The following is a 288,358-nucleotide window of genomic DNA, read 5'->3' on the forward strand; positions in this document are numbered from 1 at the left end:
GTTGAAGTTGTGAAGCTGCAAGGTCGAAGCTGTGAAGCTGCAAGGTCACAGCAAGGTTGAAGTTGTGAAGTTGCTTCTAGGTCGAAGTTGTGAAGCTGCTAGGTCGAAGTTGTTGAAGCTACATCAAGGTCAAAGTTGCAGAAATTGTTGTTGGGGTTGAAATTGTTGGAGAATTTGCTGGAAGGTCGAAGTTTGTTGCTAGAAGTCGTTCAAGAAGGAAAAAGTTGACTTGGTCTTGGAGGGTCTTGGTCAAGGGTCATAGGTCTTGGAATTCATCAATTAAAGTTCTATAAGAAGAGAAGAATTCTGATGGGTTTTCCTCTCAGTTGGAGAGGTTTTGGCCCTGGTTGATCACCTACATCTTGTGTCCTATTGTCTCACTGTTCTTTATGATTTGGTAGTTGTTTGATGATAGAGAACACTAATAATAATAAAGGAAAGAAGAAGTTAATCAAGTAAAATAAAAATACATCACAAGCAGTTATCAAAGTAAGAGAAATCACCTAATCTAGCTGCCCTAGATTTCTCAACATGGTATTAGAGCTAAGGTGAGTACATCAAATAAGGGCAACGCAAAGAAGGATACTCAAGGGCCGAAGTATGAAGAAATCATCTTGGAAACATCAAGAGCATCAATCATCAAGAAGAGTCTGATCAAGGAAGAGAAAGAAACCTAATACCCAGCGAAGGAAGAATAAAGAAGAGCAAAGCATTTTTTGCGCTGTTTTGGACTAATTCTCCTCCACACGTGCGAAGGTTAGGGCATCATTTGCAGAGTGAAAGCCGAAAATTGCAGTCACTCAAAGGAGCCAAAGTTCGGGTCAAAGAAGGACTATTTCGCAAGCCGAATTGTCAAGAGAAGGATTCAAGGTCAAGAGAAGTCAAAAGGTGGCAAATTTATCCATATTCCAGCCACACGTGTAACCTAGGGTTTCTGCAGAAAAGGCCGAAATTGCAGACCTACTACAGCAAGCCGAAATTCTAAAGAATGGTCGAAAATTTGAGGTTGTGAAACAAGTTTGTCTAGTAAAGAAAGAAAAGTAGGAAAAAGCGTTGTCATCATCAAGGAATCAATGTGATCTACTTGTGAGCCAAGGATCACTTTTGAAGGAAGACATCTTCTATTATCTACATCATCATCAAAATCAAGAAGGCATCAAGCTGAAGATTTCATCATCTAGGAGTATCTTCACTTGACAAGTAAGTATCTTTATATCTATATTTATCTATCAAGATGACTTCATTTTGCAAGGAAAGCAACAAATTGGTTGGGTCGTCAAAATTTTCTTGCATGGAAGAAGAGGATATATTTGATCCTCATAGAAAATGAAGTCGTTGAGCATGTTAAGGGTTTAATTGTCTAACCGCCAAAAGAAGAAGCTCAAGCTCTAGCAAAATACATGAAAGGGAAAATATACAGACAAGATGAAGATATCAAAGAAGAAGGAATAGCCTCATACTTTATGAGGGTGTCTGAAATAAGGGATCAACTACAAGAGTTGGGAGAAATAATGTCTGACAAGGAAATGACTACCATAGTGCTCAATGCACTACTAGAGGAATGGGGCAACTTCACATCAAGCATCTATGGGAAGAAGGAAGCTACTCCATTCAATGAATTATGGTCATTATGCAAAATTGAAGAAACTAGGCTGAAGGCAAAAATCGATGTAGGATCAAGCGAGCAAGTTCAAGCATTTGCTGCCATGGCTAGAAGAAAAGGGAAGCTTGGGAAGCTTGGTCCTCATAAAAAGAAGAAGAACATGTCGAAGGTTCAATGCTATGGTTGTCATGAATATGGGCACTACAAGAGAGATTGTCCAAAGCTCAAGAAGGACAAAAAAGGAAGGGAAGAAGCCCGTATCACTAAAGAAGTGGAAGAAGTTGAAAAGAAGAAATCCAAGAAGGAGGAAGTAAAAGACCTCTACTATGATTGAGATAGTCTTCCTCACCTAGCTCTTTTCAAGTTTCTGTTTCAAGTTTTCTATAACTATCATGGTAGGAATCATTAGAAGCACGATAGGATGCATCATGAGATGGCATCATAGAAGCATACGATTGAAAGCAAGAGCTCGTGACATCATCATAAAGAAGCATGAAAGATGGCTAAAATAGAAGTCTATGGTTGTCACCTATAGAAGGATGTAGCTTTTGGTAACCTCATTAGAAGCATAAGTAGTACTTATGGGAAAAAGGAAGTCATTTAGTATAGAGTTCATCATACATCATTCAAAAGGAGCATTTGCGGGATGAGGATTATCAAGATCCTCTGTTAGAATTGTAAGACCTAGAATTCATAAAATTGACAAATTTAATGATTTTAAAGCTCTGAGAACAGTTTAAGAAACCCTAAATTAGGAATTTAACAGGGTATGACCAATATTACTTTTAGAATATAGTGATATGTAATACATGTACAGAATTTAACAATTTTATACTGAGTACCAACCTGGAGTTCTATGGTTGAAGGTGTCTATGCTCTGTAGTGGCTCTCGCTCCCGGTTCCATTACAAAAACGACCAAAACCTCCCTGCCAAACTGAGCACAATTTCAGTACCCAAAGTACTTCAAATTCGAGGTACTCTGGCCCCTGTGCCCAAAACTTCAAGAACAATTGAGCTCAAAATGCCTTCTATCAGTAACACTATGAGAATTTCCTACTATCTCTCTGTCAATTTCCCCAAAATTCCTCCTCCTGTTATGGCCTTCTTCACTGCCTTATATGTTTAATTTCACCGCCTCTTAAACTCCTTGTTGTCTGCCTCCTTCCTCCACCGCTTCCATACTTCTCTTTGTTGTCATTCTCCTACTATCTTCTCGGCCCTTCCTTCTTTTAGATGGAGGCGGTCCTATTTATTTTAATTTAAATGAATCATTTTTAGGACTTGGTAGTATTTTATTAACTTTTAGTTTGTAATTTAATTAAATTGTTTTGGTTCATATATTTAAATAAATTACTTTATGTAAACTTTTAATTAATTTCTTTTATTTAAATTAATTAATTCTAAAATTAATAAAATTTTAATTTATATATTCCATTATCTTATCATATATATAGATATATATATTTTTTATTTTAAAAGATTAGTTGTATATATATAAAAGTTGTACACATATAAATGCCCCAATCGGTATATTTATTATATCCTAGTGAGTTCGGGAACTTATTTTGATAATCAAAATTTTTAATATTAGCCAATGGATATAGTAGTGCAATACATGTTGTTCATGCATATGTAGTTATCATATGGATGCCCCGTATGTATGCTAATGTTCACATTCTGTTTGTAATTGTAGGCAGGTCATTACAAGAATCTTCATTGGAAGGTTCACCTACTGGAAGAAACAAGAGTCTCACCAGGGATTCCAACTTGTATGGGATTCATGGGGTGATGGTATGATGTCAAAAAAAGTGATGCATGTCAAGGGATTGAAGTTCTTTCAATCAAGGAAGCTGTCGAAGGAAGTCTAGATGACCAAAAGAAAGTGATCAAGTATGTATGCTTGTACTTGATAAAATAGAGTCATGTCATATGGTTGCAGATATCATGAATGAGTGCTCTACCTCAAGAGCATGATCAAAAGAAAGGATCTCCTCCTGTGAAAGGATGCATGAAGGCATGGTTCACACATTGACTAGATGAAATCAACATAATATGTCCTCATATGAAATATGAGGTGGTTGACAAAGTTGAAAGGAACTATGATTGGAAGTTCCTAGGAGAAAATGTGTGAATAAAGAAAGGAAGAGATCATGAAAAATGCAACTATGGAGAAGGCAATCAACATCCAAGAACTAGAAGATTTGACTATGATATATCCATGAGAAAGAAATGAAGATCCTGATAAAGTCTGGAAAAGAAAGGGACCCTTGACTTTGTATATCTTTTTAAGAATGCGTCAATATATATGCAAGATGTTGATGCAAACAAGGAGATGTCATGATGAAAGACCATCACAAAGGTATTTTTGATTTAATGTTCATTTTCTATTTTTGAATAATATCTGGATGGGCTAATGTAGGGCTACCAAAGGAAGAGTTGTAGATGTCATCTACAACTGACACTCATGTGGTAGGATGAAAGATCCTGAAGGAAACATGATGCGAAGAAGGTAGCAAGGCATGAAGGAAAGGCCAGATATGGACTAATGGATCACTTTCCAATGAAAGAAAGGATGACATGATTGACATGATTCATGAATGAAAGTGATGGATGGTCGATGCCCTACGAAGAAGTCCCAAAAAGATGAAGACTCCTGAATAAAGAAAAAGAAGTTCATGACATCGAAAGGAGGAGCTCTTCAAGCAGTTGGTTGTCCCATGATCTCCACCTAAAGAGTTGCTGGAAGCAAGTCCCTAGTCAAGAGGGAGCTTGGTCAAGTCCTTGATTAAGAGGGAGCTTGGGTACATTCCTTTTATAGGAATGGGTACATTCCTTCACTGGAATGGGTATATCCTCCCTAATTGAGAGGGAGAGATAGACACATCATTCTTGTCTTCACCTGGGAAGATAGAATGGAGGATTGGGTAAGCATTTGGCATCTGATACTCTTTGAGGATGTGGTAGGGCATCCAAGATAAGAGTAGTCGTAGAGGACCGATATTCTTTGAGGACTAGGAATCCAAGATAAGAATAGTCCTGGTGGAACATACCCTAAGAGAACCCGGTGGAGAATGTTCCAAGAGGGACAATGATGAGGGTGTCTATAAATCATTGGCCTCACCAGCATTGTGCTCTAATCTTGTGGAGAGATAGAGTTGTTAGTCAAGGCCTTGCTATATGACAATGTTGGATGATATGATGCTATACAGATGGGTTACCAATCTCTCTTCTTATGAGAATTCTTCAGATTGAGAATGTCCAAGTACCTTGTATGGATTATGAATACCTCCCTAGTTAAGAGGGAGTGTTAAATTATGTAACTAGGTTCGGTCTTCATAATGACATATGTAATCATGATTTTATGTATTTAATGAAAAAAGAAAAATAAATTTATTATTGTTATTCTTGAGGCATGGGTTTCATGTTCAAGAGAAATTTATTTTTAGGTCAAGCACCCATTGAGTGCTTCTACGTTTGTCATAAAATCAATTGATTCATTGTCATGTATTGAAGACCCATTTGGGCATGTTACATATTGTAAAGAAAATTTATTTGAGTCAAAATAGAGTCAAAAGACCCTCTAAGACCTCATCATGGCACAAAGATCAAGTCAGCCTAAAGAGAGCAATTCGTACCCCTCACAAGCCTATAAATAAGAAGGAACTCGACCTCATTTGGACACTCACTCAAGGAAGTTCGATCTCCTCAAGATAGAAGCTGGAAAAGGACGAAGAAGGAGAAGAAGAACAAGTTCGAAGTTTTGGGCCTCTCTCTCTCGATTTTGTTGGGGTTTCTACAGTTACTAGGCAAGATAAAATTTTGAAGTTGCATCGAAGCCGTGAAGCTGCAAGGTCGAAGTTGTGAAGCTGCAAGGTCGAAGTTGTGAAGTTGCTCTAGGTCGAAGTTGTGAAGCTACTAGGTCAAAGTTGCTGAAGTTGCATCAAGATCGAAGTTGCAGAAATTGTTGCTGGGGTTGAAGTTGTTGGAGAAGTTGCTAGAAGTCGTTCAAGAAGGAAAAGGTTGACTTGGTCTTGGAGAGTCTTGGTCAAGGGTCATAGGTCTTGGAATTCATCAATTGAAGTTCTATAAGAAGAGAAGAATTTTGATGGGTTTTCCTCTCAGTTGAAGAGGTTTTGGCCCTAGTTAATTGCCTACAACTTGTGTCCGATTGTCTCACTGTTCTTTATGATTTGGTAGTTGTTTGATGATAGAGAACACTAATAATAATAAAGGCAAGAAGAAGTTAATCAAGTAAAATAAAAATACATCACAAGCAGTTATCAAAGTAAGAGAAATCACCTAATCTAGCTGCCCTAGATTTCTCAACAAGAGGTTGCCTCCTCGAAACAAGAAGGCTCTAAGTCTAACAACTCGATCATTAGTGCCATGTACCCGGTGTACCTCTGTGTTTGCTTGCAATGCCTGAATATAGAGTCGGGAGCCTCAACTCACTCTTGGGCCTCTTGAGTCAACCTCTCGACCCACTTGGCTCTCTTACTCCTTGTGTTGGGAGTCACTGACTGAGTGGCTACCTCCACTCGTCCTAGTCTCTCCTCCTTATCCTGCAACGACTCCTTGTCATCCTGTTGTACAGCCTGCTTCCCACCTGGTTGAGACTTAGTCTGTGGTACTAGTTGAGGCTCTTGCTTGGAAGTGAGAAGCTCCTCCTTAAGCACTCCAACTTGCTCTCGCTCCAAGGACTCCCTCAGAGCTCTGTCCTCCTCAAACTTCACGTCCCGCCTGATAATTGTCTTCTTGAGTGATGGTATGTACACCTTGTATGCCTGAGGTGTCTCACAGTAACCCACAAAAATTCCCTTTTCAATTGTGGGCTCTAGCTTCCTCCAGCTCTCTTTGGACACATGGCAGTAAATCCTCGTCCCAAAGATGCAAAAGTGAGACACATCAGGTTTGTTTCCTATGAAAGCCTCCTCTGGTGTTACTCGTCCAAGTAGCCTGTGTGGACTCTTATTTTGCAGAAATATTGCAATGTTGCACGCTTCTACCCAGACGAACATGGTCAGCCCCTGGTCATGCAACATGGCCTTGGCCGCTCCAACTATGTTGCGATTCTTCCTCTCAGCCACCCCATTCTACTGAGGGTTATGGGGTGTTGTAAGCTCTCTCCTAATGCCCTCCTTGGCACACACAACCCTAAAGGCATTGGAGACATATTCCCTAGTATTGTTACTCCTCAATGTTTTGATCTTCTTCCCAGTCTAGTTTTCTACCAAGGCCTTAAAATCCATGAACTTGGAGAAGACCTCCTTCTTCTTCATAAAGAAGAGCCATGTTTTCCGAGAATAGTCATCTGTGAAAGTGACAGTATATGTGTCTCATGAGGGATGGAGAAGAGAAGGGCCCACATATGTCTGAATGTACCAACTCCAAAATCCCCCTGGCTCTATTGTGTTGGCCTTGAAAAGAAGGCTTGGCATACTTGCCAAGTGTAAAGCCCTTACACACTTCATGTTGGTCAATATTACACAATGGTAGCCCTGTGGCTATCTGCTAAAGGATCTTCAGCACCCCATGATGCAAATGCCCCATGCGTCTATGCCAAAGCTCCCCCACGTCTCTGCCATGCTCACACCCTACCTTACTACTCAGGGTTGCATTTGTCTCACCCTACAGCTTGTAAAGATTCTTCACCCTCACACACTCTGCTTCATGGCTCCATATGCTAAGTGCTTGAGGTAGGCCTTTGTTCTGTTAAAAATGACATCATAACCCTTGTCCTCTAGAGTGGAAACAGAAACAAGGTTCTTTCTAAGGCCTTGAACATAGAGGACATCCTTGAGATGGAGAGAGTGACCAGACTCCTTGTTAAACCTGACAGTACCCACGCCCTTGGTCAAGTACCTGCCATCATCTTCTAGCTCAATATGCAACTACATGTCCTTCTCTTTCAACTAGTTGAAATATTCCTTGTTCCTAGTCATGTGAAAGGATGCTTCAGAATCAATGTACCATACATTGTTTCACATTGAGCTTGCCATGCAAGCTATCAATGAGAAATCCTTCTCGAACTAAGAATTAAATACATCTACCTCAACTAAGGCTGCCACATGATCCTCATTAAACCCCTTCCTTCGATTAGGGCACGTAGTGGCATAGTGTCTGAACTGGTGGGAAGAGAAGCATTTGATCTTGCTCAAATATTTCTTCTTCTTCTCGCCCTTTGTCTTTACTAAACCTGCAACTCTCGTCCCCCTCTGAATTTCTTCTTGGACGCAGTCTCCCCACAACCTTTCCCAGTTGGGAAGATTCTCTCTGCCACTGACTACATCTTGGAAATTCTCCCAAGACTTATGAAGTCCCAGTAGCGCAAGACTCACAAGGTCTTTGTCTGCTACAGTCTCACCCACTCCAGCTAGCTCATCTCGAACCTGGGTGAACTTGGAAAGGTATGCAATGATGGGCTCTCCTTTGCTCATCCGGATATTTCTTAAATTTTTTCAAGGCAAGCTTCCTGGCATCACTGGATCGCTAATATAAAGCCAAGATGGCTTTCCACATATCATTTATTGTCATCTTCCCATGGAGATGAGGGATAATGTGGTCTTTGACACCCTCAAGAATGATCCTCCTGGCCTTGGTGTCATTCTTGTTATGCTGGAACAACTTTTGGCATCTGTGGGCGCAATTCGTGGGTTCTTCGCAAAATCTAGCACCCCATAATCTTCCAACACTACTAAGATCCGCTCCCTTCATGAACAGAAGTTAGAGGCTCCCTTCCCTCTAAACAATTATATGTCCTTAGCCCTTGGAACAACATACTGCTTATCCAAAAACACTGCTCTTCAAACTCTAGCGCAAACCTACTGACTGAGTAGTGCCCTTCACTGACTGAACAATCCTAGTGCTTGGTTTGTTTTATACAGAGCGTGGCTCCAATACCATGTTAATTTTCTTGAAACTTTGCAACTACTTAGATGAATCTACTAAAAATCAAGGCAACTGAAAATTGAAACCAAGTTTAACTTTCACCAAGATACAAAGTTTCATAAAAATCAATAAGCAGCAGAAAAATAATTGCGATAAAAACACATGCACATGTAAAATTGACACCAACATTTTACCTAGGACACCCAAACGGGAAAACCTGCATTCATTTGTTGTGGCCTTTTATTGATTGTCCTTTGGGCAAATAAATCTATTACATATTCAATATGCTACTACTGCACCCAGCAAACAACCTCTAAGAAACTAATTCTCAACTCCAAAATTGCTCTCGACCTCTCCTTGATCACTATTATGAACCTTGAGAAGATGCTCTCGGCCCTGCTCCTTGATCTCAGCCTACACACACAACTGCTTCCCCCTGAAACTAATCTCGTATTGCTCCTTGAATTCCTAATCTTTGCTCCTCAACCAATGTGCTCTGCCTACAACAATGAACCATCCAACATTGTGCCTTCATCCTTCTCTACTTTTGTAGATCTTCGATCCATGCAAGGAGGCCAAGTTCGAATTTGTGTTCACACAAGTTCAACGAGTTCCTTTTGTCAGTTAGCGAGAGCAAGTGTTGTTACACTTTGACTAGCTCTCAGTTAACTAGCTCGAGTTGTTCCTCGATTTCGTCTAGTTGTGAACCAACTTAACTGACTTAACTCGTCCTCTCTTCACTTGTCTCTGAAGTCCTAACTCATCCTAATTGAACTTGTCTCTGCAGTCTCAACTCGTCCTAACTGGACTTGTCTCTGCCACCTCATCCTGTAGTCTAACTGAAGAAGACTCCAACGAACTGAAGCTCCAACACTACACATGCAATCTACTGATGACCATTCCAGTGAACTGGAAATCGACTCATCAAAACTAAAGCCTAACTTATGAATTCACACTCCTGCTAAAGAAATACAATTCGAGGTCTTTATTGGCTAAGGCACAAGCCAGAATGCCTTTCTTCGCTGTATTTTTATCAATCCACTCTCGGCTACTCTGCTCATCTATGGAACAAAATGCACTCGAATAGAATGGAACCCCTTTTCCTCCTAGTGGCACGATTATAACACAGCTCGATAGCCCACTAATGGTTAAGTTTGACTCCTTCAACTCTTAACTAGAGTTACAATATGAACTCTTCTAGAGCCTTTTTCATCATGAACACGTCGCTAGCCCCTTTTCCATGAATAATGGGGGCTAACATGGCATCCTCTCAAAATTATGGTGGTCAAAATTGGAAGGTCAACTTCAAAGTGGCATAACTTTTGCATACGAACTCTGATTGGGGTGATTCTTGTGCCATCTAAAAAGTATATGTGTGTAGAATAGTGCTAAAAGGTGCAGTGCTTAAAAGGCAAAATATTACCCCCAAAAAGCATATTTTTATGCCTCAAACTGCTTCCAGAAGATTTCAAACCCCAATTCATCAAATTGGGACCCATCGGTAAAAATGAGAACTGTGAGCTAATTCCTCCACCTTTTCCACTTTGAAAGCTACAAGATGGATAACAAATAATATAAAGATCTAATCCAGATCAACAAGAGCTAATAGATAAGGGGCTTATTGGGATATTGAGCTACTGAAAGGATTAGACCTTCATATTAGGCTTAACCCCTAATACACACAAAACCCACACTATCCATTAGTTAACGGATACAAGCAGACAAACTTATCAAATTACGACATATCAAGTGTCGTCCTTCCAGTTGTCGACGTACTAGCATGGTGTAGTCTACTGGCGTGAAGCCCCATTACTAACAAAACCCGCGCCATTTATCATTTGACAGGAAGTTAAGGAGTCATCAGTTGATGGCGATGCAAAGCTCAGAAATCCCCCCATATTGCTAAAGCCCAGTGGACCCTGACATGGCAAGTGTTGATGTGGCAGTGACATGGCGCTGACGTGGTGTCGATGAGGAGGTAATGTCTATCACGTGGCACTAACATGGCAATGTGGCATTGACATGGAGATGATGTGGTGCTAACGTGGAAACAATGTGATGTTGTTGTGGCACTAACATGGCTAGATCATGTGGTAAGGTGACATCAACAGAGTGTGCAACAGTGCTAAGTTGGCGACCAAATGGCAGCCAAGATGGTAGGTGATGTGGAGATTGGAATGTCAGCCTATCAGCATACTGAGATGTCGAGAGATCGGCTATCAGGAGGTTTGGGCCCCTGTATCAAGCCTACCTTTTGATGCGAACAGAAACTAGAAGTCTATAAGATGGCGGAATGGTCGAGCTCCATCACTTCATGTCCCATTATGGGATCGAGCTGAGGAGAAGGTGAGTTCGATGGTGTAGTAACTCGAGTGCCTGTTATGTGATGGAGATCATGCTCCATCAGTTGATGGTCTATCAGATCATGCAAAGTTGGAGTTAAGTCCAACACTGAGGGCTAGTAGTAACAAAAGTCAGTGAATCATCGGGTGACGAAAGTTGATGGAGAAGTCGAGATCTGCTAAATGATGACCCATTGTCGAATTAGGCGAAAAGCTCATATATGAGCTTAAACAGTGAAACTTCACCCTATGGGGTTGAAATTCGATATGCGTGTCAGTGAGCCAAGTTGGCCACGTGGACCAATGACGTAAGGGCACATGGCGATACAAATGCTAACGGCCTTGAAGGGAAGATCTTTAAATGAGAATAACCTTGTGCCCAAAGCTCAAAATAAGATGAAATTTATAACAATGGAAAGCTCTCGACAAGCAGAAGACGTTGGCAATATCAGAAATAAGGTCCAAGGTGGTTAAAGAAAGAAAAAAGTTCATAACCCCATCTTTGTAATTAACCTTGAAGGTCGGGTCTAGATAAACCCCACAGCTCTAATTAGGCATTAGGGAGTTGGGTATGTTACAGATTCCACCCAACAAATTCTCTTTACTAAAATCATTCTCACCAACATGCAAGTATCAAACCCACTCTAATACCATAATTAGTTCAACCATCTACTTAGATGATTACAACTTTCTCATACCATTGAACACATAAGGAAGCAAGCACACAAACAATAATGGAGGAAAAACAAACAAGGATATGTTGATCTATTAATATTGAAATTTAAAACATTATATCAAGCCTTGGTAGGATTCTTGTTGTTACCAAAACATGGATGTCAATGCCTTCACAAAATATGATTACCAATCTCAACCTCGGCTAGGCTTACAAACTCGAAATCCACGATGGGTTCCACAAAATCCCTTCTTACAATTTGTTTCTTCTACTTACAGTTTTTGTTGCACTTGAGAGAGCTCACAATCTATGTTTCTTCTTCTCCATGAATGAATTATGAGAAAATGCCCCCTCCTCTTGTGCTCTCTCTGTTTTCTTTCCTTTTCGTTAATTTTCCAATCTACGCACCAACCACGTTAAAGTTTTAAAGAATGTTTTTATGTGTGTATTTATTATTTTCATCACATGCCATTTCATGAATTCAAAAGCAAGTCCCTTTAATTTCCACACTCCATCCTCCAACAACATCTTATTCACCTCTTGTCACACCTTTGATAAAATTATGGACCCTCACCTCCATACTTCATGTTATTAATAGGGATGGGATCTAATAGCATGCACACTCTACCCAAACCGTCCCTTGTCAATCACTAGAGAGTGTGTAAATTATTGATCTTCAAGGGATCATATGTTCGACACATCTCTCTGACTTTGCCACTCCGACAATGTCCTTCAACATGAGCTAGGAAATTCAAAGGGCAAGTAGAATTCGCAACTATAAACAAGAATACTCCTACATTAGAGGCCCTTCATTGGTAGATGCAATAGCTTGTGTTGATCTTTGTAGCTCGGGCAGGTACTTCTGCACAAGCCAAAGTGTCTAGGCATGCAAAAGTCACCCAAGCTCTCCTTATACACTTGCTCTAATGTGCGCAACTTGCATTTGTAACTTAGCTTAAGTCTAACTTAGGAAAGCACCTAATTAATATGTTGGCTTATTGAGCTAAAGAAACATTAGAAAAAAGTAAAGTATTTACTTTAGTCATTAGGTTTTAATCTCAACCCTTGATCTCAATTGAGGTGAGATTTAATCTCGACTGTCAATCACTTTGGAGATTAGTGTTACGGATTTAGCTCAACGAAAAGTTGTAAAAGCAAGGCTAAGGAGAAGGAGAAGATATACCATACAATATCACAAGACGTTGAGAGAAGCATCTCAGTGGTGAGTGGTGAAGGACTTCCATTCTAGTATGTTCGGTCCAAGGTGTGAAAAAATCACTACTGAAATTCTATTTCAGCAACTGGAATTATTTCTTCTAACTGTAAATTAATTTAGCAATTTATTGTTACGACAACAATGAATTAATCACACTGCAATCTTCACAAATAAAAATATTGCGGAAGATAAACTGGAAACTGAGAAAATACTGGCACACACACAAAAAAAATATAACACCGTTATTTTTTGGACAAAAGTCCCCAAAAAAACACAACTTGGGAAAATCGGTGCAGCAGTTGAGGTTTTTTATTATTAAGCAGCAGTGAGTACAAGAAATGTCGCCAAACTGGGGAATCTATCACTGAGAAATACTGGCAAAAATTTACTGAGGGATTTTACCCTCTCTTCGAGCAATCTAAGCATTGTCTGACCTCTGAAAAGCTAGTCGTCCAAGTGGTTTGTGCAGGCTTTGCGTCACCCTATTGCTGCCTACCACATGCACTGCCTGAAACAACTGTCAATCTAGCCATCTTGTCTGCTGTTGACTGGGAAAATGCTTCTTCAACCCTCTGGAACTGAAAACATCTTCCTCTTCAACCAAAAGGAACTGCTCACTTGAGGCTATGCGCAGCCTCTTGGAGAAAAATTTCGGCCTCCTCTTTCTGACTCTCCGGAACTAGAAAACTTCCTCCGAACTCACTGTCTCTGCCCCTCTGTCACTACTTCCCTTCTCTGGCTCGACCTCTTTTAGCAAAATGTTGCTACTCTCTAGAAAATCGAACTGCCCAAGGAATTCGATCTCAAGCGTACTCCTCCATCTACCCATCGACTTCTTATAATCTCACTATGGGACTCCAACAGCCAAGATTAAAATTTAATCAATGGCTGAGATTATTTCCTAGTCGATCTATGTGAGTTTCTACAGAAATCTCACCTTCCTCAATTAATTGTTGTTAATTAATCATTTCCCCTAAGTTAGACATAGGAAAAAAAAAATATTGATTAATTAACTTACTTAAGGCATTTCTAAGTGGATTTTCCTGAAACCTTTTTTGGGTTATGGAGTCCTAGTGTTTCTTAGCCTCTCTAACAACTGACAAGACTAGAACACCATTTGATGCTACAAAAAATAACACAAGGAAGGGTGCAACAAGGAGATCCATATCAGCCAAGGAAGGCTTGATAAGTTGGATCAAATCCAGTTGTTGTACATGTAATTTCCTCAATAGGGCCATTATCCCGGGATGGAAGTCTAAGTAGGGCTCTAAAGAATTTTAATGATGAACTAATTTGATTGGGCAAAATATCTTGAGTCACTTTTTTTAGATTGGTTATGTTTTTGCTTCCACTATAAGAATCTAGTTGTGCTTGCATTTAGTGGATTTGTAATTTGCTAGGACAATGAATTGTCGGGTGCTAGGTTTGTAGGAAAATTAGCATGGTTTTAGAGTAGAAACTCTAAAAACAGATCTCTAAATCAAGAAAGAAGTCAAGTTTGTATAAGATTGTTAGGGCCAGGTTCAGCGATGATCGTATGAAGCAGAAAAATTTTATTTGTAGGTCAAATGTTGTACAAACGCCATACATCATACAATGACCAAGGTTGGGAAAAATTCATATGGGCGAAAGAAAGCAAAAGAATTTTGTAGTTGTAGGTTAAAGGAAAAAAGGGGCGATGATTAGTGGTGGCTGACAGTGCAGCCGTCAACCAGCGAACCAACCACCACCCGTCAAAGTCAACTGATAGGCACAAGAGAACAATGGCATTGAGAGGAGACAACAGCAAGTCAGATAGGTGCAGAGCTATGAAGGAGCCATCAACAAGTTACAACACAACACGACAAGATGGGGCCATAAAGCACATGGCGGGTCAGGGATGGCCTCAGTCCGAGAGAACCGAGGTATCGCACGAAAAATAAAAATAAATTCAAGTCGTTGCAAGTTCAAGCCTAACTGCCATAGGGAGAAAAGTGATGGCATGAGGGTCGACCGACAATTGACAAAGGATAAGTTTTTAGAAAGAATCTAACATCCGCCAACTTGGAAAAGATCGCGGGTTCGAGTGCAATCCACAAGTGGCGGAGGCATGAGGAACTACAACACACAAGGGCTTGACACAACTGCCAAGAAGCCATAGGCCATGAAAGTGAAGCTATGTTGATGCTAGCCAGGGAATAGTCGTTAAGCCCATGAGGACAGAAGATAGTCTTGGGTAGTCAATAAATCAGCATCTAGGTAGCAGTAGTTACAGATCCAGGCAATAGGCCAGAGGCGTGATCAGAGCCTAAGATAATTTGGTAGCAGCCAAGCACATAGGTGTGGGACTCAGGCTATGGAAGAGCCAATCACAAAGGGAGCGGTAGGGTCCAATGCAGGTGGTGCCATAGAGCAAAGGATCGTGCTGCAAGAAAATGTCACGCTAGGTATGGTTGAGTAGTTACGAGATGCAGTGGCCGCAAGAAGTTGTTGGGAAAGGGATATGCCATGGCAAGCACAAGCCGATATTAGTTGACAAAGCACAGTACAAAGGATAGTACCAATAGGGCTTGCCATCAAGATTGGCAGACATTAGCGCTCAGGGAGAGAAAGGGAGACCGTATCAGTTGAGGGTATGGCAATAGATTTTGTGGGCGTTTCAAAGGACCAAGACAAATCCAAAAGGGAGATCCTAGCAAAACTATAAACCAGCATTTTCTTGTGTGTGCCAGAAGGACTTAGCGCAAGGGCCGCTAGGACAAGGGCAATGAGGAGCAAAGGTTCGAGCAGCAAGAGTGAGGAATCAACCTCACAACCCAATAAGAAGGACCTAACTAAGCTCAAGTGTTTTTCCTATCATAAGATGAGACAATATGTTTCACAATGTCCAAAGAGGAAGAAAGGGGGGAGGGGCACACAGTCAATTGTAGTTGTGTCAGCAAAAGCTTAGGAGGAGTTTGCCAAGAAACTTAAAACCGAGTTCGCACTTGATTACTACCTTACCTCAGGCACATTACCAGCAGGTGTGTGACTACTAGAAGTGGAGCCACAAGACACATGACAGGAGCACGAGAACAGTTTGACAACCTGACTGAGTGGGACTTAAAATTGCATGTAGATTTTGGTGTTGATGCCAAACATGCAATAAAAGGGGTTGGTACAGTGGTATTTTAACTTGAGACAAGAGGCAGGATGAAAGAAAAAGACATGCTATGGGTGCCAAAACTTGGGTGGAGTTTGCTCTCAGTCTCTATGATGGCAAAGAAGGCATTCTGTGTAGCATTCCAAGATGGGAAGGTATTGATCAGACCCAACAGATCTAACTCTGATGAGGGACATGTCATTGCAATTAGAGAGAGCTAAAGGGCCAGCCTATTCTAGTGATGGCAAGAAGCAGAGTAGTGAAAGAGGGAAAGGAGCGTGAAGCTCCAAAGGTTGAGTAGCTCAGATGGAGTCAACCTTCAGGTTCATGAGGGGAGAAGCAGTCAACAAATTCCTTCAATTTTGTCAAGAAGGTCTCGTGGTACGAGATGATCTTACAGGATGTTCAGCAACAAGAGGCTTCTAGGAACCAGTCCAAGGGGAGCAAGACTTCTAGGTTGTTTCTAGATTAGATGGCAAGAAAGGATTCCAGTTCAGAGGGAGCAGCCATGGCAGTGGATGTAGTTCCACGATCAAAATCAATTCCAAGGGGCAAAAGTATCTCCCTCGCTAAGAGGGAGTATTGATGTTTATAGCTCAGGCAGGTACTTTTGCACAGGCCGAAGTGTCTAGGCATGAAAAATTCGCCTAAGATCTCCTTAGACACTTGCTCTAGTGTGGGCAAATGCACTTGCTCTAGTGTGGGCAAATTGCATTTGTAACTTAGCCTAAGTCTAACTTACGAAAAGCACATAATTATTATGTTAGCTTATTGAACTAAGGAAACATTAGAAAAAAGTAAAGCATTTACTTTAGTCATTAAGTTTTAATCTCAACCCTTGATCTCAAGTGAGGCGAGATCTAATCTCGATTGTCAATCACTTTGGAGATTAGGGTTAGGGATTTAGCTCAACGAAATGTTATAAAAGCAAGGCTAAGGAGAAGGAGAAGACACACCAAACAACCGCACAAGACATTGAGAGAGACATCTCAATGGTGAGTGGAGAACAACTTCCATATTAGTGTGTAGGATTAGTGGAAGGGGGCAGCAAGGAGATCCAAATCAGCCAAGGAGGGCTTGATCAGCTGGATTAGATCCAATTGTTGTACATGTAATTTCCTCAGTTGGACCATTTTTTTTTTTTTTTCTTGTTAAGACTAACCTACGTACCCACAGGGATTTGAACCGGTGACCTATCGCAAGGAGTGCCTTAACAGCGCACCCATTCACCGTCAATCCAAAGCCCCGTGGGCCTCAGTTGGACCATTTTACCAGGACAAGAGCCCAAGAAATATCTAGAGAATTTTAATGATGAACTGATTTGATTCAGCAGAATTTGTTGTCGTTTTTTTTTATTGGTTATGTTTTTTGCTTCCACTAATTAAGATAAGAATCTAGTTGTGCTTTCATTTAGTGGATCTGTAATCTGCTAAGTCAATGAATTGTCAGGACTCAGGTGCCAGGTTTGCAGGAAAATTAACAGCTTGCGCAAGTTTCCCAAACACTCGTTTGTTAGGCCCCCATTGTGTGTGCATTGTTTATCTTCAAGGGATCGGATGGTTGGTGAATCCCTCCCACTACACCATTCAAACAGTCTTCTCCAGTGTGGACTGGGAAATGAAAAGGACACATAGCATCTGCCACTATACATGGGTGTAGTCCTGCCTTAGAGCCCTCCATTGGCAGATTTATACTTTTGTCCTGTTGCATTCTACCATAATAGAATTTGTCTCAGTTATTTACCCCATCTCTGCGTTCATTTCAGCTGGTTAATTTTTGCCTCTGGTTTATTACATATGTATTACATGCAGATCTCAAAATTATATTTTCTATTTTACAATATGGTACCTGAGCCATATGTTTCAATTTGGGAAATCCAAGATAAAGATCTTGGAACTGTTAAGAATTTCTATTTGCAGAAGAGATGAGAACATTCCTGACATTTTCCAGAGTTTCCATACCACGTGGGCAGCATGAGGCAGAGGACAAAAAGAAACCAAAACCCTCCATGGTGAGTCGTGCTGATGTCAGCTCCATGAACAGCATGACATTGTTGGAAATGTTGCTATCAACTAAAGGATTGTTTGTCTCAGCTTTGCAAGTGTTTGGAAGACTTGTGGACGTGTTGGAATGTTGAGTTTCAAGGACTCGGGAAAGAGATCTTTTGAGCAGAGTTGATGTATATGCAATATGCTAATTCCAGATATGGAATTATCAAATATTGGGATTGTCTAGCTAAATGTTGAAAGTAGACGTGACCGGCAGGGAAAGTTGGCACACTGAGTTTTGTACTCAGGGAAGACTTAGAAATTATGTTTCAAATTTGAGGTATTGGGTGGGGGATGTTTAAAAAATAGCGATAGCAGTAAATCTGCTTTCATTGGGATGTTGTTACATATTTAAGAATGTTTGTAACAATTAGAGTTTTGTGATGTCAGCTAGTAAGATGGAAAGTTTCTTGTAAGGTATTTCGAAATTTACTTATAATATAAAGCATGGATAGTTAGAAATTTTCTTGTAATGTAATTCACAGAGAATATATAAAAGAAAGGTAGATGCACTGTAACAACTGGGAGACTATGTGACACTGAAGGCCCTTCATGCGCAGATTTATTCTTCGTAGCCGCCACTATTAGGACAATCAGGTCTGCTGTAATGGAATTCGCTTCGGTTGTCCTCCCCGTGTCTGTATTTATTGTCTGGTGTAATGCAAGTTCTTTACTTTGTTAATTTTTGCCTCTTGTTTGATACATATGTATTCCGTTGCAGATCTCTAATTTTATTTTCATTTTATAAAATATCAAATATGATAAAAACATAACGACATTGTAACCAAAATTTACCAAATTTATAAGATATGCAGATGTCGGCCCATGTGAATCAGAGATTATTCAAGCTTTGAACCAGGAAGCGTTATCGTTTTTGAGAGAGAGAACCATCCTTACACTTGAAATTGCGACACAATTAATATGTGTGCATAATTATTGTCATAAGTCGTTTGTAATTAATAGTTTCCGAGAGAAACGAAGAATCTTCTCACTTACAATGTCAGAAAGATTCCGCTCTGCAATTCTTTATGACACAGTAATTACTTTTAAAAAAATGATGAACCATGATGATCCAACAAATCTAAATAACCATATGTCTGTAATCAATTATAAGTCCATTCTCAGTTCATATTCATAAAGATCGTCACATTTTGGCGGGTACTGTTGAATTCTTATAGCAAAATAATCAGAGACTTTGCATGGTCTGATGATATTCTGACTGCGAGTGGCTTCAAAGTAAACCCTATAAACATTTAAATGCTTTTAAATCTGAAAATACCTTGAAATTCCCGCAGAACGATAACCGGCTGGGCAGTCATTCGACCATCAAGCTGTCAAAGGCCATCGAATTTGACAACACATCTGAAAATTGCGATATCTTCGGGGTCATAGGCAATTAATTTCAAACATTCGTAATCCGATATGATACACACATCTCTTCGCTTTCAATCCGCACAATAAAATACCTTTGGCATATAGGCGCTGTAATGGTCCAAGTTTGATTTGGCTTCTTTCAGTCAACCGCTCGGAAAATACCCATCATTTGTGAAAGATTCTCGTCTCTTTCACAGGACTGTGTAGAGTGATACAAGCATCAATTCTGAAGGGCTTATTTTCTTTGAGGGCACTTAAGATACAAGCATCAATTCTGAAGAGCTTATTTTCTTTGAGAGGCACTTCTTAAGTGCCAATGTGGGGAAGAGGAATAATTATGTGGAAATGGGTGGAAAGTGGTAGGATTATGTTGATGTATAATTGTGACTATTTATTTATTTTTATTTTTATTTTTATTTTTATTTTTTAGTTAGGTCTAGTTTAAGTCGGGTTATCCTAATGTTAGATAGAAGAACAATTTGTTTACCATTGGAATGTTATCACCAGGATTGTGTGAAGTTCAGTGGAGTTTGGACGCCCCTTGGGATAGTTTAATTCTCTCAATAGTGGCTCTTATCCTCAACCCCTCCCCATGAGATTTTAACCAAGTAGGCACTAAACCCCACACAAACCAATTGGTCTACACCTCATGGGTTTTGTTGTATTAAAGTATATAAGTTGCATTCTCTAAAATATAAAATAGGATAAAATATATTATAAATAAAATGGTTCAAAAAGATGTTTCCGGGGGATGAAACGAGTGGTTAGGGTTTGACACAGGTTCGTCGTGGCAAGCCTGCAACAGCAACAGAGGACAGGGGATATAGCAGATCCGGACGAGAGATCACCAACACAGATCGCAGAGGGAGACCGACTGGGGCAGGAGCGGACTGACGGAGGTATGATGAGCTTGGAAGGGGGGGGAGCGATCCCCTCCTATAAGAATGTGACGGCGGGAGAAGCAAGCAGAAATGGGACTACGGGAAGTCATGGAAAAAGGAGCAAAGACACACTGGTCATGGGAGCGCGTTGGCAAGCTGGTCTAGGAGGTAAATGCCTGCCCAGAGCAGCAAAAAAACCCAGGTTTGTCATTCCCAACAACAAACTGGAGGAATACAGGGGGTTTATGAAAGATCATGCGTTGATCTGCAAATTCATAGGGGCCTGGCCTACAGAGAAGGAACTGGTTAAATGGATACAGCACCGCTGGCAACCGAAAGGTCACATAGATCTGAAACTAGGAGCGAAAGGCTTCTTTTCAGTAGTATTCTCTAACCTAGAAGACAAAGAAAAGGTATTTGAGGAGGGTCCTTATTTCTTCAATAATGTTGGATTATTCATGCACCACTAGGAAGAATGTTATAACCTGGAACAAGAAAAAATGTTGGCAGCGCCAATCTGGGTCTGATTGTTTGGCCTCCCAATGGATTTCTGGGATCCGGAAATCCTGGAAGGAATAGGCAACTCGATTGGGACCTTCGTCAAGGTGGCCGACACAACAAGAAAAGGAAGGTACACTTCTTATGCCCAGATCTGTGTTTACATGAACATTACAGAACCTCTCCCTGACTGCATAGAAGTAGAATATCATGATGAAATCTGGCAACAACCTTTGGATTATGAGCACATACCTTTCAGGTGTAGGAGATGCCATGAATATGGGCACCTTTTCAGATCTTTCCCCCAGAACTTCCCAGAGTCCACTCAGGGAAGCAAAAAGGAAGAAGGAGTGGGCAAGGAAATGGAAGGGGGATTTCAGGAGGTCCACAGAAGGAAAAGGAATCAAAAACCAACGAGTACCGAGAAGACTCCTTAGAAAGAGAAGGAACAGGAAAATCAAAATAAATTCGTTGTACTACAGGAAGAGGAAATGGAAGAGATTAATGAGGAAAGCAGTGAGGAACCAATAGAGCCAATACAGAAAGACAAAGGGAAAAAGTAAGAACAGATCAAAACAAGGGAAGAAAACGTAGGAGAAATAAATAAAATGCAAATGGAGCAAAGTCAGATGGAGATAGACCCACAGAAAGAAAATTTTAGCGAAGAGGAACAAGTAATGAAGAGATTACTACAGGAATGGAGGCATTTGGATGAGAGGTTCATCCCAGAAGACCAAAAACAACTATACAAAGAAATGTTTCAACAATATAAAATGAAACTAGGAACGATCGTGATAAGCCAACCTGAGCATCTTGGATCATAGGGGGGACAGGGGCAGGAAGCAAGAGCATCAGGCAAAGGAGGGAAAAAAAGGGGCAGATGGCCCATGAGTGAATCCATCCAAATGGTGGGAGAAATGTTTGTTAATTCAGGAAGAGTGGTGCCATTATCAGAGGTATTCCACCAACCAACCAAGTTGTTGAAATGATAATCATGACCTGGAACATAAGGGGTCTGAACAGTAAAGGGAAACAGAGATATCTCAAGGAAAGATTGAGGAAAGATAAACCTAGTGTTATGATATTGCAAGAAACCAAGGTCAGTGAACTAAAACTGAAGGAGATCATGGGAAACTTCAAGCCCAGGTACGAGATAGTAGGACAAGATGCTCTGGGAAGTGCAAGTGGTCTCACCATACTGTGGAACCCAGAAGAAGTAAGATTCGAAGATTGGGTAAGTATGCCAAGAATACTCTCTGGAAAATTCAGAAATATTGGATCCAGAGAATGGATTCTCCTTTCAGGGGTCTATGGGCCCCATATCCAGGGAGAAAGAAGGAACTTCATTAGAAACTTAATAAATGTGAGCGGTCTACACCAAAATATGCCATGGATTATAGGAGGGGATTTCAACATGATTAAATCCTTGCATGAAAAAAGAGGAGGGGTGAGAAGGATGGATGGAGATATGGAATTGTTTGCGGATACCATAAATGACCAGAGGCTAGTAGATATCATAACTAATAATGGGATCCACACCTGGAATAATAGAAGAGGAGGGAGGCATCAAATAGCCTCAAGGTTAGATAGATTCCTATTATCGGAGCAGATTGTAAGCAGAGATATTTTTGTGGAAGCAACGATATTACCTGGGATGGGGTCGGACCACTAGCCGGTGAGATTAGAGATTGACCTCAAAGCCAGTCCAAAAAACAGACCATTCCAATTTGAGGCTTTCTGGCTTAGAGACCCTAAGTTTATAAACAAGGTAGAGGAATGGTGGAAGCAAAGTGAACAAAGGGGAAGGAATAGAATGCAAACGTTCTAGCTCAAGTTAAAGGAAATGAAACAAAAAATTAAGAAGTGGAACCAAAAGGAATTTGGAAACATAATACAGGACCAACAACAGTTAAATCAAAGGATGCAGGCAATTCAACAAGAAATCATACGGGAAGGGCGAAGTGAAGAATTAGCAGTAGAAGAAGGCAGACTGGTCAGTCAAATAGAGGAAAGAAGGAAATAGGAAGAAATCTTATGGCGGCAAAAGTCAAGAGTGAACTGGTTAAGGGAGGGAGAAAGGAACACCAAATTTTTCCACAAAGCGATGGTACAGCATAGACAGAGAAACATAATTTTTTCCCTGAAAAATGAAGAAGGAGTCTGACAAACCCAGCATGAGGATATGGAGGAAACCCTGGTTAGACATTTCAAAGATCTTTTAATGGAGCCGCAGGAGGAAAGGCAAGAGGCAGCTCGCAGAATATGCAGCCAAATCCCTAAGATGATCACCAGAGAGCAAAACCTGGCGTTAATGAGAGCAGTTACGATAGAGGAGGTTGAGGAAGTGGTGAAAGGATTGAAAAAAAATAAGGCCCCGGGACCGGATGGCTTTACGACGGAATTCTATCAAGCTGCATGGAAGTTCATAGGCAATGACATCCTAGAGGTGGTGGAAGAATCCAGAAGAAATCAAAAGGTATGTCCAAGTTTAAATGCCACCCTTCTCTCTCTCATCCCTAAAACCTCCAAGTCAGATGAGCCGCAGGGATTTAGACCTATTGCCCTTTGTAATGTTATTTATAAAATTATCTCCACCCTGATAGTTAAAAGATTGAAACCGATTCTCCCTAGTATTATATCCCTAGAACAAACAGGTTTTGTGGAGGGTAGACAGATCCTAGATGGCTTGATAGTATCCCAAGAAGTGGTGCACTCACTAAAATCAAAGAAGAAGGCTGGAATGATGATTAAATTGGACCTATCAAAAGCCTATGATAGATTAAACTGGGAGTACCTAAGGAAAGTCCTAGAAGCCTTTGGTTTCTGCAGCAGATGGATAGAATGGATTTTAGCGATGATATCTACCCCGGTCTTCTCAATCCTCTTAAATGGAACCCCATCATCCACCTTCAATGCCTCTAGAGGTCTTCGGCAAGGGGATCCCTTATCACCCTTCCTCTTCATCATTGCTGCTGATGGGCTAGGAAGGTATATCAAAAAGGAAGTACAGGAGGATAGAATCAAAGGGATAAGGGTCTGGGGGAATGATCTTCTGATAACCCACCAACAGTTCGTGGATGATATCATGCTATTCTGTAATGTCTCTCTTAGGGAAGTTAAAAGGATGAAAGACACCCTGGATCTATTCATGGAAGCCTCGGGCACCCAAATTAACAAAGAGAAATCTTGTGCTTACTTCTTCAACACAACCGGTAATGTAAGAACTTACCTTGCACGAATTTTGGGATTTAGGGAAGGAGAGTTACCCACAAAGTATCTAGGAATACCTCTGGCAATCAACTCTCTCAAAATGGTAAATTGGCAACAGACTATTCAGAAGATCCTAGGAAGGCTAGCCAACTGGTCGTTCAGATCTTTAAACCTTGCAGGGAGAGTAGTTTTGGTAAAAGCAGTCCTGCAATCAATCCCGATTTACCAACTATCGAGGATGGCAGCCCCGAAAGGAGCTTGCTCCAAAATGGTGGAAATATTTAAGAAATTCATATGGGGAGGGCCTCAACAACAGAAAAAATGGGCTCTGATTTCATGGCAGGGATTGACCAGGAAAAAGAAGGAAGGGGGCCTAGGACTGAGGGATCCATACATCACCAACCAAATTATGGGGGCCAAGCTATGGTGGAGATGGATGGCAGGAGGAGGGGACCTCTAGAAACGAATATGGACAAGGAAGTATAACATGCTAGGGAGAACAGAGGATATATTACGGCATGCAGAACCACCGAGAGGATCTACCATTTGGAACCTGGCAAGCCAGAATAGAGACATAATCACAAACCATGCCTTCTGGGAAATACGAAATGGCAAAACAGCAAAGTTCTGGGATGAGGCTTGGCAAAAACGAGAAAAATTAAATGGAAAGCAAGAATTCAGAAATATTCTGCAGTTTTCAAAAGATGTAGGCCTAAATCAAGTAGATGAATACTGGAAGGACGACAACAATGAGGAAAATTGGAGAGTCTGGAAAAACCCAGAAGAATGGGGTCAAAATATAGAAGAAGAACAGAGAGAGCTCTATATGAAAGAAATGGGAACAAGAAAGATACCAATCAGATCAGGACCTGATATATTGAGATGGGGACACTCTCCAAAAGGAACTTTCTCGGTCAAAGAGGCATATGATCTAAAAACTAAACAGGAACAGGAAGGACACCATCATCTATGGAAACAAATCTGGCTCAGCAAATGGTGGCCAAAAGTCGCTCACTTCCTATGGTTAACATGTAAAGGACGAATTTTGACATGGGACCAACTTCAAAAAAGAGGGATGCAGGGACCATCCTTATGTGGTCTATGTAAGAAGGACAATGAAAATATAGAACACTTAATGAATTCATGCCAGTTCGCACATAGACAATGGGAAGCTATCCATGAGGTCTTCGGAAGGACGGATAGGAATCAACAGAGCATAAGAGAGACTATTCAACAATGGGGACGAGGCCACTTTACCAGCCCGGTTCTAAATAGAGCATGGGGGCTAGCCGTAGGATTTAATCTCTGGATGATATGGAAGGAACGGAACCGGCGGATTTTCAAAAGTAAAGAATCCACGCCGGAGCAGGTATGGAAAGGAATAATAGAACATATCAGAGAAACCATCCTTGCAGAAGAATGGCACCAAGAAGACTGGGAGGTCCTGCCTCAAGAAGCAAGAATTCTAAAAAAGCTCAACCTAGCCAAAGAAATGGTGGGAGCGCATACATGGAAAGCAACACGGGCGAATAGGGTAGCGCCTATGAATTTCAGCAGACTAGCGGAAGGATTCATCAAACTGAACTTTGATGGAGCCTCCAAAGGGAACCCGGGTATGGCAGGATTAGGTGGCATCTTTAGAGACTGCCATGGCAGGGTCCAATTGTTGTACTCGGCATATGGCGGCATGATGAGCAACAATGAAGCAGAACTCATGGCAGTACGACAAGGTATGAGAATAGCTGTAAGGCTTGGGTACAAACAACTGGAAGTTGAAGGAGACTCATTAATGGTAATCAACATGATGAGGAAACTTTACAACGGAAAGGCATGGGACAAGCTAAGCCATAGCTGGAGAACAGCAAGCCTCATCCAAGAGCTAGGAGAAATAATGAAAAGGTTTGATTATCTGATAATCAAGCACGTAAAAAGAGAAGGGAATAAAGCGGCCGATTTCCTGGCCAACTGGGGATGTAATCAGCAAGGAGGACACTTGGAAAGAACTTGGCCTATACAACCAAGGGACACAAGAATGGACCTGCTAAGAGAAATATTAGCCCAAGATGACAATCATGAATAGACAGAATGATAATGTTCATAATAAACCCCCGATCGGGGTGACGGAGTGGGTAATCAAGAGTAAAGACGATGTCAGAAGCCAGGAGGCTACCACAGTCCGCATGATTATATCGCAGGACGTGGAGGAGTACTGCATGCCAAGAGTGATGTCAGAAGGGAGAAGTGGCGTGAGGAATGTCGGGAAGAGGAAAGGTGGTAAGGACGATGGCGTAAGGAGGATGGTACGGCAGGTAGGTAAGACAGGGTATGAAAGAGGGAGTAAGGAAAGGAGGAGGGATAGATTGCAAGGGAGAAGGAGACGGAGAGCAGAGGACAAGCCAGAAGCACATCCAGTAAGTAGGAAGAGTAACCTTGGGTATGTTTACTGTCTTTTCTCTGTAATTTGCAAAGGAAAATTCAGTATGTCGGGAGGGGCAAGGAACTTGGGCCAGGATGGGAAGGAGAGACCTCGTGGAGAGGGCATGCTGTGCAGACAGAGTAGAAGTAGCGAGAGAGAATGGCCCAGTAGCTTTGCTTCGAGGCTGGGAAGGTTGGAGGGCTTAGAAGATAATAAGGAGTGGAGCATCTTGCTCAGGGTTGAGGAAAGAGAGGCTAGAGAGGACCGTATCTGGGTGGCCGGGAGGTCGGAGAGCCCGGAAAAGCTCCTTAGGCAGAAATTTCGGGTAGATAGGGCGAGCTTGTGCAGTAGAGATGAGCGAGCTTGGGAGGGGAAGATGGGCATGAAGCTTAGAATGGAAGGGGTGACCTTCAGAGAAGGTAGTGCTGTGAGGAGAGGGAGTAGCATTAGCAAGCAGGGCAGGGAGGGAGCGGAGAATCCTAGCGTGAAGCTCCCCTCGTTCACCACACCGGGGCCGCATAGGGAGCGGGTCAGCCTGAGGGAACCCAAGGGGGGAGGATGTGAAAAAGGAGGGGAGATAGAAATTAGGGGTCCGAACGAGAGGCAGGGCGGGGGGAGTAGGGAGAAGGTAAAAACCATCCCTGTTTCACTTAATTGCTTGGGAGCAGCAGAGTGTAGACAAAGGGGAGATAGTTTCGGCAAACAGAAACTCCATGAGACTACTGGAATTTGGATGGGTAATGGCTTTATCCTGACTTTGGAATGTGACCATTGTGAACAGGTAGCAGATATTGGAGACATGGCGCGGACAGCCAGGGGAAGAGGTCGAAGAGGACAGGGAAATAATGGGCCTCGAACTCAGGATATGGGAACCTCAGAAAAAAGGATAGGAAGACGACCTCTGGATGAGACTGTAAGGGAAGCAGCCAAAGCTTATAAGAAAGGAACAGACGAAGGGATACGAAAAATTATAGAGGAGATGGAGGAAAGGATTATGGAAGAGGACTCGGAGGAAGAAATGGAGGAATGGAAGAATCACATTCCTGATCCGGGGAATACCAGAGGGAGACTCTCTCAATTTAAACAGACCTTACATTTGTACTGGCTCATGAAAAGACTGATAGGAAAAGCGATGGAACAAGTGTCCATGGGAATGGCCCTGATAATCAGAGACATGCCAGATTATAAAAAAGACCTGCAAACAATCCAGTTCCAGCTCTGCAAGCAGGACATAAGATTAGACCATATACAGAGACACATTCCATGTATTATTGAAATGACACCAGCGCCTGGAGATTCAGCTGAAGATCCAGTGAACGTAGAGTCAGAACCGGAAGACCCCAAAGAATAGCTTGAGCGCAGTGACCTCAGGTTTCTGTTTTTTAGCGGCTAGTTTTTCTTTTATATGCATGCTTATGGGACCTAAGATCAAAGACTGGTTTTTAAATAGTTTTGTATATATTGCCTGGGTAGAAAGACTGAGAACCTTCCGTTTTTGGATGGCTTATAATATGCATAGGTGGCCAACAAACTTGGTTTCCCAATGGGAAAGTTGAGGCCACCTATTGACAATATGTGGTTACAGTTTGCTTTTATATAAATAGAAAAGGAGGACCTACCTAAGCTTACAAAAAAAAAAAAATTGGTTCAAAAAATAAATAAATAAAAATATATATATATATATATATAATTTTAATTATTTCCATATGAAAAAAACTACAATTTATTAAACTTGAGACAAGTAACAAAATTACATTTTGTATATGCTAAAGCATTTGTTAATATAAGTCTCACGGCTTATGAGCACTACGAAGGGAAAACAATAAAATACACATAAAAAATTGAAGTTAAGTGTGATAATAATCACTTAACTTCTCCTTTTTGTCTTTCTTTTTTTGGACACTTTGCCATCCCCGAGGGTTAGGGTCAACTAGAACCATTGCTAATTCATTTGTTGATATCAGCGGTGGGTTTTCTTTGTCTGAGTTTGAGCTTTCAAAGATATGAGCTCTTTTTTAACCTCCCTACCCATTTTCTAAAAAAGCATCCTTTTTTTGTTGATTTGATGCCTAGATTTCTTGTATTTCAATGTCATTTTGCTCATGGACCTCGGACCCATTCTGATCCTATGCAACCACTTCTGCTTAGTTTGGGAAAACCTCCATAGATTCCTCATCTCCTCCATCTGAGAAGTGGGGATTGGAAGTATGCCAACCATTTGATTTGTGAACCTGGCCCTTTTTCTTCCTTAGGTTCTTTTTTGCCTATGGGCATGAATTCTACAAATGTCCAATTTGGAAGCATGTTCGACATCTGAATGTTGTATTCTCATAGTCTAATACCTTGGTCCACTCAACATTTTTGTGTTTCAATTTAATGTGATAAAGTAGACCTTTGCTTAGGTCTATCTTAACATAGATTCTAGCAAAGGAAAAAAACTTTCTCAGATCTTTCAAGGTCCATCTTTTTGTATTTTTGAGAGTATTCCCAATATCCTCTAGAGCTTTATGGTGCCAGAATGGAAGGGGGAAATTTGGTAGTCTCACCCATACCAGCATTGTTGAGACCTCCATGTTTGTGGCATCAAAATTTGGGAACCATGAGGTTATGAAGAGCTCAGCTCTACCCCCAAACCAGGGCCCATCCTTCTCTTTCTGAATATCAAATTGAACAATTAAAACGCCTTTGGAAGGTAAATAAATGTTGCAATTTGGGGTCCAGGAAGAGAAAACCTATTGATGAAGAGCATATGTTTTAGGCCAAAACCCATTGAATTTGCAAATAGCAACCTTGGTTTAAAGAGTGGAGAAAAGTGAGTTTACATATGTATTATTCACCTTCATGACTGGTGTTTGTTTCATTTGTTCTATGATATATGGTCCTGGGTTGAATTGAAGTTGGTTTGTGATTGGCTTCCCTTGCACTGCATCCTTGAAAAAAATAGATCTAAAGGGATTTTTGTGGCCTGGAGCTCCTCCATGTAATCTCAGGTTCAAAAAAATTGTGGAATTTTGGGAGATGCAATAGTCCTTCATCAATAAATGATCTTGGAGCACCTTCCCTTCAAAAATCAGGGATTGAGATGATGCAGCGATACCCAACTTGAGCTCAATATGTTGCTTGAGAGTCTCCATCTTGTCTAATTCCCCAGGCCAGAGAAGAGTGGACTTCCCATTGATGTTTTTGATAAATATCTTAAAGGATTCCCATTGTTGGCACCATCAGACCACATTCTTGTTTAGATTTGGGGGTAGGAGGGCGCTTTATAAGAGGATGAAGCACAGGGGATTGTTGGGGGTATCAACATCACAAACCCGAAATCCAATTGGTTCTAATGTGTAAAAGGGCCACAAGTGAATAGGAAACAAAACTTGACACTCAACCCAGTCAGTTGAGTCATCCACAGGCAACGAGTGAATGCCATACCCCTGAGGCAAAAAAAAAATGACACATGTTTTCATACATTGTGTCGTGGATGCCAACTCACATCGAGCTCTATCATGGGGAGTTTCCACGGGTTTAAAATATTTCTTGCCCTCAAAAACCATGGTCATGCCACCTCGAGGATTTGAGCTTTTTGCAGATAAACTAGCCCTGAAAAGGCATTGTCCCACGTCGCAAAAGAAAATATACTCATTTTCTCCGTTGCTCGGACCTCCACCATTGTGAGACACGAGCACAAATCCAATGGCGATGCTTGGCTAGAAAATACAAAGAGAAAAATCCCTACAAGCTCGTGCAAGGTAAATCATTTCCACTTAGATATATATATATATATATATATATATATATATATATATATATATATATATATATATATATATATATATATATATATATAATTATAATTACAAAATCCACTAGGGTATTCCAAAAATTATATTCAACGTGACAAGCAAGTGTGGAAATCCTCACTCTATTAAATTTATCTATTTTAATTTAAAAAATATAAAATTATTTAAATTCTAATTTTTAAGTATTAAAAAAAATAATTTTGATCTTTTAATGTTTCTTGATGTTTAATAAATTTAAGGTTAAGATTGATCTACAATGATTTATTTATTTTTTATAGGAAAGATCCAATGACTAAGCAAGAGTCGAGACATCCCGTATTGACCACAGATGGAGTGAAAACTCTCTCGGGCCGCCTACTCCTTCAGCCTAATCAATATAGGGTAAAGCATGCCTCTGGAGACTTGAACCTCGGTGGGTGGGTTGGCAAGCCACAATCCCAACTACTCAAGCTAAGAACCACTAGAAAGAACTTTTATTTTGTTGGCTTGACCCACACAGATTTAAATCTTGAATCTCATGGTTTACACATTTTTTTAACTAGGTTGAGCCTAGGTTGAGGCTTGCCTGCTTATTCGTTGGAAGAAGACCGATCCACCCACAATAGGATGCTTATTACCATGATTGTACGAGGCTAGGTCGAGCTTGGACGCCCCTTGGGAAGTTTAATTCAACTTTCCTCAAGATCTAGCCACTGTTGAATCTATTCCACTCCTTAGCACCTCCCCATGAGATTTGAACCTGTGACTTGGCAGAGACTAAACCCTGCGCAAACCAACTGGTCTACACCTCATGGGTGATATATAATGATTTTTATTAAATGCATTGATTTCATCGAGATGTGCTCTACATCCCCATATAGGGGAGATGTGTATGCATAATGTAAGTAAAATGTAAGTAAATAAGTATGTCAACATTTTTTAAATATCGTGAAAATATATATGGAAAACAAATTAAAAAAACACACACACACACACAAAACAAAACAAAATTAAATGTCAGCGCAATATGGGGGTGATGTTGTAGTGGTGTAAATGTTTGTAAACATTTAACATTTACATGTCGGCTCAATTAAAAAAAAGGGGTTAAAAGTAATATAGAGCCCAGTGTGGGAGAGATGTTGTAATGTCTCTAATGAGTGTAAACATTTCAATGTTAGCTCAATTAATAATAAAAAGTTGTCAAGTGGGTGTAACTTAGGGAGGAGTCGTTATTATCATCCCCACCCAAGTTCTAGTTCCACTGATATTGGCATGCTCGCTTCTTGCGAGCAATTTCTATATGAAAGATAACCCTCTCTCACCTATATACGAATGGGTTTTCTATGGATGTAGTTAGTATTGATATCCTTGCATAAATTTTGGTGGGTAGTAACCACTAGTAAGTCTACACATTTACATTTTTGCTCCTACAAAAGTGCCAAGGAAAACATAAATAATGGTGGGAAGTGACTAGTGATACATATATCTATTTACATCTTATTTCTATCCATTTTTTATGGAAGGACTTGCTTAAATTATGATGGGAAGTAACTTATGGTAAATATGTTATTTACATGAGTATGAACTATTTTCAAGGATTTTGTTTTTGGATGAAAAAAATACTACACAAATATTTAAAACCCATGCATGAATATTGGAAGCATATTCACCAACCTAGATCCATCTTAACTCTGGATCTACCAAGCACCAAGAGGGATTAAATCTCTTGAGATGCAAAACACTTTTGAAATGATGGATCTAAGTTGGTTATATATATACATGTGTGTGTGTGTAATCTAACTTGCGAAATAGTCTTTTCCATTAGAATCCTATAATACAATTTCAAGCAAGATTGTGATTTTTTTTGCTTAAAATGCATTTTTGAATGAATAAATAGATTCAACACCCTAAAAAACCTTTAGATCACTCGAATTCTACAAAGTAAACAACTTAAATTCGAGTTTCTAAAAATTTCTACCAGATTTTGGTTAAATTAACGAGAAAAAATGCTCTAAAAAAGGCCATTTTGTCTTTAAGTTAGACTACGCCTACATGTATCTATATGTGTTGAAGGGATTTCACAATGGAGGTTATTGGAATGTATCTATTTGAAGAAATAAATGGCTAACATTGTATATTTGGTAATTTGCAGGACTTTATTGCATTAAGAGAAATGAGGTGATTTCACAACATAAGGTAGAAAATATGTCATGTACCTTTGTTGTGCTAATCAAATAAAATGGAAAATAATTGGCATCCAATGCCTAATAACAGAAAACAAAACAAAAACAAAAAGAATATTAATGATATGAACCACCTTGGATATTCAAGTAATCAATCCACTAGAGCATACCTAAAAATTATTGGTAACATGGTGAGCCTCTGCTCAACTAGGTGATTATTTCTCTTGTATTTAATCACTAACCATAAAAATAAAAAATCCATATGGATTCTTTAACTAGTGAGAAATAAGAATGAAAGAATAGTGGCAAAGGCACACAATAATATACTTCAATATTTACCTTCGGGAAACCCAATGTGGGTGAAAACTCCAACAAATAAAGGACTATGCCTTTCTTCTTTAAAATACATAATATAATACAAAATGCATAGGTCACCAAGCCTAATATAGATCACACTGTAGTATATTATAGTCTCCTACAAATTGCCCCAGTGGTCTATATCAATTGGCAATGGACTGTAATATTAAGGAACTCCTTACGTTGTCATGTGTTCAAACCCTTGATTAGGCATGTGTTGCATGCAAGGGGCCATGTTGGTATGCCCAAAGATTATAATCGTAAGCATAAAAAATGACCTCATGTCACGCGAGTATGATCTGGCCTAGTTGTTGATTCCATCAATTCACAAAAAATAGTCCCCTGCATACTATTGTTTTTCCCTTATCTACTATCTCAACCTCTGTTGGGCACTAATCTACCATGGAACATGAAATCACTGCAATAGGAATTGAACCTTTTTCCCCATCTCAATGAAGGTTTTAACACAAGTTCTTAGTCCTTAAGTTTAGTTTGTGGGATCTCTTTATGCTTCTAGAAGCCTCTAGTGAATTCCATACATTATTAATTCCATAAGGGTGAATTGTGGTGTGTTCATGGGGTTTCCACATGGTGTTGCAAGGAATAATCAAAGATTACCATGTTGACAACACACCTTTTGCATATGAGCTTTGTTTGAGACAACTGACTCACCTATGGAATTATCTCAACCTATAGAATGCGTTGAGGACTATAACAAAATATGCTCTAGAGGTATAAGGTCTTACAGTAAAGGATTTTCAACTGTAGCTTGTTGATGCAGCTTTTAATATTTAACCCACAGTGCCCCCTATAGTCCCCAGTTTTGTTTTCCCCATTCTATAGCACAGTAAAGCAATAAATCAACTATGTATATCCCTTATGGATCAATGTTCTCTAAAATGGAATTATGGCCTCAAAAAGCTTTAGTTAAGAAGAGATTATGAAACAATTCCCCAACTTATTCGTTGGAGAATTATTTTGTTCTTAGTTCATATTTTCCCTTTTAATCTCACCTGCATGTTGGGAATCACGATTGTCGTTACACCAAAACCATAGGTATTAGTCAATGATCGTATCGCTAGAGATAGGAATCCATAAGAGGCAGTTAGTCCATGTGGCGAAACACACAGGGAGCATTGGTTTATCCAATGTCCAATAATATCTCCCCCAACTCGAGTTGGGTGTGTATCGAACTCGTGACCTACACTCTGATACCACTTGTTGGGAACCACAATTGTTGTTACACAAAACCCGCAAGTACTAATCAATGGTCGTATCGCCATAGATAAGGATGCACAAGAGGTGGTTAGTCCATGTTGCGAAACACACAAAGAGCGTTGGTTTATCCAATGTCCAACAATAATGTAGGTTTTAACCTTGTATAAAAATTACCAACAAACGAATTCTAAAAAAAAAAAGAGCAGAAAATATATGATGGTGAGAAACACAAAACGAATACACAGAGATTTTCCTCTAGATCCCAAAACTGGGACTACATGATTTTTCATTATGTTCCTTTCAATGTTACAATATATATATATATATATATATATACATGTTGAAGCATTCATAAACCCCAATCCATTAACCCTGGATTAGAACATAGTCATAGTTCTCTTGATCGGATCTACAAAATACCATGGGCAGAAAACCATCATGCCCAAAACCATGTGCAAAACCCATGAAAAAAACCATAGGTAGGTCCGCCCACCTAATATAGGGTCCAAAAAAAATTACAAGGGCGCTGCCTCGAACCCCATGCAAGGGGGCTACTGCCCCCCTGAACCCCCCCCCCCCCCCCCATGACTCCCTGTTGCGCCGACACAACAAACAGGGGGGGTTGTTGCCCCCCCTGTGACCCCCCAGAGCGTGCGACTAGTCGTGGAAAGAATATAACACACACCCAACATTCTCCCACTTGTTGTTTTATTTTCCACGCAAGGGGTCAAAGGAGAGCTTAGTCATTGGTCCAACGCCCATTGTTTCTCTACACCAAGAAAACTTCTCAATGCTCACATACTTTATCAATGCATCTGCAACATTCTTCAAAGTGTCCATATTTACCAACAACACCTTTTTGTCCTCAACCATATCCCTCACAAAGTGATATTGAACATCAATGTGCTCTGTCTTTGAATGATATGCAGGGCTCTTTGCCAAGAAAATTGCACTTTGGCTGTCACAGTCTATCCTTATAAATCGCTATACTAACCCCATACTTGAACACAATATCTGCAACCAAACTATTTCCTTGCTTGCATGAGTGGTTGCCATGTATTCTGCCTCTATAGTTGAAAGTGCCACTACAAACTATCTCTTGCTCATCCCAACTGACTGCACCTTCAAATAGGTTAAACACATACCCACTTGTACATCTTCTCTAATCCAGATCTCCAACTCAGTCTGCATCAACAAAGCCACGGATGTCCAAAACTCTGTCTAATCATGGTCTTCCTTGGTATCACAAACCATAATCACTAGTGCCACACAAATACCTAAAAACCCACTCCAATGCTCCTTCCTTGGTTTTGACACAAACCTGCTCAATACTCCCACTGCATGTGTAATGTCTTGTCTAGTATAGACTATTGCATACATAAGGCTATTAACTGCACTTGTTTATGGAACACAAGACATTTCCTCTTCCTCTTCTTGTGTCTTGGGACACTGTTCAACAAATAACTTTACACCTATAGGAATAGGAACCTTCACTGGTTTACTATCCTGCATATTGAACCTCTTCAGTATTGTCTCGACATACTTTCTCTGGTTTAACTAGATCTTCCTGTCTGCCCAATCTCATTTAATTTCCATGCCCAAAATATAGTTTACAGCACCAAGATCCTTCATGTCGAATTTGGAGGACAATTGAGTCTTCAAATCCTGGATAATTTCTTTGTCATTTCCAATTAGCAACATATCATCCACATACAAGACCAGATAAATAACACAGTCACTAATTAGTGTAAAATACACACATTGATCCACTTTGCTTTTGGTGAAGCCAAGTCCCCATATATATGTATCAAATTTCTGATACCACATCCTTGGTGACTGTTTTAACCCATATAAAGACTTTTTTAACCTGCATACCAGTTCTTTCTTACCCTTCACCGCAAATCCTTCAGGTTGCTTCATGTAGATCTCTTCTTCTAGATCCCCATGAACAAATGTTGTCTTCACATCCATATGTTTTACCCCAAAATCAAAAGCAACAACAACAGATAAAAGTAATCTAATAGAAGCTATCTTGGTAACAGGAGAAAAAATATTACCAAAATCAAATGTCAGCACCTGGGAATAACCTTTTTCTACCAATTGAGCTTTGAATTTCTCCACCTTGCCTTCTACATTCATCTTCTTCTTAAACAACCATTGCTTCCAGTGGGTTTCCTTCCAACTGGCAACTCCACCGGATCCCAAGCCTCATTTTTGTCCAAAGATGCCGTTTCATTAACCATGGCCTCTTTCCATAGTTTTCCATCCTCTGAATCTACTACCTCCCTCACAGTTCTGGGATCATCATTAGTAAAAGATAAAGCAAAATTTAAATAGAAAGCAGATGGACTATACCTTTCTGGCTGTCTTTTTTCTCAAATCGATCTTCTCGCAACTAGAGTTTGTGTCTCTTCCTCTTCTGATTCTTGTTCTGTTGTAAAGTCTGATTCTTCCTCCTTTAGCTCAAATTCTATCTTCTCAGGTTCCTTTGGTAGGACTTCATGTTCAATAACATCTTTCACCTCTCTAAACACCACCTCTTGGTTGTAAACGACCTTCCTTATTTATGGGTTCCAAAGCTTATAACTTTTTAAACCATCCTTATACGCAATAAAGATGCACCTTTTAGATCTACTATCCAACTTGGTTCTTTTCTCCTTTGGAACATGTACATATGCATCACAGCAAAATGCCCTCAGATGTGAAAGAGATGACTTCTTACCAATCCATACCTCATGTGGAGTCTTATCCTCCAATGCTGATGAAGGTGATCTATTAACCAGGTAACATGCAGTCTCCACCACCTTTGCCCAAAATTCTTGTCCTAACCCGACACCACTGAGCATGCTTCTTGCCTTTTCCATCGATGTCATGTTCATTCTTTACGCAACTCTATTTTGCTGAGGTGTGTATGGAGCAGTCTTTTTCCATGCTATACCACACTTTTTACATAACTCTTCAAATTCCTTCTTCCAGAACTCTCCACCATTTTCTGTCCTCGACACCTTTATCTTTTTCTCTATCTGGTTTTCCACCAGAGCCTTAAATTCTTTAAACCTGTCCAAGACTTCAAATTTCTTCCTAAGGCAATATATCCATGTATTCCTTGAGAATTCATCTATAAATGATACAGAGTACATAGACTTGTCCAATGATGGAACCGACACAGGTCCAAACACATCACTGCGAACAAGCTCTAATATCCCTTTCATCCTCTTAAGCACTAGAGGGTAAACTCACCGGATTATGCTTCCCATATACACAATGTTCAAAGAAATCGAAATCCAAAGAGAAATTAGACATACCTTCTACTATACCATTACGATGAAGTATTTGAAGGCCCTTCTCTCCAATATGTCCAAGCCTTTGATGCCATAACATGGTCTTTTCTCCATATACCACTAGATTTTCTGTTCCACTTTCAGGAACCACAGAACTATTGCACCCATCAATAACAGTACTACCTAGAAGCTTTTACGGAGTTCCAATCTGAACTCCTCGCATCAATACTAGTGCTCCTCGAACCATATTGCAGGTATCTTTCTCGAACACTATTTTTACACTTGCATCATCCATCTTCCTTACAGAAATTAGATTTTTGGCCAATGCAGGAATATGCAGAACACCCAGAAGTGTTCTAATCCTAACACCTTGCAACTTTAGCTCAACTTTTCTGCATCCAACGGTTCTAGCCTTCCTATCATCCCCTAAGAAGACATCACTACCATCATATTTCTCATACTCGTAGAACCACCCCTATGGGGAGTGAAGTGAAAGGATGCACCTGAGTCAATCAATCATGTCTCGTGATCTACATGAGTACTTGAAGAAGAAGCTAAGTACACATCCTCACCTTCATTTGAGGTAGTTTTCACCTCTACAGAAGGAGAATCATTAGATCTCTTTCGTTTCTCAAGAGATTTAGATCTGCAATCCCTTTTGTAGTGCCCTTCCTTTCCACATTTCCAACAAACCTTTATAGGTTTTCCTGGAGATTTAGATCTCCCACTCTAGGACTTATTTTTGTTTATGTTCTGGGGTCATCCTCGTACAGACAAGGCATCTCCATTCTGACTCTCCATATTTTTCCGTCTCATCTCCTCCAACAACAAGGATGAGACTATTTCATCAAACTTTAAGGTAGTTGTATTGCTACCTATAGCAACAACCAGACTATCTCACGAATCTGGTAGAGAACACAGTAAATTGATGCACTTATCTTCATCTGGAATTTTTATATCAACATATAACAACTGGCTTACCATAGGATTAAAGGCATTTATATGCTCTGTCATTGAGTCTCCATCCTTCATCCTAAGGTTATAAAACTTTTTTTGCAGGAACAATTTGTTCACTAGAGACTTAGATTGGTACAAAGTGTCTAACTTTACCCACAAATCCTTCGTTGTAGCTTCCCTTTATGCATTCAACAATACTGAATCTGAGATACACAACCGTATTTTGCTCCTTTCCTTCTGATCTAACTTCGCCCAGTCTTCTGCTAACATTATTACTGGTTTAGTACTTGGATCTACTGCGATACATTGATCTTTATCCACCAGCATATCCTCCATCTTGAGCTTCCACAGCTCAAAACTCTGACCACTAAATTTCTTAATCTCTATCTTTCCACTGCTCGCCATCTTCTTTCACTGCAAGAATCGATCCCGTAGATCTCCCACTAAATAGGGTCTACCACAGGCTTGAGCAAAACCCCTCAGCAACAAAAGTGTCCCCTTGAAGCTGAAACAACTCCAATACCAAATGTAGGTTTTAACCCTGTACATAAATTACCTGCAAACGAATTCTTAAAAAAAAAACATAAAATATACAATGGCGAGAAACACAAAACAAATAGACAGAGATTTTCCCCTGTATCCCAAAACCGGTACTAATAGATTGATTTTTCATTATGTTCCTTTCAATGTTACAACACCTATATATAAATGCTAAAGCATTCATAAACCCTAATCCATTAACCATGGATTGGAACATACTCGTAGTTCCATTGACTGAATCTACAAAATACCATGGGCATAAAACCATTGTGCCCAAAACCATGTGCAAAACCCATGCACAAAACCATAGGTAGGTCCGGCCACCTAATATAGGGTCCAAAAAAAAATTCTCAAGGCGCTACCCCAGACCGCGTGTAGGGGGGCTATCGCCCCCATGAAATCCCCCCACAAAGGGGGTTGCGCCCCCCCTGTGACTCCCTTGTTGCACCGGGTGCAACGAACAGGGGGGGGGGGGTTTCACCCCCCTTGTGACCCCCCTCGCATGTGTGACTAGTCGCGAAAAGAATATAGCACACACCCAACACTGCAAAAGCTCTTGCTGACCCATTCCAATCACCTTTATCTCCTTCTACATAACTACATCTTATGGTGATTATGTGTATGTGTCCAATGCCAAATCTTCTATTGAAGGTAAGACTTGGCCATCTTGATCCTCATTAAAAAAATAGTTTGTAGAGTTTTAGGATCTCTACATTTACTATTGAGTAAATGTGCATAAGGAAGAAAATTGATAAGCATCGTTGCTTACCTTCTCCAATACTTCAAATTTTCCATATCTAAGGGTATTGATTTTCTTCCTAGACCCTGTAGTCTTTACTTATTTAAATGCAACCATACTAGGTCCCTCACTTTGAAGGTATTTTCAAGCCTATGTTCATTCTTGGCCTTGTATTTCTCTTGAGATCTATTTAATCTCACATAAACATGCAAGTGTACCCCATCAATAAACTTGTATCCCTATAGCACATCATTCAAGGTTTTTGCCTCCTTTGCTTCAAGTTGTCATATATCTACATATGAAAGGTGGAAAATACCTAAAATAGACTTCGAAGGAGGGAAATATTATTGGAAGTGTTCAATTGATAAGCATTTTTGCCTAGCTTCTCCAATACATCAAAATGTCCATATCTTAGGGCCTTGATTTTCTTCCTAGACCCTACAATATTTCCTTATTTAGGTGCAACAATACTAGGTCTCCTACTTTGAAGGTCTTTTTAAGCCTATGTTGATAATTCTTGGCCTTGTATTTCTCTTGAAATGTATTTAGTCTCATATAAACATGCAAATGTACCTATCAATAAACTTATATGCCTATAATGCATCACTCAAGGTTGTTGCCTCCTTTGCTTAAATTTTTCCATATAAAATATCTATAGGTGAAGGTGGAAAATATCTAGAAATAGACTTCAAAGTGGGGAATTATTGGTGGAAGTGTGAATAGTCATGTTATAGGAGTATTATGTATAAAACAAATTATCATATTAAGTCCTTGGATGGTTTTTACTGTAATCTAGTAAAATTTGAACCAAAGTCCCATTCACCACCTCCATCTATTCATCTATATAGGGATGGAAGGTCATAAAATTATTTAATATAACACCTATCTTCTCCCACAATGAAGCCTAGAATGTACTAACAAATTCAATATCTCCATTAGAGATGATGCTCCTTGGTACCAAAAAGTGCATTTAGACCCTTTCACAACCTTTGATGTGCATATTATTGAACCTATTAACTAGCTAGGCGCTCTTCTAGTCCTAAACAAACCATCAACAAAATCATTGTCATTGTAGGAATTAGAAGGGGACTATATATTCATTGATTTAATTGTTATGATTTTCAATATAACACAGTGCACAACCTTTGTTAAACATAGCTACTTCTTCTTACATTTTGAGCCAATAAATATACCTAAGCAATATAGCCACACTCTTCCCAACACTAAAGTGTCTAACAATCTTGGAGTTATGAGCCTCCCTTGTCAATTGTACTCTTTCTCCATTTTGCACACACAACTTCCCCATTTTGTAAAGAAATCTATCTTGGAGATGGTAATTGACCTTATTGTTTATGTCTGTCAATTCTTTATGACCTTGCATCATTTGATTCACCCTCTTGAAGTCCTTGTCTTCAGTGTATCATTTGTGTATGCTTTATGGATGAACTACTCCATGTGCACAATGACTCCCAAAGCTGTGATTTTAGGTATTGGCGGTATTTACAACATATCATCCAACCTATTAACAATGCCCTTATATTGATCACCAAATGATTTTTTTTGCAAAAATCCCATCCATTTAAAATGTCTTACTTGTTGGAGCTTATTATGAGTTTGCAAGTATTGTAGATAGTAGTGATCAATATGGATAATGGTCTCCTTACCCAATAAATAGTGTTTCCACCTCTTTAATGTTTGCACCAAATCATAAAGTTTCGTCTTATAAATAGGGAAGCTTCATGCCACTCCATGGAATAACTTTGAACTATATCAAACCAACCTCCCTCTAGGAAATAATGTATTTCCACTTCAAATGGCTTATGTCAGTTACGAAATGATAAGATCAAGGCTTTATTAAACTTCTCCAATCCTTCAACTGGCTTATATTGACTCTTCTTACATTGTACTATTACCCACTAGTTGTTAGGACATGAAGTGGTGTTGCCACCACTGAAAATGATGATATGAACCTTTTTAGATATCATATAGCTCCATGGAAACTCCTAAATTTAGTCACATAATTAAGAGGGGAGAATTTAAAAATGACCTCTATATTTGTAGGAATAGTCTTCAACTCACCTCCACTAGTCATATGCCCTCGGTACACTAGGGCATACTTAGAAAAATCACACTTCCTTATATCTTCTAGCACCTATAGCTTCTTAAGTGTCTCCAACACTTGCTTCAAATGTCTAACATGCCCCTCCCAAGTTGAAATAAAGGCCAAGATGTCATCAAAGTATACTATAATCAATGAATATATGAAACAAATATTTTATGAGATGCATAAAATTAGTTGGCGTGTTACTTAAACCAAAAGGTGTTATTAAGCATTCATATATGCCTCGCCTCATTTTGAAAGTGGTATTCCAAGTCACTTATTCCTTGATTCAAACTTGATTATATATTAATTTCATATCAATGTTGGTGAAGCATCTCACATATTGCAACCAGTCCAATAAATCATTAATCCTAGGAAAGGGGTACCAATTCTTGAGAATGATCTTGCAGAGAGTTTTGTAGTCAATGCACATTGTCCAAGTCTCATCATTCTCTAGTACTAGATTAGAAGGGGAACCACATGGTGAGGTACTTAGTTGTATTATTCCCTGCTCCAACAATTCCTACAACTTCACCTTCACCTTAGCTAACCCTTATACATAATGCGTGCACATTCCTATGTCAAATAAAGGAGAATTTGGAAATAATTGTATCTCATGTTACACTTCCCTCTTGGGTGGCATATAGGTTGCCTCTTGTAATAATTTTATTATATCTATAAAAATATTCCAATTGACACTTATTTTCTTTTGTACATCCTTCTAAGGATGAGTCCGTCGCATTTGTGAATACCCCAATTTTGACCCTAGAATGTATTGGATCATATTATGTAGAAATTATAAATACAAGTTTACAATAATAGGAGTCAATCCATGTGAGATTACATAAATGACCATGCCTATAAACTATATAAATACGCCACAAATACGCTACTATGAATTCCTAAAGTGAAGCTCAAACCCAAGACCCATTTAGTGAATAGCTAGGAATGTATGATGTAAATAAACTTATATGGACCATGTGATAGGTTTACCATGGTGAATACAAGCTACATAAATGTTAATATTGGATATAATACATAATTTTCTATCATGGTTGCATACAACACATGAGGGATTATGACTCCATTAAATGTTGGGTTGTGTTATATTCTTTCCACGACTAGCCTATGTAGTTAATCGGGGGGTTAGAGGGGGGGCAGAGTCCCCCCTTCGTTGCACTGATTGCGCAGTGGGGGGGTCATAGGGTGTTTGATGGGGGCAGGTAGCCCCCCTCTACAGGGTCCAGGGCAACGCTTTGGGGAAAAATTTTTTTGGACCCTATATTAGGTTGGGTGGACCTACCTATGGTTTTTTGCATGGTTTTTGCATATGGTTTTGGACGTGATGGTTTTCGGTCCATGGTTTTGGACGTGATGGTTTTTGGTCCATGGTATTGGATGCTTCGACATGTATAAATATGTATTGTAACATTGAAAGGAACATAATGAAAAATCAATCTGGTAGTCCCGGTTTTTGGATCCAGGGGAAAATCTCTGTGTATATGTGTTTTATGTGTTATGCTCTCATATTGTTTATTTTCTGTTGTTAGAATTCGTATGCAGGTAATTTCTGTATAGGGTTAAAACCTAAATTTGGTATCAAAGTTGTTTTGGCTTCAAGGGGACGCCTTTGTTGCTGAGGGGTTTCGCTCGGGCCTGTGGTAGACCTTGTTCAGTGGGAGATCTGCGGGATCAATTCTGATGGTGAAAGAAGATGGCGAGCAGTGGAAAGATAAAGATCGAGAAATTTAATGGTCAGAGTTTGGAGTTATGGAAACTCAAGATGGAGGATCTGTTGGTGGATAAAGATCAGTGGATTGCGGTAGATCCATGTACTAAACCAACGGGAGTGTCCGACGAAGAATGGAAGAAGTTGGATTGGAAGGCAAAGAGCACAATACAATTGTGCGTCTCAGATTCGATATTGCTGAATGTATCAGGGGAAGCTACGGTGAAGGATTTGTGGGACAAGTTAGGGACTTTGTACCAATCTAAGTCTCTGGTGAATAAATTTTTCCTATAGAAAAATATGTATAACCTGAGGATGAAAGATGGAGACTCCGTGATAGAGCATCTGAAAGCATTTAAAACCGTGGTAAGTCAGTTATTATCTGTTGATATTAAAATTTCAGATGAAGATAAGTGCATCAGTTTGTTGTGTTCTCTACCAGATTCATGGGATAGTCTGGTTATTGCAATAGGTAGCAATGCAATTGCCTTACAGTTTGATGAAATAGTCTCATCCTTGTTGACGGAGGAGATGAGACGGAAAAATATGGAGAGCCAGAATGGTGATGCCTTGTCTATACGAGGATAGTCCCAGAACAGAAACAAAAATAATTCATCGAGTGGGAGATCTAAATCTCCAGGAAAAACTGTAAAGGTGGTTCGCTGGAAATGAGGAAAGGAAGGGCACTACAAAAGGGACTGTAAATCTAAAGCTCCTGATAAAGAAAATGGATCTGATGATGCTCCTTTTGCAGAGGCGAAAACCACCTCAGATGAAGGTGGGATGTGTACTTGGCTTCTTCAAGTACACATGTAGATCATGAGGCATGGTTGATTGACTCAGGTGCATCCTTTCACTTCACTCCCCATAGAGAGTAGTTCTGCAAGTATGAGAACTACGATGGTGGTGATGTCTTCTTAGGGGATGATAGGAAGGCTAGAATTGTTGGCCATGGAAAAATAAAGTTGAAGTTGCAAGGTGGAAGGGTTAGAACACTTCCGGGTGTTCTGCATATTCCTGTATTGGCCATAAATGTGATTTCTGTAAGCAAGCTGGATAATGCAGGTGTAAAAACAGTGTTCGAGAAGGATACCTGCAAGATGGTTCCGGGAGCACTGGTATTGATGCATGGAGTTCGGATTGGAATTCTGTACAAGTTGCAAGGTAGCACTGTTGTTGATGGGTGTGACAGTTCCATGGTTCCTGAAAGTGGAGTAGAAAATCTAGTGGTCTCTGGAGAGAAGACCATGTTGTGGCATCAAAGGCTTGGACATATTGGAGATAAAGGCCTTCGAATACTTCATGGTAAAGGTATGGTAGAAGGTATGAGTAATAGCTCTCTGGATTTTGATTTCTGTGAAAATTGTGTATATGGGAAGCAAAATCGGGTGAGTTTCCCCTTTGGTGGTAAGAGGGCGAAACATATATTAGAGCTTGTGCACAGTGATGTGTTTGGACCTGTGAAGGTTCCATCACTAGGTAAGTCTGTGTACTATGTATCATTTATAGATGACTTCTCAAGGAATACATGGATATATTTCCTTAAGAAGAAATATGAAGTCTTTGACAGGTTTAAAGAATTGAAGGCTCTGGTGGAAAACCAGAGAGAGAAGAAGATAAAGGTGTCGAGGACAGATAACGGTGGAGAGTTTTGCAGTAATGAATTTGAAGAATTTTGTGAGAAGTGTGGTATAGCACAACAGAAGACTACTCCATATACACCTGAGCAAAATGGAGTTGCAGAAAGAATGAACTAGACATCGATGGAAAGGGAAAGAAGCATGCTCAGTGGTGCCAGGTTAGGATAGGAATTCTGGGCAAAGGTGGTGGAGACAACATGTTACCTGGTCAACAGATCACCTTCATCAACTTTGGAGGATAAGACTCCACAAGAGGTATGGACTGGTAAGAAACCCTCTCTTTCACATTTGAGGGTATTTGGATGTGATGCATATGTACATGTTCCAAAGGAGAAAAGAACCAAGTTGGATAGTAAATCTGAAAAGTGCATCTTTGTTGGCTATAAGGATGGTTTAAAGTGTTATAAGCTTTGGAACTCAGTAACAAGGAAGGTTGTGTACAACCAAGATGTGGTGTTTTTTTTTTTTAAAGAAACGATTAGACTGATATATTCCTTCTTGGCTGAAATGCCTCAATTCAGATTACAAAATGGGGGGGAGGGGCTCAGATTTTGCCTCATCCAGTAACCATATGGCTGTCCTCTTCAAGATCTTTCTGATTTTACATTCTGTTCTTCTAGCAAAATTTTCTATCTGTCCTAATTTAAAAGTGCAAACAAATTGCTTCAGCAGAAAACAATAATACATTTTTATTGGGCTGCTAGGGGATGGGATCCCAGCCTTCTTCTCCGTCTCTTATATAATTTTCGAGAGGGAGACTAACTGCTATATTGGCTTCAGCGTCTGCTTCTTTGTTGTTTTCCCTCTTTATGTGAAGAAATTCTAGCTTATGGAAGGAGGATCTAAGAGTGTTGATTCTGCTCAGCAATCTAGATAGTCTTAAATCAGAGGGAGGTGAATTGTCCACCATGGCATTTATAATAATCTGAGAATCCCCAAAAACCACTGCCTCTCTGATTCCCAATTTCTTAAGCACCTTGAGACCCTGGAGAAGAGCTAGTGCTTCAGCTTGAATACTGGTGTTGACGCCCACTCCCCAAGCATAACTAGCTTCCGTTATACCTTCTGCACTTTTAATAACCCCACCAGCTCCAGATCTGCCAGGATTTCCTTTAGCTGCACCGTCAAAGAAGAGTGCTTTCATCGCCTTTTTGCTGCAGAATTCGGCAAACTCTGAGTCATTTAGTCGGATTTGCCAAGACTTTAAGGGTGGGGGGGGATTCTTTACAGTGTCTGAGAGGTGGAGATCCAGGGAGGCACCCCAGACTATATCTTGTTCCGTGAGGTCCTTTATGCTTATCTGATCTCCCAAACATTCTTTAAGATGGCTTTTAATTTTAACCCAGATTAGCTTAGGAACACTCTTCTTATTCATAAAAATCCTTTGGTTTCTTTCTAACCAGATATGCCAGCAGATTAGCTTGGGCAGGGCGTGCCATGCATCTCTGATTTGCGAATTCTGAACAGCGCCCCCTGGATAAATTCGTTTCCAATTAGAAAAAAGCTCTGAGCAGTGGTTGAATGGTCCAAAGTTCATGTTCCATGGCTCTAAGGCCTCCTTCCACAAGTCTGCAGCGAACTTGCAGGATAACATCATGTGAGACGCGTTTTCCTCATGATCCTCACACAGAGAACAGCGTGATGGCCCTGAGTACCCAATTTTCTTGAGTCTGTCTTCTGTCAGGATTCTGTGGTGACATAGCAGCCAACAGAAGGTATCCACTTTGGGCAGCGTTTCTGAAGACCAAACCCCCTGCCATGGCCTCGGATCAGGCAGAGCGCTGGGAATTTGTGTGAGCTGGGCATATCCCTTAGAAACTGTATAATTGCCAGGGATCGGTCCCCAGCCTCTGGTATCAGCTTTCCTTATGTTCAGCGGAGCTTTGCCTTTCAGATGAGCAAGGAGGACAGCGTAATCATGAACAAGATTCGCAGGCACCTCCAGATGCTTCCACCGCCACCAATCTCCATTGTCCCAGAGGGACAGATCCCAAAGAGTTTTGATATTTTCTGAGTTCATCCATTCTCTCAGCGTGGCTAATGAGTGATCTTCTGCCAACGGATCGCTTCCCATAATGCTATCTTCCCAGATGTGTATTCGTTGTCCGTTCCCTGGGATCCAATGTGCGTGCTGATTGATCAGAACTACGGAATTTTCACAATGTTTGTGGATCGGCATACCTGCTATTCCCTTTGAATTGCTTAGGCAGCGCATTCTCTGCCCTCCGTAGTATTTTTTCCACAAGGCCCGTTGTGCCCAACCCGGTTTTGGAGCGATAATCCTCCAAACCAATTTGGCACCCATCGCTGTGCTTTGGATGTTGAGATTTTTAAAGTTTAAACCGCCTTCTGATCTAGGCAGAGAGATCATATTCCAGCTTAGTAATGGGATTTTTCTCTCGTTGCCTTTGCCCCCTTTCCAATTTTTATTTTTTTTTATATACTCCTCCATCTTCCTCATTATACCCTTGGGCGCCATCATAACTGTTGCCTGAAAGATGGGCAGGCTATTCAATACAAACTTTATCAATACTGTCTTGCCTGCTAGATTGAGCCAATTATATCCCTAGGACTGAATTTTAAGCTTGAATTTTTCCAACAGCGGCATCCAATCTCTGCTGAGGATCCTTTTTTGAAGGACAGGGAGCCCCAGGTATTTGAATGAAGTCCAAGCAGCGGAGGCTGAAAAACCAAGACAATTAGAAATAGCTTGGATCAATCTGGCAGAGGTGTTCCAACAATAAACTTGGCATTTGCCTTTGTTGAGCTTGTTTCCTAATTCTGCACAGTACTCTTCCACTACCTCTTTAAATCGGTTTGCCAAAACCACTGAAGCAGCTCCCAGCAACAGAGAGTCATCAGCAAACAGTGCATGATTTATACTTTTTACTCCTCTTGCAATGTTTATTCCCATTATTTCTTGCTCTGACTGTTTTCTGTTCAAGAGGAAGCTTAATACTGATGCTTGGAGGACAAAGAGGAAGGGGGAGAGGGGACACCCTTGCCTCAGCCCTCTTGAGGCTTTGAAGAAGTCTGTGGCTCTCCTGTTTACCAGAGGGGCAATCCATGGCTCACTAATGCAAGCCTTGATCCAATTGATGAACTTATGCCTAAACCCGAATTTATGTAGAACCTCCAGCAAGAATCTGTGTCTAACCCTATCAAAGGCACTTTCAAGATCAAGTTTGATAACCATTCCTTTCTCCTTCCGGGCCAAACTTGAGTGGATTGCTTCTTGAACCAAAATATAGTTGTCTGCTATCTGTCTTCCCTGAATGAAGCCCCCCTAATTCTCTGGGATGATGTCCGAGAGAATTGTTTTCAACCTGTTCGCTATCACTTTTGTTATCAGCTTATAGCCAATATTGCAAAGTGAAATAGGGCGGAATCTGGAGAAGGAATTTGCACCTCTTTCCTTGGGGATAAGGGCCAAGAAAGCCGAATTAGTGCTTCCCCCTATCTTCTGACAGTTTTGAGACTTCCGTACCATCCTACACAAATCTTTTTCGATAATCTGCCAACAGTGCTGTAAGAATCTGGCTGTAAAGCCATCAGGGCCTGGAGCCTTGTCCGGCTCCATAGAGAAGAGGGCGGCTTTGATTTCATTGTTTGTGACTTCTGCTTCCAAGAACTGATTCTTTCTGTTAGATATCCGCTTGGGAACCTCATTTACAGTCAATGGAATTTGAGCTTGTTCCTCTTTTTCGCTATACAACTTTTTAAAGTGCTGAAAGGCCACATTTTTTATGCTTTGAGTGTCTCTATGAATAGTGTTCTCTTCCCTGATTTCGGTGATGCTGTTGGAGTTTTTTCGAGCTTGGGCTTGTTTATGGAAAAAGGATGTATTTCTGTCACCTGCCTTGAGCCATAGCCTGCGAGATTTGGTCCTCCAATATTCTTCCTCGGCCAGGCTTGCTTTAAGCAGCTTTTGTTGGAGATCTGCTTCTTTTTCAAGGATTTCTTTTGTGATCTCCTCATTTTCTGAATTAAGCTGGTGGGTTTCTAGCTGCTCTTGTAACTTCTTTCTTTCCACTGTAGGGTTTGGGAGAGATTTTGCCCAAACTTTAAGAGCTGCCTTCACTCTCCTGAGTTTTTCCTCCCACACAAAGAACGGAGAGCCATTCACTGGTTGCTTCCACATATCCTTTACTAATTGCAAGAAGGTTTGCTCCTTGATCCAGAGAGGATTGAATTTAAAAGGAGTGGGGCCTTTATCCCAATGAGCCGAGAGATCTAGCTTAATGGGCCTGTGATCAGAGACACTGCATGGAAGAATATGCATTCTAGTATCTAGACCAAGAAGTAAAAAAGAGCTTTGAACAAGAAATCGATCTAACCTTGCAGCGATGTGACCTGGACCAAGCCTTTTATTGGACCAGGTATACTTGCCCGACGAAGGTTTGATGTCGATCAAGTCCCAATCCTGGAGTAGGTCTTCAACCCACTCTCGCGCTGGATCCCTTACTATGCTCCCACCACGTTTTTCAGCCGTAGATAGTGTAAGGTTAAGATCTCCAGCGATGATAATATTTGCTAGATCTTCAGATTCTGCCAGCTCTCTGATAGATTCCCAGCAATTCTTTTTTTCTCCTGCATTGACCGGGATATACACATTAAAGAGACAAAGAGTCTCATCTGAATCAACGTGCTTTAGTTTTGAGAATAGCCAGTGGGTGTTGGCGATCTCTTTCACCCTTGTGAGCTTGCTTGGGTTCCAGAGGGTACCCAGACCTCCTGAGGCACCTCTGGCTGAGACTGCTTGCCCTTCACTTTTTTTCCAGAGATTTTTACCTATGTGGAGGAAAGCCTTGTCCTCCATTTTAGTCTCCTGGATGAGGAGTATGTCAGGATATTCAGATCTTATCAAACTTTTTACTGCTTCTTCCTTGATTTTGCTCCCCATACCCCTACAATTCCAGGAGACGATTCTCATTACTTATTTTTGGAGTGGAGAGCTCCTTTAGAGCTCTGGGGCGGATTTCTGTTCATCTTCGGAGTCTTAGCCAGGAGTTTCTCGAGAGTGGGTTGGCTTCCTTGCAATTTGTCTTTGTATGTCTCCTGCTCTCTTTTCTCACGGGTTGATTTTCTGCCCCTCAACGATCTTCTGGCCGAGGTTTGTGTTTCTCCTATCTCACCTTCTTCTTCTGAATCCTCTGAACCTTGTACTTCCTCAGCCTCTTCTGAGGGTGTATCTTCCATTCTGTCTGTTTTGCTACCTGTTTGCTTTGGTTCCTGGGGGGGCTCTTTTTGAGCCGATTCTTCCTTTTGTGTCTCTAACTCATGGACTTCCTCTGATGCTGAGCTGAGTTGTATAAATTTATTTCCTTGCTCTTCCCTATGTGGCTTTTGAGACCCCATTTGAATTGCTTTCCCATTGACATTTCCTGTTTTTGGGGCTTTGCTTTTTGTCCTTTTGACCTGCATCCACCCGTCCTCTTTGCCTTTCTCTGTTTCAGCGTTTTTTGGACATCCTCTGGCGAAGTGGCCATAGACCTGGCACTTCCTGCATTTGAACGGCAACTGTTCATAATCCAGCTTTTGGAGATGCGTCCAACTGCCAACTCTGATCTTTATTGCCTCTGGCAGGCCAACCTCAAGGTCAACTTCAACACAAATTCTCGCACAATCATATTGATCTTTGCTGTTAGCTCGGTCAATGAATTTACCCAGGGTATTCCCGATGTGCTTAAGGGATTCCCAGTTCCAACAATGCATTGGCAGGTTAGGCAATCTAACCCACACAGGCATGGCAGTGGGCACGTTGACTGCTGGATCAAAGTCTGGCGTCCACTTATTGAGATACAGTCCTTGAGGGCCCATGAAGTAGGGTCCATTTCGGAAGATCAGATCCTTATCTTCCTTTTCTGAAAATTCGAATAGGAAGAAACCCTTCCCTAGAAAGTAAGAAGTGACTTTGCCCGATATCAGAGGCGCCCAGTTCCTTGAGACCCAGCTTTCAGTGGATCTGGGGGAGGGCCAGAGGCCAGTGAACTGTCCCACCAAGGCACGTTCAGACAAAGAAAGGGCAACCTGGATCGGTTTCTCAGGCGGGAGCGAGATCTCCGGAATATCATCAAGTCGTTTCACAAATTTCGACGCCTCTGTAGTTTTCTTTTTTGGCAGCGAATTCAGCAGATTTGAGAAGGCCTCTGCTTCAGCGGGGGAGGGCGAAGAAGACTCCATGAGGGAGATCTCAGCTCGTCGAGCTCCCCCAGATCTCTCCGGGCATAGTCGCTCAGAACAGCCTGCAGAGTGGTCGATCTAGTCTGCCAGGAAGACGGTCTGGCTGCACCACTCGGAAGCCTTCAGGCGGCCGCAGGGCCGAAGTCTCAGCTCGATGCAGCGGCAGTCGGCTCAGCACAACGCTCTTTGATCCGTTGACGCTCAGATCAGCCTGCAGAGTGGTTGTCTGCCAGGAAGACGGTCTGGCTGCACCCCTCGGAAGCCCTCAGGGTCGAAGTCTCAGCTCGATGCAGCAGCAGTCGGCTCAGCACAACGCTCTCTTTTATATATATATATATATATATATATATATATATATATATATATATATTCCAAGATGTGGTGTTCAGAGAGGTGAAATATGTTATTAAACATGAAGTCCAACCAAAGGAACCTGAGAAGATAGAGTTTAAGCTTAAGGAGGAAGAGTCAGACTCTACAGCAGAAGAGGAATCAAAATATGAAGAGCCACAAACTCCAGGTATGAGAAGATCAGTTCGAGAAAGAAGGCAGCCAGAAAGGTATAGTCAATCTACTTTCTGTTCAAATTTTTCTTTATCTATTACTGATGTTGATCCCAGAACTGTGAAGGAAGCAATAGATTTAGAGGATGGCAAACTCTTGAAAGAGGCCATGGTTGATGAAATGGCATCTTTACACAAAAATGAGGCATGGGATTTGGTGGAGTTGTCGGCTGGAAGGAAATCCATTAGCAGCAAATGGGTGTTCAAGAAGAAGGCAAATGCAAAAGGAAGGTGGAGAAATACAAAGCTCAGTTGGGAGAAAAAGGTTATTCCCAGGTGCCGGGAATTTATTTTGGTGATATTTTTTCTCTTGTTTCCAAGGTAGCTTCTATTAGATTACTTTTATCTGTTGTTGCTGCTTTTGATTTTGAGGTAGAACATATGGATGTGAAGACATCATTTCTTCACGGGGATCTGGAAGAGGAGATCTACATGAAGCAACCTGAGGGCTTTGCGGTGAAGGGTAAGAAAGAACTGGTATGCAAGTTAGATAAGTTTCTGTATGGGTTAAAACAGTCATCAAGGATGTGGTATCAAAAATTTGATACATTTATACGGGGACTTGGCTTCACCAGAAGCAAAGCAGATCACTGTGTGTATTTTAAATTAATTGGTGACCGTGTTATTTATCTGGTCTTGTATGTGGATGATATGATGTTGGTTGGAAATGACAAAGAAATTATCCAGGATTTGAAGACCCAATTGTCCTCCAAATTCGACATGAAAGATCTTGGTGTTGTAAACTATATTTTGGGCATGGAAATTAAAAGAGATCGGGCAAAGAGGAAGCTCTGGTTAAACCAGAGGAAGTATGTCGAGACAATATTGCAGAGGTTTAGTATGCAGGATAGTAAACCGGTGAAGGTTCCTATTCCTGTAGGTGTAAAGTTATCTGCCGAACAATATCCCAAGACACAAGAAGAGGAAGAGGACATGTCCCGTGTTCCATATGCAAGTGCAATCGGTAGCCTGATGTATGCGATGGTTTGTACAGACCAGACATTGCACATGTAGTGGGAGTATTGAGCAGGTTTATGTCAAAACCAAGGAAGGAGCATTGGACAATAGTGAAGCGGGTTTTTAGATATTTGCATGGCACTAGTGATTATGGCTTATGATACCAAGGAAGACCAAGATTGGGCAGAGCGTTGGATATCTGTGGCTTTGTTGATGCATATTGGGTTGGAGATTTGGATCATAGAAGATCTACAAGTGGGTATGTGTTTAACCTATTTGGAGGTGCAGTCAGCTGGATGAGTAAGAAACAATTTGTAGTGGCATTATCAATTATAGAGGCAGAATACATGGCAGCCACTCATGCAAGCAAGGAAGCAGTTTGGTTGCAGAGATTGTGTTCAAGTATGGGGTTAGTACAGGGAGCTATAAGGATAGACTGTGACAGCCAAAGTGCAATTTTCTTGGCAAAGAACCCTGCTTACCATTCAAAGACAAAGCACATTGATGTTTAGTATCACTTTGTGAGGGATACGATAGAAGACAAAAAGGTGTTGCAGGTAAAGGTGGACACTTTGAAGAATACTGTAGATGCATTGACAAAATCTGTGAGCTCTGAGAAGTTCTCTTGGTGTAGAGAAACAATGGGCGTTGCAAAGCTGGATAAATGACTAATCTCTTCCGTGGCCCCCTGTGGAAAGAAAACAACAAGTGGGAGAATGTTGGGTTGTGTTATATTCTTTCCACGACTAGCCTACATAGTTAACCAGGGGGTTAGAGGGGGGGGGGGGTGGAGCCCCCCCTTCATTGCGCTGATTGCGTAGCTGTTGAAAATGCAACAAGATGATGGAGCTTAGTGAAAAGAAGTCGCCTTCACTAAGTGGGCCCGCAAGCTATTTTTGGCGCAAAGTCTATTTTTAGACATATGGATCATGGTCTATGAGTTGCAGGATGCTATTTGTGGATGATTGGTCATGTTGGTAAAAATAGATGGACTTCTATTTTTAGACATATGGGCGGAGTCTATTTTTAGACTGCTAGGCTAAAAATAGAACAGTCTAATATTATTAGCTCTTAATAATATTTGGACTATAAACATTATCTTATCCTCTTGGAGCACTTCAGTTCAAGCTACGGATGTGGCACATGCAACTGCAGAAGGAAATACGCTTTTCTTATGGGTCAGTTGAGCTATTGCATGATGGACTTCAGTTAGAACTCAAGTGATTGAGTCTGGTGGAGTTGATTGAGGAGTTGATGGAGTTGTGTTCAGTTTGACTTATTTGAACTAGTTGTATTTAGTCTAATTGTAGAATACACTAGTGATGAGTGATGTGAATTAATTATTAATTAATTCACTAATTATTAACTCATAAATCAACTAAAGAATACATCAGTTAACTCAGTGCATGGACAGTTCAGTGGAGACAGGTGTTAGAGGTGCAGACTACTATCAGTTGTGACTATAGCTGTGCGTGATATTTGCACAATCAATGATGGAGATTGCCAATGAGGATTGCGTGGTACAAGTCAAGGGAAAATGAGCTTGGATAAGATCTATTCTCACTTTGGATTGCGCAGTAGAGGCAGGCAGACAGTGGAGGAGATTTGAACTTGTGACTTGATTCATATCTGAGCTAGTTTGTGTGTAGCAGGTGGAGATAGTACTGAGTACTTGTGAGGAGTATTGTACTATGTATTGTTACATGTTCTCTATCATTATAATATACAGATAGTTGGGGATTTTCAGCTGTATGCTTTCCCCGTTTACATACTGTGTTGATATGTGTGATTGATGTTTCAATGTGCGCATGCGATTGTTTTTGATTCCGCAAATTGATGATCAACGTAAAGGAGGTTATGTATTATGCATGCATTCCGCAAATAGTGTATAATCGGGATAATCTCTGTGAATAAGTGTCATATTATTCAAAATTTCTACATGGTATCATAGGGAAGTTGATCATCAGATCTATTATTCAGAAAATGATTACATTTTATTTCTTCAGCCAGAGTCCGTAATTGGGCCAGGTAGCCTTTGGATTCATCCTTCTTTTGGAAGGTGAGATATCCGGTGAATGCCCATACAGTCAATCTCTGTACGACAAATACTTTGTTCTCACGAATTTTAGATCAGAAGCGGTTGAGTTTTGAGCTGGTGGAATTCGAATTTGCAGCAGTGTTTTCTTGGTGTCGAAGTTGAAATGTCTTTCAACGGATTGCGATTGGAGTATGCCCTCGAAGGCAGCTCGAATTATATTGCATGGAAAGACAGGATGGAGGCGGTGTTAGATGACAATGGGTTGAAGGAGTTGATAGAGGCTGAGGTCCCAAAGTCTACTGATGCTGCTCACGTTGAGGTTTGGCAAAATAAGACAACAAAGTGTTGAAGGAATCTATTGGAGGGCGTGAAGGATCACATTGTATCCAACCTGCATGGAAAGGCTTCTCCAAACTTGATGTGGAAAGCGTTGACAGATTTATTCCAAAGCAAGAGCGACCAAAGGAAGTCGGTGCTCAAGGATAAACTCAGAAACATTAAGTTTGAGAATGGAGATAGTATGCCCAAGTATCTCACGAAGTTCACCGAATGCCGGGATGAGCTGGGAAGTGTGAGGGTGACTGTCGATGATGAGGACTTGGTGAGCTTGGCTCTCCTTGGTCTTCCGTAGAGTTGGCATTCCTATCAGGACTCTGTCAATGGTCAGGAGAAATTGCTAGGATGGGAGAGACTTTGGTCAAATCTTGTGCAAGAGGAGATCAGGCGGAATACCAGGGACGAATCTTCATCAAAGGCATCTGATGAAGAAAATTGCACTTTGGCTGCCAAAGCAAAGAAGGGGAAGGAGAAGGGTTCTCTTTCCGAATCCAATTCTTCCAATGATGGGAAGAAGGTTGACAAATCGAAAGTGAGATGCTTTCGTTGTCATGAGGTGGGCCATTATGCTACAAATTGTCCACGGAGGAAATCCAAGAAGGGATCCGGGGAAGGATCTGAAGGTGAGGCACTTGCTTCACAGTTCGAGTTGGATTTCACACTCTTCGCATGCATGGTTTCATCCGTGATGGGAAGTGGTTGGTTTCTTGACAGTGGAGCTTCTTTCCACATGACCGGTGACAAGAGTTTGTTCAGTACTTTGGAGGAGAAAGATCTCCAGATATTCATAGTGATGGGTAATGATGAGAAGTATAGTGTCTCAGGTGTAGGCACGATTATTTTTCAGAGGGAGCATGGAGCTCGCATTACCTTGACCGATGTCAAGTATGTACCAGGACTGAAGAGAAACTTGATGTCGATCGCGATGCTGGAAGACAGAGGCTATGATGTAGTCTTCAGTAAGGGAAAGGTTTTCCTTAGACACATCATCACTAGACAGGTGAAGCAAATTGGTTCATGGGTCAAGAACTTGTATGCTCTTGAGGTTCAAGATGCATGTAAAGCCTTGAGCAGCGAGGCAACTAATGGAGACTTGGTGGTTGAGAGGGAGCGTATATTACCTCTCAACATGCAGAGCCAGAAGAAGTCTCAGACGATTGTGGAGGAGCCACGATTGGTGCAGCAGCTTCAGGAGGTTTTGGAGCATCCACAACAAGGGAAGTTGAGAGGAGATCGAGTAGAGACATCTACTCATGTAGAGACCTCCAGTAGGGGGAAACTTCGAGCCAGGTGGGCTGAGGGATCACATGCAGCCATACCTCCAGGTAGGAGGTGGGGTGATGTGGATTGATCGTCCCAAGGAGGAGGGGTAGGATCCTTGAGGTACCCAACCTCTTGGATGAGACCTTGCTACGGGAGCCCCAATGTGGAGTAGCAGGAACTGACTGATTGGGTAGAGACAGATGCGGATGGAGCGACAGAGAGAGCGACAGTGTAGGGAATCCTAGGACAACGTATAGCTAGCAGGCTGCAACAATGCGAGAGGCACAAGTGTTTTGCACAATGATAGGTGGCACAGAGAAGTGTGCAATGGTGCGAGATGCATGGAGATGTTGCAGTAGTGCAGAAATCAAATATGGAGCACTTGTCAGCAGCAGGTAGAGCTTCAGCATCAGAGTATGTTCCTAGCCCAATAGAGTGGTTAGTTGGGAGTGTTTTTGTTCCAAGTGTTGTTGGAGCAAGTGGACCGAGCAAATGTGTTGCATGCAGAACATTCCAGAGTTGTAGGATAGGGGTTGCAAATAATCCATATCTTGTTGAGAGGGAGTGTTGAAAATGCAACAAGATGATGGAGCTTAGTGAAAAGAAGTCGCCTTCACTAAGTGGGCCCGCAGGCTATTTTTGGCGCAAAGTCTATTTTTAGACATATGGATCATGGTCTATGAGTTGCAGGATGCTATTTGTGGATGATTGGTCATGTTGGTAAAAATAGATGGACTTCTATTTTTAGACATATGGGCGAAGTCTATTTTTAGACTGCCATGCTAAAAATAGAATAGTCGAATATTATTAGCTCTTAATAATATTTGGACTATAAACATTATATTATCCTCTTGGAGCACTTCAGTTCGAGCTATAGATGTGGCACATGCAACTACCAGAAGGAAATACGCTTTTCTCATGGGTCAGTTGAGCTATTGCATGATGGACTTCAGTTTGAACTCAAGTGATTGAGTTTGGTGGAGTTGATTGAGGAGTTGTGTTTAGTTTGACTTAGTTGAACTAGTTGTATTTAGTCTAACTACAGAATACACTAGTGATGAGTGATGTGAAGTAATTCATAATTAATTCACTAATTATTAACTCATAAATCAACTAAAGAATACATCAGTTAACTCAGTGCATGGACAGTTCAGTGGAGACAGGTGTTAGAGGTGGAGACTACTATCAGTTGTGACTATAGCTGTGCATGAGATTTTGTTATAGACATTTTTGGGCACTGCAACCCCAATCATAAATGTCCATAAACCAAGGGCTCTTAAGTCCCTAAACGTGTTGTTCCAACCCCTAAAAGAACAAGGTCAGCTGATTACATCATCTCCCAGAAGTTCTCCATGAAAAACTACTCAGAATTGGTCAAATTGGACCATCTCACCTGCTCCATGGTCAAAGTGCGTTGCATCCCACCTAAATGCACACGGGAAGTGCGATTCATATTGAAAAGCCCTTCTATGGGGTGCGATGGGCGAGAGTGGACAAATGGCAGGGTCAATCTGCAAGGTGGAGGATCATGGAATCTTCTAGAAACTTCTCCTGTGACACTTGCCTCTCTGCATTCACCCAGGGATGAGTAAGAGATCATCAATCTCCAAGTGGAATCAAGAACTTTCAGAGAGAGGACACTAATCAAATATCAAAATCTGACTCACCCCCCTTGCAAACATCTATATATGGATCCCTCATCCTAGAGATCCAGAGGCTGGAATTTTGTATCTTGTAAGGAAGTGTTGCTGGTTTCTTGGTATAACATCATAGTGTTGGGTGATCTAAGCTTTTCATGAGGTGAAGAAGGGCTTTCTTGTTGAGAGGATGACGCTGGGTCAAAACAATTGGTTGTAATCCTCTTTTCTATTCTTGATTATTAATAAAGCTATTCAAGTTTTCCTCCACATTCTTGTATGATTGATGATATATGCATTTGTGTGGTCAATATATATCTGATCCTATATTGTTTATGATAGTAGATCTCTGTTCTTGGATAGTATTATGCTGCTTTGATTCCACAGGTGCTCTTTGAAGCTCGGTAGATGAGGAAGCGAGTGGCAAAGATCTATCAAAAGGGAGAGGAATCAAGCAAGGAACCAAGCACAAGACAGAGGTTGGTCTCCCTTGTTCCCCTCTTATCTACTTCTCATAAAGGAAAACAGAAGTGGTTTTAGTTTGTTTGTTTCTAAGGTAGCTACCAGCCTTAGTGGGACTAGCAGCTCTGCATAGACACTAGATTTCCCGATAACAAAATGGTGACTCCGCTGGGGAGCGAATAGATTGTTTGTTTGTCTATATTTGTTTGCTTTATAAACTTACAGATAGAGCCTGAAGTCAAGCCAACTAGCCTTCGAACTGCATTTGCTATGCAAGTGCAAAGCAGATCAATGTTGCTTCAGTCTATCTCCGGGTTTTGTTTATGAACTGAACAATTGATTTACAAACTCTCTAATTTCCCTTGTGGTGGCTCTAGTAACCTCCTTAGATCTACCCCTGTGATTTATTTACTGATTATCACTTGCTCAGCCTAAATCCCTGGACTGTGCTGCAAACTGTGATCAAGAACTGGATCAAAAGTCTCGCACTGTACCATCGCACCCTCTCTTCAAGGATATTAGTATGCATCACACTTCCCATGTGCTATAGGTGGGATGCATACTGGAATCCCTGTGTAACAAGTGCGTTGATCAGAAAGGGTTAATTTTGCCTTCAGACTTTGGTTTTTTCACTCTTTTCAGCTCTATTCAGGAGTTTTGTTGTCTGTAGTCAATATACCTCTGTTGGAAACCCCCTTCCTTGCCATTATTCCGCCTCCATTGTTCAAAGAACTGTAAATGTTTTTATGTATTGTGAGCCATTTTCAGTTCTCTTTTACAAAGAAGTAGCGTAATTGAACTATCGTTTCTTGATTTGGAAGTGTCACAAGTGTCGTTTTCAGTCATAGAAGAGAATTCGATTGTTCTTGATAGTCGATTACACTATTACTATTGTATTTGATTTGAATTAGTAGTTTTTCAAGTGTCGAAAGCAAGTTTTCCATTCCGAATCACAAAGTGTCGTCATTGTCTTCATTTTGTCTTGAAAAGAAGCTTGTTAGTAATGTCGCTTTGAAAAATAATTCAGATTTGCGCTTAGCTTTCTTTTTATCATTCACACATTAAGAAGGCTGAAAAAAATACATGCATGTGCATTTGCATTTAGACTATTTGTTGGTTTGATTTAGGACAGTGCATATAGTGTGTGCTCTCTGCTCTATGTTGAAAGAATATCTCTTCTCTTTCTTTAGTAGCTAGGATTTTCATTGCAAAAAGAAGATTAAACGATTGTTTATCATCTTAGATTGCATTTTAGGAATTGTATATCTACATCACGCGGTGAACCTGAAAGGCAAATTTCTTAAGAAATATCAACTGTAAAATAAATTTAATGAATCTAAAAATGCTTTGGAACCTAACGCACAACATTTAGAAGTCTAGGCTAGAGACGTATTACAGTGTCGTAAAGCCTGGTAACTATTGTTTTCATTGCTGGTTGGGTGATTCCTCCACTTTGAGACGATAAATGCCAGTACAGACTTGTGCTCCCACGTACCGTCGAGTATATTTTGGGAGACCACAATAGGCTTTATCCTTTATCCATAGGAAGCCGTGTCTGCCGCCCTATCGATCGCAATGCACTAAACACAGCATTCGGGAAGATTGACTGCCGTACCGTAAAAAGTATTCTGTAGTTTTGCGATTGGTTTGGTAATCCCTCTATCTAGATTTCCAGAGTAGTCTCTTTCGTTCCTTTTCAGACTCCTTAAAGCAAAAGGTCCATCTGAGCACTTGTCACTTCAAGCTCATTAAAAATCGAAGGCGACTAGAGTCATCTTTTGTTTTTTCTCGACTCTTAAAAATTGAAAAAACAAGTTGTGTCAAAGCGTCTAAAATTTATTTTAAACAGAATAAACATCACCTTTCCTACGTTGGTCTTAGGTTGAGAAAAAATGGAGTCCACCAACCAAGGATTTCCCCTTGGAGGAAATCCTAGTCCTTTCTCCTCTTGGGGAGATGTTGGTGCACCCCATATGGCCACATTGTTGCTTCCATGATTGACAATCGGCTTGCCCGTATGGCTCTTCTCAACCTCTGTCGTTCAGAACACCGTGATTCCTGAACAATCAAGTCAGCAACTAAATGATACCAGAGTTACCCCAGACATTCTACTTCGTCCAATTCTCCCTCTCCTCCTTCCTCTTCGCTTGATGAAGCTGGTAAAGCCAAAAATCAAGTAGCTGAGAAGAAGAAGGAGAAGAAGAATAAAGAGAAGAAGAAGAAGGAGCCAAAGGTGAAAAGGGGCGACCAGGCATCATCTAGTGAAAATCCACACACTGCACCGTCTAGGTCTAAATCGCCATGTGTCATTTGCAAAGGGGACCACCATCATCGAGATTGTCCTTGCATCCCTCGGATCTTAAGGGACTGGTCTCCTTGTTTGCACAATCCAGTGTCATCAACCTCTGACGATCATGTTGAGAATACACCGTCAACTAGTGAAAGTGAAGCCCCTGGACAAAAAGGAAAATGTAAATTTCCTTGTAAATTGTGTGAAGGCGATCACGCTGTCCACAGTTGTCCCTTCTTAGACGAGGATAAACGAGTTTTGGACGACTGTCCGGTTTCACCGTTACGGCTTCCTCCTGGATATAAGAAACTCTTGCCGAGTCCGTCACTAGTTGAAAATCCGGCTGACACGCCATTGTGGTCAGCTGAAGCGTCTATCATTGAAGATGAACCCTCTGAATCCACACCAGACGAAAGTCAAAAGGTCGAGACGACAGTTGACCCGGTCTTGCCTTCAGAAGGTCCATCTTCAGATGATACAGTCACCAGAGAGAACAAGAACGACATCATTCAAATTCTCTTCGTAAGCACAGACTCCGATGAACATGGAGGCAGTCTACCCATTCCTTTACGTAGGAAGGAAGTTCGTCAGAGTCATATCCGGCCGTCTATTTGGTCCCACCTCCAAGCAACCTAGTTGTTTCCTTCGATTGGAATCTACTAGGCAGACCCCGTTTACCGGCTAATGTACCATTTCGAATCATTGCTCAAATATATAGAATGGTCATGGCCGGTACCATCATATATGAAGGGGCTTCTGTGAGTATCCTTTCCTCAACTGCTTGGAAAGCGCTTGGTTCGCCATTGCTTTTGCCTGAAATGAGAAATCTAACAGGCTTTGACAAAGGAACTAGTCGACCGTTAGGGATCCTTCCCAATGTGTCGATAACATTGAGAAGGAAAACCGTTCACATGAACGTAATGGTAGTCCAAGGACCCCTAGATTATAATCTACTTCTTGGACGCGACTATATTTATTGCATGGGAGCCATTGTCTCCTCACTCTTTAGAGTAATGTGTTTTCCGCATGAAGGAAGAGTGGTCAAGCTCGTAGACCAGCTTTCATTCCCCGGTTCACACATAGCAAATAGTCAAATACCATCCCTGAATGGTCTTTTCACGCAAGGAATGACTCATCAATCCCCAATTCGTCCACTTGATGAGCGCGAGTGATTCAGAGGACATGACTGAAACCCAAAGGGCATGCACCCTGGCCTGTTTCGACAGGAAAACCTTGGGTATAGGGTAGGTTTTCGCGAAGGATATATGACTAGTTTATGAGATTAGACTGGAATAAGATTCCTTCGTCAAAGTTATGTGAGTGGAGCCAGTTGCGCCACTCACCTTTGTTTATTTCGGTAGACATCGCCGAGGAAGTGTTTTGTCCGCAGTGCAGATAGAACAATCTTTGGTAACTTGGAAATTTTTCGCTATACCCAGGGGCATGCAAACCTTTTGGCGTGCAAGCGAAGAGCGACCATTTATTTTTTAAATTTGTAGGTCCTCTAACCCTTTAAACTCGTAGGATTGGTCGTTTCCTAACTTGCATAAAGAAAGGATGCGGGGCAAAGCTTTGAAAAAATGCCATTTTAAATGAGACATCCTTATTATACGACTGGATTGAGCAGTTTTAACGTGGAATTCAAGCTCGTTAAAAAATAAACATAAGCAATGAGTAAACGTTCCCCCAGAGTTTAAGCTCATTAAAAAATGAACCAATTTCCAGTAAATAACCATTGTGAATGCATTATCATCAGCCTTTGAAGCCTTGGTCGTGTTCTCATCATCACCTCCACTCTATTTTGGCTGATCATTCACCTCCATTTGATTGTTTACCCTTTTTGAGGAACAACTGCGAAGAGTGATCCTGTTAGCCATCCTTGTGACACTGCCATGATTGGAAAATTCCAAACCTTACCTGGAATTAGCTGCTACCCAAATTTATCACTCGTTCCTCAAAAAATGAGTCTCCTTTAAGCTCTTTTCAACTGACTCGTAAAATATGAAAAGATTGCCGAGTAATTGGCCTCTCCAGCTTGTTAAAGTGACCGGAAGTGATATCCCTCCTTTAGATTTTAATCTTTTTGGACTTGAGGGATTATTACACAAAAAGATCGAGCGCTTGTTTTGTTCGGCTCGTTAAAATTATCGAAAATTCATCCCTTTTGTATTGTTGTATACTTTTTCGGACTCAAGGAATTATATGACGAAAAAGGATTATTGGAGTTTTCTTTACGTCCCTTTTCAGACTCTCTAAAATTGAAAAGGACCGAGTTATCTTTGTCGTTAAACTCGTTAAAACCGAATAGCGACAAACTTGTCCATACAGACAAGAACGAGTTTCACTATCGCTAGGCTCGTTAAAACATACCGATGGGTTTGCCCGAAGGGAAAATTATAGAACAAGCATATGTTATCCTACTCAAGCTTGACAAAAATAAAGAGCTACTGGTCAGCAATGACTGGGGAAAAATTGGGAAGAAAACTTGAAGAAACTTTATTGGTAGCAAGTCACTCTTGAACATGACACTTTCACTCCGCATCCGAGTCGGGTTGGGTTGTTCTGTACACTGGTCATATCACCATTGGTCCGTCACACCATCCATATTTGGGGTTAACGCTACCAATCCATCATGTCAGTGTCGCCGATATGTTCAAGAGAAGTCGCTAAGAGAATTCACCTGTGTCTCATCCACTGCAATACATTTACGCTCCATTCTTTCATGACCGCCACCCTGAACCTTATATCATCAGATCGTTTTCACCTCCATTAAAATCATTTGCTCCATCCGTGTCATTGATGTGGGATTCACTAATGCCCTCCTATGACGGATCGCTTCTTGTCGACATCAGCTCATTATCCAGGAAGTCGATCTAGGAACAACCCTTTCAGTAATTTGAAGCTTGCATGCCTCAATGGCAAGTTTCTCACTTCCGGCGACAGGTTTACATCAATGGCCTTCGACCGAGAGATTTTGCGTGGTGTTCGATGCCAGGGCCCTTATTCACACCACGTGAATTGTACTGTAGTACCTTGAGGGTCATCATCATTATCGGTGATTCCTCTTGCGCCTGTTAACAGCTTACACCATCGGCTGGTAATCAGGCGATGTCTTTCCATGTTCGACTCCAAAACATCTATCACATGGATCGACTTGTACTTTGAGTGAAGATTGAATGAGATTGAAGACCCCGGATCTAGTTTCATCCATCCGGGCTGCGATATATATTCAGGAAAATAAAGACATCAAATGTACATCATTACTGCACAGATAATCATCCAACCTAAGGGATGATGGCTCTACCAGAATCATCAATATGCACACAGACGATTGTCTGTCTTATGTACATGAAAATGAATTTATAAAGCTGAGCATGGGAATGCCCTCCTAAGCTAGATCATGAAAATATTATGAAGATAATGTATTGCATTGTATCTTATTACAGGTTGCCTTCCAGCTCGAAAAAACTTCAGATCCTCATGATAAAGCATTTCACCCGACATAAAAAAGATTAACGACCTCATGCTTTAGGGGCCAACTGTTATAGACATTTTTGGGCACTGCAACCCCAATCATAAATGTCCATAAACCAAGGGCTCTTAAGTCCCTAAAAGTGTTGTTCCAACCCCTAAAATAACAAGGTCAGCTGATTACATCATCTCCCAGAAGTTCTCCATGAAAAACTACTCAGAACTGGTCAAAATTGGACCATCTCACCTGCTCCATGGTCAAAGTGCGTTGCATCCCACCTAAATGCACACGGGAAGTGAGATGCATACTGCAAAGCCCTTCTATGGGGTGCAATGGGTGAGAGTGGACAAATGGCAGGGTCAATCTGCAAGGTGGAGGATCATGGAATCTTCTAGAAACTTCTCCTGTGACACTTGCCTCTCTGCATTCACCCAGGGATGAGTAAGAGATCATCAATCTCCAAGTGGAATCAAGAACTATCAGAGAGAGGACACTAATCAAATCTCAAAAGCTGACTCACCCCCCTTGCAAACATCTATATATGGATCCCTCATCCCAGAGATCCAGAGGCTGGAATTTTGTATCTTGTAAGGAAGTGCTGCTGGTTTCTTGGTATAACATCATAGTGTTGGGTGATCTAAGCTTTTCATGAGATGAAGAAGGGCTTTCTTGCTGAGAGGATGACGCTGGGTCAGAACAATTGGTTGTAATCCTCTTTGCTATTCTTGATTATTAATAAAGCTATTCAAGTTTTCCTCCACATTCTTGTATGATTGATGATATATGAATTTGTGTGGTCAATATATATCTGATCCTATATTGTTTATGATATTATATCTCTGTTCTTGGATAGTATTATGCTGCTTTGATTCCACAGGTGCTCTTTGAAGCTGGGTAGACGAGGAAGCGAGTGGCAAAGATCTATCAGAAGGGAGAAGAATCAAGCAAGGAACCAAGCGCAAGACAGAGGTTGGTCTCCCTTGTTCCCCTCTTATCTACTTCTCATAAAGGAAAACGAAAGTGGTTTTAGTTTGTTTGTTTCTAAGGTAGTTACCAGTCTTAGTGGGATTAGCAGCTCTGCATAGACACTAGATTTCCCGATAACAGATTTGCACAATCAATGATGGAGATTGCCAATGAGGATTGCGTGGTACAAGTCAAGGGAAAACGAGCTTGGATCATATCTATTCTCACTTTGGATTGCGCAGTAGAGGCAGGCAGACAGCGGAGGAGATTTGAACCTGTGACTTGATTCAGATCTGAGCTAGTTTGTGTGTAGCAGGTGGAGATAATACTGAGTACTTGTGAGGAGTATTGTACTATGTATTGTTACATGTTCTCTATCATTATCATATACAGATAGTTGGGGGTTTTCAGCTATATGATTTCCCCGTTTACATACTGTGTTGATATGTGTGATTGATGTTTCAATGTGCGCATGCGATTGTTTTTGATTCCGCAAATTGATGATCAACGTAGAGGAGGTTATGTATTATGCATGAATTCCACAAATAGTGTATAATCGGGATAATCTCTGTGAATAAGTGTCATATTATTCAAAATTTCTACAGTAGCGGGGGGGTCACAGGGGGTTTGAGGGGGGTGGGTATCCCCCCCTCTACGAGGTCTAGGGAGCGCCCTGGGGATTTTTTTTTGGGACCCTATATTAGGTTGGGCAGACCTACCTATGGTTTTGTGCATGATTTTTGCACATGGTTTTGGACGCGATGGTTTTTGGTTCATGGTTTTGGACGCGATGGTTTTTGGTTCATGGTTTTGGACACGATGGTTTTCGGTCCATGGTATTGGATGCTTTGGCATGTATAAATATGTATTGTAACATTGAAAGGAACATAATGAAAAATCAATCTGGTAGTCCCAGTTTCGGGATCCAGGGGGGAATCTCTGTGTATATGTGTTATGCTCTCGCATTGTTTATTTTCTGTTGTTAGAATTCGTATGCAGGTAATTTTTGTACAAGGTTAAAACCTACATTAAAGGGGAAGTGAAAAGTGAGCCTATGGGAAAGTAAATCCTCCATTGCCAAGTGTCAACTTTAGAACTCATTTTTTCCACCATTTGCTTTAAATGAAGTTGTCTACCTTTATTGATTGACTAAACCAACCATTGAATGCATGTAAGAGGTTGGTGGAGAAGTTTTCTCATGTATTTATGAAACCAAAGTTCGAGTAAAATCATCATGGAAAATGTAAGGGTCCTACATTCCTCATACAAAGAGCCATAATTTCCCTTAAATCTCTCATTTCCATTCACTCTAGTCATCATTCCATTACTTTCGCATTCTTGTTTAGACTAATCATGTCATGTTCTCCATTGTTTCCCATTACTAAACTATAAATTAACCAAAATCAATACTGTGTAGAGGAAATTGTGTAGTTGTAGGTGATTATAATTATTGAGCAAGTTAGGAACCATTCACCATTGTGCATTTATTGCTCTTTGGATGCTTGAGATCCAAGTAATAATCTTGCAGGCAAATCCTAGAATGCATATAATAGATTGGGATATTTTTACTTGCACTAAATAATATTGGAAGGAAGAATATCTTTAATGGGTTATTGAGTATAGAAAGGGAAGAAGTTCCTTGTGTTGTGTAGGATAGTGGATGAAAATGCCATCTTTGTTTGATGGTTGGATGAGATGTTTGTAATGCTTTATAGTGAGCATAATGGTTGAGCATGAGAGAAGATGGGTTGGGTTGAGAGATACAAAACCCTATAACTTATTTCTTTCACCTTGGAGGCCTCATAACATGGATTAGTGTGGTATATGCATTGAATACCTATGGTTGGATGGAAAATTGCTCTTGTGCAACTAGTTTCTTAGACTTTCTTCAATTGAAAGATAAGTACCTTATTATTGTTTATGAATATGAAAAATCTATGCTATTTTATATTATGGAAATTTATGCATCTTATATGTTGTGTGTGAATATGCTTGTTTTTATTTATCGACATTTGGTTGTTGTGAATCTATTAAACCACGCTTGTGTAATTCCATTGCATTTTAATGTTTACATATGTAATGCATTTTCTTTAATTATGGTCCTTCTTGGAAGGCTTATTTAGTTAGTAATGTTGGGATATGGCCTTTGCAGGTTGGAATTTGAAAGCCCTATTCATGACTACTTTTCTCATGGTTGGTAGTGATAGGTAGGGATGGCATAATGTGGTATTAGAGCTCAATTTTAATGTAGGGCTAAATATTGGTAGCTTTTGTAAAGAAAATGCTATTTTTCACTATTAATCATGGTCAAATTGAGAAAAAATGGGAAATTAGAAGGTCATGGAACAAATCTAGGTGAATTGGGCATGTCTAGTTCTAGATTTTTTGAATGCATTCACCCATAGTGATGTGGGATTTCCCCACAGAGTAGGGAATCCCATTCACATGTTAGAATTCATACACACATAAAGAAATTAGACAAACTTAGATTAATTTTTCATTAAATTGAATGCAATATTAAATAGGTTTACATAAAGAAACCGGCCTCAACAAAGTAGGAGGCAATATCCTAAGGAATAACAACCAAATGCACTAACATATCTAGTCACAAGAAATAGGAAATTGAAATTTTTTCATCACACCAAACCAATAAGGATAATCTCCTAATACAAACACTAATTGTAGATAATCATTACATATAGAAATCTTATGGATTAAAATTCCTATCATTCTTCTCGACCAAATAAGCATTTCCCTTCAATGTTGTCTAGAGTGAGGGGAAGTGTTATTATCATCAATGCAAAATGATCATAATGTAAAGGTAGACCTTACTAAGCAATAAGAGAGTGTATGAAGAAATTGGTGAGACAAAGACATATAATTGAAATGGCGGAAATCAAACTCTATCACTGTGATGTACACCAATGGAACCCAAATCCATATAGGATCAAAAGAATGTTCAAACCAACAAAAAATCTTTTAAAAAACAAGTTTCTAAAAGGTTGTAATACCATACAAAGTGATGTGACACAAATGAAGAAATAGTTGAAGCAAAACATACTTCAATAAAAATATACTGTGAAGAATTTTAATTGTCAAAAGGTGTAATGTCCCTCCCTTAATAATAAATAATAAATAATAAAAATAATAAATAATAAATAATAATAATAATAATAATAAATAATAAATAATAAATCCCTCAATAATAAATAATAAAATAATAATAATAAAAATGATAATAAATAATAAATAATATTAAAAAAATATTAGAAAATAAATAATAAACAATGAATAAAACAAAATAATAATAAAAAACATTAAAATAGTAATAAATAATAAGTAACCATACTAAAGCTCTAAATAAAAATAAATGGAAATAAAACAAGAAAACGGTAAAAAAAATCAGCGAAACTATCAAAAAGAAATAAAACAGTGAAGCAATAAAGTTGCATGTAGACACATGGAGTGTGTGCAAGTGGTTCCCCTTCCAATGTTTGTTCTATTTATTAGATGGCGAGGAAGATGGGAGGCATTCCATCATTTCAAAATTCTATCATTCATTCTCTTGGGAGAATAGTGTTCTAAGACAGAGGAGTCATTGACAGTAGTATGTTGATTGAGGGCTCGAGGGTGGCCAGTTGTAGCAAGTCCTTGCGCAATTGAGCCTATGGTTGGGTGGAGAGTCGTCCCCAAAACCTTGTTGTTGTAAGCAGAGTTTAACCACAGGTAAGTGCTACTCATAGTTTGAACTTGATGTTAATTAGTTAATTAATTACATGTTGATTTAGGGTTGTTACATATGGTATCAGAGCGGAAAGTTCAACCCTTAGGGCCTATGGGCATCTTAGAAAAAAAAAATTGTTTTGTTGGGACTTTTAACTCGACTTGTTTTGAAAGTTACAGGATTGTTACTTCCGGGAGGCCGCATGTTTTTTTTTTGTTCTACAAACCCTTGCGATACACATAATTTTTTTTATTTAGTGCATACTGGCTGCATAGTGTTAAAAGTGTAATTTCAACGCAGCCGAAAACCACCAAACAAAACCATCTACCTTGTTCGCACCGCCTTTTGGCAAAGGCTGTTTTTCCTTGGAGCCCTCCGAACACATTCAGCATGAGACACGCGTCCAGTGTACGAACCCCCCAAAACCATTTTCCCCGGACGGTAAAAGTCGTTTGGTTTGCCGGAGGAGGGTGTGCGAACCACGTTGGATCGGCTCAGCGATTTGATCGCGTGATCTCCGCCGTTGACTTCCCGAATGTGTTGTCCGCCCACGTCACATCAAATTTTGTCATTGTCCCGTTGACCGCCGTAGGTGAAAACTTATGGTTTTTAATGTTTGTCGTTCTTTTTGGTGGAGGACTTTTAATACGTTGTGGGCATATAGTTAATTTGGTTATGGGCATGTCTTTAATGTAGTGATGGGCATACGCTTTACATTTTTTTTTATATTTTGTTATATGTACACGTTGTCATATGAAAAAAAAAAATAGGTCCATGTGTTGTAGTTTTTGTTCTTGAGTGTTGTGAGTGGTGGTTACGCATGAGAGTGCGTTTATCTTTTGTAAAATGCACAGCAGTGCTTTATAGGATTTGAAATGTAATGTTTTGATTGAGTTTTTGAAGAACAGAGAGCTGTGTATGTAATTTCCACAGCAGTGGAAAATTTGTGACTGCAACAGAGTTTATTTTGTTAATCCCTCTTTGCACAGAGGATGGAATTTGTATCAGTCTTTCAGTTTTAAATTAATAGAAATGTTTTGTGACTGTGTAATGTTGTGTTCTGAGTCATTTTGTTTTTAAGAGATTTTCTGCAAAGATCCTGGACAAAAGAAACAGAGCACTGTCTCTGTGGTGAATAATTTTATTTGGTTTTGGTATTTCTCCATTAAAAATTCCTAACAGTGGTATCAGAGCAGGCCCAGGCTCTTTAAAAAGTTAAAGAAGCTGAAGGGAGAAGGTTGTTGCTGCAGCAAAACCTCTCAGGCAGTTAGAAGACTCAGACAGCGAAGGAATCAGGTATTCCCCAAAAGCATTTCTCTTGTTATTGCTGAAGACAGTCAGTTTTTAAAAAAATCACAGTCAAGGATTTAAAACCATAGTTCAAGATGCAAGGAATGGCAAGCACAAGCATGGGTATGTTCAACACCCAGCTCCCACACTTTAATGGGAAGAACTATGACTACTGGTCTATAACCATGAGAGCTTTGTTCATCGCTCAAGATATATGGGAACTAGTAGAATATGGGTTTGAGGAACCAGTAGATGAAAATGAGTTCAATGCACTAACTCAGGGAGAGAAGGATCAGCTGAAGCTCAATAGGAAGAAGGATGCAAAGGCCATTGTCTTGTTGTATCAAGCAGTGGACCAGAGTATATTCCCAAGGATAGCAGCAGCTACAACATCACATGAAGCATGGCAAACTCTCAAGACAGCCTATCAAGGCATGGAGAGAGTGAAGACAGCAAAATTGCAAATGCTGAGAAAGGATTTTGAAAACTTGAACATGAAGGAGTCAGATAACATTGACTCATTCTTCACTCATGTGATTGGTGTAATCACACAAATGAGAACTCATGGAGAAACAATTGAAGATAGAAGAATAGTGGAGAAAATATTGAGGGTCTTACCCTCAAGGTTCGATGCCATAGTCACCACCATTGAAGAGACAAAGGATCTCTCAAAATATTCAGTTGATGAGCTACATGCATCACTGATAACTCATGAGCAGAGGTTGAGTAGGAATGAAAACTCATCCCTTGAGCAAGCCTTCAAGACCCAGATGTCCTTTGGAAGAGGAAGAGGTCAAGGAAGAGGAAACCGAAGAGGAAGAGGCAGAAGCCAGAACAGAGGAGGAAGGAACAGCCCAGCAAATGCACAAGGAAGAGGCAACAATACAAATCAGAACCAAGGTCAAGGCAGCAGCCAACAAAGAGATCAGTATCAGGCTCAAGGACAAAGGTATGATAAATCTAATGTTCAATGCTATTATTGCAAAAAGTATGGACATTATGCAAGTGACTGTACAAAGAAACAGCATGATATGAACAGCAGACAAAATGCAAATGTTACAAGAGAAAACAGCAGTCAAGAAAATGTCCTGTTAGCTTGTAACATGGCTGAAACACATAGTGAGGACATATGGTTTTTAGACTCAGGTTGCAGCAACCATATGACAGGGAATATAGCCCTCTTTTCAGCCTTAAATCAGAATTTGAAATCAGAGGTCACACTAGGAACTGATTGTAAAGTGTCTGTTATGGGAAAAGGGGAGGTAAAAATATTTACAAAACAAGGAGAAAAGAAAACCATAGCAGATGTATACTATGTCCCCGGAATGAGATGTAACCTATTGAGTGTTGGACAGCTTATCCAAAAGGGTTACAATGTTTACTTTGTAAATGATGTGTGCACCATCATGGACATACCACCCAGCAAAAGATGCATTGCTGAAGTGAAGATGACAAGGAACAGAATGTTCCCTCTTAGAATAAGAGCAGACTTGAAGAACAAGAAGGAAATGGCAGCAGTCACCCAAGAGGCCTTCCAAAGCGTGCCAAAGGATGAGAACTGGTTATGGCACTTGAGATTCGGGCATCTAAACTTTGGAGGTCTAAACTTATTGAGCAGAAAAGGAATGGTAAAGGGATTACCATTGATAGAGAAGCCGGACAGCCTTTGTGAAGGTTGTATATTGGGCAAACAACATAGAGAGAGTTTTCCATCAGGGAAAAGCATAAGGGCAAAGGCACCCTTAGAGATTATCCACTCAGATTTGTGTGGACCAATGCAAGCTCCATCATTAGCTGGCAGCCTATATTTCTTGACATTCATTGATGATTTTACAAGAAAGACTTGGATATATTTCCTCAAGAACAAAAGTGAAGTCTTTGAGAAATTCCAAAACTTCAAAGCACTAGTGGAGAACCAAAGCGGGCTGCACATAAAAGTATTGAGAACTGATAGAGGAGGTGAGTATATCTCAAATGAATTCCTAAAGTTTTGTAGAGAAAATGGAATTCACAAACAATTTACAGCAAGGTACACTCCACAGCAAAATGGAGTTGCTGAAAGGAAGAACAGAACCATCATGGAGATGGCAAGGAGCATGTTGAAGGCAAAGCATTTGCCAAATGAGTATTGGGCTGAAGCTGTACATTGTGCAGTTTATATTTTGAACAGGTGTCCTACAAAGGCAGTCATGAACAAAGTGCCAGAAGAGGCATGGAGTGGGAGAAAGCAAGGAGTCACCCACATGAGAGTTTTTGGGTGTGTGGCCTATGCACACATTCCAGATAAACTAAGGAGGAAGTTGGACAGCAAAGGGGAGAAATGCATCTTCATTGGATACAGTGATGAATCCAAAGCCTACAGGCTGTACATTCCATCTACCAAGAAGTTCTTTGTCAGCAGGGATGTTCAATTCATTGAGGAGGAAGCTTGGGATGGAAGCATAGAGAAAACAGTGAATGTTAAAAACTGTTTGTCTCATGATGAAGATGAAGAGGAGGTGGCTGAAATGAATCCCCAAACAGCAGCACCAACACAAGAACAACAAGGTACACCATTGAGGATCAATGAGAGTGCTTCTCCAAGCACACCACAAGGAGGAAATTCAAGTGCATCTTCAAGCACTTGCACACCAAGTGAAAGAGGTAAGAAATTTAGAAATCTAAGTGAAATTTATGAAGAAGGAATGAATTCCTTATTTGCCTTGTTTTGTCATGTTGATGATCCTATTCATTTTGAAGAAGCTATTAAAGATAGGAAATGGATAGAAGCTATGGATGAAGAGATGAATGCCATAGAGAGAAACAAAACATGGGATTTGGTTGAATTACCAAAAGGCAAAGAAGTCATTGGTGTGAAATGGGTCTACAAGACCAAGAGCAATGCTGAAGGCAAGATTGAAAGGCATAAAGCAAGGCTGGTTGTCAAAGGCTACAAGCAGCAGTATGGGAGAGATTATGAGGAGACTTTCGCCCCGGTTGCAAGAATGGAAACCGTGAGAGCAGTGCTGTCCATAGCAGCTCAAAACAAATGGAAAGTCTACCAAATGGATGTGAAATCAGCATTCCTAAATGGAGTGTTAATGGAAGAGGTCTATGTGGAACAGCCTCTCGGATATGAGAAGAAAGGAGAAGAGCACAAAGTGTGCAAATTGAAGAAAGCTCTTTATGGGCTGAAGCAAGCGCCAAGAGCATGGTACAGCAGGATAGATTCATATCTATTGGATAATGAATTCGACAAGTGTGAAGGAGAACCCACAGTCTACATCAAGGAAAAGGATGGTAAGATTTTAATAGTTGTCTTGTATGTTGATGATGTGATTTTCACAGGTAATGATGATCAGCTCATTAAGAATTTTAAATCAGTCATGAAGGATGAATTTGAAATGACTGATATGGGTTTCTTGAGATACTTCTTAGGCATAGAAGTAGATCAAAATGAAAAAGGAATTTTTATATCTCAAGCAAGATATGTAAATCAAATTTTGAGCAGATTTAAGATGGAAGAATGCAAGGCAGCCATCACTCCCACAGTAATGGGATTAAAGCTCAGCAGAGAGGACAGCAGCAAGGATTTTGATCCTAGCTTGTATAAAAGCATTGTGGGCAGCCTTATGTATTTAACAGCAACTAGGCCTGATTTAATGTATGCTGTTAGTTTAATTTCCAGATTTATGGAGAGGCCAAAGGAAGCACATTGGCAGGCAGCAAAGAGAATTTTGAGGTATGTGAAAGGTACCAAAATGTTTGGAATTTTATATCATGCCTCAGAACATTCAGATTTGGTTGGGTACACAGATAGCGATTGGGCTGGAAGTGTAGATGATCGGAAGAGCACTTCCGGTTATGTTTTTAACATGGGTTCAGGAGCCATTTCATGGGCTTCTAAGAAGCAGTCCATTGTAGCATTATCTACAGCAGAGGCAGAGTATGTGGCAGCGACAGCAGCAGCATGTCAGGCAGTATGGATGAGAAGGATGTTGAGAAGCTTAGGCCAAGAGCAGGCAAAAGCGACAGTGGTCTTTTGTGACAATAGCTCAGCTATTGCTTTGTCAAAGAATTCAGTGTTTCATAAGAGAACGAAACACATCGACACAAGGTTTCACTACATCAGAGAGTTAGTGAACAATGGAGAAATTGTCTTAGAACATTGCAGGACTCAGGAACAGGTAGCAGACATTTTGACAAAGCCACTGGACCAGAAAAGCTTTGAATTTTTGAGGAAGTGTCTGGGTATGACAGAATGCCCAGCTGTTGAAATTAAAGGGGAGTGTTAAAAGTGTAATTTCAACGCAGCCGAAAACCACCAAACAAAACCATCTACCTTGTTCGCACCGCCTTTTGGCAAAGGCTGTTTTTCCTTGGAGCCCTCCGAACACATTCAGCATGAGACACGCGTCCAGTGTACGAACCCCCCAAAACCATTTTCCCCGGACGGTAAAAGTCGTTTGGTTTGCCGGAGGAGGGTGTGCGAACCACGTTGGATCGGCTCAGCGATTTGATCGCATGATCTCCGCCGTTGACTTCCCGAATGTGTTGTCCGCCCACGTCACATCAAATTTTGTCATTGTCCCGTTGACCGCCGTAGGTGAAAACTTATGGTTTTTAATGTTTGTCGTTCTTTTTGGTGGAGGACTTTTAATACGTTGTGGGCATATAGTTAATTTGGTTATGGGCATGTCTTTAATGTAGTGATGGGCATACGCTTTACATTTTTTTTTATATATTTTGTTATATGTACACGTTGTCATATGAAAAAAACAAAAAAAAGGTCCATGCGTTGTAGTTTTTTTTTGTTGAGTGTTGTGAGCGGTGGTTACGCATGAGAGTGCGTTTATCTTTTGTAAAATGCACAGCAGTGCTTTATAGGATTTGAAATGTAATGTTTTGATTGAGTTTTTGAAGAACAGAGAGCTGTGTATGTAATTTCCACAGCAGTGGAAAATTTGTGACTGCAACAGAGTTTATTTTGTTAATCCCTCTTTGCACAGAGGATGGAATTTGTATCAGTCTTTCAGTTTTAAATTAATAGAAATGTTTTGTGACTGTGTAATGTTGTGTTCTGAGTCATTTTGTTTTTAAGAGATTTTCTGCAAAGATCATGGACAAAAGAAACAGAGCACTGTCTGTGTGGTGAATAATTTTATTTGGTTTTGGTATTTCTCCATTTAAAAAAAATACCCAACACATAGTTATATTTTGATGGTGTTCTTTTTTTCAGTCCCATGAGTAATTTCCACGGCAAATATTATCATGTACATATTGAGTAACGAAGTGCTTCTGGTTTAATTTACTGTTTTGAAGGAATTCCCAACTAATATGAGTTTATTTATTTTGGCATGAATACTAGAATTCTCTTTTGGTTCGCCTTTCTTGTTGGTAAGGCTCTCGCTGGTGGAAACTTGCAGACTTATTGCAAAAAGACAAGGGTTTTATTGGCAAGGCACTTTCCGAAGTTTTTGTTTTGGACTTCTCTTTTTGTTTTTGAGTTATTGCGTCTCACAGACTGCAAAATTTGCGCATGGATTAATGATGACAACAAGAATCCCTCACAGTTTTTCAAGTTCTGTGTTCTAAATACGCAGATTTACTAGCTCACTGTTTATTTATTTTTCTTGAAAATGCAAATAAAATTATGAATCTGTTCCTTGAAGCATTATGCGTTATGGAGTTCGAAGCATTATGCGTTATGGAGTTCGAAGTACAATTTGCTCCATACAAATGTCAAGCCAAGAGATAATACCTCTCTCAAACTGTCGACGCTTTGCCTGTGCTATCCATCTACTTGATTAACTTGATTATCGATCTAAATGATTTATCGATTTCTTTTGAAGCTGTCAACATTTCTGAATAGGTTAAGCAGAAAGCTCTCCTTAATGAATAAATTTCAACTAAGATCTTTTTAGATTTGTCTTGTCAGATGCGCATGCCTCCTTGGCTAATGAAGGTCCTCAGGTCCAACAAAATCGTGTGATTCAAAAAGAGTCTTTTCCATTCATAAATGTTTCCTTCTCCGCGACAATTTCATCATATCCTCGCCCATAGATTTCATTATTTGATTCGTTGGTCAACATTATACTTTATATTTTATTAACTTTTGCCTGCCTTTGCTAAGATTTCATTGCAGCTTTATTTTGCTCCAAATTGACATGGCGGAATTTGCGTTGATCAAATTTATAGATTTTCTTCAGTTGCTAATATCTCCAAACTTGTTTGTTTGTGCTATTATTTGTCATTTCATTGTTATTCTTTACCAGTTTCTGCTCAAATTTCGATCGATGATCAAAATTCATCCGGAGACTCTAGTTTATACTGGCTAATCCAGTCAATAAAATTATGTCCTGAACTTTACCCGCAGGATGTTCAAAATTCATGCGATAAATTTAAAGCTTTCAGCCGGCCTTCACTCTTTATTCTGCAATATATTTCTTTTGAAAACCTACCATTTGTTCATCGATATCCCTTGCGTTCAATTTTGTATAATATGTTAGGGTTTCAACCGTAACATTTTCCACAACACAGGAATTTTCAACTTTAACTCTACTTTAATACATACATAGCACATCTTCGCATTGCATTTTATACGAATTTACACTCATTTTTTCTACGACTTTTCTATATAAAATTGGAATTCTGTTTCCATGTACAATTAATTTCGTAACTTTACTTCTAAGGATACCAGACCAAGTCAATTTATTGAAAAGATGTGGCAGTTCCTTCGGTTTTTACAAAACATTTCCAGAAAGGGTTACGGTTTCTCCATAAAAAACCTACAACACTCTTCTGCCCTTCCGGGATTTAGTTTTTATCCGATCTGATCTGGTTCCTCGTTCTTGTGAATGCACTGAGGGTTTGATAATTGGAAGATATTGAATTTCGAGAGTTAATTGGGTGTTCGTTGTTTGCACTCAATCTGTTTTACAAAGCGAGCGGGTTACACTTGATTACTGACTGGGATCTAGATATTCGGCCGACTATAGCTTATTATTGCGTTTTATCAACACATCACGATATGTAGGGCAATTTAATAGAATGGCAGAGGCATCCTAGTGTGACATTGCTATATCTGTCTTCATTTTCATCGCATATTACGGTTATGCAAGCTTTGCACTGGCTAATTGTAGTCCCAACTCCATTTTTGCACTCCGCAAAGCACAGTGAGGTATGACACCTGCTATGCGTGCTGATATTATTAGTCTTGGGGTATGCTTCCTTGAGGTATGGTCACGTGTCCAGAGCTCTGTATTGGATATGTTTTATATATTAATACTCTTACCTAATGGATATGATTTATGGAAAGTTTTCTAGATTTAATTTATATATAACTATTTTCCCACTTTTTGTTAAAAAAAAAAGGAAAAAAACAAACAAACAAACAAACAAATAGTGTTAAGTTTTTTTTTTTTTCAATAAGCAGAAGATCTAATCACATCCTTAACAACCCTTACTATATATATATTTTACTAACTTGGTCTGTTGGCAGAATTCTGGAAGAGGACATAGGCCTATAATTGTCTTTTCAAATCAGATCACAAGTTTCCTTTTAAGTAGTATATACATCTGATATAAGGGCAAAAAAAATCTGATTCTACAAAACGTACATCAAGTGTTTTCAAATTAACAACAAGTCAGCGTGATTCTTTGGTGGAAAAGGCTTTGGAATTTAGGTTTTGTGTAATCTCTTTGTGTAGTATCTGGGCTAGAGGCATTTGCAGATAAATATGATCCACAAGGTTACCTCAAATAAAGTGCATATCTATTCAAAGTCCAAGCACCTTCTCTCGTCAAGAATTCAAAGTGCTAAAAATCATTATAGCTAAAATGTATTGTAGTCAATAGGTTGTTCAGAGTTTCCTAGTTTTGTTTCGACCTTTATATTGTAAAACTCGGTGGCTATTAAAGCTTTGTTAGGGTTTTATATGGTGTTGCCTTCGCGGGTACGCTTGCAGGTGGGCCATCTTATTAATAAAATGATTTTATTTTGTGTTTTGGGAGGGATAACCTTCCCAGTCATCCGATCCAGTTTTGGTTCGGGTGGCAGTGTCTCTTCTTGTTTATGGTGTTTCTGTTGGAATCTCTCTTGGTTGTTTGATTTCGTTTCTGCAAAACCCCTGAATTTGTTTACTCTCTTGAGTGGTATGTTTGATTGCATTCATTAAGGTTAAACCAACTCATGCATAATCTAAGGCAATAGCGGATGATGTTACAAGCTAGGAATCTGGTAATTTTTTTGTTTTGTCACACATTAACCTCTTTTTCATTTCTAGATCACATGATAACTCTGATAAGCCATTAATTTTTGCTAACGTCAAGGCTAATACATTCTTCCTGATGATACTTCAAATCAATGAACATTTATGAATCTGGAACGATCTCTGCTTTTGCTTGTCAAGATCTTTCGTTTTCATATGCCTGCAGATTTCAGGGTCTCAATTCTTAAATTCTTTTTTTGACGTCAATTATTTTGGGGAAGGGTATGTAAATTTAAATCAATTCTTGATGACATTTGTATGATGATAATACAGCTTAATATTTGCATCACTTCTCCGATCAAGGCAAATGTTTAAATGGTTCGACAAATTTCAGTCCTACACACATTTCATCTAACTAATCTATGGAACACTAGTATGCTTTATTTTTTTGGCAACATTAGTGGATCTCTGGATCGAATGATTACTAATAAATTCATATGTGAATGATCTCTTAACACAAAAGTGATATATGGGTTCCATTACATTTCAATTACATTTCAATGCATGAGTTCCATGAGCATATATGATATACTTCACTGAACCATGTTCCACAACACATTAATCGCATGCAATGATATTTCTATATATCTTTCTGATAAATTAAAATAGCTGTAGTCCTCTTACATAGGTTCCAATAAAGACAACACACTTTGTTATGGTTAAAGTGGTGTCATGAACTGAACATATGAATGAAGGAGACCTTTACTTTTAAAATTTCGGTACCTTCATGACATACACATGTAAAATATTCAAATAAATTTGATTTTTCATTGCAATTGCCATTCAGATTACATGTATGTGCTCATTTACTACATTTGCATCAATTATATCATTTGTATATTAAACATCATCAAGCTACCATTGAAGTCTCCTTCATTCTTGAGTGAATCAGTTGGGTTTGCAATATATATATAAACCACAGGATGGTATATTTTAGTCTCAGTGGCAAATCGTACAGATTTGGATTTGGAGCATCTAAATCATGTTTTATTGTTTAAACTTATGATACATTTAAATCGTACACTATGATTTCAGTTTAGTTTAATTAACTGTTATGATGTTGAGTATAATGTTACATGAGGTTTCGTGATTCAAGGTTAATTGCATATAGTGGATAAAGTTGTCTAAGGAGAAATGGAAAGGAGAAACTTGCAAATTTTCTAATGATGATAACTAATGATAGCTCATGTGATTATGGTCAACTTGGATCAGATGCTTAAGGTGGTTGAGAGGAAGTGTCACAACAAGGGTAAGAAATCAATAAGAAGAGGCAACCTATTTTAGAACATAATGGAAGAATTTGGTATAATCATAACTTGAGGTATCACTATAGGGTCTATCTAAGGATGATGCACATAAAGAAGAAAATATTGGCAATCAACTAATGAAGTTGAATAATCATGGTAATAATGAAGGTCAGTTTGAAGGAACCTGGAAGGTATGATGACATAGATAGATAAGTTGTGTGCATGACAACATCTATAATAGTTTTTCCCTCTAATGGGAGAGCCACATTGTAAGTTTTCCATAGGTGACTAACTATATTCATGAATTATGGATAATAAGATGTATGATCAGGCAATTTTATTAGGTTGATGTCTTAAAATAGGAAATGATAAGCGGAGTACATTTGGTAGCCATCTTAATGAATTTATTTATAGGGTATTACCCAAGTTGGGGAATAATAACAACATTTCCAAAGTGTATCAATGCTATGCTTTTAAGATAGGAGGAAAAGAAACCACAATGATTGGAGGTGAGAAAGTAAAGTCAATTTAATAAAATAGAATGAAGTGAAGAAGTTTCCATTTTTTTAAGCTAGTAGACATGGAATATTAGGAAATTAAGACTAGGAGAAAAATATACATAAGAATATCTGGTAGGAGGAAATGAAGGGATGTTCTATCAAGAAGAAAGTTCTTTAAGGGTATTGATGAGTGAACCGAGAAACCTGATTGGTAATGATCATAGTGATGATCTACATAGTTTAAAAGTATGAAGATATGAAGTTGAGAATTTTCATAATGACCAGTACAAAAAAAATAATAATTGAAGTATAGGAAGGAATGTTGCTAGAAATTTTATAAGGATACTTTGAGAAGGATGGTATACATATTGACAAAAGAAGTGAGAGTTTGCACTTGACTGATTTGCACTCATTGTTTCATGAGTAGGACTTCACATAGAGAAACTTATCAAGTTTTGTTCCTATAGCGTTAAAAGAGGTTGTTTCCATAGAACATCACACATTTAAATTTTTCATGGACAATGATGGTAGTAGTGTTTCCAACTGTTTCAAAATCTAAAATAAAGATATTGTTAATGTGCAAGAATCTCTTGTCCAAATTGAAGAAGGGTGAATTTACGATAAAACAATCAAATGATATTGAGATAGGAACTTGAAGAGATAAGAAAATATTTTGTGGATGAAAATGGTAATTGTTAAGTGATGTATGTATAAGTCAACATGGATCAACAAACCCTCATGCAAGTAAAATTAAGCACGACATAAAATTAAATCCTGATGACCTAGTGTTTATATGCAATTGCATATAGTGATATTGGAATCGGTAAGCCAAAGGGTAAATGGATGTAAAACCAAGGGATTTTGATTGTACAACTAGTAATATCTTAACAATGAATTTCACCAGAATTTCCTTGGGGAAAGAAGAATATATGATGAGAGATTAAGACTCAAGATGATGAGGCTCATGTGAAAAATTAACGATGTACTTAGATGATTATACCTATGGTGTAAAGGGTCAACTTTCCAGTGAAAGAAGTGGAGATGATTATTGAAAAAGTAATTGGTATCTTGATGAAAACATAACACTAATAACACTAATGAGATAACATAGATCCTAGATGGATGTTGAATAATCTTAGTTCATAGTGGAATGGGTGTAAAGTAAATGAAATTGATTTTTCTGATGAATCATGATAGAGTATTATTCTATACTTGATAAGTATTGAGATGTTTCTCATATTGATGATGTTTCATGATATGATGGTATGAGCGTGATCATGCACATGTGGTTCATATTTAATATTTATAGTTGTTACAATAGTGATAATGTATCCTTATGATGATGATGATATGCATACGCGTGGCATAGGATTTATGATGCTATGAGGTTTATTGACATGTGGTTCATTTATTATGTGAAGTCATGATATGTTTCTGATGCAAATATGTTGATGTTCTAACTTATGATGGTATTTCATGAGGTGAAGCATGTGATAGTTGCGTACAAATTTATGACATGCATGGGCATGCAGTTCGTTATTATTCATAATGTTGCGGTTAACAATGATGAATGTTACATGATAACATGCAAGACTTGGCATGTGGATTATTTTCTATGCTACTATAATGGTATAGCTAATGCATTGGTTGCATGTTGAGGTGTGATGATTCACAAGACTCCACAAATGGGCCAAGAGGGCCGGTTTATTTGATGATTTCGTGCGAGCCCATATGCACGAAGGAGAATAAGTAACACCATATGGGCTGGGGACAAACTCAATCAACACTACATATGCCAGAGGTTCCTTTGTCTTGTATAGCTCTTGAAGGGCTATGGGATCATCTTGAGGAGGCCAAGTGCCTGATGTTCTAGGCTAGGTGCCTGTTATTGGATTGGGATGCCGAAGTCTGGTGGGGGTGTAAGGACTTTGATGCCTGGGGCTGTGCACCTTAGTAGTTGTGGAGGGAGTGGGCCAGCCTTGCGAGATGCCCGGAGTCATTGAGTACCGTATCGGATGCTTGCCTTGGGGCAGATGAGGTCTGAGTCAGGCGCAAGCCTTGGGGCCAGCCTTAGACTAGGATACAGACCGGGTCAGGCTTATGCCTGGTGCCGAAAGTGGGAAAAAGGATAGAGATTCCTTGGGATTTCCCGGGTGTTGTGAAACTTTCAATGCCTGCTAGTTATACTAGTTCAGCAGAGGGTGTCAGCAACATGAAGTAATAAATAACAAAAATAATAAATAAATAATAAATAATAAAAATAATAAATAAATAATAATAATAATAATAATTCAACTTAACTTCGGGACGAAGTTCCTTAAAGTGGGAGAGTATGTAATGTCCCTCCCTTAATAATAAATAATAAATAATAAATAATAAAATAATAATAATAATAATAAATGATAATAAATTAAATAATATTAAAAAATGCAAGAAAATAAATAATAAACAATGAATAAAACAAAATAATAATAAGAAAATAAAAATAGTAATAAATAATAAATAACCATACTAAAGCTTTAAATAAAAATAAATAGAAATAAAATAAGAAAACAGTAAAAAAAATCAGTAAAGCTATAAAAAAGAAATAAAACAAGAAAGCAATAAATTTGCATGTAGACACATGGAGTGTGTGCATGTGGTTCCCCTTCCAATGTTTGTTCTATTTATTAGATGGTGAGGAAGATGGGAGGCATTCCATCATTTCAAGATTTTATTATTCATTCTCTTAGAAGAATAGTGTTCTAAGACAGAGGAGTCACTAGTAGTAGTACGTTGATTGAGGGCTCGGGGGTGGCCAGTTGTAGCAAGTCCTTGCGCAATTGAGCCTATGGTTGGGTGGAGAGTCGTCCCCAAAACCTTGTTGCTGTAAGTAGATTTTAACCACAGGTAAGTGCTACTCATAGTTTGAACTTGATGTTAATTAGTTGATTAATTACATGTTGATTTAGGGTTGTTACAAAAGGAGACATGTAAACTCCCAAAGCCATGAATACCAAAGCAAGCTTGTAAAGAAAATGCATAAGGAATGGGAAAAATCACTACTCAAAGTGTTGTTACAAAAAAACTTAAAATGTTGGTGGATGATGTTAGATATGGACATGTCTATATATGAAAAATTAACTACGGGTTCTCAAAATATAATGAAAAGGCTCCTTCCTTAAATTATAAGACTATGATTTGAAATAGTGGTACCATAAAGATTGACTGGGAACCTATTCTACTCTAGGGACTGACATCAATGTGTCTGTAAAGACTAAGTAACTAGCCATCCCATGGACATATTTTCATCTACCAAGACACCTAGATACCCAACCATGATTCTTGCAAGTAGTATGGAACATGATGTATCCGAGTCAATCTTACAATTTATGTGCTTTCTAATTTGGGCACCTATGTGAACTATAAACTGCTATGTTTATATCACTAGACCTTTTGTCACAATAGATCTAATAAATTATTCTTAAAAATCTAAAATCTACATGTTGATGATGTTGGATATCTACCAACACTAGGGGATCTTCCCAGTATAAGGTCCCAACTAGACCCTACACCATTTGGAGTAGGAGGCCCATTCGGGATACCGATCCAATTGGCATTCTTTGTGTGTTTTTCTCTTGGAGATTGAATGTAGAGATAAATGTGAGACCAAGTGTAATATGCCAAAAGAATGAGGACGATATCAACTCTCCATTGATAGCTTATAAAACATGATATAAGAACACAACAACAATAAGTGAGAGCATGCCTTGTGAAAGAAACAGATAACTGAGACTAACTAAGACACAGACAGCAAGAAAGTGTTAGAAATCAAGTGCAAATTAGTTCACAATTAATTACTAACATTAACATGGAATGAAGAGCATAGATTCAAAGCTAACACACAAGTTGCATGTAATGAATTAGTTCATAAACATTTAACTAATGTGTAAATCACATGCATACATAATGGAATACTAGATACCTAATATAACCAATAGAGGAACATGCGAGAATCAATGCATGAATTGAAAAGCTTCTCATTAATATTGTCGCCCATTTAAATACATGTACAACAAGCTCGTCAAAACCCAATAGTGGGTGGAGAGAGCAGTTCATATTATCTTTAAAACACAAAACTAGCCTCACAACCCTCCACTTATAAACTACCTAGAGCTAGTGCTTTTAACTCCTCAAGCACAAAGTAGAAATCTAATTACTAACCTATCTTACGTGTTAAAAGTCCTTTTGAACAAGGCATGAGGTTACATTTATAGAAGTGGGGAAGTAACCTTTCGCCTTCCCTATGGCCTTTCAAATTCTCCATGACTTTTCATATTATTCATGACTCCTCATCTTCCCTATGACATTTGATGTTCCTTTTAGCCCCTTTACAGTTTTAATATTTCATCATTTACAACAAAATAATATATTTACAAAATAATAATAAGAAATTCAACAAGCACTGACGTGTCCTCTTGTAAAAAGATATTGTGCTTTAAGAAACTTGATAATGTCTTCGTTCTGCCATAAGGTCACCTTGGTGCTCGTTAGATCATTCAATAGTTGTTAATGACTTGGATCATGCATCCACAAAGTAACTATAAGTGACGAACAACTGCTCTACAACTTCAATAATGCAAACACACAACCATTAATTAGGATTCAAGATTTTAATAGAATAGGAAATAGTTATCACAAATAAAAATTGATCCAATAAGAATTTATAGCCCTGAGATGGTGATATTCAAAATGCTTGGCTCGACCTTCCTGTGTCCTTTGTATGTTTTATATATACTTCTCACATATTTAATATTCCTTTTGGATGTGTATGTATATATGACTTTGGGTTGCTTTCCATTTGCAGTGTCCCTTCTTGGTGAGATAACTTTGATGACACTTGGAGAGGGTGATTTTGATGCAGTGATATAAATATTATGCATGTTAGACTTATGTATATGCTTGTATGCTATAGACCTAGTTTAGGTCACATGGTTGCTATGTGCTTATGATAAAGATTGATTTTAATAAGACTGGTTTTGGTTAAGTGCATATTATCGATGTTTTCTCTTTTGGTATTCTAATTTTGACATAGGTGCAAGACATGGATGTTGATCCAGGATTGAGACACATAGATCCATGGATGATCATGGTTATGTGGAACATATGGTTAATTATGATTTATGGATGATACATGATTTGTATGATTATATATGCTTAATCTTGTACTAAGAAAGATGTGGCAGGGGACTTGGTCATTTCCAACAAGGATGCTCGAGTTATAAATGACTGCGGAAGTCATTTCTCCAAAACCAAAATGACTGTGGAAGTCATGCACAATCCTTGGTAAAATGTGAATAAGTTAATTATGAAATTCATTTGATTCCTTTGATCTATGAGATTGTGATGTGTGCAGGTCTTGGAATAAGACCTTACCAACGAACCATCAGATGGGTATGAGCTCACAATCAATACCTTAAGGTGAAGTGTAGAGTTTCAAAGCAGAGTAGATGAGAAGCCACGGAAATTAGGGTGCGAAGTCCTAAATCCATGAAAGATAAAGACGTGGAGTCTTGGATCTATAATAAAAGGATTAGGGCACAAAGTCGTAAATCCATGAAAGATAAATACATGGAGTCTTGGATCTATAATAAAATGTTTAAGGCACAGAGTCCTGAATATTTAAAAATATCAAGGTGTGGAATCTTGGATCTTTAGAGTAGATCAGGGTGCGAAGTCCTCAATATACTAAGGCACGGAGATGCATGCAATAGGGGTGCAGAATCCCTATTCTTCGAAAGAAAAATACCACTCATGGGCAACACAGGGATGAATTTCCTTAATAAAACCTCTTTTCTAACAATCCTAGAGTGACTTTTTAAAAATAGAAAGTCATGTCTAGCATCTCAAGCATGACTTTCCAAAAATATTAAATCACTTTGCATAAATTGGTAATTAAGCGTAGTTGAAGGAAAATCACTTAGCTTATCATTAATCAATTATAATAGTTCAATATCGACTTAATCCTCAATATTATTAATATTATTATTATCTTTTATGAGAATATGATATTATTATTAAAAAGGGAATTATAAGTCACCTTCATCTCCTCAATCACTTCACACCTCTCTCCTTGATGATTCTCATGGCTAAATATAACTCTCTCTCTCTCTTTTAATAATACATTACACTCTCTTTTATGCACTCATCAAAGAATGACATATTATTATTACACTTATTAAAGACATGTCATAAAAGATTCCTCTTACGCTCTCTTTATTGCATATGTTACACTCTCCTTAACTAAGGCATGTATACCTCTCCTTAATGGCATGAGTTACACTCCTCTAAATGGAATACAAGGTATACATATTACTCCTTCTTTATGATAAGAATCTGTTGCTTCTCATATATATGTGTCTCATGTATTCTCACTCAGAGAGGTGCGTGGCAATACCAAGAGTTTGAGAGATTTGAAGAAGATTGTGAGAGGGAGAAATTTGGAGAGTAGCCAAATGATAACTAAATTACTAAGTATCTCTACCCAATGGAGTTGAACATGAGTGGTATTGAGAGGAAGTAAAACTTATCTTCCTTAGCTTGCCTTATACATCTCTCTACTGTTATATTTTGGTACTGCTTGTGAGCTCTTACAGCTTGGGGTTCTAGGGGGAGAGGTTATCCCTGGATATGGTTGGGTGGAAATTTGGATGGTTCAAATGAGTTGGTTAAGGGATCAAAGATGGATCATATTCTCAGCTATTGGAGTTGAATATCTCTTCATGTATAATTTTTATTGTCCTAAAATTATAGTATAGCTTTAGCATAAAATAAAACGTAGAAATTTAAATTGTTGTAAGAATCTAATTTTGGTTTAAGCTTATGTTATTTGGAATCTTATTGGATAGTTGAAAAGGAAGACTAAGAGTGGTTTATGTGAATGGATGTTTAGATCTCAAGATGTTATGGAATTATTATTGGTGTAGTCATTGTACTAACATTGGTATTGTAGCATTTAAGAAAGGAAAACCAAATATTGTTGAAGGTAATTGCAATAAAGAAATTCCAAAGGGCTTGGGTAAGAGTTTCATGAGTTATGGTTTCATTTCAGGTAATTAGAGGCATGTTTTAAAAAGAATTTCAGGATATTTTGCAAAGTGTTTGACAAAATCCGTGAATGAGAAATGCTATTATTATTTTTAATCATTATGCATGAATAAGTGTTGACTTGCAGCCTACTAGGGCAGGAAATTGATGCATACCCGAAATATACTTGGAGGATTCCATAGATTAGCCGTTAAAATAAAATGCTAAAAAAAGAAGATGGAATCCAAGAGTTTCAAAGAGAATCATTGAGGTAATTTTCAAACCTTAAATATTTCAATAGTTTCGGATGCTTGCCATGTGTTTGTACGAATGATTGAATGAAAATAATGCTTGATGAATCTCAAAGCCCTTCAATTCACTTATAATGAATGAAATGATTTTGAAAGGCATTTAGATAATACATAAGTTTTTATAATTTAATTATAGGTTGTTATTTGTTTTGCATAGCCGTAGATTCAAGCTTGCATGTCATCTGTTTGAGAAAATTTGTAAATGAAATTCCTGGAGTCAACATATTTGCTAGTTTTTAAAAATGCATCTATGCATGGTTTCATACCGATTCAGGACAACATCAGGGTGTATCCGTGCCATATAGACATGTAACCCCCAATTTGATTAAAAAAAGACACTTTTAAAAACCTGGATCATAAATCTGGACGATTTTGCAAATTGTTGTTGTTAGTTATGCGTGTTTGTTATTGAGTATTTGATGAAAAACTAAGGTTATTTAGTCCCTGTTTCAATATGCCAAAATTTGAAGTTTCAATTTCTGAATTTTATGAGATAAATAAGTTGAAGAAGAATCTCAAATTCATTGACAAAATGCCTCAATGGCTTTTAATTGCATTCTTGCAAAATGTTTGTCAAAAGACCTTAGTGGATGTAGATTGCATGTTTGCCAAGTGTTTGTCAAAAGGCCTGAATGGCTGTATCTTTTGTGTATATAAATTGTTAGAGTAAAAGTTTTACTACCATAGTTTTTTTATGTACTAGAAATTTATGATTAGACTATTTAATAGATGTAGCTTCTTATGTCTGCAAGCTTTTGGTATGAATGTGAAAAATGAATTTAATAATTTGCTGAAGTGTGAATAGAGAATGGGACAGTTGTTACTTTTATTATCTAAATCTTTCATGAAAAAAGGGGGTTGTTGGAAACAATTTTACAGTGACTAATTCTGTAGGATTTTGTGCAAGTGAGCATAAAAAGTTTCGTCTACGCTGCATGTATTCATGGGTGAATTCTTGTGCTTTAATGACTATAGAAAACAACTACTTGTGCCCAATTCATGCAGGTCCATTGCTTTACTTGGCACTTTTTGAAGAATAATATGCTTCTGGATTGGTAACAATAGTTGCTCTTGCTGCAACATTCATTATACAAATCATGATTGAAGCATTGCCTTAATAATTGAGATTGAGAATTTTTAAATGATGAATTTGGAAATGTTGTTAGGTTAATATATTTTGTGATTCCATTTCATAAACATATCATATTTATTATATTTATTGAAGAAGAGAGACATATTCTTCCCTCAGTTCCCTTGCTATATGTAGGTTATACTCATACATTTATATGTGATTTTTGTAATAGAAACATGATATTTTTGTAGTTATGATATCAAGAGTCAGTAGGTGGATCTTATTTAGCATAATTTTGGAAATCAAATAGGTTGATCTAGCTTAATGCTATACATGGCATTATGGTGGAATTTATTTCCAGTCTTACGTAGAGCTCATGTATAAGTATGAAAAGAGCACACGCTCTCATCTTTTAAATTTGAGAGGAACTGTGCTTTGGAATTGGTTTTAAGAGAAAGTTATCCCTGACTTCTTATGTGACATTCTTATATTGAAATAGATGAAAAGACATGATTGCATAATAACTAAATTTGTAATGCTTAAAAAAAAGTTTGAATGTTAGTGATTAACGTGTCCTCTACTTCTCTATATTATTAATGGTTGATAAAGTAAGACCTTACGCCATGTAATTAGTAATAATAGCCATATATGAAGCTTTTGCATTATTTACATACTCTTGCCCTCAACTTTTACTAGACCCTTAAATCCTTATAGTTGCTATTATATTGATTTTAATCCACCTTCGTTTTCAATAGTCCTCAACACATCTTTTGAAAGGTAATTAACGCTGCTTTGAATGGCATGATGTCATTTCATCAACGTGTGATACATTATGGTATGAATCAATAAGTATGTCATATTACACCCTCCTTACATGCATAATTTTTCATATTCCTTTCAATGCATCATAATATTCCAACCACACATTTGTTTAATCTTTTTCTCGTTGTAACCCTTTTTTATGCCTTTTGTATTGAGCATAAATATGCCGTATCAACTTCTTTATTTGGTGGCTTGTTGGAAGGTGAAACTACATCCCATTAACCGCAATTTGGTTGTGCGAAAACATGCTTGCAACATGTGACTACACAACATTGGTATGTTTTGGTCGGAAAATGCAAGTGTGGTTGCTACAAGATTACACTGTGCTCACTTGGAACTAGTATCACTCTTTGTTTCCTTTGATGCATTTATAAATTGACCCCATGCACTGGGATGTCTATTTAACGTACTTGTTAACGCATTTATATCACCTTCGATGAATGTGTTATACCATTGCTCCAACGCGTGCTTTTGTAATACTCTCTCTTCAATCAATTCGTGGCCATTCTTCAATATAACCATCGTATTTGCTTTAATGTGGCCTTTATCATAACGCTCCTTTGGTTTCTTTCGCATATATTTGATAGTGTGATCTTCAATGTTTAATACATCACCCTCCACAACATTTAATACCTCTTTCTTTATACTGCCTTTAATATATTCCAACGTATTTATATTATTGAATGTTTTTCAATGCATCTTAATCATCGTGTCATTGTTGAAATAAGTTAATTATTTTTGCATGAGGAATTTGTTTAAATTAGAGAGTTAGTTAATTGAGTGTTGAATTAAGTTGAGTTAAATCATAGTTGAATTTAGTGTGTCGTTGTATGTCAAGTTATTTTAAGTAAGTTGCGAATTGGAAACATATAAATATCTCTCGTCGGGTTTATTGTAATCAATCAAATTATTGTGTGATCAATAAAAGAACCACAACTCATTTGTGTCTGAAATTTGTATTTTACCTCATTTTCTTTTCCAGCAAATAATATCAAAACGAAATTAAAAAAAGCTAAGAAAAACAGATTAGCAACACTCTATGTGAGAGAAAAAATATTTTTTTTTTTCACTTGATTAATGATATACCACACCTTGTAAGTCATACGCAAGGCGTTATCACAGATACGGGTGTCAACAAACACCACGTTACAAAAGGTAAACTTACGCCACTTCCGCAGCACGTGAGTTCCTCTAGGTTTCAAAGCGTTAGAGCACTAACGCGGTTCTCTCTGTGGTGCAAAGCGTTAGTACGCATGCCATCATCACAACGAGAGCGTTAATAGAGCAAAATGGATATTTTTTTGAAGTACGAAAATGTATACGGTGAAAAGTTGTTTTTTGCGATAGTTTGTTTATATACATTGAGTGGGGTTATTCAACATTATTAAAGAGAAGTGCTTTTATATAAAGGGTTCATTAAAATCTTTTTTAAAAGGTTTTTATAAAATGGTTCCTTTTAATATATTAAACCTGTTAGAAAGGAGCTTTTTTGAAAAAGTTTTTTTATAAGAAAAAAATAAAACTTGAGGTTTATTAGAAAGGAGAAATTTTAGTGTTTTTTTAAAAAGTTTTTTTTTTTTTTGGAAGAAAGATGATTTTTTCAAATTTCGAGCCTATGTTTTCATTATTTACATGGAAAGATTATGATGTGTGGGTCATTATGATGGCGACCACGTTGCAAACTCATGATGCTTGAAATTATGTCCAATTTGGGTTTTCAGAACCTAAAAACGAAGAAGAAGAACTAGCCCTCACTAACACAGAGAGGGAACTATGGAAGAAAGTAAAAAAGAAGAATGCACAAGCGTTGCATCTTATCCAATAGGGAGTGGACCGAGCAGTGTTTTAGAAAATTATGATCACGTCTTCAGCAATGACAACATGGGAGACCTTGGTGACAAGCTATAAAGATATGGCCAAAGTCAATATTGTTAAGTTGCAGAATACTAGGAGATATTTTGAAAGTCTGCAGATGAAGGAGACAAAGGACATTGATTCATTCATGAATCGAGTCATGACTGTTGTAAATCAATTAAAAATTTATGGTGAGGAAATTAAAGATCAAACAATGGTTGAGAAGGTCCTCAAATCTTTGTCTACCAAATTTGGTGTTGTGGTAGAAGCCATAAAAGAAGCCAAAGATTTGACATCACTGATAATTGATGAGTTGAAGGGATCTCTTCTATCACATGAGGCAAGGATAGACAAAAATAAGGGTTCCACTTTAAAAACCGCTTTCAAAAGTTAGGTACAAGAAACAGAGGTTGAGGCAGAAGTAGATTGAGAGGCAGAGGACAAGGCAGAAGACATGGTGGTCAGAGACATGGTCGAGAAAATCATGAACATGAAAGTGGAAGCAACTACAGAAGCTTCAACAATAATCAAAGAGTTGAAAAATCAAAGGTGAGATGTTATTATTGTAATAAATTTGGTCATTGTGCCTATGATTGCAAGAAGAGGATAATTGATCAAGGAATCCAGAGAGCTAATATCACTACAGAGAGTACTAACTCCATTTTTCTTGCTTGCCATACCATGCATGAACCTTGTGATAATGTGTGGCTATTAGACAGTGGTTGCAATAACCACCTGACATGCAACAAGAATTTGGTTGCAAATTTGGATCAATCTGTGAAGACAAAGGTAAAGTTGGGGACTGAAAAAATTGTGGATGTAGATGGCAAAGGAGTGATCAACATTCTGACCAAGCAGGGGGAACCGAAGACAATCTCAGAGGTATATTATGTTCTTGGTCTCAAACATAATTTGGTAAGTGTTGGTCAATTGACATAGAAGGGATACATAGTTATTTTTCAAGGACAAGAATGTGTTATATATGACAAGCCCCTAAGAAAACAACTGATAGCAAAGGTGCAGATGATGAGGAACAAACTCTTTCCTCTAGTCATGAATTACAATGATCAGGTCAATTCGTTTACAATTGCATGTTCTAATGATTATTGGTTATGGCACTTTCATTTTGGACACTTGCAGTTTTCTAGTTTAAGATTGTTGCAACAAAAACAAATGGTTAGAGGATTACCTCCCATCAAAGAACCTGCTAGTACTCATGAGTGTTTCATCTTGAGAAAGCAACATCATGAAATTTTTCCAAAAGGAGTTGCATACGTAACTAAGCAACCTCTTGAGCTAGTGCACACAGACTTGTGTGGACCTACGAGGACATAGTCGATTGGTGGAAGTTGTTACTTCCTCACTTTCATTGATGACTATAACATAAAGACTTGGGTTTAATTCTTGAATCAGAAGTCTGAAACTTTTGCAAAGTTCAAAGAATTCAAATCCTTAGCGGAAAACCAAAGTGATTGATAGATCAAGTTATTGAGGTCAGATCGTGGTGGAGAATATGACTCAAAGGAATTGCATGATTACTGCAAACAACATGGAATCAAAATAATTTACAACTAGGTACACACTGCAGCAGAATGGTGTAGCAGAGAGAAAGAATAGGACAACTATGAACATGGAAAGAAGCATGTTGAAAGTCAGAAACTTGTCTAATGAGTATTGGGCAGAAGCAGTTGCATGTGTTATTTATGTGATTAGCAAATCTCCTAGAAAGAGTGTGATGAACAAAGTACCAGAATAAGCATGGTCAGGTATGTCTTGCAGTGTATCTCACCTCAGAGTGTTTGGATGTGTAGCTTATGCACATGTGCCTAGGGAGCGAAGAGGCAAATTGGATGATAAAAGTGAAAAATGCATATTTACTAGCTATAATGAGCAATCAAAAGCTTACGTATTGTATAACCCTATCACCAAGAAGACCATAATTAGTAGAGATGTTGTGTTCAAAGAACAAGAGTCGTGGAATGGTAGTATAGACAAAACAGTTGATGCACAAGTGCCACTAATGGAAGAAGATGATGTAGAATAAAAGGAGCAACAAGAATCACAGGTGAAGACACCAAATAGAGACACACCAACAAGAACTCCAAGATTTTTTGAGTAACATGGATCTTCAAGTATATCAACAGATCAAGATTCTCCCATCAATCAATCAGGTGATGAATCAAGCAATGGTAAGAGAAAGATGAGAAGTTTGAAAGATATTTATGATGATTTGGATGTTAGTTCAAATTTTGCATTGTTGTCATTCCAACCTTCTTCATTTGAAGAAGCAATTAGAGCATAGGATGAAGAAATTGAAGCTATTAAAAATAATAATACATGGAATTTGGTTGATTTTCCAAAGGACAAAAATATCATTGGTGTGAAATGGGTGTACAAGACAAAGTTGAATGAGAAATGTGAAATTGACAGATTTAAAGCAAGGCTTGTAGCAAAAGGGTTCTTGCAGCAACCTAGAATAGATTTTGGAGAAACGTTTACTCCCGTACCCAAATTGGATACTGTAAGAGCAATTATAGCCACAACAACTCAAAACAAGTGGAAAGTATATCAGCTGGATGTGAAATCAGCCTTCTTAAATAGAATTCTATAAGAAGAAATTTATGTGCAACAACCTCTGGGATATGAAGTTGAAGGTAAATAAGATAAAATTTACAGGTTGAAGAAAGCGCTCTATGGACTGAAGCAAGTGCCTAGAGCTTGGTATAGTAGAATCAACAACTACATGATTAAGAATGGATTTTGTACAAGCAACATTGAGCCTACCTTGTACACAAAGGTAAATGAGCATGAACAAATTTTGATTGTTTGCTTATATGTTGATGACATGATTTATACAAGTGATTTTGAATTGGATGAATTTAAAGCAGCCATGATGAAATAATTTGAGATGACAGATCTTGGTCTCATGAAATATTTTCTTGGCATAGAAGTTGAGCAATCTGAAAAATGAATTTTTATTTGTTAAAATAAATATGCCAAAGATTTGTTGAAAAGATTCAGGATGGAGAATTGCAAACATGTCCCTACACTAGTTGCAACAGGTACAAAGTTAAGAAAGATGATGAAGGAACAAATTTCAATCCAATTCTATTCAAAATATTGGTTGGCAGCCTCATGGATCTCACAGCTACAAGACCAGATATTATGCAAGGAGTGAGTTTGATTTCCAGATTTATGGAGACTCCAAAATACACACATTGGATGATACAAATTGGATCATTATATTGTCTTTCATCCATCTTGATGCATTTTGAGTGGAAAAAGTGGAGGAATTAGCTCACGGGACCGTTTTTACCGATAGGACCTAGTTTGGCGAAACGAGGTCTAAAACCTTCCAGGAGCATTTTGAGGCATCAAACGACATTTTTTTTTGGGGTAAAACTTTGTTTCTTAAGAGAAGCACCTTTTTGTGCTATTCTACACATAGGGAGCTTTCCAACGGCGTAAGAATCACGTCAATCGGAGTTTGTATGCAAAAGTTATGCCACTTAGAAGTTGACCTTCCCGTTTTCACACCTATAGTTTGGGAGGATGCCGTGTCAGCCCCCATTATTCATGGAAAAGGGGCTAGTCACGTGTTTGTTATGTAAAAGACTCTAGAAGAGACTATTTTGTAACTCTAGTTAAGAGTTGATGTAGTCGAACTTAACCACTAGTAGGCTATCGAGTTATGTTATAACCGGGCCACTAGGAGGAAGAGGCATTCCATTCTTTTGAGAGCATTTTGTTCAATAGTTGGGAAAAGATAGCTAGGAGAGATAGGAGGTAGAGCATACAGAGGGGATATGTGCATTGTAGCAACCCATGGGCCACATGCATTAATTCTTTGTATCTGCAACCATATTTCCAGACAGAGAAAGAGAGCGAAGCAAACTCACCTTCTAGTTGGGTTTTCTCTCCAAAGGGTTTCCCAAAGAGCATATCTTGTGTATTATGTGTGTGTGAGCTTATTTTGTTGTTCTCTACTTTTATGCTTGATTTAATTTTACATGCATGCACTAATTACAATTAATTTTACAGATCTAGAAATTAAATAAAACTGTAATAGTGTAAAATCTCATATTTTTAATATAATATTATCATATCTGTTGTGATGAACTGTCCAGTGGAATATCCACGACATTTTACGGATCATTGGAGTGCAGGGAAAAGAATTTTGAGATACATAGCAGGAACTAGAGATTGTGGCATAATGTATGCAAGTACATAAAAGAAGGATTTGATTGGGTACATAGACAATGATTTTGCAGGCAGTTTGGATGATAGGAAGAGCACTTCCGATTATGTGTTCCATATTAGTTCAGGTGTGATAGCACGAGCATCTAAGAAGTAACCTATGTAGCGAAAACATCAACAACATGTCAAGCAATATAGTTAGGAAGAGAATTTGATGGACTCAAGGAGAAACAACAAGGATCAACAACAATATATTGTGACAACACCTCAATGATTGCACTATCCAAGAATAGTGTGTTTCATCATAAGAGCAAGCATATTGATACTAGATATCACTTTATTAGAGAACTTGTGAGCAATGGAGAAGTTCACTTTAAGCCTTGTAAATCTAGTGATCAATTGGCTGATATATTTACTAAGTCATTAGCAAAAGATGTGTTTGAGTTTCATAGAAGAAACTTGGGTGTTGTAAGCCTAGTTGAGATAGAGACCAACAGGCATGTTTGAGTTGTTATGAGTTGGTCTTAGTTTAGCGGTAGTAATTAAGGGGGAGTGTTAAAATAAGCTAATTACTCCCACATGAGGAGTTGGCTAAAATTAGAGAGTCAATTAACTAAGCGTTGAGTCAAGTCGAGTTAAGTCATAGTCGAATTTAGTGTGTGGTTGCATGTCAAGTTATTTTAGGTGAGTCGATAGTTTAAAACACATAAATATCCTTCATCGAGTTCATTGTAATCAATCAAGCTATTGTGTGATCAATAGAAGAGATGCAACTCGTGTGTTTGTGTGTGAAATTTTTGTTTAGCCTCCTCTACCTTTCCAACAGTTATGATATCCTTACATATCCCTTTGGTCTTGATTGTGGTGCCTAAACCTCATCTTGGTCGCATCATTTTTATATAATCCTTATTTTACATTAGATCGAATTACCATTGCCTTTTCTTGTAGTCTTGCCCACATTTGTTTAACGCTATGTATCCACATTATTTTCACGTGCATTTTTCATAGCTCCATCATGTTATTTGATAACTCAATATCTTTGATATTATGTTTAACACATATTTTCATTACATGCGCCACTATATCATGTGTAATAGGGTTGTATGGCTTTGCCCAAGAACTAATATATATATCACCATTATCTTTGAGTGGTTTAACGTTGCCATTGAGGATTTTGAACCCTCCTTCGAATTGGTACAATACATTCTTTAATTCAACTTTAATGCATGTACACAATTGAATGTGATTCAATGCGCTTTATGCCTCATCATATCCTTTAAATGGCTTAATTGTTTTCTTTAGACGACCTCTAACACATTTTACGTTTGGTTCTCTCTTGATTTTAGCACATGAGCATTTCGCTACTTCCAAGCACACTGTTTGTATATCCTCCCTTGCTACCTTTTGCATTTGTTAAATTATTCCATTGTATTCGTACATTCGACCAAACCTTCATCACATTCTTATTACAGTGTATCAGATGCTCTCCAATATATTACTTTGCATGACATTGATACAGTTCAATCACACTATTTGTGAACATCTTTTCATTGTTGTCATCGCATGTAGTGGTCTTTATCGCATTGATCCAACATGGCTTTTAATAGATCCACCAAAGACATGAGAGTTAATATATATCCTTGATCTCACCAATTGTTAAAATATAGGCATCAATGTGGCCTTGGCAGATTTCACATGCATTGATATATAAGACTTTGTAATGCTACAGTATATATCACTCTCTGCAACCTTGACGCATCGTTTCCATCTTGGCGTTCTACATGAGTTTTGTTGCATGGTTCTCACAATGAATTTCCATTATACCTTACCTCTTTATTGTAACTCTTCTTGGTAGACTCTTAGTCTAAGGCAAGAAACCTAATAGTAGGATGGATAAGGCTTATTTCCCTAAGCTGCATTGGTGCAATTATGCTTTTGGATGCATTCTTACATCTTATTAGTGTACAACTTCACCTTTATTGTTATAGTTGGCGATTGCGCTTTTGGTTGTTCAGTCGCACTTTAACCTATACCATTGCATGCACAACATTCATCTTATTGTAATATTGTAATATCCCGTCGTAGCGCGTTCCCAAAGCCCTACATGCCTGCAGTCCCAAAATCTTCTTTATCAAATGCATGGGTTTATATCTTGTCACATTATCATGGTTTTTAATTGCGCAACCCTTTAATGAACTCATCTCATGCATGTATAGTCTTCACCTCGTGCACCCATCATTGATTCTCTGTCATACTCTATTCTTCTTCCATTGCACTTGCATTTCCTTGTGGAAATTCCCCCATCACGTGCCGAAACACTATGTCAAGTATCCCTTGTCAGGTTATATTAGTATAACCCTTTGTATTATCACATTGTTTCAACCTTTATCACATCCATAAAGTGAAGTTTGACTCATCCCTTTATGTATGCATGTCTTGTGATGCTTGGGAGTGCATGCCACTATACAATCCTTGCACCTCTTCATATGTTGAATCCTCGTTGTATCATTCAACATTAATTCCAACCGGCATACACATTTCATGCAATGACCTTTTCTTTTTGCAACGTTTTACACCTTCAGAGCATATGTAATGTCATCGTACCTTTGGGTGCAACGTTGCAACATACTATTATCATATGTTTTCAAATTTGATACCAATCGTGTGTTTGAAATAGAAAGTCTTTTCGATATGGATCCATGAACACATGCAATAATATCCACAATTTTGCTCTAGTGTAATCCCTATAATATAACAAATGAAACCTCTTTAATTAAGGAGAAATTTGAAAAAATAACGTTCCCAAAGAAATCACATAATCACTTCTTTCAACAAAGTTTCCAAAGGATGGTTTTGGACTGAAAAAGGGAGTTTAACACAAAATGTTTATTTTTAAGATCCACGAATGCAAGAATACCTTTTGTAAAACCAATGCAACATTCGATCATATAATTTATTTATTAACTAGACATGACTTTGTTATGTATGGAAACCTTTTAACATGATGATGTAAAATGTAATTGCAAATGCCATGAAATGCTTGTGAAAACAAAGGCTTGAAAATGAAAATTAGTGCACAAGAATTGAAGGTAAAACATGGCTAGCATACCAGATGCACGCCTATAATTTGTATATCATATCATGGAACGAATGAAACTTGAGAATGCATTATGAAACTAGTAGATTCATCAACCCTAATGCATTCAATAGAATGAGATTGGAGATGAAAAAAATGATGAGCATGTACAATGCACCTTGTAAAACATAAGCCATCATAGCCCTAGTTGAAAGCTAGGTCAAGAGAGATAGTCATAACCATTGAAACTTTTAAAAGTAGAGGGGGACCCAAAATTTAAGTGTTAGGTCAAAATTTTGGGTGTTGTTGTAGAGGCTACAACACTACACTATGGGGGTTTATTTCTATTTAGATTTATGGATATGTAAATTATTATTTATTGTGTATGCATGCAAATTATAATTATAAAGAAAATATATAACATCAAAATAAAAAATTAGAAACCATGATTGACACAAGATATATCATAGAAAACACTTTCAGGAGAAAACCCAATTGGAATATGAGGTTGTTTTTCTATCTTTCTATGAATAGAAAATGGCTGTGAGTAAAAAGAAGTAAGGCATGTGGCCTATTGGCTACTAAAGTGCACAAATCCTCTCCATGTGTTATTTTCCTATCCCTCTTGACTACTCCTCTGGGATATGGAACAAGATATATTCGAAAAGAATGGAATCCATTTTCCTCGTAGTGGCCCAATTATAACACACTCTGATAACGTACTAGTGGTTAGGTTTGACACCTTCTTCTCTTAATTGGAGTTACAAAATCAATTATTCTAGAGTCTTATTCATCATGATCAAGTGGCTAGCACCTTTCCATGAATAATGGAGGCTGACATGGCATCCTCTCAAATTATGTTGGCCAAAATAGGAAGGTCAACTTCCAAGTGGCATAACTTTTGCATACAGACTCTGATTGAGGTGATTATTGATTTGTTGGGAAGGTCTCTCTGTGTATAATAGGAAAAAAAGTGTTACAATCAAGTAGCAATGTTTCATCCCCCAAAAAAAATCATTTAATGCCTCAAAATTCTCCTAAAAGGTTTCTAGCCTGAATTTGCCAAACTAGGTCCCGTTGGTAAAAATGGTCCTATGAGGTGATTCCTCCACTTTTTCCACTCTGAAAGAATAGATATGGATGAAAAACAATATAAATATCCGATCTTAATCATTATGGCTCACCTTACCAAACAAACTCAAGAATGATTACATAATATTGCTACATAGGGCTACAAAACATTAGCAAGAGATATTGACATGCATGGAAGAAATACCTTTTTCTTTTTTTTAGCAATATCTATGGTTCATGGCTTACAAACCATGCACCTTTAAAATGATAGGAAATCAATGTATACAACCCACTTTGAGGGTGGAATGTAACACACCTCAATTATTAAAAAATTAAAAATTTATAAATATAACCAAATTTAAGACAAGGAATTACAATATATAAAACTTTATGGTAATTTATTTACTGTGGTTTCATTGTTCTATTTATGTTATCAAAATTCATATTCTTTCAATCACTTTAAACTTCTTTTCTAAGATCACAATCATATTCATCTTGTCGAGATCTTTCCAAAGATATAAATTTTACTTCATTATGAGTTCTAGGAAAAAGTTATGTTTTTGAGAAGATTTGTGATTTTACGTCTCATCAACATCCATACAAATAACATGTGGTAGTTGCCATATGTCACCACCATACTACACCACGTGACCAAGTCATATGGTTGATAAGTGGCAATTAGGTGTCCACGTGTTACCATCGTATTGTGCCACCTTCACAATAGGAACTTTCGCTACCCAGTCATATGCATTATGCATTATGTTGCAAAAATGCCATCATTCATACTAATATTGTCAGAAAAGAACAAAAGGATGTGGTTGCAACTCCTCCATGTGGTTTCAACTCCTCCAAGTGGTTGCAACTCCTTTATGTGGCAACAACTCCTCCACATGGTTGCAACTCATTTATGTGGCAACAACTCCTCCATGTTGTTGTATTTCCAACCATAACTCCACAACAAGCATTATTGTTGATTTTTGGGTAGTTGCGGGAGGTATTACCCAGCTACATAAGTTAAAAGAAAAAAAATGTAAATTAAAAGATAGAAAATTTAATTTAATTTATTTTTAAATTTAATTTGCAAAGAGGTGTGCCTCTTGGGCATCCTAATATCATTATAAAAAGACACTTGAAATTCTCATTTACTCACTCACATTTTTCTCTCTCTCTCACGCATTAGAAGTAATTTGAGGAAGAGGATGAAGTTTGTAACGAGTCGAATTTTTGAGGCAGTCAATGTTTGACCATTTGAATTTTCTAAGTATAATTACTTAATGATGTTTTGAGGTGTGTTAAAGTAATATCATAAATCACTGGAAGTAATTATCAGTTGCGGAAAATTGTGCTCGTTTAATTAGCACTAGAAAATCAACATGGTATCAGAGCTTTGGTGGAGAAAAGAATCAGCGGAGTGTTAAATTTTTTGGTTTGCTACAATCTTTATGTACAATATATTTACTTTTTTTGTTTGTAAGCTTGGTAGGACTATATTTTCATCATGTCCAACTTCTCACGCTAATCGGGGGGCTGACCGAAGGGATAACACAAGATTTGAACCCAAGAATTTTGGTTCAGTGAGACTTCATTTCCATGACCATTGCCAATTGAGCTACCCCAAGCGGACATACAATATATTTACTTTGACTCCTACCCAAATTTATTTAAATAATTTTATAAATTATGGTGGGCAATAATTCCTAGTAAATATGTTTAATTAGCGAAATATTGCCATTTTAATTTTTACTTCTAAATAAATTTATGCAAAGAATCACATAAATTATGGAGGAACAATTTAACAAAGGAAAACACTATGTGGGTGGATTATAGACTAATTCCAATGGAGTAAAATATAAATTTTAATAGGAGGAAAGATTTAACCTCATAGCACCAATGTGTAAATGGTTAGAGAATATGTGGGATGAATAATGGCATAAATCCACTCGTGTTCATAGGAAATTAACCTAGGATATTTAAAGGGCGTCTCATAGGATTATCCTAGGATCGAGCATAAACCCAACAAGAGTGATTTGTGTTCAAGAGTGAGAAATTATACAAACATCTAGAACCATGCTAGATGAATAGAAGAGCTTCCACTTCAGAGGGAGCATACATTCAACTGGAGTGGAAGGAAGCAACTTACTGGAGAGACAAGTGGTCTCTCATGATGATGAGGAGTTGGAGGCTCCCAAGGATGTGGTTTCAAGTGCTTCTATGCTTCTGGAACATCCTTTAGATAATCTGGAAGACCCATAAGGGCCCATTGAGCCAGTGGACCCACTTAAGGTCATTGTTCCAAAATCCAAGAAGAGGTTGACATAGACTCAGAGTACATTGAAGGATGCAAAGGGGCATGAAGCGCTTCATGGCACCTTCAGGGAAAACAAACATCCTAAGAAGTACTCAGGATATGCAACATTTATGAGACAGATCATTGATTTCGAGCCATACAACTATAAGGAGGCAACAAGCTAGCAAGTTTGGAAGGATGGCATGATGGAGGAATATCAGTCCATCATAAAGAATGATGTGTGGGAAATTATGTCGAGACCCTAAGGGAAGTCATTGGTGGCTTCCAGGTGGATCTACAAGATTAAGAATGTGGTAGATGGTAGCATAGAGAAGTACAAAGCGATATTTGTGGAAACGGGGTTCTCCTAGAAAGAGGGAGTAGACTATGAAGAGACATTTGCTCCAGTTGCTAGATACACTTTTATTAGAAATATTATTTATATTTCTTCTATTATGGGTTGGAAATCGCATTAGATGGGTGTGAAAACCACTTTTCTCAATGGAGTGATTGAATAAGAAGTGTACATGCAACCTTAGGGATTTGAGGCACATGAGAAGGAGTCTCATGTTTGCATAGTTAAGAAGTATTTGTATGGATTGAAGCATGCACCTCATGTTTGGTATTCTTGGGTTGATGGATACTTGATGAATCTTAGTTTCATTAAGAGTGATGTTTATCCCAATCTTTTCTACAAGGTTTTTAAATAAGTGTGGCAGAAGCCGATGAGATCTTCCTTAGTTAAGGGAAGTATATTATTATGATCCTTCAAAGATTTAGGATAATGCACTGCAAGTCCATTGCCACTCTCATGGTGACCAATCTGAAGAAGTTGAGGGATTCTAACTCATATTTGGTGGATCCTTATATGTATTGATAGTTGATCGGATCCTTCATGTATCTGGATAATACTAGACCTGATATTTGCTTTGAAATGAGCACTCTAAACCAGTTCATGGTGGAACTTAGGCATGTACATTGGATTGCGACAAAGCATGTGTTGAGATATTTGCGTTGTACAGTCAGTTATGGATTGAGATATGTCTCAAATGGTGAAGTACAACTGCAAGGATAAACAAATTTCAATTAGGTAGGAAGTGCCAAAGACATCGAGAGCACATTAGGATGTCGTTTTAGTTTGGGTTCTTGTATGATATCCTAGATGAGTAGGAAGTAGAAATCTATCGCAATCAACGCTGCATAGATTGAGTATATTGTAACTAGTTTAGTGAGTTATGAAGTAGTGTGGATTCATAAGCTACTTGTAGGATGTTTGATCAGGTGTTGGAGATGACCATGATACATTATGACGATCAAAGCTATGTGAATATTTTTTTAAAAATTTAGTTTTCCATGACAGGTCGAAGCACATTGAGATCAAGTACCACTACATCCGAGGCATGGTACAGAAGGGAGTAGTGAGGCTCCAATACATTTCTATGAATGAGCAAGTTGCTGACATTTTCACAAAGCCTCTATCTTGGATGAAGTTTGTATACTTCAGGGACAAGCTTGGAGTGGTTGAGAATGCCTCCCTCGTTGAGAGGGAGTGTTGATGTTGTAGCATCGAGGCATACCTTCTCCCTAGGTTAAGGGTTTTGACTAGGTGCCATGTAATGTGGCTAGGGAGAATGGCCTAGATAACATTAGGGCTTGTAGTGCTCCGCTATTCAGAAGGTTTTGACCATATGGACCATGAAGTGGATGGATACATTAACATAGCGGGCTCATTCAATTTTTCTTGGGATGGAGAATTTTTTTAGCTAAGTGGACATCTTGAGGAAGTTAAGGTAAATGCCTCCCTAGTTGAGAAGGAGTGTTGATTTTTGGGTAGTTGCGGGAGGTATTCTCCAGTCACATAAGTTAAGGAAAGAAAAAATAAATTTTAAATTAAAAAGGTGAAATTAAATTAAAATTAAAATTTAATTTGCAAAGAGATTTGCCTCTTAAGCACCCTAATATCACTATAAAAAGACACTTGAACTTATCATTTACTCACTCATCACTCACATCTCTCTCTCTCTCTCTCTTGTGGGAAGTAATTTAAGGAAGAGGCTAAAGTTTCTAAGGAGTCGAATGTTTGAGACAGAGAATGTTTGAAGAGTTGATTTTTTTTAGTGTAATTACTTAATGATGTTCTAAAGTGTGTTAAAGTAATATCATATATCATTGGAAGTAATTATCCATTGTTGAAAATTGTGCTTGTCTAATTAACACTAGAAAATCATCAATTACAACTCCACGAGATATGATCGACAAAGTGCTACAAATCTCTTCCATCCTGCTGCTGCAACTTTTCTACAATGTTGTAACTCCAACTTGATTACTAAAAGAGATGCTACAACTCACCTAGGACCCACATGTTGCTGGAACTCATGAGTTCCTTGACTTTGCATTGTTGCAACTCCCATTGTCGCAACTCTTGTTGCCGCAACCTCTGTTACTACAATTTAGGCACATTACGATAGCTCGATAGTAAGAACTCCATATGTACAACCAACATGTGTTTCTTAGAATAGAAGGTGACAAATACAAGTGGGGCACCCATTAAGAAGGATAACTCAACTTCCAATGATGCCCAATTGATTTGTGTCAACTTTTTCCCAAATCATACCAAACTCTAGATTTATTGTTGTAACAGGATGTGTCACCTGATTCGCTCAAGCTAGACATCCAAGTTATCACATAGTTTAGAAATTAGTATTTTCATATAAATACTTAGCTTCCTTTGAATCTTGGGGAGTGGAGAAGAAAGAAATTATTGTTAATTGTTGTACAATTTACTGTTGTTGTAATATAAAGACTCTTATGTTCTATTCGTTCGATGCTTGTCTTATGATCGTCTGATTGAAGGTTTTTTAGTACCTTGTGTAAGGAGGTAGGGCCCCCTCCTTAGCCTGATACTGTTAGGTAGTGTTAGCAAGTAGCTTAGTATTTACCATATTTGTTAATTTACAACTAGTCTATGTTGTTACTACATGGTTTGCATTTCCTTGTAATTCTATTAATTTCCTTTTACTGCAACTCATAGTTTCCTTTCCCGCAACTTAGTTAATTTCCTTTTTGATGTGATTATGATATTTTTTACTGCTATAATAAAATTACTTACTTGTTGCCTATGAATCTAGGTTATTTAATTCTAGACACTAATGATGGAAATTAATGACTAGCTAATGGATTTACTTGTTTTTGGTCAATCTGGCTCCTGTTACAACTCATTTGTAGCTTACTTTTACTATGTTTTTAGCGATAGCTTGTGATTAAGAATAATGTCATGTTTGAATATTGTGTCTGGGTTGTTTTCTCATCATACATTGCATCCTAGGCACATGCCACTTCATCTTTGTTACAAACAGCCAAGAACATCATTATACTGGAACATGTCACTCTTAGTAATTAGTGTGTTTCATTTTCTGCAAGTATGATTTACTTTTCCTGCAATTTAATTTCTCACAAGGGTGATTTATTTCCTACAAAGTGTGGTGTGATTTTCTAGATCAATGACTTGTGAAAGCATCTATATCTTGAACTATGACAACCATTATATTTCTACAACTTCATGACATATAACAGATTGCATTGACATAGATTGTGCACGATAGTTCAAAACTTCCAAACGAACTTTAGATTCACAATTTAAATGCTTCTTCTTCCTCCTGTGCATGTACTGCCTCAATTGTGAGTCTGTAGAGACCATGACCCTTGACAGTGTGAACTGGCTTGATGTCAAGATCATTCTCTTGCAAGCTTGTTACCTAGTTCACACGTCGTTCACCCAGCTCTTGCTGTATAAGCAGTGAGCGGACTGCTGGGTGAGGCACATACACTATGCAATGGTTCTTCATCAAGTAGGGTCTGAAGTGTTTCACCGCCTTGTATACTACATATTCTTATTTGTCAACAAAGGGGTAGTTGATTTCGGGTCCTTGTATGCTTGCACTCATGAAGGAGATGGGACATTCATCATTCAACTCATCCTTCTGAGTGAGTACTTCAACAAGTGAGTTGTTGGAGGCGAAGGTGTATAACAGGAAGTATTTCTTGAAATCTAGGCTGTAGAGTGCAGGCGCTTCTGTAATAGCTTGCTTGATATGGGTGAATGCATACTTTTCCCTCTTAGCCTAGTGGTAGACTGCATCCTTCTTGATCACGTCTTGCATTGTGTTACACAAAAATATCGTCACCATGATTATTTGCAGTCAGTATGGGTCTATCATCACTTGTACTATCCTCCTAAGCAAGTCTCAGATCTTAGCTCTTCAAGTCAAGCTTTGAAAAAGGGAGAAAGACATTGAAAATCAATGAAACTCTGGTTCCGCACTTTCTCTCACTGTCACCTGCGGTCCCACACCTTCTGTTTACAAAAACTGTGGACCTGCCCGCTCTGTCCCTAAAGGTGTGGGTGCGGACCCCTGTGAAAGTCAAAAGGCGCAAGTTTTATCTTAAAAAACTCACTTTGGGTTAATTCTAGAGGATTCTAGAAGGAATTTTGACGTGGATTGTTCGCTCTGAGGTGGTTCATGCATCCTAAAAGAGAAGGAGCTAATCCCTTGATGAGAGGAGCTATCCCTTTGAAGGAGGGCTTTATCCCTTTGAAGGAGGACTTAGTAACCTCCCTCCATTGCACTATAAATTCAGGAATTGGGCTGGTTGCTGGAGAGGTTAGAAGCTGAACATTTTTTAGGGTAAATGCTGGTGAAATCAAGACTTCCTAGTCGAGCTTAAGAGGAGAGATCACATACCTTTTTGGCTTCATTGGGGAGTGAGTGAAACTTGTCAAAGTAGAGGAGACTTCTTGCTGGACCCTGGGAGGAGCTTGTACAGCATCAAAGCACAGGTTGTAAAGTTCTTCTTCTTTTGAATTAATACAATCAAACTCATTTTTCTCAACAAGTATCTTATGTTATTTGTTTCATGGACTCCTTGACTTTCATGTTAAAAATGTTTTACGATATTGGCTTTTCAGGTGCTATTTAATTTGTTTGCCTTGTTTGTGTTTGTAGATTTGCGACAAAGGAACTCATTTGGATCGAAGGAGCGAGGGCATCCACAAACTTGCGTTGGACCTAAGGTAGGCCCTAAAAACACTTGTTTGCCATTGTTTATTAAAGCATATTTAGAGAAAGATAGTGTCTGGTTGGTTTGCTTGTCATTAGGTCTTCTTTAGATTCTAGGAAGGTCTATCTTGTCCGCAAGATCGACTTATTCCGTGTGACAAAATGGCGACTCCACTGGGGACTTGATTGTTTTTCTTGTTTTACTTTGACCTGAGAAACTGTGTTTTTGTTTCTGTTTTTGGCTTGTTGTGTGGAAAATTGGGTAGAGTTTGTAGATCCAGGGTTATTTTTCGTTTTTCATAGCTTTGGGAGAGGACCGCACCCTAACCCTTTGACACAGTGCGTACCTATCTGCACCTTTGCTTTTAGCACAGAGCGGGACCACACCTATGTCAACTGTGGGCCTGCGGACCCTGTCAAAATTTTGAAAAACCTAAGATTTCCTCTGTTAGTCAGCTTAGTTTTTGTTTATAAATTGTTATCCACTGCCCAGACCTGCATATAACTTGTCAGAAGCTTTCCTTAGGTTGATTTCATTAGTGTTAGGGTTTTAGGTGAAATTCCTAGGAGTTTTGCTTGTTGGGCTTGTTTTTCATTTTGGTTGTGTAGTGGCTCTGAGCTTAGAAGCTGTAGGGACTTCAGATCACCTTAGTGTCTACCAACCTTCTTATGAGTCTGACCATTTATGAAATCTCCCATTGTTGAGGAATCCGCTTTGAGTTTTCTCTTTACAAAACTTTGAAAAGCTTGTGTTTAAAAGTTTGGATTTTCATTTTCAAAAAGAAAACAAAATTGGTTGTTCTTGACTGATTTGTGATTCTGCATAAATTGGTCCTTAGCTTACATCTAGCTAAGTAAAATATCGTTAAAAAAGACATCTAGTAGGCTTTGACTTCAAATAGGTTTTTATAATTTATAGATCTCAAAGTTAGTCATTTCCATAGTTTTGACTGTTTTATAAAAAAAAATAAAAAAAATCTCTTTTGAAAAAAGTTTGTTTTGTAGTGGTTGAGTGCTTTGAAACGAAAAAGGGAAATTTTTGTGAAATAACTAGTTGTCTCGTTTTGAGTGCATTGGAAAAGGCAAAAGCTCTTCTTTTAATTTGTTTGATTGAGAAAGATTTGTGTTACAAAGTATTTGCATTCTCAAACTCTTTCTTAGTTAGAAGTTCATCGAAGAAAGAAAAAAGATTGTTTAAATCATCTTAGGTGCATTTTTAGTGATTTTGAGTCGAGTCTTCATACCACGAGTTTCATCTCCGCACCTTTTGAATTAATCAAAAACCAATAAAAAATAACGCTTAAAGTAAAATTCATCTAGTAACATTTTTATTTCTAGGGCTCTGATACACCAACTTAGCTTAGGCTAGTGTCTTGGAGTAGGAGAGTAATTAACTCTCCAAGACAGTAAAAACAAACAAGTAGCTGTATCTTGTGGTAGGGAAGAAATCCAATTGTTGCATTTATGCTCTGGGAAAGCTCCTCTTAAAGGAGAAGCACGAGATCGTGTCCGAACCAGTGTGGGAACCAATCCTTCCTCATTGGGAACGACACCAGATATTCACGTGTTAAAAACGGTAAACCTCGGATTAACCATTGTCGAGGAACCTGGGGTCACTTGTTGGTAAACCTTGGATTATGTCAAGGAGCCTTCAAGAGGATTAAGCTTGCTACTCTGCCCTTGCGTGCGTATCGGATCGTAGACTGTTCCCCCAGGTATATTTGTTTCAGTTGGTAACCTTAGTGGCTATATTCTTTGGGATTCTTCCGGAGGTGACAGTGGTGGGAAGATCCCACTGTACCTGGAGCAGACGTCGGCTCGACTCACTTGGATTTTCTGGGGGGTTCTCTTCACTCGAGACGGTTAAGTGGAGGAACTTGTGCCAGTCTATTCATTAAGCAGGTTGTTGGGGTAACTGTTCCAACCGCAATTTCTGTATTGAACTCTGCGAGGTTGGATTTCATCACCAACTAGTGTTTTCAGTACGGAAAGTTACTGTTTGTGTGTGTTTTACCTCCTAGATTCTTTAGGCGTGTGATTCAAATTTGTTTGGTTCTTTAGAGGCTTTAGGTGGTTTTCATTGAGATTTTACTTTGTTCGCATGTGAAGTAGTTAAAAGTTTTTAACTGTGGCTGAATTACCAAGGCAGTCCCGTAGACTTCGGGGCCAACCTCCTGAGTTTTTAAACGTGGCTGAATTACTGAGGAAGTCCCGTGGACTTCGGGGCCAACCTCCTGAGGAAGTCCCGAGCCAACTTGAAGGCTTGAAAGTCCTCCTAACTCGTAGAGATAGTAGAGTTGGGTCACTTGAAGAAGCATAATCTTCTTTGATAGTACATCCTGATTTTCAAACGTTAGCGGCAGATTCTAATCCACAGTCAGTGTCTGTTTCCGAAGTTACTGGTAGCTTTTCATCTACTAGTGATATAGGTGAGGAACCTGAAATATTCGAGCCTGAAAATGAATTTGCTGCTACTCCGACATCGGGGTTTGTTTCTCCAACTTCTAGTGGTCCTGGTTCACCTAGGGTAGAAAGAGTAATCACCCAAGATCTTCCTTCTGGACTTATTGCTATTGAAGAACTTGCTACTCCGGAAGAAGAAGTAGGCATCCATATCCCTGAAAATCAACCTGTTATTGAGCTAAGGGAGCGTGAATCAATTTTTTACAGTCCACCTAGGAGTAGTACTTGGTATCTTTCTTTGACTAATTTCTTAGAAAACCCAGGGTTAAGTTTTTCACCACCTCGTGCTCCTTATCATCCAACACCTAGAGGTTATTATCCTCTGTTAAATATGTCAAATCAGTCGTCCATGTTTACTCAATCACCTGAATCCTTTTTGTACGGCGGTCCCTCTGTTCCCTCTGGGTATCCGTCACTTTCTGGTACTTTTTCGGGAGCATCTCCTCAACCCATTGAGCAAGGGTTATTAACTGGAAGCAATGGTACTAAGCCATTGAGCGTAGAAGACATTCTCATGATGTCAGGTTCTATTCCCAATCCTAAACCTCAAGGTGGCCAGTTACCGCCTGGGGGGCAGCCTCAATTATCGCCTAGGGGGCAACCTCAAGGTACCCAATTTGCATCTGGGGGGCAACCTCAAGGACAATACATACCTACGGGACAGTACGTTCCTCAAGGTCAACCCCAGACTCAATATGTACCCCAAGGTCAACCCCAGTATCAATTTATACCTCAAGGTCAACCCCAATATCAGTACGTGCCTCAAGGGTATCTACCCCAAGGTCAGTACTCGAACCAAGGTTTCCAACCACCCTCCAGTCAAACGTATGTTCAAGGAACGGGAAATGTACCTTTCAATTATCAATCCTACCCTCAACCCGGTTATGGTCCTTAATATTCTCAACCTGTTATGGGTCAGTACCCCGGAATGAATATAGTGTGGGATCCATCGCAAACTCAATAGGTGTTGCAGCCAAATGTACAGTTGTCATCTCAAACTGGACAACCCTTAGTTTCTAGTACACCCCAGCAACCAGTCCAGTCTAACATTCAAACTTCTGTACCTTCGGTAGTTTCTCAGTCTGGGCCTAGTACACCTCGTACTCCGCCTCAAACGATTGCTACAACTGCCGCAACATCTATTCAATCTACCCCACCTACTTCTGGAGTATCGACAGCTCCGGTTTCTACTGTTCCTGTATCTACTCCTCAGACATCTTTACCACCGTCTGGATCTACGATTCAAACTTCGGTTCAGATGCCTGTAGGACAACTTGGTTCAAGTACGGTTGTCACAAGTCAACCACAATTTACTTATCAACCGTACCAGGGACAGTACCAATTCGATCCTACTATGCAGCAGCCAGTCTATCAGTATCAACTGTACCCTGGGTACACTTATCAACAACCTCAACAACCCCAGTACGGTCCGGTTAATCCTGGTTTTCCGGGAGGATACAATATCCCAAATGCAATTCCTATTCCTAGTTATCCTGGATATCCTCCTCCTGGGGCTGGTCTCATGACCCAGAGTTTTAGGGACCCTAATCGTCAGTTACCGTTTATCGCAACTTTGGACTTACCTGACTTGTTGCGCCTAACGAACGATCCCATTAATTATCTTTCGTTTTGGCCGCCAATGCCGAATAAGTTGCCCAGTGACATTCCTAAGTTCGAAGGTAAATCAGGAGAGGACCCGTCGAACCATGTGATGACTTACCACCTCTGGTGTGTGTCTAACTCCATTTCAGATGATTCAATCCGTCTTAGACTTTTCTAGCGCACTCTAATTGGTCTCGTGGCCAAGTGGTACATTGAGTTACCTCGAGGCACTTTTTATAATTTTAGTCACTTAGCTACCTCGTTTTTAACTCATTTTCAGTTGCCAGTCTGATATGACAATGGCACGGAATTGTTAACTTCGTTAAAACAATCGACATCCACTTACATTTCAGATCATATTCATGAGTGGAGACGTCGACGGCGTTTAGTGAAGGTGTTTATTCCGGATCAGATCTTGGCCAAGTGGTTTGTAAAATCTTTGTTGCCAAAGATCACTGAAGATGTAGCTAAAGCCGGAGTTGTTACTGAGGAGCAAGTAATTGCTCAAGCACAGTACCTTGACTTGGTCTATACTCAGTCAGGTACGTTACACGAGAAAATCCCCGATCTTCCCAAGAAAAATCAAATCGCTGCAGCCCCTTTGGGATCTCACGCTGCCGATGGTATGATTAGTACGGTTAACACTAAAAGTAAGAAGAAGTCTTCCAGGAATTCTTCTCCTATCATAACCTTTCCTGATTCCCCAACAGGAGATTCTTCTGCAGAGATTTCCGCCGATATTCACGTTGTAGAGTCATCTACAGCCAAATCAAAATCTGGTGGGAAGAAGAAAGGAAAGAAGAAGAATAAAACGGACAAAAATTCAAAGGAGAAACCTGAAAAATCAGAATCCAATGATGAAAAGTGCAAACCTCGTTATCCTTGTCTCATTTGTGACGATGAACATTTTACAAGAGACTGCCCTCATCGTGCAGAGGTTACGAAGATTGTCAAAGGTTCCCAAACTCCTGCTGTTTTGAAGGATCCTTTTCCAGCTCAAGACAGTAAGATGATAGGTTCGTCCTTGAGTGCCAATGAAGAACCCATACTGATGATGTCCCATGTTAGGATTGCGACTCGATTGCAAGATTATGGTAGTAAAAGTCCCGTTGATGGTAAAGAAGCAGAATCTTCTCATTCTAATCCATCAACCTCAGCTCCCGGTTCCGATCCACTACAGATCGAGAAACCTAATCCTGACTTGGTAGTCACACCGCCCGCCAAGGGTATACTTCGAAAGTCAGCTTTCAATCCACATGCGAGAGCGGCTCAGAATTATAACATTGTTGAGGATTTAGCTGTTTCACCCTCAGCAATGTCGGCTTTGGAAGTGTTGCAATCATGTCCAGCACAACGTAAATTACTTTTGTCGGCTATAGGAGCTGTTGACGTTTAGGACTCAAACCTAATAATTTTCGATCTAAAAAATAGTACACCGCATTTGCCTCATCAAATGGCTTTCCAGATTCCAGCGATAGTCAAAAACATGCCTATTCATCGGACTGTAATTGATGAGGGAGCCTCAACGTGTATTATGTCGATACAGTGTTGGAGATCGCTTGGTTCTCCTTCGCTAAATCAATCCTCGACGATTCTAAAGGCCTTTGATGGCCGTGGGTTTCATCCTTTTGGCATTCTGCAGGATTTGCCTATAGGGGTTGAAGGAAAAACCGTTAGTCTAGATGTGGAGGTGGTTGATGCCCCTCTAGATTACAACCTTCTCTTGGGTCGAAGTTGGTATTACGCTATGACAGTGGTCATTTCATCAGTCTTTCAGGTTATAAAGTTTCCACATAATGGAAAGATTGTAACAATAGACCAGCTGGCTTACTTTTCATCCGACCCAGCCTCTTCTGAGAGTATTCAGCATGTCGGTAAAATGACTATCCCATATAAGGATGTTGGAGTAGGACTAGTTAAAGATGCCGGTTTACTGGGAACTTTTCCTTTTCCTCCCATCAACGCATCGCCTTCATTTGCAACCATTCATATGATTACATCAGACAACATTGTTTATGATGATCCTTGGATCATTCCTTCTGAATCTGAGATAGACTCACTTGGTGATGTCATGCCTTTGAGTCCATATGAAATTGCGTATGAGGCCGTGCAATCGTTTACCGACCCATTTTCAACCGAAATTGACTTCATGAATGTGGTCAGTGAGGAATCACTTTTCACATCAACCTCAGATTTAATCACGTTTTCTGAACTTGTTCACTCTGACGAGCAAATTTGTGAAATCCTATGTGTAGATGATTTACCATGGGAAGATCTCCATCATAGATCTTCGTTTTTACCCGAGAATGATCGTTTTGAAAATGATTTCTCATCAATTTTTATGACTGAATATGTCAAGGAACCTCAGAATCCAATGAAAGATCCCGATTCAGAGTTAAATTTGGGAAACATCTCTCGAACTATTCCTATTGACATTTCGATTAAGCCCGGAATTGTTGAGAACATTCATATAGGTGCCTCGTGTACAGATCACGAAATTAAGCTATATAAGGCCCTATTTCAAGAATTCTGCGACGTGTTTGCCTGGTCCTATGAGGAAATGCTAGGAGTTGATCCCGCAATTGTTGTTCATGAGATCAAGACTTACCCAGACGCTAAACTCGTCCGGCAATGTTTGCGTCAGATTCACCCACGAAAAGCTGCTGCAATTAAAGCAGAAGTTGAAAAATTACTGAAAGCAGGTTTCATTTATCCAATCCCATTAACGGATTGGGTATCGAATATTGTTCCAGTTAACAAAAAGCAGGGAACAATAAGAATATGCATCGATTATAGGGACATTAATCGAGCCTGTCCAAAGGACAATTACCCAACTCCCTATATCGATCAAATTATTGATGATTGTGCCGGCAGCGAAATATTCTCCTTCATGGACGGTTTTTCCAGATACAATCAAATCAATATTCTCCCTGCCGATCAACAAAAAACGGCTTTCATTTGTCCATGGGGGACATTTTCTTATTGCAAGTTACCTTTTGGGCTCAAGAATGCCGGAGCAACTTTTCAAAGGGCCATGTCTTATGCGTTTCATGACATCAAGCACATTGTGCAACTGTATCTCGATGACTTGCCTGCTCATTCATTACATCGAGCTGATCACCTCGTCCATTTACGAGCAATCTTTATGAGGTGTAGGCATTATCGGATTCGGTTGAACCCACACAAATGTGTTTTCTGTATAGAAACGGGTCGATTACTGGGGTTTGTAGTTTCGAAAGCCGGCATTCACGTCGATCCCTCGAAGTCGAAGATATCGTCAAATTGCCTCCTCCTTCGAGTCTTCGCCAACTCCAAAGTTTGGAAGGGAAAGAAAACTTTTTACGACGATTCATTCCTAACTACACTGAGGTTACAAAGGGTTTTACCCGATTGTTGAAACAGAATACTCCATTCTATTGGAATGAGATAGCTCAGAAATATTTTGATGCACTTAAACACGCGTTGACCCATGCACCGTTATTGCATCCTCCCAACTACAACCAGGATTACTTCTTGTATCTTGCTGCCTCTCATTCCACCATTGGAATGGTCTTAGTTCAGGAAGATGAATTCGGAACTAAACATGTGATATATTACCTCAGTCGAACTTTAAATCCAACTGAGCAAAAATACTCACATGTGGAGAAATTGGCATTGGCAGCTATTCAAGCTGTCCAACGTTTTCGTCACTACATTTTATTACGTAAAACTACAGTAATTTCGGATTGCAACCCTATGATCTACATTTTGACCAAGCAATTGCTAGGGGGCAAGTACTCTAAATGGATAGTTATCCTGTAGGAGTTCGACTTGGAATTTGAGAAATCCAAGTCTAAGAAATCTTTAGTTTTTGCGGAATTAATGTGTGACTTCCCGCGTGCTAACACGGAAACTGTGGCAGAGGAGCCCATTGCGGATGAATCCTTGTTTTTAATCAGCACTTTAGATCCGTGGTATGGGGATATCATCATTTATCTCCAGACCCAATCCTTTCGGCCAGAAATTTCAAGGTCAGAACGTCGAAAAATTCGATTCAAGTCCCAACAATTCAGGATTATTGGAGATACTCTTTATCGCCGTGGGGCGAACTCTGTGTTTCGACGTTGCATAACTCACGAAGAAGCTGAAAGGGTTCTAAATGACTGTCACTCTGGAGCGTGTGGCGGTCATATGTCTGGGTATGCCACAACCCAAAAGATATTGCGCGCTGGCTACTTCTGGCCGTCTTTATTTAAAGATTGTATTACGGCGGTCCGAAAATGCCACAACTGCAAAATTTTTGATCGAAAGATGCGCTCTCCACCTGCTCCTCTCCACCCTATAATTGCCATTGGTCCTTTTGCCAAATGGGGTATCAATTTTATTACATGTAACCCTCACTCGGCTGGGGGGCATGCGTATATCATCCTTGCGGTAGATTATTTTATCAAGTGGGCTGAGGCGATGCCTACATTTGAGGCAGATGGCAAGACAGCTGCAATTTTCGTGTTCAATCATATAATTGCCAGGTTTGGTGTCCCGCAAGCGATAATCACTGATCATGGGCGTCATTTTTGAAACGTTATGATGACCGAACTTATAGGCTAGCTTGGTTTACATCACGATAGTTCAACCCCTTATTATCCACAAGTTAATGGTCTGGTTGAATCCATCAACAAAGTTTTAGTTATCATGATCCGACGAATCATTGGGATTCATCGGTCGAATTGGCATAACATGCTATTTTCAGCGCTTTGGGCGTACTGAACTTCAGTAAAAACATCAACAGGGTTCACTCCTTTCCAACTAGTCTATGGTTTGGAAGTTGTGTTACCCATTGAATGCGAAATCCCGTCACTGCAAATGGCCATCGAGTTACTTCCAGCCACTTCCGAAGAGGAAAAGCGTTTGTTATACTTGGCTCAATTAGATGAGAATTGACGTGATGCTGCATTGGCTATCGAGACTCACGCAAAACGCATAAAAGCTCAGTATGATCGAAATGTGACCCCTCGAAATTTTTTGGAAGGAGATCTAGTCTTAGTTTACGATCAAGATAATGATAAATTAGGTGCTGGAAAATTCGTTCCTATGCGGCATGGTCCCTATGTTGTCAAGCGAAAGCTAGCAAAAGGCGCCTATGAATTGGTAGACGTTGACGGGGACTCTTTGGGTAAACCCAGAAATGGTCTTTACTTGAAGAGGTATTATGCTTAAAGAATGGGTATGGAGATTTTTAGTTAGGATATTTTTTCTTTCTAGCTAGCGTGTTTTAGTTTAAACAGTGTGCTTAGCTTAGAGAGTGTTTTTTTTTGTTGTCATTATTCCTGCTTATCTTGGTTTTACTCTTGATATTGTAGATGTCGATGCCTCTCCAAACATACATTGGTTTCGCTGATGGTGCTTGTCGTAATACACGGAACATTTCTTCCGCAGCTTGGGTTATCTATTCGCCCTCTGACGAGTTAGTATCTATGCATGGGGTAAGCCTCGGTCAAACAACGAACAACATTGTCGAGTATAGTGTAGTGATTGAGTTATTATCTGAATCTATTTCATTTGGGATTCGAAGTTTGATAGTGAGGTTAGATTCTGAACTCGTTGTATTACAGCTTAATATAGTGTATACCATTAGAAATCCAGTGTTATTAAGATTATTTTTGAGAGTGCATCTCTTGGAACGTGAATTTGATTATATTGAATATCAACATATTCCAAGATCTTTAAATACATTAGCAGATGCAATTGCTTCTCGAATGTTAAATAGACATTTGCAATAATCATACATGTAAATTTAAAACCATTCCATAACATGATTTACAATATAAGCCGGTAATAGTGATACATATATAGGAGTGTGTCAAAAAATATATTGTCATCGATCATAGGTTGAAAAACACCTTATGATCAGCGAAAATGATAAGTACAAAAAACAAAAATGTCATATGTGCCCACAATAGGCGATCATCCTATCACTGGTGATGATCTCGATAAGAAACCACTGCACGGGCCACCTTGTAAAGGAACCTCCTAAAAGGTCCCGGGACCCCAATCACATAGCGCTGAAGCCGACGAGGAATGTCATCTATAGTGGTCTCCGGAATATCTCCTGTCAAGCGCTCGAGATGACCCTCCAACTCGGCCAAAACCTCTGCTGATTCGTCCTATGGGGCTGGCGCGGCTGCAACTGGTTGTTTCCTCTCGTAAGGCCAGAGAGCGGCTGGTCGCTGTGGACCCACATCTGCATTTCAAACTTTTGTTATCAGTTTTGAGACGATGGAAAAAAAATAAAAAAAATTAAAATAGGAAAAATGTTGAAAATGATTTTACCTGAATCATCCCACTACTCTCCTGGTGGAAGAACCATGTCTGGGTCACCACGAAAATCTATCCCAGCGTAAGGGAAGTCCTGAATAGAAAAGACCTGGTTTTCCAGCCATTGGAAATACTCAGGTTTGAATCGAGCAACCTCTATCCTCTCGTCCGGGTGACGGGCCATAACTGCGACCCATTGCATTAGTTTGGGTTCTCGAGGAAGCCCAGCTCCAATAGTAAGGTGTTGTGGGATCAACATGGGAACCCTCTCTAGGCCAAAACTCACAACCAAAGTCCCATAACCAAAGGTCTTTAGTTGTCCATTTTTGGCCCTGGTCAGTTGGCCTTTCAGATTGGCCAGCACGGCATCGCACCAGTTGAAGATGGTGCCTCGAAAGCAATCAACTGCCATACACATCTGGGATCTGGTGGCAATATGTAATGCGGTAGCCCCGCAAAGTCTGGTGACAGTAAACGCAATCACCATGAGTTCAGGATGGGATATGGTCTTTATGTCTATCCCTTTGTCTCTAGCCTGATTGTTGCAGTACTCTAGCCGGAGGCTATCGACAGACTGGCCACTTGGCCTAGCCCCAAACAGAGTCAAGTCTTCACCTCTCTTAGGCAAACCAGTCAAGAAATATATGTCCGCCGGCTCGATTTCGAGTTGGTGGCCACCAATGAAGAAGCACTGGTCCTGTATGCTCCATCTGTCAACCAACCACTGTAAGAAATCCACCTGAGCCCTCATGCCAGGAATGGCCTAGAATTTGTACAAGCCGCACACCCTCAAAGCATCAAGTGAAGGCTGATGATTCCATGCGGCAGCATCCACGTCCTCATGCTCTCGTTCATGCCAATCTAGCATGATGTACTCTCTGCATCAAGTATAAAGATAAATTAAATTGCTAGAAATTATTTTGTTTGGTCCATTTTTGATAATTTTTGGGTTAAAAACCCTTGCGACGGGGACCGCACCCTCTGGGTTAGACATAGTGCGTGGGACCGCACTTTGTCTACATGGAAGGTGCGGACCCCTGGCTTTTTCTCAATGGAGAAAAAGTCGGGGTCCGCAGGCCAGCAGTGGTAAACCTGTGGGCCCGCGCGCGGGTTTTATGCCTAAAAACCCTCCCAAAAAATGAAATAAATGACTAAAACAAAAATTGAAACGGTTAAAAATGAAGAGTAGTATGATATGGATTACCTGGAGAAGATGGTGTTCGATTGCGACTGTTGGTTTTTCCGCAATCTTCACGGGAAGTTTTCTGAGCAAAAGCACTATTTTCTCACCCAAAACTCAAACGGTAAAAATGAATTGACGAAGGCCCTTTTTATAAGTTTTTTGAGTAAATAAATTGCAAATTTGTTTATGTTTCACTTTGGAAAGGTATTTTTGCGACATTTTTATCCATTTCAAACAGGTATGAGTAATGTTTGTGTTTTTGTGCAGGATAACGGATTATTCAGGCGAAATCTATCATTTTCGACGAAAAACATTTAGAGTCACCTTTAAGCTCTTTTCTGACTCCTAAAACATGAAAAGATCGCCGAGTTTTCTTTTAAACTCGTTAAAACAGAATTAAAAGACGGTCCACTTACAGCTCTTTTCTGACCGTAAAAACATGAAAAGATTGCCAGATTTTTGTCGTTTCAAATTCGATATTGGTTATAAAACGACGTGTCGTTGATCACTTTTTTACTTTTTCGGATAAAGGGCACTAATGACGAAAAGTACTCCTTGGTCGTAAAAGATCAAACGGTTCTCTCAAGTATTATTTTATACTTTTTTCGGGCTTGGGAGACACAAATTTACGAAAAAGGTCAACCCTAGAGTCTTCTTAAGTTGTTTCAGACTCTCTAAAATTGAAAAACGCCGAGTTTCGCCTATACTGAAATCGTTAAAATTTCACAGTAAAGGACCTGTTCAATTACAAACAGGAACGAAGCACTCCTTCTTAGGGTTCTAATTTAAACTAAGTTGGACTCATCGGAAGGATGAGCTTATAATCAAGCAAATGTTATCCTCCTCAAGCTTGTCAAAAATAAAGAGGTACTTTCCAGAAATGGTGGGGGAAAAGAGAGAAAAATGAGCCTGTTTGTCATACTTTGTAACCACTCTTGAACACGACACTTTCATTCACCTGGGTTGGGAAATCCTTTGCCTAACAGTTGATCAAACCACATTGAAAGTCTTCAGCCGGTTTCTGGGTATTAACTTTGGGTCAATTGTCACCAAACCATCTGTCGTGTCGTTATGTGTTCAAGAGGTCACTGCCAATAAGCCATTCATCTGCAAAATATCTGTCATCCATCTTGACCATCCTTGAGTCAATCCTTGCAACTAAATTTCTTCGACTTGATCTATGATTTCGTGTTGTGGGATTGCCTACGACGGATCACTTTCTATCCACTTCAGCTCATTATCTAGAAAGATGATCTAGAAATCGTCAGTACCTTGGGATCTGCATACCTCAATGGCAGGTTTCTCGCCTTTGACGACAGGTTGCATCATTGACCTTCGATCAAAGGATTCCGTGACATGTTCGACATCAACACATCTATTCGCATCTCATGGATAGTATTGGGTACTTTGAGAGCCATTGACATCACTGGTGGTTTCTCTCACACTTGTTAACAGTTTACATCATTGGCTGGTAATCAAGTGGTTTCTACCATGTTCGACATCAACACATTCATTCGCATTGAAATAGAAATGAAGACCCTGGATCTAGTTTCCACAATCCAGGCTGCGAGGAATTTTGTATTCATTATATAATGGACTATTCATAAACAGATGGCTGCGTCCATACTATGTCCACATGAGTCTATACTTGTGATGTTTTACAAGATCATTCCTGTATCAGAGCAGTAGTTAGTTTTCTAGTAAGTTTTGATCTGAGTATGGGAATGCCTACCTCAGCAATGATATGATCTCATATATATATCTTGCATTGAATGTTTTTATAGGTTCCAACCGGGCTCTCCACAAGATGATCCTCGAAATAATAAAGTAATTCACTCTTCCTAAATGATCAATGAAATCCTCATCTACTACAGACTTCGCACTTTAGGGGGCAATCTGTTACACAAAAATATCGTCACCATGATTATTTGCAGTCAGTATGGGTCTATCATCACTTGTACTGTCCTCTTAAGCAAGTCTCAGACCTCAGCTCTTCAAGTCAAGCTTTGAAAATGGGAGAAAGACATTGAAAATCAATGAAACTCTGGTTCCACACTTTCTCTCACTGTCACCTGCAGTCCCGCACCTTCTGTTTACAAAAACTGCGGACCTGCCCGCTCTGTCCCTAAAGGTGTGGGTGCGGACCCCTGTGAAAGTCAAAAGGCGCAAGTTTTATCTTAAAAAACTCACTTTGGGTTAATTCTAGAGGATTCTAGAAGGAATTTTGATGTGGATTGTTCGCTCTGAGGTGGTTCATGCATCCCAAAAGAGAAGGAGCTAATCCCTTGATGAGAGGAGCTATCCCTTTGAAGGATGACCTAGTAACCTCCCTCCATTGCACTATAAATTCAGGCATTGGGCTGGTTGCTGGAGAGGTTAGAAGCTGAACATTTTTGAGGGTAAATGCTGGTGAAATCAAGACTTCCTAGTTGAGCTTAAGAGGAGAGATCACATACCTTTTTGGCTTTATTGGGGAGTGAGTGAAACTTGTCAAAGTAGAGGAGACTTCTTGCTGGACCCTGGGAGGAGCTTGTACAACGTCAAGGCACAGGTTGTAAAGTTCTTCTTCTTTTGAATTAATACAATCAAACTCATTTTTCTCAACAAGTATCTTATGTCATTCGTTTCATGGACTCCTTGACTTTCATGTTAAAAATGTTTTATGATATTGGCTTTTCAGGTGCTATTTAATTTGTTTTCCTTGTTTGTGTTTGCAGATTCGTGACAAAGGAATTCATTTGGATCGAAGGAGCGAGGGCATCCATAAACTTGCGTTGGACCTAAGGTAGGCCCTAAAAACACTTGTTTGCCATTGTTTATTAAAGCATATTTAGAGAAAGATAGTGTTTGGTTGGTTTGCTTCTCATTAGGTCTTCTTTAGATTCTATGAAGGTCTATCTTGTCCGCAAGATCGACTTATTCCGTGTGACACATTGGTTTTACTATCTGCTCATAGTCTGAGAAGAACTTCCGGAGGAAGTTTATCTTTCCCAAGAACGATTACATTGCTTTCTTGTTGGCTGGGTGAGGGATCCGTGTAATAGTTCGAACCCAGTCTGGATCAAACTTGATCCCGCTTCTGGCAATGATGTGCCCAAGGAGGTCCCCCTTAGACACAAATATTCTCTTTTTGGGATTCAAGGAAATCTCGTATTTCTAGCATCGCTCAAAATTTTTCTTTAGATGTTGTATGTGGTCTTCCCTGTTTTCTTGAAAACACAGTCACATCATCGAGGTACACCACTATGCTCTGTTTGATGAGTCCGCGGAAGGCGATGTCCATGGCACGCTGAAAGGTTGCGCTTGCATTCACAAGCCCAAATGACATTCGTCTATATGCGAACGTACCCCACTTGGTACGGAAGGTAGTTTTGAGTCGATCAGGTTTCGCTACCAGGACCTGATTATATCTTGAAAACCCATCAAGTAAGGAAAACATTTGTGCCCCAGATACTATCTGCAAAATGTGCTCCATAGATGGCACGAGGTAATTGTCTTTGTCCGAGGCACGGTTCAAGTTCTGGAAATCAACACACAAGCAAATTTCCCCAAACTTCTTACGTACAGGAACAAGGTTTGAAACCCATGTGGAATGACGAACTTTGTATATGATCCATGCATCCAACAACTTGGTGAGCTCTTTCTGTATGAGGGGTTCAAGTGATAGATGTACTTTCCTCAACTTCTGTTGATATGGCTTGACCCCTTCTTTGATTGGAATGATATGTTGGATTATTCACATGTCGTAAGTTTTCAGATCATCATATGTCCACGCGAACACATCCCGGTACTGAGATTGATGAACTTCGAAGCTTGTTCTGTTCCCAAGTTAATCAGTTCGTGCATCATGGTATATCTGTGGGTTTTATTGTTCCTTGGCCCCTGAAAGCAGTCTTGCAAGTCATATATCTTTTCCAAATATACCACACCCTTGGGGATGAGGTTTCCTTTCTTGTCATCAGCCCCATCTTGCAGATACTTCTCGTGCTCGTCTTCGTCAATCGCTGCATCTTTGAAGATATCAGTGTTGGCCATGAAATGCAGTATCTGTTGATCATCGTCAAACATGCATAAATTAGTTATGTTATCCAGGATAGAAGGCCTATACAAAATTTCAATAGTAAATCTATCCCTAAGCGGTGACATTCTAGAAGTTGCGTTTGCTAAAGCATTGGCAGTTGCATTACGTGTTCTTGGTACAACAGTGATATTAAATGCTTGGAAGTTAGAGATCAATCACCATACCTCTTGCTGGTAACTTTTGAGATGAGGTGATAAATAGTGTATGGTGTTATGTACCTGCCATACCACTATTTCCAAATCACCTACCACTTTGAGCGTGACCACATTGAGGCTAATGGATTTTTTCAAGCCCAACACGAGTGCTTGATATTCAAAAATGTTGTTTGTGCATTTGAACTCCAAGCAGATTGAAATAAAATGTTTCCTATTTTTGGGTCAATCAAGACATACCCAGCTCCAGAGCCATCCTATGTCTTTGATTTGTCGAAGTACATGGTCCACAACTTGTTTGTACATGGACTGTTCGACGTGCTTGTACTACTGCCACTGCTGTCGCTATTGCTACTGCTACTAATGTTACAATGCACTGTACATGTTTCATTTCCATCAATTGGGCAAGGAAGGAGACCCAACTATGTGTGGTGGGGTCGGAGTTGGTTGTGCGAGATAACACCCCAATGTTGTTTCCAAGAGGAGGTTGCCTAACATGAGCTCTACGAAGGCCAACATTTCATTCTCACCATTGATGGGAGTGACATTGTGCCTCATGTATCTCTCGGATAACACCCGGATTTGATTGATTTTTCCCTTGTACGGAAGTCACAAGTGTGACTAGTCTGTAGCAAAGTATCCATTCAGCTTGTTACACCAGTCTCTGTTGAATAGTAAGCCATACACTTCTGGTATGTCCACAACAACAATGTTTATGCACTGGTGAACTCAACTGTCATGAGATAGTTGGATGATCACATCCCGAAGTTCATCAATGGCTGGTACAAATGTCTGATTGAGTTGGATGATCTGCGCGGATGTCTTACTCCACTGCGCATTGATCTTTTTGGCAATGGAGAGCAGTATGACGTTGGCTGCCACGCCAGAATCAACCAAACAATTGTGAACATTATAGTTAAATATTTCAAATGAAAGCAGGAATGGAGGGCAAACAGAGTTTTCTTCTTCCATTCAGAGTGTGTTTAGCATAGTTGAGAGTGATACAGGAGGTGTGCTTGCTCCCTTGTTGGTAGAGGCTACGCTGTCTCTGGATGTTTTCCCTAGTGTGCACAACAGAATATCCTGCTAACTCTGAATCTTAGCCAACTCAAACAAACTGATGTTTGTGCAATTTTTCTTCATGTCTTCCATGATATTGTAATACAGAGTGGGTAGACTCATTGAGATGTCCGGGGTGAGACTGGTGTTTGTGTTGTTCGACAGAGTGTTTTGCAGTTTTCTTCTCATGGACGTACTCTTGTTCGCCACTGTCTTCTCGAGCTTGCTTTGTGTTTTCTGATTTTGGACAGCTAGTGGATCAACCTTCCTCAGCAGTTCAAGCCTTTGTTGCATTTCCCCAATTGTAGGGGGAGCCCCTTGACTTTTGAGATTGTAACGACCATTTTGCTTTTGGGGCTGCTTCTCGGTGTTTGTCTTCTGCATTGCTTGCGAGCACTGATACATGTTAATCACCTGCCCAACGCTTGAGGTATCATTAGGTGAAACATCTTTGTCATCATCCGTGTATCCTGGCTGTCCCTGCGTACTGCTCATCATGTTTGGCATGTGGTCACATATTGAGCCTGCAACTCGTTTCCAGTCTGAACAAGACCCTTCTGGGTGCTTATCTTCATGAAATGAACAAAATTTGTTGTTCACGCACTATTCGACTTGGAACACTGAGCTGGAACTCTGCGTAGTTTTTCGTCAGGAAGAGATTGCTGCCTTATGACATGCTTCTGTGTCTTTGTCTAGGTAGCCAACTGCTCGTAGATGTGTCAATTGTTCGTTGTTTGAGCTTAGATACTTCTGTTGTCAAGTTCTTGACAAGACGAGTAAGGGTTTCAATATCACTTGTTTCCTTGTCTTTACCCTTGCTCGCCGCATCCTGGGGCTTCCTAATCCTTGGAGTCCTTTAGTTCATCATCCTTGATGACTCCAATCACGCGTAGGTGCTTCTCTACAACGATTGCCTCTTCGTAGTTTTCTAATAATGTTGGTTTCACAGCTCGCTTGATGAACTGCGCAATGCTGGTTGGTAGTGCAGACATGTAGTAGTCAACAATGATGGAGTCATGAGGCTTCATGTCTGCTACAAACTTATTCAATATGCACAGAAACCTCTGATTGAAATCTTTTACCTTTTCTTTCCCCTCCATCTTCAGGCTTCCCAACTCTTTGAGAAACATGGCTGGGGTCTTGTCATCAGAAATTTTTTCCAGAAACATGCGTTTGAACGTGCCCCAGTTATGGATGGAGTTGATAGGAAGGCTGTGATTCCATACTATTGCACGACCATCCAAGGTACACAGAAACAATCTGCATGAAACATCATCGTACCGTACCTCGAGTGTTTGGAACTGTAGGTAGAAGTTGTCCAAATGATCTTCTACCTTCACTGTGTTGTTAGGGTCAAAATTTGTGAGCATTCTCTCTGAACGCTTTGACATCTTGTGCAAAGCACACAGGAGAGCTAGTGGTCCCTTAGTCATCCATTCCAAGTTTTGGTCAGCCATGTCTTCTTCTTCTTCGTCGTCCTCCTCTTCGTCAGAATCTGATGGTTCTGACTCTGATTCTGTTGGTTTGTCTCCGCCCCCATCTCCTCCCTTGCCTTCCCCTCTGCCTCCTATTTCGGAATTTGATCCCAAGATCACAAGGGTGTCTCGTTCTCCCTGTTGGAAGACTGGAGGTTCCTCTTCGTTCTCAATAGCTTCTGCCAGACCTTCAAGTGTGTCAAGAACTGCTTCTTCCACCGATGATACAATAACCCCTGTAGGGGTGGTTTTTGTTTTTTCTTGATGCGTATGGAAGATGTTGTATTTCTGGGATCAGTCCGACTACTTTTGCAAACTGACAGGTGATGGGACGGACGAGTGAAGGTGCTGATATGAAAATTTCACGTTCATGTATGGGAGGTGAGGAGTAACCAACTTTAGAGCCGCGCGGAGGTGAGAGGGATTACAAGTTACTACCTTGACCAGATGATTAATGAGTCGGGGTGAGAGGACATTCAGCCAGAAACAACTGGCGACCCTCCTTATAGCGCCATAAATGTTGACGGTGCTAGACCCACCAACATTCAGGGGATCTCCCCAGTATGAAGTCCCAACTAAACCTCACACCATTTGGTGTAGGAGTCCCATCTGGTATGATGTCCCAGTTGTCATTATCTTAAAGGTTTGCCTTATCTCTTGCTTGTTAGCACATGAGAGTGGTTTTCTTTGTCTTGAAAAATGAGGTTCACGTGCCTGGTGAGTGCTAGTGTTACTTGTGTCAAGGTTCTTTCACCGCAGAGGGAGAGGGTGGAAGTGAGTCTCCAGTCAAAAGGGAAGAGTCCCAACTCTATCAGAGACACACAACACAACAAGACATGCTTATCTTCTGGTGGAGTAGTCCACACGGATGCGGTAGTCATAAACACATAAGAAGGGATAGCATGTACAACACTCAACAGAGTAGTCTGCGCGAGTGCGATGGTTGTTATAACAAGTTTATGGGAAAGGTTTTGTTTGATGTCTGGTGAGGTAGCCCACACGGGCAAGACAACATTAACAACTTATACAACACATTTTCATAAACATATGTATTAGAACAACCAAAATAGTTCAACTGTTTTAACACAGGTTAAAGCAACATGCATTACAAGTGTTCAAAGATTAGTCTTACAAACAATTACAATACATGTGTGAAAACATGTTGGCCTGTTGTCAGGCTTGTGAATTAAGTGAAAGTTCCAAGACACATTGGTACATCGTACATCACTAACCCCAATAGCGAGGCGTTGGAGCCATTGCTCGCTCCTTAAAGAAAAGACTACAAACTCTCAAGGCTATGTGGGAAGAGCCAAGGTGAAAAAGTCCTTTGCATGTACAAATGAGGGGTATTTATAGCCAAGGGTAAAGCTGACCCTTGTGACTGTTCGACTTCCTTCATTACTGTTTGACTTATTTGACTCTTCAACTTTACATGAATCTTCATATTACATGTGGGTCTTTTGGACTTTCACGTTACATTACGTTGATTTACAACAATATGGCCCATAGTAGTGATGTGGCCGAGATGACTCATGACACAACTCGATACGACAGTGCTGGTATGTTCATGTTGTTGGTGGTGTCCATGTCGAGCTGCAGTGTTGCTGAGTGATGGATGTTCTCTTGGTGTATCATAACTTCACCTCTGCATGGCAAGGTGTGCAGAGTCTTCGATGGTCTTGGTGTTCACTTGATGTCGCATGTGCACGTCGCTCCTTCACTTGTACTTTTGCATGCTTCGCATGTTCGTCTGTTCGCGAAAAATATCCTCGCATGCATTCTTTGTTCGTCCGTTTGTGAACAAATCTCCTTGCATGTCCTCTCCTTGTTCATCTCGTTCATCGTCGCGTCATGTCTTATCCATGTACTTGTATCTTCAATCACTCATGACGAGACGACATCAAATCCATAAATCTCCTAGTCTACCATGATGAATTTTCATTCGCTTTCAGATGCAGGTGACTGGGAGAGAGGACAAGGCTATGAAACTGCGTAAGGCAGATTTCAAGCTGGGATGTAGGCTCTGGGCATTGCCAGTGAAAATTGCGTAGAATTCACTAGGAGACTGAGATGGACAATCTGGATCAGTAGTGATTGTCAATGGGATCTGGCTCGGGTGGAGGGAAGATCTACGAAATTTCTTGAGGGAAGCAGTGCAGGCAATAGAGGGGGTTGGCATCAAAACTGCACAATTCCTCCGTGGAGCTGGCAGCGGGTTGTAGGAGGTTTTCTTGGAAAAAATGCACAATTTTTTCAGGGAGTTGGTAGCAAGCTGCAGGAGTGCTGCTGGAAAAAACTGCACAATTGCTGGGAGGCTGGCCTGCTAGACATCCTTGCACAGTTTGTGAGCTGAATAGGATGCTGGGTACCTAGAAAACTCGTCATGAAATTTGCGTAGTTTTCCGGGTGAGCAGTAGGTCTGCTGACTAGGTGACTGGCTGGAAAAACTGTGCAATTTGTTGAAGGAGACAATGGCGGACACTGGGTGTCTGTCCGACATGTCTGCACAATTTGTTAAGTTAGTGGAGCAGGAATGCTTGGTAGATTTTGTGTAATTTTTTTTTGGAGGAGTGAGGCCCAGGGTCACTGCCCAGTCAAACTTTCTAGTTGACTAGCTAGAGGCTCGGTTTATGTGATTGCGGCAGTGTAAATTGAAATGGCTTGTTGGGAAACTTCTGCATTGTTCTGGGTGACAGTCGGTCAAGTCGATTCCAGGGTTGTGCAATGCAGACTGTTTGGGAGGCAAATTCAAGCTCTACGCTATTCTAGGTAGCAGTACATAATCATTGAGAGCTAAAACTGTGCAATGTAGCTTAGCGGATGTCCAACTGTTGGAGGTTGGTTCGGTCGACAGATTTTCAACAAAATGACTGAGTGTGTGAACGAGTGACTTTGTACATGCATGACCTCGCGAACACACACTCAATATGACTTGACGACAAGGCACCTCGACAACATACACTCAGTGTGACTGACCGACAGTGTGAGCGAAAAGCGCGACACTTGTGATAGATCGTTGAATGACCGCAATGACGCTTGCACGCCAATGCATTCAACTTCGTGTGTGAGTGCAACAAATGTTTACATAGAAAATACAACTTGTACACACAAAGTGGGACCTTTTTCATGGACAAAACATGATTGCAAGCATGACATTGTGACAACATGCAAAAAGATGTCCAATGAATAGTCAAGTGAGGGGGTGCAAAGACTCAACTTGGGCTCATGGGATGAGCCCAAGTGCTTGCAAACATCAAGGAAAAACCCAAGGAGGGATCCAAAATTGAATGCACGCCAAAATTTTGGAGGGTGTTGCAACAGCTACAACACATGCAGATGCCTTGGTCAAAGCCCTGAAGACCTTTCAAATTTATATCATGTAGTCAAATATAATAGATTATGTCCCTACAATTTCTGTGAAAAATATTCTTGTGCAGGGTGACAATGAATATCATATCATATCAAGAATATGATATGGATATTAAACCCACTAAGATGATCAAGGGGAAAGGATTAGTTAAAATATTGTATGACGCTAATTGCTAGGCCTTTGGCATAAATCTGTTGGTAAATAAGGAGGGAGGAGAGGAACAAGCCAATATCAAGACTGTTAGAGTTAGTTAGTTTATTTATAGTCGAAGGCCTTCGAAAATTCATAATTTTGCTGTCATACAAAGGGTCGAACTCACAAACTTTTTCAATGTTATGAGTTTGACAAACCACTTCCTGGGGATTAATTATGAAAGTGGTTTTCATTTGGTCATTAAATTATTAATCATTAAGGGAAATGGGTGTTTGAGTTTGAGAGCTATCATTATGATTTTTGAGTCAGGATTTGGGGGTTTGTTAGAGTCGTTCACTTGAACAATGTGTTTACAGTCGAAAGGAATGATGTCAAAGAATCATGGTTACAATATTACTGTTTTCTCCCTCTTCATATATCATCTACCCCCTTATTCTATATTCCTCATTTGTCCCTATTCCCTACATATCCTATTCCATTATCCCCTTTTTCTTTCAAATTATCCCTATTCCAAAACATTCATGTTGTCCCTTATTCCTATTTAGGCCTAAATCCCCTTTATCTTAAGCCTAAGTACTCTTTTATCCTGGGCCTAAATCCCCCATCGTCCATGTACCTCATACACAAGCACACCCATCTGCTCAGTTTTGTTCAAAACCATCAACAAACATGTTGAACATAGAAGTCTTCTACACTCTGCAATGCAATTTCCTATGAAATTCACTGTTTTAGGCACCATTTTTTAGAACCATTTCTGATCACATGGAGTAGAATATTGGAAAACAGAAAGTGGTTTTTCTCAAGAACATGTCAAGGAACAATAACCTCTTCCATATTTTGTACAAGTGTCACGGATCAGGATACTTGATTGCAACTTCAAAGCATATTTTTCGGACTACACAAATACTTTGTTTTAGTCATGATTTTGCAGAGCAGATTATGAGGAGCTGAGGAAGAATTGAAGAAAATGAGAGAGGTTTCTCTTTAAAAAAAATTCATCTACAAAAACTCTCATTTTCAGCACAATGTTATGATTTTGGAGATATTAAACATTGTTGGAGGCCTATTTTTCAAAATCTAAAATTCTGCATTTTCCTCTTGTTTCAGTCATTGTTTTTTGGCGTACTTTTCTAACATATGGAAGTGAATTTTCAAAAATGGAAGGAGGTTTATGTTGATAATGGGCCAAATAAAAAAAACTATATCATTTTATGTACAGTTGGCATGGTGTGGGAATTACAGGTGTCACTTGGAGACCCAGTTTTCACAATTTCTTGCTACCAAAATTCTGAAATTTGTTTGGAAATTCAATTTGTGAATTTGAATTTTTGGAAATTTTGATGCATTCTGGGAGTTTTAAGGTGTTTGTGATGAATTTATGGACATTTCAATTCTTTTGGAGTGGCCTATAGTTCTATGGTGTTGATTTGTTGAAGCTTGATAGCATATAAGAGGCAATTTTGGAAAAGGCGTTGTGTAGCCACTGCGCAAGCCATCCCTGTACATTTGCACGTATGTTGGGAGGAATCCACTTGTCAGAGTTTGAAGATATGAACGTGGAGCAGGTGTGGAATCCAAATCACATTTTCAGCAGCCAACCACATGCCATTTTTGAAAGCAAAAAGCGCTCACCAAGTCACTGCATAGGCTACACCAGTTTTCCTTGCCTTTTACTGCTTTATTAGGCTCATGAAGATATGAATTTTGGAGATAGACTTGTTTATTTTAGAAATTTAGTTTTTCTTATTTTAGATAAAATTATGAATGTTTTATGGCTTTTGTTTTTTCATTAAAAGAGGAAAAGGACTCAAAACAACATAAAATTTTTCCTCTTTTTAAATTTTGGTTCGATCCTTTGTTGGATCAGTGATGCAGTGAACTTAGACACTTATCATATTTTATGTATGGTCTATTTAAGATGATTAATAGATATGAAGTAGGTTGTTGTTGGTTTCATTACTGTTGGGAAACTATTGCAGTTTGTTATTGTGATCTGTGTTAATGAATTTGCTTGGATGCTGAAGAGATTCCCGTAGAATTGTAGAGATATTTTTCGTATGAATGTTTCAGAAAATGTATTTTCTTTAGTTTATATGTTATCCTTTTAGTGTTATATTCTTAAAATGATTTGAATGTGTATGGAACAATTATACTAGAATTCATTTCACATGCTCTTGTCTAGCTGTACCAAGATATTTCAGTTGCAAATGGAATATTTATACCTTTGAAATGTTTTGTCTTTTTCTTCTTGATAGTCATTTATCCAATTTGTAGTAATGAAATGTCATTTATTCTGCTATTTTAGATGAATGTCTTGATACCCTTATTTCCACTATACTACAAATTGTTTTTTCATTCCGAAGTTGTACTAGTCGAACCTCTGTACATGAAATTGGTTGGAAAATGCATCATGATGGACCAGGGAGGTCATGATCACCTACACTAGTTTTCCTAGAATCCTCTACCACCCCCATACCAAAAATTTAAACATTTTCAGAACTGGTCTCTGTTAAAGATTATATTCCAAAGTTTTATCTCTGAGTTTTCTCAGTGAGGGAGCCCCCTCAAGTTGAAGAAGACCAGTCTATCAACCAAAAGAGGTATGTGGTTACCTTTGGGTTCCTCTCTTCAGCCTAGAGGAATTACAGAGTGCTAACATATTGGCGTTTTTGACGGGGACCAAATGGTTTCATCTTCCTGGGAAAATTTTTCAAAGTTTCAGATTTGGTTGTTGATGGTGAACAACAGTCAGACTTAGGAAGGCTGAACCATTCACTTGACGACTCCAATCAAGTAGAAATTAGATTTTCAAGTTCCACTGGTGTCTCCGCGTTTTAAAAATAAATTCAGTTGCGAGGTATGCTCCCATGAATCGAGATCACATTCCAGGATTTCCAAACCGCATGCCTTGTGTAGATTGGCAGAATTATCTACCAAGATTCAAAGATGAGAAGGGTGATGATGTTGCTTTGCATCTGGTTAAATTTCATATGCATGCACGCAAGTTGAAGGTTCAATTTCATGAATATTATCTCATGAAGATGTTCATGGCTACTCTGGAAGGAAAAGCACGATCTTGGTATGAAGGTTTGCCATTTGGTAGCTTGTATTCACTTAAGGATTTTCATTTAGTATTTTTTGAGAAATACAAAGAATCTCATCCTTTTTTGTCGTTGGTTGAGAATTGTTGTGACCATGTTGAGAATTTCATTCAAAATTTGGAATTTTTTTATGGCGATGAAGAGTTCATGGATGAAGAAATCCTTGAAGCTTTGCATGAGAACCCTTTTCATCACCAAGAAGATATGGTAACTTCTCTCTTGCTTGAAAATGAAGTAGATCAACATCATGATGTAGAAAGTTATGATTTGTCTTCTGAATTTGAAGGAAATTTGTAGCAGTCTTGTCAGATGTTAAGTCACCAAGAGAAAGAACAAGAGAGACAATCAAAATTTTCATCAGCTTATCAAATTTTGAGTTCTAAAATTCAAAACATTGAGCTCACTTTAGATGAAGATGAAGGTGCCATCCATGAAAGCAGTAAGCTAAAAAATGATAGTTATACTCCACAGTTACAAGAGGATAATGAAGAGCAGATTATTTTAGATCCCTTGAATGATGCAGAAAATATTCATGATTTTTCATCTTTGGAATTAACAAGTTCAAAATTTTTTAAAGGTCAAGATAATACTCTTGTTGAAGTATATGAAAACTTATTTCTGAATATTCCTGTCATACAAGATGTGCCTATTTCAATTGAAAATTTTCAAATCCATACAAATCTTGTTTCTTATAAGGATGATAGGAGGAGTGAACAAATTGTTGTTCCTTCATTTGAGAATGGTGTTGAGTTTCATAACATAAAACAATAAGCACTTGGAAATGAAGAATGTCCTTTTCTTTTGAGTTATCAAGAAAATATGGTTTTTTATGTTCTTGAAGATTCTTTTGCCAATTTATTGGAAACATTAGTGCAAGAAAATTTTGTGTTGTCTATGGACCATGGGATTTGGCTTCAGTTAGATTTTGAGTTTCCGTTCCTAAATTTTTATGCCTACTCAAGGAAGGTGTGAGAATAATTCAAGTAAGTAGCCATTTGCTTGATTGGCTACATTGGTGGGATCATTTCACATGAGTGTATGTATATCTTCAGCAGGTGTGGGAAGTTATCATTGGAATTTGAAGCCCAAGGAGAAGGCCCTAAGATTCCAGTGATTTTCTGCCATAAATAAGTCAGTTTGTCAGATAGGATTCTTTCGGTTATGTATTCTTTTTCAGTCAGTCTGGTCATTAAATTTTTCTAGAATTGTTAGTGTTTTTCTCAGTTTTTCACATTGTTTCCATTGCCCAATGGATAGGCTTATGGTCTACGGTGTCATTCTTGGAACCTCACAGGGAGGCTTCCATCCCCAATGGAGCCAATGTTAGAGTTAGTTAGTTTATTTGTAGTCGAAGGTCTTCGAAAATTCATAATTTTGATGTGATACAAAGGGTCAAACTCACAAACATTTTCAATGTTATGAGTTTGACTAACCACTGCCTAGGAAGTCATTATGAAAGTGGTTTTCATTTGGTCATCAAAGTCTTAATCATTAATGGGAAGGATTGTTTGAGTTTGAGAGCTTTCATTATGATTTTTGACACTGGATTTGGGGGTTTGTTAGAGTCATTCAATTGAACAACGTGTTTACAGTCAAAAGGAATGATGCCAAAGCAACATGGCTTCAATATTACATTTTTATCCCTCTTCATATATCATCTATCCCCCTCATTCTATATTCCTCATTTGTCCCTATTCCATAAATATCCTATTCCCTTATCCCCTTTTTCTTTCAAATTATCCCTATTCGAAAACATTCGTGTTGTTCCTTATTCCTATTTAGGCCTAAATCCCCTTTATCTTAAGCCTAAGTCCCCATTTATCCTATGCCTAATTCCCCCTTACTAAAAAATCATTGCAAATGATGAGTAAAAATAACCCATGTACCTCATACACAAGCACATCCATCTGCTCAGTTTTGCTCAAAAACATCAACAAACATGTTGAACATGGAAGTCTTCTACACTCTGCAATGCAATTTCCTTTGAAATTCACTGTTTTAGCCACCATTTTTCAGAACGGTTTCTGACCACATGGAGGAGAATTTTGGAAAATGGAAAGAGGTTTTTCTCAAGTACAGGTCAAAGAACAATAAAATCTTCCATATTTTTCATAGATGTCGTGGATTGGGAGACTTGATTGCATCTTCAAAGCCTATTTTTCGGACTACACAAATATATGTTTTAGCCCTGGTTTTGTAGAGTAGATTCTGAGGATCTAGGGAAGAATTTGAGGAAAATGAGAGAGGTTTCTCTTAAAAAAAAATCATCTACAAAAACCTCTCTCATTTTCGGCACAATTATTATGATTTTGGAGATACTAAACATTGTTGGAGGCGTATTTTTCAAAAACTAAAATTTTGCATTTTCCTCCTGTTTCAACCATTGTTTTTTGGCGTACGTTTCTAATAGATGGAAGTGAATTTTCAAAAACTGAAGGAGGTTTGTGTCTATAATGGGTCAAAGAACAAAATAATATCTCATTTTATGCACATGTGTCATAGTGTGTGAATTACAGGTGTCACTTGGAGACCTAATTTTCACAATTTCCTGCTGCCAGAATTCTGAAATTTGTTTGGAAATTCGATTTGTGAATTTGGATTTTTGAAAGGTTTGATGCATTCTGAGAGTTAAAGGTGTTTGTGATGAAATTATGGACATTTAAATGCTTTTGGAGTGGCTTTAATTTCTATGGTGTTGATTTGTTGAAGCTTGATAGCGTATAAGAGGCAGTTTTGGAAAAGGCGTTGCGTAGGTGCTACACAAGCCATGCCTGTACATTTGCATGCATGTTGGGAGGAAGCCACTTGTGAGAGTTTGAAGATATGAAAGTGGAGAATGTGTGGAAGCTAACTCACATCTTCAATAGCCATCCATGTGTCAACTTTGAAAGCAAAACGCGCTCACAAAGTCGCTGCCTAGTAAACACCAGCTGTCCCTGCTTTTTACTGCTGTATTGGCTCATGAAGATATGGATTTTGGAGATAGACTTGTTTATTTCAGACATTTAGTTTTCTTATTTTAGAGAAAATTATGAATGTTTTATGGCTTTTTTTTCATTAAAAGAGGAAAAGGACTCAAAATAACAGAAAAAATTTCCTCTTTTTAAATTTTGGTTCGATCCTCTATTGGATCAGTGATGCAGCGAACTTAGACACTTATAATATTTTATGTATGGTCTATTTAAGATGATTAATATATATGAAGTAGGTTTTTGTTGGTTTCATTATTGTTGGTAAACTATTGCATTTTGTTATTGTGATCCGTGTTAATGAATTTGCTTGGATGCTGAAGAGATTCCAGTAGAATTGCGGAGATATTTATGGTACAAATGTTTTAGAAAATGCATTTTCTTTAGTTTATATGTTATACTTTTAGTGTTATCTTCTTAAACTGATTTGAAGGTGTATTGAACAGTTATATTATAATTCATTTCACATGCTCTTGTCTAGCTGTACCAAGATATTTCAGTTGCAAATGGAATATTATACCTTTGAAATGTTTTGTCTGTTTCTTCTTGATAGTCATTTATCCAAATTGTAGTAATGAAATTTCATCTATTCTATTTTAGATGAATGTATTGATACCCCTATTTCCACTATACTACAATTTGTTTTTTCATTACAGAATCGTACTGGTCGAACCTATGTACATGAAATTGGTTCGAAAATGCATCATGATGAACCAAGGAGATCATGATCACCTACACTAGTTTTCCTAGAATCCTCTATCACCCCCATACCAAGAATTTAAAAAATTTCAGAACTGGTCACTGTTAATGATTATATTCCAAAGTTTTATCTCTAAGTTTTCTTAGTAGGGAGCCCCCTCAGGTTGAAGAAGACCAATCTATCAACCAAAATAGGTCTGTGGTTACCTCTGGGTCCCCCTCTTTAGCCTAGAGGAATTACAGAGTGCTAACAAAGACCTCAATACAAAAATTCCAGATGAAATACACAGTCTCACAAGTGGTATAAGTATCTTGTCCATTATTTACTTTTTATGAAATGGCAATTGAATTGTGACAAAGGTAAATACAGGGCCTTGAGGTTAAAAGCCCAGAAGTTTGTTATCTCAAATGGCTAGCTGTACTGGAAGGACCCGGTGGGGATTTTTCTTTTATGTCTGGTAGAAGAAGAGATTCATAAGGTGATTGATGAATTCCATAACTGTGTCTATGGGGGACATTACAGATGGAGAGCCACAACCCATAAGATCCTCAAATCAGGTTTATATTGACCCAAGTTGTTTGGTGAGTTTCATGCTTATGTTAGGTCCTGTAACACCCTCCTCCAACATCCACCCAAGTAACCATGCCAACTAGGGTAAACGTGAGATGAGAGGCTACTATGATAAGATTTGACCTCCTAGGTGGCCTTAACAATGTGGAATTTAGGGAACATCACACATAGTCATCTAACATCATCAACAAAACCCTCAATAGACAAGTTATCCACTCAAACAACCTGTCCATGGGTCCCACTGTTGTTCTTGACCTCTAACGCCATAGTCTCTCTCATGCTATGGGCAAGGGAGTGACCATAGACCTAAATTCGCTCTCATAGTCCTACATGCTAGTGACTATGGACCAAACTTGCCAGTTTTGTGCGAGCGACCTTGGGATTTAAGCCACTTTTTCAAGCCCAAAGCCCAAGCCACTACGCAGAATAGAATGAAATCTTGAAATCAAGAAAAGTATAGGGAAACAATGATGCAAAAGCAATAAGCTCAACAAGACCTTAACTAGACTCCTACTAGCCATGGCAACCATTTCGTCAAACATATCATCGACATGTAACCTACATGTGTAAACAATAGAATTAAGTGTAGGGATCTCATACTTATCTGAGAATCCCTATAAACAATTGTTCCCTCATTTCATTTGCTTCATATTTATCTATTAGGTCATAGACACATCATCCATTCATATACAAGTAAAAGCATGCTGAGATCCATACATGAATCTGTCATAAAATGTGCATATAACTAGCATAATAGGAACATAAATACAATAAACATATCAGCCATCAAAATCCATATATACATCAATACATTTACACATGAGAATCAAGGAAATGAATTTCTCATTAACCAATGCAATGAACCAACCAGTGATGGGAATACCACGTTCCACCTGACCATAGATTGGCTGAGCCAAGTCTCTCTTCAACCAATCAGCCCCCTGCCGTATTCCAAGCATGAATGTGGGACTCATAGAACACATCAAAACAGTAATCAATGTGGATGGCACCATAGTTCTCCACCTACACCGTGAGGAATTTGAGTGCCACTTAGTCTCTTAGGCTTTACCGTGCATCTAGAGTCCGATCTAGGGATCACTAGGTCCTACACTGAGACATACTCTCTAGGCTTTACTATGCATTCCATCCCAGAATCACTAGGCCCAACGGAGAGAAAATCCATGTCTTGGATTTACCGTATATCCCACCATTCACCAGCAAGGATTCCTAGGCCCACCGAGGCACACAATCTGGCTTTACCGCAACCCATAGTCTGGTTCAGGGGTTACTAGGCCAGTGGATTCGTGCATCCTCAGTCTGGTTCAGGGACCACTACACCATGTGTTTTTCATTTTAGAGATCCACCCCACTCAACTTCGAATCCAATCTGACCATCCCACATAAAACGAATGAGAGAACCCATCTCATCAAAGCTATTAGGAAATGGAAAGGCTAGGATAAAAATATTATCACACCTAGAAAAACCCCTGCCATGGTAGAAAATAAACACATGCAATCCCATGCATGCCAAACCTAGCAAGGAAAATACATAAGCAAGTTGATACCTACAATGAATCCTGTTGTAGCTGTTTGATCCTGCCTTCCCCTTCTTGATCTTTCCTTACTCTTGCCTTCTTTTCATTTCTTACTCTAGTTCCAAAGTGCTCCAAGAAAACTCTAAGTGTCCAAGAGTATGAGAGAGAGAATCATGAGAGATATCAACTCTCAATTGATCAAGCCTTGTCCACTGATCCTTAGAAGCCTTTGAATTAATGAGGCCTCTATTTTCTTCATTTTCCATTATTTTCCTTCAATTTCCTCCTCACATGCAACCTATGACCTTTCACCTTCCTTTCTCCTAATTTCCATTATTTTCATAAATAAATGTGCCAAAATACCTTTTTTCCTCTTTAATGCATTAGCCATTGCCTTTGCCAATTTCCTTAGCCTTAAACAACCAAATGAACACCCACTAGGATGTTGTGCCCACCATTTAGCTTGGAATACGTGTCCCATCATCCGTGGTATTTATATATTTTTACATGGAATTTTCACTAGGGATGTTATAGAACCTCCTCCTTGGGGGAATACCGTCCTTGGTTTTCAATGACACCTATAACCAACAAGACCACTGAAAACAAAACATACTTCCCATGGAGCTTTATAACATAGCTGATTGCAATATTTACAATGACCATCAACTAAAACAAAACATCATGACAACGTGACAACATACCACATAATGGAGCTTTATAACACAACTCATTACGGTATTTACAATAATCACATATACACATCTACTAAACCAACAAATAAGAGAATATGATGCCTGTATCAATAAACAAGGGAATCCAGTGGCTCACACCTCCACCCTCAAAATAGTACCAGGATTCACCTCCTTCCCAGGAAGTCCAGAATCTATCGCCATAGTCAAAGATGCATCCAATGTCTAGCGTTGCAATCCCGAACCACTTGTCCTCTTAGTGAACAGTTACCAGCTCATTATTACAGGGCACACTCCCAATGTGCATCTGGTTCCATCTGGAAATGCTCATGAACAAAACAAATCCATCTCTGACCTTCCCTTCTCTGCTACACAGTACCTCAGGTAATCTGGTCAACCCTTCCGTGTAGTCACTCACCTTTCACATTCTGTTAACACCCCCATCCTGGGCAGTCCATCCCTTGGTAAGGCTTCCTTGCATCAGAAGATACAAAAACCAAGGCATATACCTTCCTCAAAACCATCATACCAGTAGCATGCTCATGGAAATCAGTGGACACAATAAGGTACCAGTGACATACAGTGGCCCTGTTCCTGAAGTGCTTTACCAACATACTGCTGCATATTCCAATTCTTTTCACTGCTGCTGCTAGTTCTTGCAGTTGATTTCAATCATCCAATCGACATTTCCGTACTTCTTGTACCAAGCACATAACTTCCATTAGATATAAAATAAATTGAAATAAATTCATATCATACCTCATTGGTAGCTGGTCAATAAGGTACATTTAGAATCCTTTTTGCTTCTTATCACAACAAGTCAAACTAGCATATTTTACCAAATCAACATGTATAAAAATATCACATGAGATTAGCTCAAAACATAACCATCAACATCATAAATCACATGTAACCATCATAAACCAGAATCTTATTTCACATGTAATCATTATATACCAGAATCATAAATCATTTGCAAAGTAAAACTGAAATACAATATCAATGCTTATCCTTCATTGATCCTTACTTCTGCCCTTGTTCTTTTTGTACACACACTGGATCGATTGCGACATCCAACAAACACCCAGTGCCTTCTCCTCTACCAGGTGCACATATGCATAGTGTGCATCACACACATACAACCACACATGCCATACAACAAGGAAAGCTTCCGTTGAAGCCCCACCCATGCTTTCCCGATTGTGGGATGGTCCATGAGCCGAGAGGGATGTTTTACTCAGATATCGTAACCTATACCTGACATACACTGAATACACCTACACCCAGTGTATGTATGCATACGTGCACAATGTACATCAGAAGGCATTCATCCACACACAACATGAGACACCACAAAATGCATACACATACACCTGATTAACAACACAATTCATACGTCTATACCTGATGTACAACACCACACAATACATGTACCCACAAAGAGTACAACACAATGAATACACATGTCATGATACCGTGACTAAACAATGCATATACATAGTACCACATGCCTGCAACACAACATGTACGACATGCACTCAATCCCACACGTACGCTAGTGCCATATGTACCAAGCACCACCTACACAACGTGTACACAATATCACATGTACAAAGTACCACACACATGACATGTACGTGACACCACATGTACACAACGCCACATGCACGACATGTACACATCACCACCTACACACAACGCCACTTGTACAACATGTACAAAACACCACATGCACACAACACCAATTGTACAATCATGCACACCAAACCATATATACATAACACCACATGTACGACAGACACACAACACCACATGTACATAACACTGCATATCCAACATGTACATAACATCATCTATACACATCACTGCATATCCCACACACACAGAGCACCATATGTATACAACACCGCATATGCATCATGCACACAGTGTAATAGATACACAACATTGTATATCCAACGTGTACATAGCACCATCTATACCCAACACTGAATATGAAACATTCATACAACAATATCTGTACTAACACCCCGTACATAATATTGCATAAACAAAATGTACACACACTACATATGCACAATACTGCATGCGCACAATCATCACAGATGCAACATGTACAACATATGCACAACAATAATACCACACATATGAAACCATACTACCTCTACCAAGCAACCTTTCTTTTAGTGTCTTATCCATGCTTATCCTAGCATGCCACATATCACACTGCTTTCATTTTGCTGATGTATCCCTCGGTATAACCTGTCCATAACATAAGCATAAGCATAATACAATCACACAATATAAATTCATATTCACATGATACTGACCTCATATTTTTGTCATGACTACTCTTCCCACTTGATTCCTCATAGCCAGGAACCTATTCCCGTCATTCACCTGCGTAATAAATCATTCCTCCACAAGGACGATTCCTGATGACCCTCTCAAACAGTGACATAGATACATAGATACATACATATATAATCATTAGCATAAAACAACCATGATCCATGACGACCCTGTGAAACACAACATACGTACCTACATACATGTATAAATATATAAACATCAACATAGTCATGATCACAACATAATTACTAGATAACATAAGGTATAGGTTAAGAGAACTTCCTTATTTGTACACAACATGCACAACATTGAGAAATTTTTTTCCCAACATAGCCAAGGCATCCAACACCTCAGATCCATTTACTTTACCTTTTCTAGTTACCTTTCACATGTCTGTACTGCCACCATCTATTTACCACAATGGACCAACCAATCCATCCGAATGTCATAGCCTTATCTTCTGTTGCACTTACTCATGCACAAAGCTTCATCTAACTCTCACATTACCTGTTGGGTACCACACAACTCTCCCCAAGCTCCATTAACTTCCTCTTTCCAAAACCAATTCCCAAGATTCAACACATAAAAGGCAATACCAAGAAACAACCAAGAATAAGACCATGAAAACCAATAACAACGCGACACCACAAATAAAGTGACATGATCATGCACTAGACATAACAAAACTGCAAATCAAGTGCAAGAAAATCACAAAAAACCAAAATAACAAGACTTTCAACGGACACCATAAAGCAATCCCCATGATTCCCAGTGCTTCCAAAGAATAGTTCAACCTAAGCATTCTTCAAAATTTCATGGCAACCTCTCTTGCCATGAAAGTCCCTACATCATACTGCCATAAACACATAATTGTCTGTGCATAAATAAATATAAAAATACACCAGATACCTTATCTTGTTGTGCCAAGCACATTTCCTTGTAGCTCAACATGTCCATGCCATATCTCAAGGGACTCCAATTCCCTTGACAAATCCACTTGTAACTAAAGACTAGCTAATATACCTGTCAAGTACATGTTCATGAATCTAGCACATATCCACATAATGTCAAACAAAATCAAGGTTAAGAAGACTCCTTGTATGCAAAGCACTCGTTCGTTTGGAATTAGGGTTTCCAAACATAGCCAAAGGAATTCTTACCTGATTCCTTTCTTTTACCTTTACCCTGTTGCAACTGAGTCTTACTATATACTATCACGTCACCCAACTGTTAGTTATATAAACACATCAATTATTACCTCGTCACGCTAATACCAAGCATGTTTCTTGCAACTGCTCACACATGTCAACCACATGTTCCAAATATCAAGACAATCATATCTATCAATTTGAAATCAACTTTTACAAACAATCATGTCATAATCCATAGTCAACTCATAGTCATTAGACATAATGCTACAACTATCACCTACTACACTCAAGTACATATCAACTGTCTCAACACATATGTGTTAGTAAAATCATCTTAAATCAAGATCATTGTAACACATACTCATATTATGAAATTCATCAAACATTCAACCAACTTTCAAACATACCATGTTAATTAAATATACCAGGCACCAAACACCCAAACACCAAATAGGCGTCATAATCAAACAACCAAGCACCAAATATATGACATAAGAAAACCCATATCTTAATGTATATCAGGGGAGGCTATCTTGTCTACATAATAAATCTAGGTTAGCACGATACAACTTCACAAAATATCAACTCTAACACAAATCATGATATCCATAATAGTAACTAACTAACATGTTCACGTCATAAGCTCATAATCATTTGTCATTCATGCATAATAATCACATATGCATGATCAATCTAGATTAGTACGACACCATATCACAAATATGCCGACTCATACCTGACTATTGCAACCATAACCATATGCATAGGTCAAACCAGGATAACACAATACATATAACATCAAGACCTTCAATGCAATGAACATAACCATCACACATATGACCAATCCAAATTACAACATCAAGATCTCAATGAAATAACCCTAATCATCAATTAAATAACATATAACAACAATAAGCTATATATCATGCTCATTAACAACATAAAACCTAATTGTCAATCTAACTTTCATATAATGACAACAAGTTAACCTATAACATACTCTGCTGGGAATGGAATCCCCCCAAGGCATGTTTTGGGGCTTAAAGCCCAAGTTTTGATCGAATCTTTTTGTAAAAGCTTCGCGAATTGCGAGCGCGTGGCGTGAAAGTCTAATAGAGTCACATGGTTGTCCACCCTAGTTTTTGTAATGTAATGTCAGCTGGATTGTATAAATAGAGCGAGGCTCTAAGTTTAAAAGATAACTAAGGAATAATGAATGGAAGAAAAGCATGAGAAGTCTAAGTGATTGAGTCAAAGTGTAAAGTGTGTTTATGGGTTGTAGAGTAGGAGAAGGCTCTGCAGTTGAGTGCGTAGAGGCCTAGTATTCCGCAACTGAGTGCGCGGACCCCTGCAGCTGAGTGCACAGGGCAGGTCGAGTCTGTAACCATTGGGAGAATCAATAAAGAGAAGTTTTTCTATAATTCTATGTATATTTTCCTGGTTTAATGCATGATTGGATATAATTTGCAAGTATACTATTTATTTACAGCGCGATCGTGCATGACTGTTTTGTATTGATAATTATAACTTAAGACATTCAAGTAGGCGAAGGTAATTAATTAACACTGGAAGATAAGTAAGATCTCGGGTAGTAGCACAGAGAGCGGAACAACCCTTGGTTAGGGTTGTGCAAAGGCAGTATATCAGGCAGCGAGGAATGAGAAGTGCATGAAGTGACCTGCATGCAGGAACAAAACAGAGGACCAGTCTTACCTCTCAGAAATATTCTTTGCATCCTTCCCCACTGAATTGTATGAGTGGATTGTGAATCTAGCAGATAACCAAGGAAGGTGTAAACTCAACAAACCTATTGTGTGGACTCAAGAATTGGTGCACAGACTGGGAGCATCAGAAAAAAAGATCGCGTACGCTGTCGATCACTGGCTCGATTGAATCATAGGAGGATTCATCACCGAATTCACGGTAGAGACTTCAGTCATCTATAGTGAGGCAGAACGACGCTTCCTCAAGGGACCGTGAGGTAAGTACATAAAATATTTGAACACTTGGATTAAAATGCTACTGTGTGAAAAGCGGGTTATACGAATAAATTGATGTTTGGGGCTACACGAAGTGGGAGAATCTACAGAAACGAAGGTAGCATAGAACTAGAAACTAGCCCCTTGATTTCACCTCCGCGAGGGGGCGAAGAAGAGCTCGCGAAGGTCTCGCCAAGAAGTGCAATCAATCTGATAAGACAGAGAATTCCGCGCATACCACCCCCACCCACACCACCACTAGTTTCATTGTCTTCACCCCCATCTTCACCCATACCACCTCCGCCACCACTGTGAAGCAGTATGGGAGTAGGGAACGAAGATCCGGACCATTTTTGGTTCATGATAAAAGCTGTATGGAAAGCAAAGGTGTCATGGACGACAATATAAAGAAGGCAACGTTGGTCAGCGCTCTGCAGGATTGCACGCTGACCTGGTACATTAAGAATTCCAATGACAATCTGAATGCGGGGATCGTGGATATCCAAGCTGCGCTAAACAAAGAATTTAGCAGGCCGAAGTCCGAGGCACAGTCGATAATTGGATTCAAGGAGATCACAATGCTACCAGGCAAGACCCCGTGGGAATTGGATCAAAGACTGAAATGCATTAACAAATGGGAAACACTGCGAATGGTTCATAGCATCATTAACACTGCATCTATGAAGCGCGTTGTCACAACAAAGTCTAACCACTCTGGTTGAGGCTTTGGAGGTCGCAATGAGATTGCACAAGACTCCAATACAAGATCCTAACTTGGGAGTTCAGCAGATTCACGTGCAGTTGAAAAACTTGCGCCTGGAGATGCAGAGTTTGAAATAAGACAGAACAACACGCCTAGAGATGTGCGATGAGGTAAGGGCCAGGGACACGACAAGGACCACTGCCCAGTATTCATGAATTACCTTGCGGGAGGGGGGCCAATGCCACTAAGACTGGAGGCACAAGCAGGACCAAGCGTGGTGCCTGCACTATGGTGCGTGATTTTCCAGATAAGAGGAAAGCATGCTACAGATAACTGCCATCTATTACAGAACTATACGCAGAATTCACAGCAGTTGTTCTGTAATTTCTGCAGGTCAGTAGGATATGATGAGCACACCTATAGAAGTTATGAGTTGATGATGGATCGAACTCCTATCTACAGAGTTCAGGCTGAAACATGGCCCCTTGATCAAAACACAGGAATGGCATGCACCGGATTTCAGGGGCACGGATGAGGTTGAGGTAGAGGGGGGCCAGGATGAGGTCGCAGACAACTGATATGTTACAATTGTGGAGGGCCAGGGCATTATGCTCATGATTGTACAAATCTAATGCGATCATCATGCTTGTATTGTACGTTGTTTTACCATGAGACGAAGGATTGTCCCACACTAATAGTGAGGTTGTGCGATAAAGGAGCACTCTAGCCTCCCCTGACTTAGAACTTGTAAATGATGAGGTATGAGCCGCGCGAGGAAGACCCTAATGTAAATATCATGCTTCGGAGTGGTATTATGACAGGAGATGACAAAGGCAAGTAGCTTGAAGAAAGTACCTATGTTCGCAAGGCTCCAACGAAGGAACTAGAATTTGATTTGGAGCGCGCTAAGGAGACCTTCATGGAAGCCAAGAGGAGCTTCGCTGATGCCTCCACTTCAGGAAGTAAAGACAGACTGGAGTTAGAAATGGACCCATCGATTCTCATTATGTTCTTGGAGACATGCATGAAGCTACTGTGCGATAGCAAGGCTGTAAAGGGGCTACAAGAACTCATAACTAGATGCGCTCGGACTGCGCCAGGAGAATCGCGCGTAGTTCAAAAGCTCAGGAAGCACACGATGCAAATATGAAGGGAGATGATATTGACCGTGTAGATCGGGCAATATGAGATGGACCAAGTGATTTTGGATCTAGGATCGGACGCGAACGTCCTGCCAAAGTAGACATGGGAGCGCATGGGTAGGCCTGCGCTGCAATGGTGTCCTATCCAACTGTGGATGGAGAACCAGCAAAAGATCCTACCTATGGGGAGATTGCAGAGAATCACAGTAGATATCGAAGGAGCAAGCGCACTAGCAGATTTTGAAGTGATAAAGATTGTTGATGACAACAATCCCTACCCCGCGCTATTGGGAATAGATTGGGCCACTAACATGAATGGAGTGATAAATCTAAAGAAGCGTAAGATGATCTTTGAGAAAACGTCTATGCATGTGGTGGTACCGTTAGACCTTGCAGAGGGATCGCGCTACACAGAGCCGGTGCGTGACTATGATAGCGACGATGACTTGGACTACATCTACAAGATAACCACGCGCGAGTAGGATTGGGTAAACCCAACCGCGTATGGCCGAATCTCATGGGAGCATGAAAACTCCTGCACATCCGATTCTGACGAGGAGATAGAACGATGGCAGAACTGGTTACATGAGGTAACCATGCTCAACTGTAACATGATGACAAGGTGGCTGTGCTGTGTAGCAACAGAGGCAAGAGATCTACCTACATATGATGGGTTAAGCGAGGTGGATGAATTCCTGAAAAAATTTGAAAAAGAAGTGCCGAAACAGCAGTGCTTCGACACTTTGATGTGGGTATTACGTGCTACGCCTGCGATGTGGTGGGGTACACACCAAAGAAATTTTGAGGACTGGCGCAATTGCCGAAGGATGATGTGCATGTGGTTTGGGAAGCCTCTGATGCGATTAACATACAAAATTGTTGAACGAACTCACCCGCCCACCCCCCTATCTAGGTGGATATAGGCATATGGTGCGAAACCTGCATGAATGTACACCATCCTCGTGGTAGGGGACCTGATCAGTAAGCAGGTGCGGGTAAGGCAATGGCGCGAACGACCTCTCCGGTTGGGACCATGAAGTATGGAAAGACCAAGTGCAGAGAAAAATATCCAGGCAAAAGCTATTAACAAAGTATGCGAAGCACTGAAAAAGGTCCACAATGTGAAGCAGACTGACTGGGACCTGAGCGTTCCAGTGGTTCTCTGGGCTTATAGGATTGCGTGCAAAAACCTGACCGTGCAGGCATCGCCAAGGCTGGAGTATGAAGCGACTGCAGTAATCCCTATCGTACTTGGAGAGCTTAGACCGCGCATGATGGCACCGATAGATCCAACGGTTCGCGGAACCTTAGAAGCCGAAATCCAACAGGGAAATTTTAGACTCCAAGAACTTGAAGAAGAAAGGGTACTGTTGTGGAGGTAAATCCCCTCTGCGGATAGAGGCGATCCCTACTAGTCCAAACAAGGTCTAGCAACAATCAAACAACGCTAACACGCAGGTTCCTAATTACAAATAAAAGACCAATGATGAAGGCCTACCTGGATTCCAACGCTAATACTTGTAGAAGAGTTGAAGCCCCCGTTCCTTTACTCCGCCTGGTCACAATCCTCACGATCCTCGTGCACGGACACCTGCACATGCAAAGAATGATACAAACAAAAGCATAAAATCCAGTAGATGTAACTATATATCAGTCAGAAAGGATATAACTCAAACATCATCATAAAGACAATAAGAGTGGAACCATAATGATAGTCGTCTATTATTAATAAACAAAGAAGAATACAACCATAGTTCTGACGTCAAATCCTTCTCAAGAGGGTCCAGCCAGCAAGTCTCTCAAGCATTCACCCTTGAAGGTAGATCTCCCAAGACAAAAGCTCTCTCTCACACAAGTTTACACAAGAAAGAAACACTCCACAACCTTCCTTAAGCTCTCTAGCAATCCCACACTTGTCACACCAGCTACCTATCAAGCTCACACACTAGCAGCAACACTCCAAGCACTATGAATTCCAAACTAGCTGCTCATGGCAATGGTAGAGGCTTAAATAGGAGAAGGAGTCTCCATGAATGGTGGGAGGATGAGCTTATCTCCAAGGAAGGTGGCTCAAATGACGAAACAAACATGCCAGAGAAGGGAGGGCGACATTTACAAGGCCAACAACCAGGTCTGGAGTCATCTGGAAGGCCGGCTGTTAGAACAAACTCACCCAAACTGGATCAACGCGGGTTCATAACTGCACTAGAGCGCTGACATCGCTGCTGAATAACAAAAAAAGTCATATCAGCGCGATCAGATATAAATAACAGACGCGCTGTCTCATGAAATTCAACCAGCGCGGGAATCACGTGTACTTCCGTGATGGTAGCGCCTTAGGTATGTTTTGGAGCGCTCATCAGCGCGTTTATTTTGACAACAGTCGCGATGATAGTAAAACTTTAGCAAAGTGGGTCATTTGGCAACATTAGAGAGCATGAGCATGATTAATTTGGGCTCATGACACAATAGGAAGACTGGTAGGAAGACAGTGACAAATTACTGTGTAACAGATGCCCCCTAAAGCATGAAGCCCGAGAGAGTGGGAGGGGTGAAATGCTTTACGAAACTGGCTGAACTAGAACACCACCAGGAAGAATCTGCACGCATGTACAACTGATATCTCTGATAATCAATTACATGTAGTCTAGGCATGGGCGCAGCCATCCAAAAGACATACGAAAGAGGTCCGTGGGATGGACGCAGCCACCCAGCTAATGAGACCATGATGATAATAAAGGTATGGTCGCAGCCATCCATGAAGACTCAGGTATGGGCGCAGCCATCCATCAATGAGTCATGTAATGATCATAAGCATCCACAAAATCGCAGCCTGGATTTCAATAGACAAAACCCAGGGTCTTGCGCTCCATCTCGACCCGAACAAAGTACAAGTTCAAGCATGTGAATATGAGAGTTGAAGTCGAACATGCAAGAACATCGTCTGATTACCAGTCAATGATGAAAACTGTTAACAGACACGAGAGGTACCACCAATAATGACAATGGTCCTCAAGGTACTATAGGTACAATCTACGGCGTGTGAATCAATGAGCTGGCATCGAACACCCGCAGAATCATTCGATCAGAGGCCAATGATGAAAACCTCGCGTCGAACACGAAGAACCTGCCATTGAGGCATGCAGGCTCCAAGGCACCTGAAGGGAGTCTCTAAGTCAACTTCCTGGATAATGAGCTGAAGTCGACAGGAAGTGACCTTGATCGAAGGTGGGCCATAATGTTTCCCACATCATCGACACGAGACAGAGAAGGATAAGATATTTTGTGTGAGGTATCAGAGGGAGGTTGAGTATTCTTGCAGAGGTCAACTTCTCTTGAACATATCGGCGGCACGATAGTGGACTTGGCAGTATTTGACATTAAATGATCAAGGGTCATGGTGACAAGGCAATGAGCAGATGAGAGGTCAAACAGGATAACCCAAACCCACGGAGGCCAGTGTAAAACAAGATGAGAGGTTCCCACCCAGACATGAATGCAGACAAGTGCCATGTTCAAGAGCGACATACTGCCGACATGACAATGATTATGATTCCATTTTCCCCACCATTTCTGGCAAGTACCCCAATTATTTTTTGATGACAAGCTTGACGGGGATAGCATATGCTTGGAAGGCGTCATTTTGACAGAATCCAATGTCATTAAGTTTTAACGAGTCTGACAAAGGAAGAACTCGGCGTCTTTTCTTGTTTAGAGAGTTTGAAAAGACAACAGAAAAGTGAACTCCAGGGGGGTCCTTTTTCGTAAAGTTGTGTCTCTCGAGCCTGAAAAAGTATAAAACAATGCTCGAAAGAACCGCCCGACCAGTATGATGAAGGAGTACTTTTCGTAAGTAGTGACTTCGACCCGAAAAAGTAGAAAAGTGGTCAGAAGCACGTCGTTTTGGAGCGAATAACGAGTTCGAAACGACAAAAACCCGGCAATCTTTTTAAGTTTAAACGGTCGAAAAAAGAGCTTTAAAGGCGACCGCCTCTCGTTTGTTTTAACGAGTCGAGAGGGGGGCTCGGCTATCTTTTCTTATTTCATGTCGAAAGAGAGCTTAAAGACGACGTTTCGGGACCAAGTGTGTATAGAACCATCGTAATTCCACCGGCATGAGAATCTGCACAAGGAACACCACACGCGTAAACCTGTTCTGGACCACATGCATAAAAACATAGTAAAACTATATTGGAACCAAGCACATGGTAAAAATCATCATAAAAATCCCACATTTATGAAAAATAATATTTAATTATGAAATTTTACCATAAATAGGGGGGTAATTTTTTTTTACCATTGTTACCATTTGGAGCTTTGGAGGACGTCTTGGAGCTGTGAAGTTGACGAGCCGAATTCCACTCCGTACGCGCATCAACCATCCTGTAGTCTGTTCCAGGTAGGTTCACCCTCCTCTATGCTCCATTTTGAAGTATTTTAGCTGCATTTTAACGGCGGGAAGTGATGGTTTGGGCGGATTTTTTGAAACTCAATCCGCTCTCGGTCAGCACGGATTTCCTTATCGGGTCCGCGCTGATCGAAAAAGACTTACACTGACCACTCCCGGATCAGCGCAGAAGAGTGATGTACTTCCGCACTGACCCGGAAAAAATATCAAAGGGCACCATGATCAGCGCGACTGTTTTAAAAATAGTCGTGCTGACGCCGTGCAACAAGTTTTTTTTTAACAAATTGAATGTATGAAAGTTTATGGATAGGGTCCTAATGATTTTTTTTGATCATGCAGGGTAAAATGGCATTCGTTTGGCAGGAGCGAGCTCATGATAACGAGGATATAGTGGCATTTGCCGATGCTGGGTGCCGAAATGCAATGCGGGCGTGTGGGTTGCTCAAATTCTTCCTAACTCCGCGCCTGCGAGCACAACCTGACCTTCTTGAATTCTTGATCAGAGCCTGGAATCCCACTGATGGGAAATTTGTGATTCGAGGCCGAGATATTGAGTTTGACTCTACAGATATCTATTTTTTGACCGGGTTATCAAGAAGCACCTGACATCTACACAAGAAGCAAAAACACAATAAGGGGCAATCACACCTTCACACCAAGCCAAAAACATGAAAACACACACACACACACACTTGTTAAAACATACGCATGTATAAATCGAAGTGCATGGAATCATGCATAGTAATTTTTCAAGTACAACCCATTGCGGGGCTTATCAAGAGGATTACCTTCGTAGTCAACTAGCTCATATGCCCCCTTCTGCAACACTTTCTTTACAATATAAGGGCCTAGCCACATGGGCTCGAGTTTGCCTGCCCCTAGCTTGTCATTTGCTTGGTCATATAGCAGGACTAGATCTTCCTCAACGAAGGAACGAGGATGGATGGTATGGTCGAAGTGAGTTTTAACTCTCTTCTTTTGAGCTTCGATAGCTAGAGAGGCTAGGCGATGGGTCTCGTCCAGCCGTTCTAGGTAAAGAAGCCGTTCCTCTACCGGAGTAGTGTTGGGAAGCAACTCGACGGCTATTTTTAACGAAGGGATTTCACATTCTATAGGAAGGGTAGCCTCTAGTCCGTAAACTAGTTGAAATGGAGTGAAACCAGTGGCATCCTTCACAAAGGTTCGGTAGGCCCACAAGGCGGGAAACAACATCAGATGCCAATTAGACTTATGCATGACAACAGTACGTTGAAGCATCGTAACCAAAATCTTGTTAACGGCTTCAACCTGGCCGTTGGACTGAGGATAGTACGGAGTCGAACTATCATGTCGTAAGCCTAGTTGGGTTGTTAGTTCAGTCATCATGTGATTATGGAAATGCTTCCCGTGATCCGTGATGATAGCCTGCGGAACTCCGAACCGTGTAATAACATGGTTGAACAAAAACTGCGTCGCTGTGTGACCGTCTTTAGTTAATGTGGGCATCGCCTCGACCCATTTTGTAAAGTAATCGACGGCAACAATAATAAACCCATGCCCCCCGGCCGAGCGAGGCTTACAGGTCATATAATCAATGCCCCATTTTGCAAAAGGGCCAACGGTGACAACAGGGTGCAGCGGAGCTGGTGGCGCACGCATCTTCCGCTGGTATATCTGGCACGCATGACACGAACGGACGGTAAGAATGCAGTCCTTAAAAATGGAGGGCCAGAAATAACCAGCGCGAAGGATTTTTTGAGCCGTGGAATATCCGGACATGTGACCACCACAGGCACCAGAGTGGCAGTCATTCAGGACTTTCTCAACTTCCTCGAGGGTTAGACATCGGCAGAGGACGGAGTCAACGCCGAGACGGTACAAGGTGTCCCCGATAATATGGTAGGGTTGAGACTGATGATGGATCCGCCGCCGAGCATCTTTGGATACAGCGGGGCGAAAAGAGGACGTCTGTAAATATACAATAATATCCCCGTACCATGGGTCGAGGGTGCTGATCAGAAAAAGAGTTTCGTCCGGGATATGATCTTCTGAGTGAGGGGGTTCAGAAGGAGATGGCAAAGAGCAAAGTAACTCATCAAAGACAGGGACTTCTTAGACTTGGCAGTAGTGAATTCCAAGTCAAACTCTTGGAGGATGACGATCCACTTTGAGTATTTTCCCCCCAGCAACTGACGTGACAAAATGTACGTCATCGGGTTGCAATCAGAAATCACGGTCGTGGTGCGCAACAAGATATAATGCCGGAAACGTTGGACGGCACAAACAGCGGCCAATGCCAACTTCTCGACGTAAGCGTATCGAGTTTCCGTGTCTAAGAGGTTGCGGCTGAGGTAATATATGACGTGCTCATTGTCATCATCATCGTCTTGCACGAGAACCATGCCGATAGTGGTATCGGCGGTGGCCAGATACAGAGTATAATCACGATGGTAATTCGGAGGTCGCAATAATGGAGCAGAAACAAGGAGACCCTTGAGACGCTCGAAAGACTCTTGAGCGATAGCATCCCAATGAAAGGGTGTATCTCGCTTCAATAACCGTGTAAAACCTTTAGCCACCTCAGCATAGTTCGGAACGAATCGTCTTAGGAAATTTGCTTTGCCCTGCAAGCTCTGCAACTGCTGCAAAGAAGCAGGGGGAGGAAGATTCAGAATAGCCTCGACTTTGAGGGGATCCAGACGGATGCCCTCTCGGGAGACGATAAACCTGAGTAGTCGACCTGATTCAACACAGAAGACACATTTATGAGGATTGAGCCTGATATGGTAGTGTCGACAACGGAGAAAGATTTCACGAAGATGGGAAGGATGGTCCTGGCGTTTGACTGAATGAGCTAGAAGATCATCCAGATACGGTTGTACAATGTGACGGATGTCATGAAAAGCATAGGACATTGCACGTTGGAAGGTAGCACCGGCATTCTTCAAACCGAAAGGGAGCTTCTTGTAAGCAAAAGTGCCCCAAGGACAGATAAAAGCAGTCTTATGCTGATCAGCAGGCGCAATATTGATATGGTTATACCCAAAAAAATCGTCCATAAATGAATAGATTTCACTTCCTGCACACTCATCAATGAGCTGATCGATGAAGGGTGTGGGGAAGTTATCGTTAGGACAGGCGCGGTTAATGTCATGGTAATCAACACAGACTCGAATGGTACCCTGCTTTTTGTTCACAGGGACTATATTAGAAACCCAATTCGTAAGTGGAATGGGGTAAATGAAACCAGCCTTGAGAAGCTTTTCAACTTCTGCTTTAATGGATGCAGCCTTTCGGGGGTGCACGGGGTGTAGGCGTTGACGAACGGGTTTAGCACCCGGATACGTAGTTATCTCATGCACCACTATGCTAGGGTCAATGCCGGGAATTTCTTCATAGGGCCAAGCGAAGACATCACGAAATTCGTGAAAGAGATCGGTGTAGAGCTGAATTTCCTCCGGAGTACAAGTGACTCCAATGTGAATATGCTCGACAATCCCTGGTTTCACAGAGATGTCGATGGGTTGGGTTTGCGTAATGTTTCCCATATTTCCTTCAGAAGACACTTGATAAACTTGAATAGGTGTTTGAAGGGGTTGAAATGGGATACAAGAAGCAAACCGTTCGAGACAGGCGATCATTTCCTGATGGGCAGGGAGGAACGAGGAACGATGGTGATGATCAGACCAAGGGGGTTCCTCAAGAGACATAGTCTCTATAATGGCTTCATCGGAAGGAAATATTTCCTTTAATGGATTCGAAGTAGCGTCATCTCCAAGCCAAGGGGAATGAACATACGAGTCGGGAATGCATCTCGGAGGAGCAGGTTCGGGAGGGGGAGCCGATGCGGCAACGATTTCAACGTAGTTGAGCTCGGTGGGACTCAACGACATCATATCGCCCCAAGATTCTATCTGATTAGCGGGAGGAAGGACCCACGGATCAGAGCACACGGAGATCATATTAATAGGAGCGAGATTAGGAGGTGGGAGGGAAAAGACACCCATCAGGGCGGGATCTTTAAAGAGTCCAGCTCCCACACTCTCACATGATTTGGAGGTATGCTCCACGAAAGGCACGTTGCCTTCGGAAGAGGAGGCGAAGAAGGAGAGTTGGTCCATGGTGACAATCTTCCCCTGATGAGGGAAACGAATGACATGGAAAAGAGAGGAAGCCACGGCTTGCATGGCGTATGTCCAGCTACGTCCGAGGAGGAGGTTGTAGGTAAGATTAGCATCGACAACTTCGACCTCCACTTCGACCGTCTTCCCTTCCAAAGAGATGGGCAATCGTTGGAGGATACCATAAGGACGAGACTCTCTTCCGTCAAAGGCTTCCAATGTGGTAGGAGACTGGCTTAGCGTCGGAGAACCAATAGCTTTCCAACAGGCAATAGACATGATGCAAGTTGAAGCACCTTCATCAATGACTGTACGATGAATCATTTTAGTGTTGATAATGACCTGTATGAGGAAAGCGATTTGGTGGGGCAGTCTCAGCTTATGGCCCTCGAGGTCAAAATAAATCAGATCCGAGTCAGCTGGGTCTATGCCACCGATGGCCGATAGCAAGGACTTCCTCTAGGAGGGGCAACTCTGGAGCACTTCTAAGGCGGACATAGCAGACGGAGCCTGAGCTAAGTCCTCAACGATGCTGTAGTGCTAGGCAACACGAGCATTAGGGTTATAAGAATACTTCCGGAGTACACCTTTTGGAGGGGGTCGGATAGGCGTCTCAGTGCTAGGTCTCTCGATATGGAGTGGACCAGAACTGGATGGAGGAGTGCTGGAGGAGACCTCAGGCTCTTTCCCGGCATGCGACGGATATTCTTTTGCTCGAGTAGTGATGTGGACGGGAATCGTCCCAGCCATAAATACTTGAGAGCCAAATGAAGAAGAGGGTTGTGATGGATCTGCCACCATTTGAGTTTGCTGTGAAGGGAAAGGTTCTTTAAGCACAGCAGGAGTCCCAGGAGCACCTTTCAACAATCGACTAACTTCAGACCACCTGGGGCAGTCTTTAGTATAGTGATCCTCGTCACAGATAAGACAAGGATACTTAGGTTTACGTTTGGCTCCTTCCTCGGGTGGGGGTTTAAGGGAGTCTTGTCTGGGCTGTTCATATTTATTCTTGGCTTTCCCTTTCTTCTTTCCTTTCGAGGATTTATCCGCCATGGTGGACTGGACGGCGTTAACCTCGGAAGTGTTTCCAGAATTAGATTGACCCTGAGAAGTGTTTTCGCTAGGAGCGTTCGGTTTTTGCTTCCCAGGGTTCGCGGATGATTTCTTTGAAGATGCGTTTACAGAGCCAATAACACCGTCAACAGATGGATTTGGCGGAGCTTTGGATGTTCCGGGTCTCGGGGCGTTTGGAAAATAATCATATAAAGTACCTGACTGAGAATAAACTAAGTCGAGGTACTGAGCACGCGCGATAGCTTGCTCTTCAGTTACACAAGCTCCCATAGCAATGTCTCGCACGATCGCAGGGACAAAGGAGGTTGTAAACCAATTGGTTAGGAGCTGATCAGGAATCCAGAACTTGATCAAACGACGACGCCGTCTCCATTCATGTATATGATTGGATATATGCGTGGCCGTGTCCTGTTTAAGAGATGTAAGGAGATGCGTCCCTGTCTCATACCAAATGGGCAACTGAAAATGAGTTAGGAATGCCATAGCCAACGAGTTGAAATCTTGAAATGTTCCACGATTCAACTCAATATACCACTTAGCGGCCAAGCCGGTGAGAGTCCTTTGGAAGAGGCGGAGCCGGATGGAATCATCAAGCCACGAGTTGGATGAGCACCAAAGGTGATAGGTCATGACATGGGCTTGAGGGTCCTCGCCAGCTTTGCCATCGAATTTCGGGCAATCACCGGGTATCTTGGTCGGAACTGGTGGCCAATATGGATTATGAAGAATGGGATCATTTGTCAATTTGGACACATCTGGCAGTTCCAATGTCGCTAAGAAAGGTAACTGAGGATTGAAGGACATCTGTGGCCGTGGAAGAGAGGTAGTACCAGGGTTCCAACCAGGTGGTGGTTGCCCCCATGGACTTTGTCCGGACGGGCCTGGCCCATAAGGGTTCTGCCCATAGGGATTCTGTCCATAGGGGTTCTGTCCATAAGCAGACAACTGACTCTGGATCTGCCCCCCAGCACCCCATGGATTAGCAACTTGACTTGCAGGCGCAACATACTGTTGCTGATAATTCTGATAAGGGGTGACCTGCATTTGTTGATAATTTTGATAGGGGGCTAACTGAGTTTGCCCCTGGGGTTGCTGGTAACCATACGGTTGCTGAGCTCCATACTGAGCCTGGTAAACAGGCTGCGCTTGGTAAGAAGGTTGGGATTGTAACCCACCTTGCATCTGAAGACCAATTTGAGTCTGGGGCCCAGAAGGATGTCCTTGAACAGGTTGAGCTTGGACCATCTGGCTGGAAGGTTGTCCTGGTTGGGTTTGGGACGGACCTGTTTGCCCAGAAGGACGAGCTTGCTGGGTATTAGGTTGTCCTTGTGCAACCGAGGGTTGTCCTTGCGGAACAGATGGTTGAGCGGGCTGGACGGCCAGTTGACCTTGAGGTTGACCAACTTGTCCAGAAGGATGACTAGGCTGGGCAGTGGGTTGGCCCTGCTGTACGTAAGGCTGACCCCCTTGCCCAGAAGGGTACCCCTGCTGGACTGCCGGTTGTCCTTGTTGAATATAAGTTTGTCCTGCTTGTCTAGAGGGATAACCTTGCTGGACACCAGGTTGACCTTGTTGGATGTAAGGTTGTCCTGGTTGTCTAGATGGGTAACCTTGTTGGATACCAGGTTGTCCTGGATTACCAGAAGGTTGAGTCAAATAAGTGAAAGATGGACCACCAGCGGCCGAAGGTTGTCCCTGATAGGGTTGTCCTTGTGGGCCCCCAGGTTGCCCTGGGTTAGACTGGCCGTAATATTGCTGCCCTTGTGGGGTTTGCACGTAGGACGGCTGGCCTTGGTTAGGCAGTCCCTGAAGCTGCACAGGCATTGCTTGGCCCCCATGGTAAGTGGTGGCGCCCCAAGCAACGGATAATGGTACCGAGACCTCAACAACAGGTTGAGTAGGCAAGGGTTTGGAAAGATAAAGGAACTGACCAGTAGAATCGTAATAGTAAAATGGACCTTGCGCGTTCGGATCCTGAACAGCTTGCATATATTGATCATACGGTCCCCCTCCTGGGACAGGACCAGAAGAGGGTGGTGCACTTTGTGCAGGATGAACAACTTTGGGTGTATGTGCCAGCTGGCCACTACTCACTTGACCGTGAGGCGGACCAGCACCAGTAGTCACAGCTGAAGACGCCGTAACGGCACTATCAACTGGAGTGAATGTGCTACACAAACAGTTGGGTTCGTTGGAACTGAAGTGACGTGTGTACTGTGAACTTGTGAAACAAAAGATCCCGTAGTGGGAGTGATGTGGAGATCCCACATGGTACTTGAAGCGGGGATCCTGACACTCATATTATCCCTCAACGACTTATAGTGTGAGGGTACCGGAGAAGTGGCCAGGATAGGAGTTTCGATACTCGACAAAACGGGTGTCTCACTCACCCTAGGAGATGTCTCATCCATGTGAGAGGTAGACATTGGAGACGAAACACCAGGAGGGGTAAAAGGAATGTCGTCCTCGTCAGGCTCCCAAATGGGGTTCCAATGAATTTCGTAATCCTCGTCGTCTGGAGCATGAGAGTTAATCGGTTGGATACTCGGGATAACAGGAAGAGTATCACTCACAACCGGTACCTCAGGAGCAACGGAAGACGGAGACCCTTGATCACTTGGAACGGGAGACGGGATCGATGGTTCAGCCAGGATGACAAACTTCAAAACAAACCTAAGGAAATCTAACGAGAAGGGACCCTACTCAAACTAACGCACACAAGATCTAACCAGGTAATGTTAATCGTGGCCAAATAAATTTTAAGACGCAAGGACACAACTTGACCTTTTCATTTTTTAAGAGTCGAGAAAAGGACAAAAAGATGACTCTAGTCTCCTTCGAATGTTTAGTGAGCCCGAAGTGACAAATGCTCAGATGAGCCTTTTCGTTTAAGGAGTCTGAAAATGATCAAAAGTGACTACTCTGGAGAGCTAGGCAAAAAGGTTTACCAAACAAATCCGTAAAACTGCATATACACCTTGGCAGTCATATGAAAACCAAGGACTTCCCGTACGGCAGTCAATCTTCCCGAATGCTGTGTTCGGTGCGTTACGGCTTGTAAGGCGGCAGACACGACTTCCTGTGGATAAAGGATGATAACCTAGTGGGGTCTCCCCATATACTCGACGGTACGTGGGAGCTCAAGTCCATGCTAGACCACTTGTTGCGTCACGGAAGGAGGAATCACCCAACCTTAAGTGAAACAAAAGTGACTAGGTTTAACGACACTGGAGCACGTCTCTAGCCTAGACCTCTAAACAGTGAGCGTTATGTTCCAATGCGTTTTTAAGTTCATTCAGTTCATTTTACGGTTGATCTTGAATTAGGTTTCGGTTTTCAGGCCCTACCGTATGAAATCTCTCAAAATTGCCTAGATGCAAACTATATGCCAAAATATGTCATTCCATTCGATGAATGCTAATTATGAGAGAGTTAGAAGGCTTTCATACAAACGAAATGATCACAAAACAACAAACAGCTTCTCTAATGCAGCTAATGGAAATTCACAAACTTTTCTTTAAGATCACTAATCATTAATCAAAACGAAAAGCTTCTAGTTCTCATTAACCAATACAAAGCAAAAGAGATTTTTTTTTGTTGATGGCAAAGTGCATTAAACAAACTTTTGAGAAATAATAACAAGCAAATGCGAAAAGAACCGGTTGAACCCAAACAATTGTGATCCGTGTCCGGGTAGTGAGAAGTAATCGAAACAATGTGAAGACTAGTTCAATAACAATCACCTAAACAACCGAGCAAAAGCAAGCAAAGAGGAAGGTTTCACAAACCCACAAGCAAGCAGTAAACGAACCTTTGTAAACGAGTAACCAAGCAAAGCTGATCCAACAAAATCGGAATGACAAAACTAGGTCACAAGACACAAAAAACAAGATTCGCTCAACAAGACTCACAAGAAAGTGTTTCAATCTCCAGAGAATGAAAATCAAGTCATAAACCAAGTGAAAGCAGCAGGGGATAGCAAGACCAACAGGCTCAGGAGGCAGAATTGAAGAAATTCAATTCTACAGGTATCAGCGCGGGTGATACTCAACAACAATGCGTTGATCAGAAACCACGCATAGCAACAAAGCGCTGTCAGCGCGGAAGTACATGGCTTAACCACGCTGGTCTGATTTTTAGAACCGTTGCGACTGTTTGGTGTATTAATGCGATGATCAAGAAGTCACAGAAAGGGCTATGCGATGGCGACGCGACTGTTTTATTATAAACCGCGCTGAAGCTAAAAAACGACCACAATCCAGCCAGGAACTCCCAAACCAAGACAAACGGTCTTTAAACAATCAAGGCACCTCCCAGATCGAACCAGGAAATCCAAAAACAGAGAACTAATCCCCAAACTTAGGAAAGAGAGAAAAAATCAAACTCAAGGAAAAAATGAACACCAAAAGACAAAAACCAGCTCTGAGCTGTTCAGTTCGCAAACCAAACCGGAGATTGACTGAAGTGGCTTTGATCTACTTTGCTAATGCAGAGCAATAGCGTTTCGAAGGCTATCTGGCCGTGCTTCAGGCTCCGTCTAAAGTTTACAAATCAAACAACAAGGTAAAACAGATCCCCAGTGGAGTCGCCAAATTGTTGTGGAGGTAAATCCCCTCTGCGGACAGAGGCGATCCCTACTAGTCCAAACAAGGTCTAGCAACAATCAAACAACGCTAACACGCAGGTTCCTAATTACAAATAAAAGACCAATGATGAAGGCCTACCTGGATTCCAACGCTAATACTTGTAGAAGAGTTGAAGCCCCCGTTCCTTTGCTCCGGCTGGTCACAATCCTCACGATCCTCGTGCATGGACACCTGCACATGCAAAGAACGATACAAACACAAGCATAAAATCCAGTAGATGTAACTATATATCAGTCAGAAAGGATATAACTCAAACATCATCATAAAGACAATAAGAGTGGAACCATAATGATAGTCGTCTATTATTAATGAACAAAGAAGAATACAACCATAGTTCTGACGTCAAATCCTTCTCAAGAGGGTCCAGCCAGCAAGTCTCTCAAGCATTCACCCTTGAAGGTAGATCTCCCAAGACAAAAGCTCTCTCTCACACAAGTTTACACAAGAAAGAAACACTCCACAACCTTCCTTAAGCTCTCTAGCAATCCCACACTTGTCACACCAGCTACCTATCAAGCTCACACACTAGCAGCAACACTCCAAGCACTATGAATTCCAAACTAGCTGCTCATGGCAATGGTAGAGGCTTAAATAGGAGAAGGAGTCTCCATGAATGGTGGGAGGATGAGCTTATCTCCAAGGAAGGTTGGTCAAATGATGAAACAGACATGCCAGAGAAGGGAGGGTGACATTTACAAAGCCAACAACCAGGTCTAGAGTCATCTGGAAGGCCGGCTGTTAGAACAAACTCGCCCAAACTGGATCAGCGCGGGTTCATAACTGCACTGGAGCGCTGACATCGCTGTTGAATAACAAAGAAAGTCATATCAGCGTGATCAGATATAAATAACAGATGCACTGTCTCATGAAATTCGACCAGTGCGAGAATCACGTGTACTTCCGCACTGGTAGCGCCTTAGGTCTGTTTTGGAGCGCTCATCAGCGCGTTTATTTTGACAACAGTCGCGATGATAGTAAAACTTTGGCAAAGTGGGTCATTTGGCAACATTAGAGAGCATGAGCATGATTAAATTGGACTCATGACACAGTAGGAAGACTGGTAGGAAGGCAGTGACAAATTACTGTGTAACAGGTACGATTAAGGAATAAAAGCGCTTTGGTGGACGCAGAAGTCAAGACGCTGGAGGAAGAGATAAAGGAAGATTTTCTTGGCAAAAATATCAGAGTGATAAGGCAAGATGTGTATAATCGCAATGATAGGTTTAAGGCCTATCGTCGAAAATTGATTAGTCTGATGCCTTGGCTTGGACCACATTGCTAAGCGTATTGACCAGGGTAGTGTGTTATAGATGGTAGAGTGCGCGATGCCGTCCATAACAATAAAAGGTGGGTATTCTCTAGGAAACATGATGAATGACAGGATGAAACTTCACACGGGTGGTGCAATGATTCGGATTTAAACAGGAACGCAATAAAATACAGAGATAACCATAAAGACAAATATGCAGCGGAAATAATACCTCAATTCATTACTGTAAAATACTGAAATATGCTTACAAACAGAAATGGCAATAAACCAGCTAGGGCGATGGTAACTTATCTCTGAGAAGAGATGTGGTGGCTACATGCCTCTGAACTGTCTTACAATGAGGCTCGGAGGCCTATTTATTGTTGAGAAACAATGGAAAACCCTTCACATTCCAAAACCTAACCCTAGAAGATGAAACGCCAAATTGTGGGCCCCGTTTTTGGGTAAGTTGGTACATCAACTTCCCGGGGTCGCGAATTGGTCGTACTATCTCCGTTTGACGTGCATGATAGCCCGTTGGAAAGATCTCTTTGCGGACTACGACGAAAGAGACAAAATTTATCAAAAAAATTGCTGGCGGTAGATTTCCCAAAAAACGTCGTTTAGGGCCTCAAAACGGCTCCAGAAGTTTAGGACCCGAAAAACTGCTAAAAATAGTAAACTGTGCTATAATTAAGGAAACTGAAAACACTGTAAGAAGCACTAGAGGGGATCCAAGTGGAATTAGCGGGTGGCCACCAATATCCACCTGGATCACGCAACCACCTGACTAGCCACAGGAAGTACAGTCTTAGTGCCCCAGGTAGTTGAAAGGGAGCGCGGGACTATAAACTATTCTGCCCGCGAGCTGTGCGATGTTGGAGTTGCGCGCAGAAGTAAAGAGTCACGAGGTCCGCGACCACACACGGGGGGCTGCGCTGCCACATGGGTTGGCCATAAAGTGACCATTGAAGTCACTATTCATGATGGGATGTTTGACTTGAGACAAAATGGAGCGGGCGACAGGCATTTAAGACGCGAATTATGGGCAAGATTTGGGAAAATTTGCCACCAAGGGAGCATTAATGAACCAAATTTGGGGGGAACAGTCGAACTCAAATTCAAAAAGTGCTATAAATTACAAAGGGTTGCCCAGCAAACAACACTTGGTCAGTTGCGAATTGAGCTATTAAGCAGAGCCTTGATTGTTGTGTCTCGAGCGTTGATTGAGCTCCTAAGTTCGCAAGTGCTAGATTTCTAGCCGGACACTATGGCAACAGCTGAGGACGTTATGGAGATAACAGAATTGACTGTCGAAGAGGCCGTGCAGGCCCCGACTATAGGGGATGCTCCAGAAGATGCTGGGATTGTGGTTGAAATCCCGAAATCACCATGCACAACAACACCCAAGAAGGACAAACAAGCAATGGTTCCCGTACGTGTGTCCCCTTGAAAGCCGCTACACACCACACTGTCAATGGCGAACAAAGGGAAAGTCATCACCATAGAGACCGATGAAAAAGAAGAAGACCCGGAGGAACTAATTAACAAAGAGGACGAGGACGAAGGTATGGAGGAGGAAACTGAGCCTGTGCACCCCCCGACAATGCTGCCTGCCTATGTCCCCTCACAGAAAGGAAAGGCTAGAGTGCCCAAGGACCTTGATGAGACCAAGAGCTTGCTCCAGACCCCGCTCCTCCCAGACAATATTATTTTTGAGGGAACGCACCTGGGACGGGTGCCGAGCTTAAAATTTGAAGATTGGGACCTCACTGACCATGAGAAGTTCCCTCACCTTGCGACCTCGCACCTCATGAAGCCCAAGCAAAACACCGCAGCGGGGGTTACAGAATTAGTGCTGTGAAAGTGGTTGTGCGGAGTGGAAAGGTGTTGGCGAGGTAAATCCCCTCTGCGGACAGAGGTGATCCCCACTAGCCCAGAATGGGTCTAGCAACAATCAAACAATGCTAACACGCAGGTTCCTAATTACAAATTAAAGGTAAATGATGAGAGCCTACTTGGATTCCAACGCTAGTGTTGTAGAAGAGTCGACATTCCCGTTCCTTTGCTCCGGCCGGTCACGATCCTCACGATCTCCGTGAATGGACACCTGCACATGCAAAGAACGACACAAATACAAGCATAAAATCCAATAGATGCAATTATATATCAGTCAGAAAAGATATAACTCAAACATCATTACAATGAACAACAAGAGTGGAACCATAAAGATAGTCATCTATTATTGATAAACAACAAAGAAGAATACAACCATAGTTCTGACATCAAATCCTCCTTTGGCTGGGTGATCAGCTACATATGCCTTACAAAGCTTGTCGGGATTGGGAACAAGCCTCTCTCTCTTTGATTATGAATGCAAAGAAGACTCTTACAGCAATCTCTTAGAATTCTGAAATTATAATTCTCCCTATGCTCGAACTAGCTTGTCAAAGGCAACGGAACAAGCTTTTATAGATGGAGGAGAAGGAGATAAGATCAATCACACCATCTATGGGATTGGGTTTATCCTCAAAAAGCTATTATGGATAGAGGAAAGGGAGATAAGATTAATCATGACATCCATGGGATTGGCATTATCCTTAAAAAGCTTCATGAGTCGAAAGGAAAGAACCTTCGCGTGTGCGTTTGTTAAAAAGCTTTCCCAAACTCGGTTGGCGCGAGTATATCTCTGAGACAGAGCGCCAACTGGCGCGCCCTCTTTGGAGGATTTCCCCCATTGGCGCGAGTAATACACTGTGGATCCGCGCTAATGGAAAAAGGGAACTTTTTAAGGATATTCTGCAGGAGATGTCTTCAGGGTATATGAAGTCCATACTTAGGGGAACATAATGCAAGTGTTTTCAAGTTATGTCACTTCTCACAGGTCCTAGAATGAGTCCTCCAAAGTGCGGGAGAGGGGTAACAGGGACGGTGACAAATGGTGACAAATTACTGTGTAACAGATGCCCCCTAAAGCATGAGGCCCGAGAGAGAGAGGGGTGAAATGCTTTACAAGAACACATGCAACTGAAAATGCTATCGCCGGAGAATCTGCATAGAGAGGTACAACTGATATCTCAAGTACATGATATATGTGGTATGGGCGCAGCCATCCATAACAAAGTACATAATAATCTAGATCCAAGGTATGGGCACAACCATCCGGTGAGGATCGATGAATAGACTCAGGCATGGTCGCAACCATCCAGTGAATGAGTCATGTAATAATCACAATAATCCACAAAATCGCAGCCTGGATTCCAACAAACAAAATCCAGGGTCTTGCGCTCCATCTCGACCCGAACAAAAGTACAAGTTCAAGCATGCGAATACATGAGTTGAAGTCGAACATGCATGAACATCGTCTGATTACCAGTCAATTATGAAAACTGTTAACAGACGCGAGAGGTACCACCAATAATGACAATGGCCCTCAAGGTACTATAGGTACAATCTTTGGCGTGCAAATCAGTGAGCTGGCGTCCAACACCCGTAGAATCATTCGATCAGAGGCCAATGATGAAAACCTCACGTCGAACATGAAGAACTTGCCATTGAGGCATGCAGGCTCCAAGGCACCGGAAGGGAGTCTCTAGATCAGCTTCCTGGATAATGAGCTGAAGTTGACAGGAAGTGACCTTGATCAAATGTGGGCCATAGTGTTTCCCACATTATCGACACGAGACAGAGGAAGAATGTTGTGGTGAATCAGAATTATGCGAGCTATCAAAGGGAGGTTGTTATTCTACAAAGGTCAACTTATCTTGAACATATCGGCGGCACGACAGTGGACTTGGCAGTATTTGACATCAATGGATCAAAGGTCATGGTGATGACGCAATGAGCAAATGAGAGGTCAAATAGGATCACCCAAATCCACGGAGGCAAGTGAAAAATGAGATGAGATGTCCCCACCTAGACACAAATGCAAACAAGTGCCATGTTCAAGAGCGACATACTGCCGACACGACAATAATTATGGTTCCATTTCCCCCACCATTTTTGGCGAGTACCCCAGTTATTTTTATTAACAAGCTTGACGGGGATAGCATATGCTTGTAAAGCGTCATCTCGACGGACTCCAATGTCATCAAGTTTTAACGAGTCTGACAGAGGAAGAACTCGGCGTCTTTTCATGTTTAGAGAGTTTGAAAAGACAACAGAAAAGAAAACTCCAAGGGTCTCCTTTTTCGTAAAGTTGTGTCTCTCGAGCCCGAAAAAGCATAAAACAATGCTCGAAAGAACCGCCCGACCATTACGATCGAGGAGTACTTTTCATGAGTAGTGATTTCGACCTGAAAAGTAAAAAAGCGATCGAAGCCACGTCGCTTCGTAACCATTAACGAACCTGTAACGACAAGGGTCCGACGATCTTTTCGTTTTTACACGGTCGGAAAAGAGTTTAAAGACGACCACCTCTTATTTACATTTAACGAGTCAAGAGGGATAACTCGACGATCTTTTCATGTTTAGACGGTCGGAAAAGAGCTGAAAGTAGACCTCCATTTTTATTCTCTTTAACGAGTCAAAAAAGGAAAAATACTCGGCTATCTTTTCATCTTTTACGAGTAAGAAAAGAGCTTAAAAGGAGACTCGCCCTGGAGGAACGAGTGGTATAAAGGGTAGCAACTGGTTCCGGTAATGGTGGAACTGCTCAAAACATATAATGGTCAAGAGGCTGGCTAATAAAACCAGTCATCGTTGCAGTTCCTCAGGAAAGGATAAACAACCAAGTGAAAGCATATGATCAGCTAAATAGATGGTGTCGATGGAATGAAACAACCAAGGTTCATCTAGAAAAATGTAGCGGATAGGCGGCAATCACAAGATGTAAATTAGGTATGGGTTCATTTTTACACAAGCTTGAACCGTGGAGAACTCTGCTTGGATTCGGTTTCATGTTTACACAAGCTTGAAACAAAAAACTATGCTTGTTATGAGTTCGCATGCCCCCAACATAATGACGCAAAAAGAGGTACATGCCCCCCAAGCTTCATTGCATTCAACAAAGTGGATGGAATGAAGGTTCACTCTCGAGATCTATGAAAGACTTGACTTGTATTTTACGAGATCTTAATCAAAGACTCGATTTGGAAAGGAGGAGATGTTTCATTTTTTAATGAGGTTGACCTAGGAAAACGAACTACGCTCCACCAGACCTAGTTTCATTTTTTAAGGAGCTTGACATAGGAAAACGAATTATGCTCCGCCCGACCTAGTTTCATTTTTTAAGGAGCTTGACATAGGAAAATGAAATATGCTCCGCCAGACCTCATCACAATGAATAGGAAGTTGAGGCTCCCAAGAGTGCCACTCCCGATGGAAGGCGAACATCTTGGAAGTCAGGGCCCAATGGCCCCAGGACACTATGCACGATGGCGGCATCACTGGATCCAGGCACGGGATAAGTGGCCACGTAGTTGATCTGTGGTGGGGCAGATGCAACTGGTGGATGAAAACCAGGAGGGGATGACAACTACACAGGAGGCACCCGGGGACGAACGAATGATAATTGATCGATAGTCACAATTGTACCATCGTGTGGAAAGCAAACCACACGGAAAAGTGAAGAGACCAGGGCCCCCATGGCATCAACATAGTCACAGCCAAGGAGAAGACTGAAATCTAAAGCACCTTGGGTAACCGATACGTCTATATAGACGGTTTTGCCTCCCAAAGTAATAGGGAACTTTGGAAGGATCCCTAATGGTTGACTAGTTCCTTCGTCAAAAGCCGTCAGATTCGGTCCGACGGGCACAAGCTGTGGGGAACCCAAAGCTTGCCAAGTAGTGGTAGGCATAAGACTGACAGATGCACCCTCATCCAAAACAGTGCCAGGTATCGCCTTATTATAGGCGTGTATCGTGACCCAGAAAGGCACATGGGATGGAAGGCGGGAGGTGGTCAAACGACTCCAGTCGAAGGAAACGACTGAACTACTTGGTGGGGGAATCGTATGATTTCCCCCCTGCTCTAAAGGGACCGAAGCAGGACTCTTGGGAGCAGCTAGGATAGGAGAGTCATTTCCAAACTCAGGAGAATCTGAGGAGACGAGAAGAATATGGGAATGATGCTCTTCCAAAACAGAGTGGTCGACGAGTGGTGAACTCAAGTCGACGCTCTTTCCGATCAATGGTTGGTCTGGAACAGGCTTGGTAGAGCCAGGTTCAGGAAGAGGAGGTTGGACAAGAGAGGAATCTTGGTCGATCTCTTTGTCAGCAGGGGAACGATCTGCGGCTGCAGAGAGACATTGATAGCCAACGGGTAGTTGGGGTGAAGGAGCTGTGAGACTTTCGAAGACAATGGAGGCTTTATCCATGAGAGGACAAAGGTGAAGGGGATGATTGCCTTCACAGAGTCTACAGGGGATTCAAATCTTCCCTTTTCCCTTACCATTTCCAGCTGATAGGGTAGCATCGCCGTGAGCTCCAGAGGACGATGAGGGGTGGGCCGGATTATGAGACCATACTTCTAAGACCCTGGGAATGCCAGGACAATCGCGAAGAAGATGGTCCTCCTTGCATAATCTACAAGGAAACTTGACCTTCCGCGGAGGAGCAGAAGGTGGCCCGACTTGAGGTGGACTCGGAGGAGTAGCGACACTTTTAGCCTCTCCCTTAGGAGACTTTTTCTTCTTCGTCTTCTTCTTCTTCTTCTTAGCCACTTGGTTACTCGAATCAAGACTTTCACTAGGCGAAGTAGAAGATGAGGACGTAGAAGCAGGCGAAGAAGGGGAGAGGTCCACCTTAGAATCAACTTGATGTTGTTTAGGTGGAGGGACTGATTGACCAGAAGTTGAGACGGCAGGGACCAAAGAGGTTGGGAACAACCAAACAGGCAACCCAATAGTTAACCCTGGGAGGGACAACGTTGCCATGTAAGGAGCACCAACATTCCCAAAAGAAGCAAAATGACCAGGGTTTCCGTCAGAGGGGATCCCTGGGTTGGTGAACCCCGGAAAAGTTGCCATTGAAAAAGAAGCCTACTCAAGCTAATGCAAACAAGATCTAACTGGGTAAATGTGAATCGTGGCCGAATAAATTTTAAAACAAAGGAACCGAACTTGACCTTTTCACTTTTTAAGAGTCGAGAAAAGGACAAAAAGATGACTCTAGTCTCCTTCGAATTGTTAATGAGCCCGAAGTGACAAAATGATCAGATGAGCCTTTTCTTTTAGGGAGTCCGAAAAGGATCAAAAGTGACTACTCTGGAGAACTAGGCAAAGGGTTTACCAAAAAGATCCGTAAAACTGCATATACACCTTGGCAATCATATGAAAAACAAGGACTTTCCGTACGGCAGTCAATCTTCCCGAATGCTGTGTTTGGTGCATTACGGCTTGTAAGGCGGCAGACACGGCTTCCTGTGGCTAAAGGATGATAACCTAGTGGGGTCTCCCCATATACTCAACGGTACATGGGAGCACAAATCCGTGTTAGACCACTATTAAGTCACAAAAGGAGGAATCACCCAACCTTAATGTGAAACAACAGTGACTAGGTTTAACGACGCCGGAACACGTCTCTAGCCTAGACCTCTAGATGTATGCGTTAAGTTCCAATGCGTTGTTAAGTTTATTCAGTTCATTTTACGGTTGATCTTTGATTAGGTTTCAATTTCCAGGTCTTACCGTATGTAATCTCTCACAATTTCCTAAATGCAAGCTATATGCCAAAATATATCATTTCATTCGATGAACGCTAGCTACGAGAGAGTTGAGATCTTTCAATCAAACAAAATGATCATAAAACAATCAACAATGACTCTAATGCAGCTAATGGCAATAAACTAAACTTTTCTTTAAAGTCACTAATCATTAATAACAATGAAAAGCTCTAATTTCCATTAACTACTGCAACGCAAAAGAGATTGTTCGTTTTCTTTTCGATGGCAAAATGCAATAATTTTTTTTTGAGAGATAATAACAAAGAGTAAAAGAAACAAATTTCACTCAATGAAAACGCAATCAAGTCCCTAAAACACCAAGGCAATCTTTCAAACCAAGAAAAATCACAAAGACCTCAATGAGCTATGTGATCTAAGCCAAAACGAAGCCAAGCGAAAAAAAGGTAAATCGCTCGAATAACACAATAAAAAGCTTTAACAATCACTGAACAAGTGCAAGAGAGTAACCAAAAAGTCGATTGGACCAACAGAAGGCCAAAACTCCTAAGGAAGGCTTGATGCACAAAGCCACTAGATGCCCTAGGGCTAAAATGTGAAATCGCTAGAAAAAAGCAAACACCCAAAGGGTAAAGGCCGAGAACCAGTCCAACAAGACTCTAACACACTCAAGTGATTGAGAGGAAGTATCCAAACACAAAAACCAAGCTTGGAAGGCTCAAAACAAGCGAACTCTAAAAGGTTCCCTGGGCTGGTGCGACTTTCAGGCTAAAAGTAGCGCCAATTGAGGGTTGGCACGGGCTGTACATTGACAAGCGGCGCCAATGGCGCGATTGTCATGCAAAAAAGAGCGCCAATTGAGTTTGCTATGCTAAAATAAAAAACAAGCAATCCAAGACTAGGCCAGCAGTACTCAGACAGACCAAGAAGCAAGAGACAACCAAAGAATCAACCCAGAAAGCTGACCAAGCAAGCAAAACAAGAAAAGCCAAAGAGGCAAGACAAACTCCAAGCTGTTTAGTTCATAAACCAAACCAGAGATTGACTGAAGTGGCGTTAATCTACTTCGCTAATGCAAAGCAATAGCGTTTCGAAGACTATCTGGCTGTACTTCAGGCTCCGTCTAAAGTTTACAAATCAAACAACAAGCTAACTCCCCAGCGGAGTCGCCAAATTGTTGGTGAGGTAAATCCCCTCTGCGGACAGAGGCGATCCCCACTAGCCCAGAATGGGTCTAGCAACAATCAAACAATGCTAACACGCAGGTTCCTAATTACAAATTAAAGGTAAATGATGAGAGCCTACTTGGATTCCAACGCTAGTGTTGTAGAAGAGTCGACACTCCCATTCCTTTGCTCCGGCCGGTCACGATCCTCACAATCTCCGTGAATGGACACCTGCACATGCAAATAATGACACAAATACAAGCATAAAATCCAATAGATGCAATTATATATCGGTTAGAAAAGATATAACTCAAACATCATTACAATGAACAACAAGAGTGGAACCATAATGATAGTCATCTATTATTGATAAACAACAAAGAAGAATACAACCATAGTTTTGACGTCAAATCCTCCTTTGGCTGGGTGATCAGCTACATATGCCTTGCAAAGCTTGTCGGGATTGGGAACAAGCCTCTCTCTCTTTTATTATGAATGCAAAGAAGACTCTTACAGCAATCTCTTAGACTTCTGAAAGTATAATTCTCCCTATGCTCGAACTAGCTTGTCAAAGGCAACGGAACAAGCTTTTATAGATGGAGGAGAAGGAGATAAGATCAATCACACCATCTATGGGATTGGGTTTATCCTCAAAAAGCTATTATGGATAGAGGAAAGGGAGATAAGATTAATCACGACATCCATGGGATTGGCATTATCCTTAAAAAGCTTCATGAGTCGAAAGGAAAGAACCTTCACGCATGCGTTTGTTAAAAAGCTTTCCCAAACTCAGTTGGCGCGAGTATATCTCTGAGACAGAGCGCCAACTGGCGCGCCCTCTTTGGAGGATTTCCCCATTGGCGCGAGTAATACACTGTGGATCCACGCTAATGGAAAAAGGGAACTTTTTAAGGATATTCTGCAGGAGATGTCTTCAGGGCATATGAAGTCCATACTTAGTGGAACATAATGCAAGTGTTTTCAAGTTATGTCACTTCTCACAGGTCCCGAAATGAGTCCTCCAAAGTGTGGGAGAGGGGTAACAGGGACGGTGACAAATGGTGAAAAATTACTGTGTAACAAAAGGGATGGGCTACTGAACTTGCTCTGGGTGCCGCATTTCCACTGCGCCCCAATAACCATTTTTGTCATCATGCCACTGCTCTACCGGTGCATGATGGGCGTTTGTGGCTGGAGGAGCCCATCCCCATCACAGCAGAATTGATTCACAACATTTCCCGGCTTCCATGCAAAGGGGAGGACCCCGCAAACATCTCGGAAGGGAAAAGCTGTGACTTGGCCATCGCGCAGGCCATGAAGAAAAAGTACAAGTTGGCAAAGAAGAAGAGGGGCTACGCCATATCCAACATTAGTGAAAAAGAAGTGAAAGTGGCAACCCAAATGCTGGCCGGTAAGTTATGCACAAGTGCTGCGCAGATGAGGTACCCATGCCAGTGGTAGCACTAGCTGAGCAATGCGCGGAGGGGGTCCAGTTTAACTGGTCCGAGTTCCTTTGCAAGGAGTTTTTAGAGAATTGCTGTGAAGCTCAGGAATAGGGAAAAACATTCCACTATGCATGGATTTTGCTGTCCATAGTGCTCGTGGCAAGGGAATTATCGGAGGATAGTCAATTCCCCACGATTGATAGAGATCTACCAGAGGCTGCGAAGTACACTTTGCTCTGGGCCACAAAGGATGCCACTAGAATCTGTGACAGTAAAATATTCTGGGTGTTCATGGAGATGAACCTCAAAATTGGGATCAATCGCAAGCCACGGTTGTTGCCCACTGTCTACAATAGCCTTCAGAATTTTGTGGAATTTAAAGTGGACATCCATAACATTTACATTAGAGCACGCAAGGACCCGACCAAACAATGGAGGAAGCTACCCTTTGTAGCCACAGACAATGTCATCTTTAACATCCTGGAGACATGGCCGTTGGAGTGGCGTGCTCCAAACATCGTGGAGATAGAGAAGTCAATGGCATAAAGAAGGAAAGACGAGGCCAAGCTGCACATCGCATAGTTGGTAGAAAAGAGAAGGAAGGAGGCAACGGCAGCAAAAGTGTAGCCGACGCGGGACGCTGCAAAGACAACAATTGAGCAGGAAAAGGCCGCAGAAACAGCACAGGAGGCAGCTGTGAAGGTGCGTGAAGGCCAAACACTGCCTTCACATGGGCAGGAAGCAGAGGAAGAAGAGGGAGGCATGGACCCACAAACTGCGTCCACACAGTTGAAGTGCTAACACCCAGCCAAGCAGACAGGGCCGTGCAAGAAGGTCAAGACATCAAAGTTTTCTATTGACCCAATCACCCTAACCGAGGGTGATTTGCACAACATTGGTGAGACCGTGCACGATGTCACCTCCGAGGCCCTCCAAAATTTCATGCAAGAGAACCAGATTGTGTTTGGAGCCCTCAAAGCGTAGTTGCAGGAATTACAGGTGCGCCCTCCTCAGGCTGGTACCCTTTCGACTAGCCTCGCAGTTGGAACAACGACAATGACACAGATGTTGCGTGCACAGATGAAGAATACCATAGTGCTACTGGAAGGGGCACTAGTGACAACAAATGAGGCCGACAGGCCTACAGTCAGTGCACTGAAGGGTCTCGATATCAGTATGGTTGCGCTCTCTTGAGAGACCTTATATGTTTTGCAGGATGGGATAACTACAGAGTTGCGAGCTAGGGAGAGCTGCACACTGCAAGTCCTTTGCGAGCATAAAATCAATATGGAACAATTGAGCTTGCAACATGACAAAGTGGTGTCACAGAATCAACAGCTGGTCCAGGTAATAGACGAAGCTTGCCAAAGCGTCCTAGAGCTGGCCATCCCAGCAGACATACCAACAGAGGCACGCATCCACAGGTTAATAGCAGGGGTGCGTGAGGCGTGAGAGGAAATGACAAATTTTCAGCTGGAGCTGAACCCTCAAATCATCGAGCTATCGTTAAAGGCACAACCATCCACCCCTCTGGAAGTCAGAGATCAGCACGCTAGTGCTATCACAGTGGGACTAGAAGAAATTGGCAGTGTAGTGTGAGAATGCACCAACATGTTGGAAGAATCCTTTGAGGTCCTCACAAATCTGCAGGAGGACCCCAACATCCAGCGCTTAGAGACAGAGGCACGAGAACTCCAACAGTAGTATGACAACATCAAAGGAACTGCATAGACGGTGGCCCTCACTCAGAGGCTCACACGGATGCAACAAGCTAAAGCGCTGAAAGAGCAGGTGGACGCGACACGACACAAGGAAGCAGTCCTAAAGGTGCGCGTTCAGCCTTGGATTGACGAGGCCTTCACCATCACAACAGAAATTTAAGGCAAGCTCGCACACATGCAGGGGATGCACACATTGATGCAGAGAAGCACTTCCGACATAGAGGTCTCAGAACAATGTATGCAACAGATCCAGCAAGCAACAGCTCAGTGCGCTGCTGACCTGGCCACAATTCGAGAACAATTGGAAGGACTCTGCGCAAAGATCTCTGCGCCAACAAAGTGACTCGAGGGTGAGTCACGATGTTTGTGTTGGGGGCCTGTTGGGCATGGAATCCCCCCAAGGCATGTTTTGGGGCTTAAAGCCCAAGTTTTGACTGAATCTTTTTGTAAAAGCTCTGCAAATTGTGGGCGTGGGGCGCGAAAGTATAATAGAGTCACAGGGTTGTCCACCCTAGTTTTTGTAATGTAATGTCAGCTAGATAGACCTACCCATGGTCTGCAGACCATGGGATTGTATAAATAGAGTGAGGCTCTAAGTGTAAAAGATAACTAAGGAATAACTAATAGAAGAAAGGCATGAGAAGTCTAAGTGATTGAGTCGAAGTGTGAAGTGTGTCTGTGGGTCGTAGAGTAGGAGAAGGCTCTACAGCTGAGTGCGTAGAGGCCTAGTATTCCACAGTTGAGTGCGTAGACCCCTGCAGCTGAGTGCACAGGGCAAGTCGAGTCTGTAACCGTTGGGAGAATCAATAAAGAGAAGTTTTTCTATAATTCTGTGTATATTTTCCTGGTTTAATGCATGATTGGATATAATTTGCAAGTATACTGTTTATTTACTGCGCGATTGTGTATGAATGTTTTGTATTGCTAATTATAACTTAAGACATTCAAGTAGGCAAAGGTAATTAATTAACATTGGAAGATAAGTAAGATCTCGGGTAATAGCACAGAGTGCGACACAACCCCTGGTTAGGGCTGCGCAAAGGCAGTATATCAGGCCGCGAGGAATGGGAAGTGCGTGAAGCGACCTACGCGCAGGAACAAAACAGAGGACCAGTCTTACCTCTCAGACATCTCAAGGGTGCAGAAACCTAGTTCTAGCACCCTCCCATACTACTTTGGGTGAGACCTCAGTTCGCGCTCTGTGGACTGTTGCCGAAAGGGCCAGTACAGGGATTGGTTTGGCCAATTAACTTCGAACCTGGGTCAGGCCCCAACAACCCAACATACTCATCAACAATGTATCATTTGACATAATCATCAAGTTATCTAACCTAACCAACAATAACAATGCTTACAACCATGGTTACCATCATTCTTGACTATCCGACTCATGTGCATATGACTATACAAATCAACTATCACCTATCATGTATGAAACCATAACATCAAAAGACATGTACATAAACCTAATGTATATAACCCTAATGCATATAAAAATCCTTAACCTACATACCTGCATGCCCAACATCCAAACTTGAATGACGACATGCTCTTTCCTCGAGGTCCAATGCTGCAACTTCACTTCGATGATTTACATCTCTTGCTTGACCTCATTCAACACATTAGCATCATAACATAACAATAGCACCATGATGACCTAAATTGGATACCAGGACTTCACAAGGCATGTCTGACCTACTATTCAAGCATAACTATAACCAAGATCATACATGCGTAACGACTTCATATAGACATATAACACATGAGTACAAAACCATATACACATCCTTCTAGCTAGAGTCCAATCATCAATGTATGACCATATCAACTTCACAAACCATGATCTGATGCATGAAAACAACCATTAATCCTTACACATTTCCACATGCAACCATCAACATGCATAAGCAATGCCAAATCAACTACACATACACATAGGCGCATGTCCTCGAGCATAAGCAATCAATTCTTGTAATGAACTACAAGACTGATACATGTAATCCAAAATATTCAAGAATGTAACCTAACATACAAGGATGTAAGTAGGCAACATAAAATTAGCATATAAGCGAAATATAACCATATGCAACCAGTCACGTACTCATGAAAAATATGTTTTGCGAAATCAATATCAAATTCTCCATGATAACCATACTACAACCCTAATCAGTCACCAAGAAAATGAAACAAGAACATGAAATGCAAGTGTAAGAGACACACATGCATGACTAACACATTCAACCCATCTAGTCTGAGAGTTGAACCATGCTTAGATACCACTCTATAACACCCTCCTCCCACATCCACCCAAGTAACCATGCTAACCGGGGTAAACATGAGACCAAAGGCTACTATGATAAGATTTGACCTCCTAGGTGACCTTAAGGAAGTGGAATTTACAGAACACCACACACAATCATCCAACATCATTAACAGAAGCCTAAGGAGACAAGTCAACCACTTAGACAACCTGTGCCTGGGTCCCACTACTATTTTGGACCTCTGAGGCCATAGTCTCTCTCATGCTATGGGCAAGTGATCGACCAAATACTTAAAGTCACTCTCATAGGATTGCATGCCAGCGACTGTGGACCAAACTTGTCAGTTATGTGCCAACGATCATGGGATTTAAGCCACTTTTTCAGGCCCAGAGCCCAGGCCACTTCCAAAAATGGAATGAAATATTGAAATTAAGAAAATTATAGAGAAATAATGATGCAAAAGAAATAATATCAACAAGACCTTAACTAGACCCCTACTAGCCATGACAGGGATTTTGTCAAACATATCATCGACATGTAATCTACATGTGTAAACAACAGAATTAAGTGTAGGGATTCCATACTTATCTGAGAATCGTTATAAACCATTGTTCCCTCATGTCACTTGCTGCATATTCATCTATTAGGTCATAGACACATCATCCATTCATATACAAGTAAAAACATGTTGAGTGCGATACATAGTTGCTATCATAAAATGTGCATATAACTAGCATAATAGGAACATAAATACAATAAACATATCAACCATCAAAATGCATATATACATAAATACATTTACACGTGAGAATCAAGGAAATGAATTTCTCATTAATCAATATAATGAACCAACCGGTGATGGGACTACCACGTTCCACCCAGCCATAGATTGGCATAGCCAAGTCTCTCTTCAACCAATCACCCCCATGCCATATTCCAAGCATGAATATGGGACACATAGAACACATCAAAACACCAATAAATGTGGATGCCATCTGAGTTCTTCACCTACACCATGAGGAATTTGAGTGCCTCCTAGCCTCTTAGGTTTTACCGTGCATCTGCAGTCTGATCCAGGGATCACTAGGCCCTACACTGAGACATACTCTCCACACTTTACCGTGCATTCCATCCCAGAATCACTAGGCCCAATGGAGATAAAATACACCTCTTGGCTTTAACATATATCTCGCCAGTCTCCTGCAAGGATCCCTAGGTGCACCAAGGCACACAATCTGGCTTTATCGCAACCCACAGTTTAGTTGAAGGGTTACTAGGCCAGTGGCTTCGTGCATCCTCAGTCTAGTTCAGGGACCACTACACCATGTGTTTTTCAATTCGAAGATCCAACCCACTTAGCTTCGAATCCAATTTGTCCATCCCACATAAAGAAAATGAGAGAACCCATCTCATCAAAGCTATGAGGAAATGACAAGGCTAGGCTAAAAATACTGTCACACCTGGAAAGACCCCTGCCATGGTAGAAAAGAAGCACATGCAATCCCATGCATGCCAAACCTAGCAAGGAAAAAACCTATGAAAATTGATACCTACAATGAAGCCTGCTGTAGCTGCTTGATCTTTGCTTCCTCTTTCCTTCTTTGCCTTTCTTACTCCAATGCCAAAGTGCTCCAAGAAAAATTTAAGTGTCCAAGAGTATGAGAGAGAGAGAATAATGAGAGAGATCCAAAACTGAACTGATTAAGCCTTGCCCAGTGATCCTCATCAAAGCCATGAGGAAATGGCAAGGCTAGGCTAAAAATACTGTCGCACCTGGAAAAACCCCTTCCATGGTAGAAAAGAAGCACATGCAATCCCATGCATGCCAAATCTAGCATGGAAAATACATATGAAAGTCGATACCTACAATGAAGCCTGTTGTAGCTGCTTGATCCTGCATTCCCCTGCTTGATCTTTGCTTCCTCTTTCCTTCTTTGCCTTTCTTACTCCAATGCCAAAGTGCTCCAAGAAAAATTTAAGTGTCCAAGAGTATGAGAGAGAGAATAATGAGAGAGATCCAAAACTAAACTGATTAAGCCTTGCCCAATGATCCTCATAAGCCTTTTTTTAATGAGGCCTCTATTTTCTTCATTTTCCATTATTTCCTTCAATTTCCTCCTCACATGAAACCTGTGACCTTTCACCTTCCTTTTCTCCTAATTTCCATTATTTTCATAAATAAATGCGCCAAAATACCTTTTTGCCTCTTCAGTTCCTTAGCCATTACCTTTTCCAATTTCCTTAGCCATAAACAACCAAATGAACACCCACTAGGATGTCCTGCCCACCATTTAGCTTGGAATACGTGTCCCATCATCCGTGGTATTTATATATTTTTACATGGAATTTTCACCAGGGCTGTTACAGGTCCTGTGAAAAATGTCAGATTTTTGCTGAGAAGCATGAGTTAGCACCCCTATCCCTGATCCCTGTTTTTATGGAGGATCCCTTCAGGCAATGGTGGATAGAATTCATAGGAGAAATACATCCACCATCCCATGATCAACACAAATAGATAATACAACCACTGATTATTTCACAAAATGGGTTGAGCCCATCCTAGCTAGAAATGACACCAACGCAGCGGTCATTAAGTTCACGGAGGAGAATATCCTTGCTAGATTTGGTTGTCCAAGGAATATTATCACAAAATACGCTCAGGTATTTACGTGAGCCAAGTTTATAAGTTTATGCCAAAAATATAATATCATTGTGGGACACTCCACCAACTACTATCCGTTGAATCTTAAAATAAAACTCTAGTAAGGATTCTGAAAAAGACCATATCTGAAAATCAGAAAAAACTGGGACTCAAAACTGAAATTTTCTCTATGGGTTAACAAAGTTACCACCAAGAGGTCGATTGGGAGGTCTCCTTTTGAGTTGGTATATGGAAAGGCTGCAATTTTTCCTGTCCAACTAGCCATGCTAATGGCTAAAATTATACAAGATTTTGAGGATGATCCAAATTCTCTAACCAAGAGAATAAATCAGCTAGTACAATTGCAAGAAACCAGATGGGAGGTAACTCATAATATGATTAAATACTAGGAAAAGATGAAGGTTCTTTTTGACAAAAAGGCAATAGACAGATTCTTACAACCAGAATATTTGGTGCTCATATAGGGTGTTAGGAGAGAGAACAAGGGAAAGCATGGGAAGTTTGATCCCTTGTGGTTTGGACCTTTCAAGATATCTGAAGAAAAAGGAAACAATACCTTCTTAATAGAAAAATTGGATGGTGAGATGCTTGAACTGCTTGTGAATGGGTAGTTTCTCAAGATCTATTTCCAGCATTAAAGAGGTCCATTTTCACCCAATATATATAATGGTGAGCCATTGTACATACCATTAATGTTTTAAGTTCTTACTGCTTCTGTTTTTTTTTTATGCACCTGAATAAAATGAATCCATGCCTAATGGTGAAGGCACTAATCTGCAGGTTCTCAATGCATTGCTTGCAATACTTTGTCCCCAAAGGAGCCGATGTTGTCACCTATCATACCATCTTGTATTTGTTGTCAAATGGTCCTATTTGTTTTTTATCCCTAGTACATAGAAGGACAAGTGATATTTAGATCTTCTAAAGGGAAATGAAAAGGGAGAGCCAAAATTTGGAAGTCAAAACCCATAATGAAGAAGAAGAGCAGAACATTTGGAACTCGATGATGGAAGGTTAGTCATATTGGAGCCTGATATTGAAAGTTTGAAAATTGGAGCAGGCGAGAACCTCAGGACCTCAAAACTTCGTGTCCTCAATGAAATCCCTTTTTAAGAAAGTTCTGATCAAATACCATGGCAGTAGGGCTGAATTTATCGGAGGTCAGGGTCTCAGTATATCAAAACCTCAACATATCGAAACTTCAGAATATCAGGGGTCAGAACATGGGGACCTTAGTAATTTATTGAAAATAAAACGCCGAAATCTCGAGAGCCAATCATTGGAACATTGGATATCAGCAAGGGCTAGAGCGGGCGGCATATCAGAACCCGAATTTCGGAAGGTCGGTCATTTCAAAACTTTGGAAATCAAAATCTCATAAGTTCTTAATAAACACAATTATTTAGAAGCATTCAGGTAGCAAGGAGCAGGGATTTATAAAATAGATTATTCACAAAACCAAGGATTCAAGGGACCCTTTTCTCTCTCCTCCAATAGGACACACGACAATAGGCGATTGGCTCTAAGAAGTTGATGAGGAAAATGACATCAACATGATGTGGTAGTATAGAGTACACATGGAATTCAGATTGAATATTTTGGGTGGTCTAATAGGGTGAATCAATGTGACATGTGTCACCACTAAGGATGTTCCTCCTGGAGATGATGACATCAGCATGATGTCATCTAAGAGGTCAGTATTTCGGAGGATGTAGATTTCGTAACTCTTGTGCAAATGACATTTTGAAAAATTTAAGATGAAAGGGGCTTTCGATGTCAAGTGGCATTTGGTCATGAAGACCCAAAGAACCAAGGGCGTAGAGCTGGGCCGAGCACCCAAGTGCTATAGACCATATCGGGGATGTGGATATCGAAACTCCAATGTAAAATCATTTTTTAAAGTTACGATGAAGGGAGCTCAGATGTGGAGTGTCGTTTGTTCATGATGACCCAAAAGAACCAAGGGCATAAAGAATGGCTTAGAACCTAAGTGTTGTGTGATGCCACGTGGGAAGTATTTCGGAGGTTGAAATTTTGGAACTCCTTTGAAAGTGCGTTTTGGAGAAAATTTATGATGGAGGGAGCTTCCAATATTGAGTGGCACATGGTCGAGGGAGATCCAAAGAAACAAGAGCATAAAGTAGGCCTTAGCACTTAGTGTTGTAAATACACCATGTGGAAAATACCTCAGAGGTCAGTATTTCAGAGGATGTGGATTTCAGAACTCCAACGCAAAAGAATTTTGAAAAAGTTACGATGAAGGGTGCTTCTGATGTGACTTGAGTTTGGTCATGAGGAGCTCAGAAAAACCAAAGGTGAAGAGAAAATATACTAAGAGAAAGGCCTCGACAGGATTCTAAAGGCCTTAGCACCTAAGTGCTATTCCACTAGTCACAACTCCTGGTCCCTTGGAGGAAATGTGATAAGGGGGCTAAGTGAAAGGGGCCAAAGAAAAATCAGGATTTCGAAATATCGTAAGCCCATGTTAATGAAATTTATGATATGAAGGGCTTCAAAATCTCCAATACAGTGGGGTACAAAGCCACCGGTCACAATACAGGTTCCTATGGTGGACAAATAAAAAGGAGCTAAGCATAAAGGGGCTAAAGGCATCAAAACTTTTCAATTTTCTAACGTTTCTTTTAAATAGAGTTACAATATGCTAAGGCTCCAATATTGTAATGCAAAGAGTATTGAGGATGAATGGGTGAACAACTAAGTTTCAAAACACCTTCAATGCCACTACACCAAATCACAGACAACTCCAAAAAGGGACAATCCAAGCGGTTAGAGGGAGAAAACGATAGGCAAATTTGCAGATAACCATGGAAGAAATATAATGGCAGAGGCATGGCCAAATCATCAACCCACCACTAACCTAGATCATGGAGCCTGAGTCGGCCTAAGGAAATCGAAGGAATTAACAATGGAGATATTTTGTTGTGTCAATTATGACACCTCATGTTTTTCATGTTTTTGTTAATATTACATTTTCAAGAAAATAATCAAGTCTATTATGTAATCATTAGGACAGCTAGGCCATTCACATGCTCAAACAACTATGCAGTTCATACAACTATAGCATTCAATATATTTTGATTGTTTGTTTATACTTTCTCCCTATAAAAGGGAAGAGGAACTCAATAGTAAAGGTTCCGAATTTTGTTTCAAAGGGGGCTCTGGAAATGTTAATGGAGAAATGGAAAGTGTATGCTCTATTATGAAAATTAATAAACAATTTTGGTGATTCTGCTTGCATAAGATTGTAGTATGTACTCTCTCCTATGTTTATTCCATTCATCAGTGTTTTTGTTCTTATATGACATGTAATAGTAGTTGTTGGATGTAGTTTTGTGAAATCATGGATTTATCTGTGTTTAATATTTGAACTGAGATGCTTGTGACTAATGAGATCTAACATCCTTAATATGTGCTCCACATTATTTGGAATACCATTCAATGTTCATTCTCTCATTTCTTACCGAAGTCTGATGCATGGGATTCTATGCTTAACCCTGTGTATTTGATTTCTCTTCTACATATTCTTCTTTCACACTTGCTACAATGAGAAATGAACTATATGCTTATGTGAGTTAGCCACCAGAGCTTGATATTTAATCCTTCTATGAGTTTACCTTGATATAAATGGTAATCCACCCTCTTGAAGGAGATTCCAAATAAATTCTATTAAAATTGTGTTCAATGTTGAGTGTAAGTGAACAATTACAACGAATCTCACAAACACTCTTTAAGATGTCATAGGAACTGGTCTATCCTCAACCTAGAGGATGTCTCTAGGAGCTACAACACAATGACAGAGGGAAGGATGTTGAGGATGATGAATTCTTGAAGAGGTATATGGTTTTTTAGCAGTTTTAGGATGTATTTCCAACATATATTTATGAGTTACAACCTCATAGGGAAGTGGGCTTTTCTATTGAGTTGGTACCAAGAGCAACACCAACATCTAAGGCATCATACAAGATTAGAACTCTAGAATTGGTCGAATTAAAATTGCAAATTAAGGAAATGCTTGATAACAGTTACATTAGGCCAAGTGTATTGCGTTGGGGTGCACCAATATTGTTTGTGAAGAAGAAGGATGGTACTCTCAGGTTACGAATTGATTATAGGCAGTTGAACAAGGTGACGATCAAGAATAGGTATCCTTTGCTGCGGATTGATGACCGGTTTGATTAGTTGAATGGAGTAGTAATGTTCTCAAATATTAACTTGAGAGTTGGATATCATCCGATATGAATCAAAGAAGAGGGCATTTACAAGACCACATTCCGTACCAGGTATGGGCATTATGAGTTTTTGGTAGTTCCTTTTGGTCTTAGTAATGTTCCAACTACTTTCACGTGTTTGATGAATAATGTGTTGTGTCCTTATCCAAACAAGTTTGCGATAATGTTCATTGATGATATATTTATATATTAATGAGGAAGAGAATGTAGAGCACCTGGAAATAATGTTAAGATTAGTAAGTGTAATTTATTTCAGACTGAAGCTCATTACTTGGGAAATTTTGTTTCCAAGGAAGGTATATCAGTGACCTGGGAAATATCAGAGCTATCATGGAGTGGTCAGCTCCTAGGAATGTGGATGAGGCCGGATCATTCATGGGACTAGAAGGTTATTATAGGAGGTTCATCAGAAAATTCTCACAGATTTCCTATCCTATTACATCTTTGCAGAGAAAAGGGAAGAAATTTGAATGGAATGATGAGTGTGCAACTAGTTTTGAGCAGTTGAAGCATTTGCTTACAAATGCTCCGATCTTGAATATTATAGATATAGATAAAGAGGTTGTGGTTTATAAAAATGCTTGCAAGAAAGGACTTGGTGGAGTCCTGATGCAAGAAGAACATGTGGTATGCTATGAGTCAACGAAGTTGAATGAGCAAGAGAAGAACTACGTGACTCATGATATTGAGTTGGAAACTATAATTCATGCCTTGAAGATGTGGATACATTATCTTCTTGGTAATAGGTTCAACTTGATGAGTGATCACAATGGACCGAGGTACTTGTTTGACCAACCTAATCTGAATTCCTCTCTCAGTGAGTTCGATTTTGAGATTAGGTACATTAAGGGCAAGGAGAAAAAGGTTGAAAATTCTCTCAGTAGAAGAGTGAAGGTGAATCACATTGAAACAATGATTTCTTGTTTGATAGACTTGTAGGAGAAGATCTTGTAGGCAAGACAACATGATGACAAGACCATCAATTGAAGCATAGGCTACAATAGGAGGGTGAAGGTGATGGGGATGAAGAGTATCATCTCACAACAGATGGCTTGGTTAGATTCAGGAACGAGATTTATGTACGAGATGACAATGAGCTCAAGAAGCTTATATTTAGGGAGTTTCATCTTAAGCATATTCAGGTCACCTGAGATATCAAAAGAAATTGACAACAGTTAAGAAGTGTATGTTTTAACCCTGTACAAAAATTACCTGCATACGAATTCTAAAAATAGAAAACAAACAATGGCGAGAGCATAACACATAAAACAAATATACACAGAGATTTTCCATCTGGATCCCAAAACTGGGACTACCAGATTGATTTTTCATTATGTTCCTTTCAATGTTACAATACATTTATATACATGCTGAAGCATCCATAAACCCCAATCCATTAACCTTGGATTAGAACATAACAATAGTTCCCTTGATTGGATCTACAAAACACCATGGATTGAAAACCATCGCGCCCAAAACCATGTGCGAAATCCATGCACAAAAACATAGGTAGGTCCACCCACCTAATATATGGTCCATTTTTTTCCCCGGGGTGTTGCCCCGGACCCCGTAGAGAGGGGATACCACCCCCCTCAAACCCCCTGATAGGGGGGGTTGTCACCCCCCTGTGACCCCCTCGTTGTGTCTAGTGCAACGAAGGGGGGCCCCGCCCCCCTTCTAACCCCCCAGTTTAACTACTGGGGCTAGTCGTGGAAAGAATATAACACAACCCAACAAGAAGTTCTACCATTGGCTAAACTTGAATAAAGAGGTGGCTAATTTTGTTGTTAGATGTTTGGATTGTCAGCAGGTAAAAGAAAACTATAAGCATCCAAGTGGTTTATTACAACTGATTCTGATTCCAAAGTGGAAATGGGAGACCATTTCCAAGGACTTCATTATAGGTTTTCTGAGGACAACGAAGCAACATGATTCTATTATGGTTTTGATTGACTGGTTAATTAATGTAGCTCACTTCATTGCAATTATGTCTACTAATTTAGCCACTTAGGTAGCTCAAATTTTCATCAGGGAGATATTGAGGTTGCATGGTCTTCCCAAGAAGACCATATTAAACAAAGATGCCAAGTTCAGTTCCAAGTTTTGGAAGGAGTTGTTTGGAGGCTTGGGGATAGAATTGGATTTCAGTACAACTAATCATCTATAGAAAGATGGATAGATAGAGAGGGTCAACAAAATTCTTGAGGACATGTTGAGGATGTATGTCATGCATCCGTAGCGGAGGTGGGAGGAGTATCTTCTAATGATAGAGTTTTCATATAATGGTGGGTATCAGGGGTCCTTGAAGATGGTTTCATTTGAGGTTATTTATGGGTAGAGTTGTAATACTCCCATCAGCTAGAGTGACCTAATGAATATGGTATTGATTGGACCATATATGTTGGCATAGATGGAATAGGAAATGCATGTTATTAACAAGAATTTGAAGGCATCACAGGACAAGAAGAAGAGTTATGTAGATCAGCCTAGGGAATTTAAGGAGTTTCAAGTTGGGGAGCATGTGTACTTGTGTACTTGTGCATCAAGCCCAAGAGAAACTCCTTGAGGATTGGTTCATGTGCCAAGCTGACACCTCGATATTGCGGGCCTTTTGAGATCCTCGAGAGGATGGGACCAGTGGCCTACAGACTTGCATTGCCTTTGACAATGAAAGTCCATGATGTTTTCCATGTTTCATTGCTTAAGAGATATGTCCAAGATGTTGATCATGTGATTGAATGGTCTGTATTACAGGTGGAACTAGAGGGATAATTCTATCCAGAACCACAATGCATATTGCAGCAGAAAAAACTCATGCTGTAGAATTGAGTAGTAGAGAAAGTTAAAGTGCAGTGGAAGCACTTTGGGCCCGATGAGGCTACATGGGAGATCGATGATCAGATGCAGGCTTTGTATCCTTCATTATTTACTGGGTCAAGCAAATGAGTTTTGGTATTGGTATGTATATATGTGTATGGTTATAGGTACCATGATGAGCTGTGTTATAAAGCTCTAATAAGTGGTAGGATTGTTATGATTTCCATCTTGGTCATGGTTTGCAGTAGTTGTTCATTGTAAATACTACATCAATTTGTGTTATAAATATCCATAGGTAGTATGTTTTTTTGCCAGCTGTTTGCTAGTCATAGAACACCAAGGACGATGTTCCCTTGGGGGGGGGGGGTTGTAACAACCCTGGATTAAAGTTTTATGTAATAAAGGATAATAAAGGCAAAATAATACCAAGGTCATGGGACACATATTTTTATAGCTCCAAATATCACCCTTGGTATTTGTGATGCTTGGTTTATGGCCTAGGGCAACTGCTCCTTCCAGACTTGGTCCAAATATTTTAAAAACAATGTTTTACTCTCTGTATGCTACTTTTCCCTGTGATAAAAGCATGTACACGCGGGTTAGTCAATACCCAACCCACGTATATGTGTTAAAACACTTTAAAAAATTAAATTTCCTTAACTATGGGCGGAGTTCACGAGTTTTACTTGTTGATTACCTCCTAGTGCCCGTGGCCCAACTATTCCCAACTATTTCCCAACTAAAAAACTAATTGGGAGAAGTATAAATAAGACTTCTATGGGAAGGCCTTAGGGAGGAGAGAAGAGATAGAATTACTATACTAAGATTATCCCCTGACCAAGTCTGAAGTATCCTTGTGCTTCAAGCACTTCCCCAAGTTCAGGAAACCCTTGTTTCCTTGAGTGTTGATATTCTCCCACTTGCTTGAGATATCATGGTATTGGTTATGGAAGGAGGCTATTGAAGACTGGGAATGGACGAATCCGGAGGACGGTTCCACTTGGAGCCAGAAGAAGGAGACTCAGGTGAACTCTTTCCATGTTTATTATAGTTTTCTACAATAAAAAGAAACGTTGTCTTGTTCCTGAGATTGACCTTGTTTATGCATCAGATGTTGTTGTAATTCATGTATGAATGATTATTTTGATGTATAACTAACCATTTGCTTATATGATATAAAGTTAATTTCATTAAAATGCTTTATCTATATGCTGCTATGTATGCTCGGATTGGTTGATTTGCAGATTCGAAGATCATCAGGAGTTGCAGAGGGTCTGAACCCTACTGGAACTACCCAAACGAAGGACATCTGGGTATGTTCATCCATACATAGTTTGTTTATTTAAGCATGTTGCTTGAGTTGTATGCGTGTTTCTTGCTATAGATTACTCTTGCTCTGTTGGGGTTCTGACCCAAAGCCCTAGGGTACTTATTCCTATAACAGAATTGGCGACTCCGCTGGGGATAACAATCTTGTTATTCCTAGTTTGGGTTGTTCAGTGTCAATCAGGGCTCAATTTTTGGTTTTCTTGCTGTGATAGTATTGCCTGCTCCTGTAGGAACTCAGACTTCAAGTCTGATCTTTTTTACCAGGTCTTGTTTTTTATTTTTCTTGCAAAACTTAGTATACGCACCTTTGTCTGTTTACAAAAGCGTACACATGCTTGTTTCCGTGAACTGAAACCGCGTATACGCGAGTTTCTTTTATCATAAATCTATGTTGAAACATAGTCGCGTATACCATTTTTTGCATGCTTTTTTCAAATCTTTCTGCCCAGAAAGATTTGTTTCTTGGTCTGTTTGGTTTCTGAGTGGTCAGTTTCTGTCTTTAGAATTTAATTATTCAGTGAGCTTACTGTTTTGAATTCTCTCCTGCTTTGAAAAGTTTTTGGCCTAGGTTTGCTTTTGAGTGAGTTTTATGATTTGTGTTTGAACACACAAGGCTTCTTATCAAGGTTCTTGATTGTTCTGGTCTTTCAGAGCAGCAAATTGTCTTCAATCTTTTTCTCAAACTTGATTATTGGTCTACTTGCTTTGCTTTTCGTCAGTTTGTGGCCTTATACCTTTTCTTGCTTTTTGAAAGTTCTTTTTGGTGAATTTGAAAGTGTTTCTTTCTTGACTTCTTGGTCAGTTTCTCAAAGCTCTTTTGTTGCTTTTGGATCGTTTAGTGCAAGTTGAAACCCTTTTTTGTTCAAGTTTTCATTTGTGTTGAATTGGTAACTTACAAAGTTTCCTTGTACTTTGCTTTCGGTCTTTGAGTCTTTGGTGGCATTTTGAGTGCTTTTGAAAAGTTGTTTTTATTGTTTCTTGAAAAAGAAAAGTTCTTCAAAAACATTGTTTTTGCTTTCTTTTGCCGAGTTTGATTTTGGTTTCTTTGGTTTTGTGAAAGTGAATTGTGATTTTTCGAGATTTTCCTTGCTTATTTGGAGGAAAGTTTGTATTTGAAACTTGCATTCTTTTCAAACACTTAAGTTGGCTTATTAAAAGTTTTAAACAATTGCTTTCATTTCTTTTTAGAGTAATCTAGAATCTTGCATTATCATGTACACCTTGCATTAGGGTAGTTTTGCATTATTAAAGCATCAATAGTCTTTTTAGTTTTTGTGAGTGTGAAGTTTGCTATAAGAAAAGAAAAGGAAAAAGTTGTTTTTGCTTTATAGAAGTTTCTTAGAACCCAAGTAGAAGTTGCTTTTCATCGAAGAACAAACAAGTGCATTTCATATAAGTTAGTTTTTCATTAATTTCTTTTGCGTCATACAAACACCATCGATTTCATTTTCCATTAGAATACACCAACAAGTTTTAGGTTTATTTAGGGCCTTGGATTAGGTGAGAGAAGAGTAAAATCTCCAAGGCCACTCTAAACTGTAAAACATAAAAGTCTGATTAAAGAGTGAAATCCAATAGCGTACAGGGAGTAAAACACTGTTTTTAAAATATTTGGACCAAGTCTGGAAGGAGGGGTTGCCTTAGGCCATAAACTAAGCATAAAAAATAACAAGAGTGATATTTGGAGCTATAACATATGCCCCCTAATTTATGAGGTTATAAGGGGTACATGATGGCCGAAATGTATTAAGTATATGGAAAGGAAACCTGTCGAAAAATGAGAAGGAAAAGAACTATAGTGGGCATCAATTCAGTTTATTAATGGCTAAGGAAATTGGCAAAGGCATTGGAAAAGTAAAGGAGGAATTAATTGGAACTTATTTATGAAAATAAGAGAAAAATAGGAGAAAAGAAAGGTGAAGAGCCACATATTTTCATGAGAGGGAAATTAGAAGGAAAATTAAGGATAATGAAGAAAATAGAGACATTAATAATAAAAAGGCTTTAGAGAACCAGTTCATAGATTTTGTCAGTTTGGTTTTGGAATTAGTTTTAGAGAGAGAGAGAGAGCACCAAGAGGAGAAAGAAAGAGAGAAAACAAAGGAAGGAAAAGGAAATCAAGGAAAAGCGAAGAAAAGCAAGGAAAGCAGAGAAAAGCAGAGAAAAGCAAAGAAAAGCAAAGAAAAGCAAAGAAAAGCAAAGAAAAGCAAAGAAAAGCAAAGAAAAGCAAGGAGAAGGCAGGATCAACAGTTTCAACAGGAAGATATTCAGGTAATAGGTTGCATGTGTGATTTTCTAGTTGAGGTGTGAATGCATGGTAAATGCATGTGTTTATTTGGTTCATTTGTTTTCACTGGCATGGGTTTTTCTAGGTTTGATAATGGTTTCATCCTTGCCTTTCCATTTCATAAATAACCATGGGGTGTGATAGGATTTTATTTCTTGGATACTCAACAAAGTTCCCAAGGGTTGTGGGTGAAGATAATTTTCTCTGGGAAGCACTCGACAGGTAGGTGGAGAAAGGAAAATTAATCAAGGTATGGTGAAGGTATTTTGAGGCATCCAAGCTTAGTTTGGTTTTATGATCTCTTTACCAGTTTTGGTGAGATCATGATAGTTTGAGGGTGGAGGTGGTTTAACCTATGGATTCCCTTGGTTGTTTATGTCTTGGTTTATCCCATGAGATACCACATTCATGCTTGGAATATGGCATAGGGGTGATTGGCTGAAAGAAATATTTGGTTCAACTCAATCTATGGTCGAGTGGTACGTGGAAGTCTCTGAATTGGTTGGATTTTTCATATGTTAATAAGAGCTATTTTTCTATTGTACTCTATGAGCATTTGTACCTATTATTATGTTGTTTTGATGGTCTTCTAGTCATGGTTATATTCTGGTTATAAACATGGTTCTATAATATGTTCTAGCTATGGCTCTTGTTATGCTCTGATATGTTAATGAATGGTTGATGAATGCAAGGGATAAAAAGTGTTGTTTCAACTACTGGGTTATGCTTTGATATGTTAATGAATGGTTGATGAATGCATGGGATAACAAGTGTTGTTTTCAGCTACTTGACCTAGACTGACTAGAACATACTAGACCTTCTCGGTGATTTTAAGCTAAAGTATAGATATTTACACTTAGATATGCATTAATGACCTATGGATTGCATGTTTACCATGTGTTTGACGAAATGTATAGTATGTTCTAGTCAGTCTAGGTCAAGTTTTGGCTTCAAGTTTGAATGATTAGCATTGTCGTTATGAGAAATATGATTCTGGAAAGTTATAGGAATTTCTAGGCAGTGGTATGGAGGCTAACCTAGAAAAGTGGCTTAGATCTCAAGGCCACATGCACAAAACTCATGATTTGGGGTCATAACTGCATGGAGCAAGGCTTGTGAGTGTGGTTGGAGGCTCACAACTGCATGTAGGTAGTGTCAAGGGTACAATTATAAGTCTAGGCCAGAGAAAATGGGTTCCAACTTAAGGATTGGTTACCTGGGGTGGTTGCCTCTGAGTGATCTGTGGTTCCCGACGAAGGTCAATAAGTCTTAGTTGTAGGTCCCACATCCTTAACTGGAATTAGGAGTCCAGGTCATGTCATACTAGAACTCCGCTTCACATTTGCCCAAAGGGCTTGTAAAAGCGGGTAAATGTGGGGAGAGGCGTGTTACAATTATAATAATGGGTACTAGGGAACTTCCAAAAATGGATGGAAATTCTTCCAATAACCATTCAAAAGTGCCTCCAGGTGTAGATGCTACTAACAAACACTACCTTGAGTGGATGCCCTAAGTTTTGGATATTAAGCTACCTCCATCCAATGTGATGAGAGAATATCATCTTCTAAGTGTCAACTAAAAATATAGATCTCCCATTAAGATCAGTTGGGAGACTTAAGGAGGAAAACAAAATCATTGATGTGAGTGTTTACCTCTTCACAAGTTTCTTCTCACCACCAAATTTTTGGATAGTGGATGACGGAGGGTTAAAAGTTCCCTAAAAAGAAAAACTTATATGTTTCAAATGAAAATAATTAATGGGGACAATTTGGATGCCTACCCCTATAGTTAACTTAGACTACAATATATTTTTGTGTGACCATGTAATGGGGGAGATTAATGTGTTAAGTTATGTTGATTTTAAGTGGATAAAAGTTGGGACGATGTCCAAAAATGATTTACTTTAGGTTTGAAATGACAAACTTCTAATAGTCCAACTCAACATTTTGATTCCCCTAGATCACAATGAGTGCAAGGGGAAGATCATACTTATTTTAAAAGGAGTTAAAATAGATTCAAGTGTGTGATGTGAGGTGGGTACAACATGAAAATCACATATCACATGTTTAGTAGATTGTAAAGATGTGGATATCAGGTGATTTGTTACTATTCAACTTATTAATATATATGAAATTGTCCCTTGCAAAAATGAAAGATGAACATATGAAATGATACTTACTTCCTCCCTAATTAAAATAGTTTCCTTGATATTTATTCACAAGGGAGACATAAATGGTTCCACGAGTTTGTTCTGATACACCCAGATCACATTGAGTGCAAGGAGTAGAGCATTGATGAAATATACTCATGGCATCTTTTTAGCACCTATCTAAGACATTTATGTACATCTTTTTCCCATTTCCATCTCATCCCAACAACCTTTTTTCCCATATAAATGCATTTTGGTCAAGATACAATCATCCTCCTAATATGTCATTTTAATGCCTATTACTATGTGTTTAATGAGATAATTACCTTTCTATTCTAACCAATGGTATTCATGAGGAAACATTGCATAGGTACCTTCAGACAACATTATGATGCATTTCAACTCATAATGGATAGTTGTTGCAACTCCCTGTTTCTAGGTACTATAACTCCCTATTATTGGTTGCTTCAATTCACTGTTCCAGCGCAATGCTGTAACTTTGAAGAGTTGTAACTCCAAAGTTCTACCACTAATGCTGTGACTCTGAGATGTTGATACTTGTGCTACCACTCCCTGCTACTATGGTTCACACAACATTGTTTCTGCGACTCACCTTAGCATCATTGTTGCAAATCATTGCAGAAGCCGCTATGAGAACTCTCAATCAGTTGACCATTTGAGAAAGAATCTACAAATTTAGATAGCTAGTATAATATGTCATCTCAACCACACAAATATTGTCAACATATCAGCCAGATTAGTCAACCAACCAATATCCCAATGAAGGAAAGTGACAAGGTTAGTTGGTCACTCCACAAGGAAAGCATGACCCAATTTCCACTTGTCACATAGTTGATCAAGTTAGCATTTTCCTGATTTTCTATCTTCCAATGAAGTTATTGTAATTGCATTGAATAGTTAGATTCTCATGACTATCCATCGAACTCTTGATTTATTTTATACATTTGTGTAAATAAAATAACAATAGATGAACAAAGATAATCTGAATCTCGAATCCAGAGAGATAAATAGCAAGATACTTAGCTAGTGTTTAACTGTAATTTATTTTTTGCAATACAAGTTTCTATTCCTTTCCAATTCGAGTTTATGGTGTGTTGATTGGCTAACACTTCGTTTTTCCTTTAACCAGTGCCTTATCTAAGGAGGTAGGGCCCCTTCCTTAGCCAAGTATTGTCTATAACATTATAATGTAGCTGTAGTTTTATTTACATTCTTTTATTTCCACTAATTCCTTCATTTTTTTTCTTACTGCAACTCTGATATCTAATTACATTATTTACACAGTGCTACAACTCTGACATTTAATTTGGTTAATTACATAGTGTTGCAACTCTTGGCCGTATACATAGTTGCAACTCTTATAGTTCTATCACATGATATGATTATTACTACAATTCATGTGCAAACATAGCTGTAGCCAACAATTTAGGCTACTGTTGCAACTCACACTATTGTAACTCTACACTTAGCATTATAATACTATATTTTGCAGATTTAGCTAATTACTTTGTTTTCATATTCATCTTTTTCTTATCTTATTTTCTAGAAATTGAAATTATTTTTATGGTGTGATTCTTTATAACACAACGTTGTTTGAGTCTCTTACATCTTGTGATTTATTACAGATTTGTTAGCCATTGCATTTCATGTGAATTTTTGTTACAAAATTCAATATCATATAAAACACTTGAACTAGTCACCCTTTACTGCCTCTATGTTTACCTTTCTGCAAGGGTGTTTACTTTCTTGCAAGTGTGTTTAATTTCTTGCAAGTGTGCACTTAATTTCCTATAAGAGTGGTTTTTATTGCAAGTGCGATATGGATTTCTCTTGGTGACTTGTGAAAGAATCTTAATATCTTGCCTTGTGACATTCATTTAGAATAGCACAACTACGATAACACACAACAATTTGTACTAGCATATATGTTGAAAAACAATTTTGAAGTTCCATATGAACCTTAGGTTGATAACTGAATGTACGAATCTTTAGTTGTATACTAAGTAATTGACAGGTAATTGAAAATCTTGTCAAGCATACTTAAAAAAGTGAGGATGCCACTTCAAGTCCCAAACTACAATTGATTTAGCAGAAAGTTAAAGCCATCCATGTGGAAAAAGTAAACATGAATTCTTTTACTTTAGTGGTTAATGATGACCAAATGACCTAAAATAACGTGCAAAAATATGTAGGAGTGGGGAAAGATTATTATTGGCTACCACCTATGTAAGAATTAGAGAAAGAGTTACAACTTTGACGAAAAATGCAGACCCACGCAAGAGTCTACTTGATAGTTGCATGGTTCCAAGAGTTATACTAAAATGGTTATAGGAACTGTGCGACTATTTCTTCGAGAGTTGCGAAGTTCATCCATGTATTTAAATAGGTATGAATTCCACCAACTGTGGGTCAAATTGAGGCATTTAAGTGATTAACAAAGATAATAAATGACAATACAAAGGAAATTGGCTGAGAAAGAAAGTTTGCAAACAATAGAGATTAGAGAAAGAAGAGAAAGCTGAGTCACCAATCTTCTTGATGTTTTATAGTGTAATGGAGTCCCAAAATCCATTATTTGTACAATTTGTTTCTACATGCACAAGCGATTAACAACTACCAAAAAATGAAATAGAATAATATACAACAATGATTTTTACATTCAACCATGAGAGAATGTGTAAACAAAACTAAAAAAAAACACAACTATAAATGAAATGGGAAGAATCCAATCCTTTACTAATAATGAAAGAGTAAAATAACAATTATCCTAGAGGCACAATTGAATATATGTGGGTTATGAACACCTTGGTATCTCCTAGAGCAGGGTCCTCTTCTTCTCTCTTTGTAGGTAGTTTCTTTCTCAAGAAGAATTTGGTTCTCACTAATGGTGGAGATCTAAATTATCAAATAAATACAATAATTGAGGGGAAATTTGGTTAGCATAACTTTTATCTCTACTTCTATATGAAATGGATCCCTTTGTTGTGGTATTTACAAGCCAAGGCTGATGACTATCCCAATCTTGGACCATTAATGAAATTTGATATTTAAGTAAGCTTCTTAACCTTGCATACTTCCACCTAACAGAGATCCTTAAGGATTCTTTCCCTGTTGATCCTTGTAATGTTGCTTTATATGGATCCACATGGTAGCTGAAGGAATAGTCGTACAATTCCACACAAACTTGGAATGGTGAATTTGTGTGGTTGTAATTAAAGATGATTATTTTAATTTGACCAACCACATTTGAGAATTTAATTATTATATTTTTAGGAACCTTTTCTTTGATTCATTTTTTGAAAATTTCTAGCCATTTTGGATGAACAATTTTTATATGATAACAATTTCCATTGAAACTAGTTGTAGAACTCTTTCCCAAAGCTTCTATTGAGGAAGAAAATCTCTTATACTTGGCCCAATTCAATGAACAATGTCATTATGATTCTATGTCCAATAATACTCAGAAGAATCATGTGAAATCCTGATATGACAAATCGATTCGACCTTGTGTCTTTGTAGAAGGTGACTTGGTCCTGGTTTATGACCAAGAACATGAAAAGTTAGGGGCATGCAATTTAGAAGCTATCTGGAACAATCCTTAAATAATTAAATGTGTACCTAAAGAAATGGCCTATCATCTAGTTGACTATGATGGTTATCCTCTATTCAAGCCTTGCAATGGGCTCTATCTAAAAAAGTATTATGTGTAAGTCATTTCACAACATGGTGCTTGTATATATTATCCTTATCCTTGTGTGTTTTCCTTTCTTTGTATGTAGTGCCTTTTTGGTCATTTTCTTATCATGCATAGTGTTTGATTGGTAAATGCTAGGTCCCACAATTTTCTATGTTGATTTCATGGATGGCACCAATTATAATACTCATAACATTGCTTCTATTGTTTAGGTGTTGTTTTTACCCATTGATGAGCTGGTGAGCTCCGGGGGATGTTTCTTAGCCATGCAACCAATAATTCCATGGAGTATAGTTCCGTAGTTGAGCTCTTGATTGAGGCTATCTCCCTTGATGTATACCATTTGGTTGTCAAACTTGACTCCTAACTCATAGTATCACAATTGAATAATGTATATCACATGAGGAATCCTATACTTGCAAGTTAGTACTTGCAGGTACATGTCCTTGATTTATCACTTGATTGCATTGATTATCAACACATACCAAAACACTATAATACTTTGGATAATTTATTAGCTAATTATTATTTTTCACATCAAGCAAACACCATTCAAATGGGCATGAATGTACATAAAAACACATTGGTACAATAGCTAAATAATTTCAACACCATAAGTAGTATCTACAACAACACACAAGTGCGCACACACACATAAAGTCAAGAGTGTGTTACATTGTCATAAAAAATTGCTACAATGTCCAAAACAAGGATTCTAAGTCCATACATTTAATATATATACCAAAATTACCTAAGGAAACCCTATAATAGTTAAATAAGAGTGAGGATATTCTCCCTTGTGTTTCCTATAACACACTACAACATAGGCAATGTGCGAAATAAGAGCTCTAAAGTAGCCAAATACTCTCATGATGTGCCACTTTAGATGTCATGATATCATTAGTCACTACGGGAATAATCTCCATGGTTAACTCCCAATATTTCATGTCGAAACATGCATCTTATTGTGCTCCTCTTCCTCTAGGTCCTCCTCGGGAGCCTCCCTCACATGTGAACACTGATGATCAAAGGTTTACTACTCATGAGTTTGGGTAGGTGCCACATTTATGAAAAAAAAACATGTGAAATATTAGTGACATTGTACCACTAAAAAAATCAAATATGGCCAAAATTAAAAAAAAAGTATAAAATTTGAAAAATAAAAAAATACTCACTCACCCACTATTTGTTACGGGGAAGAGCCAAATCTCCATCACTATGGAAGTATGAACCAACATAAGTATAGTCATCGATGAACATGATTGTTCTTTGAACTAGTCAAAAAATTCCTCATTGAATTAATGAATAAGAGATCCTCATTGTACCATATCACCCCTCTATGTGTTATGGGGAAGAGCCAAATCTACGTTGCTATGGAAGTATGAACCAACATAAGTATAGTCATCAATGACCATGATTGTTCTTTGAACCAGTCAAAGGATTCCTCATTGAATTAGTGCATAAAAGATCCTCCTCCTAGCCTCAAAGTAAGATCTATCCATTAGATCATGCATGACATGGATGGACTTGCAAAGGGTGTAAACACTCAAGGTCACGTAAAGGGTACTCTCTGTTATACAAAATTTTCACTTTTTTTGGAAAAAAATGAGTTCCCCATATCTAGTAGTCTGATCTAGAGCAACATAGGACAAAAAAAAAATAATGTTTTTCTTAAAGAGATTGGAATAAGGAAAAGATACCTACCTGTAAATTGTAGCAAGTCCTTTCTCCTCTTCGCTTGTAAGCTCCAATCCTAGCTCCACGCACTATAAATGGAACTTGAAACAATGACTAAAACAAGCAAAGGAACTACAATATCCACATAGCATAATACAAAATCTCTATTCAATGAGTCAAAATAAACCTTCACACTCAACCCTAATGCAAATGGATGAGGATTCCTTAATCTCAAAGAAGCAACATGAAGGCACTATCAATCTCCAAAATCCAACCCAGACTCCATGGGAGGCAGTAAATTTATAGGGTAAACATGGTAGTTTAGTATTTTCCAATCTACGTTTGAGATCCACTTATGAGGGAGGATAAGCTCAAGGGATAAGATATAAGATCACTAGAGTAGGATCAGATAGGAATTCAAGATCTCTATCCATGGTAAATGGTTAAAACCACCATATAAGATTATGGAAGGAGAAGATTTGAAATATTTTTAATTTTCCCTAAATTCTAGAATCAACGCACCTGTAGAATGGAGAAACTTGCATCGGTGCTCAGGTATGCAAATTGCACCCAACATTGGGGGACAAGAAGCCAGAGTGTGCTGGGCCTAAAAAGGTGGGTTTTGAGCAGATAGACCCAGAAACTCACAATTTTTGGAGAAATGATGCTTAGGTCTTTGTAACGGGATTATGACAAATTCTTCATGGATGTTGATTAATCCAGTTTTCAGGTCGTTTGGGTTGATGTGACAAAATGGCCTGTAGCACTCTCTCTAAAAAGAATGAGAATAAAATGCTACCATAAGCAAACTTCTTCTTTTTCCCATTTATACACATTTTCAAATGCTCCTTCATGTTGGTAAGCAACTCTTCACACTAGTTAAACATGATCAAATCCATATATCTTATTGTAATGTCCGCTTGTGCCTTATATACCAAATGGGGCCCTGTCGAACTAGCTAATCAAGTGATGGTAAATAGGATGGTGTGGAGTGTGATATTAATTACTTATTTGATAGGGAGCTTTCCACTTGATTTGTGTGCTGCCAGTTGGAAATATCTTACTATGTAATCCTCCACATTCTCTTCACCCGTGCCTTTTCCCTTTGGGACTGCAATTGGGGCTCCTTGAATTGTACTCTAGTAAGGGAGTAGGTGTATTCAACTACTAAAGTCAATATTTGACCTTGACCATTAAATCAGATCCCACATCCCAATAAGCCACTAAAGCATGACCACTTGGACCTTCATTCTTTGAGTTCAAACGAGCTTTAAGAGGTTACATGCATGCAAGGTTAAAGTTTCAACTAGTGGTGGAGGGCTTTCAAGCCATTCTCATCATGTTCTCATTCTCTCCATTTTATCATTGGGGATGTAGCCCTAAAAAACACAAATAATAACATCAGTAAAATAATTCCATGTAAAAAATATTTGAAAATTTTATGGTCTCTATCTTATATCTGAGAAAGAGGACCCTTCATCATTCTATTTTCCTAATGCACACAAATCAAGTGGCAAGATTCCTATTAAATAAGTAGCAAATCAAGTGGAAAGCTCCTTATTAGGGCCCTAAAAGGGGTTTCCCTATGCTCACTATTCAATTAAAATTAGAAAAAAATATGAAAAGAAAGGGGAGGACAAGAGGACTAACCTAGAATTGACAACATGATACTAACATGGGTTGTATCTTCTAGGATCTCTGCTAGACGATTAGGTGAGAAGGGGGTTTTCTTTGTTAAATGTTCCAAATGTGCATGTAATAATGACCCCTTTTTACTTTTATTAGCCATTTTTAGCATGTGCATGAAGGTCAAAAAAGTATTTCTTTTGTAAGTTCTCATGCTCACACACACCCATATCAATTTTTTATGATTTGATGCCCTCTTTTTGTTATTTCTATGGTCACTAACAACATTTAGAGAACTAATTGATATGTGGAATATGAATCTCCTCTAGAAAATTTGGCGTGAAGTTACTCCATTAGAATTTTGGTGCATTTTTCTTGATATTGACATATAGGGATAGGTATTTCCCTACATCTCTCTTTGCATTGTTGATTATTTGTGCCATAAAAATTGTGTTTTAAGTATCGTCCCACTAGGTTGTGACACTAGCCTTTCTTTATTTGCATGTTGTAGCTTGAGCAATAGAACTCACCCTTCATGAATGCCCTAGAATAACACATAGTTTCCATTTTGGTGTCCATGTTGCAACATTTTGTAGGTCCAAGACTCCCATTATAAACTCACCAAGATAAGAAATTAAAACTCATATATTTCTCTTCTTCTAGGTTTTGGTGATATCCTAAGGAGGATCTCAATCATTCTTCTGATTACCTGATGGTTGTTGATGTTGATCATTTCCGCAACCTCGACCATTGTATCCTTTGCGTTGACCACCATATCCTCCTCTTTCGTTTCCTCTTCCTCCTTTTGTAGGTGGATCTTTATAATGATCCGTTAACAATACTAGATGCCACCACATTGTAAAGGGATCTCCCCAATGTGAAGTCCCAACTAGACCTCACACCATTTGGTGTAGGAGTCCCATTTGGTGATATGGTTCGACCACCATTGAAAGGTTCAAAGATACACCTTGGTTACAATCCAACACAAGAGAACACAACACCACTTTGGGGCAGCAACAATGTGAGTTTTGTGAGACATCCAATGTAAGGTGTACGAGGGATACTTCCACGTCTAGTGAGGGAAATGAGACACCAATTATAAAAGTAGTAGTAATATCCTAAAGGAGGACCTGGGAAGATAGGGAAAGGATTTTTGAATAGCTGAAAATTAGTCCACATAATAAACAACGATCGTTAAATCATAATAGGCATAACTAAGAAACACATTAGTTCATTAAATTAGTATGTAATTAAAACAACATATACCATAAACATAACCAAAATAGTCCAAATACATCTACGATACATGTATGAAAAAGTGTCGGCTCATTGAGCTTTTGATTAAAATTTCAAGATCCCAAGTACACTGTTACATAGATGAAACACTGTATCCAATAGTGGAACACGAAGCCACAACTTGCTTCTCCAAATAATGATATATCTCTTATGTCTTACTAGATAAGCCAAGGCAAGATGTCTAGAACCTAAGCCTTCCAAAAATCCCCCCTTTTGTTTAAGTTATGAGGAGTTATTTATAACAAATAAAAAATACCTTTGAGCTTCCTCATGAATCTTTGGCTTCTATGACTGTTCATATTCTATACACGACTCATTACATTCCAATGTGTGTCTATTCACATTCCACATGCGTCCCTTGGACTTCATTACATTTCATTTATTACAGAAGACAAATTACGAATGAGATGACTATATAAGACAAAATTGATAATGGGACAAATACTCATTAATTGGATAAGTCATTTGCTTCTACGTGGAGCTCATTTGTAGTGTAAATTTTCCAAGTTCCGAACTCTGTGGATGTGTCTTTGACCCAGAATGGCAAGTCCCCAATGTAGCACATCTTAACCTCTAGTGCATCCATCAATATGTTCTTGGAGTTTGACTGTACATTATTCCACAACCATGATAGCTTCATATGAGCTTTGACTAGTGCAATGGCGTACTGCAAAATAATGTCTTTGGTTACCTCCAATCCTTCCCATTATGTTGCCTACTTGATCTATTCAATGTATTGCTGGATCTTCAGGAAGATGATATCCTTGCCTCTGATTGCTTCAAGTGTACCGATCGAAGTCATCCCATGATTTTGTGTTAGAGATCAAACACATTGTGCATTTGATTATATGCAATAATAGTAGTGATTGACTATTCTCCAAGGCGCATGTAGTTTTGGTGGTGGAGTCTCAATTGAACTATATCCATCTCTATGGAAATATTGTCTTTCTTCTGCAAATGTTGTGGGGCATCAGGCTACTTGGCAGTCCACACCTGAAGATGATCGAATACTCTGTTTTCTACCTTCAAGAGGTTTGCCACTTCCTGTGCCTTCTTCTGTATGCCAATGAGAGGAGACATCACTTTCTGTAGAAGAATCATCTCGTCATATAATCATGCCATGGTGTCCTCCATAGGCCCTAATTCCTCCTGCATGGATAACTTCCATTCGACGATGTTTAAGCTTTGTGATGACAATAATTGATTCTCCTTTACAAGATGTTCCACTTTTTGCTTCACCACAACAAGTTATCCTCTCAGCATTGAATTCTCATTCAACAAATACTCAGAATTATCCAGTGTCGTTGTAACAAATACAAAATTTTCCACCATAATAGATTTGGGATTCCTTTTGGTATTGGAGGTTATAAACCTTTCTATGGCAACTGAGATTGGGTTATGAGGATCATTCGGGAAATATCTGTTGGGTCCCTATAATACTAGTGATTACCCCATTACTATTGTAGTTATACCCCTTATTAATATTGTTGTGCCCCTATTGCCCCCATATTGTTATTACTGTGCCCCATAGAATCCCTCTATTGTTATTTTTGTGGCTTTATATTATTATTGTTAGGTCCGCTGGGTTATATTGTGACTCCTTAGACTCCTATATATAGAAAGAAGGTTTTGTCATTTGTATCATCGAAGAATTGTTCATTTATGTAATGTAAAGGAGGTTGCCCCCTCGAAGAGGCTGAATTCTAAGGCATTGATCTATCTTTTCTTGAGCTGGTTTCATAACATTTGGTATCGAAGCCTTGGATTCTAGGGTTTCGCTGCTCCCAACAGGTCATCGTGGCATTTTCGCTATAACTTTTTTTCTACGATGTTTCAGAAGCTAAAAAAAAAAACTCATTTGAGAAGACATCGCGCTGAATCTCGGGTCCGAATTTCAGAGCTTTTCGTGCTATATTTGCGGAGATATGATCTGAGGAAGTTGGTCTTTTTGCAGACTCCTGAATTACATTCCAAACAGGTGACCTGGGGAAAATCATCATAACTTTCTTTCTAAGCATCGGATTGAAATTTCGTAAGAAGTTACAGAAAGAGGATGGACTGTAGTTTCTTTTATATATTTTTTCAGAGCCAAAGGTTGAAACAGTGACTCGTGGCACGTCGTACAAGTTTGCTCTACTGAACTAGTCTATAAGCAGGTCACTGTGGGAGATTTTGCATAACTCTTCCTTGGAGAATCCAATTTGGATCAGACTGGTGGCATTGGAAAGAGGACGCAGAAGGCTACTACAGGTCACAATTTCAGAACTAGATGATTCGAAATTACAGAGATACATCAGATTCAATATCAGGCTTCTACAAAGTGAAAAAAGGTGTGTAGTTTTTTTTTAAATTTTTGCGTAAGCTTGGTTTGAAGGAATTCAAAGGGCATAGTAAAGCATTATTATCGGTAACTGATGCCCCGAGGAAAGAAAATGCAAACACCTAGTAAGGAACCTGAAAGCTCTAGCATGACTCATGAAGAAGAGGAAGAAATGCTACATGATATATCAAAATTACAAGAACAAGTGCAACAAATGTCACGCTCACAAAAGCTAACAGAAGCTAAGATAAATGGCGTGGAATCTAAGATAAATGGCATGGAATCTAAGATAAAGGGCATGGAAGCTAAGATGGATGATTCGAAGACAGATTTGAAGAGAGACATGGCAGATTTGAAGACAGATTTGAAGAGAGACATGGCAGATTTGACAAATTTTCTACAAGAAATACTTACTAATGGTGAAAAGGTTGTAAAGGAAACTCATGATGCGAACAAAAGAAATGTTAATCATGATTCCATAGACTCTAATGTTGGATCGAAGACCCACCATATTCCAAAAATCGATATGAGGAAGTTTGATGGCAAGGATCCCGCCACATGGATATTACAGATGGAGCAATTTTTCGATCTCAATAATGTGCAAAACACACAAAAGGTACGTATGGCAACTTTATATTTGGAACCAAATCAGTTTGTATGGTATCAATGGCTTTGCTCTCGTAAACAATTTATCACTTGGGCAATTTTTACGGAAGAATTGATAGCACATTATGAGGATACAAAAAGCAACACTTTTTTTAGCCAATTGATAAGTCTCAAACAAAAGGGTTCAATAATGGAGCACATTGAGGAGTTCCAAAAATTGAACATAAGGGTAAAAGATATTCCAGAGGAGCATAGGATTGATGTGTTCATAGGGTCTTTAAAGGATAATATCCAACATGATGTTCGCCTTTGGGAACCTGATTCATTAGAGAAGGCATTCAGGTTAGCAAGAAAAATGGAAAGCAAAATTATGGCAACCAGGAAGCATACCACTCACAACTATAAAGACGGAAGTGTTGTTGCCCCTAGTCTTCCACAACCTATAAGGTTGACACCACAACAATTGGAAGAAAAAAGAGCAAAAGGGCTTTGTTACAGTTGTGATAGCAAATACACTAAAGGTCATAAGTGTGCTGAGAAGAAATTATTCTACATAGATTGTGAAGAGGAAGAAGAAAAGGAGCAAGAAAGGTCAAAAGAAGAGGATATACTCCAGGAACAAAGCCTAGATGAAGAACAAATAAATCCGACCATATCTTGTAATGCATTGGCGGGAATTACCACTCCTCAAACCATCAAGATAGAAGGACAAATCAAGAAGAAAAAGGTAATAGTGTTGATTGATTCAGGAAGCACCCACAATTTTATTCATTGTAAGGTAGCAAAAGAATTGAATTGCTTCCTATATCCAGCACCAGAGTGTCAAGTGATGATTGCAAATGGAGGAACAATAAATTGCTCTGGAAAGTGCCATAATATCAAGCTATCCATGGGAGAATATGTATTGACTAGCCCAATGCTTTCCATTCCAATGGGAGGTGCTGATGTTGTACTAGGAGTCCAATGGCTACAATCCTTGGGTACAATAGCTTTTAATTTTCAAGAACTTTTCATCAAATTTTCTACGGAAGGAAAGGAAGTTGAATTAAGGGGTATTGCAGGGAAACCAGGAAAGATAATCAGCTCTAATGGTATGACAAAGCTTCTAAAAAAGGAGCAAAGAGGTGTAATTGCACAATTATGTTCGCTAGATGTTTCCACATTGGAATCATCTATTTCTCCAGATCTCCAAAAAGTCCTGGACAATCATTCCAAGGTATTTGAGACTCCCAAAGGTCTCCCACCTATGCGTGATCATGATCATGCTATTCATCTGATTCCAGGAAGTGTTCCTCCAAACATCAGGCCGTACAGATATCCCTATGTCCAAAAGAGTGAAATTGAACGTATGGTTGCAGAAATGCTAGAGGCTGGTATAATTCAACCGAGTCAAAGTTCTTTCTCTGCTCCAGTAGTATTGGTGCACAAGAAGGATGGATCATGGCGCATGTGTCCAGATTATAGGGAGCTCAACAAGCTCACTATTAAAGATAAGTTCCCCATTCCTGTCATTGATGAATTACTGGATGAATTGCATGGATCAATTTACTTCACCAAGTTGGATCTTCGTTCAGGATATCATCAAATCAGAATGAAGATTGAAGACATTCCGAAAACAACATTTAGAACTCATGAGGGTCATTATGAATTTTTGGTCATGCCTTTTGGCCTTACCAATGCACCTTCAACATTTCAAGGTTTGATGAATTCAATTTTCAAACCATTCCTTAGAAAATTTGTGTTAGTATTTTTTGATGATATACTAATCTACAGCAAGTCTTGGAAGGATCATGTTGAACATGTTGACAGGGTGCTACAACTATTGGAGGAGAAACAATTATATGCAAAAAGATCCAAATGTTTCTTTGGAGTCCAGGAGGTGGAATATTTGGGTCATATTGTATCTCATGAAGGAGTTAAGGTAGACCCTAGCAAAATTAAAGCCATTAAGGAATGGAAAATCCCCACATCCATAAAGCATCTGCGAGGATTTCTTGGGTTGACAGGGTATTATCGCAAGTTTGTTAAGAATTATGGGAGAATAGCAGCACCTCTAACAACATTATTGAAGAAAGATGCATTTTCATGGACTCCGGAAGCAACAAAGGCCTTTGAACATCTTAAAGAGGCAATGTGCCAAGCACCGGTCTTAGCTACACCGGACTTCACAAAAACCTTTATTGTGGAATGTGATGCTTCAGGAAATGGAATTGGTGCTGTTCTAATGCAAGATGAAAGACCCATTGCTTTTGAAAGTCGTCCAATCAAGGGAAAGTTTTTAAGCAAAGCTATTTATGAGAAGGAAATGTTGGCAATACTCCATGCACTTAAGAAATGGCGACCCTACCTAATGGGAAGACACTTCAAGGTAAAAACGGATCATGATAGCCTTAAATACTTTTTAGAACAAAGATTATCCTCTGAAGAGCAACAAAAGTGGGTCACAAAGATGTTGGGTTATGACTTTGAAATCATCTACAAAAAAGGGAAGCAAAATGTGGTGGCAGATGCACTCTCAAGAAAGGATGAGGATGTGGAAGCATTGTTGTGCGCCATTTCTATTATCCAACCAGATTGGATAAACGAAGCAAGGGAGGAATGGAAGAATGACGAAGAAGTGTGGGCACTTATTCGAAAGTTACAACAAGATTCCAGTACGTCTGATACATTTAGCTGGCAAAATGATTCGTTATGGTACGAAGATCGCTTATACCTCTGTAATAATTCCCAGCTAAAACAAAAGATTCTTATGGAATTGCACACTTCTCCCTTAGGAGGGCACTCAGGATTTTTAAAAACTCACCACAGGGTTAAGAAGGAATTATTTTGGGATGGCCTTAAATCAGATATTCAAAAGTTTGTGGCGGAATGTTTGGTTTGCCAACAAAGTTGAAACAATTAAGACACCGGGTCTATTACAACCTTTATCCATTCCAAGCCAACGTTGGGAGGAGGTTTCAATGGATTTTATCAAAGGTTTACCCAAGTCTGAGGGAAAGAGTGTCATCATGGTGGTAGTTGACAGACTTACCAAGTATGCACACTTTTGTGCATTATCACATCCATTTAAAGCCGGTATAGTTTCTACTGCATTTATGGAAACAATTCAAAAGCTACATGGAAACCCAAAGATTATTGTAAGTGACAGAGATCCCATTTTCACTGGAAATTTTTGGACAGAATTATTTTCTTGTCTTGGTACTCAGTTAGCTCATAGCTCATCTTATCATCCTCAATCTGATGGGCAAACTGAGATAGTAAACAAATGTTTGGAAGGATATCTTCGTTGCTTTGTATCTGATAAACAGACACAATGGGTCAAATGGTTGCCTCTGGCTGAATGGTGGTATAACACTTCCTTCCATACAGCAACAAAAATGACCCCATTTATGGCACTTTATGGGTATCAACCACCATCCATCACATCATATTTAAGAGAAAATTCTAAGGTTCAGGCAGTGGAACATCACATCGAACATCAACAACAAGTCCTCCAACTCTTAAAGGATAACCTCGTGTTGGCACAAATAGAATGAAACAACAGGCAGATCAACATCGCAGTGAAAGAAGTTTTGATGTAGGTGATTGGGTATTCCTACGGCTACAACCATATAAGCAAATGTCCCTCAAGCAAGCTAAGAAGGATAATAAATTATCACCAAAGTATTATGGTCCGTACAAGGTGTTGCAAAAGATTGGTACTATGGCATACAAATTGGAGCTTCCTGCAGCTTCTCGATTGCACCCAGTTTTCCATGTTTCATGTTTAAAGAAGGTTATAGGCGACAAGCTCCCAGTTCAAACAATATTGCCAGAACTTGACGAGGAAGGAAAAATTATATTGGAACCGGAAGCAGTCACAGAAACAAGAACTCGACAGCTACGAAATCGATCAATTTCAGAGTATCTTATCAAGTGGAAGAACTTATCCGCTGAAGATTCCACATGGGAGGATGAGAATTTTATGCAGAAGTATCCAGAACTACTCAAGCGTTGAGGACAACACTTTTTTGAAGGAGAGGGGCATGTTGGGTCCCTATAATACTAGTGATTACCCCATTACTATTGTAGTTATACCCCTTATTAATATTGTTGTGCCCCTATTTCCCCCATATTGTTATTACTGTGCCCCATAGAATCCCTCTATTGTTATTTTTGTGGCTTTATATTATTATTGTTAGGTCGGCTGGATTATATTGTGACTCCTTAGACTCCTATATATAGAAAGGAGGTTTTGTCATTTGTATCATCCAAGAATTGTTCATTTATGTAATGTAAAGGAGGTTTCCCCCTCGAAGAGGCTGAATTCTAAGGCGTTGATCTATCTTTTCTATCTTTTCTTGAGCTGGTTTCATAACAATATCTCTACCTTTGATACATGATCCTCTTCTTCAACTAATCAAATGTTACAGTACATACATCCATGACTCTGTCCACTGGTGGAGGTGTGATCCCCATTTCCCCAAACGAAAGATGACCACCTATGAAGGGAGGTTATTCTAGAGTGCTTGGTTCATCATCCATGGGATGGATGGTATCTTTTTCCTCCAACGCTTCTTCCTCCATTTCCTGAGTCAATTTATCTTCTTCTAGTCTCTGCGCTGCTTCATCCTCCTAGGACTACCTCTGTTGTTATTCCTTTATCCTTCTCATCTCTTCTTCTTCTTCTTATTACTTCTGGAGAAACTCATCTTTCTTTCTCTTATCCTCCTCTTCTTCTCCTTCTTTCCTCTCCTTCTCTACTTGAATAGCTCATGAGTTTAAAGGATCGACTTTCCATTTCTTGCTACTCTTGCCTGTTGAGGCATACCTAATCCTTTTCTTGGGAGTTACTTTCTTTGCTTGAGGTGTTATCTCCTCTTGCACCTGCAAGTCTTGAGCTAGTGGATTATGGGGTGAACTAGTCTCCATCACTAGATGCGTCTTCTTATTTGCACTGTACCAATTCTTAATCTTCTCATATTCTATTGTGGAGATCGATGAGTACCCCGTATTGTGAACGATCCTTTGACAATGTTTCCTAATAATTTGCTTGGGATCATATCCATGAAATTATTTAGTAGAAAAGTGTAGGCGGTCCAACTATTGTATCTCTGTTGTTGTCTCCTTATGGCTCTTTAACTTACAAGGTCCGATCCTCAATGGAAATATAGGCCAAGGGGATTTATTCCTCCTATGAATAATTCTAGACAATCCATTGTCCAGGTGATTTGCTACTTCTTGCATGATCACCGTGTTCGTCACATATCATGACATAAGATGAGCGGATATATGACAACCAAAGCACTTGATATATGTTATCTTTGGAGCTGAAAACAAGTCCATGATATCTCATAGTGACTCCTTTACCTGATTGGTCATGCAAGGATGATCGATCTCAAATCTCATTTGAAAGATAACTGCCAAGAAGTGCTCAACCAGTTTGTCATATACACCTCTGAAGCTTGATTCTTATAACACAATACATTGGAAGTAAATTGGGAACTTCTCCTCAGGGGTCTAGTTCCAGTTCATTCCCGGGAATGCATATTGTTCACAGATTCCATCTAAGAGAAATGTAGACATGTAGAATTTTGGTGCCTGGTTCACTTGTAAAGATGCTTTTACCTGCACCACCTGACGCTGCAACTCATATGACAATATATCTTCCCAATTGAAAAATACACCACAGGTTATATTGAGCATTTATATCCAATTCTCGTTAAACACCTCAACATTCTTGCACCCATACACCTGACAATACATAGCTATCATGTACTGATATACATCTTTGAGAATCTTTGTCGGATAGATTGTGGATGGGCGATGGTGAAACTTGGCAGGATATTAACACCATGATTTGATAACGTCACTAGTTTCGAGGGTTTCCCATCTCATGTAGAAGTTTTCATTTGCATATTCATTGGGCTTGAGCATCTTATAATATGTTTTCATGTCCTCACCAAAATAGGAAGTGAGATGATCACCACTCTCATTGCGTAGCACAAGGTGAGAGTCATCCATATGTGTAATGATCCATTTAATCACCTCTACACATGGCATGAACGAGAATTTGCATGCAATCCTATGCATCCTGTAATTCTTGATGTTGATGTACACGTGCAAATCTTCTAAGTCCTCAACAAACTTACCTGTATAAATGTGTTGTATATCTTGCTCCATGTGATCTATGTAGTCTTGTCAATAAATCACTGTGTGTCTACATATATGGGAATATTCGGCTTTGTAACTTTGACAGGTTCGTCAATGCTCGCTTCTGAGAGGTCTTTGGAGGCCACTTTACGAGGTGGCATGGCTCCGACAAATGACAACATAATGACAATACTTGCAGCACGAACACATGTTTCAGGCAACACACTCATATTGACAATGTTATCTTAAAGCAACCTTATGCAGTAATACTTGTAAATTATGTACAAATAACTATCACATGTGATTGGACATGAAAATATATGAATGACAACACAAAATAACATGCATGCATGAGAAAATATGCATGCAAACTAGGAGGGCACACTTTCAAAGAACGAAGGGGTGGATAAGGTCATTCAGGGCTTTGTAGTGTGCTCATGCACTCAAACAAGTGGAAAAAGATATATAGGGTGCAATGGCACACTTTGAAGGGTCAAAGGGATGAATTGATAACTCTTCAAACCTTCACAATTTGCTCATGCACTCAAAGGCAAGGAGGGCGCACTGTCGCACTCCGAAGGATCAAAGGGAGATGCTTCATGTCTTCGTGATGTGCTGAAGGGAGGGCACAATTTTTCGTGGTGAAGAAGTGTGATCAAAAGGAAAACTTGATCATTCAAGGCTTAGTTTTCAAGACCGATCAGGCTTCGAGATCAAGAAGTGTGCTCTACCTATTGGAAGCTTATAACCAAGTTTAAACAATAGGATTTGATGATAAGACGAAGAAAATAATTATATACAAGGTTATATATCTGTTGTCGCATTCATGGTGGAATATGAAAGGTTGAAGAATGTGAAGAGTTTCTGCACGCAACAAAATATTAGCACTTGTTGCATGAATATTGAGCATAAACGCCAACAAACAAAATGAAAAACAAATAAATGAAAACAATAAAAGGAAGAAAGATAATGAAATTATGAAAGGAAATGAAGAGATTAGACATGAAAAACTTACTTAGTGCTGGTCGACGAAGAGTCTCTTGATTCCCAATTGTGAGCCCTACTCAGATGGAATGATTATGCAAAAAAATGATTAACTGAGTTGATTTAAATAAGTTTACATCCAAAACTAATTCATGCATGAGCATCACTTGTCAATGAGTGAAAGGATTAGCTAAGAGAAGTTAGGTGGGCTTCTATTTTCTAGGAGCGCACTCACATGCAACAAGATGGCTCATGCATGCACCTAGGAAGAGCGCATGTCTTCGGCACAAAGGAGTGCGCTCATGGAGGGCACACTTGCTCAGCATAAAGGAGTACACTCAAAGAGGGAACACTTCTTCAACCTGAAGGAGTGAACTCAAGTTGGGTGCATGTCTTCACCAAATTGAAGTGTGCTTTTGCTTTTCTGAGCATTTTTCTTGCTTTTGTTTTCTTTTTATGTGCTTTTGAGTGTTTTTCGAGTGTGTGCATGGTGAGAAGGCAAGTTTCTAAGTTAAGAAATATCATCAGTTCACCTAACCATTGACTAACTGCGCTTCTAATGGTTAAGTGACGACGCTTAAGAAACATTGACTTAGGGGGATGCGACACTAGGAGAAAACACACAAATAACAAATCAAACAATACAACGAAACTAAGGGGCTTGAAACAAAAATTAATGTAGGCTCCAAAATTGACATAGGCAAAAATTTTGGAGGGTCATTGTCACAACAAAAATATGATCCAAAGGCTGAATATGGTAAACAACATGATAGTTGGGCTTGTTCTTTGCATTTAACTAAAATTCTTGTGTTGAATGGATATTATCCTCACATATGGCACACCATTTCAGTTTAGTATTACATAAATTATACTGACATTATTTAGTACTGTGGTTTGATGCAATTTGACTTATATCAAAATACGTATCTGACTAAACTCGTCAAATGTATTTATCAAAACAATAAAAAAGTTTACAGTTATATTTTGTATCCTCTTCACTTTTGTAGTTAATATAGATATATAGATATAGATATATATATATATATATATATATATTGGAGATATAGTGCCAAAAGAGAGCTTTGTAATTGTTCAATATTTTTTTCTAGTTTATTGTCAGTCGTCGAGGTGTTCGACTACCCTTCATCAGCTATTTCAATGCATTGAGCCAATTTAAGGGCTTCTTCGCATGTTTGTGCTTCATGCATCATTAACTATCCTCTTGTTTTCTGTAACATACCAACAATGTACTATTGGAATAATAATGCATCATTAATAATATATGGGATCCGACTTAGTAAATATTTAAATCGTTTATCATATTCCCTTACTATCTCATTTGGCCACTGTTTAATCTCTTTCAATTTTTGAGCTGTGATATGTTTGACATACTGTGCTTTGAAAAAGGAAAATAAACTTGTTTTAATATCATTTTTACTTTTCAACTAATTTTTTGTGATATTCATAAACAGAGTAAGCACTCACTTCTAAAGAGCGATTGCAAACTGGGCCATTTGTTTGTCTTCATCAATAATGTCATTAAGAGGCCAAAAATTTTCACAGACAAACCATTATTTCTTTAGATATTCATCTCCTTCATAAAGGGGGATATGATTTAGCCCTATTTTTACTAGAAGAGGTGTAGTTTTTACTTTTCTTTCTGATAGATCGACTGGCTGGTCTTATCGACCTTGAATGCTAGGTGGTGTGTTGAGCGTGGAATATTTTATTGATTTTTCACTTCGAATTTTACAAAATTTATTAATGTTTCGTTTGTTTGACAAAGTTTTTCTATATATTTAGTGAATCGTCTTGTTTTGGGTCGTGACACTTTGACATCCGGGCTTGTATCTTCATGTTCTTAGAAATATAATAATTTCAGTAGGGGGGTATGCTTGTGAGATATTTGATGTGGAGAAGTCTGTCTTCATTTTCTTGATTATCAATCCATGTTTGGTTTACAATTAGAATTTTAATTTCTAGCCGATCACTTCAATTACCTTTTTCATCTCTTATATAACAAAATGTGGATGATTGTGAATTAATATGTAGTTGTTATTAGAGGAATTATCTAATAGTGGGACTTGATATTGATGCAACTGGTGAATGTGGCAATGTTGTACTAGTGCCACTGAATTCCATCTTATCTACATGCCTTCCAAGACTTACTTGTATACTATTGATCTTTGTTGGAAAGGGCGGTGCTATGCCTATCAACTCTTGATGCTGAGAAACAAATGAGTCTCATGCATCTTCACTCTCATGTTCTCGAGTTTGAGTTTTGTTTATCTAGTATTCTTCTCATCTCTTTTGTCTCTTGTTCTAGGCTAAATTTTGATTGACTGTTTATATGGTTGAAATCCATCTAAAGTATTTCATCTATTTTCTTCATCTTGTCGTTTCATTGCAGCTGGTTGCTTTCCTCCCATTTTAATTTGCTTAATACTTCTCCTTCTTCTTCTTTTCATTTTTTCTTATGTTTTCTTCATAAATTATTACCCTACCACGCTGAGCCAACTTATTATTGGTCGATGATGGTAAAATCAACATCCATTTTTCATTTTCTCAAGAAATAATGCCATGCTTCTTTTGTACTTTTACAATGAGAGTTGAGAAATTTCTCTATGTCGATCTATTTCTGAAGAAGGTTAGAATTTAGTTGTTCTTCAAGAGGTGGTCAATATTCTACTATATGGATGAATCCTCTGCCAAGGAGAAACTTGTGTAACAAGGTTGGTATGGTATAGAAAAAAAATGTCATGAAAATCGTCGAAAAACCTTGCTTTAATTCAATTGATAGAAGTTCTTTCTTCTATTGCTTTCTCCTCATATAATTCGTACAATATCTTTTCGACCCACTCATGCAGATTGGTTTAACCACCATTTGAAAGTTTCAATGTCAGTTGAACATCATATTTTTTTCTATTGCATTAGAGGTATGGTCAAGGAATTTTTTAATCTCGACTAGGGTTTGCTTCGATGGATCTTTCATGTTCTTTTTATAAATAAATGTGCCCTAGACTTTGCAATTAATAGTCTATTTCACCTCGCTTAGTTCTTCAGGTAATTGTTAATCTTTTTCTGCTACCAGTATTGTATATCTTCTAAATTTAACATTTGTGTTTGCATGTTACAAGTACTCGAGTCCAATAATACCGACAACAAAACCAATGTTGTAGTCTCATTAGTTACTAGTAGCAAGGACAACATGAACTTCCATAATCATATGCAACATAAGAAAGGTAGAAAATACACAAAGCAGAGAACTAGCAACATCATACTTTATATTATATTATCTTACTGAGAAAATTGAACTAATACATTGATGTGCATATATATATATATATATATATATATATATATATATTGATAAAAACAATCAACAAATTTACAATTATATTTTGTATGCCCTTCACTTTTGTAGTTAATACACCAAATATTTTGTTTCTGGAGATATAATGCGAAAAGATAGCCTTGTAATTGTTTAATATTTTTTTCTAGTTTATTGTCAGTCGTCAAGGTGTTCGACTACCCTTCATCATCTATTTCAATGCATTGAGCCAATTTAAGAGCTTATTCGCATGTATGTACTTCATGCATCCTCAACAGTCCTCATATTTTCTGTAACAGACAAACAACGTACCATTGGACTAATAATGCTTCATCAATAATATATGGGATCTAACTTAGCAAATATTTAAATCGTTTGTCATATTCCCTTACTGTCTCATTTGGCCACTGTTTAATTGCTTTCAATTTTTGAGTTGTGATATGTTTGACATCCTGTGATTTGAAAAATGAAAATAAACTTGCTTTAATATCATTTTTATTTTTCAATTGATTTTTTGTGATATTAATAAACCGAGTAAGTGCTCACTTCTAAAGAGCGACTGCAAACTAAGCCATTTCTTTGTCTTCATCAATAATGTCATTAAGAGCCCAAAACTTTTCATAGACAAACCCTTATTTCTTTGGATCTTCATCTCCTTCATAAAGGGGGATATGGTTTAGCCCCATTTTTACTGGAAGAGGTGTAGTTTTTACTATTTCTTTATGACAGATCGTCTAGTTGGTCTTATCAACCTCAACTGCTGGTCTTTCGAGCGTGGGATATTTTATTGTTTTTCACTTCAAATTTTACAAAATTTATTAATGTTTTGTTTGTTTGACAACATTTTTCTATATATTTAGTGAATCGTCTTGTTTCGGGTCGTGACACTTTGACATACGGGCTTGTATCTTCATGTTCTTCGAAATATAATAATTGCAGTAGGGGGGTATGCTTGTGAGATCTTTGATGTGGATAAGTCTACCTTCATTTTCTTGATTATCAATCCATGTTTGGTTTACAACTAGAATTTTAATTTCTAGTCGATCACTTGAATTACGTTTTTCATCTCTTCTATAACAAAATGTGGATGATTGTGAATTAATATGTAGTTGTTATTGGAGGAATTCTCTAACAGTGGGACTTGATATTGATGTAACTGGTGAATGTGGCAATGTTGGATTAGCGTCATCGATTTCCATCTTATCTACATGCCTTCCAAGACTTACTTGTATACTATTGATCTTTGTTGGAAAGGGCGGTGCTATGCATATCAACTCTTGATGTTGAGCAACAAATGAGTCTCATGCACTTCACTCTCATGTTCTCGAGTTTGAATTTTATTTCTCTAGTATTCTTCTCCTCTCTTTTGTCTCTTGTTCTGTGCTAAATTTTGAAAGTTGGTTGACTCTTTTTATGGTCAAAATCCATCTAAAGAATTTCATATACTATCTTCATCTTGTCGTTTCATTACAGTTGGCTGTTTTGCTCCCATTTTAATTTACTTAATACTTCTCCTTCTTCTTTTCATTTTTCTTATTTTTTCTTCATAACTTATTACCCCACCATGCCAAGCCAACTTATTATTGGTCAATAATGGTAAAATTAACATCCATTTTTATTTTCTCAAGAAATAATCCCATGCTTGTTTTGTACTTTTACAATGAGCTTTGAGAAATTTCTCTCTGTCGATCTATTTTTGATGAAGGTTAGAATTTAGTTGTTCTTCAAGAGGTGGTCAATATTCTACTATATGGTTGAAACCTTTGTCAAGGAGAAACTTGCGTAACAAGGTTGGTACGGTATAGAAAAAAATTTCATGAAAATCGTCGAAAAACCTTGCTTTAATTCGATTGATAGAAGTTCTTTCGTCTATTGCTTTCTCCTCATAGATTTCGTACAAGATCTTTTCGACCCACTCATGTAGATTGGTTTGACCACCATTTGAGAGTTTCAATGTCAGTCAAACATTATCTTTTTCCTGTAGCATTAGTGTAATGGTCAAGGAATTTCTTAATATCAACTGGGTTGCTTCGATGGATCTTTCATGTTCTTTTTATAAATAAATGTGCCCTAGTTTTTTACAATTAACAGTCTATTTCACCTTGTCGGCCGGATAAGTCGTTCTTGCAGACAAGACCGACCTCCCTAGTAACTAATGATATCTAGCGACAAGCAAACCAAATAAATTCTATCTTTCTCTAAATATGCAATTTATAGATAAAGGCAAACAAGTGTTTTAGGCCTACCTTGGGTCCAGTGCAAGTTTGTGGAAGCCACACTCCGTTGATCCAAATGAGCTTCCTTGTAAAGAATCTGCAAACACAAACAAGCACACACATTAAATACACCTGAAAACCAATATAATAAAGCATATTTATCATGATGATCAAGGAATTCATGAAACAAATCACATAAGACAATTTGTTGAGAAAAATGAATCTGATTGTATTAAATTAAATCAAAGAAGAACTTTACAACCTTAGTGCATTGATGCTATACAAGCTCCTCCCAGGGTCCAACAAGAATCTCCTCTACTTTGACAAGTTTCACTCTCTTTCCAATGAAGCCAAAGGGTATGTAAGCTCTCCTCTCAAGCTTAACTAGGAAGTCTTAATTCCAACAGCATTTACCCTCAAAAATGTTCAACTTCCAACCTCCCTAGCAACTAGCCCAATGCCTTAATTTATAGTGCAATGGAGGGAAGTTACTAGGTCCACCTTCAAAGGGATAAAGCCCTCCTTCAAAGGGATAAGCTCCTTCAGTTTTGGAATGCATGAACCACCCAGGAGCGAACCATCCACGTTAAGATTCCTTCTAGAATCATCCAGAATTAACCACAAGTGAGTTTTTAAGAATAAACTTGCGCCTTTTTGACTTTCACAGGGGTCCACATCCACTCCTTTAGAGACAAAGCGGGCAGGTCCGCAGGTAACATGAACAATGGGTGTGGGACCGCAGGAAATAGTGAGAGAAAGTGCGGAACCAGAGCTTTATTGATTTTTAAGGTCGTTCTCTCATTTTCAAAGCTTGACATGAAGAGCTGAGGTTTGAGACTTGCTAAGGAGGACAGTATGAATGATGATAGACCCATACTGACTGCAAATAGTCATGGTGACAATATTTTGTGTAACAGATTGCCCCCTAAAGTGTGAAGTCTGTAGTAGATGAGGATTTCATTTATCATCTAAGAAGAGTGAAGTACTTTATCATTTCGAGGATCATCTTGTGGAGAGCCCGGTTGGAACCTGTAAAAACATTCAATGCAATATATATATATATATATATATATATATATATATATATATGAGATCATATCATCACTGAGGTAGGCATTCCCATACTCAGATCAAAACTGACTAGAAAACTAACTACTGCTCTGATATAGGAATGATCTTGTAATACATCACAAGTATAGACAAATGTAGACACAGTATGGACGCAGCCATCTGTTTATGAATAGTCCACTGTATAATGAATACAAAATTCCTCACAGCCTGGATAGTGGAAACTAGATCCAGGGTCTTGATTTCTACTTCCCGAAATAGTACGATTCTAACCATGTGAATGAATGTGTCGAAGTCGAACATGGTAGAAACCACTTGATTACCAGTGAATGATGTAAACTGTTAACAAGTGTGAGAGAAACCACCAGTAATGTCAATGGCTCTCAAAGTACTCAGTACAATCCATGAGATGTGAATAGATGTGTTGATGTCGAACATGTCACGGAATCCTTTGATCGAAGGTCAATGATGCAACCTATCGTCGAAGGTGAAAAACCTGCCATTGAGGCATGTAGATCCCAAGGTACTGACGATTTCTAGATCATCTTTCTAGATAATGAGCTGAAGTCGATAGAAAGAGATCCGTCGTAGGCAAGCCCACAACACGAAATCATAGATCAAGTTTGAAGAAATTTAGTTGAAAGGACTGACTCAGGGATGGTTAAGATGGATGATAGATATTTTGCAGATGAATGGTTTATTTGCACTGACCTCTTGAACACATAATGACACAGCAGATGGTTTGGTGACAATTGACCCAAAGTTAATACCCAGAAACCGGCTGAAGACTTTCAATATGGTTTGATCAACTATTAGGCAAAGGATTTCCCAACCTAGGTGAATAAAAGTGTCGTGTTTAAGAGTGGTTACAAAGTATGACAAACAGGCTCATTTTTCTCTCTTTTCCCCCACCATTTCTGGCAAGTACCTCTTTATTTTTGACAAGCTTGAGGAGGATAACATTTGCTTGATTATAAGCTCATCCTTCGAATGAGTCCAACTTAGTTTAAATTCGAACCCTAAGAAGGAGTAGTCCGTTCCTGTTTGTAATTGAACAGGTCCTTTACTGTTAAATTTTAACGAGTCCAGTATAGGAGAAACTCGACGTTTTTCAATTTTAGAGAGTCTGAAAAAACTTAAGAAGACTCCATGGTTGTCATTTTTCGTAAATTTGTGTCTCCCAAGCCCGAAAAAGTATAAAATAATACTTGAGAGAACCGCTTGATCATTACGACCAAGGAGTACTTTTCATAATTAGTGTCTCTGATCCGAAAAAGTAGAAAAGTGATCAATGACACGTCGTTTTATAACCAATATCGAATTTGAAACGACAAAAATCCGGAAATCTTTTCATGTTTTTACGGTCAGAAAAGGGCTGTAAGTGGACCGTCTTTTTAGTTCCATTTTAACGAGCTCAAAAAGAAAAACTCGGCAATCTTTTCATGTTTTAGGAGTCAGAAAAGAGCTTAAAGGTGACTCTAATGTTTTTTCATAAAAAATGACCAACTTTGCCTGAAAAATCCGTTATCCTGCACAAAAACTCAAACATTACTCATACCTGTTTAAAATGGATAAAAATGCTTCAAAAGTTACCTCCTTAAAGTGAAAAATAAACAAATTAAAAACTCATTTATTCAAAAAAGTTTATAAAAAGGGCTTTTGTAAGTTCATTTTTACCGTTTGACTTCAGAGTGAGAAAAGAGAGCCTTTGGTCAGAAACTTCCCGTAAAGATTGCGAAAAATCTGTCCATTGGAATCAAATGCCGTCTCCTCCAGGTAATCCACATCATCCTACTCTTTCATTTCATCCATTTGAAAATTGTTTTTAGGGCTTTATTTTGTTTTTTAGGAAATTTTTTAGGTTAAAACCTGCGCGCGGGGGTCTGCAGGCATAGCACAGGTAACCTGCGGACCCCGACTTTTTCGTAAAAGGAAAAAAGTCAGGGGTCTGCACCTGCCGTGAAGGAAAAAGTGTGGAACCACGCATTGTCTCTAACAGAGAGGGTGCAGTCCCCGCAGCAAAGGTTTTTAAACCTAAATTTTTTTAAATTCCACCCAAAAATTTTGATTTTAGATATTCTAATCTGCCTTTTTATTGGATGTATGGTATACATCATGCTTGATTGGCAGGAACGGGAGCACAAGGATGTAGATCTTGCCGCAATTAATCGTCAACCTTCCATTGATGCATTGAAGGCATGCGGCTTATACAAATTCTGGGCCATACCTGGCATGAGGGCCTAGGTGGACTTTTTGCAGTGGCTGGTAGACAGATGGAATATACAGGACCAGTGCTTCTTTATTGGTGGTCACCAGCTCGAAATGGAGCTAGAAGACATACTTTTTCACTGGTTTGCCTAAGAGAGGTGAACATTTGACTCTATTCGGGACTAGGCCAGGTGGCCAGTCTATCGATAGCCTTCGACTAGAGTTTTGTAACGACCAAACTAGAGACAAAGGGATAGATATCAAAACCATATCCCTTCCTGAGCTCAAAGTGATTGCGTTCACTGTTACCAGGCTCTGCGGAAGCACAACACTACATACAGCCACTGGATCGCAAATGCGGATGGCAGTAGACTGCTTTCGAGGCACCATCTTCAACTGGTGCGAGGCTGTGTTGGCTAATATAAAAGACCAACTGACTAGAGCAAAGAACGGACAACTGAAGACCTTTGGATATGGTGCTTTAGTTGTGAGCTTTTGTCTGGAGAGGTCCCAATGTTGGTCCCACAGCATCTTACCGTTGGAGTTGGACTTCCCCGAGAGCCCAAACTGATGCGTTGGGTTGCAGTTATGGCCCGTCATCCTGAGGAGGGAACAAAAGTCGTTCGATTCACTCCTTAGTATTTTCATTGGTTGGAGAACCAATTTTTTTCTTTTCAGGACTTTCCTTATGCTGGGGTAGATTATCGTGGTGACCCAAACATGGCTCTTCCACCAGGAGAGCAATGGGATGACTCAGGTAAAGTCATTTTCAACATTTTCTGATTTATTTTTTTTTTTGTTTATCTCGTCCCAAAATTGATAGTAAAAGTTTCAAATGTAGATGTAGGTCCATGGCGACCAGCCACTCTCTGGCTCTATGAGAGGAAACAACCAGCTGCAGCAGCACCAACCCCATAGGACGAATCTACAGAGACCTTGGCCAAATTGGAGAGTCATCTAGAGCGTTTGACAGTAGACATTCCGGAGACCAGCATAGATGACATTCCTCTTAGGCTACAGTGCTATGTGATTGGGGTCCCAGGACCTTTCAGGAGGTTCCTTTGTAGGGTGGTCCGTACAGTGGTTTCTTATTGTGATCTTCACCAGTGATAGGATGATCGCCTGTTGTAGACACATATGACATTTTTTGCTTTTTGCACTATGATTTTTGCCCATCATAAGGTGTTTTTCAACCTATGATAGAAGATGATGTATATTTGACACACTTCTATGCTATACTATATCACTATTACCAGCTTATCTTGTAAAACATGTTATGGAATGTTTTTAAATTTACTTGTATGATTATTGCAAATGTCTACTTAACATTCGAGAAGCAATTGCATCTGCTAATGTATTTAAATATCTTGGAATATGCTGATATTCAATATAGTCAAATTCACGTTCCAAGAGACAAACTCTAAAAAATAATCTCAATAACACTAGATTTCTAATGGCATATACTCTATTAAGTTGTAATACAACGAGTTCAGAATCTAACCTCACTATCAAACTCCGAATCCAAAATGAGATAGATTCAAATAATAACTCAATCACTGCACTATACTTGGCAATGTTGTTCGTTGTTTGACCGAGGCTTACCCCATGCATAGATACCAACTCATCAGAGGGCGAATAGATAACCCAAGCTGCGGAAGAAATGTTTCGTGTATTACGACAAGCACCATCAACAAAACCAATGTATGTTTGGAGAGGCGTCGACATCTGCAATATCAAGAGTAAAATCAAGATAAGCAGGAATAATGACAAAAAACACTCTCTAAGCTAAGCACACTTTTTAATATAAAACACACCAGCTAGAAAGAAAACTAACCTAACTAAAAATCTCCACACCCAGATTTAAGCATAATACCTCTTCAGGTAAAGACCATTTCTGGGTTTACCTAAAGAGACCCCGTCAAAGTCTACTAATTCATAGGCCCCTTTTGCCAGCTTTCGCTTAACAACATAAGGACCATGCCACATGGGTACAAATTTTCCAGTGCCTAATTTATCATTTTCTTTATCGTACAATAAGACTAGGTCTCCTTCCGAAAAATTACGAGGGGTAACATTTCGATCATACTGAGCTTTAATACGTTTGGCATGAGCTTCAATTGCTAATGCAGCATCACGTCGATTCTCATCTAGCTGAGCCAAGTATAACAAATGTTTTTCCTCTTCGGAAGTCGCTGGAAGTAATTCGATGGCCATTTGCAATGATGGGATTTTGCATTCAATGGGTAACACAGCTTTGAGACCATAAACTAGTTGGAAAGGAGTGAAACTGGTTGACGTTTTTACTGAGGTTCGATATGCCCAAAGTGCTGAAAATAGCATGTTATGCCAATTCGACCTATGAATTCCAATGATTCGTCGGATCATGATGACTAGAAATTTGTTTATGGCTTCAACTAGACCATTAGCCTGTGGATAATATGGAGTTGAACTATCGTGACGCAGGACAAGTTGGTCTGTAAGTTCAGTCATCATAATGTTTTGAAAATGATGCCCATGATCAGTGATAATCGCTTGTGGAACACCAAACCTAGCAATTATATGATTGAACACGAAAATCGCAGCAGTTTTGCTGTCTGTCTCAAATGTAGGCATCGCCTCGGCCAACTTGGTAAAATAATCTACCACAAGGATAATTACGTATGCCCCCCGGCCGAGTGAGGGTTACATGTAATAAAATCGATACCCCATTTCGCAAAAGGACTGACGACAATTATAGGGTGGAGAGGAGTAGGTGGAGCGCGCATCTTTCGATAAAAAATTTGGCAGTTGTGGCATTTTCAGACCGTGTTAATACAATCTTTAAACAAAGATGGCAAGAAATAGCCAATGTGCAATATCTTTTGGGCTGTGGAAAACCCAGACATATGACCGCCACACGCTCCACAGTGACAGTCATTTAGAACCCTTTCAGCTTCCTCATGAGTTAAACAACGTCAGAAAACAGAGTCTGCCCCACGACGATAAAGTGTATCTTCAATAATTTTGAATTGTTGGGATTGGAATCATATTTTCCGACGTTCTGATCTTGAAATTTCTAGCCGAAAGGATTGGGTCTGGAGATAAACAATGATATCTCCATACCATGGATCTAAAGTGCTGATTATAAACAAGGTTTCGTCTGCAATGGGCTCCTCTGCCACAGTTTCCGTGTCAGCACGCGAGAAGTCACACATCAACTCTACAAAAACTAAAGATTTCTTTGACTTAGACTTTTCAAATTCCAAGTCGAACTCCTGTAGGATCACAATCCATTTGGAGTACTTGCCCCCTAGCAATTGTTTGGTCAAAATATAGATCATAGGGTTGCAATCGGAAATTACTGTAGTTTTGCATAGTAAAATGTAATGACGTAAACGTTGGACAGCTTGAACAGCTGCCAATGCCAATTTCTCCACATGTGAATATTTTAGCTCAGTTGGATTTAAAGTTCGACTAAGGTAATATATCACATGTTCACTATCGAATTCATCTTCCTGAACTAACACCATTCCAATGGTGGAATGCGAGGCGGCGAGATATAATAAGTAGTCCTGGTTGTAGTTGGGAGGATGCAATAACGGTGCATGGGTCAACGCGTGTTTTAGTGCATCAAAAGATTTGTCAGCTATCTCATCCCAAAAGAATGTAGTGTTTTGTTTCAACAACTGGGTAAAACCCTTTGTGATCTCGGCGTAGTTAGGAATGAATCGACGTAAAAAGTTTGCTTTCCCTTGCAAACTTTGGAGTTGGTGAAGACTCAAAGGAGGAGGCAATTTGAAAATAGCTTCAACCTTCGAGGGATCGACGTGAATGTCGGCTTTCGAAACAACGAACCCCAATAACCGACCCGTTTCTATATAGAAAACACACTTGTGTGGATTCAACTTAATTCGATAACGCCTACACCTCATAAAGATTGCTCGTAAATGGATGAGATGATCAGCTCGATGTAATGAATGAGCAGGTAAATCATCGAGATAGGGTTGCACAATGTGCTTGATGTCATGAAACGCGTAAGACATGGCTCTTTGAAAAGTTTCCCTGGCGTTCTTGAGCCCAAAAGGTAATTTGCAATAAGAAAATGTCCCCCATGGACAAATGAAAGCCGTTTTTGGTTGATCAGCAGGTAGAATATTTATTTGATTGTATCTGGAAAAACCATCCATGAAGGAGAATATTTCACTGCCGGCACAATCATCAATGATTTGATCGATATAGGGAGTTGGGTAATTGTCTTTTGGACATGCTCGATTAATATCCCTATAACCGATACATATTCTTATTTTTCCTTGCTTTTTGTTAACAGGAACAATATTCGATACCCAATCCGTTAACGGAATTGGATAATTGAAACTTACTTTAAGTAATTTTTCAACTTTTGCTTTAATAGCGGTAGCTTTTCGCAGGTGGATCTGACGCAAACGTTGCCGGACGGGTTTAGCATCCGGGTAAGTTTTGATTTCATGAACAACAATCGCTGGGTCAATTCCTGGCATTTCCTCATATGACTAGGCAAACATGTCGCGGAATTCTTGAAATAGGGCCTTATATGTTTGAATTTCAATTTCTGTACAAGAGGCACCTATATGAATGTTTTCAACAATTCCAGGCTTAACCGAAATGTCAATAGGAATAGTTCGAGAAATATTTCCCAAATTTAACTTGGAATCAGGATTTTTCATTGGATTCTAAGGTTCCTTGACATAATCAGTCATAAAAATAGATGAAAAATCATTTTCAGAGCGATCAATCTCAGGTAAAAACGAAGATCTATGATGAAGATCTTCCCATGGTAAATCATCAACACACAGGATTTCATGAATTTTCCCATCAGTGTAAACAAGTTCAGAAAACATTGTTGAATCTGAGTTTGATGTTGAAAGTGATTCTTCATGTACCACATTCATTAAGTCAATTTCGGTTGAAGAAGGGTCGGAAAACGACTGCACAGCCTGATACGCAATTTCATATGGACTCAAAGGCATAACATCACCAAATGAATCTATCTGAGATTCGGAAGGTACGATCCAAGGATCATCATAAACAATAGTGTCGGATGAAATCATATGAATGGTTGTAGTAGAAGACGATGTGTTGATAGGAGGAAAAGGAAAAGTTCCTAGTAAACCAGAATCTTTAACTAGTCCCACTCCAACATCCTTATAAGGGATAGTTGTTTTGCCGACATGCTGAATACTTTCAGAAGAGGCTGGGTCGGATGAAAAGTAAGTCAGCTGGTCTATAGTTACGATCTTTCCATTATGAGGGAACTTTATAAGCTGAAAGACCGATGAAACAACAGCTGTCATAGCGTAAGACCAACTACGACCCAAGAGAAGGTTGTAATCTAGAGGGGCATCAACCACCTCCACATCTAGATTAACAATTTTACCTTCAACCCCTATAGGTAAATCCTGTAGAATGCCAAAAGGATGGAACCCATGGCCATCAAAGGCCTTTAGAATCATCGGGGATTGATTAAGTGTAGGAGAACCAAGCGATCTCCAACACTGGATCGACATAATACACGTTGAGGCTCCCTCATCAATCACAGTCCTATAACAAGGTCTGTTTTTGACTAACACTGGAATCTGGAAAGCCATTTGATGAGGTAAGCAAGGTGTACTATTTTCTAGATTGAAAATTATAAGGTTCGAGTCTTGAATGTCAACAGCTCCTATAGCCGACAATAGTAATTTACGTTGTGCTGGACATGATTGCAGCACGTCCAAAGCCTACATTACTAAAGGTGAAATAGCCAAATCTTCAACAATGTTATAGTTCTGAGCCACTCTCGCATGTGGATTGAAAGCTGACTTTCAAAGTATACCCTTGGCGGGCAGTTTGATTACTAAGTCTAGGTTAGGCTTCTCGATCTGTAGTGGATCAGAACCGGGAGTTGAAGTTGATGGGTTTGAATTAGAAGATTCTGCTTCCTTACCACCAACAGGACTTTTACTTCCATAATCTTGCGATCGGGTCGCAATCCTAACATGGGACATCATCATTATGGGTTCTTCGGAGGCATTTGAGGAAGAACCTATCATCTTACTGTCTTGACTAGGAAAATGATCCTTCAAAATAGCAGGCGTTTGGGAACCTTTGACAATTTTCGCAACCTCTGCACGATGAGGGCAGTCTCTTGTAAAATGCTCTTCATCACAAATGAGATAAGGATAACGAGGTTTACATTTTTCATCAGTAGATTTCGTTTTTTTCTGGTTTCTCTTTCGAAATTTTATCTGTTTTATTTTTCTTCTTCCCTTTCTTTTTACCGCCGGATTTTGATTTCGCCGTAGATGACTCTACAACATGAATATTGGCAGAAATTTCCACGAAAGAATCTCCTGTCGGGGAATCTGGTAAAGTTATGATAGGAGAAGAATTCTTGGAAGATTTCTTCTTACTTTTGGTATTAACCGTACCAATCATACCATCAGCGGCATGAGACCCTGAAGGAGCTGCAGTTATTTGATTTTGTTTAGGAAGGTCGGGGATTTTCTCGTGTAACGTACCTAACTGCGTATAAACTAAGTCAAGGTACTGAGCTTGAGAAATTACTTGCTCTTCAGTAACGACTCCTGCCTTAGCTACATCCTCAGTGATCTTCGGTAATAAAGATTTGACAAACCATTCAGCTAAGATCTGATCCAGAATAAAAACTTTCACTAAACGCCGTCGACGTCTCCATTCATGAATATGATCTGAAATGTAAGTGGATGTTGACTATTTTAATGAAGTTAATAATTCCGTGCCATTGTCATATCTGACTGGCAACTGAAAATGAGTTAAAAACGAAGTAGCTAACTGACTAAAGTTATAAAAAGTGGCTCGCGGTAACTCAATGTACCACTTGGCCACAAGACCAATTAGAGTGCGTTGAAAAAGCCTTAAACGGATCGAATCATCTGAAATGGAGTTAGACGCACACCAGAGGTGATAGGTCATCACATGGTTTGACAGGTCCTCTCCTGATTTGCCTTCAAACTTAGGAATATCACTAGGCAACTTATTCGGCATTGGCGGCCAAAACGGAAGATAGTTAATTGGATCGTTCATAAGGCGCGACAAGTTAGGCAAGTCCAAAGTTGCAATGAATGGTAACTGACGATTAGGGTCCCTGAAACCATGGGTCATGAGACTAGCCCCAAGAGGAGGATATCTAGGATACCTAGGAATTGGAATTGCATTTGGGATATTATATCCTCCCAGAAAACCAGGATTAACCAGACTGTACTGGGGTTGTTGAGGTTGATGATATGTATATCCAGGGTACGGTTGACACTGATAGACTGGCTGCTGCACAGCAGGACCGAATTGGTACTGTCCCTGGTACAGTTGATAAGTAAATTGAGGTTGAATTGTGACAACCGTACTTAGACCAGGTTGTCCTACAGGCATTTGAACTGAAGTCTGAATTGTGGATCCAGACTAAGGTAAAGATGCTTGAGGAGTTGATACAGGAACAGTAGAAACCGGAGCTGTCGATACTCCAGAAGTAGGTGGGGTAGATTGAACAGATGTTGCAGCAGTTGCAGCAGTCGCTTGCTGCGGAGTACGAGGCGTACTAGGCCCAGGTTGAGAAACTACAAAAGGTGCAGAAGTTTGAATAGTAGACTGGACAAGTTGTTGGGTTGAACCAGAAACCAAGGGTTGTCTAGATTGAGATGACAACTGCACATTTGGTTGCAAGATCTGTTGAGATTGAGATGGATCCCACACTAAATTCATTCCGGGGTACGGACCCATAGCAGGTTGAGAATATTGAGGACCATAACCGGGTTGAGGGTAGGGTTGATAATTCAAAGGTACATTTCCAGCTCCTTGGACAAATGATTGACCGGAAGGTGGTTGGAAACCTTGGGTTGAGTACTGACCTTGAGGTTGATAACCTTGAGGCATGTACTGATATTGGGGTTGACCTTGAGGTACATACTGAGTCTGGGGTTGACCTTGAGGAATGTACTATCCCATAGGTATGTACTGTCCTTGAGGTTGCCCCCCAGGGGGAATTTGGGTACCTTGAGGTTGTCCCCTAGGCGATAATTGAGGACCTTGAGGCTGCCCCCCAAGGGGTAACTGGCCACCTTGGGGTTGCGGATTAGGAATAGTACCTGACATCATAAGAATATCTTCTACACTCAATGGCTTAGTTCCGTTATTACCAGTTAATAACCCTTGTTCAATAGGTTGAGGAGATGCTCCCTAAAAAGTACCAGTAAGTGACTGATACCCAGAGGGAACATAAGGACCACCGTATAAAATGGTTTTTGGAGATTGAGAAAACATGGATGACTGTCTTGACATATTTAACAAAGGATAATAACCTCTAGGTGTTGGGTGAAAAGGAATGCGAGGTGGTGAAAAACTTAGTCCCGGGTTTTCCAAAAAATTGGTCAATGAAAGATACCAAGCGTCACTCCTAGGTGGATTGTAAAAGATCGATTCACGCTCCCTAAGTTCTATAGCTGGTTGATTTTCAGGGATAGGGATACCTTCTTCTGAAGTAACAAGTTCTTCAATAGCAATAAGTCCAGAAGGAAGATTTTGGGTAATGAATCTTTCTACCCTGGGTGAACCAGGACCACTAGAAGTTGGAGAGGCAAATCCTGATGTTGGAGTAGCAGCAGATTCAGTTTCGGGTTCAGATATTTCAGGTTCCTCAGCTAAATCACTAGTAGATGAAAAACTACCAGTAACTTTGGAAAATGAAATAGATTGTGGATTATAATTTGTTACTAGAGCTTGATAATCAGGATGTACAACCAATGAAGACTCTCCTTCTTCAGGTGACCCAACTCTACTGTCTCTAGGAGTTACAAGGGCTCGTAGCCCTTCAGGCTGGCTCAGTGAAAACTCAGGAGGTTGGCCCCGAAGTCTACGGGACTTCCTCGGTAATTCAGCCACGATTAAATATTTTAACTACTTCACACGCAAACAAAGAAAAATCTCAATGAAAACCACCTAAAGCCTCTAAAGAACCAAACAATTTTGAATCACACGCCTAAAGAATCTAGGAGATCAAACCACACACAAACAGTAACTTTCCGTACCGAAAACACTAGTTGGTGATGAAACCCAACGTCGTAGAATTCACTATATATAGAAATGGCGGTTGGAACAGTTACCCCAGCAACATGCTTAATGAATAGACTGGCACAAGTTTCTCCACTAAACTGTCTCGAGTGAAGAGAACCCCCAAGAAAATCCAAGTGAGTTTAGCCGACGTCTGCTCCAGGTACAGTGGGATCTTGTTACACTAAAAAATGTCACCATGACTATTTACAGTTAGTATGGCTCTATCAACAGTCATGCTATCCTCCTGGGCAAGTCTTATGCCTCTGCTCTCCATGTCAAACTCCAAAAAGAGAGAAAGTCTTTATAAATGTATTTATCTCTGGGTACGCAGGTTCTCTCAACCTTACCTGCGGATACGCACCTAATGTTCACAAAAGCTGCGTACTTGTACGCTCTGTATGTAAAGGGGCAGGTGCGTACCCCTGTAAAGGTCAAAATGCGCAAGTTTCATATTTAAAAAGTTACTTGTGGTCATTTCTAGAGCATTCTAGAAGGTTGTTCGACGTGTATTGAGCGCCTCCAGATGGTTCATGTACCCCTACCAAAGAGGAACTTATCCCATCAATAAGGGAGCTATCCCATCCAAAGAGGGGATTATCCCATTGATGGTGGACCTGATTAACTTCCTCTTGAGCACTATAAATACAGGCATTGGGCCAGAAGGAGGGGAGGTTGAAAGCTAAACATTTCTAAGGGTAGATGCTGCTGGAATTAGGACTCCCATTTAGAAGCTTGTGAGGAGAGATTACCATCTTTGCTTGTTCTATTTGGAAGTGGGTGAGCTTTGTCAAAGTAAAGGAGAACTCTTGATGGACCCTGGGAGGGACTTGCACAACACCAAGGCTCAGGTTGTAATTGTTCCTTTTGTTTCCTATTAATGCAAATGAGTCCATTCTTCTCAATAACTTGTTATTTATGAGTTGTTTCATGTACTCCTTGGTCTATGTGTTAAATATGTTTTATTTTATGAGATTATCAAGTGCTATTTAATCGTTTGATTGTTAGTGAATGCAGGTTTCGAAGTGAAGGAGGAGCTCATCCGGATCAGCGAGGCTGGACTGCTACAACAGCGTTGGACTACAGGTAGGATCTAAACACTTGATTTCTTATATAGTAAATGCATGTTTAGAGAAGGATTGCTCTTATTTGTCTTGTTTATCACTAGAGAGTCTTAGGCTCCTAGGGAGGTTGGTTGTGTCCGCACTATCGACTCTTTCCACCTGACAAAATGGCGACTCCGCTGGGGAATCCATTGATGTGAAAGTCTTTTCCTTTGTATGCAACTTTGATCTGAGAAAAGTCATTTATTTTCTGGTTTTTGGCTCAGTGACTTTGTATTTGGGTGGGTTAGCTTAGGGTTAGATTGAATTTAGTTTTTCTTGGCTTTTTCAGTGGTACGCACTCTCTGAGTATTGCACAGTGCGTACTTGTACGCACTGTTGCTGTGTGCACAGAGCGGGCCCGCACCTGTCTTAACAGGTTGCCTGCGTACCCTGCTAAAAATTAAGAAATTTCCATTTTTTACATTTGTCCTCTTAGATTTTGCTTTTTCTTAGTTTTTACTGCCCAGATCCATTAGTCTCTTGTCAAAGATCTTCACCTGAACTTGTTTCGATAGCATTGAGTGTTTTAGTGGATTTCATAGAAGTTTAAGCCCTATGGTTTGATTTTTGAGTAGGTCCTGTAGTGACTTTGGCAGTAGAAGTTGTCAAGCCTTAGATCTCTCTGGTTTTGTCAGCCTTCTTAGAAGTCGGACCTGTCATAAAGTCTACCTGTGAGAGCAACTTACCTTTGAGTGGTCTCTTTGGCAAATTTCGAAGTGCTTGTTGATTGAGTATTGAATTCCATTTTACAAAAAGAACAAAAAGATTTGAGTTTTGTTTTGACTGGTTTTTTGATTCTGCATTAGCTGGTCCTTGGCTTGATTTTGGTCAAGTAAAACAACCTAGAATCATCTTTGTAGGCTTTTGCCTCGTTAGGTTTTCTTTAGAGTAAATTTCTTTTTGATTTGCTTGTGAGTCAATTTTTCATAGATTTTATAGATTTTGAGATTGATTTTCGTTACAATAGATTTATATGCTTTATTAAATAAGAAAAATACAAAAACATCTCCTTTGAAAAGTTTTGTTTCAAGTAGCTTTGAGGGATTTTGAAAGAAAAAGAATTTTTCGTGCACGTAAGGAGTGGTCATGTTTGTATGCTTGGAAAGATAAAGAGAATTGTTTCTTTGATTGTCTTTACTAAGAAAGTTGTTTTCTATAAAAATTTGCATTTTCCAACTCTCTTAGTTAGGAATTTCATCGAAAAGAGAAAAGTAGCGTAAATCATCTTAGGTGCATCTTTGTAGTGGTTTGAGTCGAGTCTACACACCATTGGTTTCATTTCCGCTACCTTTTGTCTTTAAGAAAAACCATAAAATTAACGCTTAAAGTAAAATCAACGTAGTAACTTTTATTTACTAGGACTCTGAAACACCAATTTAGATTAGGCTAGTGTCTTGGAGTAGGAGAGTAATTAACTCTCCAAGACAACAAAACCAAACAAGTAGCTTATCTTGTGATAGAATAAATCCAATTGTCTCATTTGTACTCTGGGAAAGCTCCTCTTAAAGGAGAAGCACGAGCTCATGTCCGAACCAGTGAGGGGATCAATCCTCCCTCGTTGGGAACGACGCCAGACACGCACGTATTACAAACGGTAAACCTCGGATTAACCATTGTCGAGGAGCCAGGGGTCACTTGTCGGTAAACCTTGGATTATTGTCAAGGAACCAGCAAGGGGATTGAGCTTGATACTTTGCCCTTGCGTGCTGTCGGAGTGTAGACTGTTCCCCCAGGTGCATTTGTTGCGGTTGGTAACCTTAGTGACCATTATCTTTAGGATTCTACCGAGGTGACGGTGGAGGGAAGATCCCACTGTACCTGGAGCAGACGTCGGCTAGACTCACTTGGATTTTCTGGGGGGTTCACTTCACTCGAGACGGTTAAAGTGGAGGAACTTGTGCCGGTCTATTCATTAAGCAGGTTGCCGGGGTAACTGTTCCACCCGCCACTTCTGTACTGAATCCGACGATGTTGGGTTTCATCTCCAACTAGCATTTTTGGTCTGGAAGGCTACTGTTTGTGCTTGGTTTGACGCCCTAGATTCTTTAGGCGTGTGATTCAAATTTGTTTGGTTCTTTAGCGACTTTAGGTGGTTCGATTTGAGATTTTACTTTGTTTTCGTGTGTAGTAGTTAAAAGTTTTTAGCTGTGGCGGAATTACCGAGACAGTCTCGTAGACTTCGGGGCAAGTCACCTGAGATTGTTACCGGAACTGATTTGTTGAGGAAACTCCGTAGATCACGGGGTGGATCTCCTGAAGACGTCCCGGGTCAGTACGAAGGATTGAAGGTCCTTGTAACTCCTCCTAGTGGCAGTAGAGTAGGTTCACCTGAAGAAGGAGAATCTTCCTTGGTAGTCCATCCAGATTACCAAAGTCTAGAGACAGGTTATAATCCCGAAGCTGTTACAGTTTCTGAGCTTGCTGGTAGTTTTTCGTCTACTAGTGATATAGGCGAAGAACCTGAAATATCTGAACCTGTTACTCCGACTTCTAGTGTTCCAGATTCACCAAGAGTAGAACGAGTTATCACCGAAAATCTTCCTACTGGTTTGATTGCTATTGAAGAACTTGCTCCAGAGGAAGAAATAGGCGTCTCTAACCTTGAAGGTCAACTTACTATTGACCTCAAGGAGTGTGAATCTATCTTTTACAGTCCTCCTAGAAGTACTACTTGGTACCTTTCGCTAACCAATTATTTAGACAACTCAGGGATATGTTTTTCTACACCTCGTACTCCTTTTCCACCTGGAGGTATTTATACTCCTGTAAATATGTCTGGTCAGTCGTCCGTGTTTACTCAAACTCCTGAATCTTTCTTACACGGCGGTCCTTCTGTTCCCACTGGGTATCAGTCGCTTTCTGGTACCTTTGCGGGGGCATCTCCTCAACCCATCGATCATGGGTTATTAGCTGGAAACAATGGTAATAAACCGTTGGGTATAGGGGACATTTACATGATGTCAGGTTCAGTTCCCGTTTCTCAACCTCAAGGTGGCCAATTACCGCCTGGGGGGTAGCCTCAGTTAACGCCTGGGGGGCAACCTCAAGGTACACAAATTGTGTCTGGGGGGCAGCCTCAAGGTTAGTATGTACCTATGGTGCAATACATGCCTCAGGGTCAACCCCAGCCTCAATATGTACCCCAAGGTCAACCTCAGTATCAATATTTACCTCAAGGGTATCAACCCCAAGGGTATCAACCTCAAGGGTATCAACCTCAAGGTCAAGGTCAACCCCAGTATCAGTATTTACCCCAAGGTTATCAACCTCAAGGTCAATACTCGAGTCAAGGTTATCAACCACCTCAAGGTCAGTCATATGTTCAAGGTATGGGAACTGTACCTTTCAGTTATCAATCCTATCCTCAATCCGGTTATGGATCTCAATATCCTCAACCTGTCATGGGTCAAACGGGTCAATACCCCGGAATGATAGTGTGGGATCCATCCCAAGGTCAACAGGTGTTGCAGCCAAGTATACAGTTGTTACCTCAAGCTGGACAACCCGTAGTTTCTGGTTCACCCCAGCAACCGCAACCTGTCCAGTCAAATGTTCAAACTTCTGTAACTTCGGTAGTTACTCAGCCGCCAATTGCACCTAGTACTCCATCTCAAACGGCTGCTGCAACTACCGCTACATCTGCCGCACTTACTTCTGGAGTATCGACAGCTCCGGTTTCTACTGTCTCTGCAACCACTCCTCAGGCATCTTTACCGTTGTCTGGATCTACGATTCAAACCACGGTCCAGATGCCTATAGGTCAGCCTGGTATAAGTACGGTTGTCACTACTCAACCTCAATTTGTTCAACAACCGTACCAGGGACAGTACTAACAAGGGCAAGCTGTCCAACAGCCGGTTTACCAGTATCAATCGTATCTTGGGTACACTTATCAACAACCTCAACAACCCCAGTACGGTCCGGTTAATCCTGGTTTTCCAGGAGGATATAATATCCCTAATGCGATTCCTGTTCCTAGTTATCCTGGATATCCTCCTCCTGGGACTGGTCTTGTGACCCAGAGTTTTAGAGATCCTAACCGGCAATTACCGTTTATCGCAACTTTGGATTTACCAGATTTGACGCGCCTAACGAATGATCCAATTCAATATCTTCAGTTCTGGTCGCCAATGCCAAATAAGTTGCCCAGTGATATACCCAAGTTCGAAGGTAAGCCTGGAGAGGACCCGTCGAATCATGTGATGACTTACCACCTCTGGTGTGCTTCAAATTCTATCTCGGATGATTCGATCCGCTTACGTCTTTTCCAGCGTACACTCATTGGTCTCGCGGCCAAGTGGTACATTGAGTTGCCACGGGCCTCTTTTTACAATTTTAGCCAGTTAGCTACCTCATTCTTAACTCACTTTCAGTTGCCGGTCAGATACGATAACGGCACGGAGTTATTAACTTCACTAAAACAATCGACGTCCACGTATATTTCTGATCACATTCATGAGTGGAGACGTCGAAGAAGGTTAGTGAAAGTTTTTATTCCGGACCAAATCTTAGCTGAATGGTTTGTTAAATCATTATTACCGAAGATTACTGAAGATGTAGCTAAGGTCGGAGTAGTTACTGAGGAGCAAGTCATTGCTCAGGTGCAGTACCTTGACTTAGTTTATACTCAGTCAGGTACGTTACACGAGAAGATCCCAGATCTTCCAAAATCGAATCAAATCGCTGCTGCTCCTTCGGGATCTCATGCCGCTGATGGTATGATTGGTACGGTGAACACAAAGAGTAAGAAGAAGTCTTCCAAGAGTTCTACTACTCCTATAATCACCTTGCCTGATTCCCCGACAGGAGAGTCTTCTCCTGAACTTTCCGCCGATATTCACGCTGTAGAGTCATCTACGGCCAAATAAAAAAACGGTGGAAAGAAGAAAGGGAAGAAGAAGGCTAAAGCAGACAAGGCTCCGAAGGAGAAAACAGAAAAGTCGGAAACCAATGACGAAAAGCGCAAACCTCGATATCCTTGTCTTATTTGTGAAGAGGATCATTTTACAAGAGATTGCCCTCATCGGGCCGAGGTTGTGAAAATAGTCAAAGGTTCTCCCACTCCTGCTGTGTTGAAAGATCCATTTCCAAAGCAGGAGAGTAAGATGATAGGTTCTTCCTCGACTGCCAGTGAAGAACCCATTTTGATGATGTCTCATGTGAGGATTGCGACTCGGTCGCAAGATTATGGTAGTAAGAATCCTGTTGATGGTAAGGAAGCAGAATCTTCTCATTCTAATCCATCAACCTCAGCTCCTGGTTCCGATCCACTACAGATCGAAAAACCTAACCCGGACTTAGTAATCAAACCGCCCGCCAAGGGTGTACTTCGAAGGTCTGCTTTCAATCCACATGCGAGAGCGGCCCAGAATTACAACATTGTTGAGGACTTAGCTGTTTCACCCTCAGCAATGTCGGCTTTAGAAGTGCTGCAATCATGCCCAGCACAACGAAAATTACTTTTGTCGGCTATCGGAGCTGTTGATGTTCAGGACCCGAATCTGATAATCTTCGATCTAGAAAATAGTACACCGCGTCTACCCCATCAAATGGCTTTCCAAATTCCAGTGATAGTAAAAAACAGGCCTATTCATCGGACTGTGATTGATGAGGGAGCTTCTACGTGTATTATGTCGATTCAATGTTGGAGATCGCTTGGTTCTCCTTCGCTGAACCAATCCCCGACCATCCTTAAGGCCTTTGATGGCCGTGGGTTCCGTCCGTTTGGTATTCTACAGGAATTGCCTATAGGGGTAGAAGGTAAAACCGTTAGTCTGGATGTGGAAGTGGTTGATGCCCCTCTAGACTACAACCTTCTTTTGGGTCGAAGTTGGTCATATGCTATGACAGCGGTCGTTTCATCGGTCTTCAGAGTAATAAAGTTTCCACATAACGGTAAGATCGTGACAATTGATCAGCTGACATACTTTTCATCCGACCCAGCCTCTTCAGAGAGTATCCAGCATGTCGGTAAGACGACAATCCCTTATAGGGACGTTGGCGTAGGTTTAGTTAAAGATTCCAGTTTACTGGGAACTTTTCCTTTCCCTCCAATCAACGCAGACCCTTCATTTGCATCAATTCATATGATTACATCAGACACCATTATTTACGATGATCCTTGGATTGTCCCATCTGAATCTGAGATAGACTCATTCGGTGATGCTATGCCTTTGAGTCCATATGAAATTGCTTATGAAGCCGTCATGTCTTTTACCGACTCGCGTTCAACCCAAATCGACCAAATGAATGTGGTCAGTGAAGAATCACTTTTCACATCAACCTTAGAACGGATAGCGTTTCCCGAAGTCGTGTCATCTGACGAGCAACTTCGCGAAATCCTAAGTGTAGACGATCTACCATGGGAAGATCTTCATCATAGATCTTCGTTTTTACCTGAGGATGATGCTTTTGAAAACGATTTTTCATCTATCTTTACCGCCGAATATGTCAAAGACGCTCAGAATCCAACGAAACATTTTGATTCAGAGTTGAATTTAGGGAATATTTCTCGCACTATTCCCATTGACATTTCAGTGAAGCCCGGAATTGAGGAAAACATTCATATAGGTGCCTCATGTACAGAAGATGAAATTTGAACTTACAAGGCCCTATTCCAAGAATTCCGCGATGTGTTTGCCTGGTCTTACGAGGAAATGCCAGGAATCGACCCTGCCATTGTTGTTCATGAAATAAAGACCTACCTGGACGCTAAACCCGTCCGGCAACGGTTGCGTCAGATTCACCCTCGGAAAGCAGCTGCGATTAAAGCAGAAGTCGAGAATCTGTTGAAAGCAGGTTTCATTTATCCAATCCCGTTAACGGATTGGGTATCGAATATTGTTCCGGTTAACAAGAAACAAGGAACAATAAGAATCTGTATCGATTATAGGGATATAAATCGCGATGTGTTTGCCTGGTCTTACGAGGAAATGCCAGGAATCGACCCTGCCATTGTTGTTCATGAAATAAAGACCTACCTGGACGCTAAACCCGTCCGGCAACGGTTGCGTCAGATTCACCCTCGGAAAGCAGCTGCGATTAAAGCAGAAGTCGAGAATCTGTTGAAAGCAGGTTTCATTTATCCAATCCCGTTAACGGATTGGGTATCGAATATTGTTCCGGTTAACAAGAAACAAGGAACAATAAGAATCTGTATCGATTATAGGGATATAAATCGAGCTTGTCCAAAAGACAACTATCCAACGCCTTATATCGATCAAATAATTGATGATTGTGCCGGAAGTGAAATGTTTTCCTTTATGGATGGTTTTTCGGGCTATAATCAAATCAATATTCTACCTGCCGATCAACCAAAAACGGCATTCATTTGTCCATGGGGGACATTTGCTTACTGCAAATTACCTTTTGGGCTTAAGAATGCCGGAGCCACTTTTCAACGGGCGATGTCTTACGCATTTCATGACATCAAGCACATTGTGCAACCGTACCTCGATGATTTGCCTGCTCATTCTTTACATCGAGCTGATCACCTTGTCCACTTACGAGCAATCTTTATGAGGTGTAGGCATTATCGAATTCGGTTGAATCCCCACAAGTGTGTATTCTGTATAGAGACGGGTCGATTGCTGGGATTTGTTGTTTCAAAAGCCGGCATTCGCGTCGATCCCTCGAAGGTCGAAGCTATCATCAAATTGCCTCCTCCTTCGAGTTTGCGCCAACTCCAAAGTTTGCAAGGGAAAGCAAACTTTTTACGCCGATTCATTCCAAACTACGCCGAGGTCACTAAAGGTTTTACACGGTTGTTGAAACAGAACGCTCAATTCTTTTGGGATGAGATTGCCCAACAATCTTTTGATGCACTTAAACACGCGTTGACCCATGCACCGTTGTTGCATCCTCCCAACTACAACCAAGACTACTTCTTATACCTCGCAGCTTCGCATTCCACCATTGGAATGGTGTTAGTTCAAGAAGATGAATTCGGAGCGGAACATGTGATATATTATCTTAGTAGGACATTAAACCCAACTGAGCTAAAATATTCGCATGTGGAGAAATTGGCCCTGGCAGCCGTTCAAGCTGTCCAGCGTTTTCGTCACTACATTCTTCTCCGTAAAACTACAGTTATTTCGGATTGCAACCCTATGATTTATATTTTGACAAAACAACTGCTAGGGGGCAAGTACTCTAAATGGATCGTTATCCTGCAAGAGTTCGACTTGGAGTTTGAGAAGTCCAAGTCTAAGAAATCCTTAGTTTTTGCGGAATTGATGTGTGATTTCCCGCGTGCTGACACAGAAACTGTGGCAGAGGAGTCCATTGTGGACGAATCTTTGTTTCTTATCAGTACTTTAGATCCGTGGTACGGGGATATAATCATCTATCTCCAAACCCAAACCTTTCGGCCTGAAGCTTCAAAGTCGAAACGTCAAAAAATTCGGTTTCAATCCCAGCAATACAAGATTATTGGAGATACACTTTATCGCCGGGGGGCAGACTTAGTTTTTCGACGTTGTTTAACTCACGAAGAGGCTGAGAGGGTTTTGAATGATTGTCACTCTGGAGCATGTGGCGGTCATATGTCTGGGTATGCCACAGCTCAGAAGGTGTTGCGCGCTGGCTATTTCTGGCCGTCCATGTTTAAAGATTGTATCATTGCGGTCCGAAAGTGCCACAACTGTCAAGTGTTTGATCGCAAGATGCGCGCACCACCTGCTCCTCTCCATCCTATAATTGCCGTTGGTCCTTTCGCCAAATGGGGTATCGATTTTATTACTTGTAACCCTCACTCGGCCGGGGGGCATGCGTATATCATCCTCGCGGTTGATTATTTTACTAAATGGGCCGAGGCGATGCCTACATTCGACGCAAGCGGCAAAACAGCTGCAGTTTTCGTATTCAATCATATTATAACTAGGTTTGGTGTCCCACAAGCAATCATCACTGACCATGGGAGCCATTTTCGAAACATCATGATGACTGAGCTTACAAGCCAGCTTGGTTTGCGCCACGATAGCTCTACTCCTTATTATCCGCAAGCCAACGGTTTGGTTGAGTCTATCAACAAAGTTCTGGTTATCATGATCCAACGAACCATTGGTATTCATCGGTCGAATTGGCACAACATGTTATTTTCAGCGCTATGGGCATACCGAACTTCAGTGAAAAATTCAACAGGGTTCACTCCTTTCCAGCTAGTTTATGGTTTGGAAGCTGTGTTACCCATTGAATGCGAAATCCCATCACTTCAAATGGCTGTCGAATTACTCCCAGCCACTTCCGAAGAGGAGAAACGTTTATTATACTTAGCTCAGTTAGATGAGACTCGACGTGACGCTGCATTGGCAATCGAGACTCACGCGAAGCGAATGAAAGCTCAGTATGATAGAAATGTGACCCCTCAGAGTTTTTCGGAGGGAGACCTAGTACTATTATATGATCAAGCTAACGATAAACTAGGTGCTGGGAAATTCGTTCCTATGTGGCATGGACCCTACATTGTAAAGCGAAAGCTAGCAAAAGGGGCCTATGAGTTGGTAGATTTTGATGGGGACTCTTTGGGTAAACCCAGAAATGGACTTTACCTTAAGAGGTATTATGCTTAAATGATGGGTATGGAGAATGTTAGTTAGGTTAGGTTTTCTTTCTAGCTAGTATGTTTGTTAGTTTAGATAGTGTGCTTAGCTTAGAAAGTGTGTTTTTCGTCGTTATTCTGGCTTATCTTGGTTTTACTCTTGATATTGCAGATGTCGACGCCTCTCCAAACATACATTGGATTTGCTGATGGTGCTTGTCGTAGTACACGGAATATCTCTTCCGCAGCTTGGGTTATCTATTCGCCCTCTGACGAGTTAGTTTCTATGCATGGGGTGAGCCTCGGTCAAACGACGAACAACATTGCAGAATACAGTGCAGTGGTTGAATTATTGTCTGAATCTATTTAATTTGGAATTCGACGTTTGATAGTGAGGTTAGATTCTGAACTCATTGTATTACAGCTTAATAGAGTATATGCCATTAGAAATCCTGTGTTATTAAGGTTGTTTTTGAGAGTGCGTCTCTTGGAACGTGAATTTGATTACATTGAATATCAGCATATTCCAAGGTCTTTAAATACATTAGCAGATGCAATTGCTTCTCGAATGTTGGACAGACATTTACGATAATCATGCAAGTAAATTTAAAAACATTTCATCACATATGTTAAACAAAATGAGCTGGTAATAATGATATATATATAGATAGGAGTGTGTCAAAAATATACATCGTCTTCGATCATAGGTTGAAAAACACCTTATGATCGGCAAAAATGATAAGTACAAAAAACCAAAAATGTCATATGTGTCTACAAAAGTGACTAGCCAATCACTGGTGGTGCTCTCTATACGAGACCACTGCCCGCGCTACCCTACACAAGAACCTCCTAAAAGGTCCTGGGACTGCGACCACATAGCGCTGAAGTCGAATAGGAATGTCATCTATGGTGGTCTCTGGTATATCCGCCGTCAGACGCTCTAGATCCTGTTCCAGCTCGGCTAAGGTCTCTGCGGCCGCATCCTGTGGGGCTGGTGCTGGTACAGCTGGTACTCTCCTCTCAAAAGCCCGGAGGTTGGCTGGACGCCGTGGACCTACATCTGCATTTTGAAAATTTGTGCTGTCAGTTTTGAGGCGATATATAAAAACAAAAAAAAAAATACATAATTTGAAAACTCGTGGAAAATGAAATACCTCTGTCGTCCCACTGTTCTCCCTGTGGAAGAACCATGTCCGGATCATTCCGAAAATCCATTCCGGCATAAGGAAAGTCCTGAATAGCAAAGACCTGGCTCTCTAGCCAGTGAAAGTAACCATCAGGAAATCGAACAACTGCTGCGCCCTCATCAGGATGCTGGGCCATTACCGCAACCCATCTCGTCAACTTAGGCTCCTGAGGCGCCCCAACTGGAACTGTAAGATGCTGGGGGACCAGCATTGGAACTCTCTCTAGGGCAAAGCTCACGACTATAGGCCCATATCCAAAGGTCTTCAGTTGTCCTCTCTTTGCCCTGGTTAGTTGGCCCTTCAAATTAGCCAACACAACATCGCACCAGTTGAAAATGGTGCCGTGGAAGCAGTCTATAGCCATCCGCATTTGGGACCCGGTGGCTTGGTGCAAAGCGGCCGCGCCGCAAAGTCTGGTAATAGTAAAGGCTATCACCATAAGTTCAGGTCGGGATATGTACTTGATTTCTATCCCCTTCTCATGGTTTTGGTTGTTGCACCACTCTAGCCGGAGACTAGCAAGGGATTGGCCACCCGGCCTAGTCCCGAATAGAGAAAGTTGCTCGCCCCTGTTAGGCAAGCCAGTGAGGAAATATATGTCGGAGGGCTCTATCTCGAGCTGGTGCTCTCCAATGTAGAAACATTGCTCCTGAATGTTCCACCTTTCAACCAGCCACTCAAGAAAAGGCACTTGGCCCCTCATGCCAGGTATGGCCCAGTATTTGTACAGTCCGCACGCTTTTAATGCATCAATGGAAGGTTGATGACCTATCGCGGCCAAATCAGCGTCCTCGTGCTCTCTTTCACGCCAATCAAGCATGGTGTGCTCCCTGCACATCATAAAACATCAGTTAGGATCCATAAAATTTAAAAATTTTGGTCTATTTTGGAGGTATGAGGGTTTCAATTTGTGTTTTGCGCGGTACGCACCTCGGCCTTTAGGGACAGAGCGTCTGGACGCAGCTTCCCTTAAGGCCGGGTGCGTACACCCCGTAATTTTCCCATTGGGAAAATATCGGGGTACGCAGGTCAGCAGTGCATGACCTGCGTACCCCGAAGTGCGCATCTTGAAACCCCAAGACCCCCAAAAAATCAAATAAAAGCTTAAAAATGAATTCTAAACGGATGGAAAACAAGAGAGGGGTGTTGTAGAATTCCTGGTGAAACGGCGTTCGATTCTGACGGTCGGATTCTTCACAATCTCCATGGGAAGTTTCTTGTCAAAAGCCCTTTTTTCAACCTCAACAGTAAAATGGTAAAAATGACATGGTAAAAAGTCTTTTTATAGGTTTTTTGGATTAATGAATGCTAAGTTTGTTTATTTTTCACCATGAAAGGACATTTTTCAATGTATTTTTACCCATCTTAAACAGGTATGAGTAATGTGTCGTTTTTGTGCAGGACAAAAGGACTTTAGAGTAAAATCATCATTTTTCATGAACCAAAACATCAGAGTCATCTTTTAAGCTCTTTTCTGACTCCTAAAACATGAAAATATTGCCGAGCGTTTCTTTTACACTCGTTAAAACGGAATTAAAATACGTCCCCTTATAGCTCTTTTCTGACCGTAAAAACATGAAAAGATTGCCGGGTTTTTGTCGTTTCAAACTCGATATGGAAATAAAACGGCGTGTCCTTGATCGCTTTTTACTTTTCAGGTCAGAGACACTAATCATGAAAGTACTCCTTGGCCGCAAGATCAAGCGGTTCTCCCAGGTATTATTTTATACTTTTTCGGGCTTGGGAGACACAAATTTACGAAAAAGTTCAACCTGGAGTCTTCTTAAGTTTTTCAGACTCTCTAAAATTGAAAAACGCCGAGTTTCTCCTATACTGGGCTCGTTAAAATTTCACAGTAAAGGACCTGTTCAATTACAAACAGGAACGAACCACTCCTTCCTAGGGTTCGAATCAAAACTAGGTTGGACTCATCCGAAGGATGAGCTTATAATCAAGCATATGTTATCCTTCTCAAGCTTGTTAAAAATAAAGAGGTACTTGCCAGAAATGGTGGGGGAAAAGAGAGAAGAATGAGCCTATTTGTTATCCTTTGTCTCAGAAGAAACCTTATTACCACTCTTGAACACGACACTTTTCATTCACCTGGGTTGGGAAATCCTTTACCTCACAGTTGACCAAACCACATTGAAAGTCTTCAGCCAGGTTCCGGGGATTAACTTTGAGTCGTTTATCACCAAGCCATCTGTTGTGTCGTTATGTGTTCAAGAGGTCTGCAAGCAAAACTTTCATCTGCAAAATACTTGTCATCCATTTGACCATCCCTGAGTCAGTCCTTACAACAACATTTCTTCAACTTGAACAATGATTTCGTGTTGTGGGCTTGCCTGCAACGGGTCGCTTTCTATCGACATCAGCACATTATCTAGAGAGATGACTTAGAAATCGTCAGTACCTTGAAGTCTGCATGCATCAATGGCAGGTTTCTCGCCTTTTACGTCAGTTTACATCATTGACTTTCGATCGAAGGATTCCGTGAAATGTTCGACATCAAATCATTCATTCACATCTCATGGATTGTACTGGGTACTTTGAGAACCATTGACATTACTGGTGGTCTCTCTCACACTTGTTAACAGTTTACATCATCGACTGGTAATCAAGTGGTTTCTACCATGTTCGACATCAACTCATTTATTCGCATGGCTAGAATCGTACCAATTCGGGAAGTAGAAATGAAGACCCTAGATCTAGTTTCCACCATCAAGGCTGCGAGGAGTTTTGTATTCATTATCTAAGTAGACTAATCATAAACAGATGGCTGCGCCCATACTGTGTCTACAAAAGTCTATGATTATGATGTACTGCAAGATCATTCCTGTATCAGAGTAGTTAGTCTGTTAGTTAAAGTTTTGATCTGAGTATGGCAATGCCTACCTCAGCGATGATATAATCTTATACATGTATTTTGTGTTGAAAATTGCAGGTTCTGACCAGGCTCTCCACGAGATAATCCTTGAAATGATAAAGCGCTTCACCCTTCCTAGATAATACAAAACCCTAATCTACTACAGGCTTCGCACTTTAGGGGGCAATCTGTTACACTAAAAAATGTCACCATGACTATTTACAGTTAGTATGGCTCTATCAACAGTCATGCTATCCTCCTGGGCAAGTCTTATGCCTCTGCTCTCCATGTCAAACTCCAAAAAGAGAGAAAGTCTTTATAAATGTATTTATCTCTGGGTACGCAGGTTCTCTCAACCTTACCTGCGGATACGCACCTAATGTTCACAAAAGCTGCGTACTTGTACGCTCTGTATGTAAAGGGGCAGGTGCGTACCCCTGTAAAGGTCAAAATGCGCAAGTTTCATCTTTAAAAAGTTACTTGTGGTCATTTCTAGAGCATTCTAGAAGGTTGTTCAACGTGTATTGAGCGCCTCCAGATGGTTCATGTACCCCTACCAAAGAGGAACTTATCCCATCAATAAGGGAGCTATCCCATCCAAAGAGGGGATTATCCCATTGATGGTGGACCTGATTAACTTCCTCTTGAGCACTATAAATACAGGCATTGGGCCAGAAGGAGGGGAGGTTGAAAGCTAAACATTTCTAAGGGTAGATGCTGCTGGAATTAGGACTCCCATTTAGAAGCTTGTGAGGAGAGATTACCATCTTTGCTTGTTCTATTTGGAAGTGGGTGAGCTTTGTCAAAGTAAAGGAGAACTCTTGATGGACCCTGGGAGGGACTTGCACAACACCAAGGCTCAGGTTGTAATTGTTCCTTTTGTTTCCTATTAATGCAAATGAGTCCATTCTTCTCAATAACTTGTTATTTATGAGTTGTTTCATGTACTCCTTGGTCTATGTGTTAAATATGTTTTATTTTATGAGATTATCAAGTGCTATTTAATCGTTTGATTGTTAGTGAATGCAGGTTTCGAAGTGAAGGAGGAGCTCATCCGGATCAGCGAGGCTGGACTGCTACAACAGCGTTGGACTACAGGTAGGATCTAAACACTTGATTTCTTATATAGTAAATGCATGTTTAGAGAAGGATTGCTCTTATTTGTCTTGTTTGTCACTAGAGAGTCTTAGGCTCCTAGGGAGGTTGGTTGTGTCCGCACTATCGACTCTTTCCGCTTGACAGATCTTCCCTCCACCTTCACCTTAGGAAAGAATCCTATAGAATATGGTCACTATGGTTACCAACAGAAACAAATATACCTGGGGGAACAGTCTACGATCCGATATGCACGCAAGGGAAGAGTAACAAGTTCAATCCCCTTGAAGGCTCCTTGACATAATCCAAGGTTTACCAACAAGTGACCCCAGGCTCCTCGACAATGGTTAATCCGAGGTTTACCGTTTTTAATACGTGAATATCTTCTATCATTCCCAATGAGGAAGGATTGATTCCCACACTGGTTCAGATATGATCTCGTGCTTCTCCTTTAAGAGGAGCTTTCCCAGAGCATAAATGTAACAATTCGAATTTATCTCCTATCGCAAGATACAACTACTTGTTTGTTTTACTATCTTGGAGAGTTAATTACTCCCTACTCCAAGATACTAGCCTAAGCTATGTTGGTGATAAAGAGCCCTAGAAATAAAAAGATTACTAGATAGATTTTACTTTAAGCGTTATTTTTATTGGTTTTTTCTTAAGTCAAAAGGTGCGGAGATGAAACTTATGGTGTGAAGACTCGACTCCAAATCACTAAAAATGCACTTAAGATGATAAGCAATCTTTTCCCTTCAATGAATTTCTAGCTAGGAAAGAGTTGAGAATGCAAATGCTTGTAAAAACAAATCTTTCCTTAACAAACAAATCAAAAGAAGAGCTTTTTGTCTTTTCCAATGCACTAAAAAACGAGACAACTAGTTATGCTCACGAAAATTTCCCTTTCTTTTCAAACACTCAAATACTACTAAAACAAACTTTTTCAAAAGAGTTTTTTTATTTTTTATTTTTATAAAACACTCAAAACTATGGAAAAATCTAATTTTGAGATCTATAAATTCTAAAAACTATTTGAAGTAAAAGCTTACAAGATTTCTTTTCAAGGATGTTTTACTTAGCTATAAGCAAACTAAGGACTAATTTTTCCATAATCACAAATCAGTCAAAAAACAACCAATTTTTGTTTTCTTTTTTAAAAATGAAATCCAAAACTTCCAACACAAGTCTTTTCGAAGTTTCGCAAAGAGAAACACAAGATGGATTCCTCAACTAAGGCAGATTTTACACAATGGTAGACTCATAAGAAGGCCAGTAAAAACCAAGGTGATCTGAGGCTTCCAAGGCTTCTAAGCTCTGAGCTACTACAAGACCAAAATGAAAATCAAGCCCGGCAACCAAAACTTCTAGGAATTTCACCTAAAACCCTAATGCCAATGGAATTAACCTAAGAAAAGTTCCTGACAAGTCATGTGCAAATCTGGGCAGAGGCTAAAAACACCTAAACAAATCCTAAGCTGACTGAAAGAAAAAATATTAAGTTTTTCAAAATTTTGATAGGGTCCGTAGGCTCCCAGTTTACCTAGGTGCGGGACCGCTCTGTGTGTAAAGCAAAAGTGCAGATAGGTCCGCACTGTGTTACAAACAGAGGGTGCGGTCCTCTCCCAAAAGTATGAAAAAAATAATAATTCAGGATCTACTAAACCTACCCAATCCCACACACATCAAGCCAAAAAACACACTTTCTCAAGTCAAAGTAAAAACAAAGGAAAAATGAAAAATTCAAGTCCCCAGTGGAGTCGCCATTTTGTCAGCCGGATAAGTCGTTCTTGCGGACAAGACTGACCTCCCTAGTATTTAATGATATCTAGCGACAAGCAAACCAAACAAATTCTATCTTTCTCTAAATATGCAATTTATAGGTAAAGGCAAACAAGTGTTTTAGGCCTGCCTTGGGTCCAGTGCAAGTTTGTGGAAGCCACGCTCCGTTGATCCAAATGAGCTTCCTTGTAAAGAATCTGCAAACACAAACAAGCACACACATTAAATAGCACCTGAAAAACCAATATAATAAAGCATATTTATCATGATGATCAAGGAATTCATGAAACAAATCACATAAGACAATTTGTTGAGAAAAATGAATCTGATTGTATTAACTTAAATCAAAGAAGAACTTTACAACCTTAGTGCCTTGATGCTGTACAAGCTCCTCCCAGGGTCCAGCAAGAATCTCCTCTACTTTGACAAGTTTCACTCTCTTCCCAAAGAAGCCAAAGGGTATGTAATCTCTCCTCTCAAGCTTAACTAGGAAGTCTTAATTCCAACAACATTTACCCTAAAAAATGTTCAGCTTCTAACCTCCCTAGCAACCAGCCCAATGCCTTAATTTATAGTGCAATGGAGGGAAGTTACTAGGTCCACCTTCAAAGGGATAAAGCCCTCCTTCAAAGGGATAAGCTCATCTCATCAAGGGATTAGCTCCTTCAGCTTTGGGATGCATGAACCACCTAGGAGCGAACCATCCACGTCAAGATTCCTTCTAGAATCATCCAGAATTAACCACAAGTGAGTTTTTAAGAATAAACTTGCGCCTTTTTGACTTTCACAGGGGTCCGCACCCACTCCTTTAGAGACAGAGCGGGCAAGTCCACAGGTAACATGAACAATGGGTGCAGGACCGCAGGCAACATTGAGAGAAAGTGCGGAACCAGAGCTTTATTGATTTTTAAGGTCTTTCTCTCATTTTCAAAGCTTGACATGAAGAGCTGAGGTTTGAGACTTGCTAAGGAGGACAGTATGAATGATGATAGACCCATACTGCCTGCAAATAGTCATGGTGACAATATTTTGTGTAACACACCTCGTGTAGTTCTTCAGGTAATATTTAATATCTTTCTACTACCAATATTTTATCTCTTCTAAAGTTAACATTTATGTTTGCATGTTACAAGTACTCGAGTCCAATACTACCGACAACGAAACCAATGTTGTAGTCTCATTAGTTACCAGTAGAAAGGACAAAAAGAACTTGCATAATCATATGAAACATAAGAAAGGTAGAAGAGACACAAAATAGAGAACTAACAACGTCGTACTTTATATTATATTATCTTATTGAGAAAATTGAAATAAGATGTTGAAGGAGGTGGGGGCGAGTAGCCGGAAACCCCCTTTGAGCATAAGAAGAGGTTGAAGCAGACAACATCAGGGCCGCGAAAGAAGAAAAAATCCACCAGATTCTCCCAGGTGGATCCGCTAGTCCTCACTCAAGGGGCCTTAGATGAGATTGGAGATAAGGTCCACGAATGACAACAGAACTATGGACGCAGTTCGAGCAACAAGACCAGTAGGTGTTGGGAAATGTGCAGAAAGATCTGCGCGACTTGCAGATCCAGATGGGGCGATTGAAAGTGAGCGTTGGCCAGGCGAGTGGGATTCAGGCAAGCATGCAACAAGCAAGCGTGACAGTCCTAGATATAGATCGAACTTTGGATCTCAGATTCATTCAATTACTGGACGTGACCTACGTGCCCAATCAGAGGACATGAATACCCAACTATTACATATCAAGGATCTGTGTGTCAATCTCACGACACTCCCTATCCAAACCCTACACGAATTGCACCAAGGAGTACCTGATGAATTGAGGGTAAGGGAGCAGGGCGCACTGCTGGTGATCATTGAAGTCAAAACGAACAACCGACAAATATTCATAGAAAAGGCATAGAGGCTGAAGGAAAAGGAAGAAATTGCTACGCGCAACCAACAATTGGAAGCAACGATTACACAGGCATGTAATGCACTGCCTAAACTCAATATTTCTATAGAAGAAGAATCAACAGAGAAGATACAAAATTTGGTTGCGGCAGTCCGAGAGTTAAAGGATGAAATCATCCAAGTCCGATTTGAATTTTAGCTGCAAACAGAGTTGTAATTGAAGTTGCAGCTGACACTCCGCCAGAAATTTGGGAACAACGTGGAGCAATGATCGAGGAAGGTATGGTCACATTAGACACAATAGTCATTGACTGCTCAAAATTATTCAATCAGGCCATGGATCTTTGGACATCTCTACAGGAGGATCCCACTCTGCAGAAGATTGGCACTGACCTTAGGGAGAAGCAACAACAATTTGATGAAATTAGGTCGATTGCACACACTTTGGCATCAGTCCAACGGTTCACGTGCTTACAGGAAGGCAAGAAACTACAGATGGAAATTGAAGAGCTGCACTGGATAGAGGCCATCTCAAGGGCCAAAACACAAACTTAGACAGAGGAAGCCAGCCAGGTCACTCTGTCAGTTCAGAACAAGTTGAAGGGCATCCAACGGACACAAAGAACAATGGGCCTTGTGTGGAAGGCCCTACTATAGAGAAGCTCATCGAGGAAGTACAACATGTAGCTATGCAGGGCACATCTAATTTTCAAGTTCTGAAGATGGAGTTCCACGAACTCTCGGACAAGATTGCAACCTCAGCAGAGTGACTTGAGGACAAGTCACCAAATTGTGTTGGGGGCCTGTTGGGAAGGGATCCTTGGGGTAAATTTTGATAAATTTTGTGATTTATTTTTGTAAAGATGTAAAGCCTCCACGAAATGTGGAAGTGGAGTGCGAAGATAGTTAGAGTCAAAGTGGCTTTAGTCCCTTAGATGGGTAGGTGATAGGAAGGTTTTGAGACCCGTCCATGGTCTGCGAACCATGGTATTGTAAAAGAAAAACTATAAATAGAAGAGTCATAGCGAGTCTAAGGAGTAATCAGATTGATAGAAATATTTGTAAGGAAAAATCTGTTTCCTGTACTTAGGCGAAGGGGAAGTGATCCAGATTTAAGCAGGAATGCAAAAAATTATAGATATAACCATAAATACAAAGATGCAGTGGAAATAATACTTCATTTCATTAACGTAAAATACTAAAATATGCTTACAAACAGAAATGGAAATAAACCAACTAGGGCGATGGTAGCTTATCTCTGAGAAGAGATGTGGCGGCTACATGCCTCTGAATTGTGTTACAATGAGGCTTGAAGGCCTATTTATTGTTGAGAAACAATGGAAAATCCTAAACATCCAAAAACCTAACCCTAGGAGATGAAACACCAAACTGTGGGCCCCATTTTGGGTAAATTGGTACATCAACTTCCCGGGGTCATAACTTTGGCATACAATCTCCGTTTGACGTGCACAATAGCTCCTTATAAAGATCTATCTGAGGGATACAACTTTGGGAAGAGAAACATCGGTCAATGGACCCATGTTGCTACCATATTTCCCAAAAAACGTCGTTTAGGGCCTCAAAACGGCTGTGGAAGTTCACGACTCAAAAAACTGCTAAAAATAGTAAATTGTGCCACAATTAAGGAAACTGAAAAAATCAAAGAGACAGTTGTGGGGGTCCAAGTGGGATAGGTGGGTGGCCACCAACATCCACCTGGATTAGGAAGGGTCCTACAGCTGAGCGTGTAGAGACCTTGGTAAGTTCACAGGTTGAGTGCGCGGGCCCCTGCAACTTAGTGCGCAAGGAAAAATAAGTTTGTACTTGAATGATTATACCTAATAAAGATAGTTTTGAGACATTTCTTATGTATCTGAGTATTATTTCTTACTTCTGCGAGTTTCTGCATTTTCGCTCTGTGTTGAAATTTATATGAATTAATGTTTATCTGGTTCGTGAAAGTAGTAGATCAATACTATTTATGCATGTTATGAATGATTAAAGACCTTTGAGAAGATCTGGAAGTTGTTTAAGTAAATTACTGTAATTATCTATTTCAGAAGGGTTAAGGTTCGCAAATACAGAAATAAGCCCTGAGAACCACATGAACCTATCACATTGACTTTTCAATGCAGAAACTTGGTTCTGTCATCCCCCAATACTGCTTCGAGTGAGACTGCAACCTACGTTACACGGATTTTTGCAGAAAAGGCCAGTAGTTAGGGTTTTATTGGTTGGCGCAACTAAATTTGAACCTGGGTCAGGCCCCATCAAGCCAGAAATCACCGATTTCCATCTTATCTACATGTCTTCCAAGACTTACTTGTAGACTATTGATCTTTATTGTAAAGGGTGGTGTTATGCCTATCAACTCTTGATGCTGAGCAACAAATGAGTCTCATGCATCTTCACTCTCATGTTCCCGAGCTTGAATTTTCTTTCTCTAGTAGTATTTTCATCCCTTTAGTCTCTTGTTTTGTGCTAAATTTTGAATTTCAGTTGACTGCTTATATGGTCGAAATCCATATAAAGTATTTCATCTTCTGTCTTCATCTTGTCGTTTCATTGGAGTTGGTTGTTTTCCTCCCATTTTAATTTGCTTAATACTTGTTCTTGTTCTTCTTTTCATTGTTTCTTATTTTTTCTTCATTAATTATTACCCCACCATGCCGAGCTAACTTATTATTAGTCGATGATGGTAAAATCAACATCCATTCTTTTATTTTCTCAAAAAATAATCCCATGCTTGTTTTGTACTTTTACAATGAGCTTTGAGAAATTTCTCTCTGTTGATCTATTTCTGACAAAGCTAAGAATTTAGTTGTTCTTCAAGAGTTGGTTAATATTCTAATATATGGCTGAATCCTTCGTCAAGGAGAAACTTATGTAACAAGGTTGGTATGGTATAGAAAAAAATTTCATGAAAATCGTTTAAAAAAGTTGCTTTAATTCGATCGATAGAATTTCTTTCGTCTATTGCTTTGTCCTCATAGATATCGTACAAGATCTTTTCGACCCACTCGTGCAGATTGGTTTGACCACCATTTGAGAGTTTCAATGTCAGTCGAACATCATCTTTTTCATGTAGCATTAGTGGTATGGTCAAGGAATTTCTTAATATCGACTGGGGTTGCTTCAATGGATCTTTCATGTTCTTTTTATACATAAATGTGCCCTAGCCTTTGAAATTAATAGTCTATTTCACCTCGCGTATTTCTTCAGGTAATTGTTAATATTTTTTTGCTACCAATATTGTATCTCTTCTAAAGTTAAAATTTATGTTTGCATGTTACAAGTACTCAAGTCCAATACTATCGACAACGGAACCAATGTTGTAGTCTCATTAGTTACCAATAGAAAGGACAATAAGAACTTGCATAATCATATGCAGCATAAGAAAGGTAGAAGAGACACAAAGCAGATAACTAGCAATGTCGTACTTTATATTATATTATCTTACTGAGAAAATTGAACTAATACATTGATGTGCATATATATATATATATATATAATTAAATTCATTTAACTGTCAGAACTAACTTTCGTTAACTAGATCAAACAGTCGACTCGGCTAGAGAGTTGAATGCCTTTACAATATGTTTTCCTATGTCAAATCGATTGGTCAACTACCCCTTCCAACAATCTTTGTGCTTACTGATGGACCTCCAAATTAGATACAAATTAAGGCACATATAACCCTTCCTAGGCATATTTAACCTTTCCTTCTGCATTTAATAATGTATTTTTCAGCTTTAATATGTTCTTAGGAAGGTTTAGAGATGATTATCATATCTTGTGTGCCTAATACATTTATTGTGCTGGATATTGAGAATATTTGACGCAGATCACATGAATACAGTTTAGAGAAAAATAAGGGACCTATTCCTTGGTGCAGGATGACCAAAACTTGACTATCTTAGAGTAGTCATTACTCTTCGTTGTAGCTGCGAGGTCATAAGGAACCAAATCCTACTTTATAGGGATTTTGGAGGGAAGTAGTCCTCTCTTCAAGGAGGCTTCCCCTCAATATTGTTTTGTATAAATTAGGGATTCAAAACTTGGGGAGGTGATAATAAATAGTAGAGAAAGGATTTATTACCTATTATTTTAGTTTTTTCATGTTTCATGTATGAGAACATTTGTTGATTAATGAAAAACACTCTTTTGTTTCCAATCCGATTTTTCTTTAGGGGATTGAGTGTCCTTGGGTTAAGGCCCAACCTAGGTACTCAGGCCCACCCGTTGTACCTATAAATAAGAGGCCTTAGTAGCCCATTAGGGATTCAAAACTTGGGGAGCTGATAATAAATAGTAGAGAAAGGATTTCTTACCTATTATTTTAGGTTTTTCATGTTTCATGTATGAGAACATTTGTTGATTAATGAAAAACACTCTTTTGTCTCCAATTTGATTTTTCTTTAGGGGATTGAGTGTCCTTGGGTTAGGGCCCAACCTCGGTGCTCAGGCCCACCCGTTGCACCTATAAATAAGAGGCCTTAGTAGCCCATTAGGGATTCAAAACTTGGGGAGGTGATAATAAATAGTAGAGAAAGGATTTCTTACCTATTATTTTAGTTTTGTCATGTTTCATGTATGAGAACATTTGTTGATTAATGAAAAAAACTCTTTTGTTTCCAATCTGATTTTTCTTTAGAGGATTGATTGTCCTTGGGTTAGGGCCCAACCTAGGTGCTCAGGCCCACTCGTTATACCTTTATTTTCCATGCATTATCTTCGCTAGTAACCATTGTGAATTCACTGATAAATATTGTTTTTTGTAGGTTAATAAAATAGTTTTTTTATAAGTTTTCTTATGCATCTTGTCTTAGTGAATTTAGTCATAGTTATTTTATGCATTTTAGTACTCTTTCTCATGCACTACCCTACCTAGATTATTGTTATTTACTTGTTGTTCACATATTTCTTCATTCTATGTAAATAAATCCTTGTTTTGCATAGCTACAAGATAACTCATATTTTCCTATTCCTTGCATGAACTGATCCATTGGATGTACCTAAGCTTGGAAAATGTTCATTTACCCTTCTACAACCTTCCTCCACCTTCTTCACCCCTCAAACCACATTTAGACCTCATAAAACTGCTCTTAGTTGTTTCTTGTATTTAAAAAAGGTAATCCTGTAGCAGTACATAGATTGCCTTAGAACGCCTCCAAATTTGTACCCAATTCTTGTTTATAATTACTTAACATATTACAGTGCTAATTAGTCCCTAGAGATGGAATTTAGAGGTTCAAAGACCCCTTAGAAAATTTACCCTAGTAGTTGTAGCTTTCTTTCTGCAATTAGGGTTTGTTGTTTGTATGTCTTCTTTCTACTGCAAGTTGATTTATTCAACACCATAGAATAAGATATATTTGTCTCCAACATTATCTGATTGGAGGCTTTTGTGAGTAGATATATATATATATATATATATATTTTTTTTTTTTTTCTTCCAAATTTATCACATAATTGAAATAATTTCCGACGTGTTTCAAACCATCTAATGTGGTTCATCATTAGGACGAAATAGATGAAGAGTTTCTAATATGATCAGAATCTCTTCATATATTTCATCTTAATGATGAAACACATTAGATGGTTCAAAACGAGTTGGTATTTATTTCAATTATGTGATGGATCTGGAAGACAATTTTCTAAATGTCTCCAACATTCTTAAATGGCTTTATTTTCTTTCTTGCAATTAGCATATGTTTCCTTCTTGTCATTTACTTTCCTGCGATTATCATAGATATATTTATTGAAAAATAGAGTAGGTTTACTTCTTGTAATTTACATTTCTGTAATTATATTAGGGTTTAACTTCTATCATTTTCTTTATGCAATATAGACTAGGGATTTCTTTCTGATGATTCCTTTCTTACAAGCTAGATTAGGACTATTTTCTTATCACTAGTTTTTTGAGCATTTCCTATAGCCTAGATAGAAAAAGTGGTATCTGTGCATTTTTAGCTTCTCTTCAGCTGCATTAGATCAATGAAAAAAGGACACATTGCATACTTCACACATAGTTCTGAAACCTCTTATGTTTGTACAAACCCCAATTTGATAATTAAAGTTGAGAACTTCAAGAGTTTCAACATTCTTGTTGTAATACTAAGGCCCATCACTTACTGCTACTCCAATATTTTACCTTACTTTTCTTACCACCACTAGGACCAAATTTTACCTATTTCCATTTTCATTATGATTTTCTTCCATTTGGTGACTCTATCTCTCCTAGAGAGACAATTGTGATGAGTGGATAACATCTCCGGAACAAGATGCTACCCATTTATACCAATTGTTCTCTTGTTGTGAAAAAATGAAAATGATATTGAGCATACTTTTAGCTCTTTTTCGGGTCCATAAAAATGAACAAAAAGACACTATAATGTAGATTTTCAAAATTGATCAACATATTGAAGAATAATCTTTTGGATAATAATTTTGTGCAAAGTTTTGAAACTACCGAGCTTATTTTTCTTCTCTTTCATGATTTCTAAACTATGATTGATATAGTAAATAAAAAAGAGGGGTAAATTTGTTGGAGTCAATATGAAGAAGTGGTAGTGTCAGTCATGTTGCCATTGAACATGACACTTGTTTGTGTCATTTTATTACAACTGAATTATAGCTTTCCTAGGAGTTGTACCATAATTATGAGTCATATACTCCTTTAGATAGTTACTCTTCTAGTGATTATGTAGCATGCTTCAATGCCTCCTACATTATTTCATGAAATCACATGGTTCTCATGATTTAATTCTACTAGACCACTCTTGTTTCATGCCAACTATTTGCAAGAGAAGTTTAAACCTTAGTCAACCCTTTGTATTATTGTTTACATTTTACGTTGGCCATCCCTATGCCAGTCATATGTGGTGAATTCATCTATTCACATAATATCTAGATATATTTTATGTCCATTGATGAGGGATACATCAAGGCCCTCCTTCAATGAATATATTCTTGTCCACACCAACTCATTATCTAGTAAGTACAAATAAAAAAGAGTAGTAGCTTGGAGCTTGTTGTCCTCAGTGGTAGGCCTCCTCATGATCCGGAAATGGATTTTCATCATTGATATTTGATCATAAATGTCTAGAAGTGTTCAATTAGTTCATCTATTCACACTTAGTGGATTGTGCTAGATACCTTAAGGTACATATTCATCATTGGTGGGTCCTCTCATGCCTTTTAATGGTATACCTTGATGAGAAAGAATCAAATAGCTTGTACCATGGCCAACATTAGATCATCTATTCACATGATAGATATTCATATAATTAGGGTTGGGATGAGGTCCTTGGGGTTGGGGGAATCTCACTCATACATGCTATCCCTCCCAAGCTATGATGAAGTATTACACCATGTAATGTACTTTGATGACCACTTAGGGGTACTCTTCTTTGTGTTTTATGTCTTATTGACGTATATTGTGACATAAATCCACATTGAATTTGCTCATGGATATGATATTTTTATTGATGGCATTGGTTCACAAAGTATTCCTTCATGGCAACGTCTTAGAATTTTAGGTCATGTATATGTAGTGTACTTTGTTGGTAGCCATGTTCAATTATCTCTAATCTAGAGCATGGGTATGCCTACCTTGGGGAAGATATTCGATTCAATACTTGGATGCATTGCAAGTACTAATTGTTTCCTTAGCTATCATTCCTTGTGCCACTTCCCAATATTTCTCCATATCATAATGTACGTTGTCCATTAGTTTCTCTTCTAACCTTGTGCATTTGTGGGAATCTATTATAATATTGTTTGACACCCTTATGATAGAGGAGAAATCATAGTGAAACTTACAATAATTGGAAGGTTGATATTAGATCCTCTAAACCTTAGAAAACTACATTCAATGGTTCATCACTCCCACCAAATTGCAATGGAGAAATGCATTGTTCTATTGTAGTGTACATGAAGAGATGAATCTACCTCCATCACTCCATATGCTTTGCAACAAAGTAATGAAGGGTATATATTCTAGAAAAAAATGTTTCCAAGGAGATTAATTTGACCTAGGAGGAGCTGACTTGTCAAAGGTCCAATTATTGATGCATAATGCTAACTTATTTTATCCATAGGTGTTCAAATATTGTATATTTTCCTGTAGATTCACAACTCATGCAATATACTAAAACACAAGACAAGAATCTACTCTACTATTTAAACAACGAAAACCAAGAATTGATGAAAACAATAACCGACAAGAGGAAGATAATCAAAGAAACATAACATAATTGTTTCTATGGGGAAAACCACTACTCAGAACCTTGACTATCTATTGCATTCATCAGAAATCCGAGTGATAATACAAGCTTGTTCTCACAAGAAAAATTCCACACAAGTATGATCAACTCTCTTCCTCACAAACCCGTACTGACCAACACTTAACCAATTTCTGCTGCCTGCTGAGCTGCTATTTCATTACGCAATTCTTGTGAGGAATAATCCATATTTAATTGGGAATTCATTGTTCCATAATTGTGCAATCCAAAACTAGGCCATATTCTAATTGCATGCATGATTTGTACAACTCAGATCATTCTATAATTGATAGTACACTGTCCTTGCACTCTAGTCTCAACTAGGTCTTTCTCTAAAATGACATGCATGAGTTTCTTTCGAGTGAATCTTTAGTTAGTTGGAGTAGCACTGAGGATGCACCAGTGCACCAACTCACTACTAGACCTCTACTAGTTCCACAAATAGTTAGAACTATTTTAACTGTCTATAACTCAGTCAAACTGAGTAATCTAATTACAACTAAAATAAACTCATCCTGGACCCTAAAAATTAGGGATAACATATACATGACTACATAAAGACTTCCAACTCGAAATTCCTAAGCTAATTAAGTCAATTAAACTTAATTAACTATTTACAAGTTGCCATGAGAATAGAATTCGATTTTAATTCACAGTTTAATTCAAGGACAAATTAAACTAGAATTTCTTGTTGCCATTTCTCAACAAATATATCCTCCCTTCTTCATGAACAAGCCGGTATAATAATACCACCCCTAAGGGTAAGGGGGAGACAAAAAAATAATTAAAGAGATGCTCATGGAACATTGAGGGATGGCTTATAAGATATTGTGGTGAGCCTACCTATAATCTATTAGCCAAGGAGGATACAAAGCCAATGCGATTAGGAAGGAACACTTGCATCTAAGGTAAAATTATTGTAAGCGTTTCCATTCTCTTTAATGCCGATTTCAATACATTTTGACCAAATTTGTGTACTCATCTGAATAAATTTCATTGGATTTTGATTTACTCGGAATTTATAATTTATATCTAATGATTATTCTAATACCTCTTTGGTAGGAGAGTATATCAAGATTCCTTTCTAAATTTTTTTTTTTCAATAGGTAGGTGTGAGTAGATGAGACAAGATCTCTAGGAGCTAGAGAGAGATTCTTAGTAGTTACACCAACTAGATTCTATATCAACCTTTAGGGGTAAAGTCATGCATCTACTTCTCCCATCTCTCAATCTATTAATGGTTAATGGAATCTAAATCTATAGGAATGTATTAAGTGGTCTACCCATATATATTTAGATATATAAAGAAAAGATATGTAGTGTAAACTCTTAGCCATAGAAGGAAAATTTGGTTAACGATGACCTTGAGTAATTTTGTTGCATAAAATCCTGCTCCATCTTGTGGAAATCTCTCCTCCACCACAAAAACCTATATCATGCACCCATGATAGTAATCGAACTCCAATATACTCTCCTAGTAAATATTGGTTAAAGATATACACTATATTTAATCTAGATATTTGATTATAATCCAAATCCAATCATAGTCATACATTGAGCACTAGAAATTGGGGGAAACCATGAAAGCCATATTTATGAAATAAGAATCAACATACATATATACCTTGAATGTATGGCGAACCTTTGTGGCTCCTTGGCTCTAGATCCTCCTTGGTTTATGATCACAAGTAAGGATACCTTCTAATGGCAAGGAGTCTTCCTGAGAATTCTAGCAATGCTTTGTTATATTATTGTCCCTAACTATGATCTCTCTTAAGAATATCATGATTATATATATTTGATTACGAGATGAGAGGATGAATGTTGATACTGAGGTCCTAGTGAGTTTAGAGTCCAACACAAACTACCAAGACATTTGACACAACATCCCTCCTCCTTTTCAAACATATCTCCTTGGAAACAAACAAATCTAGAATGTTTTGAAGGTCATCTCCTTTTTCTAGTGTGTTTGGGGTGATGATCACTCTTTACAAGGGAGAAATGAGCAATGAATTGCTCACTAATAATGTAGTAGTAGTGACGGAGTTCCAAAAATGACTTTCCAAAGGTCAATAATAAGTGTCTCATATTAATACATAATGTAGGTCTCTCAATTGATATTTGGGGTGAAATATAAGGTTGTTATATATGTCCCCTAACATGTGAGGTAAGACGTGAAATTTATGACCAAAATATATTACAATATTTCAAATCTCCTGTTCATATAAGGAAGGATATAGAAAATAAGAAATTGGCAATGACATGAAACACCCACCAATAAATCATATAGATTATTTATGAGGTAGGTACCCATTCTTAGTATAAGAGATAACAAAGCATGACCACTAACAAAATACACTATAGTTCCATGAAATGAAATGCAAATACATGGCCATGAATAAATACACTATGGATATGTGCCATTAATAAATACATTATATCCATGAGAAAGTACAATGTGGATTTATGTCACAATATACATTAGGAAGACCTTGGACATGAATGAGAGTTCCCCTTATAGTCTTAAAAGTACATAATATAGTGAAATACTCCATCGTAGTTTGGTAGCAATATAATGTATCAATGATCTGCCCCCAAACCGAACATATTCATCCCAACCTTGATGGTACAAATTTATATCATGCAAATATGTGAATTATCGTCAAGCATGTCAACAATTGTTTGATTATTAGTCACTGAGGTATACCATTAACAAACATGACGGGAACTACCAATGACGAATATGGACCCTAAGGTACCTAACAAAATATAGAAAGTGTGAATATAGTAGGTGATTCCAAACACACATATACTTGATGAATCAACAGTTAATGAGGGGAACACATTGTTAATCACAAGGAAATATACCACTGATAACTGCAAGATCCAAGGTACTAGTTGTTTTCTAGATGTACTTCCCAGGTAATGAGTTGACATTGATATGAAGACATCCACCAAAGGATGGTATTTATGTATCCCCCATCAAATATCATGAAACATACACTGAATTATGATGTGAAGATGTAAAAATCATGTTTAAAAACTCATGTAAAATATATAAGACCACGATTGATGGGACACATATTCCAAGCTGAATATTGGGCAAGACATCCCAGTGGATGTTGATTTCAGTTATTATGGATAAAGGAAATTAGAAAAGGAAATTTCAAAGGATTTGGAAAGGCAAAATGGAAATTTTGGCACATTTATTTATGAAAATAATGGAAATTAGGAGAAAAGGAAGGTGAAAGGTCACAGGTTGCAATTGAGGAGTAAATTGAAGGAAAATAATGGAAAATGAAGAAAATAGAGGCCTCATTGATAAAAAGGATTCTGAGGATGAGTTGGCATGCTTGGTTAGTTTAGTTTTGGATCTCTCTCATTATTCTCTATCTCTCTCTCACTCTTGGGAACTTAGAGTTTTCTTGGAGCACTTCAACATTGGATCAAGAAAGGCAAAGAAGGCAAAGAGGAAGTAAAGATCAAGCAAGGAAGAGCAGGATCAAGCAACTACAATAGGATTTTTGTAGGTATTGATTTTCGTGTGTGTTTTCCTTGCTCGATTTTGCATGCATGGTATTGCATGTGGTTTTTTGTTGTTATGTCATGGGTTTTGCCAGGTGTGACAATGTTTTAAGCCTATCCTTTCCATTTTCGGATAGCCATGGTGTGACGGGGTTCTCATGTTTTGGTTGAGATGGATTGTTAGATGGATTCGGAGTTGAGTGAGGTGGATCTTCGAATGATAGAATGCATGGCGTAGTAACCCCTGAGACAGACTGTGGGTTGTGGTAAAGCCATATTTTGTGTTGCCTCAGTGGGCCTAGCCGGAACCCTCAACTGGTGAATGGCGGGATATATGGTAAAGCTTAGAGGTGAGTGCTCTCCATCAGGCCTAGTAATCCTAGGATGGGATATGTGGTAAATCCTGAAGAGTGGGTCTCAATTTAGGGCCTAGTGATCTGGTGTGGATTGTGGTAAAGCCTGAGAGAGTAGGAGATAGGAAAATTCCTCATGGTGTAGGTGGAGAAATCTGGTGGCATCCATGTTTTTTTTTACCTAGTGATCTGGTGGAGTTCATGGTAAATCTAATTATTACATGTTTATTATGTTGACCTAGTGATTCGAGATGGATTACGGTAAAGCTTGGTTTCTATTGATGAGGGTGAGGTGGTTTAGCCGCAGGATGCCCCAGTTGGTTCATTTGGTTTGAATCCCATAATCATGCTTCGAATATGGCATAGGGGTGAATGGATGAAGAGAGATTTGGCTTAGCCATTCTATGGTCGAGTGGAACGTGGTAGTCCCATCTCGGGTTTGGATTTTGCATCATCAATATGAGGTTATTTCTCCTTATATCTCTATGAGTACTATACTGTTTTATGTGTGGAAGATATGGCTGTGATTTCCTTGGTATTTTTGTTGCTATTATGCTGGTTATATATACGTTTTATGACAGTGGCTATGTATGGCTCTTTTCATGTTTTTACTTGTAAATGAATGAACAATGTATTTATACCTAATAGATGATAATGCAAATAATTATATAATGAAACAATGCTTCTTAGCGATTCTTAGATAATTATGAGACCCCTATGCTTGAATCTATTGTTTACACCTATAGATTGCATTGATGCCAAGTGTTTGAAAGAATGTCAGTCCCGATTGGGGATGGTCAGGCCTAGTCCTAGAGTTAGTTTTTGGTTTATTAGTCTTGTCATCACGTGTTTAATGGATTCTTGAAGTTACAACAAGTTCTGTGCAATGGTCAGAATTCTGGGCTTGAAAAGTGCCTTAAATCCCACACACTTTGGCACAGGTGTGTTAGAAAAAGTCCCTGGACATAGGCATGCAGGCTTGTGGGAGCATACAATACTCTGTGGATGCTGGCATGCCCATAACATGGGATCATCCAAAGGTTTAATAGCTTAAAAACTCAGTGGGACCCAGGAGGATGATACCTGAGTCGTTGGGATGGCTCCCAGGAGTGTTGTTGCTGATATGGAAGTTATGTTTGATGTGTTTCTGTCAGTTCCACTTCCTTAAGGTCACCTAGGAGGTTTAATTATATCATAGTAGCCTCTCGTCACATGTTTACCCCGGTTGGATGGTTACTTGTGTAGATGTGGGAGGAGGGTGTTATAGAGTGCTATCATAGCATGGTTCACCCCTCGGACTAGATGGGCGGTGTGTTGGTCATGCATTCATGTCGGTTGCATATATGTTCCTTATGCTTGTAGTCCATGTGATTGTTTCATTTGCATGGTGTTGATCATGGTTGTAGCCATGTCGCCATGTGAAGGTTGATGATGTTGTTTTGGGAAGTGTCGTCATGAGTGTATGGTTGTATATGCATTTTTTATGCATGCGAGTGTCTATATGTTGTTATGCATACATTGTCATGGTGAAGGTTATTGTGCATGAGGTCATTGTATGAAATTAGGTCATCATGATGATATTGGTATGTTAAGATGCTAATGATTTGATTGAGATAAAGTAGGAGATGCAGATCATTAAAGTGAAGTTGCAACATTGGACCTTGAGGCAAGAGCATGTCGTCCTATGGTTGTATGTTGGGCATGCAGGTATGTAGGTTAAGGATTGCTATATGCATTATGGTTATGTGTATGCCTTTCATTCTATTGATGTTATGGTTACATACATGATGGATGCTAGTTGATTAGTATAGTCATATGCACGTGTTAGATAGTCATGAATGATAGTAACCTGTGGTGGTATGCATTGCTATTGTTGTTTTAGGTTAGATAACTTGATGATTATGTTATATGTTGTTAACAAGTATGTTATAGGTTACTTTTTGTTGTTATAAGATAGTTATCTTGATGCTTAGGTTATATTTTGTTGATAAGCATGATATATAGCTTGTTGTTGTTATATGCTAGTAACTTTATAATTAAGGTTATTACATTAAGATCTTGATGTTATATGTATCATACTAATTTGGATTGGTTTATGCAAATGGTTAGGGTTTTGAAATTCATGTATGAGTTGATATGTTGTGATATTATGTCATACTAATCTAGACTGACTATGCATATGAGATTGCTATGCATGAATAACAATTGTTTATGAGCTTATGATGTGAACATGTTAGTTAGTTACTGTTATGGATATCATGATCTTATTTGTGCTTGAGATGATGTGTTGTAAAGTTATATTGTGCTAACTAAATTGATTGTGTAGATAAGATAGCCTCCCCTGAGATACATTAATGTATGCGTTTTCTTATGTCGTATACTTGGTTCTTTATTGTTTGAATATGTTTTTTATTTGGTGTTTGAGTGGTTGGTGTCTATTGTGTTGTCTAGTTGATTTATTTAACATGGTATGTTTGCAAGTTGGTTGAATATTTGTTGAATTGCATAATATGAGTATGTGTTCAAATGATCTTGTTTTAAGATGATTGTACTAATAGATATGTGTTGAGACAATTGATCTGTACTTGAGTGTAGTAGGTGACAATTGCAACATTATGTCTAATGACTATGAGTTGACTATGGATTATGACATGATTGTTAGTCTTGGTAAAGATTGATTTCAAATTGATAGATATGATTGTATTGATATTTGGAACATGTTGTTGACATGTGTAAACAATTGTAGGAAACATGCTTGGTATTAGCATAACAAGGTAACAATTGATGTGTTTATATAACTAATCGTTGGGTGATGTGATAGTACATAGTAAGCCTCGATTGCAACAAGGTAAAAAGGTAAAAGAAAGGAATTGGGCAAGAATTCCTTCGGCTATGTTTCGAAACCCTAATTCCAAATGAATGAGTACTTTGCATACGTGAAGTCTTATTAACCCTATTTTGTCTGAAATTATGTGGATATGTGCTATATTCATGGACACATATTTGATAGGTATAGCAACTAGTTCTAGTTATGGCCAAATTCGTCAAAGGATTGGAGTCCCTTGAGAGATGGCATGGATGTGTTCAGTGGCAAGCAACGTGCTTGGCACAACAAGGTAAGATAACTATTGTATTGTTATGTTTATTTATGCACTGACAATTATGTGTTTATGGAAGTATGATGCAAGGAATTGCATGGAGAAGGAGACTGCCATGAAGTCGTGAAGAGGGCCCAGCTTTGGATTTCCCTTGGAGGTTTTGGGAACCATGGGGTTTGAGTCATGGCGTTTGTTGTCAGTCTTGTGCTTTTGGTATTTTGGTTATTTGTTGTGCTTGATTACGGTTTTGTTTGCGTCTTCTGCATGGCCATGCCACTTTGTTTGTGGTGTCATATTATTATTGGTTTTCATGATTTTCTTCTTATTTGCATTTTTTCTTGCCTTTGATGTCTTTAGAGTCTTGGGAATTGGCTAGGAAAGAGGAAAGTTAATGGAGCTCGGGGAGATTTGAATGAAAACTAGTAGGTAATGTAAGACCTGAAGGTGCATGAGTAAGGGAAGTTGAAGGTAAAAATATGACAACTGGTTGGATTGGTTCGGTCCATTAGTATAAATGGACAGTGGCAAGACAATCATGAGAACAGTTATCAGGAAAGGTAAAGTGAATGGATGTGAGGAATCAAATAACTTGGCTATGTTGGGAATTGTTTTTATCAATGTTGTGCATGAATAAAGGAAGTTCTCTTAACATTGACCTTGAGATCTAGTAATTATGTTGTGGCCATGATTATGCTAATGTTTATAAGTATATATGTATGTCGTTGTCTGACAGGATCATGATTGTCTAATGCTAATATTTATATGTATATATGTATGTCGTTGTCTGACAGGATCATGATTTTTTAATGCTAATATTTATATGTATATATATGTATGTATGTATGTGATGTCTGACAGGGTTGTTAGGAATCATTCTTGTGAAGGAATGATTTCTTACACAGGTGAATGGCATGAAGAGGTTCCTGGTTTATGGGGAATCAAGTGGGAAGAGTAGTCAGGAAAAATATATGAGGTTAGTATCACGTGGATATGAATTGATATTTTATGCTTGTATCATGCCTATGTTTATGTTATGATAGGTAACACTGAAGGTACATCAACGAAATGAAAACAATGTGCTTTGCGGCATGCTAGGATAAGCATGGATGATGAAGAGACATTGGAAGCAAGGTTGCTTGGTAGAGACAATGTGGTTTTGGATGTGTGGTACTACTGTTGTCCATATGTTGTATATGTTGTACATGTTAGATATGTGATATTGTGCGCATGTGGTGTTGTGTATATATAGTGTGTGTACATGTTGTTTATGCAATGATTATGTACAAGGTGGTACAAATAGTGTTGTGTGAATGCTTCATATGCAGTGCTAGGTATAGATGGTGTTATGTACATGTTGGATATGCGGTGATGTGTACATATTGTATTGTGCACATGATGGATATGCAGTGTTGTGTGCATATGGTGTTGTCCGGATGTTGGATATGCAGTGTTGTGTACATAGGGTGGTATGTACATGTTGCATATGCAGTGCTATGTACATATGGTGTTGTGTGCATGTTGTACATGTGGTGTTGTGTGCATGATTTTACAAGTGGTGTTGTGAGGATGTGGTGCCGTGTATATGTTGTACATGTGGTGCTGTATGCATGTGGTGTTGTGTCATGTCGTGCATGTGATATTGTGTACATGTGGTGTCGTGTAGATGTCGTGCATGTGGTACTGTGTACATGTGGTATTGTGTACACGTTGTACAGCTGGTGCAATATACATGTGGCATTGTGTACACGTTGTGCATGTGGTGCCATGTACATGTGATGTTCTGTACACGTTGTGCAGGTGGTGCTGTGTATAGGTGGTACTGTGTACATGTTGTACATGTGGCACTGGTGTACATGTGGTATTATGTGCATGTCATACATGTTGTGTTGTGTACATGTGGTACTACGTATGTGCATTATGTAGTCATGGTATCATGACTTGTGTATTCGTTGTTTTGTGGCATCATGACATGTGTATTCATTGTTTTCTACTATGTGTATGTATTGTGTGGTGGTGTACACCGGATGTAGGTGTATGTATTGTGTTGTGTTGTACACTAGGCATTCTGGTGTACACTAGGTGTAGGTGTTGTATGTCAGGTTTAGGTGCATGTATTGCATGGTGTTGTATGCCATGTGTGGTTGTATGTGTGTGATGCACACTATGTGTATGTGCACATGGTTGAGGAGAAGACACTAGATATTTTTCTGGCGTGGCAACCGATCCAGTGTACGTACAGAATAAGGACAAAGGTAGAAGATGATTATTAATTGAAGGATAAGAATCAACATTTTATTTAATTTTTATTATGCATGTGATTTATGATTCTGGTTTATGCTGATTATATGTGATCTATGATTTTGGTTTATGATGGTTACACGTGATTTATGATTTCGATCTATGATGGTTGTGTTTTGAGCTAACCTGATGTGATGTGTTTATACATGATGATTTGGTCAAAGGTGCTAGTTTGACTCGTTGTGATAGGAAGTAAACAGGATTGCAAGTGTACCTTATTAACAAGTTACCAATGAAGTATGATGTGAATTTATTTCATTTATTTTAAATCTAATGGAATTTATGTGCTTAGTACAGAAAGCACGGAAATGCCCAGTTGGGTGGTCAAAACTGACGGAAAGCATTAGCAGTAGTAATGAAAGGAATTGGAACAAGCAACAATATGTTGGTAAAGCACTTCAGGAGTAGGGCCATTGTGGGACACTGGTACCCAATAGTATCCATTGATTTCCATGAGCATGCTATGGCTATGATGGTTTGAGGCAGGTATATGCCTTATTTGTTTGACTTTCCGATGCGAGGAAGCCTTGCCAAGAAATGGATCGCCTGGGATAGGGGATGTTGAGAAACATGGAAGGTGAGTGATTGCATGGAAGGGATGACCAGGTTGCCTAAGGGACAATGTAGTATAGAAGGGAAGACCAAGGATGTATTTGTTTTGGTCATTCGCATTGCCAGAGGGAATCAATTTCACATTGGGAGTGCACCCTAGAACAATGAGCTGGTAACTATTCACTGAGAGGACAATTAGCATTGGGTTACAACGCTGGACATTAATGCAGTTTTGACTTTTGTAGTGGATTCTGTACTTCCTAGGAAGGAGGTGAATCCTGGTATTAATTTGAGGGTGGAAGTGTGAGCCTTTGGATTCCCTTGTTGCGGATGCAGGCATCATATCCTTTTATTTGCTGGTTTAGAAAATGTGCATATGTGTATATTATTGTAAATATTGTGTCGATCTGGATTTATAAAGATCCATAGACAGTATGATTATTTTCTGGATGAAGCAAATGCCAATGTGTGTATATGTGGTTATTATTGTAAATGTCGTAATGAGCTATCTTATAAAGCTCCAGTAAACGATATATTTGTCATGTTTCAAGAATGGTCATTGTAAATTCTGCAACAAGATATGTTATAAAGCTCCATGAGTAGTATGTTTTGTTTTCATCGGTCTTACTGGTTATATGTGTCATTAAACACCAAGGACGGTGTTCCCCTAAGGGGGAGGATTTTGTAACAACCTTGGTTAAAAACTCATGTAAAAATATATAAGATCACAGTTGATGGGACACATATTCCAAGATGAATGTTGGGCAAGACATCCTAGTGGGTGTTGATTTCGATTATTATGGATAAAGGAAATTGGCAAAGGCAATGGTAAAGGCTTTGGAAAGGCAAAATGACATTTTTGGCACATTTATTTAGGAAAATAATGGAAATTAGGAGAAAAGGAAAGTGAAAGGTCACAGGTTGCATGTGAGGAGGAAATTGAAGGAAAATAATGGAAAATGAAGAAAATAGAGGCCTTATTGATAAAAATGCTTATGACGATCAGTTGGCAAGCTTGGTCAGTTCAGTTTTGGAGCTCTCTCATTATTCTCTCTCTCTCTCTCTCTCTCACACTCTTGGACACTTTGAGTTTTCTTGGAGCACTTCAACATTGGATCAAGAAAGGTAAAGAAGGCAAAGAGGAAGTAAAGATCAAGCAAGGAAGAGTAGGATCAATAAGCTACAACAATAATCTTTGCAGGTATTGATTTGCATGTGTGTTTTCCTTGCTAGATTTGGTATGCGTGGTATTGCATGTGGTTATTTTCTGTTATGGCATGGGTTTTTCCAGGTGTGACATTCTTTTCAACCTAGCCTTTCCATTTCCGAAAATCCATGGTGTGATGGGGTTCTCATGTTTTGTTTGAGTTGGATTTCCGTATGGATTCAAAGCTCAGTGAGGTGGATCTCTGAATGATAGAACACATGGCCTAGTAACCCCTAAACATGACTGTGGGTTGCGGTAAAGCCGAGTTTTGTGTTGCCTCAGTGGGCCTAGGAATCATTGATTGGTGAATGGCGGGATACACGGTAAAGCCTAGAGGTGGGTGCTCTCCATCAGGCCTAGTAATCCCGGGATGGGATATGCAGTAAAGCCTAGAGAGTGGGTCTCGGTTTAGGGCCTAGTGATTCAGTGTGGATTGCGATAAAGCCTAAGAGACTAAGAGACAAGAAAATTCCTCATAGTGTAGGTGGATAAATCCGGTGGCATCCATGCTTGTTTTGGCCTAGTGATCTGGTGGAGATCATGGTAAAGTCAATTATTACATGTTTATTGTGTTGGCCTAGTGATCCAGGATGAATTACAATGAAGCTTGGTTTCTATTGATGAGGGTGAGGTGATTTAGCCTTGGGATGCCCTAGTTGGTTCTTTTGGTTTGAGTCCCACATTCATGCTTGTAATATGGCATGGGGGTGAATGACTGAAGAGAGATTTGGCTCAACCATTATTGGCTGGGTGGAAAGTGGTAGTCCCATCCTAGGTTTGGATTTTGCATCATCAATATGAGGTTATTTATCCTTGTATCTCTATGAGTATTATACTGGTTTATTTGTGGAGCATATGGTTGTGATTTCCTTGGTATTTCTATTGCTATTATGTTGGTTATATATATGTTTTATGACAATGGCTATGTATGGATCTCATCATGTTTTTACTTGTAAATGAATGAACAATGTATCTATGACCTAATAGATGATAATGCAAATAATGATATAAGGGAACAATGCTTCTTAGCGATTCTCAAATAAGTATCATGAGACCCCTATGCTTAATTTTGTTGTTTACACCTGTAGATTGTATTGATGCCAAGTGTTTGATAGAATGTCAGTATCGGTTGGGGATGGCCAAGCCTGGTCGTGGAGTTAGTTTTTGGTTTATAAGTCTTGTCATCACGTGTTTAATGGATTTGGGAAGTTACAACAAGTTATGGGCAGTGGCCGGAATTATGGGCTTGACAAATGCATTAAACCCTGTAGACTCTGGCACAGGTCTGTTGGAAATAGTCCTTGGATGCAGGCATGCAGGCTTGTGGGAGCGTTTAGAGGTTTTATAGATTGAAAACTTAGTGGGACCCAGGGGCATGATACCTGAGTGGTTGGGATGGCTCCTGGGAGTGTTGTTGTTGATGTGGACGTTATGATTGATGTGTTTCCGTTGATTCCACTTCCTTAAGGTCACCTAGGAGGTTGAATCATATCATAGTAGCCTCTTGTCACATGTTTACCCCAATTGGCCGGCTACTTGGGTAGATGTGGGAGGAGGGTGTTACATAAGAGATAATCATTGAGTACAATTGATATAGGGATGACCAACATAGAAGGTTAACAAAACTGCAAATAGGCAACCTGAGCTTAAAATTCCCTCAAACATGTTTGGCATGACATAGAAATAATGCATGAGGGATCAAGGCATGCTCGATAATGACTATAAGAGTAACCAATCGAAGGAGTAGATGACTCACATGTATAGTATGACTCCTAGGCAAGCTATAACCCAACTATAGGACAATTGCCCAAATAGGTTCCATGTTCAAGGGTGATGTGATTGCAGAGTATAATTTCTTGATATATATGCCAATTACTCTTCCCCTACCCACCTTTTTAAGTATCTCCATAGATTAGCAAGCATGAAAGAGCATACAAGTAAGCTTGATAGTGTATTTTTCATTTACTTATAATGATTGTACGTAGTAAGGTGTATTTTTTGTGAGGTTTTAATGAGCTTAAAAAAGAAGTAAAAGTATTCTTGGTATCCTTCTAATAGCTTTACAAGTATGAGAAATGGAGAAGAGTGAACTCATCACCTTTATTTTTTTTAACGAGTATGAACAAGACACAAAGGAAGATCATCCTAGATAAATGAGTGGTATAAATGGTATACATCTAGTTCCATAATAGTGGAATTACCCTAAGTAAAGTGAAGCAAAGAGGCTGGCAAGATCAAACAACTTATCACAATGGTCTCTCTATGAATGGAAAGGTTGAAAAATGGAAGCTTTAATTAATGAAAATTGGAAGAGGTCAAGTGTAACAATAGTGGTGGTAAGTGAAATCAAGGAAAATAGCGGTGTAGTAGTAGGCACCACGAAATTAGCAACATGCTACATATGCAACCATTTAGCAAAGGAAAAAGTTTGGGAATCTTTGTGGGATATCACCAGAAAATAGATGAAGATAAAGGAACGCGGCTCAACTTCATGTCATGGTAGGTCTATAGGAGGATTCCTAGGCCTACAAATGTCACATCATGGGCACCAAAATGGTAAACAAGTGTTATTTTAGGGAATCCATGAAGGGTAGGCACTATCATGAAAGTTACAATATGCAATAAAGAAGGGGTTAATGTTGCAACTTGATGATATTCAATATAAGGCACATAAATAACATCACAAATAGTAAATAATGCAAAGGAATATATAGAGAAAGTCCTATCCCTATATTCTAAGATTGAAAAAGAATACCTTTGGTGGATGTGGCCACACAAACACCACCATATCCTATAAAAACTATCTAAAAATACTAGATCCATAGTTAAAGCGTATATTGAAAGCAATATGCATGGATCATGTAAGAAAAGGACCATATTTTTTTCTTCTTATTTTAATATTTTATAACTTTTTGGAATGTACTAAATATGTGTTGGTTCATCTATTACTTATGACTTCAAATGATGCGATTCAAAGTCCATGTTTTATGTACATGTATGCTTATATTAATTCTCAAGTGTTGTCATGCCAACATAACTAGACAACGGGCATATGTAACCTCTTGGTCTCAACATGGGTGTGCATATGACAAGGGATAAGGGGGTCATACTAAAATATGAAAATAAATTACCAAACATGATAAGCATCAAACCAACTCAACCCACACACAGAAATAAAAATCACTCACATCACCCCACCAAACCAAAACTATAATACATAATATAAAAGGTATGATACATTCTGATAGGTTACACCATGTAGCTCCCAATGTTGGGTGCAAACCAAGGATTCCTATTGATGCACATGAAATCATGGACCCTTGTTGGCAACATATGGCGTACAATGCCATTGCCATGCTACATAGAATCAAATTTCTATGTTCATAAGGTTGAAGATTACAGTGAAATCCTATAAGCATATTTTTATCAAGAACTATCTAAGGATATAAAGGGTAAGTGGTCTGATGAGCTAGCATAGCTCCTTCACGATGACCATCAAGAAAAAAGTAAGGTAAGAGACTAATAAATGGAGGGTTTTGGAGTGGGTAATTAAATGGAAATTTCATGAGCATAAATCCAATAATTGACTTGGTCCAAAGGTAGCACTTCATGGATGACCTAGGAAATGCTCCTTGGCCTGATTCAAGGTTTTCTATGTTAAGATCCACATTTTCAAAATCAAGAAGAACAAATGAATTAAATGTAATATTGTCCCATAACTTATAAAAGGAACCGATGACCTCCAAGATGGCCTCATATGAAGTCAACTCAATATTGGGGGAGTCATGGGATATAGCAGGAGTGACAACCCATGTGGGCAGAGCATCCAAGTTATATTCCATATCATGATCTATTTTCCAATCAACATCAATAAGTATTAAAGAGATTGCTAAAGAGGTAATCTCTTCCACTATAAATGGAATTAAGATCCCATGGGATTTCTCTTCCATAGGAATGACCTGAGGTTAAGAAGGCCTAGGGTATCCATTGGCCATTTTGGGTCATGGCATATACGATAATTTGTTAGGTTTTCCTAGTTAGGAAAAATCATGTGATGTTATAAATGATAGCTAGTTTTGATCAAATATGTTTGGTGGAAGAGATGGCATCTTGTTGTAGCTGCTACAACAATACCCAAAATTTTTAGTCTAATACCCAATTTTTGGGGCCCCCTTTGCTTTTCAAGGTTTTAGCAGGTATATCAATGTCTTGAATTGTTCAAGGCCTTCAATGGCCCATCTATCATGGCATTCTATGGTTGCTCATGCTATCATAATAGATAGTACATCTATCTACCCCTTGCTTCATCTCGGTTCCTGTTCTTTTGAATGCATTAGGGTTTGGGGAAGTTGCTACTTTAGTGATGCATTTTTAAAGTTTCATATCTCCATGATATGCATCGTAATTCACAAATCATGAATTTATATTACATGAGTGAAGATGATTCTAATGAATGCATTTATGGTTTTTGAATTTTCTACTTTCATGATGCACTCTCAAGCCTCATACTCACCATGGTATGTTATGCAAATGATAGGCATGTATCTTTTGTTGTTGGCCATGATTCACGTTCAATTCACATGCCCTAATTGGAATCTTCAAGACTTAATCTTCATGAGCATTTCATGACATTTTCAGTCATGTTAGTTGCATAATCATTATTGGAGGTTGGATTGTACATCATTTCCATTAAGCTAGTTTCTATACTTGGATATTAGATTGCTTTTCAAGCTATTGGATAGGTTTCAATCCTAAGATTTTGTTTCCAAATTAATGCAACTTCCAACACCTTATTGTTGGCTATTGGATATTATTTTGTTTCAAAGTATTTGATGATGACGCAAGACTTAAATTCCCATAGGTCTTCTTGATTATGAAGAGGGTTTGTATATATTGTCATGAACTAGGAAGTAGATTTTCAAATTGCCACATTATGCATTACAATTGTTTCAAGAGAAGGCATTAGAAACATCTTTATTACTTGTATTTGCAAATCATTTGGAGGCTTCTTTTATTTTATCCAGGAGCTAATGCTAGCAACTTCTTAATGAACAATATTGGCCATTTGAAGAGTGTTTATTTTACAAATCCCACACGCACCGGCTTGAAAAAGCAAGTTTATATGCATATAGTTACTAGTTTTTAGATAGAACCATGTTTGAATTGCATTTCCTAACAAAACTAAAACTCAAAGCTCTATCATATATGGTTGCATCTATTTTTAGCAATCAAGTTTGCAAAAGATTGCATTGTGAATTACATAATTAGTGTAAGTAAGCAAAAGATTGCATTGTGAATTACATAATTAGTGTAAGTAAGCTTGATTTCAAGTGAATGATCTCAAGATAAACCTTTGTTATCATTTACAAGTTTTCATGGGGATAGTTCCACATCTTTTCCAAGTTTTGTGGGAGGTATCAAAAATCAAAGAATGTGCATTATTCCTCGAGCTCATGCTCTCTAAAATCATATTAGGTTTAAAATGAAGCCATGCAACTATTGCATGTTTCAAGTTTCACTTTTCCCACTTCAAAAAACAAGTTTTTGTACATACAATCCAAGGAGCTAATGGCATGAATGAGATTTAATGGGAAATGGTAGAAGCATGAAATTTATGTGAAAAAGAGTGTTTACTCTCATTAATGGTAAAGAACTAAGTGGATTTATTTTTAAATTATTTCATAGTTAAATGTTAAATTTTCATTTACTTCTTATTATTCTCATCAACTTCCTTTTTGTTTTGCAGTGTTTAATGAAGGTGCCAAGAAACAATTGAAAGGACATTGAGAAACCATTTAAAGGCTCTGTTGGATACCAAGCTTAAGCATTGCGTTGAATACATAATAGAATGTATTAAAAGGATGAAGTGTTATATATTTAAATTCTTCATTCAAAAGCTACGTTGAAAAACATTAAATGCAGCATTAAGAAACCTTACAAAGGAAACACTGAAGACCATGATAAAAGACCACTGATAACCATTCAAAAGGGCAGCGTTGAAAACAATTCAAGCTGCATTGAGAATATGTTACAACCTACGTTGAGGGAGAAAATGCATAAAATGAGTTAAGGGGTCATATATCAAATGCATTGAGTGGATATTGCAATGTGTTGATGAAATACCACAATGCGTTGACTAGGTAAAATGCAATACTGTGATCAAAGGCAACGTGAAGAGCTGCAATAAGTAATATATTTTAAATGTTTCATATGGTTGGGTTGGAAAGCATTATTAAAAAGTGTTACTTATTTTAAATGTTTCATATGGTTGGGTTGGAAAGCATTATTAAAAAGTGTTTAAAAGAGCATGCTAGGGAAACAATATTAAACACTGCAAAGGTCGTAAATCATGTGATCAAAGTGCGTTGAATGGATTTACAATGCATTGAGGGACAAGATTATACATGAGCAACGTTAAAAAAAAGAAGCATTGGAGAGATTTATTTAATGATGCATACAAAGGATAATGAATGCAAAACTACATCGAAAACCAATGCGAAGTGGCGATGGAAACCCTGACAACATGGCGCTAAAAAGAATACGTTAAAGCTGCAATGGAGACCATTACTATAATGCAATACGATGCAGGGCAACACTATACAATGGAATGCAATAGGGTGGACGCAATGATAAGGCCGTAATGATATATTGAATGTTGTAATCAATGAGATGGACATGGGCCTATCATTATTGCAATGCTGGAATGCATTAAACGATGCAGGCAAAAATTATACTAAATGCAGGAAAAGGCTATGCATTATTGCGTGCACATGAATAATGAGATTTCAACTTCATTAAAACCATGGGATGCTGTGTTGGAAAGTGTTGAAGGTCATAAAACACTACGGAGGAGACTAAGATGTCCGTATTGAATATATGGGGTTGCAAGCTTAATGACATAAGCACATGGGGCACAAACTTGAAATATAGTGAACCCTTTCCGATAAAGGAGTATTGTTAACAATAGTGAAGGCGTTATATGACATGGAGCGTCATATCAACATAGCTAATGTTTTCTAATACTTTGGGACTTGACATAGGATACGTTACTGAGGTGAATATCGCACAATAACCATAGAATACCTAACCTTAAAATTGCTAATTATATAGTTTACAACATAAGAATGGTGACCAATTCTCAACAATTTTCATGAACAATAATTCTCAACAGTTTTCATGCTAATTGTTCACGAAGATTATTTTTCTCTAAACCTAGTGATGGGTCCCATTAATAGGTATATTTTAAGGCCTATTTTGCTATCCTCTAGCCTATAAAAATCTTCTTTCCTCACATTAATTTACTTTTTTTTGGCTATAATATGTTTAGTAGGAAGACTAAAGGGTGCTTGTCATACTTCGTGGCCTAATGTGGTTTATGTGCAAGAAAAAGAGCATTTTTTAGTACATTTATGATGCAGAGGCACGTTGGAGGCAGCTAGAGGAAGTGTAGGAGGCTTGTCCCCTGTATTTACTCTCATTTGACTCAAAGTGATCCCTAGAATCACTAACCTACACTCATCTACAACTCGAGGTTCACTACAAGCAGATGAACTCAAGTGCATGAGAGGATATAAGGGAACTAGATCCACTATTTTCAAGGTTTTCGAGGGAAGCAGTCCTCTTTCCAAGGGAGTTGCCCCTCAGTCATATTTTGTATAAATAAACAGGCCCAAGGGATCATTAGGATTGGAAATTTTGGAGCTAGGAAGACCTATTGAGAGCCAAGTGTTTGGGACTAATATTTCCATTATCATATGATGCATTTGAAATCCATTTCCTGTTAATGGAAGGTTCATTGTTAATCTACATCTGAGTTAACTTTGGAGGGCTGAGACTCTTGGGTTAGGACCCAACCCAGAGGATATAGTCTCCCTTATGTATTTTATTTTGTCATTGTTTGAGTAGTGGTATTTCTTTCCTTGTTTAGGCAGAAGTTAGATTGCAAAAAGATATGATTGCGGGCCCGATCACCACCTCTCTTGTGGGAAGTGTGGTTGAGGAGTCTACAACAACAATCTACATAATGTGTTTTTTTTTCCCTTTGAAAGTGGCTAGGCTTTGGTTTATAGTTCTGTTGCATACTCTATTTCTGTATCCTAGAAGTTAAGATCATGCCTTTGCACATGGATTAGATGCATGTTCTAGGATAGAGTAGCTCTTGATGAAATAAAACTCAACTCATCCTTTGCATCTTGATTTTTTATTGTTGCAATTTTATCACTAAATTTACGTTCTTTCCAAGAGTAAGAAGGGGTTGATTGTAAGTCTGCAGGTACTACCAATGACTTGTGGGAATTGGAACACTCATCCTACATCCATTTTTTCATCACCATCCTCCTTCTTTGTAGAAATTATGGTGTAGATTTGCAAATGCTCATGAATTTTAATAAAAAATCACAACACACAAACCTACTCTACTACTTTGTGGAATTCAATTCACAATTTAGAACATCAATCACAAACATGCAATGAGAAATAAAACAAATGCATGCAACATTTTTCTATGGGGAAAGTAATCTGCTAAAGCCCTATACCTACTTGCATTAATATGATGAATGGAGATGTATTACAATTGCTTTTCTCCACTAAGCACAACTTGCAAGTGAATAACATATCTCTTTGCTCACTAAGAAGCTCTGACCCAGAATTAGTTAATTTTTGCCTCTGCTTGAGCCCTTATTTTCTTGCACAATTTCTTGATAAATTAGGCCGCTATTATTTAGGAAATTCCACAAATGTATTGCACAATTCCCAAGGTTGATCATCTGACTGCATGCAACACTTGTACACTCAAGACTAGTATACAACTAATGTTACACTGCATTGGAATCTCCACCACAACTAGGGAACTCGAATTCTCTGCATGCACTAGCTATTTTGGGCTGATTGATCAGTTAAATGGATGATCACTAAGTTATACTAAAGTCTCACTGCACCACTGCCTCTGCTAGTTCCTCCAACAGCTAGAACTAGTTTAATTGAAAACAACTTGAAATATCTGACCTTGATTGCTAGAAATTAGCAATCACACATGCTTAATTGAACTCTAACTCCTCCAACTCAAATTTATTGAATAAACTGGGTGACACAAGCCATGTCACACAAGTTAAATGCATCCAAGTTGTCTACTGATGTGGAAATTCGAATTTTCTCAATTTAATCAAGGTAAAATCAAATTGAGAATTTCTTGTTGCATTTTTCAGCACTTCCTCTCAACAAGAAAGGGATTATCAACCACCCCTATCTTGCACCTGTGGAAATAGAACTTCCCTCTTGACAAGGACTTTGTTAAAATGTCAACATCTTGTTCCTGTGTCGGAATGTATTATAGCAACATTATCTACTCCTGCAAATAGTTCCGTTAATGGTGATACCAGATATCTATATGCTTGGATCGATCATGAAATACATGATTCTCAGAGAGCTTGATGCAACTATGATTATCATAGTAGATCACAGTTGGATCCACCATATGACCAAATAGTCCTACAAGTGTCTTTTCATCTAAATCACCTCACATGTTGCTTGACTTGCAACCATGTATTTTCCTTTCGTCAAGATGAGCACCACAGATCTTTGCTTCTTGATGTACCAGGAAACAATTGCAAACCCAACACTAAAAACTCCACCTCATGTACTCTTTCGGTCTAACAAACTCCCCGCCCAATCAACATCCGTGAAGCCACACAAATTCACTCCCTCTGTCTATTTGTACCATAATCCAAACCGGGTAGTGCCTATGAGGTACCGTTAAACATGCTTAGATGCCTTCCAAAATAATTTGGTTGGCCTAACCATAGCTTGGATCAACTGGTTGACTGCATAGCACATATCTAGTCATGTATTCACAAGATACATGAGTGAACCCACTGACTTCCGATAAATAGTAGCATCCACTTCCTCACCTGAAGTGGCATCCTCCTTCCTCTAGTTGGTCGCTAGAGGTGTCTCCATGGGCTTACAACTCATCATACAGAATCTTTGTAGTATCTCATTTTCATACTTTACTTGAATCACAAATAGTTCCCCATCGCCTTGCCATACTTCCAACTTGAGGAATTAGTGCATGAGACCCATGTCCTTCATTTCAAATTCCCTTGCAAGGTCCTCCTTGCAAGATATGATCAAAAGCTCATCACTAGTCAAAATCAAATCATCAACATATAAGACAATAATAAGCAATTTATCTTCTTCCAGATGTGATAGAGGTTTACAACCAAGGAGATAACTATCAATCCTGGTGTAGCAAGCATGGGGTGCTTGTTTGAGACCATGCAATGCTTTCTTGAGTCTGCACATATGAGTCTCTCGATCAAATGTCTCAAAACCTTTTGGTTGCTCGATGTACATCTCCTCCTCAATAACCACATTAAGAAATGTTGTGTTTACATCCATTTGGTGGATCTTCTACCCCATCTACATAGTCAATGCAATAATTGATCTAATGGATGAGTACCTACGAGAGTAAATGTCTCCTCATATTCAATTCCCTCAACTTGAGAGTACCCCTTGGCCATAAATATGGCCTTATACTTCTCTATGCTTATATCTGCTACATGCTTAACCTTGATTATCCATCTCGAAACCACAACTCATTTATTTGTTGGTCTTGGGAACACTTCCAAAACACTTTTCTTGACAATGGATTCATATTCCTCCACCATTGCATTAACCCATACAAGTTTCTCTACTGCTTCCTTGAAAGAGGATGGCTAAGTATCTACAAGCTCAACCATTAGAGCCATGTAGCCTGTGTACCTCTCAGGTGATCTTCTATTCCTGCGCAAATTTGAAGGAGATCACACATTCTCCCTTGTATCTTGCACAAGTCTATCAACTTCCCTGGTCCTTTTTCTACCTTCTCTGGATGATTCTACTTGAGTGGATGTCTCTAATCTCTTCTCAATTTGTGGCTACTCCACAAATTTTTAAGGCTCCTCCTTTGGAGCTAAAAGCTCCTCTTCTAGTGGGATATGAAGCTCCCTCTTAAGAGAGAACCACATCACTTTTTCCTCATTAAAATTTACATCCCTTCGCACAACTGTCATTTTGAGGGAAGGTAAGTACACATGGTAGTTGTGAGGAGTTTATGTATAACCTAAAAATACCCCCAAATCTGTTGTTGGTTCAAGATTCTTCTTTGATTCTTTGGATACATGGCAGTAAATAGAGGCTCAAAAATCTTGAAGTGCGACACATCCGAATTTCTCCCTGAGAAATCCTCCTTCGGTGTAATCATACCAAGAAATCGATGAGGAGTCTGGTTTTGCAAGTAGACCGCTGTGTTGCATGCCTCAACCCATAAATGTAGAAGTAGGCCTTCGTCATGTAACATAGCTCTCACAACTTCCACAATGTTATGGTTCTTTCTCTCAGCCATCCCATTACGTTGTAGGTTGTGGGGTGTGTCAGCTCTCTTCGAATGCCTTATTTCACACATAAATGTTTGAATTCATTCGAAACATACTCACATCCATTATCACTTCTTATAGCCTTCACCTTCTTGCTGGTTTCTTTCTCAACCATTGTCTTCAATTCTACGAACTTGGAGAATGTCTCATATTTCTTTCACATGAAGAAGATCCAACAATGGCTTGAGAAGTCATCAATAAAAATGACAAAATATTTGTGTCTGGAAGTGGAGGATGTTAAGAAAGGTCCTTAAAAATCATAGTGTATCCTTTCTAAGACTGCATGTGCTTTGTTGTCCCGATCATGGAATGTGGATTTTGTGTACTTACCCAAAGTAAATCCTTTGCATACATCTTGTTGCTCAAGTTCTCCTTCGCGGAGGACATGGTTATCTGCCACATAATTTTTTAGGTTCCATGATGTAAATGACTAAGTCTTCTGTGCCAAAGTTCACTGACATCGCAGCTCTACACTTTCTCCAATTTAGTTCTTAATGCAACACAATCTTCCACATATATCTTATACAGGTTCTTGACACAAACCTCGATCTACTATTAGAAAATTATATATTACAGAGTAATAGAACACATAAAATATATTACAGAAATATAAACATAGAAAACACATAAAACAAGACAGACACAGATATACGTGGTTCACCCAATTTGGGCTACGTCCTCGAGGAACATCCAATCCTTCCTTTTATATTATCCAGCAAAATGAAGAGATACAACCTACAATAGACCGGATGTAATTCCCTCTTCGCTCTCACACAATCTCCTCTCTCTTTCTCACTTAGAATACAGATCTACATATGCGCGATACAATTCCCTCATATATAGCGAGGGGTTGCCTTCTAGGGAAAAAAACCCTAAATTAAACATGACTTCTACCATTAGATCTCCACCTAATGAACAACCCAGATTGACTACGAAATTACAACATTTTACAAGGCAATTTTACATCTATTTTTAGCTTCGGGGGTGCTTCCTCTGATCCCCCACCAGGGGGGCTCCCAAAGATCGCAGTTCCCCCCCTAGACCCTCCTTGCAGCGCAAATATTATGGGTGGCATTGCTGCCACATTACGAACTGGGGTCCAATGCGGTGATACCTCTGAATAAAGAATATAATCAGGCTCCACACCCAACAATCTCCTACTTGGAGACTGATTATAGCAACTCCACCGCTGCTTGATTTGCTGGACAATGACTCCACTTTGGACCTGGATGTTTCTCATTTTCTTCATCATACTTGAAGACCAATTGAAACTGAGCATAATCTTAGTTTCTCCCTGGTTACAACTTTTGTTAACATATATGCAGGATTCTGGCTAGTGTGTATCTTTTCGGGCTTCAGCTATCCATCTTCCAACACTGACTATATGAAATGGTTCTTGAGCTATATATGTTTAGTCTTGGAATGAAATGTAGAGTTATTTGCAAGATGTATGGCACTTTGGCTGTCACTGTATAACCTGCCCAACTCCTGCTTCTTACCTAATTCATCAAGAAACCTTTGTAACCAAATCGTTTCTTTACTAGCCTCTATAGCAACAACATACTCTGCTTTTGATTGTTGAGAGTACAACAACACTTTGCAATTTTGAGACCCAACTAACAACTGTTCCACCTACAGTAAACATATACTATGTGGTCCTCCTCCTGTTATCTCTATCACTCACCATATCTGCATCAACATATCCATGTAGAGAAATGTTTGAACCACCAAAGAATAATGCTTGATTTGTGGTACCTCTCAAATACCTGAGAATCCACTTCACTGCCATCCAATGTTCTCTTCCTAGATTGTTCATGTACATGCTTACAACTCCCAATGCATGTGCAATATCAGGCCTTGTGTAGACCATTGCATACATTAAGCTTCCAACTGCTGATGCATATCGAAATTTAGACATATAAGCCATTTCTTCTTGAGTCTTGGGACACACCTCCTTACTATGATGCAGGTAAGTTCCCTCTGCAAATAGAGACAACCCCTCTAGCCCTAGAGTGGGTCTAGTCACAGCAAGACAAAGACAATAGCTAATTCCTTAAATAGTTTTCGTTGAAGAGGCCTACCTTATCCCAGTTTTTGATGAAGTCTTCATCATGTCGGCTTCGACTATCGCTTTCTTCCCCTTAATGAATGATGCACTTGAAACAACATAAGAAAATGACAAAACACATAATAGAGCACAACAACGAACTATCTACTTATAGAGTCAAGGAACCATACACTATCAACATACATTTCATACATGATATAGGAAATAACCATTGATTGTATTAATATGAACAATAGTAAATCTTAAAACCACGCCTTGATGTCACAAGCTTCCTTGAAGGGTTCGATCAGTATGTCTCCATAAGCATTCACTCTCAAAGATCTCCTAGAAAGACTGATGACTCTCTCTCTCACCCAAAAGCACAAGTATGAAACTAAGGCAATCACAACAAGGCTTCCTTCTTACAAAACCATTTACACTCTCACAACATGAAAGGCAATCCAAACTGTAAGCTATCAATCCAACAAGCTAAGAACTAGCACACCAACAATCAACTAGCACTCTTAGAACTCTGAACTAGCTGATCATAGTCATCGAGGATGATTTTATAAGAGGAGGAGACTCCATAAATGAGGGGAGAGGAATCTTATCTTCAAGGGAGGTTACTCAAAAGGCGGAACTACCATCTCAAATGGGGAGAAGCAAACTTCCTTGACCCAACAACCAGCTCCAGAACCACCCAGAAGCATTATGTTTGAACTAATTCGCCATATCTAGGTCGTCGCAGGTCAAACAATGAGACTCAGAGACGACGTCGCAAGGCGTTAATGTATTCTGGGCTATCGTCATAGGCAGGATACTAATGTCCTACGATGATCCCTAAAATTCAACCGTTGTAGAGAATAGATGTACTCTTGCGACGATGTCCCGAGGTTCTTGTTCCCTCTGGTCTATCGTCGCAAACATGATACTGATGTCTTGCGACGATATTGAAACATAGGTAAAAAGGGTCAACTTCAGGATTAATGAGCATGGTTAATCTTCTTGAGTGATATGGAAGATGTGGACACATATTTTGATGTATGACACAAAACAGATGCCATTCAGGGACCGACTCTACCCAGGATCAGGGGATGCAGGGTCGGTGACAAAATACTATGTAAAAGATGCCCCTAAAGCATGAAGGCTGAGAGAGTGGGAGGGGTGAAATGCTTTACGAAACCATAATTGAATCGAAACACCATCGCAGAGAACCTGCAGATGCAAGTACAACTGATATCTTTGATAGTGAAAGAAATACATGTAGTCGAGGTATGGGCACAACCATCCAAAAGACAAATAGAACTGGTCTGTGGTATGGACGCAGCCATCTAGTCGAAAAGACCATATGAAAATACAAGTATAGTCACAACCATCCAGAAAGACTCAGGCATGGTCGCAACCATCCAATCAAAAGAGTCATGTATAAATAATCCATGCAACTTGGACTTGTGTGATATGAGCCCAGGGTCTTGAATCCCGACTTGTCCATCGTACAATTTCTAATATGCAAATAAATGTGTTGAAGTCGAGCATACTAGAAAATCACCTGATTACCAGCCAATGATGTGAACTGTTAACAAGCGCGAGAGAGACCACTAGTAATGTTAATGGTTCTCAAGGTACTGCTAATATAATCCACAAAGTGTGAAGAATGATCTGGAGTCGAACACTTGTGGAATCACTCGATCGAAGACCAATTATGCAAGTCTGTCGTCGAATGCGAAGAACTTGCCATTGAGGCATGCAAGCTCCAAGGTACCCGAAAGTAGTCTCTAGATCAACTCCCTGGATAATGAGTTGATGTTGACAGGAAGCGATCCATTGGAGGAGTGCCATAGTGTTTCCCACATCAACGACGCGAGGCAAAGGAAAAAGATGTATATGGATGAAACAAAGAATCAGAGGAGAATGTAAGGGTGCAAACTGCATAAGGACTAAGCTCTTGAACATATCAGCGACACGACTCCAGAATGTGGCAACATTTTGGTACAAAGGGATCGAAGGTCATGTGGAGACAACAGGGATCAAATGGAACGAGGCAAAATGAAGAACCCAAAACCCAGAAAGCCAATGACGAAGTGAGGATATCCCAAACCCGGCGAGAAGCAACAAAGGTGTCGATGTTCAAGAGCGACAAGCTGCCGTAGGTAATCAACATAATATTTCCAAATTTTTTCCCCCACCATTGCTGGCGAGTACCCCAATTATTTTTGAAACACAAGCTTGAAGGGGATAGCATATGCTTGCAATATAAGTTTGTCCTTCGGACAAATCCAACCTAGTGAAATTTTAACGAGCCCTAGGGAGGAGAAGCTTGGGTCTCATCATGGTGACGAGTCCAATGTCGTCAGGGTTTAACGAGTTTGACATAGGTAAAACTCAGAGTCTTTTTCATGTTTAGAGAGTTTGAAAAAGACATGGAAAAGAAAACTCCAAAGGGGCCCTTTTTGTATGTTGGTGTCTCTCAAGCCTGAAAAGGTAGAAAACAATACTCGAGAGAACTGCTTGACCATTTCAGTCAAGGATTACTTTTCGTAAATAGTGCCTCCAGCCTAAAAAAGTAAAAATTTACTGGGGACACGACATTTCGTAACCATTAACGAGCTTGAAATGACAAGGGCTCGACAATCTTTTCACGTTTCAAGAGTCAGAAAAGAGCTTAAAGTTGACTCAGAAAGATTTTTTTTGGTACTGCTTGAGTATATAATTCATGCATCGATCATCACCAACACTCAAAATACCCATCACTACACAAGAAAATGCAAGCATAAGATCTGCCTCGCAAAAACACGCATATAGGTCAAAATCCTAATTTCAAACCTTAAGGAAAACCCTAAATTTTTTGAAAAAAAGATTATAAAAGAGACATTATGGTGAAAAACCATTTTACTTGTGTTTTTTGACTGTGGTAAAAAACTTCAAACATTGCGTACCTTGTGAAACTGGGTGATTGATTCTGAGAAACTCATTGGTCCATTGCCTCTCGTGCTTCCTCGAGGTAAGTACCCCATCCCTACTTTTTTTTTCGCCAAAATTAGATGAAATTTCACGTTTTAGATCGACATTTAAAGGGGTTTTTTGGACAAAAATTCTGCCTCGGTCGTCGCAAGTTTCCCCCTCGGGGTTGCGATGACCGAGAAATTTGCACGGGGAAAAAACGGGATCGTCACAGGAAAGTGATGTACACTTGCGACGACCCATGAATTTGTGAACTATGCAAATTGGCCCGTCGTAGCTATTTTAAGAACAACTACGACGAGCACCAGAACCCAAAAAACTTCATTTATAAGCAGTTTTAAATGGTGAAAATGGTTGGATGGATTTTAACAATGGGATGTTTATGCATGCAGGGATAAACAATGGCATTTGTATGGCAAGAACGTACCCATGACCATGATGATGAGATGGGAATGGCGGATCCTCAGTGCCTGAACATCTTGCGGAACTGTGGGTTACTGAAGTTCTTCCTGACACCACTGCTAAGAGCACAGTTGGATCTCCTGGAGTACCTAATCCGAGCATGGAATCCAAATGAAGGCAAGTTCATAATTCGTGGGCAAGAGATAGAATTTGATGCCACAGACATCTATTTCTTGACTGGGTTGTCAAGGAGAGGAGAGATGCCCCGCATGGTGGGAACTCGGGTCACTGGAGACTCGATGGACACCCTTATCACATGAATGTGCCCCCCAGGAGCACGGAAATCATCAACAAGTGGCAAGCTGCAAATTTTCACTGTTAATGATTTGTCATTACAGGTATTGCTATTTAACATAACTAGAGCAGCTGGCTCCCAAGCCCAGCATGAGGTGACCAAAACTCAATTACGGTTAGCCCAAGATTGTTTGAACCCTACTATGTTTAACTGGGCAGAGGCCGTGTCTCTCAAAATGAAGAGACAACTGACCAAGTGCCATCGAGGTGAGGCAAAACAGTTCGGATACGGCTCAATCTTGATACCGCTCATGCTGGAGTGAGTACGATCCTGTAGAGACATGGCATGACGTTCGGATGGCCAAAACCACGAAAAACACGGATAACTTGATGGGCGCTCGTGATGCTGCGAGGAGGTGGTGGCCAGCCTAAATCATGGGGTTTGAAATTTGTTGAGTGGATGAACCGCCAACAAGTTGTAGTCGAGGATTGGCTGTACGTTGGGATGGACTTCAGGGGAGATCCAGACATGCTGCTTCCACCTGGCGAACAGTGGGATGAGAGAGGTAAAATACTCAGTTTGACCGATAAACTTTTGTAATTTTTTGTTGTTTTTGGATTTTAAATATACATGCCCTAATTATTATGTTCAATTCTTTGCAGATGTTGGTCCTGAGAGACTAGTAGGTCTCACTCCTACTGCCCGGAGGGCTGCTAGAGAGATTGACTTACCACCTCTAGGTGGAGATGCTGAGGAGGAAATAGCCTGAAACCTAGAGGGCTTGACTGAGGGGATCCCAGACTACAGAGGGTTCGAGGAGATTCCCAGGCAGTACCAGCGACACACCGCGGGTGTGTCGAACAGGATACACTGGCTACTTCGACGTGTGGTCCAAGCAGTAGTCTGCTATAGAGAGCATAATGCATAGTAGACGTCTAGGTTTCTTTTCTGTAGAGTTTTGAGAGATGTGTCTCACGATGTAATTGAGCACACATATTTCTTGGACATATATCTATAGATATATATATTTTGAGCACCATGGTGCACAACACACGATATACATCTATCTATGTTTTACTGTATCTACTTATTGTGTCTGAATGCTTGCTTATGATTTTTATAAATTGCGCAAATGTCTATCTAATACTTGATTTGCCAATGCATCAGTTAACGTATTTAACCTTCTAGGAATGTGTCGATATGTGATATAATAAAAATTCCTTTCCAATAAGCGAACCCGTAAATACAACCTTAGAATTTGAGGATTTCTAACAGAATAACGCCCGTTAAGTTAAAGAACAACAAGCTGGGAGTCTAGATTCACAATCAATGCATGAATATTGAGGTCAACAGCCTCAACCAATAATTCTTTGACGGTGCTATATTTAGCGACATTGTTTGTGGTACACCCTAGACAAACACCTTGAAGATCCACTAACTCACCGTGAGGATCGTAGATAACCCACGCCGCAGAGGAAAGATTCCGGGTACTATGATAGGCACCATTAGCGAAACCGATATAAGGTGCGATAGACATCTACATAAAAATTAAAAAGGACACAATAAGCAACAAACGCTTACACACCAAACCAAACATGTACAAGATGAAAAACACACTTATGTACACAACAATGCACAAAAGATTCATGCATAATATTTCTTAATATAAAGACCATTTTGGGGCTTATCCAAAGGGTTACCTTTGTAATCAATTAGCTCATAAGCCCCTTTTTACAACACTCGTTTGACGATATAGGGCCCATGCCACATGGGTTCAAATTTGCCCGCCCCCAGCTTGTCATTAGCTTGATCATACAGCAGGACTAAATCTCCCTTCGTGAAGGAACGTGGATTGACTGTTTGATCAAAGTGAGTCTTGACTCTCTTCTTTTGTGCTTCAATAACTAAAGAAGCAAGTCGACGAGTCTCATCCAGCTGTTCTAGATAAAGAAGGCGTTCTTCCACGGAACTAGTATTTGGGAGCAATTCGACAGCGAATTTGAGAGAAGGGATTTCACATTCAATCAAGAGTGTAGCTTCCATACCATAAACCAGTTGAAATGGCATGAATCTGGTTGCATATTTAATTGAGGTACGGTAGGCCCATAGGGTGGAAAACAACATTAAATTCCAGTTGGACTTGTGCATTCCAATGGTACGTTGAAGCATAGTAACCAACACCTTGTTGACAACTTCGACTTGGCCATTGGCCTGAGGGTAATAAGGCATCGAACTATCGTGACGCAAGCCTAACTGGGTTGTCAACTCAGTCATCATATAACCACAAAAATGGGAACCATGATTAGTGACTATAGCCTGAGGGATGCCGAACTAGGTAATCACATGATTGAATAGGAATTGCGAAGCTATCTTCCCATCATTAGATAATGTAGGCATCGCTTCGACCCATTTCGTAAAATAATCGACGACAACGATGATATACCCATGCCCCCTCGCCGAGCGAGGGTTACAGGTCATAAAATCAATGCCCCATTTAGCAAAAGGGTGACATAATGACAAGATGCAAAAGAGAAGGTGGTGCACACATCTTCTGCTGGTAAATTTGGCACGCATGACAGGAACAGACAACTAGAATGCGACCTTTAAAAATGGAGGGCCAAAAGTAACCAGCACAAAGGATTTTTTAGGCAGTAGCATAATGACCACCACATGTGCCAGAGTGGCAGTCATTCAAGACTCTTTTAGCTTCCTCGAAAGTTAGACAACGACGGAGAACAAAATAAACACTGAGACGATATAAAGTGTCTCCAATAATACGATAAGGCTGAGAATGGTGACGAATGTGTCGCCGAGCATCCTTAGAAAAATCAGGAAGGAAGGAAGACGTCTGGAGGTAGACAATAATGTCATCATACCAGGGATCAAGGGTAATGATCAAGAAAAATGTGTCATCCGGAATGCGGTCCTCTATCTGAGAGGGAGCGGAAGCAGACGGTAACTGTTGGGTGTGGAGCCTGATTATCTTCTGTAATATATAATTTTCTAACAACTAGTATCAGTGTTGAAGGTCTATTTGGCAGATAAACTCGCAGGAGAGAAGGGTTCCTGGTTCGAGTGGGAGAAATGGCAGAAGATGGTAGGTTTAGGGTCAAAAAATTCAACGGCCAAAACTACCACCTGTGGAAGATGCAGATGGAAGATTATCTGTATCAGAGAGATCTGTACCTACCATTGAGCGGAAAGACAAAGAAGCCGACGAGTATGACAGACACAGAATGGGATATTCTCGACAGAAAGGCACTTGGAACAATACGGCTATGCCTAGCGGTGTCGGTAGCATTTAATATTTCAAAGGAAACGACAACATAGGGTTTAATGTCGGCATTAGCCAAACTATATGAAAAACCCTTGGCGTCAAATAAGGTATTTCTTATGAAGCGTTTATTTAATATGAAGATGTCAGAGGGTGGATCTGTCGCTGATCATTTAAATGATTTTAATACAGTTACAAGTCAGTTAAGTTCTGTAGGGGTAAATTTTGATGATGAAGTTAGGGCTCTGTTATTTCTGTTCTCATTGCCAGAAACTTGGAATGGTTTAGTTATGGCCATTAGTAACTCTGTCTCTGGATCTAGTACTTTAAAGTTTGATGATGTTGTTGGTGCAATCCTTAGCGAGGAAATGTGATGGAAAAGCTTCAGTGAGACATTAGGTAATGCTTTGAGTGCAGATTCTAGGGGAAGAAAAATGGAAAGAGGAAAGAGCTCAGGATATTGTAGTAAATCAAGAAAAGGCAGATCTAAGTCTAGATCGGGGATAGTGTGCTGGAAATGTGGAAAGAAAGGACACCTAAAGAAAGACTGTAGATCTCGGAAGGGAAAAGAAGGAGATGGACAACAAGAAAACAATCATGAAGCAAATGTGACAAGTGAGGTGTTACAAGATGCTTTGATTATTGCTTTTGAAAATATTACTGATTCCTGGGTGGTAGATTCAGGGGCCTCATTCCATGCCACGCCTGATAAGAAATATTTTCATGACTATGTTCAAGGAGATTTTGGACAAGTCCATTTGGGTGATGATAAACACTGTAAAATTGTTGGAATGGGTAAGGTTCTTGTAAAATAGCAGAATGGAAACCAATGGCTACTAAAGGAGGTAAGGCATGTTCCAAATCTGAAGAAGAATTTGATTTCAACAGGGCAGTTAGGCGTTGAAGGTTGTGTGACAACTTTCACAGATAAAGCTTGGAAGGTCACCAAAGGAGCCCTAGTAATAGCAAAAGGCGAAAAGGTTGGTACATTGTATTTATGCAATGGTATTTCTAACTCTGTTAATGATTTAACTTCCAAAGGAGTAGATGTAGCATTATGGCATCATAGGCTTGGACACATGAGTGAGAAGGGGATGAAGATTCTTCAGTCAAGGAATTTGTTGCCGGGTTTGAATAATGTTGATTTGGACTTCTGTGAGAATCGCATTTATGGAAAACAGAAGAGAGTCAGATTTCTTAGAGTTGGGAAAGAAAAGAAGAGCAAAAAATTAGAGCTTGTGCATACAGATGTATGGGGACTTGCTCAGGTATCATCTCTCGGTGGCTCTCGTTATTATGTTACTTTTATTGATGATGCAACTAGAAAAACTTGGATTTATTTTATTAAGAATAAATCTAATGTATTTGATACTTTTAAGAAATGGAAAGCTTTGGTTGAGATTGAGACAGGAAAGAAATTGAAGTGTCTCAGATCAGACAATGGAGGTGAATATTGTAGCAAAGAGTTTGATAGGTACTGTTCAGAGCATGGAATTTGCAGAGAGAAGACAGTTCCAAGAACACCACAAGAAAATGGTGTGTCAGAAAGGATGAACAGAACAATCATGGAGCATGTAAGGTGCATGAGATTGCATGCAGGATTGCCTTTACAATTTTGGGCAGATGCTGTAGATACTATTGTTTATTTAATAAACAGAGGGCCTTCAAGTTCCTTGGATGGTGGTATTCTAGAGGAGGCATGGATAGGTAAAATGGTAAACTACTCCTTTTTTAAAGACTTTTGGTTGTGAAGCCTTTGTCCACATTAACAAGGAAAATATAACAAAGCTTGAGGCAAAATCAAAGAAATGTAACTTTATTGGATATGGTGTTAATGATTTGGGTTATTTCTTATATGATTATGAAAATCACAAAATCATTAGGAGTAGAGATTTAATATTCAATGAAAAGGTCTTGTATAAGAATTAGTTGCAGGAAAAGAAACAAGAAAAAGAAAATAGAGAATACACAGTGCTTGACGATATCACAGGAAAAGTGATGGTGCCTGAAAATCATAATGATCAACAGCCATAGCAACAACCACAACAACAACAAGCACTTCAAACACCTAAAAGTGGTGTTAGAAGATCTACCAGGATAAGTAGACCCCCTGAACGATACTCTCCTTCATTATATTATGTATTGTTGACTGGTTCTGGTGAACCAGAATGTTATGAAGAAGCAGTGCAGGTAGAAACTAGGAAGAAGTGGGAGCAAGTCATGAAAGAAGAGATGGAC

General features: G+C 39.6%; 1 protein-coding gene across 2 annotated transcripts in view; it reads right to left on the reverse strand.

Moving 5' to 3' along the window:
* Positions 1 to 19,592, reverse strand: part of LOC149153698 (uncharacterized) — a 307,386-nt gene extending 287,794 nt beyond the window's left edge. Inside the window, exons 1-2 of one of the 2 annotated variants that reach the window (XM_089441160.1) lie at positions 19,359 to 19,592; positions 19,172 to 19,254 (exon numbers count right to left, since the gene is read on the reverse strand). In XM_089441160.1, coding sequence (XP_089297286.1) covers positions 19,172 to 19,211 — 40 coding nt within the window. In that variant the 5' untranslated portion in view covers positions 19,212 to 19,254; positions 19,359 to 19,592. Of the gene's footprint in view, positions 1 to 19,171 lie in introns of both variants that reach the window. The other variant, XM_089441159.1, reaches the window with a different exon arrangement.
* Between the last annotated feature and the right edge of the window lie 268,766 nt (positions 19,593 to 288,358).

Source organism: Pinus tabuliformis, chromosome 9, assembly GCF_031772625.1.
Source record: "Pinus tabuliformis cultivar Carrire ecotype Pingquan chromosome 9, CPIR1, whole genome shotgun sequence".
Taxonomy (NCBI): Eukaryota; Viridiplantae; Streptophyta; class Pinopsida; order Pinales; family Pinaceae; genus Pinus; species Pinus tabuliformis.